The sequence below is a fragment of the Mchenga conophoros genome, linkage group LG14, assembly GCF_057382185.1.
Source record: "Mchenga conophoros isolate Kocher_MC1m ecotype Shallow Benthic linkage group LG14, M_conophoros_male_GT1.1, whole genome shotgun sequence".
NCBI lineage: Eukaryota > Metazoa > Chordata > Actinopteri > Cichliformes > Cichlidae > Mchenga > Mchenga conophoros.
Window position 1 is genome coordinate 33,658,439 of NC_140539.1, and position 288,358 is coordinate 33,946,796.

Below are 288,358 nucleotides of genomic sequence, written 5' to 3' on the forward strand. Positions count from 1 at the left end.
CTGTCCAAACAGAAAGACCGTTTCAATCTCATTCCTCTTTGTTTGAATCTGAAGCTACTGTTTGCCAAACTGACACTTATCAGTTGGCCATGAGTATCTCTGTGTCTTTGCAGATGGTCGTATTTCTCTCTTATTGTTTGCCTTCCGTCTTAGGACAAGAAGATTGTTGTAGCTTTACTATTTTTGTGTTATTTTAAGTTTTGGTTTTGTAATATTTTTCATTCAGCTTTAGTTTTTCGGTTTGTTTGTGTTTCCTGTGTGGTACAGTCATTTCACGTTCTACTTATAGTCTCACCTTTTTCTTATATTTAAACTTGCCCTTCTTTTTAGTCCCTGTTTGCCTTTAATGTAACATGCTGCTCAGTTAGATTTACTCAGTCTCACTGGTTTGCCTTTACATGTGCCCTTTTAGGACCAAATTGTCTGGTTGATGAGTCATGCACCAATAAGATTACTTTTATGTAAAAGCACCTTTTTTTTTGCTTTGTTTCAATGCTAAAAAGAGGGTGAGAATTGCCTCGGTATAAGAAGCAAATAAATTCTAATAGTGACCAGGAGAAAATCACGACACGCGGTCTGGTAATAGGGAACACTACACTACTTTTTTTTTTTCAAAGCAACCTAGTGGGCCAGGATTGTGATTCTTGCCTGCAGTCCATGGCCCAAGGAGATCCCCTAGGCACCCTCACGCTCACTGTTTGATAATGAAATTTACATCACAGCGACCCAAGTGGACCCTAGCAGACTCACAGACACAGAAAGTATAAAATCCATTGAAGTCTTCTGGCTAGGGCCTAGGAGTGCAACTCTCAATCTCTTCCTCTAGTCCTAGGTGCATCCATCAGGCTGGCGACCTCATAAATGCACAGTAAGCTTTTTCTCCTTAGACTTCTCTATCACACAGGTTCATACAAGAAGTTCCCAGTCCAGTCCTTTGTTAAAAACGTCCCAAAAGTGGATTAATATTTCAATAGAAAAACAGATTATTAAAAAAAAAATAGAAGCAGCCAGATTTTCTCTGTACAGCTAAGGACTTCAAACAGCACCAAGCAGTATATTCAAAAATTCGCCTTGTAATTTTACTTTGGCTTTTACTCGGTGGTAAAGTTCTGGCAAAAAAAATGTATGGCTACGCAAGCACTTCAGAAATACTTGGTTGGATTTTAGGTAATTGGTTACATTTAGATAACCTACTAAAAGTTGGAGGAAGATTTACTAAATGGGGTAAAATAACATGTGACCACAATCCTCCACTAGCATTCATAGGTATTTTATGGGGGATTTACAAAGGTTGCACAGTTTTCTAAACACAGAAGCAGTCTCTTCATTTTATGATGCCTTTGTATACACCCCCTCAATGTTTCTTGTAACTTGCACATTGTGCACCTTTGTGGTCTTGCTAGCTAATTTTGCTGTGGAGGCAGCTGTACAATGACAATAAATAAAGTTCTAAGTTCTTAATATCTAATATCTATATTTAATAAACAAAGCACGCTTTTTTTGTATTAAATATGTGATGTGGAGTGAGCAGTGTCTGTATTCATCACATTCTGGACTATCATGCCACAGTAAAAAAATACTTTATTACATATTAGATATTCTATTTTAAAAATGGAGCTAAATATTTGATAAGTCAGTGTTTTTATAGGCACATGACTGCACATGCCTACAAAGGTGGCATTTTAGATATTCAAGTTAACAGTCTTTAGTCAGCCAATCAAAAATAACATTAACACAGCAAATGAGCCAAAATGGGAGTGTAGCAGCCAGTGGTAGATTACTTTGTAGGAAACATTATTTATTTGAGATTATCTGAGATTAAACCCCAGACTGGATCAAATGTATTTCCTGTACTTAAACTTAAAATATTACAGTCAAGATAAGCAATGACTTAGCTTTTAGTGACATTAGATTTGCATTTGGGTTGCTCTCCTTACTTTCCCCTTACGCTCTCTTACGCACACACGCATGCACACATGCGCGCGCACACACACACACACACACACACACACACACACGAAACCTGCAATTCAATTTCAGTAATCAGATTTATTTTCACCATAGACCATGCTGTTTCCGCCAGAAGCTAACATTGGAACCTTTCATCAACATCTTGACACAATCACAAGTCAAATGTCTAATTTACATTTGGCCTCGTGCCACTGAGCTAATTAAAGATTTAAATTTGTTTGGATAGTGAACACAAATCAATAGTTCTTCTCTTTAGACACTTTAGTGGAGTCATCAGTTGCAAAGTTTAACACACAAGTTGGTTTAAGAAGCCGTTGCAGTGACTTAACTTGTGCCATTTGAAAATTGCTTCCCTGCTTCCTCTGATTCATCTGATTTCCTGGTTGCACAAGCATCGTGCATAATGCAGTAATGATGAGTTAAATCTAGTGTCTTGCATTTTGTTAGAGAAGGAAATGTCAGATGTAAAATCTCACAACTTAAAGTCATGAATTTAGATGGAATTGGTCTTTTATTAATTCACTGATCATTTATTCACGTTGTGCTCTTCAATTCCTGTTTAATACGTAATATTTTATTTTGTAGCAGTCATTGCAATGGTGAAGAGTGCTGTGAAGGTCCTGTAAATGACAAATAACCATGTTTAAGATGATGTGAAGTGTCTGCCCAGGCACTTCACATCATCTCTTGAAATCCCCTCAAAGTCTATGAAGGTCTTTGGAAGAGTTGAGAAATAGGATAGAGTTTTATAGACTTATAATGAACAACTCTCCCTGTCCTCTTAGAAGCAGGGAAAGTCTGCCTGTTGCCCTGTCTGGCCTTTTTGCCTTTTTGCCCGTGTTGATCGCAATGAAGCACCTGAAAACCCTAGCAGACTGAGATTAGAGAAAGGATAGAAATAAAGTTGCTGCTTGGTGAAGTGGTCATGAACTTGAGGTTTGAGATGTGCATGATGAATGTAAAAGTAAGCGAGACTGAAGAACACCATTGGTTCACTGGAATACAGATAACCTGAAAAGTTCAAGTAACATGCAATATATCAGATTCCAATTCAGTGAATATATGCCAAGCATCATTAGGTGAGGAGTGAGGGGTAGAGTAGTCCTCTGGAGATCAGGCATTGTGGCAGATAATCGTGGGGTGCAGGCTTTTAAACTGTAGTGAGTCTATATATTTTTTAAGATGGCAATATTTTATTGCAATATTAAAAAGAACATGCAAAAGTGCTTCAGGTGTTCAAAGTAGTGGATTCAACTGATGGTTTGACCATAAAGCACAGGATTCAGACAGCTAATCCTTGAAAGGAAGGCCCAGAGTTCACATGTCTAGTTTTCTATTGTGTAATAGTGGGACCTTTCATTCACTGATTTTACCATCACCCAAAATGCAGCACTATACTACTAATACTATTTTAGAATTTTATGGGAAATGATGATTCATTTTCTATAATAATGTGGAAAATTTTGATGGCATACATTAAAATGACACTATGATGCATCGCCTCCATTTGTCTGAAGGTCTTCCATGATGAGCTACAGATATATTTCCTGGTAAATTAATGTCAAGTATGTGTCCAGCAGTTATGTAGATGCTGTTAGATTTCATATTGTGGCACTTTCACCTGAGAATTGTCTCACTTCAGCTCTGCTCTCAGAGCATTAGTTTAAGATAGCTTCCCGAGCATGCTGACCTATTTGTAACATCTCTGCACTGCATTCTTAACAACTACAGTGTGAGTGAATCAGTTTGACTTCAACAGTTGTTGCACTGATTTGGACTGTGATGTGCACATGCTTTGCACATTATTGGATATTTGCGCCAAGATTTCAAGATTTGATGCAATTAATTTGTACTTCATCATCTCAGAAAATAATAACTTCCTTCATAAAAAGAATTGGAAATCAGAACAGCTAAAAACCCTTAAAAGAAATGTCAAAAAGATCTGTAAAAGCAACATGATGTGAGTTTAGATGTGACGATGTCCTACTATTCGGTTGTCGAAATGAATAGTGAATAATCATTTTCATCACAGAGGTTCAACTCTTCTCCTGTTTTGGGTCTTATCCATGTGGAACATTTTAGTGTACAAGGCTAATCTGATTATTCATCCATTGATGCCTGAAAGCTTGCAGGCAATGCATTTTAACTTGGAGTCAAGCAAAGTCAATTTTTACTCCATTACTTCTCCCTTCATACATATTTCTCACAGTCCTTAAAATTCATTTTAATCAAAATCTATAAAAGCTAGTTAGCATTGTGGTAATTGTGGTCATGGCCCAATAATTAGCATTTTGTGGATGCTTTGCTGGGTAGCCACAGTTTCTAGTGTGTATTATGAGTCTGCAGGTTTGACTGTTTTATTGTACCAAATGAATATTCCTTTATTCCCAGACTCTGCCCTTGGCATTCTTGCAGTCACTTTAAAAATGTTTGGCATTTTTGTCTCTAATGAGCAACTATGCTGTTAAAGCCTGATGGCATCACAGGTTTGACTCACACAAAAGTGCTTTATTTCCTGCTATGGGAGAGATTTCTTCATGATTGCAATTAATCTCTGGGCTATTTCAGGCAAAGTGAATAACAGGAAGATTCAGAAACTTGAGTTCTCCTACTGTCTGCAGAGAATTTAAAATAAACTTTCTGCGAGCTGTGTAGCACGAAATGATGGCACTGTGTAGATAAAAAAAAAAAAAAGAAATGTAGGAAACCTGTCTGTAGAAGCAGAATTTTCATAAATGCTACAGTTGATCAACTGGAATCCAAAAAAATGTGAGCAAAATAAATAAATAAATATCCTGAAATACATCACTGAATTTTGATATCAAACGAAAGATTCTATGCGATTTGGAATTACCTTCTCAAGTTTTTAGAAGCTATCTCTCCCTAAAAGAGCTGACAGTTCAGGGTGTTCCCAAAGTTTAATTTGTCCTGTTCATCAAGTGTTTACGCAGAAACCTACTGTCAGAAACCAGCTCAAAGAACACACTCACCTATAATAGATGACCTGAATGAATGTGAACTTTTATCTGGTGTTTTTAGGCCCCTGGTTTCAGTGGATGTACTTGGCTATTAATTATTTACGTCTTATTTAGAGCAGATTGCCCCATTTGGCTTTTGAATGAGACAATCAAACTTTAACACGCTGTTCATGAGAAAAGGCACAACAATCACGACTTCCCTTGTCTACGTCCTTGTCAGTGACTTTAGTATCATTGTTAGATCAGCCACAGTGCTTGCAGGCTATAGTTGCAAAGCAATGAGAAAAAACATCATGTTCCCTGTGCATCTTGCACTCTTGCACTTAGGAGCTGGGACGTTCATGCATTCATGACTTTCCTGTCTGATCGCTCTCTTGTGCTGCTTTCATGTTATAGTTGTCAAAATTCATTTCTTGCAGTTCCTTGCTTTAAGGTTTGCTTTAGGGTTGCTTTAACCTAAGGTTGGTGTGAGGTGTAGGAGCCTAGGACCCCAACTCAGTAAAGGTCTTCCACATTGGTTCAATTGTCTTCTTCATTTTTCTTTTTTCTTTTTTCAGTTTATCTCATTCTGGCCATCAGCACTACCCTGCTGTCTAGCCTATTACAGTATTAGATTTGATGAGGATTTACACATGGTGCATTTACATGATGCAATTGGAGCAAGAATGAATAGTGATACTGCTTCTAATTACTAGATTAAACAACAATAATAAGAGTAATTTATTGTTGCAAGTGTGTGCGTAGATCATTTTATGTTAGATTGTTTGTCCTCCTGATAGGAGCAACATTAAGCTGTAACACTCAGGCGGGGATTCCCTTAACTGTAGGTTTATGCTTTCATTTGTCAGCAGCCCTGCTCATTATACTAACCTATATAACTCATGAGAGTTATATAGGTTAGCATAATGAGACATTTCACATGAGATCTTAGGGAAAAAATGGACGAAGGTTTGGAGTACTCTGATTCAAAGGAACAGGACAGGATCAAATAGAAGAAAAAGGTCTTTTGCCTTTTCAGTAAGCCAAAGTGAAACTGCTTAAGTTTTATTTAAACAAGCAAAGGTTATGCAAAACATCTGAAGAGGAGTACACAGCTGCCCTGGAGGTTCAGGGATGGGGCAATGGAAATGTTCAGAGAAACTCAGGTGACTAAATGTGTACTTAAGAAAATGCACGGCAGCACCAGGCAGGGTAATGTTTGCACTGACAAAGCCATTCAGGGAGATTCAGACTGTATCAGCACAGAAGAGACAGGTAGCAGGGAAACATCCAAGCACACAGTTTAACTTTTAAGGTTTAAATATTTAACAGAACATCTTCATAAAGCAACAATGAGTTTAATGTTTCAACCGTTTATTAAAGCCGTGCGCTCTCTTCAAGCTAGGATTAAGATCCACTGTTAGCCGCTCCCATATTCCAACAGTGGAAGATGCTGGGAATATCTGAAAACATTAATTTGTGAGAGAAGAACTAAACTGCAGAAATTTAATCTAAAGCCATCACCACCGGCAGTTGTAGCTAAATCCAATCCAGTATTGCAAACGTAGTTGGTTTATCTGTTAATAAACTTCTCCAAATATGTAACACAGGAACAGAAGCGAGTACAATTACTATGTTAGCCGTGGGGAAGCCATATTGTAATAATACTTCTCAGTAAGATTCACAAGACATCTCCGCTGGCTTGTCGGACTCGGATAATAATCAGATTTCTGTTGACTACTCAAATGATTGGCTAATTATTTCAGTCCAAAAGTGAGAATATATATATTTTATTTGACTTAATAACATGCTTATCAGTCTAAAGCAAACTATATTTGGATGTTTCATGTAGAAAAACAGAAGGACAATTGTCAGGACAACTCCAAGGACCGCCAGTTTTATTTAAGGGTGTTGAATAAACAAGGACTCATTAGCTCTCATCAGTTAGAGGACACAGTGATATTGTGCTTAGGAAATTGTAAACTGATTGTCAATATCTTTATAATAATATAGGGTTTTTTTTAGCCCTTCCAAACCACAAAATGACCTTCAGTAACATATTCGACTATTTCATTTCAAAATACATCACTGATATTATGTGCTTCCTTATACCTCATTAATAAAAGTGGATTATTAATCCCATTTTTGCAACATTCGTATCTCTGAAAATGACAAGCAACCCTCAGCTGAGAATTTGTTGACTCTTGCAAAGGATAAATTAGCCGTTATCTGAGACCTCTTTAACTCTGACTGCTAAACAGGTTTGTGCTGGTCCACAAAGTCTAAACCACATATGGCCAAAACATACCCCAAGCTTAAGGTAAGGTTTACAGTAATAATATAGCAAAAGTTCCCAGATGCTTCTGTGTTTTAACATTGGTCAGTCAATTTAGTTTCTCAACTAGAAACAAAAGGAGACACGTGGAATAATCCTTGTGATTCTGTATGAAATTAGCGTATTCTTACAGATGCAGCAACAAAACATCTTTATTAATCACTCGGACTATTTGAGTCTCTTCACGACACGCAGACTAAACGCTGCATTTTATTAAGCTCACATGTGATATTCTCATCTGTGCCTTCCTGCAGGGTTATATAACTCAAACATCCCTGAAGCCAGTGAGATAGAAAATGTCGTCTTCAGTTCACTGAGGCATACCAGCCCCTGACAACCATTACTGTGGCCCCGTGCTTCTTCTACATTGTGAGCATGAATACATTTCAATGACTCCCACATGCTCAATCTTTCATGACAGGGATGTGTGTGAATTCTTAAGCCAGCCTCCCTACCTATAGTGCAGTAGAGCTATCAGGGTAGTAAGCTGACTGGCAGAGGAAGAGGCATTTCCTTTTTACACGCTGTCACAGCTTTCTTCACTTACAGCCTGCAAGATTGTTAAAAAGGAATAACCTATCTTTTATGAGCAAAGCTGTGTCAAAACAAGCTAAGGATGAGCCCTGGCAATAATAAAATAAAGAGTTGGGGATTTGATTCAGTTTCACATTAAGAAAAGATCCTTTCAGTGATAACTAAACTTACGGGATGATTGTAATGGTCAGCTAAGAGTTAAATTTTTATGTAAAGAACAGCAGCATAAACACTAATCGTCTTGCTACACAATTGATTGCAATGCCATCCATTGCTACATGAATGTTACCATCACTAAATATGCAAGTGAGAGCGGTGGCTAATGGTGCTTGCCAATAGGGGCTTGAGTTGATATTATAACAGATTGCACTCCAGTCAGGGTCTAGCCAGTGGGAGAAAGGCACAGCTTCTTTATTCATGTAGAAAATTGCAAGCACAAAGAGGAGAGGTAAACGTCATGGATGGGAGAGAGTTGTTTACACTCGAAGGGAAATTTTACACTTCAAAGGATTGACTGTGTCTCAGTTTTGACAGTGAAAGATAAAGGTTATTTGAAATACATTTTTCCCTTTATAGTTTCCAATCCAAGAAGCCCTTATTGGTCCTGTAGTATCTCAGCCGTATATATGTATATTTTTTGGAAAGCTTATTGGAGCGCTCTTGTAAGAAATTTGCAAAATTGAACAATAGTATGTCCTCATTTGTGATGCTTAACTTTCTCTTTCATTTGTCACATCCTGCGAAACCCCACACATGCTGTGTGGCACATCAAACAGACAATGTGGATGTGTGATTCTTATTAAAAAGAATGACAAATGTGGAGAGAAGATTAGGGTCTGGGATTTACTGTTGAAAATGAAAGATGGTGCAGGAGCTGCCAAGAACAAAAGAGAACATCTAGATTATTGAATGATATATATCTCAAAAGAAGAAAAAAAAAAGGGGGGGGGGGGTAAATTTTGCTACACATTTGTATGAGGCTATCTCATCTAACTTTGGCCAGAAATCTATCTTCCATCTCTCTTTTTCAAAAGTATAAATCAAAATAAATATACGAGTGGTCATCTTCCATAAAGATGGGTTTCGCAGCAATAACTTAGCTCACAGATAAAATGTACTCTTTCAATGGTTGTGACTGAAGCCTGAAAGTGTGTACACTTTTTATGCCAACTATTTTCTCCCAAAACCCGAGTGCAGCAAGCTTTTACCTGTATGATGTGTCAAATAAGTTGTCGTTTTCCTTCTTTTGATGTGCAGTGTTTTGTCGTCTTCCTGCGAGAGCCCTTTTTGAGATCTCACTTTCAAAAAAATTTCCATCTAAGCTAACAAGATGAAAAGTGGTTTGAGGCAAAGCTAGCATAAACATCATCTGCGCTGAGATTAAAGCGCTTTTTCTATGATGAAAGTGCATGCTTAGATGTTCTGCTAATTTTCACCTGTTTCATTCTTAGCGCTGTCAGCTCCCGTTGTCAGGATTGTGTTGGTGTGGCAAATTTGAATGTCTGGATGTGATCAAGAAAGTATGGCGGAAAATACACTGTTGTTAGATGTGCTGAAATACTGAAGTACTTTTATAATGGAAACAGTGTGAGACTCACTGAATTTGACTAATTGAGTTTTATGATGGGGGGTCTTCAAGTGTGACTGTGATTTAGACGTACTATTATTGTGTTGGCCTCTATTCATCTGAATGACAAAAGTCACAAAGAATCAAAGCAAAAGTGCTCTTTTAAGATATCTAGGACTAGATTCATCTTTAATTAATCTGTCCTTAAGTAGTCTCTCTTATATACATTTAGCATACGAAACAGGAATATCATGAAGGCCGCTGTACACATTTGCTGAATGCCTGTCATTTTGTTTGACCTATTTATATTTCCTTTCGTTTATTTTTTATATGTTTTATATATCTTTTTAACAAAAAAAAGTATTACATTTTATTTCAGTATATTTTTTTAATTATGCCTTTTTATCTTTGAGAGGGGCAGTCCTCTCATGACATTGCATATATACTTTAGGTCTAGTAAAGCTGCTGCATTCCCCTTAATTAAAACATGACAAGGGAATTTAATTAGTCATACACTAACCTTATTTAACACATACTTTCTTTGAGCAGCACAAATATTTACACGTCCTTTAAATATTATACTAGCAGATATACAGTATGTTTTAACTGACAGAGGTAACTAAAAGATGGAATACTGTTCCAGACAAAGTAAACACTAATCCTATAAATCAGGTTACTTTCAGAAAAAGATAGATGGCATTTAGGTCACTAATTTGTGTGGCCCCCAACTTGTCAGTGATATCCGAGAATGTGGTGAAGGCTGTTAAACGTGACAGAAAAGAGAATGAACTTGCTGACACATGTAACCCTCAGAGATATCTAGAAGACTTCCCTGTAGTCAGGCAATTATATGAAGTAACCTTGTAGGAACCAAGAGCCAAGATGCAGTGGTAGGAAGAGGGAAAAAAGGAACAATATAGCAGTATGCCTTTCAAAGCGACTCCACTGAGTGTTTTGACAAAACCCCAAAGCCCTGCAACAGAAGAAAACTGGAAAGCATAGATATATGTAGCTCTGCCAAGGCCACATAAACCACTAGATTAGTTCAATATTAGTTTCTTTTCTCCTTTAATCTGCACCTAATCTGCCTCAAATATTAACACTTATAATCATGTAGGTTGTCTGAATGCTGCCTGGTTCAAGTCAAATGAATTGTGTGCAGTCTGAATTGGCTGCAGTGTGATTAACAATGTTTAAATAAAGTTAACACATTGTTATTGTAATTTCTGCTATGGAAAAAATAAAGCTAAGGATTATTTTATCACTGGAAATCTTTTCATATCAGTTCCGTGTGAGAGTCCTCATTGGATTTTGCTTTCATTGAAGGTCTTCCCTTTGGATTCCTGTCTTTGATTCACAGTGTGTAGACTTCCCAACAATAATAAAAAGTCATAATTTTATTGTGCAATTTAAACACAAAATCCAAGGATTTAATAATAGCTAGGTGGTAATAGATAATGATAGATTGTTGCAAACCCATAGATTGAGAAGCACCAGTCTATATATTTATTTTGGGTATATTTATTTGAATGCAATTTTTAAAAATGCTTTAAAGGTTCAGTTTTCAATGAAATGTTATTTATATAGTGCCAAATCATAACAACAGTGACCTCATGATGCTTTATATTGTAAGGTAAACCCCAACAATCGCACGACCCCTTGTGAGCAAGGACTGGAAGTAGCTTATTTGCATGCTGCTACAATATGAATGTATAAATGTGACTCTTGGTGTCTGCATTGACATCGTTCTAGCCGAACCAAGTTAATGTAATAACCACCATAAAAATCATGCTGGCTGAAGGAACCTGGTTGAACTTTTACCTGAAAAGGACAAACTGAAAGACCAGACTCTTCATTCTAAGAGACAAGCAATGCATTTATTTTACTTTTGAGATTCTTTCACATCTGCATACAGTAAATAGATTTTTAGAATGAAGGTCTTCATTTTAACATCCCAGGCCATTTGTAACCGGGAGAGCGAGAGCTTCACATCAGCTCTTTAAAAATTAAGAATTATTGGCTTCCAGGAGAATATGAAGAGGAGTTGTTCACGCTCAAAATACAACTCTCTAAAGCTTGAATCATATGGGATGATACTTTTGATTCTTTGATCATTTTCATTGCTTGTTTACCCAGCAGCAGTTGGCCCAGGATAATTTGATAGGTAACTACAGAGAAAACCAGTACTCTTTGCCTTGTTCGTCCCAAAAATTTCTTTTATTTTTCATTGAAAATAAAGCCTTACAAAGTCAGTAAGCAAGATTAACACCAACACTTTGCAAGCTTCTTTGAACACCAAAATAAAACATTTGTGTAACAGTTATTTATTTATACTTTATATTGAATTATTTGCTACCCAGTAAAACTGCCTTATGTGTTTGGGGTTTTTTTTAAATTTTGTTTATTTGGAGGTTTTTTTCCCCATTTGTGAGGAAGGATCATTACGTTGTTTCACCAAGCTTCCAGATAAGTAGAACATGAAATAAAGTCATTATGCGGGTGTCAGTACAGCTTAAATGAAACTAACGTGTAAACATAACCCATGTGTGATAGACAGCTATTTAATATAGTCAGTTGCAATCATATAACAATGCTGTTTATCAATTTTCTGCTCCTGTCACCTCCCACAGAGATGCTGGCTTTAGATTTTGTAGAGGAACAACTTTAACATTTGATTGTCAGCATGAATCAGTGGTCGTCATACAATCAGCAGATGTGTATGCAGTTTTGCTCAAATTTGAGCTTTTAGCTGAGTTTTTCTGAACTCCATCAAAAGACATTATCTGTGGAGAAATAATTTGTTTGCCTTCTCATTGTGTTTCCTTTGTAGTTGAAGTTTAGCACTTCAGCACAAATGATTTAAAATCTCAGCTATGGGAAGCTTTTGAAGTCCCTTTATTTGATGCACATTTCAGCTAGACTTAATTATTAAAATAGAACTCAAAAGAAAAGCTTTGCATATGGGACATGTTGTCAATGGAATAACAACTACACTCACTGGCTATAGGACAATAAGAAAGAGCATGTTTTAGGCTGTGTGTGTGTGTGTGTGTGTGTGTGTGTGTGTGTGTGTGTGTGTGTGTGTGTGTGTGTGTGTGTGTGTGTGTGTGTAGCACAGCATGTGGCAGGCTACTATCCCCTTATACAGTTTGCAAGGACAGATGTTGTTTTCCATTATTTCTATTGTGCACTGGTTATCCACAGGAAGCCACTCAAAGTCTAAATAGCACTGATCCATGATACCAGAACCTGTCATCAAGAAATCTCTTCTTAAATCTGAAAATAAAATGTGATAGTGAAGATGAGGTCGAAGTTTGCATACAGCCTCAAAGAAAAGGGCATTATGAAACTTTAAAATGCTCCACAGGAACACGCAATTTTCTTTCCACAGGCTTCTCATACAGTCTAACATGTTGGCTTTTACCATATAAATACTGGTATTACTGTTATTACATATCTTACTGCTATTATTGTTATTACTCAGATTGTCCTCTGTGTGAAGAGCCAAGGGTAGTCAACATTTTGGACCTTTAGTGTTTTGAATTCAGAGAGTTCGTACCATTTTCAGAGTTACAGCATGTTTCTACAAGGTTTATCTTTTTATGATACAAAGGGAAAAGAAGATTTAATGAAGCATTTATGACAGTAAACCTTAGAAATATCACTGTGTCTCTGTTGGATGACCTAACTATTCCATTATCTCCTACTTTATGTACAAAGTGGCTGAATATTGAGCTCTATGATTATTTCTGTTTTTAAACCACATTTCAAAGCTACCAATATCTTAGCATCCTGAAAAATCATTGATGCTGTTGAGCTCATGAAGAAGGAAAGAGAATATTTAACAACTGTTTAATTTCACATCATTCAGCCTGTTTTGACCCTGTTAAAATGAATATTATTGATTGAACAATGGATACTGGTATATTTCTGGATACCGGTCAGTGGATGTTTCTTCATAACACTATATCTCCATTTATTTGTTGCCTCTGAACACAGTGCATCTTCATTTTAGTTTTGAATAGGACAGAGGCATATTAAGAACTGAATATGCAGTGTAAATGCAGCTGCCTCATTAATTTGAGCATAATCTACAGTTTAGTAATTTGACATGATTTATGATGCACTGCACTTTGGGCTGAGGAAATCATGAAATAATGTATTTTGTTTTTCATTTGAAATAAGAAAATCTGTTTATCTGCGCCAGCAGTTTTGCCAGATGCAAAGCTAATGACAAAGGAAAAATATTGATGTTATCTATCTTTTATTGGTGCAAAACTTTATCCATGTAAGTTGCTTGCCCTGAGATGTATCGGACGTCATCTTATGTGGGGAGGCTGCAGTCTGACTGATTAAAAACACTGAGATCTAAATGGAAGGATAAATCGTGTTTGCTCTGTTTTGTAGGAACTGCAGATTGAATATCCATTTCAGTTATTCAGAAACCAGTAACACAATTTAATTTATTACCTGGGTTTTTCTGACTCAACAGTTCATGGCCTAATATGTTAGTATGCAGGTGTGAAACTAGAAAGAGAGTGCTGGACATAATGTGAGGCTTTTAAAAGAAAAAAGTCAAGTGTTTGACTTATATCACGCTTGATGTACAAGACCTGACAAACTTTATGTCTCTATTAGAACTGGACATAGCAAGCAATGAAAAGTTCTACAGTACTTAACAACAAATAACGCAAAATTCATAGTTACACCTTACACACACGCACACATATTTACACTCCAAAGCAAATATATATCCTACACAAACGACACTGGAATGTCATTCCTGTGTGGAAGTGTGGTCGTATGGACGCAAGGGATGGTACTCGGAACTGAGGGGATTGCACTACCAGAGAAGGCAATATTGCAAGTAACTGGGAATCCCACATGCAAAGGGGAACCATGAACGGGCCGCTAGAAAAGACACAACCACCAGATACCTGCAGAGAGTAAGGCAAGTCCTGATAAGTTAGCTCAATGGGAAGAACACACTGGCCAAAGGAGGAGATAGAAGCCACTGACATCAAGATAAGGAGGCTCCTTACCATGCATGGATGAGACATAAGAATCATAATCCAAGAAACAACAAAGATCCATGAGTACATCAGGAAGAGGGCCACGACTGGCTCATGTTTTGTGAATACCTCAGGCAACAGAAACCCCCCCCCCCAAAAAAGAGGAGGAAGAAGAGGCACCATTACAGAAGGATGGGTACCTGCATGCCATGTACCACCAGCAGATAGAAGAAGGGGATGATACTGAGAAATTCTACCAATAGCTGGACAGAGCTGGGCTGAAAGACAGCACAAAATCAACAATCATGTCAGCACAGGAACCGCACAGGAGCAAGGATGCCCCTGAGACAGTCTATCACATAACACCAGGTTGCAAGATGCTAGCAGGCAGGGCATACATGGCATGCCATAACCAAGCAGCTGGAATAGTTTAAAGGAACACCTGTCCCAAGTATGGCCTAGAAATCGCAAAGTCAATATGGGATACACCTCCTAGGGTGACCGAGCTAAGATCCTGTGAGACTTCCAGATACAGACAGACAAGCTGGTGTTCACTAACCAGCCAGACAGCGTAATGGTGGACAAGCAGAGAAAGACGGCCGTAGTGACAGATGCACATAACAACATCAGGAATAAGGAACACGAGAAGCTTGAGAAGCTCGAACTCTTCTCCAGGCACAGGAATAAATAAATCAAAACTAAAGAGTGAAATCCAAAACTGCTGCCTAGAGCGATTACTTTAGATGTTGTCAGTTTCTTTCCCTCTCGAGGCCTTGTGGCATCTTTTGGTATAAAGTGATCAGAGACCATTCAGGTTGGTAAACATGAGCAGACTGTGTGCAGTTTACCAAGTATTTTGCAACATTCAAGTTTAATTTATTCAGAAACGGATTTCCTAAAAACGTCTATCTTTACATCAAATTCTAAATTGGCCCCTTGAAGTTAGAATGAAAGGGACTACTTACAAATGCTATTAAACAAAGTCCACGTGTAAAATTATGAAATGGCTTTTTCAAACGTGCATCCCTCATTTTGAGTACAGAATGCACTTTGCAAAGACCATTTGGCCAGCAGGTAACAGATGGCAGAACCCCTATTACACTTTCATTCATGTTTTTCATTTGGGTTTCCAGTTAGCATAAAAGACAGGGAGACAAAAGCAAAGGGTGAAATGAGAAAAAGCGTCTGTGCTGCCAGTTAATGGCATTCAAGCCACTCAACACTTTTCATAAATAGTTAAACCCATTACATTTTCAGAAGTGTTAAAAGGGATAATCACAGTTTTTGACTTGTCAGCAGGACATTTAGCGTAGTCCTGACCATTCTGCTCAGTCGTTCAGCTAAAAGTAAAACTAAATCACATATTAAAAAAAGAAGAAAAAAACAAAACTTTCTGTTGGTTCTGCTTCATCACACTCATATTGTTCATTGTTGTGGAGAGCAAGACAGGACAGAAGCAGATTAGACTGTCCTCTGATGAATGCGTTGGAGATATCACCTCACAGGTACAGGTTTACACAGAATTACAAATATGGTGAGGCAGCTTGTGACAGGGCAACAGTGAGGCTAGCGGAGTGCACCCAAGTGAGACAAAATACAGCTAGATAGTAAATCACTGGCTTTGGCTCCTGGGGGCAGTCACACTTTTGAGCTGCATCATGGATGAGGTACTATATTGGCAGTGAGCTGAGGATGTGTTTGAAGTGATGAATAGTGGAACCCAAACACATAACATATCTGGGCGCAATTTTGTTGCTTAGTATACAGCCAGGATAAAAGCGGATAAAACAGATTCATCTTCTCAGCCCTGAAGAAAACCACTTCTGCTTTTTTTTTTTTAACACATGAAGTGTTTCTGCTCCAGTGGTAACTGCCTGCACCTTTTCAGGTTTGAAAACATTTCGCACAGTAAATTGAGCATAAAAATGCATTTGTTAAGTTGATTCTTGAGTGTTTATTTGTACCCATTTTGCTATGTGAAATAGCAATGATATAGTTACTCCATGACGTTAACATTTTTACCTAACTTGCAAAAGAGCCCTGGATCAGTTTTGGGAGGGGAGGAGACGCAAAACCAGGATCACTTAAACCCGAGGATTACGTCAGGGAAGGCATCTGGTATATAAAACCTGTGCCAAATCAAATATGTGACTCTATCTGCCGTGGTGTATGCTTGGAAAATGAGGGACCAGTCCAATGCGTCTATAGTATTAACCTATATTAACTTAATGTTCACTGTACTGGCATAGAAGAGTAATTTGGAGAACTCACTTTTGTGACTTGATCATGTTAAAAAAACAAATGACGTTATTTAGTCATCACCATAATTGCTGGCACAAAGCCAGTGAAATGGTAAGAGTGCCCTTCCAAAGAAGTACCAGAGGAAAATGATGTTTGAAAATAGAGGAGCAACAACGTACATGCCTGAAGTGAGTTAAACCATCAAGTGTCCGTCAAATTAGCCGTTAAGAGCGTTCACTCAATTTCTTCCTTGTTCTTTTCCTTTAGAAGGCTTTTGCTGTTGGGTGGACTGTTCTGTTGTTGTCCTGCATTGCAGAGGAACCTATAAAAAGGTATAAGGCAAGCGGTTATGACAGCCCATAGGAAGGTTTACCCAGTATAGTCCAACCAATGTGTAAAACTTTCCTGAAACCATGATTTCTGACACTACACATAAAAAGAGAAACAAACTTCAAGATTTTGTCTTCTTAGTTTCTCGACTGCAGTATAGAAATGGAAAAAAAACAAAAACACGTCTAATACATGAGAGTCAGAGTTTCTGCTCCTTACTCTGACTGTGTGCCTCTTTGAAGAAATAAGAGGGAATGTAAAAAAGTACATTTTGCAGACCTTGTCACAAGGGATTAAAGAGTATTGGGACATGATATACAAATATGACAAACCTGTGATAACAGTGATGGAATGGAATTGGAAATGTTGTACCCAGTTTTAAAAATTCCTTTTATATCGCACCAGTACCCACCCCGCTGTCAGTGTGATATTTTCTGTTCTTGGCTCTGCTCTGGAATATTGGAAAGCAGCTGTAATTCATTTGTAGTGTATTGTTGTAGTTTCTGATTCCTGGTTTCCAAATGATTACAATACAATTCTATCTTCACCTCCATACCACACCGTGTACAAGGATCTTAATAGTTTTTTCATCATTGTAGTTCAGCAGAACAGCAATACATTGAATGTGTACGGCATAATCATTTGAATGTGTTTTCTAAGGTATACTTTCACTTATACTTTACGATATTATTAAAAAAATGACAAAAAATGACTTGTCTGCAAACAATCTGGGTAATCAGGGTTGCTAAGGCTGGAGCCTATCCCAGTTACCACAGGGCAAGATGTGGGATACACCCTTGGACAGATTATCAGTCTTTCCAGGGCTAAAACAAACAGACAGACAACCTATGGGCAATTTAGATTCACCAGTTAACCTAACCCCACTAGCTGCATGTCTTTGGACTGTGATTTTTCACTGGTTTTAACACCTTTCCTGCTTTTTTAGTCATGCTTATAACAGTGGCATATAATATCATTAGCCTGACAATGCTAACATAAACCAGTTGGATGACTTTATATAGTTCCACACTATATGGGACAAAGCAAGTCAGTCCAGGTTGATGAGCACTATTAAATAATGTATTTAATAACATCTGCCCTGAATCTGCCCACTTTTAATGGGATGATAAATTGTGCACTGGCTTGTTATTTTAAGAGCCATATGGCTGTCTCTCAGGAATTAATTAATTTCATTTATATATTTGAAAAGGTGGGCCTACTCTAATTCACATAAATTGTCATCAAAATGCAGCACAGAAAGGCTTTTAGTTCACCCTCCTGTTTTTATTCCACAATAACTCAGCGGACTTCCTGTTCTACTATTTCCTGCCTGTGAAAATATATTTACAAACGTTTTAAGGTTACAAACACAATCACTATTCAAACCTTGTTTGTGATTTGATATGGGATTCGTTCCGCTGCACAGTATTCCTCGGGGTAGAGAAAATAACATGTTCTTTTATCCTAGCCACTCAAAAATGTAGTTTAAGATTGAGGCAAGTCTATAAATCTGTAAAAAAATATCGCCGATAACTCAAAGCAATCAGTGAATAGCGATATTAAATGGCATTTCCTCTTGTGTTGTTGTCTGATTTGAAAGAAAATAAATAAATAACAAAAACAAACAGTCCCCACATGGGGCCTGTGTGAAGGATGTACATTATCTTATGACTCTGCAGTCTGCTCTCTTGGCTGCCTCATCAAACATTGCCATTATCCCAGATCAGCATGTGCGACATGGGTAGATAAGAAGTGGTAAATTACACAGCAGTTATATACTGCAAGTGGCAGGCAGTATATTTCTCCCCAGCAGCTGCATTAAATCGCATCCTCTCGACAGAAAGGTGTCTCCTCAGTTTGAACTCGTGTGTAAGTCTTTGCAGCATGGTGCCTCATCTCCCTTTTAAAATACCTCTTACTTGTCCTCTGTGGAGGTTTCTGATGTCCCTCAGCACATATTACTAAACAGGAAATTGCACGGATAGACTCCTCTGGTGATCCAGATTCTAATTATGTAAATGAACGTGATTTTATTTTAAGATTTAATGCTGATAGTGAACTCCCCAGTTTTGGTAAAACAGGATTCTGCCTGGCTGGAAGGTCAGTTGCTTTCTTTCATTAGATGTCCAGCCTTGAGGTATTGCCAACAAAATATAATGACTTTCCTGCATTAATATGCTGATCAAATTCTGGGTTACAGGCATAGACATGTTTTTTTATCCTCACATTTCCCATCAGATATTCAACATCAAATATGCAGGAGCATCATCAGTTTAGTTTTAAGCACACTGTAACTGCTGGGGGTTACTTCCTGACATCACATAAAGAAGCATGCATCCTCACTGGCCATTTAAACATGAATGGATAGCACTCATGGCAACGCCTGGCTGCAGAGATCATTGCAATCTGTTTGGTTTCAAGAGTTATGCATTTTAAATGCCCCCCCCCCCTTTTTTTTTTTAAGGAAATGACCTTGGAAGAATGCTTAAGACACTGTTCTCCAATAGTTTATCCATGCAAAAACATGAAATTCCCTGCCCTCCTAATGTCCTTTTCAAATAGTGTATCAGTACAATGCAGAATTGTTAGCTCATGCAGCTAGAGTTAATGAGATCATTGCTAAGACACAGTGCTTTTCTGAAGGAGGTTTGGATAAAAGGTACACAAAGTAACCCTGTAAGGAAAAACTGGAATATACATAGTATATGTGTTCAGGGAGTACTTTAGATGTAGTCAGAACAGGCAAACCTTGCCTCATAGCATCACTGTCATACCCATAATCACATTAAAAATGTCCTCTCAGCTGCCATTCCTTGCAAGAATTCTCTGAAAGAAGGTTTGTCAGTGATGCCAAACTGGTTTTAAATATGATCCCCCATCCCATGAAATTGGTTACATGTTCTAATATTGCATTAAAAATGAGGAATCTCTGTATAAATTTACGCCCATTCTGTGGTTTTTCACGACAACCTATTTCAACCTATTTCAAATAAAGTGGTAGAAGTGGACTTTTTCAACAAACAGATATAATGACATAGAGGCATAGCTTATAAGTAAACTTCCAATGAATGACATCTCAAACTAATGATGCTATCGTGACTTTGATCGAGGGATCTGCACTACACTTATTGGGCACTATAAATAAAAGCGAACAACAAAATAAAGACAAACGTCACAGAGAAGTATTGCCAGGGGTTGTTTTCATAATGTAAATATTGAGGGCAAACATCAACATTAAGCCAAATAATACCGAACATATCTGCAAGCTTCAGTAAACTGTGTTTCAGGATTTGTACTTCACAAACTCACAGCGCGCACAAATTTCTGAGCAGTGATAACTGTCATCCTGAAGGTCAAGATTTTCAATAGCCCGTCTTCAGAATTTGAGATAGCCAAGGTATGAAGAGATGGAGATAGAATAAGAAAAAATGATTATAGTGGAATCTGGCATTTTCTGGATGAATGCACTTTGGCACTCACAGGCTGATTGTGAGTGACACTCTATGACTGGGCCCAGCCCATCTGAGCATCTGTGCTGTCAGAGACAGAGAGGGGAGAAAGGGGGTCTGGTTTTGTGATCATGTGGCTGTTATTTTCTAGCCGAATAACTTACAGCTGGAAGATTATATTCGACAACAGTATGAGAGAATAAAGTAAGGTTGGCATTTCTTCGTTTTTGTTGCTGTGCTCTAGTGTCAGGTGATTTAATGCACTTCTGGCAGCCATATTGGAAGCACTCAGATCCTAGCTTCAGTGGATTTTAACACCTAATTGTATTTCTAAACAAAGTGACAACGTTGTTGTCTCAACTAAATTTATTAGACATGGGACTACTTTAGCACAAATACATCTGATTTTGCTTTAAGTTGCCATCAGCTTATTTGCTAGAGAAACATACTACTCTAACCATCACTGTGTCAGTTTTAACACATCAGATTTTCACACCAGATGAGTTAGGCAGCCCACACATGGGTTGCCGGCTGGGGAATATGCTTCAGTGTCTTGGAAAGGAAAAACAAGAATCTAATTTATTTTCAGAAAGGCACAAGTTTAACAGTAGTCCATGTGGATGTATCGCATCCACAGCATCAAACAATGTAAATATCACATCTTGTGACATAAGTGCAACCCACTCAACCAAGCAATACAAATGTCCATTATTACTACTACCAAAATGAAAGAAACAATAGAAACAATAATATGATTGATGACCTGTACAGAGTAAAGCCTCTCGCCCTAGGATAGGCTCCAGCCCCCCCCCTAAGATAATGATGGATGGAAATATGTAATTATATTAACAAAGTTACTTTTGAATACTTGTTTTGATTGGTCCTGTAGCAGCTAACTAGCTTTAGTGGTCTAGACCTCTGCATCACTCTGATTATGATGGATGGCAGCGATATGTTTAGGCAGTGTTTAAAAGCAGGAACTTTATATCCCCTGAATCAGAAAACACATCGCACACTGCTTCGACATGTAATTTTGAATTATCGATACATTCTTACGTCATAAAACTATAATAACTCACTACCTGCAGCATATTTTTATGTGACTGCTGTAATGTTTGAGCAAAATACACATTTTAAAAAAGTGGAGACATCGCTGCCATTGTATAGCACAAAAGCACAGTGCGTTTATCTTTGAATGTTTTTCAAGACTGCTACAATGATGTGTAACACCTATTTGGCATTTTTTACACTTAAAAGCAATAAATAAACTACAAGAGTTGTGTAAGTGTAAATGTAACTGTAACGTAATGCATTTTAAAGGCAAGGAAAACCAATTTCAGTTGAGTCCTACAGTATATGTCTTGTGATATTTGAGGAAAATTTTAGCCATTTTTCATGTTTTAGTAGTTGATAGAAATTCTGCATGGCATAATTCCGTTTTGGGTATCTTTATCTAATCTGGCTGTTTGGACAGTTTTTCAGTGGACCGTCATGATGTTGTCAGTCGCAGATATCTGGAGATTTATGATGCAATCGCACAGCCATTATAAAAATGAGAGTGAATATATCATTTAGCTTACATTTTTTTTGTAACTTTTCACACCTATAAGGAAAAGTAATTGTAAAATGTCTGAATGTAATGTCACCATTTTTTTTCCAGTCTCAGAAATATTGATGCCCCTTGAAATGCGGTCTGGGAATGATAAGACATTTGAAACCTTGATCAGATTGGAGATCACATGAGCTGCGATTATAGACTGCTACATAAAACAAAGGTTTTCTTTGGCTGTGGGAAGCAGTTAGGCTGCTTTTGTTCTTTCTGCAGAGCTCCTGTTGGCTTGACCTAAGTCGGGATGACATGTTCACCTCTTATCCTCAGTACCTATTTCTGGATGACTGTAACTTACTCTGACATTGCTAGGGGCAGCACTTCCTCTGTATTACTCATGATAGAAAATCTCACTGATGCATTTTGGCCGTTATTTATCTCAGGAAGGAAAAAATAAATAAAAATATGAAATAAAATTCTGAGAAGTGAAAGGGAGTAAAATGTATTTTGCAGCAACAAAATTGATAGTGTAGAGTAAATAAATCATTTAGCGGAATTTCAAAGCTTTAATGAGGAAGCAAGTGAGAAATTGAATTATTTTGTCAACATTCATCACTACTTGGAATAAATCATATACCTAATCATATACTACCAAATCAAAACAATAAGAAATATATGACACAGGAGTTTTGTTTCAGAAACTAGAAAATAGTACAGCAAATGTAAGATACCATGACTAACTAACACAAGTTCATGTCAAAATCGGATTTCAAGTCAATGAGGACCAGCAGTCACTTGAATATTATTTATTTGTGGACACAGGGGCTTTGTGTAGGATAGTTTCAAATGCTCAAGGTTGGACATCCACCAACGATATGTACAGGAACTTGTAAGTACAATGCATAGACTACAAATATTGTAATCATTACAAAAAAGTGGTCCCTTTCCATTGTGATGTCCAGTGGCAAAAATAGCACTACATCCACACATTTTTTAGGAATGATCACAAAATGATAACGAATTTCTTTCTGCATTTCAGGAGGTTAGTGGCATTTTCACTAACATTGCAGAATTCATTTGTGATATAAAAAAAATCATCTTCAAGAACATTGCCAGAAGGCGTGCTGAATAGTTTAAATGACTGATCAAGTTGTACATACTTCAATTATTGTCCAGTTTGGTGAATAATCTGGAAATATAAAGTGTGTCTGATCTATTCAAGTCTTAGGAGGTGATCAGGCAAAGAGAGGTTCGGGAAAAAAAAAATAGCGGAGTTCACTTGAAACTCATTTTAATCAACCTTTTCTCACCACACATAATAGGCCACATTTTTCTATCTAGTCCATCAGGATAATCACCTTTGGTTTCTCATGGTGCAATCAGTTTGACTCAGTATCAAAGTTTAAATCACAGAACGCAGCACAAAGGAGTCTTTCAGAGGTCTGAAGGTCTGATAGAGAAGGAGGGTCCTGGTGACACGACCATTTGAATAAAATATGCTTGAAGATTAAAACCAGCTTTTGGCATTTAAAAGAAACAGGGTGGAATTTAAATAATCAAAGGGGCTTTTCTGAAAAGCTCTGTGTTTTGCTTCAGATTGGAGTTGAACCTTTTTTTCTCTCTCTTTTCTTTAGCAGCGCGGGAAAATTAGAGATTGAGATAGCGTGCATCAAAGGCAGTCACTTATACTGAAGGCTGTAATGTTGGAGTGTTGAATTCTGGATGAGTTTATTTTATTTTTTAATGTTCTTCATCACATCATTGGAGCAAAACTAGAAAATATTACCAACAGAGGTAGTTCAAACATAAACAGGGCCGACAGTAAATCTGCTTTTATGTGAGCAAAGCAAACATAATTTCGAGACTGTGAATGTCACTACTTGTATATTGACTGAAATTTGGAAATCCACAGATAGCGAGCAAATTGTCGAATCAAGCATCACTAATCTGTAATTGAGAAAAACAGTAAACAAAACTTATTGTTTTCTGTTTTATTAAGATGTGTTAATGTGTTCGCAATATTGCTACATTTTAGAGTGCAAACCTGTAGTGACCGGCGAAATGCAGACAGATCCTGAGAGGGCTGAGAGCTCAGTTCTATTTATAATGCATGGGGCACTTGCCTGTCCTCATGAATAAACTGTACTGGAATGAATGCTTCCCACTGGGATTACAGTATGGGAGTGAATGGGAGGATAATGTCAGCTGGTGTTTTAGGTGGAAAATTGGTGGGGCATGTACCCTTCCTTTGGTTTTTTTGCAAGTGGATCAGTTATTGATGACTTAAAACATAAACAAGGTTTGTTATTTCATATTTAAAACAAACTGTATGCGGTTCCCTTTTTTTAAATATCTTATTACCATGATTTACAGCATGTGAAAACCCTGTATGTTGATTCTGTAACTGCAAGCTCACCAAAGCTTTGCACTGTTCACTGTCTCCATAACATTGTGTGTGACCAGGGGGTCTTCAAGGGTTGCATAACGCTGACTCCTTTGCCTCACTACACTACTTTGTGCACTGGGTTTATTTTTGCCACATTAGGCCATGTCTCTAAATGCTGAAATTCATGTATGATTACATGTAACGGCATATAAATAAAAGAATACATTACATTGTATTTTTATCTTATACATATGTCTTGTTTTAAGACTTTATCCTAAAACTTATATAGCAGGGCCAGCTTTCCTCAGCATAGACTAATTCATCAATTATCCTCCCAAGCCAACTGAGCTTTGACTTTCACTGGTTACTGCTTGCAGTCTGGCCTTGTGTCCTGCTCACAGCATTTTCAGATTGGTCCTAAGTAAAACCTAATCAATACTGCACTCCATATTTGTGAGCCAGAGATGACAGAAAGGGGGATGCTTAAGCAGGATCCCACTGCTGTTAATATATATGTGCAGTTGCCATAAACACCACACACAGTTGTGATGAATTTTTATGATAAAAAAAGGTTTTAATCTTTATGACCAACATCACCTCACATTTCCAGAATTTTGTAGTGGCAGAATAAGCACAAAAACAGAAAAAAGAGGCGCTTTTTTTAAACCTGCCCTGTCCAGCTGTTAGTTTTTCCAATTAAGGGTAGATATGATTTTGTGTGACATGATGTGACATCTTGTATCCAGGCTGCAGTATAATACACTATGTTCCAATAAAAGCCAGTCAACATTAATGTTCAATGAAATTGTTCATGCATTAGTTTTGTGTGACTTCAGTGGTAAGACAAACAGCAAACCACTGAAAAATAGATGAGAAAGATGAGATGGGGTTTAGAAAATGCAACATCCTTGACCTCTAATTTCCTACTTCTAAATTCAGACGAAACTGAGGTTAGTGGACTTGATCCTAAAAATCAGTGTGTCTAACTAGACATTTACTTTATATGACATTGCATTGGCCCCTAGTTCACTGTGAGGAATCTTACTTGTAGGTTGTAATATTGTAAATTAATTATTGTTAGTATCATAATCACCCCAGCTCTCAGACTATAGAGCTGGGCAGAACTTGTGGTTCTTACGACTTTTAAAAGTAGAATGGGAAGCAGAGCCTTTAGCTTTCAGGCTCCTCTTCAGTGGAACCAGCTTAGGCTACTGGGGGCTTCCCATGAAGTACTGAGGAGTTCTTCTTCCCTCAGCCCCTTTTCACTTCTTGTGTGTTTATACCACTATTGTATTTAATCATTAATAATCATTAAACCTGGGCTTTTTCTATAATTTGTCTTGTCTCTCTTCTGTCTTCGCTTTCTCCTCATCCCCATAAATAACTGACTCTTCTTGACCCTTGGTATTTATGTCTAGAATTGAAGGGTCTTTACCTTACGATATAAAATGCTTTGAGGAGACTGTTGTTGTAACTTTTCACTATGTAAGTGTAACTGAATGGAACAGTGCACCTCCACTGTAAGTTAAATTTTCCTTATTTTTCATTTACTAACAGGATAGTTTGCTGGCTAACTTCCCCATAGACCATCCCCTCAAAAAGCTATGGGAATCATCTGGTCTCATCTTTTGAGGTGACAAAAGGTTATTAATAAATACAGTTGCCAAAAAATAAAATAAAGATACATTATGTTTTTTTTAATAAATTAAAAGTAGCCTATCATAAAGTTGCTCATTACTGCATAAATGTAACTCTATTATTTGGCCAAGTAAGAATTTGTGGGGTTTTGTGTCTGTTTTATACTTTACAACAGAAAAGTCTGAGAATTAATTGGATAACTTGAAAATTGGATTCCAGTTACCTGCCACACCTCTGTATGAGCACTCTGTATGCCAACTCTCTGACCTGTTCTATGCAAGTTTGTCTCCCACAGAGCAGACAGACTCAAAAGGGAGTCCTCTGCAAAGCGTGATGCAATAGAAGAAATCCTCTGCCAGCAATAACAGTATTTTCAAGGGTTTCCTGTTATCACATTAATATATAACATCCAAAGAATGTTGCAAGTATGTAAAACAATTCAAGATATCGACTAAAAGGGCCCAAACATAGTAACGATTTCTATCTGCCTTTGAAAGCTCTGTGTCAGCCAAACCCTTATTTAAAGTTGCACTTTGTATTGAAGCATTTTGTTTTGACTCTAAACTAAGCTGTGGTGACTTAAGCAAAAGCAATGCTGAGGCACTGTTGTATTGTTTGTGGTGATTAATAAGCCCATTGACCCCTAGGTATCATTGTGTGAAAAAAAAAATGTGATGACTCAAGCATTCAAGCATGATGAATAAGGGCATACTGTGACTCTAAGGGTGAACTGAATATCCTGTTTGCATTGTTAGTTTATAATATGTGTTTAAGCGTGCCATCCTTTAAATTGCTCATCTCTACAAATCACTGTATCCTGCCTAATCCAGCATACATCCATTATATGCGTGAAAATACTCTTCAGTAAATCACCATAAAGCATTAAGAAATTCTAGCTGTAAAATGTAAATGTAAAAAAAAAATATCAAACATTACTGATTGATTTAATTGCAAAGCTCTGTGATTCTCAGACATGCAATCTCCTTTTCATATTTAATACCAGCAGCCCAATTTACTTTTTAATTCCTTTTTCCAACCAAGAACAAAACAGGCGATGGAATTTGTAAACAACTGTCTCTGTTTTTTCCATCTCAGTGCTTTGATGTGACCCTCAGGTGATGCCAGTGGGATTGACAACACGTTCCTGCAGGGCTTTCGGATTTGGAATAAATCACCAAGACAGGCGTTACCCTCTCGGTGCTTTGCTCCTGGACACTAATATATCTCCTATATAGCTCACTGCCCTAGTCACTTCGTTCAGATGAGAAAAACGACAAGGTGCCTTAGGGGAAATGAATTGCATGCACGCAATTTATTAATACATGGGAGAAATAACACCTCATAAATGTCGGTAGGTAAGGCGAAGACAGTGTATATTTGACAACGATTAATTTATTCCCGACAACGCGTTGCTTATGATACAGAAAGAAGGTGTGAAACAGGCTTTTTCAAGTGTATCATGTCGCAACGGGAAAAAATAAGAGACAAAACAAAGAGAGAAGATGTTGGATATGACACCTTTAGATAAATAAACACACCATCAACTGTAAAAACAGATAATGAGGTCAATAATAAGTGAAAACATCTCCAAAACAAAGATAAGCAGTAATTAAAAAATGTGGTTTTACTCATCTAGTAATAGCAGTACTGTAATTTCCCAGTGTCATAATTAAACAGAAACATGTATGAGAACTAAAATGACAACACGCTTCTACTAAAGGTGTTGTTATAATAAGACGAGCCCTTAATTCTTTGTTATGTTGCTTTCATTTTTGTCAGAAATGGTTAGGGGATTGAATATTGGATTACATCCAGATTAATGCAAAACCAGTTGGCAGATTATCCAATGGCTGCATCACATCTTATTTCACGGGTAAATAAAGGATCAAGAACACATTAGAGACTACTATCGTATTTAATCAAGTCAGAGCTGAACATTATTTGCCCACGTGACATAATAAAATGTTTCATTTGAAGTGGATGTTAAGTATTTATGCCACAAATCACATGACCTCTTAAAATATCTCTGTCTTTTTCATATTTTATGCCTCCTGCCTAATTTAAAGGAAAGAATTAGAGCATAAAATTACTTAGCTCTCTACGGGGAGGAAGCGGTGGACACACACATGACATTAAGCACTATCCTTTTCCTCACCCAGAGCTGATGCCAACAAAAGAGATATTTTGCTTCCCACAGACTCTGAAAATGTTCAGTGTAAAAGCTCACTGGCATCAAAAAAGTTGTGTTTTTTCAGGCTGATGTGGGAGTTGACTTTTATGTATTAATCCATTCGGTACCAAGAGCTTGAAATCCAAACATGCAAAGTTGTGAGGACAGGATTACATGCTGCAGAATTAGAAAATAAAGAAATAAATAATAATAATAACGTGATTAAGTTTGATGCCATCTGCAGCCAGAAAATCATCCTTACTCTGGAATCTAGAAATTTCTCCTCTAGGTAAGCTATAGTGTAGATTTTTTTTCCAATTATAAACAGGCAAAAAAGTCACCTGAAATTGATCCTAACTATATTTTTTTAATATATATTTGCAGTGGGAATCACCAGACATTCCACAACACGATATTCTGACAATACTTCACTCACACTATGATATCATTGTGATTTTTAACATTTTGTGATTTTTCACCTTTTTTACAACTGCAACTTGTGTCTTCAAAGTTAAACTTGGTCAGAGTGTTTTTTATAATTTTTTGCTACAAAATAAGATTATCAAATACCAACACTGTCATTAAAACCTGCCATAAATCTTGCCACAAGACTTGATATCAGTCTGAATGGTTTCAATTTGGTAATTACATGCAATCTGTTTGTGATAACATAGCAATTAAATGGGTTATATCATATAAAATCACATATCTGTTGCTGTCTACATAGACAAAAACTCACATTTAACAAAAATTTAACATTTAGTCATATAGCCAGAATACAACCAGCTGGCAGCCAGTTGGGTCGAGTCAATTCAAGTTGCACTCACTGACAAAGACTCATTCAGAGTGATGGCAACATGTTGTCAGTCTGACTGCATTTATAAACTAGACAACAATCGTTTGCAAAATTTTGAGAGGGATTGCAGTCAATCCAAGTCAGACTGCAATTGTTTGCAGAAAGATTGTCTCTTATTAAGTGAGGTGAGCGTTCTTGCTTGTAGTATTCCCAGAGTATTTTAGAGGGAGAGAGGGAGAGAGAGGCCAAGAAAGAGAGAGAGACTTTAGTGCCTAAACTGGATTGGTTGGATTTGGGAATCATTTTCAGTTTGATCCTTTCAGGCTTTCACCCAGTTAACTAAAAACTTAAATCAACCTTCAAAAACTCTGCTGCCCTTAATATTTAATGATACATCTGCAATTTTCATTTCTCCTAAAATCTTATTCAGCATGTTGTTCAAGAAATGGTTCAAAATGTTAAAACTAAGAACAAAGACTTCAAGTGGCCACTCTGGCTGGAGGTAATTCATTATCCACAGTATCTGCACATACACTGAGGATGCGTAGGGTAGATGTATATATAAAAACACACCAGGAGTCTGTGACAGGCTCTGAGTGCAGGATGGGTTAAATTCTTTCCAAACTGCACGAATCTGACAGCATTACTGAATTAACACACACCTACACACACACTTATATGTACATACACATACACAGACATAAATATATATGATCTCCCCACTAGAGCCGTGTTTATTCGAAATGACATATTTGCTGCCCCATATGCTCTAGTCTCATAGTCTTAATTTCTTTCATGTCAAAGCAGCAGACATGACTGTAACTGGAACACTCCACAAAGCCTACACAAGGAAAGAGTCTTTGTTACAGATATATAGGTAAGGCAAGGCAAGGCAAATTTATTTGTATAGCACAATTCAACAACAAGGTGATTCAAAGTGCTTTACAGAGACATTAGAAACAAAAACAAATAAAAAGCATGATTTAAAATTAATTAAAACAAGCAAACAAACTAACTAACTAAACACACACATTTCACACCTGTTCGCGCGATCTGAACCCTTATCGTAAGGGGAGCTACCAGTCCTTCTGTGGACGAGCTACTTTCTATTTTAAATTCCCTGAATTTAAAATACTCTCTAGACCCAGTCTAGACCCAGTTGGGGAGCTACCCAGAGCTCTAATCCCACACCTGGTAGAAAAAATATGAACTTTTTTATGCCTCCTTTTTGTCTGGAAAAAAAAAGCAGTTCAGTTTCTCTGAGAGCAACATTGAGGCTCCAGTTGAGAGAAATAGCAAATGTTGCATGTCATTTTCATTTGCTAAGTACTTAAAACAAAAGCTATTTGCAACCACTGGCACAGAAACGCATGCTGACAAGCAAGTGATTGTATACATTATATAATTTTTTTATGTAGAGCAAAGGCACTGACCTCTACAAGAAAAGTCACTTGGTCTCCAGAGATTCTAAAGACCAATCTCACAGCAGCATAACAGGATGTAAAACAAGCATGAGTAGCTCGCAGCATCAGGAGGAGTGTTAGCTAAGCCAGCCTTGACATCTCTTATATAATGCTAAAAGGGAGCGCTACGTTGGGCTCTAACCAGTCTTGGGCACAGCTATTTCAATAAAGAATATTCCAGCTCCACTCCCCGGTAATTCTGCATTGTCTGTATTTCTTTTATTATTCTTTTTTTGCATAAATAAAATGAACGACCCGTGTCCCAAATGGACTTAAACGCATCGCCTCCTTTGCACCAGATGCACATAGTGCTCATTGCTCAGTCAGTTATTTCGAATGTAGGAAATCCATTACACATGCATCATTGATTTTAAGCTGCATTTGCATTGTGAAGAGCCTTAGGTGTTGACTGTGTTGTAAAAAGAACTGTGTTTTTACTGGCAAACAAAACCCCAGCTAAAGCAGACACTAAGCACTTTTTGTAGCTTTCTCAGACTGTTTCATTATGGTGCCTTTCATGAATTAATAAAAGCAGGAACAGATGAAAAATAACATTTCACAGTGTAGAGGCTTTGATTTCTCTCAGACCAGCATGCTAAGCATCATTTGGTTCAGTTCCTGAGCTGGAACATTACTGGAACAGTGATTATATTTTCTTAAACTTCTAAAAAAAATTAATCGAATTTTTTGGCACTTTCCCAAATCAGGTTTCGCAGTAGGCATTTTCTTTAAAGACTGCAGGTTGTGTTTGAGTGTTGCACTGCAGGATCAGAGTGTGGGTTGTAATGCACTCATTCAAAACATTCATTCAAAAGCCAAATGGAGGTTTGAACTCAACAAAACTGTAGGGCAACCAGCACTGATGATATACTATATATCCACCCAATTTTTTTTTTGAAGTAAATAAAAACAAAAAGAGCCTTTTTATTTTGTTTAATAAAGGTGACCATGAAGAACTTTGCCTATTTGTGTCTTGCTTAGCAGTGTAATTATATTGTCTTCAACGTTCCAGCGGATGGGTTCAAGCTACGAACCTATCAGTGACTTCCACCCCAAAGAGGTGAGACAAATCAGAAACGTAGTTTATAATTACACCCTGTGTCAATGGATTTATACAGTATTGTGCGAGTGCTGTTGTTAAGCTGTTATCTGAAGTTCCAGGCTCTCTAACTGTGCCTGTGAATGTAACATAACATTAATCACATACTAACAACCAGAAATTACTTTGAAACTCTTTGGTGTAAAACTTTAAATCCCGTACTTGTTAAAAGGTACGCTCCAATCAGCGAGAAGGGGGCTTAAATTATGGTAGATGAAGTGTTATTATGCTGCTGATTGACCCTTTATGATGCCCTCCATTCTTACATCACTAAAAGTTCGATTACCCAATTGCATACACATAAGATTTATTTGCATTTTATTTACAGCAAGCGTTGATGATGTGACTCTAGTGACCATGACATTGTCTCTCGGCAAATTTGCATAATAGCAAGTTAGGAGAACACCCCTGCAATAGTTTCAAGTCCCTATAATAGCAAGCATGTGAGATACTGAAGTGTCCTTGAGCATACACTGTAACTGCTCCAGGCATGCTGTTTTGTAGCTGGAGCCACAGTCTGACCTCTGTAAAAAAAAAAGAAAAAAAGAAAAGAATAAAAAGATAGTTTCCTATTCAAGAATCTGTAGCCTCTCATGCATAAAGAAAATTCAAACTGTGACAGCTTTCCTATTATAATACATGAATAAAATACAAAATATACAGTCTGCAGCCAAGCTCAATTCATGGAAGGGAATCTTTCTCAAATATGAAAAGGTTTCTGTGAGAATGTGGAAATCGCATCAGACTGTTGCAATGATTAATCTAAGCACTAATCAATGTCAGCTATAATTACATGTTGCAATGTGTGTTTGTGGTTTGATAAACTGTTTTCCTATCTCCCCCCACATCCATCACATTTTATTTTGTCTGTTGCTTGGGAGGACACAAAAAACTGGGCCGTTCCCTTCCAGAGGGAGAGGATGGTCTCCAGGGAGAATTTGCAACACACATGATTATCATCCAGCTGTTCAATTAACTATCAGCTTTCTCAGAAATGAATGAACAGGCTGCAAAAATGAAGAACACTGACGAAGTCAAGAGACAAATTGAAACAGTGGCCTCGTGCATCTGAAGGCGTGAAATATGAAAATGGACACATAAAATGCAAACTGTGGAGAAAAAAAAAGGGATTTAGCTAATTTCCGACAAGAGCCTCACAAAATATGCATAATATCGATATCTTGCCTCTCTGACTAGTGATAAGGATAATGAGCTTTTCTTCTTCCTCTGCTGGATTCAAGGAAATCACATTCTCTATGTTACAGATGTAAGTCTCATTATCTGACCTGAGTTTCTTCACTTCAATTCCCACAGTCTTTGCTCACTAAGCGCATCAGGCTGATTAAAGAACTTTTCTAGGAGACTAAGCCTGTTTTATGTGTGGGTCGTGTGTTATCACACCACAAGCACAGCCCTGTGCTCTGGCGGCCAAATAGATAATATAGCCTACACATCCAAAAGCTGGCTTTAACTCAGACAGCAGCTCATCACCTTCTTCGATTCCTCAGGTTCCCTCTCCTTCAAATAGCATGTCACATAAGCACATGGTGTGTACTCATCAAAGCATTGCTGCAGTGAAATGTACAGCACTTTGCAAAGCTTTTACAAACATTGCTGCAATTTACTTAAATATTGTTATAAATTGTCATTAGAATTATTGTTCAGTAAAAGATGGTATTTCAAGCTTCACTAGCAACTAAAGCTGATAATTGAAATTAGGATAAAACATGAAAATTGTAATCAGCTGTATTTATTTATAGATATATTTTTTAAGAATATGCCCATTTAATTGTACATGTTGATCGTTAGACTGCTACATTAGCACTGACGCGTTTTAAATATATTCTCTCATATTTTCAAAAATAACTGCACTTTTCTATCTTGCAATTACGTTTGTTTTATTTGTTGTTCTCCAAGCTATCAGCATTTATTATTTTCTGCTGGTTCGTATAATGGGAATTTTAACTTTACTCATACCTGTTTTAGTCTCTTTGTGGTTTTAAAGGTCACGAAGCAGATTTTGTTTTCAAATGTAAGCCATCCTGTCTCCAGCAGTGAAATGATGTTTAAGATCTTGTTTGATCAAGTCAGTGTGATGGCTTCTTCCTTTTTCTATGGGGACAGTAAAAATATTGTCAGGTCGGCTTATCATCAAAAAGAACCTCAGACCAGAGTGTGGCAGGCTGGTAGGACCCCTGTAGCTATTTCAGCTTTCTGTTTGCTATGACAACCATATTCATCAAGCAATCAAACACTTCTTCTAGCTTAAATTGTTGTTATTGCCCTATTATGAGAGGAAAATGGTTCAGTTAAAAGGTTTCCACGGGATGGCATAGAAAAAAAAGAAGTTACAGCCTTGTTCAAGATCTCTTTCATCCTTTATAAATCTCCCACTTTACTGCAGCCAAAGCATCTATCACATTTCCTCCGCCCTGTTTGAAAGATGGCATCAAGCACTCTTCCAGCATGTTTTTGGTGTTCTGTGACTCACAAATGTTCTTAGATTTTTATCCAAACACTTCAAAAATATCCTAGATTTGCCTGTCACTTTATTTGGATCATCCTCTGTACACTCTGTTCTTCTTCTTATCTTATTGTTTTTTCCTTTATTGGTCAGTTTGACATAGGTCTTTTCTTTGCACAAGTGCTAGCATCATGGAGCAATGTCTTTATTGCTGACATGTACCATTTAATGAAGCTATTATTTAAGGGTGACTGTTGTCTGTTTCTCAAACGAGAATCTCTCCCACTTTACTTTTTATTATCGTTAGAGGTAAATGGTGTCTACTGTTCCCTTTAGACATCTGTATAAAATCTTTAGTAGTATTCTACATGGGCCTTACTTTTTCCAAATAAAAGACCCTGCCATTTTTGAGAAGATCTATAGTCGTACCCAGATTGTTGCTGCAGACACACAAGCAGCTAAAATTACTGCTTCATTAATCAGCACGGTTTTATTTTACTTACAGGACTTTGCTAGACGTTATGCAGTATTTTTCACTTACACAATTACTATTGCCTTGTATACACTATAAGCATTTATGTAATGTATATGCAGTGTATTACCTCATACATTGCTTTAAGCCCTGAATTGAAATGCACTGAAATTACATTTACAAATGTTTTCTTCTATTTCTCTTTTTTTTTCTCAAATCATTTTAGATCAATTCCAATATTTCTCATTTTACAAGAATGATAAAATAGTGTTATTTTTTAGATTTCATCCAAGCATTAGGACAAAATGTTCATCGTCCATCAGGGAACAGTTCTCTGTGTTTACAGAAAAATGGTCCAATTTCCCTTTATGCCAGTACCAGGCATTAAATGCACATTTCTGTTCAACAAGTTGGAAACACAGCATGATGCATTGCAAATTATTCAATCAATTATCACAGACAGGATGCCTGCGTTTATCATACAGGGTCTAAAACGTTGTTTTTACTGAGAAGTAGAGTCTGTTTTAAAAAGGAAGTGTCACCTTCTCTAACAGGAAAGAGGTTTTAGCCACTCACCTCTACATCAAGATAATCAGCAGACCTATTACCGCCTGTGTGGTTAGCAAGTCACCAGTGATGGGCAGCTCAGTGGGATAGGTTGCTGTCGGGCAAAGCAGAAGGAGGACTTACTAATGTAGAAATAAGTTAACGGGAGAATCTATTTATTGTCCTCATAAACGTGGCTGTTGTGAAACTATGGGTCATGCAACTTTCAACCTTATAGAAAGAGTCAAGAGAAAAAAGAATGCTTGTGGGGGGAAAAACAACTGTAAATTGGGATGAGTGGAGTGAGCCTAGTACCCAGTGGAAAATTTTGCTGCTCACAATGGTATTTTCTTTGTCCCATCAGAAATAAATGATGTTCTTATTAGGAGATTACTGGATTCTTCTCTGTTTCTCTGAACACCCTCCTCGCCCCTTTAGGAGAAATAAGGAGCCATAGAATAAATCAATATAAGACAAATTATCCTGTCCACTTTGAGAAAAGCAAGAAAAACAGCGAAAAGCATGAGATAAAATACTAGGAGCTGAGACTTGAATTTCATCACTGAAACAAATTTCTTTTGGATCTTGCTGTTATCTCAAGAGCTGATTATTTCAGACAAATCGAGATCGATGCAGTGAGAAAAAATGAGCATTTTAAATAGAGCCTGCAAATTTTTTGCTGCTGATCCTCATACCGTTTATTTTTTTCCTTTGCATTATACTCTTTTCTCCATTTTGGGCTTTTAAAACAAGTATTCATATCAGTGCATATAAGACAACACATGTCTATGATAGTCTATTATCAGGCCATAATATCAGGCTGATGTGAAAACTGTCACATTTTACGCTCCTGATGTTTCAAGCCTGAGGGACACTCACTTCTCCTGTGTCAAACACATGCCTGAAGAGAGATGCAGTGTAGCATCAGTCAGTGAAAACATCACCATTCTACTTGTTCTGCTGCAGTCCTGTGTTGATCATAGAAATTGAGTTTCTTCCGGCAAATGGCAAAATAAAAAAACAACAACAACTATAGAATACGTTTTAAAGCCTTGTTGTGATACTACTTCGTCAGCTGGCCTTCAGTTCCTATTCTGTCCCAAAAGAGGCCCTTGAACTGAGCTACTTGACTATCACAGATACAGGATGTTATCGGGTCAAAATCCATCCGTTTCTACAGTATTTTCCCGTAGATTTTAGTTAAATCAGCAAAATCCAAATGCAGAGGAAAACAGGCTATAATCAATTTCCACATCCTGAAGTGTTATCAGCTACAGCAGATCCAATTTTTTTTATTTCAGTTATCTTTGTATTCTCAAATGTTGCTACATTGACTGAAAAAAAACCCCCAAACAAACTGTTTTTTTACACAACAACTTTATAAGACAGGTTGTTACCAGGAGGTGAATGCTGATAACCCCCTGGCATGCTCAGAGGGTATTATTCAAACTCATGCAGGCACAAGGTAGCAGAGATAGGCTCCTGAACTGTTGAGGTTTCAAACAGGAATATGAGACCAACATGACAGGATGATGTTTTTGTGATTGGGGGAGGTGGATTTATTAATCTGGGGCTGTTGACTGGGGTTTATTTTCTGTTAGATGACTTATATTCCTGCAGCATGCTTGATCTCTTTGAATCAGATTGCACCTTATCAGGAGAAACAGACTGTGCAGAGTTATCTTAAGATACTGCAGCAGGCTCAGCTCTCCATCCACGTGTTGTTCGATAGGCTCATTAGCCACATCATTATTGCAGGCCCAGTGACATTACAGCTACTTTGAGGTAACTCCCTATTGCGGGGCTTGCTAAATATCTAATTGAAAACCAGATGTTTCTCTCACATAAGCATTAAACGGGATTGATCTTGAGCTGATTTCTTGCCCCCTCTGTGATAATATGAAAATAAACAAGATGCACTTTATGAGGTATAAACAGCCTTCTCCCCCCTTCTCTTAAATAATAATAATAATGGATACTTTATTGATCCCCATGGGGAAATTACTTGTTTTTTCTCTGCATTTGACCCATTCACTCAGTGAAGCAGTGGGCAGCCCACTAAGCAGGCGCCCGGGGAGCAGTGTGTAGGGACGGTACCTTGCTCAGGGGTACCTCAGGGTAGCCGTTAAGTGGATTCGAACCGCCGACCTTCCGATCATGGGGCGACCACTTTACCTACTGAGCTATCCCTGCCCCTAAAATGTGCTTTTCCTTATCTTTTATAAAATAAATAGATAAATGTGTTACCTTTGGTGGTTTTTATTACATTTTATAAATTATAATTATACAAGTTCCATGACTTTCTGATGGTTCAGCTGTAATAAAATATATTATTTAACTCCTGTTGCCTACAGCTAGAATTTATTCAGACAGACAGAGTAATTTTGTCCTGTGTGCACCTCCAGAATAGCACCAATGATGAGCCCTGTGTCACTGCCCACCCATTTGCTGATAGCCTACTGGTCACTCACAGACTCTCTCATTTTCTCAGAGCAGGCCTTTGAAGCACAAGACTGAAATTAAAGATCTCCAGATATAATACTTTCCTTGCAGCACTTTACTCTTTTTTCTCCATCTTACTTAGCACTTCAACTCCACACACTCTGCACAGTAGCATTTACAAGTATAAGTTGCAATATTTTTACATTTTTCAAAGAGTTAAATAGCACTTCCTTCATTCACTTCATTGTATTACAAACATGTTTTAATACAGAAGTGAGTGGTTGTGTTTGGAGTACACACTGTGTATGTTGGCATAATGAATATCTGCTAAAATGTTTTATGCAGCACATGATAATTTTTACAAGTATGTTGTTGTTGTTTTTTAATTTAAAAGTTTTGGCTAGATGAGCACAAACTAACTTTTTGTTCTCCTTGTTATATGTTGACTTTCCAACCCCTAACACGAGATAATAATCCCACTGAAATGGCAAAATAAAATATATCTCTTGCATGCAGATCATTTCCTGAAAGCTAAACATAAGAGCTATTGATTGAATTTGGGTGCACATCTGATGGCTTTTGTAATTGTTAATATTGATGCCGGTGCAGAAAATTACATTGAAATCTGCAAGAACACAAGGAGTGAAATTAGTTTCTGTCTGCTGCCATGCTGTTAAAAGCATTAAAGAGTATTTATGGAGTGCAGATATTGTCTATCTTCCTTATTATGTGTATAAATTACAAGATGACAGCCTCTAAAAAGTCAGATCATGCCTTTACCTTACCTTCGCCCAACCTGATGATGTTATTATTGTAAAACGAGACAAACAAAAGAGAGAGATTAGACTGTGGCTTGATGCCATGCAGATATACGAGGACATGCATGCTACCTTAAGACTCTTCTTCTAACTTTTATTATAACCTTTAGACTTGGACATTTTTGAATTGGACTTGAGGTGGATAGTCTAGCTTTGCACTATCTTAAATTGATACGCTATTTATCACTTATCATTAGAGTTTCATCTTAATTTTAACCTTTTAAGCTTTATTTGCTGTGCCTATGATTTTATTGTAGTGGATTTTGTGTATTCTGTGTTTTTGTATTCTGTAACACTGGATTTAAAAAGCACTACACGCACAAAACAACAGATTGTTATTAATATAAGATATCTGATTATTGAAATTCTATTCTCTCATTCCATTCATCCACTTCTCACCTCTTGGAATCATGTTTAAAGGCACTAGGCAAGTGGCATTTTTCCAAACAGCAGTCTTAATGTTTTGGACCAAAACTAACCAAAACTGAAATCTTTTCCAAAATGTAATCAAGCAGTTTTTAGTGTTTAAACATGACAAAGCAGCAAGTGAAAGTAGAACAAAGATGAAAAAAAAAAAGCTCCCAAATGGACACAAACTGTGACTTCCTTGATTTACTCCACTGGCACCCCTCCAACCTCCTCGTGTGGATTTGTGGATTTCATCACACTTTAAAAAAGGACCATTATCTCTCAATGTCTAATATTACTGTAGCTAATGGATCGAAGCACTCAAGCCAAAAGACACTTTATGAGCAACTGACAGAATGGCATTATGAGATGCCCTGGAAAATGCATTGCTTAAAATCCCATATCTGTACGACAAACACCAAACACGTTGATACTGTTTGAAATGCAGAAACGACCATATAGAAAAATGAAAATAATAATCATTAAAATGCACATATAATTTTGTAGTTTTACATATAGAAACCTTGCTCGCAGCGAGTTCGTCTGTCGTAACATATGCACAAGGTGAACGCATGGTGATAACGCATTTGCGGTTTTAAAGCTATAATATGTTGATTTTACATTAAGGTATGCTTCTGTGTCGAAGATAGATCATTTATAATTCAAGTAAAGTTCTATCACTTTTGCTCAAGAGTATGCTGCAAAGACAGCTTGAGGCTACATTTCTACGGCGTGGTGTTAAAGTTCTGAAAAACAAAAAAAAGAGTAGAACATTCATTGTACACCATTCTTACCTCTGTGGTATCTGTTTCATGATCCCTACCTATATGGTGACGGGCTTAAAAGATCATTTTCATACACTTCTTATATTTTGAAGTGTCAGTTTATTTAGGCTGGTATTGTTTTACATTAGTGGAAAACCAAAAGTAGTCTTTTGTGTCATTTCTCCCTGATAAATTTATGCTAATCAGCTCCTGGTAAATAAATCATGAAATATAAATAGAAGTTAATAGGCACCAGCATAAAGCATATGTCTCTCTGCAAACACTTTTAATGATGCATTCCTTTGAAATAAAATGAAATCACCCGCCTCAGGCAATAGTCGGGAATATCCTGAGCTCGATGCGGTCAGCATTCAAAATGTCCTATCTAGGTTTGTGTACATTTACTCTGCTTTAATTTACATAGTCCAGTGAAAACAAAATTTCTTATAAATCCAGTTCTTTCTCTCTCATTGCCCAATTTTGTCTGTTTTTTTATAGGTTTATTAAGTCTATGCCCAAGTATGTGTGTGTGGATGCTTTCAGTGAAAAACGGTATCCTGTCAAAGATATAACAGCAAAGCAAACTAGCTGATATTTGTTATTTAAGAATTATGCTTTGGAGGTCCAATGCTCTGGAAACATTCACTCAACAAGGGGCCTAATTTAATGATCCCAGTATAGGTGGCACAGCAGATGATAGACAATATAATTACATAAACAAGAAATTTAGTTAACGCTGATTCATCAAGCATCTCGACTGGAGGATTGAGACTGTGATAGAGCAGCTGTGTCACCTTCAGGTGTCCTCCTCAGAGTCTCAGAGAAAGAGATTCTCTTTCCATTATCACTTTGTAAAATTGCTGATGTAGCCTGTACTTTGACAACACTGTGAAAGTTTTTCACATCACTTTTTGACTTTGATTCCTTTGCTCTCTAGATAATGGGTCTAGAAGAGTAGTTTGTGGGTGTAACCGGTTTTAAATTGTCTTTAAATATTTCTGTGGTATACTGCGTCTAATGGAGACCATTTTCTACACGGAATTTTAAAGCACAACAGGGGCTGTTTTTTTCTTTCCCAACACAGCAAATCCTTGTTGTATAGAAGCAAGAAGGATGTCAATTATATTAGGTCTTTTTATCAGACAGGACAGGCCTGGAGCATTTTCTGCAAATTTGTAAAGCACATGTGCTAAACCGCGGCTTTAAATGCTGCCACAAAGGCTGGATTCAATTCGTTCTCCAGTCAGCAATCAATTCAGGGAAGTGGGTATTCTTCAAAATTCAAAAAATTGAAAAGCTTTTGGCATGAAAAGGTTGTCATACAAAACCAGGGGATATCAAAATGAATGCTCGACCATTAGCAAATGAGGCAGTTTCTATTTACAATTTGCAATGATTGGATTGAAAGCAAATCATCCCTGTCTGGTGCACATGGACATCATTGACAGTAACCTGCCTTCCACAGCTTTAGATGAAACAGTTATGCTAAACCTCGCCTATTTTTAGCACTGATGAGGGAAATAAATGTGGCTTATTGCCATCAGGAAGGTGCCGTGATTATGGAACCACAAGTGATTTAGGGACGCTTGATAGCACCCTTAGTATGATAATTTAGTTTTCATGTCGGGGGGGAAGTCAGGTCGCTTGTGTATAAGTGCAGAAAGAGCCACATTTTAACAAGGCAGACAGTCAAAGTGGAAACATCCTATCTAAGCTATAGGAGGAAGAAGTGGCTTGAAAATGAGTGTGCTGATAGATAGTTAAAGCCATGTAACTTAGCAAGTGCTGCCATGCATGTGATCCATCTCATTATCCTCAGAGCAGAGATTTTATCCTGCTGCCACTGCAAAAGCGCCTTCGTGCTGAGACGTAGCTGTTGGATCCACATTTCCAAAGATAATGCAATCCACAACACTTCTACATAGTTTCATCTAGTGCTCAGAGACAGAAAAGTCAGCCGTAAATGGATTAGTATAGCTTTTAGTATTAGAATATATAGACAATAAGAAATGTTAAGGGACAAATGTGGACCGGATTGTGGTTGTTTAAAGTTAGAATCATTTAATATATATATATAAATATTGTTTTAGAGTAAGTAATATGTAGGATATTAGTATTAAAAATCAAGTGTTTGCTTCGGAAACCCAATTGAAAGTATAATTTCCACTCTACTTTGTGTCTGTGACAGGATACATTGTTTTGCCATTTACCATTTGCCAGCTATTCACTCATCTTAGGTGAGAGAGAGGATATGAATTTGCCTTCTTTGTTCGAGATTGATTTCTTCTTTAAGCTGGAAACGCTGGCATTTTCCTAAATGTTCCCTGAAGGGAAGAATAATCCAAAGTCTATATTTTCTGTGGACACATTGGCAAATTCACGTGCACAATTACAGCAGCCTTTCTTGTCTAGTAAATGGAAGACATCGCGATTCATAAATAAAAGGCTGAATACCTGCTCGGCACACACAATATGAAATGCTGTAGGCTGGTTGTTTTCTTTGGATAGTCTTTTTTTGTTTGTATGTTTTTTGGTAAAGCTTGCCACATTTACAACCTCATGGAAGAATACTGAGTTTAGCTTGATAAAGAAAACTCACCATATTTTTCATAGGAATGAAAACTTTGGTTGGTATTAGGAGCTATAGTTTCTATTCCTCTGAAAAATCTTGTAATGCCCCTTTTTCTCTCTATTGGGATTTTATTTTGTCCCATTTCCTTTGACCTCCATAAAACATATTAGTAAATATCTCAGCTTTAACTTCATATTTCATATCGGAAAACTTGTTTGATATTCTCTGGGCTTCTCAGCTGAGAACTAAAGTCTTCAAGGCTTTTTTTCCCAGTGATTTGGATTACATGTTTGTCATACCAGAGAATGCTTTTTCTCCTCCCACTGGTTTATATTTGAAGAACTAGATGAAGCATTGTCAATAAAGACACTATAAGATTGACCCACCTTTTCTAAAACATATAAGCTGCCTCATATGTCCATTGCTAGCTTTTCTCCTCTTATGTTTTATTTCATGTTGTGTTGGTGTGTGACATTTTTAGAGCACATGAATATAAACTTTCTATTATGGTCATGTATGAATTATATTTTAAGTAAGTTCAACTAGTGAGTTGTTCTATGTGTATTTTCTTTCTATTTGTAGCACAGATTTCTGGAAGTTGCCTTTTTTTTCCTTATACACATACATACAAATGATTTATAATCACTATGACCTGTCTATCAACATACCCACCTGGACATCTCTGCTTAGAGAATGTCGATTTGATGTCATTATTTCCTCAAGTATTTTATCATGCAATGCATCAATAATCTTCTTTTTTATATAATTGAACAGTATTAAATCTTGAAGGAAATCAGTTAACGGATGCCTAGCAGGTGCGTTTTTTATTTCCAGATGTTAGTATGCTGTATTCAGCCTGAATACCTGCCTGTGTGGCTGCATGCGGATCCTACTTGACAATATAATGTAAGTTTTCCACATGTTAAAGCAGCACTGTAGATTTGCCTTTGTTCAGACTGCTTCTAGGCAAAAATGTCTCCATCAGATGTTTTTTTTCAGGCCAGGCAAACTAACAGCTTTGGATCAAAAGACTTGTCTGCTCTCCAGGGAAGCCGACTTGGGTCGGACCCAATGCAGATTTCATGCTATTACGGACTGCAGAAAACCTGGATTCTGTTTTGCTCATCAGCACATTGCCAATGCGCTGCCATATTTTTTCGTGCTCACAATTGCAAGTTTGTGACAGCCTACATTAGGTCACGAATACGGCACATGTCTTGCTGTATAAATCAGTGTTTGCATCACTTCCTGAGGTGCCGACAGTATTTGGGATTGAAGCATTAAATAAATGCAACACACCCTGTGCATAGTGTACTGATCTGTGGCACAATGTAAGTGAATGATTTCTTTTTCAATGGTTTTAAATTTGAAATTGGGGCAAATTGAATATCATTGGGTGGTTATGAGTTAAATGAATGTTTTTACCTCAAATTCTGATCCATAGCATTATGAATACGAATTTTGGGGTCTTTAAGTCATTTCTAAAAACTTTTAAATAAAGGTAAACACTGAAAAAGGATAACAAAGATACTGAGAAAAAACACATAAAAGAAACAAAACCTTAGGGACGCACCAATACTGAACACTGGTATTGACTGCTCTGACATATTGGCAACTACGATTGAACTGACTAACATCTATGGTTGAAAACTACCACTATCAGCATCTTCTAGTGGCCACACTGGCTGTTGGTATCAGCCCAAAATTCACAGAATGCACACTCCTATAAAGGACCAACTACCTACATTGTTTACATGCAAGTTTTAAGAACTATTGTCCATTTATATACTCTTGTGAAATTTAAATCTGAAAATTTTATCGGAAAGTCCAGCTGAATTAATCACTGCCTCTCAACATATGTCCAATTTTAAAATTCTGTGATAATGTCAATTATTTTGTCTCTGTAGTCAAACAAATCACCATTTATTTGGTGGAGAAACTTTTTCCTTGTTACCTTTGTTGGACCTACTCAGTACTTTAGCCATCGCTACTTTTTCTGATTCAGCTCCATACATAAATTATTATGCAGGGCAGTTCCTAAGTCTCGACAGCAGCTCAAACCTCGCCTTGAGCTCTGACACAAGCAGTAGTTCAGAATAAGCTTATCAAATTTCATCAGCTTGCCTGTAAATCAATCACCTCGGCCGCTCGATGAAGGGGGCATCGGAGTTAATGCACCAAAGGCAAGGGGCAAATCCGGAGGTTTTTTTGTTGCTTTTTTTAAACTGTTGTCTCTTGTAGGAAGTTCAAAGTGTGGAAGCTTTCTGACAGCTGAGTTTCGACTCACACAGCTACAAACACTCAAGCTGGCAAGTTTAGCCACCTGCAGTAATGAAATGCCTTGCTCAAGGGCAAAGTTAAGGTAGTTGGCCTTGAAGGGAAGGATTTTATGTTCCCTTCCAGATCCAGATTTTCCAGGTCTATCAGATTTAGACTAATTCCTACAGTATACCTCCAGGCTTCTCCTGCTGCTCTGACCTTTCAAGGTATATTAAGTTAAATGATTATCTTCCCAATGGTAAAATGTAATGTTAAATTGACATTGTTAATTCATATTGCATGTTTTATTCATAACCCTGGAAAATACTCCTGCTATCTCGTGTGATACCCATGAATTTCCACCTTCAGTATGTGCCTCATCAATAGTCAGCGAAACATTTTAGCTGCAAACTACACAGTACATTCTGATGGCATGATTACATTTTGTAAAAACCATTACTACAGGAAATGTGTGCAGAATTTTTAGCAGCGAGTCTTTTGTTTTTCTTTCTATTTGACGAAACAGAATGTCAACTTTTTAGTTTATCTGTATGCTCCCTGTGGAAATGCCTTGTCTTACTCTTATTACATTTAACAGAACTGCAGGCATGTATATAAACTGCACACTGTACACCTAGAGAGAATAGTTTTTGCTGTTTGTAGTTTTCCATTTTATACAGAATGAATAATGTCGCCACCACTCTGACCCTAATAAGCAGTTGGCTCGGTATTCTTTTGTCGTGCCAGACAATTTCTCTTGCTGTTCTGCAGATTATTCTGTGGAGCTGATCTTAGATCACGATCAAAGACAGGATTTGGACCACATGCAAACCAGCACCCTTCAATCAACACAGTCGAATCTGCAATTCTAACCATGTTACTCCTGATCTGTTGTAATTATCTAAAGACCTTCTGTCCACAAGAGGGAAGTGTTATCACATTCATCCCCAAAATCATTTACAGCCAGTACCTTCCTGTTTGGTTGCTCTTGAGAGTAGGATGAGAAAGTATGGAAGACGGAAGGGAAAAGGTTTACTGAGTGTGGTTAGTCAGCTCTCACAGTTGCTTCATGATATAAACTAGCTCTCTACCCCCACCCCACCAGACACACAGAGTCATGGTGAGTCATTTTTTGCAGTAAAATCAGATTCCTCCACTGTCACTTCCTCTGTTTTTAATTTAGGAGCCATTACCTCACTAGCAGTGTATGCATGGATAACTTTGGATCATAATTCAGCTTTCACTGCCCCAGCTTATTTTTTTTTTAAATTGTGGTTTACTTGAGGTCTGGGGTTTCTGTAGGCGTCACTGAGGAGATTCATGGGTATTCCCCACTTGTAAAAATAATATACGTTCTCAATTATCTAATTAATTTGAAGTTGAAAGTGTAATAATTGACGGGTAAGTCTTATTGGGCTTTGCCTTATGAGATGAGCCTCAAAATATGTGCTTCACCTTTGGCCACTGGAAATAAATCAAATTTGATTTTGATACTGGATTGTTTCCGTCTGCTAGACCACGCAAAACAGACAATAACAAAGACAGAAATAGGATTCATTTGGCTGTTAATTTCACTGACTGAATTCTCTGGCTCCCTCGATACTATGAGCTAAGAAATAGTTTTAATATGTAGGCCATGTATTCACTGAAATATTTTATTTTGATTCTCATTTCTCTTTTCCTGTCAGACGCCTCGCCAAGTGTCAATAGTTTCAGTGGCTCCGTTGGCCCTAAGGGGATTCCAATATGTGAGTAGTGCGTGCACTGGATTATTCCACTTTTGTATACTTATACGGGTTGTGCCATTGTCTTCCCACATCCCCACTCAGTCTTTTCGACAGATCTATCCTCCAGCAGTTGTATTTTTTACTCCTCTGCGAACATTTTTAACGCCTGCTCCAATCGTGCCATATATGAGACCACATGGCATGCAAAAAAAGTTGAGAGCACCCCGAGTAGGAGCTACTTGCCTGCTGCAGTATGCCAGGCGATGCTTTTTGCAGGACAATCCAAGCTCCTCCCTTGCACAACGTCATCCGATCCCGATCTCTCTCCCAAAGCGTCAGCGATAGTCAGCAACATACTGTGGTGGCAGATCAGCGGGGCGGTACGCGCAGCAGGATAAAGCCACACTGTATTTCATCCAAAAAAGAACCAGAAAAGGGGGCGCATCCCACCATTTCTGGAGTTGCAACAACTTCGCCGGCCTGGTGTGCTGATTTCTGAAAGCTGGCCGTGGCTGCACACCGGGAGAACCGGGACATACGGAACTAAAACAGGGACCATTCCCACTAATCTGCAAGGTGTTGTGCTAGTTTTGCAAAGGAAGTGGAAAGAGAAACAACATTGCCTCGGAGGAACTCTTAAGTGTTGGAAACTTCCCAGTAGAGCATCGATCGAGGACCTCCCGCCCACTTTACCTCAGTTCCACAATACTGGAGGGGGGGGGGAGAGAGAGAGTTCAGCAGGCGCTGCGGTGGATGGAGCAACAAAGGCTATATGGTTAAACTGGAAGAGCTTCTTTGATAAGAACCCAGCGCTCCTTTCTGTTCTTGCCTGCTATTTTGTAAAGCACTTCTACGCCTAAACAGCAATTCTACAGCTGCTTGGATCTTGCTTTGGGGACCAAGCCAGGTTCTCCTTAGTGCAAACTCTCTCTGGCAGACAGGGAATCGCCGCAGACGAGAAATTGATGCTTTGGCACGGAGAAGCGCAACACCAATCCTCTAGTTTTGCGAAAGTCTCCTACTGCTGTGTAAGGCAGGTAGACTAGTTTGGACCGAAGTGGGATTTCCAGAAGTTGCATGCGGGGTCTGTGTTGTGTCGAGTGAGCACTATCCATCTACTCTCAGGTTATCAGACCAGATCCGGATAGTTGAGGTGCCATGGCGGTGTATGTGGGGATATGGGCGCTCCTGTTGGCGCTGAACATTCAAGGTAAGCCGTAGAAATAGACTTCAGCAGTGAATCGTCTGCCTTATTTTTATCATTAGCTCCCTGCTTTCTGTGTGTGTGTGTGTGCGCGTGAGAGAGATGCATGATGTTCCCGTAATGACAGACTTGATTAGACAAATGCACGAATGTGTGGATTGATAAGACTGCATGGCTTATGTTTTGCAACAAAATGTGCGACAGGAGTGAGGGAAAAAAATGGAAAGTGGTGTCTGCCTTTGAATCCAAAACGGCTGCAGAATACTTATTTAGTTGCCAAAAAATGAACTTACCCCGGCAGCAGGCAGATGGCGATAAATGCGAGCCATGTAGGCCAGCAGCCCTTTAAGTTTTTCCAATATTTCATCGTAATGGCAGAGTGCAGAGACACAGAGTGCACTGGAATGATAATTGAAACATATTATCCTCTGCGCCTGCCTGTTAGTTGATTTATTAAAATAGTAAATAATTAGTACTTACAATAATTAAATATAATTAGGATAGATTTTAATTCCCACATTTTAATCTCCGAATGACACATTGGGGGCTTTGTTTTGTAGTTTCCTTGTCGAATAATCATATTTTCAGAAGAATGACTCATGGTGACGTTTAACTCTCTGTCACACTGAAACCAATTCTTCTGGGAGTTTGTGTTTTGGAGTGGGTGGTGGTGCTGAGCGAATTAATATGTGAATAATTGAAGCAATACTCTGACATTGATCACCCTGGCATTAAAGCTTCCCCAAAGTGGGGCTGATCATTAAGCAAATACCTAAGAACTGTATTTGACTCATTTTTAAGGTGTGTCATTATTAACAATCTTTTAGTTGGAGCGCATATTTGTGCATGTGTGTTCATGTTTTTGGTTAGTTATGCAGAGAGGGCTTTAAGGCCTAGCTGAAGATTTACCAAACTGTTTACATCCTAGACTGATAAACTCTGTAAGGGGCCCCCAATTTAAGTAAACAATGGAAGAAAGTCAAGTGTGGTCTAAAAAAGGTCACATCAGAGTTTCGATGGGCACTAATACCCTCATTCTTCAGGTTGTACGTGTTTACTCGATGTAATATGTTGGAGCTCTTACTTTGGTGATCCCCTTTGAGCCTAATAGCTCTTAATAAGTCTTTACTAGAGAAATATTCTGGCACATCCTGTTTTCTTCAACTCCTTTGAGCTTGAGAACAACCAAGATGTTGACCTTGTTCGCAGTGAGGCTCCGTGTGGCTCCATGCATTTAAGACTGATTGAATACTTTGATCAAAAGCCCTGTCTGATTTATATTGAGATGATCCCTTTGCTTGTGGAGAAGATCAGGATTAACTGGTTCCCTTGGGATTCACGGTAGAAATCTTTTGAAGCTGTTCAATGGAGGGAGTGGAAAAATGTCTCGAAAAGTGCACCTAAAGCGTCCTGGAAATGTCTTATTTGAGCAAAGCAAGAAACGTTTTCTAAGTGTAATCAGAAATGTATGAAAATGCTTTGCTCCTATCTCTTTTTTTATTGCTGTAATTGATTTAAAACCAAAGTGAATACATTATTAATGTGTTTCGACATCTTCATGAAGAGAACAGCTTTGAAAGTTCGTGTTTCAGCATCTGTTTGGACCCATTTCTTTTGACAAAAACAAAGATTTGCTCCTTCACCCTGAGGTTAAAGGGCGTCGCCATAAATGCCCACCAGCTTTGATGGTCTAATTGATATACAACATGTTCCAGACTCTTTCCTCATTACTAAAGCACAAACAAGTGGGAAAGGCCCTAACAAATGCAAGTCACAGCAACCCATGTTGCAGCTATCCACGAGGGAAAACCATTTGTGCTTGGTAATAACCATTCGTGGAAAACCCAGCAGTGCCAAATTCATAAACACAGAAATATTCTGAGACGCTCGCCAAATAGATTATCAAATAAAAGGAAGATTGAGAATAATGGATCTGCGCATAATAACAGCAGCTCTGTTCCTGTGTTCGTATATTAGCACTCAGTCTCTCCTGTATTCCAGACTGATATTTAATTGAGTGTGAATGCAGTTAGCAACCAGGTGGTTGTTTATGGCTTGGCTCCATTCTTTTGGCCCCGGTGCAGTAGGAACCCATATAGATATCACTCTGAGTGGTGGGATAAGGGGATTTCGGAGCTCTAATTCCTCATCTTAGTTGGATTTAACGTTTGGGAAATGAACTATGAATGGTGGACGAGTGTCAAGTTTGAATGTGCTATTATTCAGGATTGGAAATTATGTGGCTGTGAATTATAATCTTTGTAATAACTTGGCAGCATGAAAGCTAAAATCATTCTGCTGCAGAACCTTGTTGATCAGCTCTCTTCTCCGTGTTTGTCTACAGTGTTCAGTCATAAGCTACTCTTGTGATGGCACTACACAGCTGCACCGTCTTGCGTCCGTGACCTTTAACTGTGCTTAGTTGTTGATTAGATTCTCACATAATGTCCCATGAGACATGTGAATAAGTCTCAATGTTGCCCTTTTTTTTTTTTTTCTTGATATATGGCTTTCTTGTTTCATCCATCACAGATTAGTCGAGCAGCTAACTACCTGGTTTCTATGTGCAAGCTCATCATCAAAGCCTAACACACAAGACTTCATTTTGACTTGTGACGAACGGCAATGTGCTGTGCTGCTGCAGCAGCTTGTATTTGACTCATTTGAAGTACACTGAAAATCTACTTTTGTTTGGAAATGTCATGCACTTCAGTTGGATTGATTGATTGATTGATTGGGGAGTCAGGGGGTCGAGGGAACATTTCAGACAAATTCATAAACGGATTTGAAGTCTTTGCTTGATGTTGAGTGTTGAAACAGCCATGTGGATAATTCCTTTTTTATGACATGGGAGGTAGGTATACAGGCTAGCCTTTGGAACATTGTAATTAGCATTTTAGCTTTTAACTAAGTTAAAATGCTCTTTTGAAGAAAACTGTAATTGCCGCTCCATGACATTTTGCATTTCATTTGGGTGACAGTTGTGATATAATGAAATGGAGAGTGTCACTGTGGGATTGTTGGGCCTTGATGGTTTCGGTGTGGATGCAAATTGCTTTGATCCTCGCTCCTTTGGGGAGTCTCCCGTTGGTCCCCGCTGAGGTGATGGATGGGTGAGAGCACTCTGAGTCCTGGGAGAGTAGCTTGAGGGGAGCTGACAGGAGATTAAGCTTTGCTTTTGCCAGAAGAACTAATGGAGGCACTTGGCCACTCAAACTTCATCTCACTGTGTTTAGCTCATTGGGGTTGTGCTGTCATCTCCTTAGCAAATCCTTCTCAAATCACTGCATGAAATGTCCCTGTAAAGGGTAGATTCTTTTTGTGTGTCTGCTGTCATTATGGAAATTGAATGGCCCTTCATTAATTTCAGGAGGTACTCTCAAACAAGTGATATTTCTTTGTTTTTTCAAAGTATTGCTCTATACACCTCTGCCGAGGACAAGAGGCACATTTTCTCTTTTCTTTGTTAGTTCATGATGCACATTTCCAGCCCCTGTGGTCTTCACATAGAGTCTGCGTGTCACAAAACTGATGAATAAAACATGATGATAAGCACTGAACCTAAATAATGGAAAGGTTATGGCAAAATAGAGTGTTCCTTGCATGCGGATGACTGCACAAATACTATTAAAGACTGAATGAATGTTAAATTAAGTTCATCTTTCCAATTGTTTGGAGTTAATAGTGTACATATAGGATTGTAGTTATGTTTCAGGGCACCAAGTTAGGACGTTACAGTCTTTTGCATGTTTCTCTGATAAAGAAATAGTTTGGAGCTGCGCTCCAGTCACTGAATGAAGCTATTTTAGGAGACGTTTATTCAAATATCACAAGTAGCGTTTGTCCCAGACAACAGCAGTTTAAAGTTACCAGATAGCCTGTTTTGTAAGAACATGCAGTTCAGTATCATATATAATGTTTTATTTGGTCTTTATTTTGGTGTATAGTGTCTGTCAGGTGTCCTCTCTGCATCCTTTGCTGTCTTAACACCAGACAGTCACCATATAGAAACAGGATGGAAAACACATTTATCAGCAAGCTGCAGCTGCAATTTTATGCTTTAAATCATTGAAATGCTTCTCTGTTTCAAGTCGGATCGCAGTATCAGCAAAGTGAAGGAAAGGGAAATCAATAAAAAGGATCAAATCTAGCCCTCAGCTTTTCTGATTTGGCATTAATCTGTTCAGTCGTTTTCTTTCTGTTTAGCCGAACCTTGTCAAGGGATTAAATGGTTAAACTCCAGTTCTGATCTTGAGAATGAGAATTGACTAACTATACTTGTTCCATGTTTTCTTTACTCTTTGTCAGATTGCTGTTGCAGCATCTTAGGATAGGCTTATTATGGTTGCTGACTAGATGTAAATCTTCACAGACGAAAAAGTAAATAATCTCACATGCTGGAAGGATTCTGACAGTCTGTGCTGTTTTCATGAGACACCGTCTTGGCTTGCCAATAGCTTGTAGAGTTTCTCTGAACCGTTTTTTCCCTTTAGTGCTCTGTTACTATAGTTACTACCTGTAATCTGTCTTTTTTTCTTTCTTTTTTTTAAAGAAAATTGTATTTATTTCTCTACAGGATCTGCATCCATTTCTGTTTTTCAAAGTTGTTGTGAAGGGAGTGCAGCCTTTTAACGGGTCTTTTTTGTTTTTTTTTTCTTTTTCCTTTCTTGTATTTTCTGCTTCATTGGTTTTAAAGAAGATGCCATATGGAAGTAGAGCTGGGCAATATATCGAGTTTTTAAAAAATATCGATATATTTTTATACGAGATATAAGATGTGACAATATCGTTTATATCGATATAGTCTATGTTAGGTTACAATTATACTTGTGGAGCCGCAAGTTTGCCTCTCTTTCGTCCACTTTCGTCTTTACACAACGTTACTCGGCCTCGCCTCTCCTTCACTGAACACAGCTCCCCCTCCTCCCCCATCGCTTCACCTGCAGGCAACGACAAGATGGACACGGCAAATCTCCGTTAACGAGTTACTGGACGGCGTCAACGTGTTAGCTAGCTAACCACGCTAACGAGCTAACCACGCTAACGCCATGCAGCCCAGAGGTGCTGCACGGACTAAAATCCTTTCATTCTCTCAAAAGTTGACAGCGCGCCTTATGTATGAATTCTGGTTGTGCTTGATGGCCGCGAACCGATTTTTTGTGGAACACGGCGCTCAGCAGTTTGTGGGGATAGGTTAATTGGATAATCCAAATTGTCACTAGGTGTGAATGTGAGTATGAATGGTTGTCTGTCCTTGTGTGTTAGCCCTGCGACAGACTGGCGACCTGTCCAGGGTGTACCCCGCCTCTCGCCCTATGACAGCTGGGATTGGCTCCAGCACCCCCCGCGACCCTGAAAAGGATAAGCGGTAGCGAATGGATGGATGGATGGACGGCGCTCAGCAATCTGTCAAAAAATGTTTTAGTACGACTTTGGTAAGCTACGGAGCTGCACCGCTTGATGGTCGGAGCAAATGCTCATAATTTATTTTTGAGTAAATTTTATGTACATCTGCTCTATGTTAATAAAAGTGCCTGTGTGACATCTGGGACACAGCTTTGACTAAGAACTCTCTTTTTGTTCTTACTTTATGGCTTTAAAAAAATATCGAGATATATATCTTATATCGCCATCCAGCTAAAAAATATCGAGATATGAATTTTGGGTCATATCGCCCAGCCCTATATGGAAGTACCATTCATTGCTCATTGCAACTGGGTTTACAACTAGAGCATTTAGTCATGGGCTGATCAGGGATTGAGAGTGTGGATAATTCCTGATCTTTTTACTAAGGCCGTATACTTGTAAATAAAGCAGATCTGATCAGCACAGCTCCCAGCCCCCCCAGTGTGACTGCCTGAAAAAGTCAATTTACAACAGGCAGCTGGGCTGGTGGTGTGCCTCCATTAGGGTGCAGAGTACTACTGGAAACCAGTCAGTGAACAACCTGCTGAGTTTGAAGAAAAAAGCGGAAAACTGATGCTTAGAGGTTCCCAAATTTACACATGATTAGAATGCTACAGGTGGACGCACAGACAGTGTCACAGTGCACACAGTCTGTTCTGTTACCCACTTGACTTGATCAGCTTTTAGGTTTTGTTTCATTGGCTGTGAGCTCATATTGTCCAGCTCTGTAAGCCAGACACTTTTGTATTTTACTCACAAGCCTGCTTTGTGAATTACACCAGCTGGACTCGTTTTAAAAGTTGATGGAGTAGTTGATACTGTTGCCATGTCTTCTGCTGTTCCACTCAGTTGAATTTTGTGCTGACTTGTGCGCTCTGTTGACAAGAGCTGGCCTGCAGCTCTGCCTCTTACTGTCTTGGGTCAAACCGACATATCAGTTGGCTGACACATTAGACAAGTGGAGGCTATAAATTAAATATTAGCTACAAGTTCTTCCCTGGAAACGGTGGCGTTCTGATGATGTTGTTTTTTGTTGTTTTTTTTGCCTCGACTTAATAATGTCACTAATAAATACTAAAATTGTATTTCTCTATTTATCTTAAGTGTAATGTGGGGTTTTTTGTACATTTTTCACTTGCCACAGTGACAGTTTCCTACCTTAACTTGTAAGGTTAAAGTCACCATCAGCGATGAACAGTAAGCCTGACCCTATTCTATCAAAATATGGATTTCTTTTTTATTTGTTCTCACAGAAAAATTAATAACAAAACTAAATTCTATATTTGGGGTTGTGGTTTGGGGCTGGGGTTGGAGTTGACATCACAGCGCTAAATATAGTGGCGGAAAAAAAAAACCTTTTTTTGTGTCGTTAGAGATGTCTTGTGTTTTTGAAACACTTGCGGCTGAATAGATGGGTTTTCCATCCCGCTGAAAGCAAATTGGGATGAAAATCTTGACCTCAGACAGGTCAACTTTTAACACAGTGAATGTCTGCACAAGCTGCCTCCAACGTCTGACTAAAAGCTGCCTTGAAAAACCATATCTGTCAATCCCATTACAAGCCTTCCAGCTCACCCACTGCACATGCCATCCGCTGATAAATACCTCCAGGGGTCAGGCTGAAATGGAATATTGGCTTGCAGAGCACATTCAAATGAAAATATCGAGGATTTCTAATATTTAGCAGTGTTTCTAGTCTTTATAGGTTCGTAAAATAGTGAGGAATTTCCGTCATTGTGACACACAGCAGAAGCTTTCGCGAGGCTCAGAGTTGATCTCCTGCCAGAACTTTACATTTTTCTCTTTTTACTTTGTGCAAACTTGGGTGTACCACCCTCTATCTTTATTCTCCCCTTTTCTCTCTCTCCTGTTTCCTCGCTTTGCCTTTGAGAACGGTGCGTGCTGAGAGTCGGCTTGGTTAGCACTTGATACAAAAGGGGGTTTGTTTCATGAAATGTTTCCCTTTTTAATGAGTGATGGTGTTCGCTCATTTAATATTCCGCACTGATATCTCTCTGGGAGCTGACTGTGCTTCAAAGCAACAGCGTGGTTGTAAATGGGGTGGGGCGGGGGGACCAGCAACCGTGGTGGTGGTGCTATAAGAAAGGGGGGCTGCATAGAAAATACAAACACAGGTTTATTTATTCTCGCTGACATATAGTTAAGCTCCCAATGTGCTGCAGCTTGGCGTAAAGCTCCTTAGTGCCCTAGTCCTGTGCTGACAGACTGTCAGAATATGACTGATAACAGGTCACCTCATATTTCTCTCAGTGTCTTTCATTTATTTTTGCGCTGTTCCCTGTTATGATCAATTTTATAGGTTATTGCTCAATTCAGAAGGATTTATATAGCTTATATGTGTGCGTGTCTCTTATTTCTCCTATGGCCTCACAGGTGACGTGTGATTTTCCAATACTTCTCATTATTAATAAGACTGAGGTCCACTTTGTGGTAGAAATTCTTCATATTTCTGCACGTAGTTCAATTTTGTTTTGAGAGCAGTGAAGATAAACATGTAGATGGCCTGCAGTTTGGCATTGATCCTTCCAGTTTGTTAGCAGGGTCTATGCCAAAGCAACTAATGCAGTCTGCTATTGATTCCTCAGTTTCAAGCCTGGCTGAATTTCACTCCAGTGTTGCATTGTTTTCAGAAAGTCAGGTGTGCCAAATGGCCTCCGCCGCTTCCTTCCTGTATGTCCTCTCTCTTTTTAAGCTGGCAATGCAGGCTACTGTGGTATCAGTAGATTTGGTGTTTGAATGTGTGTGAAAAGCGGGCGGGTGGGTAGGTGAGTAATCTAACCACTCGCCCCACCCCAGAGCGAGCAAAGGGGTTCTGTTTATCCCTTTATCTCGAGCTGTAACGGCCTGAGTCTTTATCAGCAGTGCACCTATTTAAACTCTCGAGTTGTATGCGTTAAAAGCAAAGCTGTGAGCTGTGTTGTGCTTGAACTACGTTTACTCCTGTAACTGAAATTCATTATATTAAAAGTACAGTACGTCATATGCCAGTAAGAGGGAACCGTCTATTATTTTGTTATTTTCCTGACATTTATTAGGAGCAGCTTTTGTGAGCATTGACCAAAGGGACTCGTACTCATAAATATAAAATGTGCACATGCCCTCCTTAGGGTTTGCATCAAAGAAAATGCATACAGGGTTGCTGCAGTGTCCCTTGAGCATTGTATTTTGAACTGGAACTAGATGCAGGTCTCCCAGGTGACAACATGCTGCTGTACCTAACTGCTCATTATCCCCCTTTGTATCATGGCTTAGGCTGATATTTAATTCACCTTTTCTTATAATAGATAGAAACTGCTTTAAACCACAGTTAAGCTATATGTGGTGGTGGTGGGAGTTATGTTCATCATGTTCATTTCCAGTCTCATGTTTCTGTTCTCAGACTCTACTACACTAGCTTTACATGATTTACAATTTGAAATGATCTCTATTTACCTTACACTGCGGCTGACTGCTGACTACAGCCCCTCAGTTCATCCTCTATCTGGAACAATCCATTTTAGTCTCCTCCCTCTAAGCCAACTTTGTTGTGATTAGCTGCCCTTCGTAAACAGAACCTTTGAACGGCAGATGGGTAAGCCTTCTGTGTACCCTGGACAGTGCTCCAGCCCATCCAGGGCTAACACACCTATGGCCAGTTTAGATTTACCCATTAATCAAATAAGCATGCCTCTGGACTGTGGAAGGAAGCAAAAGCATTTAGAGAAATACACAGACACGGGGAATAGATTCAAAATCCAAAGAGACAAGCTGCAATTTCCAATTTTTTTTTCTAAATATGTACTTTTTTATTGAATATATAGCAAATAAAATCACAAGCTTTATGTTGGCTAAGAGAAGAAACGAAACAAAAACTGTTCCTAAAGTTTAGACGAGGATTTAGGTCATATTTGACCACCAGTTGGCATTGACATTTTATTTAGATTATTTTTTACTGTTTTCCCTGAAGGTAATCATTTCTAATTCCGAACAGTTCTGTATAGGATTCCTTCCTCTTCTCTTTTTCCCCTTCTCCCTCACTTTAACTTGCAGCTGAACAACACTGCCAGAGGTCTCCACATGGGACCTTCCATTCTGGCAGCACACGCCTTACTTGGCTACAGCGTTGCAAGTAGAATTTACCAGTCAGGAATCTGGAGAGGGCTTTGATACCAGTAAAGGCATCACACAGGGCCATTTTGTAGTTCACACCAATTGTCCATTGAGCCATGAAGATGCCAAATGTCATGTTAGTCCACAGAAACAGAAGGCTCGGGGATCAAGGGTTTCCCGTTCGCCCACCCGCATGTCCAATATACGAGTTCTAACATCTATATGATTATAAGTTATGCAGATGTAAGTGGTCACAAGAACACCCACTCAGTGACCCTGCACCCACACAGCTCAAAGACTCACTGATGAAGAGTGAGAATGAACACTGCTTTTGCATGCCTTTGTCTGAGTCAGATTTGTTGCCCCACTTTTGTTGTATGCTCTGTTCACACGGAGCACGAGCACCGTAAATATTTATTTCAGATGGATGAAGGGACTTGCAATTGTTCCTTGCACTCTGTACCTTTTTTTTGTCAGCATTAGGAAACTGAAAATAGAAGCTAAAGAGGAACAAATGTTTGAATGAGAAACTCAGCGGTACAGAGGTTGTTTAATACCTCAGCAAAACCCTTAAAATACCTACCCTCTTACAGCCTGCAGACTCGTACCCTTCAGGTTGCTGAGTTTCAAATAGTTCTGCAGAATGGGTTTATGGATTGTACCTCACTTCCTAAGTCATGGCAAAGAAAAAAATTTGCATGAGAAAACAGCCTTATCCCAAAGAGAAAAAGTGAATCTAGAGAATTGAGATTTACGTGCACACCCTGCGGGGGATGGGAGTTTGCAGTGGGTCATGCTGTTCCTGAATAAGGCTATGTTCCAAGGGTGATTCTAGTTTGCCTTGAAATACTGTTCTTGGCACAAGTTCTATTTAGGCACATTGGGGCTGCTCACTGGAAGAAAAGCCTTGTGCAAATAAAAGTTCATTCAATTTTTTCCAACTCATTAGGTCTTTTTTGTTTCTATGCGGGAAGCCAAAGGAACCCCCCTAGAACTAACTCGTGTTCTCCATTAAAACTGACTTCAAACAAATACATTTCTTATGGCATAATTCTAAGAATATTATGACACATAAAACGGTAAATTCAATTAAAAGCCCCATAGTGTGCTAAAGCTCATATTGTCTGCTAAATTAGTTGAATTAAAGCTTTCCTAAATGTAAGGATTGAGCAAGTCAGAAGCTATAACAAGTTGGTCCAAGCGTAGATGAAATGGAAGACCATGTTTCAAGAGTCTGATCAATATGCAGTGAAAGCTGACAGGGGATGAAAGTGATTGGATTTACCCTACGTCACCAAGAGTGCGTTTCATTCCTGCTTTTTGTGAAATTTTGGTTGAACTGTAATAATCCAAATAACAGAGGTGATTCCGTATGTCACTGACAGTTAAAGGGTTTATCCTATTGATTAGGTTGTGGGAATCTCTGGAGGAAGTTTTTATCAGCAGATTTGGGGGACAATTTATTGTGAACTGCACTTCCCTGTATCCCTAACCCCTCTTTTTATTCTCACACTGCTCATGTTATGTGACCGGTGAGGGGTGGATATTTGTTTTTGCTGAGAAGACCCGGGATGGGATGCACTGATGCATAAACTCACTCATATGTGTGTGCGCACGTCGCTGAGTGCGCTACTGCACACGTCTGCGCGCAAGCCCAAGGCAGAGGCAGCTTCACGTTCCCGGCCCTGCTCCCTCCTGATCCTGACCCACTTTCTTTTCCCCGCTCATCACTCCCTCTTTAATTGCCGCGCGGCACACTGAGGCCATCTGCTCGACTGAGGCCCGTCGCCATGGAGATGCTGGGAGGCTTTTCGGATTTACTGTGGACTGACCAACAGGGAAATGGAGGTCAGGGAATGGGGGTAGGGTGTTGAACAGTAGTAGGGGCACCACAAGTGTATTATGAGGCACTTATTGACATTATAATAGTACACCTGTATGATCAGATACAGAATTCAAGTGCTTTAAAAAAAGGAAAAAGATGAAGCATGTCTTTGCAAAGTCCTTTTCCCCGAGGAGTTTTCCCAAAACCAAAGGTAGCAGTGAGCAAGAATGACACAATTTTACTCGGAACATGGAATTAATTACATTTGGAAGTAGACACTGACATGAGATGGCATCGCACCAGCTGCCATTCCAAGGATTTCCCCGACCAGACCCATCGCTGTGCGTGAATCTTGGATAAACAATACCAGCTGCACTAGCGGACCAGGTAAATATTTTATGTTTACATGCAGATGACGATATTTCCCAATTGGGAATTATAAATACATAAAAAATTAAAAGAGAGTCATAATAAGAAGAGGCCATGGGCACTTCCATGGCCCCACCTCTCCACATCTGCTCACCCTTAGGACAATGCACCAGCGAATACACCTGTCGACACGTGCGTGTCCTAAACCGTAAATGCACACATTCATTTCTACATTGCTGCATTTGTCATCAGTATTCATGGGTCAGGCCACACTACAGACCTGAGAAGAAACAACCAAACGTTTGCCAAAAACTCAAAACATCCTTTGCGGTGGTTTATTCCACAGTGAGTGTGTCCAAAATGACACCGAGATTAAGCTAGAAATTCCAACATGAAAAAGGTTTTACAGTTGGAACCACACTGAACTTTTTCAAATTAATTTTGAGGCTCAAGGACAAAAAAAAGGTTTCCCGACGAGTACAAATTACATTTTTTTGCTACCAGGGCAGTTTAAGACAAAAGGCTATTTGTCTGTGTTAAGATAACAGCATTGCCACAGTCAGATGTGTTTTTAGTGTCATCTGCCGGCTCCAATCATACCGAGCAGAGTTCTTTTATACTTATGAGTAGTTTGTATATTTTGCTGCTGCTACTTATTTCCTTTCTAATGACACGCTTCAGTGAGGAAGCAGTTATGTTTCCAATTAACACTCAGGCATATTTCAGAGCTGTGGTCTGCACAGCCAGGTTGCCTCTTGTCCATCAGTCTGCCAGCTGTACTCACATCAAGCCCGCTTTGCATGTTGTTAATGCATTCACATATTCCGTGCTTGTTCAACGGGATCATTTGGGCCAAATGGCTAAATGTGGCATTGTATTCCAAGTGATTGTTTTACTCAAACATCCCTAATGGAGTCTTGGTATTGACCTCTGGCACATTATCAGTGCTGAGCTTTGGGAACCACTCTTTATTCATACTTTATTTATACTCTATCTTTTAAAGGTCAATATTGGTAGCTGTCATTTCTAAAGTGCCATTCATAGGTCAATACCTCATTAGTAATCTGGTGGAGTTTGGATCAAATGCAGCTCCTGTCTTGTCTGTGTCGCTGAGCTGCAGCCAATACCAATTTCAAGTTCACAGCTATTCCACAGGATTCTGTTACAGGCATTCAAAGTTTGACACATTTAGCAGTATTTTTATCGTAACTGTGAGAAGTTTTTATCTTTTTCGGCCATATTATTTGATCTGTATGTTTGTGTAAAAGCAGTCAAAAATCAGAAGATGTGCAAGAAAATAAGGAAATAAGCACAGCAGCAAATCGTCACTTTTCAAAAGCTGTATCTCATGTTCATTAACCTCCTAAGACCCGAACTCTTCCACAGCATGCCTTTTTAATTTTTCTTTGATATTTGGGCATATTGGGGACGGATGAATGTAAAAACAAAGAATTACCAGATTTTTGTTTTTTACCCTATTTTTTGTTTTTAAGAAAAATAAGAGCCGCATATGAGGATATTCGTTTAAAATTTTGATAGAACAGTAGCAGTATAATGTCCTCATAAGTGGATATCAGGCGCTTGTAGAGCAAAATTGAGTATTTTGGTCTAAATAACCCAAAATGTGATGTCCACATATGTGGACGCCAGGTCCTAGGAGGTTAAACGCCTTCGTCGACTTTATTGATCATCTTAATTTAACCAGCACATTACTACAACACCACTACTGTTACTGCCAGTAGGCTACAGAGTTCTATGGTAATGGTATTGCTTCAGGGTATTGGAGCTTTAGCAGTTGTTTATGCGACCAGTAATGCAGTGAACATGTCATGACAGACAGACTAAACTATCATGGCAGTTGCACCTCTTCCATGAATTTCTACTCCATTGTGTTGTCTGAGTTCCAGAGCTTTTCTACTAGATTGCTTAACAAGAGTCAGACCTCCTACGAAGGCTGTCAGAATATGCCGGCTTTGATGCCGTCACTATCTGCATAGATGTCTCAGAGAGCTTATTTTGCTCCTCCATCACCCGCCAGTGACAGAGTAACACAGGAGGCTGTGACAGCGGAAAAGGTAACTCTGTCAATTTAAACTCCAGTGAGCGCTTGATCTCTGAGCTGCCCAAATGTACAGTCAGAGCTGAAGCTAACAAGACAATGTACCCAGGGCCTGTAATTGGACCGGGTCCTTTTCAGCAGTGTGAAAAGATAGAGACCGTCTGTCAGCCTGCTCTCCAGTCAAGGTCATGATGTTGAGTGCTGGATGTGTTGTATATTCTACAATGCCCTTCATCCTATCACAGCTTATCCAGCTGCTGCTGTGCAGAGGTTGGGTGAGAACTGCTGCACTCTGTGGGCATCACACTAGATTATGTGCTTGGAGAGATTAATCAAATCGTATGATGTTTTGCTGTGAAAGAGTGACCAAGAAAAATTTCATCCAACCGGTCTTGCCAGCAAATGCCCCTTAAGCTGAGTTGAAAGTTGTTTTGTTCGTCCTTCATGTCATTGCCAAAGGAGCAGCACATTTATAACTTGACATAAACTGGTGCAGTGATGGGAAATAAACTGTCTTTCTGAAGGATTGTGTCATGGTATAGCACAGTTGATAGACCTGGTTAGCTGAAGTCATTTTTCTTTGATGGCTACGCTCAAAAAGTCGTCCTCAAATGCAACTGTTGGCTTTTGTTTTGTTTAAAGAGAGACACCTTCTTCCTTATTTCACCTGAGCTTTAGCACTAGTTTAAAGCATCACCTGACTCCAGATTCTCTTCTGCACCTGTGTCCAATATTGTGTATGTTCGAATGCTTGCGAACAAGAACATTCTTTATGAGCAGCAGGAGAAAGAAAGGCTGTTCACTGTTTAGAAGAATACACTCCATTCTTCCACCACTAAAATATTTATTTATTTTTTTTACCCTCCTGATGCCATTTTGGTCTGCGGGATCCCTGGAGAGTAAAGTGCATTAAGCCACTCACTGTATTTACTCGTGCTGGACTGAAGCTGATGTGTGAGGGCAGGTCAGAGGATGGAGGATGGGACATTGATCATCGTTGAATGAGTGTCAGGGGAATCTTGACATCCAGAACAGTTTTTCACACTTGGAGTTCAGAGGCCAACAGCTAGAGACTCATTACTATGTGAAAATACACTACCACAACTCGATAAAACTACAGTACATCAAGACATTGTTTTGTCACTCGTAAACTATTCAGTTTTATGTGATTTTATTGAATAATTGAACTTTTTTGAACTTGTAGCAGACACACATCAGGATAAAGAAGCCTGTTTTCTTCCACGAATAAACAGTGAGATCCTGCAAATGTAGCCTAAAACAGCGGTCCCCAACCTTTTTTGCGCCACGGACCGGTTTATGCCCGACATTATTTTCACGGACCGGCCTTTAAGGTGTCGCGGATAAATACAACAAAATAAAACTAGTACCGGTACCGAAAAATAGAAGATCTATTCATAACACACGTGAAAAGACCCATGAAAACCGAGTTAACGATAAAAACGATAACAAAATAACGCTGAAAACCAATAAAAACCCTGAAAACCATAGATTTCACACCCGAGCCTCAACTCTCATGTACCGGTCCAAGGCCCGGGGGTTGGGGACCGCTGGCCTAAAAAATGTGCCAAAAAAACAAACCAACAACAAAAATTTCCAGTAGAATAATTTAATGGATCACATACTTGAAAACAACTCTAGGGAGCTAGACACAGGTCTGTGTGACTGTCGAATTTTGACTTGCAGTCATTGCACTTTTACTGAGATATCCACAGTAAATATAGAGTTCCTTGATATGTTCTGGAAAAAAACAAAAGATCATTTAGACATCTTAAAGCACAACTGCCACACGATCAAAATAAATAATCATAAAGACCACAGCAGGAGGACGGCTTAAGTATGGATGGCTATAAAGATGACCACAGTGTGAATAGATTTAAAAGAAAGCTTGCTGTTACATAATTGAAGACCAGCTGTATTATTGTGAAAGAAAATGGTAAAGAGGTCAATTGGGAGTTTATGTACTGTATCACAGAGTAAACAGTCTGACATTTGTCTTGTTTGTCCTATTGTGGAGGAACTCTGTATTGAGAACGCGAATGACAAAAACCTGGTTTATTTAACGTGAACACAAAGAAGTTCTCCAAAACCAAGTTCAGCTCCGACTCTAGTCTGCAAATACAGTTTGAATAATGAATTGTACCCTTTTAAAATCACCTCCGAGGTAAACAAAAACCAGGAATGAAAGGTTTATCTATGTGCCTTTGAGGTTCGCCTTGCCACACACCTTGAACAAAGGTCTGATCTGACAATTTTTATTTGAATCTATGTGAAAAGCCTGTGGAAATTTAAGAGGAGAACCAACAAAAACTAACATTAAAAGGTAGGGTGTTATATTTTGAATTAAAGGCATTTCAAGGATGGGTAGCAGGATCTCCCGGGCATGAATAAGCTCTTTGTGCTGCATGTGTAGACTCATTTGTTTAGCGCGTCATGTAGACAGTACCGAGTTTCATGTGGTGAATGTGAAAGCAGACTTTATGAATAACGAGAGGATTACTGGCATTACTGTTTCACGATAATGCAAGTTTATTTTAATCCACGTAATTGTTGATTATTTTTCTTTCTGTGCAGAGTGCAAAACTTGTTCCCACAGGTTTGAGGCACGCAGCATTTGTGTTGTTTTCTTTTTTTCTTTTCTTTTCTTTTTAATTGCCAAGTCATTATTGTAAATTAAATTTGTTCTCAGCTGATTTCCCTGATTAAACTTAGGTTTAATTAAATTTTTAATTCTATACAACGAATTAAACGCGATGCCATTACCTTCACAAACCTCTAAAAGTTAACGTCGCGCATGCTTTGTACTTGTTTTCCAAGTCAAGTAGCCATAGGCTGTTGAAACTTTCTCTACTCCTTAATTTGGAGGATTCATTAAATTAGTTAATTAATATTCTCGACTGGTTGTGTCTTTCTGATTATTCACCAGTGTGGTTTGAACCTTAGATTTATGATTAATATTTATAGGAGACTGTCAGGAGCTGTCAGCCTCATATGAATCAACAAGGCTTCACGACTCAAGAGCCAGTTGATGTGCGATAAATCAAAGGGTGAGTGGGGAAAAATCCCACAAAGATGAATAAAAAGAATCCAATTAGAAATCTGTAACCTTTCTGCAGGGAGGCTTACTTTCTGATTTATTAGTACAAAGCTGTTTACTCTTCCCGTTTCTATTATATGTTTTAAGCATTGGAGGAAATGAATATGTCCAAGAGAGTGAATGAGCTCAGGCAGCATGACCGCAACTCATGCATTACAATGGGGTGTGTGCAGGCATCTCTTTCATGCAACGCTGCCTCACCAACACACATAAACACCCACACACACATTCACCGGTGAGATACTACTATACTATCCTATCCTCTGGAGCATCTTGCGTGCGTAGAAGTATTTTTAGTAACACGCAGCACTCTGTGTTTTCAGCGCAATGTGTCAGGACAGCAACATGTTAAGGATTCAGTCAGATGGGCCTCAACGCTTTGCCCAGAGCTCTGCAGAAAGGATGTGTTTGTCCCCAGTGCTGGAGGGGGGTCACGTGCTGACCTCATTGTGTGCACGAGTAAGTGCACTCTGCATTATCAGCGTGCAGCTTCCCTCCGCGTAACAAAAAAGGCGACTTATCTCGCAATAGCTAATTGATTGATTTCCTTGGCACAAATATCCTAGACAGTAACATTTTTTTTATCTTCTCAAGTCAGTAGAGAGGCAGAGGAGCCGGTGAAAAATGAAAATGGACTCTTCTCTGGAAATGGAAAGATTTAATATTTTTCATCCCTAGAAAAAGGACTGACAAGCTTTATTACTCTTTGCTTCACCGCCCCCTCCCTTTGGTCAGGGAGAGCTGTACGCTACAGAAGTGCTATGGAAAAACACTTTGCAATAAAAAAAACAAAAAAACATTGTGCCTTCATAAACACAAAGGTTAATATCTTATTTACAAGCTGCAGCCCCAGTGGTCGACACGCTAGCACAAATGTCTTCCTGTCTTTTTGAGTTGACTCAGGCAGAGGTGATCCAAAACAGGCAAATCCATCTTATACCGTCCTCTTCACAGGGTTGTAGCTTCATGGAAGTCACACACCCTCCTCTTGGACCTTCAAAGATTGCAGCTGGCTCACTTTCTTCACCGGTACATTAACTCCTGCTGCCTGCATTGCCTCACTACAGCAGATGCTGCCAAAAGAAAACAAAGCTAGTAGGCCACAGGGTTAATCACACTCATCTAGGGGTCTGTCACACTGTTGCCAGGTGTGTCACATTCACAGTACACTTGGCTTCCTTTTGTTGCTGCTCTTTGACCTCTGCTTTTTTCACTAAGTGTAAAAGGGGATCAATTCAGAAGTCTCAGTCTGATGGAATCTGTTTCAGCTCAAATGATAAGTTTCTACAGAAAGGACAGAAAATGAGTGAAGAAAAATTCAGCTGTTTTTCTTTTTCTCCTTTGGTTTTTATTTAAGCTCATTTGAGCTTGGAAGTCTTCTCTGTCTCAAAGGTCTGGGTTGTACGCAAAATACCAGTGTAGTCAAAGCAGTGTCACAGAGCTGTTGTGATACTGTATGTCAAAAGCAGGGATTTGGTTTGTGGAGTCGTTATATTTCTCTGTTACAACTTAAGAGCATTGATTTCACATGGTGTACCAGCCCATGTTTATTCTGTCTTTCTTGGATTGTAACACAATGCACAAGAGTTGAATTTTTGTGTGGAATATATTGGTATTCCCTCTCCTTCGCTGATCTGTGACATTCACATTGTAACTTAGATGGTATTACTTGTGACAGATTGCATTGGACTAAGGCAGAGTTGTACATCAATATGCCATTTATATTTTCTATTATATTGGCTCTTGGCAGCATATTGCCTTTGTCTGCGTGTGCAACCAGCAGAGAAGATAGCTTATCTTTTAAGAAAAGCAATCAAAGAACTACTTGCTTTGCCATATTTAGCTAATTTTAGAATAGGTTTGAGTAGCTAGTAAAGAACATAAAGGTCTTCTCTTGGCCTTGCATTGTTGCTAAACACAATGTCGAGTTTTCCAAGATGGCGTTGCCTTAGTCAAATTCTTGTTAAGTCTGTTCTACGCTTATCATTTCTCTCAGTTCTCAGCGATGCATTTGTGTGGTGAAATGCCAATTCCTTCTTTTGAATGCATCTCCTAAGACACAGCTGCCTACTTAGATAGCTAATGGCTGTGTTTTGTGCTGCAGCGCTGTGAGCCAAGTGCGGCGTGATGGCATTTGTTCTGTCTGCCCAAGGCCTGGTCTGTCATTGTGTATCAGTCCAGCCAATGGCCATGACTCACACATGAACCCTCTGGGTGCTTGAGCTCACAGAGAAGACACAGTAGTTTAATGTTCAGCACACGGAAATACATACGGGGCGGGGGTAGCTGGTGGTCACGGTGTTGAAGGCTTTTCTGGGCACTGGTAGTGCTGATGAGGAGGTGTTAGTGACTATTTTCTCATCATAACAGCAGGGGCTGCAGAGCTGTTTTCATGGTGCTAAAACCGTATTTTCTCTCCTGCATCTTTGACTGTAAGCAATCATTGCTACTATGATTTTGGGCAGAGTTTCCTCTGCAGGCAAACAGCTTGTCCAAGTCTGTAGCATCAGCTTTGCTTGGAGTGTCTGTTGATATAGTTGATGCTGTTTAGGCATTGTCCCGGTTTTTGATCAGTGATAGTGCTGCTCATGCTGTGATTCTGTTTACTTTCAACTATTGTTCTCTGCTGTTCCACAATTAAACGACATCACTTTGCGTGCTGCAGATATTTTTTTGGTTTTTCCCCAAGGACCAACCGTGCATTTAGAACAGAAAAACTTGCAAATGTAAGCACTTTCCTGGCCAGGGCTGGATTTCTTTTGTAGTTTTTCAAATGAATGATTAAGAAGAGCAAAACAAACATTTAAAAAGAAAATGTCAGAGATAATTGCTTCAACCTCAGTCCCTGAGACGCTTGTCGATATTGTCAGTTTCCTGTTTTCATTCCTTTGGTGTCCTTTCTCAGATGGCTTCATCTCTCCATAGTGACGTAGCCTGAGAACCATATCCATCAATAGATGTCAGAAAGAACCCCCGCCATTCGCTGACAAAAACAGTGGCCGTTGTATAACATCATCTATCATCCCGGGCCTTTGTTCAGCATCCTGTCTCATACGGGGGTGAGCAGCCAGTGTGAGGGTGGCATTCTGTTTGACAGGCCAGTGCAGATGCTAAATGACAGTGACACAAAGAGGAGGCCCACCACACAGGTCCTGACAGGGCTGTTTTCCATAGAGAAGAGGCTTGACTTGACTCAAAGCCCAACCCGACATCAGATTACAGCGCAACTCTTGACACCTCTTTGGCCTGCTTTTAATGTTTATAATTCAGCTCTTTGTGATAGGTGAAAACAATAGTTGTCATATATCTTTGTACATACCTGCTAACCTAAAATATATTGTCAGCTTTTAATGATTTAACTTATCAACTTTGGAGTAACTTGAAACTTTGCTTGACACAGTTCTGTTACAGCATGTACAGCCAACTGAGAGTACTGTTGAAGTGTCCTAGAAACTGAAACGCTGTGTGTCTCTTATTGTAAGTCAGTCTGGATTAGAACATTTGCCAAAAGCCTCGAGAGTTAGTGTGATGATAATATCCATTACGGTGTTTCAGTTTATGCCGTATCCATCTCTTCTGATCCCCTGAAGGGGAACTGCTCTGTGTTCCCCTCTTTGTTAAAATGGTGACTATAAAGTGCATTCATATCTGCAGCTTTATCTGCTACAGTGATATGGATACTCAGACAAGTCTCCAAGTTTCATACTGTAGTCAGATCACACATCCTTGCCATTTGCAAAGTTGTCTTTCTTGCTTAGGTGTGCCACGGCTGGTTTTGGATTCGCATCTTTTTCTTTTTTGTTTTTGTGTTTTCTTATGCAGTTATTGTATCACCCGAAGGCTGTAATCTTACAGGATTAGTGTTTTGTAGAGGGTTTATCGTCATGCAATCCAAACCGCAGTTTTCTCATGATACCAGCTCCTGTGTCTATGAAGTGCAAACTACAAACTATCTGAAAGTGTTTGACTAGTTTACTTTTTCGACATAAAAGGTAAAGAATGTTGATGACCAGAATTTATTTTGGAAGAAAAAAAGTACTCCTCCGGTGTGTTACAAATATTTGTTCAGCACCTGGAAGAGCGAGGAATTATAATAATGGCTTCATTTCAAAGGGCTTTCAACACAACTTTGATGTCCAGTCAGTCTTATTGTGTGAGATCCATTAGCGAAAAGAAAAGCTCGCCTTGATTTGCCTCTAGTGAAATAAATGAAATATAAATGGAGGGTATTTATAGATCTGAGGTGGCCCTTTGAGGGGGTGCGTCTTTGAATCTGAAACTTTTAAGAGTGCAGACAAAAGCAAATAGCAAAGGAGATGCAGTGTTACACAGTCAGAGGAAACAGAAAGTCCACCTGGGCGATCCTGGCTCAAGAGTTGTAATCGGAAGGTTGCCGGTTCGAGCCCCGGCTTGGACAGTCTCGGTTGTTGTGTCCTTGGGCAAGACACTTCACCCATTGCCTACTGGTGGTGGTCAGAGGGCCCGGTGGCGCCAGTGTCCGGCAGCCTCGCCTCTGTCAGTGCGCCCCAGGGTGGCTGTGGCTACAATGTAGCTTGCCATCACCTGTGTGTGAATGGGTGGATGACTGGATGTGTAAAGCGCTTTGGGGTCCTTAGAGACTAGTAAAGCGCTATACAAATACAGGCCATTTACCATTTACCTGGAGCCAGCATGTTGATACATACATGGCAGTTAGTGGCAAGAAGAGTAGAAGTTAGAACTGGTTGGAGTGGATAAGTGCATTGAGTAGGTTAGCTTTTTCAGAGGTCAGCTGATGATTTTTGCCAATATTGTGCTGTTTGCCACCAATGACGTGCAATTTTTCTGTGTGGTACCATCACACAGCAGAAGCAGTATCTTCTGTAAGTTGCCTTGACGTTTGTGAAATAAACTTGGAAATTCAATAAACAATTAATGCATAATTCTCTCCAACGTTAAAAATATTGGCAGATGTATATGAATGTTTCACTTTAATCAAACTGCAAAGCGTAGAAAAATTTTTAAAATGAGACTTTGTGGTTTGGAAATTTCCAAACTTCATGCTCACATCACAGAGTGGAGTGGGGTGGTAAAGACATGTGATGAGTGGCCACAGTTCAGAAGCGCTACATCTGCTTTTCCTAAATTGGTGGCCTTGAATGCAGATACCTGAATTGCCCCGTGTTAAAATGAGTTGACCTAGCTTTCTCAAAGGGGGAAAAAAAAGTTGAAATTCAGCGTCTTCTATTTTTTTCTAAATGGCTTCTATCACAGAGCATTGTAAGTGGCTATCCACTCACAGACTACAGCAGAAAAAAGGAGTGGTGCTGAGCTTTTTGGAGTCCCAAACAGACAAGACTGATGGATTGTAAAGTGATCATTATCTAAAGGTTAAAGGGGAACCATTAGCAGGGACTGGATTTGCCTTTCACAAAACAGGTTGTTTTAATTCAGGACACATAGAAGGATGTCTTTTATTTAACGTTGAATGGGCTTAGACATGTCTTGTAAGACAGTCTTACATATGCTCTGACTGAATATTATACTACTTTGTGTTTTTCTCCTTGAAAAAAATAAAAACAGCTTTCTGCCCTACTTAACAGATTCATTTCAGACACCATCTCTGAATATGACACAGCTACATTTATGTTCAAAAGGGTACTTCACACTTGCCATTAAGAAAGATATGGATTTAAAGGGGAGTTTAGATATTCAGGGGAATAAAAGCCTCTGTATTTCTAGAGATGTTCTGGAATTGCAAGTGTCATCTTTATCTCTTAGCCCAAATGCCTGACATTTACTTTACTATTAGCCACTTTTGTGCAACTTTGTGGACTGCAGGGATAATGCACCGGAGACTTGGATGGTATAGGTCTTGCCATCATTTGAACTTGTTCTAGCAACATTGAGGAACCAGGCTAAAGGCTTTTCATATCCAATTCAAAACAGGGAAGGCTGACTCATCAAAATATATCTCGGCTTTCTCCTTGGGGTGCAAGTTAACAAATTTGTTCGTCCAGCCTTCTGTCTTTTATTTATAGTAATAACCCGGGGAGACATTGTCATAAAGGCCTCTTGTCAGTCTGGATCTGCTGAGCCTTTTAACACTAACAGCATCCCTCTCTCCACCTTGCCATTCTTTGCTGCAGAGTTTGTATTCCCATCAGCTTTCTTTGTGAGCTCGCCGCTGCGATCATTTTTTTTCCCAATGCCACTGCACACTTCTTCATTTACACAAAAGAGGACAGTGCAAGCAGCAAATTCTTTTCAAGAACAAAAGTGTAACTGATTACACAGACATCCTTAGATAAAATGCTAACGAGCAATTTTTTTTTTTGGTTTCAGAAAATGAAGATTTTGTACATTCATGTCATAACGCTCTCATAGACGACAGGTGAAAAGCGCCTGCAAAGCCTGCTGCTGAACACAAGCTGTTTCCTGTGACAGCTTCATCTGTGAAACTGTATTCTCCAAGGGCTCAAAGCCTGCCCAGGGATCACTGAGACCGTTTAAGATTACATGTCTGCTGGCAGGGAGCAGCAGATAGGTGAAAATAATTGGCTTCGTCACCAGCCGCCCCTCCACCTCCCTATTCCTTTTACTCCTTGCGGTGACGACAAACAGAGTGACATGGCGAGGTAAGATGAGCCCAACCTCCCAACACCCACCTTAGCTACTTGTCTAATCGGCAACGATGCCTTTACCTGGCTTCTGTGGCATATAATCAAGAGAGGAACCCTTGTGCCCCCCACTGATTGGGTGTAAAAGAGGTTGCAGACCTAGTTTCATGCAATTAGTGGAGGAATGCCAGACGCTAATGGAGCCCAGAAGTGTTGGCAAAGCATTATGATGGGATTGTTGGGGCCACGGGAAGTTTAAAAAAAACAAACAAAAAAACCCCACACAGGGCATTTGCCCAGAGGAAGAGTAAGAAAGAGGTACAGTATATGAAACAATAAACTGGAATGGACGTGGGGGAAATTATCTGTGCACAGCTTGCTTTTGGGTCTGGGGCTTATTAAGGAGGGGCATTGTGGGAAAGTGAGACTGCTCAGTAAAACATGATAAATATTATTGAAGTATTGCAGATGGTTAGGCACGGGGGAGCACTCTGGAGAGAAACAATACTGAATGGGTATCTCTGTAGTAATTACGCCCTAATTTGCGTTGACGGCAGATGCAATGTTGATGTTTTCTCGAGACTCTCGGCCAAATCTGATTGGTGACAGCGGAGGGGAGGAGACTATTGTATGCAGACAAAGCAGCTTGGAGTAAAAAAACAAAAAATTACACGTCTAATATGGATGCTTTAAATGTCATGTTTGAAGTGAATCTCCCAGAAATAATCATTCTTAGCAGAGGATGCAGGAGAGTTTCAGACTTGGCAGTGAGCCTTTAGGATGGTGTGAAATTAAGGCTGAAATGCTCACGTGCAAGTAATTTGGTATATTAGCATTAATATATTTGTTTTTTTCATTATAATGCATGTTGACTTAATTTTTAATATAGTGGAATATAACTATTTTCTAGTGATATGTCTTATTTTGTTTATTTTAAGACATAAATTTTTAGTGCAAAACCCTCTGCAGTCATCTTTTAGTCATGCAATTCAGCTTTATTTACTTGTACTTTATAGATGGCCATTTCTGCATCATGTTGTAGTATTTTGTTGTTGTTGCTCAAGGACTAAAACAATAGCAGCTTGGCTACTTTAAGTTGCTAATACATTTTCCCAAAACTGCTTTATTAGTTTTAGGCTAACAACAGGAAAAATACTGAATTCCAGTCGATACTAAATGCAACTGTTCTTAGCAGTCTGTCTTGGTTGGCTCGGTAGCTTCTCTGTAACCCTACCAATTAGAAGACACAAACATGACAGATCATACCAAAGCAGCACAGATAAATTGGGGGAACTATATATAAGTGTAGCTTATCCTCTGAGCTGGGGGTTTGTAATGTCACCACCTCCAAGTGAATTTGCAGCTACAGCAAGATCTAAACAATTTCACCAGCTGTCTCTTGGGTATTCTCTCACTTTTTTCCCCCCCTTTGTTTGCTCTTCCCTCATTAGAAATGCACACTGCCAAAGTGTCACTGGGGGTTTTAAATAAATAATCACAAAATGCATTTATTCGATGACAGCGCTGCCTTCTATTTACCCCCCTACACTCATCTCCAGGAAGTTCAGGTTTGAGCACTGACAGGAAGGACAAGTCCCTGCCTGCACCTACAACGGCAAACCAACTGTCTTTTAGTCACTGTTGAAACAATTCCTGATAATACCATGGGCTCAGCCCACTGAATAGGGCTGTTGTTTAGCTGTTGCCATGTGAATATTCAGTGCATGAATCATTCTTTATATTCGTGAACCTGCACAGTTTACACAGACTTTGACATTGGTTCTCGATCAGCTCACGGATATAAGTGGAGCGGGTGGCATTCAGCAAAACCGTCAAGCTGTTGAGGCCCTAAGAAAACTCACAATAAAGCCATTTGCTTAAATATAAAGTGCCAACCAGATGGGTGAGTGAGGGAAAAGGAAGGTTCTTCCTCCACAGTGAGCCTTTATTATCGCTTGCTCTTTTTCCCTCCAGTGGCACAGTGTCCTTGGTACAGATGTTGAGATTTCATGTGTGGTTAGAGCATTTTCATAGCCTTTCAGAAACACAGCTCCTTACGGATAATGGCAGTGGATGGGCACTGAGTGGCTGTCAAACCTTGAAGCTTGTTTGCACAAAGCAGTGACTGAGGCAATTTTGGCTGGCAAGAGCGCTCGTGGGGTTTTCAAGCTTCTCATATTGGCCATGTCGTGGTCGCTGAAATGTGTCGAAATTATATGTGACTCTGGCCAGAGAGTAAGCTGCGGCAGCACAGGCTGCCACACCCAGTTCGCCCACATGTCTGTACCAAAGGAAGGGAAAAAAAACCCATGGGTGACATCAGCGGTGGCCCGAGCTGTTTAACCGGTCTGTGAATGGCTGTCGCGATCTAGAATCCAGGAAAGCCGTTAAACTCCGCCACGGGTGGTTTGGACTGGTTTGTGCATGTGTGCTTTTGTTAAAGAACGTGTGTTTGTATAGTGAATATTGCCATTAGGCATTTTTATTTGTTTTTGGGCGAAACGTATTTACTGTTTTATTTAGGCGCTCTGAAAGTTGTGGATTAGTTTGATCAACTTTTCCCAGGTTGACTGTGCCATTGCTTTAAATGCTCATAGATGTGTTGTATTATTGAGAAGTAGCTGCACGTCTCTGTTTCTGATTCACTGTCATGTGTGCGAGCATGAACTTGAATCTCTGCTATGTCTAACTCAATTTCTGCTCCCAGGTGGATAATGTTCAAGACTGCAAATGGGGATTTATTGGAACCGAGTTAGCGGGGAAACTAACATCATCTAAGTTATATTATTTAACCTAGAGGTCTAACTCATTTAATTTCAATCAGTTTTAGCACAGTTTTAACAGAAACCTTTACATCTCTTGCCCTGAGAGAGTGACTACCTAATTTTTAAATTTTCTTTATTTATGGCCTTATTCTTTGAGCCTGTCTTTAAAAAGTTGTGTTGTTTAGCCTAATTTCTACAAACATTAGAACATTTTTTGTATTTTAGACATTTATTATTTTATATATATTTATTATGGCATATGCCACAAATAACATTTCCTGGTTTGGGGGAAAAAAAGCACTGTGTCAGCTCTAAACTGACTGCTCTGAACAAGTATGTCTTAATACAGAAGCAGAAGGATCATGGATAAAATTTCAGCAGTACTAAGGAAGATCTGAATTTTGCTTGAAACCTGAAAAACATCCGCGCTCCGTCAAATTAAACTTTGAACAGCATTTGAATGTGCCACTTACACCTTTCAATTTTTTGCTTAACGGCGATTTCGCGAGGAAAATCGTCTGGCTTTGGAAAGCGGGATCTTTCTTGACACCATTACCTTGCCATTCTGAGATATCACAATTTCACACTAGGGACCGTGAAACTGCCTTATCACACCGAGCAGCCCTTTCTGTCTGCTGCTGTTTAGCCCGCTCTCGCTCGTCTCACTCGTGGTTCAGGTTTTGCTTTGTTTTTTTCCTCCAAATGTATTGACCTTAACAGAAACCATTTAAATTTGTTGTAGCCAATATAATCGTGCAAAAGGTACCAGATCAAATTTCATTAAACGTCCAGAAGAGTTGGAATATGACGGGGGGGGGGTAGTTCTGGATCATTTAAAATTACAAGACAAGGCATTTGCATTGGCATTGGCACTGGCTGAGGAGTGCCCTTGCCAAGTGCCCTTGTAGTTTTTGTTTCTCTTCTTTTGCATTCTTCTTCTATGCCCTCTTTCCTTGTCAAGAAGCTCCCCTTGAATTGCTTTATCGACCTCCGCTGAGCCAAAGGCTGCCTTGTCTCAGAGTTAACAAACGAAGAGAGACAAAAGTTGAAACATTAAAACAGGTGCACTTGCCTTCCTTGTTGCTTTTGCGCTGAGCATAACGTGTTCACACAATTTTACTGGACAAAGTCGTTTTAAGCAGCTTGCTCACAAAAAAACAGTAAACTTGTTTCATATCTCTGAATATTGTAATCCTGTGGGCTGTTTACTCATGCTTTTTACGCACACATTACAAAGCGCCATTTCTTCTCAATGGCACATCTGCTAACTGCATCTGTGAAGCGGGTGCCAAAGCTGCAAACCAGGTGTGCTGGCGAACATGACCCAAGTATTATACAGAGAGCTCTCATTTGTCATACAGAACTCTCATTATTCCCTCGCGAGTGACTGTGCACCTTTGTTGTAGTGCGTTCTAGAGATTTCTCCGCCAGGTTTGGTCTTGTTTTCTTTTCTTTTTTTGTTAAACTTTGATAAAGACAAACAAATCCTTGTCAGAAAAGCCTGACAGACATTTTTAATATTGGTTTCTTTTAAAACCTATACCAGCGTTGCACCAGCTGCACATTTCTCTCTCGGGTTTTTTTGTTTTTGTTTGTTTTTTGCTTTTTTATTATTTGGAATGCCCTCAGATTCCTGTTTTTGTAAAAGTATCGGAAAAAATGTCCATCAAGGACATGATAACATTTTTGCAATGTTACGTGCACGCCTCAAGTGCTTGATAAAAATGTTCTTGTTAGATTTGGTTCCAAAAAAATGTACACTCAAAAAAGAAACAACGAAAAGAAAGGAAAATGCTTTGGCATCTTTATACAGTGTGCGCTCATGTTGTTTCATGGGCCAGATGTCTGATATCATGTGAGTATCGTAGCTTACATTCCGTTACATCTGTAGAAATCCTGTCATAACGGAGTCAATGGATTTAACTGACACTCTTGTGAAAAGCAAAAGCCATTAGTTTCACACATAGCAGAAGGTTACAGATAGTTTCCCGTTAGTTTCACCGTTTTTTTTTCCTCTCACAATGGAAACCTTCACAATCTGAAGCAGTTTTTTTTCCCCCCCGAAACGTAACCAGGACCACACATGCACGGCTGTGAACGCAGGTTTTGTTTACAATCAACAGCACTCCCAGTCCTGACATGATTGTTTGTGAGAGCATTTTGGAAATGATCTCTGTGGAGAGATTCCAGGATATGTTTACACAACACTGAAGAATAAAAACAACATATAACTACAATGGTGTACTCACTTGGACTCACTTAAAACTATATTTTACCTGGTGAGTCTATTGATTTTTTTTCCTTTGCACATTTAGATTTAGTATAATATATTTAAATGGCTATACAATGTGGCACATTTAAGAATAATAGCACATACATTATAGTATAAATAGATATTTTGCTTGATGGCCCTTCACTGTCCTTTAATTAGCTTAATTAAATCATTCAAATGTGTTCTCATCATGGTCTATAAATAAGCCACATTTTTATTCAGCTGCTCCTCAAGGATATTTTCTGCTGCTTTGGTTCCATAATGCAGTTCTAAGCTGTGCACTGATGCTCATATGAAAATTTGATGCACTACACGCTTGGTTCTCCCCCATCGCTGCACAGGGGCAAAACAAGCTTCTCTCTCTCGCATTCCCATTTGATCTGGCATCCCAGCTGTTTCCGTGATCTCTGTCCTCTCCATCAGCCTCCTGGTTCTTCTCTCTTTCGTTTCCCTTTTTTTTTTTCTCCTCCTTTTTTTTCCGACTTTCCACATCTCTTTAAATGTGTAAGAGTCATATATTACAGGCTTAGGTTTGGCTCTGGTTCTTCTGGATTCTAAAAGCAGCCAGTGAGAAGCTTATGTCTCCCCTTCATGAAAAATTCACCCTTGACTGACCTTTTAGGTGTCAAGAATCGCAGAAGCGCTGGAACATGCTTTCTGGGTGCTTTTAAGAAACTACCTGGGGAAAACTGCTTCACTGTGATAAAAAAAAAAGCATTTGGTCTGTTACTTTTTCTTTTTCTTTTTTTCAATAGCTTTAAGTTTACTTCCAAAAATAAAATGGTAAAAAAAATAAATCCTACATTTTCTGCTAAACCTTTGGAGAAATCTCTTTGGTTCCACTTTGTCCCACCTGTGATCATTCCTCATTTCACTAAACAGCTATTCTTTCATCAGGACCTTCTTTGTTTACAGCGTGGGTGTTGCACATTCACAAGGTAGAGTGAAGTATATTGCTAATGCATGAAAGGAGACGCAGCAGAGAGCAGAGTTGTCTGATAAAATGATTCTCCAAGGAATGAAAGTGCTCATCTCTCTTTCCCTTCCTCATCCCACTGTTTGTCTATATTTGTGTCTCTCCCTGCCTTAGTTATTAAACTCCCCCGCCTTCTGTCACTGTGCCATCCTTTTGCCGTATACCAGTAGTAGGTCACTCGTACCCTTTCATTAGAAAGAGTTTAGACATTGAATTTTTTTTTTTGATTGTTTTTTTTTTTTTTTTAATCTGGAAATAAAGCTGCTGCAAATGGCCTCATGTCATATATTTCATGTAGCTGTGTTCATTGGATTTCCAGCCACCAGGGGATTTCTACATGACTCCGAACCTTGCAGAGCAGGCCAAATACTCAGCATATACATGTCAGAGGCAAATCTCAGGGTGATTGCCTCAGCAAGGTCAGTCAAGGACAGTGCTGTCTGAAGGAGAGGACACACACACACACACACACACACACACACACACATACCCATACATACGTTACCATGCAGTAATGCTGAACAGCAATTTTATTCTTGCTCTCACTGTGTTGAACTTATTGAATATTTAGCCAAGATGAAATTTAAATTTGTCTCTGCTGTTGTTTTTATTCATTAGCACCTTGAAGTTTATAGTGAGGTCATTTCAGGTCAATGAATTGCAAATAGAAGAGACCCTCAGTTTTTTGAAATGTAATCCCATCTATAGGCCTTTTATCTGAATGACTTTTTCCCCCTCAGTCACAAGTTGCACGGGAAGTTTTTAATTTCAGCATTAAAAGAAGTGAACCTACTGCCCCGCAGAGTATTTCTGTAATCTACAAGCTCTGTTTTTAAGTATATTGGCCCAGCGCCGCATTTTTCTTTGTTTATTTTGTTGTTTCTTTGATTTGCTTTATAGACGGTGTCTGGGTCAAGGGCATCTCTGTTAGATCCTTATAGGAAATTTTCTAAGAAGGAACAAAAATAATGATCGGTTCAAAATTCGTGGCACGTTGCTCTGATAAGAAGGAAATATGGGAAGAGTTAAAGTGTCAGGCAATTGCTCGACAGCAACTTGTCTAATTATATTAACTGTCAGTGCAATAAAATAGAAATGTCTGCTCTGTCTGTGTCAAATTGTTGCCTCAGATGAAGAGCGAGTGCCAAACAGTGCAGCTTTATTTAATTCATGGCACAGTTTGTTATTACTTATCGTAACATCCATAAAGCTAAGCTGAGCTCAGTGCTGCACCGCACGTCTCAGAGTTCACTTGTTAAACTGCTCTGGTGCACATACTCGAAATCTCTTCAGACATGGCTAACTACCTAAGGATTCTTAGCACTTAGGAACAGAGCAAGGCCCGGTAATTAAAATTGCATAATTATTTTGGCTTTGCATTAATCTCTATGGCATTTATTAAGGAGTGCTTTATGTTTTCGGGAGGTTTTTTTTGGAGCTTGTAGAAAGTCTAGATTCTATAATACGTGAATTTTGGATTGTATTTTTTTATTTGCTCCTCAACAACATATCACTGTTTCTTTTCCGTTCTTTTGCCCAAAGTAATTTTGTTTTTTCATGGGATTTGTATTGATACTATTAAACTTCTAGTAGGTGGCATTCATTTCTAATTCAACACATGGTACACACAAGTCAACACTTCCAAACTCTACCAGTTATTGTCTGATATTCTCAGACAACACACTTTTTTTTTTTTTTTTTTTTAAACAATGTGGATTTTGGCTGATCACACCTTAACAGATACCTGTCGGCAGTTTCCATCCACAAACAGAAGACGAGCAACAGCAGCTGAACCTTACAAGGTCATTATTTAACTCTCTAATGAGAGCAAATGCATGTACAATTACTCCTAACAGCAAGTCTTGGTAATATCGATTTTTATTTTTTTCCACATGAGTGTTCAACAAAACACTCCCTGTTTATTTCAGCAGTTTGCACATTCTTACTTTAAAACCTCCTTACATCTATCTGACTTGGTGGGAATGCATAGCTCCTCTTTGTTTCCACAGATAGGTTCTATGCTACTGTTGCCAAATCCAATTATAGTACCATCTACCCTGCGGCTAACGAAACTTTTAATTCTCTTATGGTGTCTCATTCAGTAATTGGTTTATGTAGTCAAACCAACAAGCATTACTCATCTAGAATAGTCTTCTGTTAAAATCGTCCCTTAACAAATACACAAAGAAAACAGACATCTGTCATCGAGTATTTACAGAGGGGTTAACGGGAACTCTGGTGGATGAAGCACTAAGCTGGAAGAATGACTATACAGTAAAATTGTGGAAAGCAACATAATCGCTTTGCTGGGATGTGTTCTTACTGTGTTTCTGGCTAGTATCTCCTAACACCCTGCAATCACACAGAATTTCTAATTTTCTTAATTTTGAAGTGATAATTGTAGTTATTTCTCTTTCTTTGACTTTTCCAGAGGGAATACCTGCTTTACTTGATTTGGATGAAAGTGATGAACACAAATGTGAGAATGTCGTCATTCTCCAAATAAAGCGGCTGCTTAAAGCCTGGGAAAAGATCCTGTTTAAGGTGGTTCAAGTGGGCGTGGACCTGGTGTGACTTTGAGGTGTGTTAACTGCTAGGCGTGTTATTTCTGTAGAAGGGAGACGCAACGGCAACAAAAGGAGTCGTTTGCATGAGTTTTGCTCCTCGAGAGGCCGGCTCCGGAAAAATCTGCTTAGTCGAAACTACACTGCTCGTCTGGTATCTTGTGGGGATTGATGACTATTTGAAGTGGATCTTTGCATAATAAACATGCAGTGGTTTTGACAGACTCTTACACTGTAGCAATTTTGTAAAGTTTCATGCAGAAAATAAATAAAAATCATAGCAGTTGTATGCTTGCTTTGTAGAACTGGGCAGGATGAAAATTTGTGGTTCCTATTTCAGGAAACATGAAGGAGATGTTGAAGTACAGTGACATAAAGTACTGTACGATTTCTGATGTGTAAGAGTTGAAAGCGCAGCACAAACTAACAACTTTCCCAGCACAAGGGGCTCTTTGTAACGCTTCTCAGTAGAGGTAAGAAAATGATCACAAAAGTGGCAGCAGAAAGCTGTACAATGTGCTTTGAGACCCGTAAATGGTGGTGATAGGCTCTCTATAGAGATAGAAACAGCCTATAGAGGTGAACTGAATAACAATCTCCTCACGCACACGTACACGCGCGCACACCTCAGTCAGAAACCTTCGTTTAGATTGATTTGTGAAACAAGCTCCCTGGAGTTTGAGTGCTCCGCTGTCTGCAATCATAGGACTGACTCATTTTAAGTTGTGCAAGGTAATTCGTGTCTGGGCAGGTTTGTGGCGTTGTTTATTCTCTTCTTTTTGTATTTAAACATAACCAGCTGGCTCTACGGCCCCGCAACTCGTACATCCTGACAGTGTGGATCCTTCAGGTGTTCACTGGAGTGTGCCCCAGGTGCAGTCGAGCCAGCTGATATAAAGGTTGAGAGCCATCAGCAGAGTTCAACATTGTTTCATGCTCTTACTCTGACTGGCTTGTCTGTTGCATTCTTTTTTCTTTTTCTCTTTTTTTTTCCTTTTAACCAACAACCTTGGAGTTGTGTCCCGTCACAGTTCATCAGCCAAGCAAAGTCAAGCTGGCTGAGCTGTGGGAACGAGGGAAGCGTCACTCCAGCCTGTCCAGGCCCGCTTACCCTGCAGGGGAGTGGCTGAACATTTACAAAACTCAGCCGCCTCTGCTTCCTGTGACGAAGAGCCAGAGCAGCCAGGGCCTGTCCTTCACCCATCTAATCAGCCAAGGAGTAGGACACAGACCTGGCTGCTCTCTGTCCTGCTAACAAACTGTCAATAAGGAACCTTGTGCAAAATATCACGCTTGATACAGCTGTTTCTGCTTGGCTAGCCTCACGGATAGAGGGCGGGCACGGCCTTGTCGTGTGGCATTCTTCTAACTAGGTCACAACGAGTTTCATTTTAGTGCAGCCAAGCGAGATGTGCTTGTAGCTAGAAAATGGGTACATAAATATTTACCAGTTAGGGTTTTTTTATTCGCATGTCTTTTTTTTTCTCTCCACAACAATGGGATTTAAAAACAAAAAAAAAAGGACATGAACATTTATATTCATAAAGTAAATACCATTTCAAAACTATAGTAAAATTATGGTGAGCATAATAACTGCTAAACAACTAACTGTTTAGGGAATAGGAAGACAATGCACCCTTAATTACTGTACACCATCAGTGTTCCCACGTCTCAGAAAATGAATGTCTTTGATCATTGCTGCAATAAAAATGCAGTTAAATCTAAATGCATCTGCTATTAATAACAGTTTGGTGCTTAATTAACCTTCATTAGGAACAATAAGCCGATATGTTAATAAAATACTCTTGTGGACTTGCGCCGACGACGTTTATAAATACACGTTTTGAGATGTGTTTTCTGCGTCATTCTTCAGAGCCAACATGCAGCCAGTTACAGCATTTTGCTTCTGACAGGTTCCATAAACATATTTACCCATAATTTAAATTGAGTAAAATGAAAGTGATACTTGAAGGGGGAAAAAAAATGTTGGATTTGGCCTATGCCATAGTATAGTTTCATGTTAGACTGTGTAAAGTGTGTCCTCATCAGCTACCACATTAGCATAATAAATGCAAACAGCATCACTGGAGAGGCGGCTGATTGGTATGAAGCATCCAAGCCTGTAAAACAGTGGAAAAAACAAACAAAAAAAACCCTTTTATTGTCTGTGGCCTGCACCAACCCTTAGCCTCTAGCATCTGCAGTTTCATGGACACGAACACATCTATTATGTATGAAGGGTCGGCTGTGTCACAGTATAGCACGTGAGAATTACATTGCAGCTGAGCAGGGAAAGATAAAAGCAGTAAAAGCTCAGTCTCGGTAGAAATCCTTACGCACCCCACTGGCCTTCATCACTCAGTGATTTGTTGGATGTTTTCCAAGAAAGTGACAGCTTTTGATGGGTTGGCGCGAGTCTTTCATGTATTTTGAGACTACATTTTTTTATTTCTTTTTTTTGTAATTGTACTCTTGTATGATAAGGATAAACAAATGCATTGGGTTTCTTTCATGCTGGATTTATGCTGCGTTTATGGTGTCAGACATTTTCAATACTGGAATTTCTTGTTTTCTGCAGATGATGCGCTGTACTTCCTGAAAACACTTTGTGAAAGCGTCAATATTTCAAACCAAATTACACCAATCAGATCCAAAATTAAAAACTCCACCGAATCTGCTGGTGCCCTGTGGTGTCAGGCATACACAGTTTAGATGCTAATAGGATGCTAACTGTTATCGTCTCTTGCGTGATTAATGCTGGGATGAGTGAATAATAAACTCTTGTCAACTGTTTTCATGGTATCTTTGAAACCTGCATGGCTTATGTTGCATTTCCAGCTGTCACAAAAAGCTAGTTTACCCAAAGATAGAATGATTAATGAGTATTTGTTTTGTTATCCTAAACATATCCATCATTCTGAAATTAATACTAACTATAATTACCACATTGATATGCATGGCGGGTTATTGAACAACACACTCACACAAAATTATAAATAACTTTAAACAAGATTAAACACACAATTATGCCCACGAGGGATACACCTGTCTCAGCTCGCTGCCCTTTATTTTACTCTGGCCTGCACTAGCCCATATGTCGAGTTTTATCCTTGCATCCATTCACGACACGATATTTGGAGTGCACAAATGCAGTTTTGTCAGTTGTCCAAACACCTCCATTGGACTCATTTCTGCTCCAATGTTTTCCACCAGCCTTGTGAGTATGAGATCGTTTTAAGTGTGCGAGTGAATGTAGGAGTACAAGGTACACTTGCAATCTGTGAAGGACACTGTGAATATAAAACATTTTCACCCAGCCTAGAATAGAGTGAGCTGTTTTTGTTTTTCCACACTAAGTTAAGCACCTACAACGAAAGCAGGAAAATATTTTACACTTACTATGAAAATCGTAAGACCAGTGTTAGAGATGAAATGTTTTCTTTTTCTTCGTTACACAAGTATCTCCCCCCTCTGTACTTTCGACCTTGCTTTCAGATGAGCTCCCACAAATAAAAGGCAAAAATGCATACGTGAGGAATGTCCAAAGAGCAGCTGCGAATGGAGATGTGACCTAGCACTTCACTAACACCATCGCATTTTCCTCCTGCAAAGCCACTTTCACACCTACTTTAAAACACCACTGGCAAAGTGTGAATTTGTTTCTTTTCACCTTACTGTTGTGCTACATCTTCATCAAATATCTAAATGTGGAAAAGTCGTGAATTAATGACACTTTTTGGCAAATTAGTGGTTCATTGCAATAATGGTTATTTGGCGATATTGTCATTAAAAAAAGTCTCGTCGATGACAGCAGCATTTCCGTTTATAGAACATCCCGGGGTTTTCTTATTGGTTCTGTTCTCATTTACAAGAGAACATAAAAGTTGGCACTGATAATTTCGGTTTGTCTTTCTTATGTCTGTTACATCATTTTAGTCAACGTCTTTGTTTTCCCAGCAAACAGAAACAAGATTATGTGGTTGATCTGATAAACACAATGCATATTTTTGCACAGTGAGTCATATCAAGAAAGACCATCTAGGTGACTGTGTGGGAAACGGAAACCTGCGAAAATAGAAGTACTCTGGAGACAAAAGTAGTGATGAGTGGTGTGTGGGACGTGGTCTGAGATATCTTTCGGTAAAAGTCACCCAACCTTTGAGGTCTTATCCCGTGACTAAAGCTACGGTATTAGGTTTCATTTTATAGATTACTGTGAGATGGCAAAAAAAGAACATTTTCTCCTCTGTGAACTTGGGAGTGGAAAGCCTACCAGAAGGGATAAAATTGGTAAGGTATCCACAGAAGCAGGTATCTTAATTCGCTATCATCCGAACTCGAGCTGAAGTAAATTGAAACGTCCATTTCTGGATTATGACTCCAGAGAGTATGAGCAGCTGTAAAAGAAAACTGGCTACAACTAAACAGAAATTGTGAGGCCGTGACACCATAAAAGTGAGTCCTCTAACTTATTTGGAGAGGATTCAAGTGAACTTCAAAGATCTCTTTAATGATCTATAATCCTGTGGCAAATCTTGAGTGGGCAGCCCCGCTTTCCAAGTTATTTTTAACAGGATGTTGAAATCCATGATGAAATTAATTCTAAAGCTGGGAAAAAATAAATACATTGCAGCATGTGCCTGTCAGTCGGCATTTTATTCCAGGCAGTCTCTAACTGAGGAGAGTGGTGGTCAGTGCCATTGTAGTTGTACACAAAACTGCAAGAAAGGCAAAGGGAAGTAAAAAGAGGAAGAGAGAGGTGAAATGTTCTTTGCAAGCCAAAGCAGCATTGTCACATGCGCCAAAAAAACCTGTCTAGGTTGTGTCTTAATGGAGCCATTGATCCTGTGCCAGTGGAGGACACACCCTACTGGGGACTGGCTCACAGCGAGGAGACAGGTGTTCGCTCGATATCTGTCCCACTTCTCTGACCTTAAAGCTTTTAATCAGCTCTGCCAGGGAGCTTGTCAATCCTGTCAAACAATGAGCAGTCCTTAGTATAGACACAGTAAAGGAAGGCAACTTGAGGGTAAGAGCTCTAAATAATACTGCTGCAGCCCTGAGGAGGAAACAAAAAAAATCTGTGCATGCAGTGTACAGCTATTTGGTCTCTCACTGGACAGGCGCCTGCGTCTCGTAGCCAGCGACAGTCTAAACCCCATCAGCAGATTTCAAAGGTTGTTAGTGTCAGAGGTAGATTCACGTAAGTGACTTCACCTCGGTTAATAATTGTTGGTGGCTGCAAAAAAGCTTGGGTTAACCTCCACACCATCGCATAGAAAGAGGCTGACATCATGTGGTACCCTTGCCTGTTGATATAGTAATGAGACTAATTAGATTTTCTTTTTCCTTGCAAAGAAGCAGTATGTTTCTGCATTGGTTGAGTGACAGGGACTTCAATATGACCTAATTGAGTTGTTGTAGCTCCCTTTGACTGCCTGCTTCATTTTCTCTGCTTCTGATCAATAGTAATACACTATCAGGATTTATCAGCTATATTTTCTTTCTTTGTTTCATCAAAGCTGTCAGAACAGTCAGAACCAGTTCCATTCCTGCCTGGCTCATTTCACTATATGTTCTCTTGCATTTCAAGTGTGAGTTGGCATCCTGTGAAGTTTAACACCCTGCCCTTACCATTCTCCTCTATTTTCCTCCTGCCCATTGTCGAGTATATCCACGTTCCCTCCTTCCACATGGTCAATCCAATACCTTCAGCTCTACCAATTCCAGCTTTTTGCCAGTGCCACCATCTCCAAATCACACATCCCAGCATAGCTGTTTTGCTTCTACTTTCATTCCACTTCTCCGCAGAGCATACCGGTACCTCAACCTCCTAAGGCTCTCCTCCACCCGCTCAGTACTCGCACTACAGATCATTGCTGATTTGTTCGCAGTGAATATCACAATCTGTCTGAGCAGTCACACAGTTACAATTTGGCCACACTATTTTCACCAGTCGCAGCCGGCCCCCTTTTTTTTCCACTTCATCCTGATGCTACTTGACATTAAACTTTAAATTGTGTTAATAATCAGAAGAAAAAACACTCACAGGGACTGGAAGTGTTGAATATCCACGCCTCAGTTTTGAACAGCAAAAACAACACATAGTTAAAAACAAATAAAAAAGATAAACATGAGTTTATTTCTTCTTTTTTTTATACTCAAAGCCCACAGCCCACCCACTGCAGTGGTTTCAGATGAAACTGAGAGAAACCCAGAGAGAGGCATTTTATGATTTTTGATTCCTATGATTGATTACTGCTCCCATTCTTTCTCCTTTCAGTCACTTTTTCGAAATGTCTGTCCTGTTTTTCTTGCGGGATTCCGTCTTTGAGAATGTACCAAATGGTTTTTGTATTCTGGGTCCTTGTGTCAATAGACATCTAACGAGCAGTGGAGACTGGGGTAACTTATACCACCCGACTCAGTTTTCAGTCTCCTTTCCCCTTGCTGTGGCTTTGTGGCTCACTACTTATGTCTACGTGCCAGTTGCTTTTCTCTTGAAAGGCCAGTTACAAACTGTGCAGACATTTTTTAGCTTTTCTTTCTTTTTCCTTTTAACTTTTATCAGAAATAATGTCACAATATAAAGAACGAAAGGGATAACAACCTCGAAAAAATTACTACCATCACTCAGTTGTCTGCATTCTATCCTTGCTTACAATTCTGTATGTAATAGTCATAATAGATGTGGTGTCAGAATGACATAAAAGCCCAGATCAGAGCTATTTCATAATATCCTGGAGAGGCTTGATCTACTGAAAGATGCTGTAGAGAAACATGCTAAGCTGTGAGAAAAATACTGTATATGGTTAAGCTCAAACACTGGTGGGAAAGACAATACTTGATCCCAGCTGGAAAGCACATGCAGCAGAATATGAACATGGTCCTGAGATGTGGTGAGCATTCCAACGGTTATATGTATGTGGAACATGGAGCCGTACTTGCCTTGGAAAGATGGGCTGTGGTCGTGGTTTAGGAAATGGTTCAGCCCTGGCCTCAGAGTTCTGCCGAGAACCACTGGATTTCATAGAGTTTCATGATCAAAACACACATGAAAAGCAGATTTTGGCAAAGGCCAGTCTCAGCATTTATGCAGAAACCTTGTGTGTAGCCATTTCTACCACATGTTAGTATCAATCTTGTCTTTTTGTTTACATGTCATGCTTGCTGTTGATGATTCTACTGTAATTTCTCTTTTTTTTCCCCTTCCATGTCACTCTTTTGAAAAAAAACCTGACGTCTTCTGCCAGCGATGCAGTGTCACAGTTAAACTGTACCAAGGAATGCCTGTTAAAATCTACAAGCATTGCAAATGTAAAAAATAATTTAAATAACAAGATAAGATAACGTGTTCAAGGATAAAGTACGTCTAGCATATCTAACGTTATCAGCTTAAGTAACTGAACACATTCATTTCTCCAGTGGTGAAATCAGGATACTAATCCATGCCTAAATGATGTTACTGCAGGGCAAAATTCATAATCGTGTTTATTTGTACTTAATTCCTTGTACACGTGCACAGAGATGACTTGTTTGTTGCAGTATTAGATCAGCGTACTGGTGAGTTGCTTCTGTTGCTTACAGTTAGAAGACCATCAGACATGGTACAACGGCTGCTAATCTGCAGCATGGCTATTGACGGCACATCTTGAGCAAATGCACAGCATTTTCTGAGTCCCATGACGATCATGACTCAGACACATACTAAGTGTGCTTGTTAATTGATAGCAGACTGGGGCTTCAGCCCACTTCCCACTCCAGCTGGAGTGTGAATTCCCTCTCCTATATGTTAATGGATCTGTTGTATAAATGGCCTGCTCCAGCAATGCTAGAGAAAAATAGCTCTGTGCAAAACACCAACAAGACTAGCTGTGTGCACGTTGCCCCCACTGTCCTGTTTGTGTCCCAAGCACAATTAGAGATGCACTTTGATGACTGCCAGTTCTTCTATTTTTCTCTACACGTCCTTAAAAATGTATGATATGCACAACTTTAATTTGTTTCAAGAAATCTACAGAGGCTACTCAGAGTGGAAATGTCAGAAAAAATCACAAGTGTCTCTAATCAAATATTGATTGTACGTTCTCATTCCTTGGGTTTAATAAGCCACTGGTCATGCAACAGTGCTCCTCGCTATGCTTATACTGGACCTATTTATCCTCAAAAGGCTTCTTCCAGCCTGCATGCCTGTAGGATATCAGCTGGCCTTTGTTGGTGGAAAAAGGGAAAAAAAAACTCCACCAATAAAGGTCAGCAGGGGTCAGACATGCAAAAAAAGTGATATTCTGTGCTCTCACTGAGTATTTCTAAAGGTCACCTTGCATGGGGTGTATGGATTTACACCCATACAATGTTGTTTTGACTGAGCGTGCAGATTCCCGCATCCAATGCCCATTTCTATTCTTATGTGCAGCCAATAATTGATCATCCGGTTTCAGCTGAATGGTTGTTTGATTTTTGAAATCTTAATGTTTTATAATGTATCCAACACAAGTGCTTGGCATAATCACATGGAAATATTCCGTGTTTGTACTCTATGCAAGACTTATCTTTACTTCTGGACAATGGAACAGATGGTGTGAGAGAAGGATTTGTCATGCGTGGTTGTCCAGACTCTTTCTCAGCACTTTTTGGCAGGACTTTATATGCATTTCATGCTGTATTTGCTGAGTTCTTAGCAGAGGTATAGGGTACTGCTGTGGGTGCTGGCTTAGCCATCCTATACTGCCCATCCCAGTATCATTCTTATACATAATCTGTATGCTTCATTGTCCTATGCATATTGAGTCAGGGCATTTGAGGTTCATATGTAGAAAAACACCATTAATACTGGCTGATGCAAGGGCAAGATATCAGAAAATTGTTAACTTAAAAGTCCCAAGGGTTCAAGGTGATACCCTGAAACATCTTTTGACAGAAAAATGTAAAATCCCCTCTCAGCAAGTAGACATATCTGCTAATTTGGGGGATTTGTGCACATGGCCTAGTTTTACCGGTATTTCTACACTTAAAAAATATATTGTTTTACTTTTAAATGGCGTTTGAAGTGAGCTTAAGGCAATGGTTCTCAAACTGTTTTTGCAATGCCCCACTTCAGCAGCAAAACATTTACATGCCCCTCACCCCACTCTATTTTTTAATCAGTCATAAATAATTACAAAAAAAGTGGAATTTTACTTTGAAAAGGATGAGTATGGTGAGTTTTGCTCCCAAATCAAATAGATTCAGTGTAATATTTTTCACACTGTTGTGTCGTGCCCCACCGGTGACAACCAGTGGCTCAAGGGAGTGTTAACCCACCAAACGTCAAATTTATGTATCTCTGAAGTGTGTACTATTCCTTAGTCTGAATCTCTCCCCTGTCCACTAGTACTATGTCCCATTGCTCCTGCAGCAATTGTGTTATTGTGTTGCTATGTCAACTGTGTCAAATGTATATGTGGACATAGCCGCTTTGTCGGCCCGTACTAATGCTGAAATTTCCACGGGAGTTGTGCCGCCTGCAGCATCGTCTCTCCTCTGCTTTAATATCCTGAGTGCTGTAATCTGCTCACCGCGTCTGACCCACTACGTGTCACTCTCACTGCTTACCCTCCTCCTTAACTCCCCAAAATCCTCTACATCACATTTATGTAACCCCACCCCTTAACTGCTTCGTGCTCCAAGCTGATACCTGCAGACGCTGTGGCTCAACCTGTCTGAGGCCGTAATGCATCGCGTCGCAGTTCGCCCGTGGCCCCCTTTTTATTTATTGATCAGCTCTTTCCTATTAAGACGTCCAACAGCTGCTCTTGTTTGAAAGCCCAGGGAAACGTTTGCATTATTGAAAAATAACCAGCGCGCATCATTGTGAACGCTGAACCCATTCTGTGGACGAGATGCTTTGCTGACTAATTGTCTGGTCCATGTAAGCGGTCCCTAGCGTCATGGCTTGAGAGCTGTCTGATAAAGCGTGCTATTATCTGGCTGATGTTACTCTTATAGCGCAGCATTTTATTTCTGATACCACAGTTGTAGATACTTGAAACACCTGGAGGGTTCCCAGCTTTTCTCTCCAAGTATCAGTCAGCCGCACACAACTCTGACGCTTACAGTCACTCATTTACTAAGAGGAAGGTTATCGCTGCGTTTCCCTTGCACCCGGCCTTTTGTTTGCTGACAGTTGATTGCTATCTGGTATCAGTGGATGATGTCATCTCGCCATTTGGTCAGGTAACGTCAGCTCTGTTTATTTTGTGTCGTAGAACCGAAACCTTGGTGGCCTTGTTTTGTTAAGCTGCAGGCTGAGGGAGGAGGGTCAAAGCTCTTTCTGTGTTTACACTCAATACGTGCTATACTTTCTCTGTCTCTCTCTTCCACTCTTGCTCTCTCTCTCTGTAGGGCAAAAGTCTTATTTTTGGCCAAGCTTTATTTGTCATTGCCTCGGTCAAAGACAACCAAAATCCCAAATTGCTTTTAGCTTATTTCCTGCTAGACTAGAATAAAAACACATATTAATTACTGAAAATCCACAGGCACTGCTATCCACTTTATGTTTTAAATTCAAAGGGTATCGTGAGAGGTTCCCAAAAAGGGCACACTAAACTCCACTGTCTTGTAGATTTGCTTCTCTGAAATTGTCTGATAACAAAATGGAGTAGTGATGTTTTCCACTTTTTCATTCAAGGATGAATCATTATCCCGCTGAACTAAGATGAGAAGCTCTGTTGCAGGCAAAGTGATGCATCCCCTTGACATTTGAAATGCCTTAAAGCTGCTCGAGGGGCATGTGTGTGTGTGTGTGTGGGCTTGTGCTCTGAACCCCATGTTGCTTTACAAACGATGGATGCAGCTACATTAGGTGAGAGCCTGTGTGCATAGTTGAGTAGCCGATGCTACACACTGCCAACCCGAAAGTAGCAATTTTATAGCCCCGGTGGAAAACACATGACTACTGTGCGACGGTAGTCAGCCATTATGATACTCTTTTGCTCAAACAGCCATTGCAAATAGTTCAAATGAAATGCACAGTGCCTCTCATGGAGCCGTCCCAGGTTGGGAAGTTGCCTAACATAATAAATATTCCTGATAATCATTAACATTTACAGCGCAGCAGATGTTACATTGTCCTCAATGAAAGAGCGTGTTGTACAAAAAAGCATTTCAAATTTGAACCAGATAGTGGAAAATTATGAGCACGGGTACTAAACCATCTGTTCCAGTGAGGTTTCGCTTGCCTCTGTAGTCGGATGTTTGCTTGGGGAGACAGAGGGTAAAGAGAGCTGCTTTGGCAGGTACACCATTGTTTACCCAAGAGACCTGGCTGAAGCACCATCAAATAGTGTCTGAGTGTAGATTAAAACAAATTCTCTGACACGTACTGCTCTGTCTCAAAAAGCTAAATGGCCACAGTCAATAAAGAGCAGCAGTACACATAGCATATGGCTTATCCTTAAATGAAGTGCCCTATCTGTTTGTATTAAAGCTTCGGGGACAGTAAGAGTTCCCAGATGCCCCTAAGAAGAATACCATCATTTATTTTATAAATCATTTTGGGAATCACTACTATTTGTTATAAAACATGAGCAAAATGCCACTGCAAGAGCTTTAAATTACTCACTGACAAACAAAAAGAGTAAAATTGTCCTACCAGGGGAATAAACAAGCTGCTAATGGGAGGTTTCTGTGTGTGTATGAGACAGTAGATTTGGACTCCCCCTAAACACCCCATGTGTGGTCATGAATAGGGGAGCATAGAGGACTGTGCCATTGCCGTGGGAACTGGGACTACATTAAACAGTCATTATCCCGTGCGGCTCAAGCCATGTTTTATCTATCAGCATCCCACTTAAGCAACAGTAGAGTGGAGCAACCAAAGCATATCAAGCGTGAGGAGATGATGTGTTTTCATGTGATAAGCTTTAAAGCTGCACTTGGCAAGAAGTTTATACCAAAATACTTCACGCTTGCAGGGGAGCTAGAAAAGACTGTAGTGCCACTGAAAACTTTGACATATTTGCGTAAGTGAAATAATTTTACGGAAGTTGGATCTCCTCTTGTTTAAGGAAGTGGCACTCTTTTCAGTGAAAACTAAAACTCTTTCTCATTTCTATCCCCCGAAGCCACTGAAAGGATGACATTTCAGTCCAAAAAGAATTGATGACATCACATTACACATTTGGGGCTTTTTGAAGTGTTGAAACTTCAAACGGAGACGTCTCGCTGCCATTTGGGACTGACAGTGTGCCGAGTTGCCTGGTGCAGCTTTAAATAGAAGACATTAATGAGTGCTTCTTCTAAAATATGCATTCAGTTCTATTTAATCTTTGCCTTCCTCGCATTGCAGCAGCTTGAGGTGAATTATTCTGAACTTTATTTGACTCACGCACAATGGATTCCTTTGGATGCACAATATTGAAGTAGGCAATAACTACCTTTGAAATACTGCCAATTTGGCTAATAAAAGACAACAGTGTTAGATTTTAGCTATGAGATATATTCCTTCCTGGTCTGAAAGAGATGTTGGGCCTGTTTTCGATGTTATGTATACTTATTAAATTTATTAGTTTAATATTATCATAGTGATTTTCTATGTACCAGAACAAGGTCCTATGGGCTTATCTGTGGGCTGATCTTTGTATTTGGTTAAAAAACTTAAATTCTCTACAGCAAAGAAAAAAGGCAAATGTTAAATGTTTGCATCCTTCATTTTGGCTCGCTACAGACAGGAATTAATTCTGTTATTTTTTTTGTTTTATCTTTGTTTTCCCACCTGGTTAATAAAATGTTTCAATGTGACTAATTTGAATACATTTTCTATTTTCCTGGACATTGTCTATGCACCATGGAGAGTCCATTTGACTGAAGGCTTTTATTTGGTGCAGCTTCTAATGCACAATGTCCAATGCGCCATATGCAAACAACACAAAGCACATGCTTTTCCTTTCTGCCTGACAGGCCAGATCTTATTACAGTTGAATGTTCCGTGCACAGCTCTGTGCCGAGGCCTTGGGAGTCTCTTGCTATCAGCGCAGGGCCAGACGGCACAGCAGCTGTTTTAATACTGCCCCTTATGTCCCCGTTGATCCAACTCAGCTCACCTGGTGAGAATCAAGCCACTCTTTTTTTTTTTTTTTTTTTTTTTTAATTTAATATTTTGCCAGCTTGGAAGTACTTTCTGCTTTGTTTGTTTGTCCTATCGCTTTTCCTTCCAGAAACACGACTCCTCTCTCCTTTGGCAACTCTTAAGGCAGTGCCTACCCTATCCACAGGTGTATTAGAGCATGACTGTTCCCCCAATCATCCTCTTGTCAGTGTGAGAACAAAACAGCAGCAGCACAGGCAATAATGCCAGCCAACCTCAAACCAGTAGCGCACCTACAGTCCTCCCTACAGCTCCACCTACTTCTTTGTCTCTCTCTCCCTCTCGACAGTTCTACACTTCTCTACTTTGCCTATCTCTTTTTCCGTTTTTCTCTTCTGTTTTTGCATCACTGATTTTCATTAAGCCCCCACTCCAACCTACCTTCTTAGAATCTCATGCATGTATGTGACAGTGCTTTCTGTGGCATTTGCCACTCTGTTATGTAGTCTGTAATTATAGACTCTGCTCAGCCAAAGAGTCCAACAGTCCTTGAGTGAAAGGGGTCCCAGTGGGGGCTTCTGGCCCTTTCACAGAGTGAATTTGGGCTCTGTGACTGTATAATTATGCCTATTCCTCGAGTTTCCATTTGCATTAGTTGCTGTTTAGTTGATTCAATCTGAGTTGGTAGCATCAGAGAAAGAAGGAAGGAAGAGCAAAGCGAGAGGGGGAAGGGGCTCTTTGCACAGCCGGCCCCTGCCACTATTGTTTTAGCGCTGAAATGGATGAGGTCTGGCCAGGTACATATTTATGAGTTCTTTACAGCCCCCGCCACATGCAGCATGCAGCTCCTCCACTTCAGACCAACTTAAGATTAAACTTTAACTAGTGTTGTCACGCAGTAAATTGTGTTTGCTATTTCAAAAATATCATACTATAGCTGCCACAACTGGTAATCTAAGCTGTGATAAAATGGAGTAAAGCATTGCCCTGGGGTGCACAAGGACACAGGTGGTTCTCAAGGTACAGATGACAAGGTTGCCAGTCCTCTGTCAAACTGCATTAGTAAATCAATCTGTCATCTTCAAATCCCCCAAGTCTAAATCTCTATAGAGAGGGTCTTGCTGATGTGGTCAGAAGGAAATGAAAGATGATGTGCACTCAGTAACTTCAAAAGGTTGTCACTTTGTTTTTTTATGTGATTTGATGTAGGCCGCAAAGGCAGCATTTGAGCGAAAGCACATAATAATAGATCGAAATTGCCTTTCTCTCATAATGCATTGCTTTCCAGCCTAAGTCATTCAACCTGAGAGTTCTCAGCCTGCTGAGGAAAAATACATGGTTAATCTTAATGGTCTACCCAGAGTCTGCACCATTTCCTCTCTACATGCATGTATTGGGCCTTCACGTCCTTTGGCTGACTACCTACCGTTTTTACAAGAAAAATCTTAACATAACAGTCGCTGCCGGTACTTAAGACAGTTTGACAGCCTTGCATACACAGAATTCGCTTTCCCCTCTTCCTCAGATCCTTGTATAGTTAAAGATCAACTACATCAGATATTGTAGTGAATGAGTGTATACAGAAATGGATTTCTCTCACGCATTCTTACACATTTTAAAGCCCCCCTGTGGAAACTTTATTTCTGAGGGCAGCGATTATCCATCATTGTGATGCAGTTATTCAGCGTTAAAGAGCCGCTCTGCTTGTGGTGCATATGTTTAGGCCCCACTTCTCTACTTGAGACCACAGCATATTTTCAGCCTGTTTATGAGTGGATACATTGGTGGCTTTATGAGTCCTGCGTGATTAACGAAGGAATTTCAGTCTTTCTTCCTGCGGATAGTTGTGTATCCATAGAAGATAATTATGGCTGCCTCTGGTTGTAAATACAAGCTCAGTCAGGGGCTGTCGCTTCAGGAAATGGGACATCATCAGACTTCACCTGGAAACGACCATAAATTGTAGCACGAGATAACAAAGAAGTGTTGAAACAACAGGATGTAGGTGCCCTGCAATGACACATCTGTTCAGACTGCTGACACTGCAGAGCTCAGAGCAGGTTTAAGTGAAACTTGTACTTGTTTGTTATCCATGAAGAAGACCTATTACTACAGATTATAAAAAGAAACCAAAAAAATGCACTAGTTACCTTCAGCATTAATTTCAATTCAATTTTATTTATGTAGCGCCAAATCACAACAACAGTCGCCTCAAGGCGCTTTATATTGTAAGGTAGACCCTATAATAATACATACAGCAAACACTTGGCGACAGTGGGAAGGAAAAACTCCCTCTGAACAGGAAGAAACCTCCGGCAGAACGAGGCTCAGAAAGAGAGAAGGAAGACAGGATAAAGACATGCTGTGGAAGAGAGACAGAGATTAATAACATGTATGATTCAATGCAGAGAGGTCTGTTAACACATAGTGAGTGAGAAAGGTGACTGGAAAAGAAATACTCAGTGCATCATGGGAATCCCCCAGCAGCCTACGCCTATTGCAGCATAACTAACGGAGGATTCAGGGTCACCTGATCCAACACTAACTATATGCTTTAGCAAAAAGTTTTAAGCCTAATCTTAATTAGGCTTAAAACTTAATGTATTCTTTTTCAACTAATCAGTTATTCAGTTTGGAAAAATTGCTGCTCGCACTGAATGACATCCCTGACTGAAATGACATCCATGTTGAGACTACAGATTGTGTCAAGCCAATAGATCCAAACCCCAAAATGTTCTGTTTATACTGATATAGAAAAAAGTATCAAATGATCAATTCTGACAGATCGGTATGTGTGTAATTATTCTTCCTGTCACTTAATTTTCCATCTTATGCTTCCAGTTCTTAATAAAGGCATAGAGACTGTAAGGAACAGTTAATCCAAGGCTGATAACTGCTAATGTTAAATAAAAAGCAAAAACGCATTACAAAGAACGGTATTCAACAGTTCAGTTTAGCACAAGGTCAATATATGCATGAAAGACTAAACCGAAGGTCCATGTTCTCTAATTGACCTTTTCTTTTGCCACCATGCTCCGCACAGGCTTAGATAGTAAAGGAGGAGTGCCTAATTGCTGGGTTCTTTTAATACAGCTAATGTGTGTGTTCTCATTGTTTTGAGTGCTTACACAGGACTACACATTGTTTCTCCTAATAGGAGCTCCAGGCAGTCATTGAAGTATTTGTGAGTAAAAAGTAATTAAAATTACAATAGGCTACCCAGTGTGTTGCTGGGTAGGTGGAGGAGAGCGCAGCAGACGACGACTTGGCTCCAGCTCACTGCCCTTGTACTCATTCATTAGTGATGCATTGGTTCTCGCTCGGCCCTCCCATCTCATCAGAAACAGCACCTTTGTGGACAAAGGCAGGCTTGTATGGATGTGCCCATTATGTTAGTAACAACTCCCACAGCTTTCGCACACAACCACCACCATGAACCAACTTGTTTTATGTATAGGGGGCAGATATAGTATCTGTGGCACACAGGTGCGTATGGTTGAATCCACGAGTCTGACTTCTGAGTGTTGTGCGTGCTTGTACTACCTAGGAGGCTGAATTGACTCCTTGACTTTCAGTGCATGTACTTGCTATTGACTGGAGTGCTTGCTTGGCCTTGGACACTTGTTAATCGTAATTAAATGTTTTTTTTCCTTTCCACCCCCCTCTTTGTGTCTAGCTGGCAGTGGACAGATGGTACAGATGGACACCAGTAAGTCTGGCTTCGTGGGTTCACAAGTGGAGCTGCGCTGCGTTTTCAGCAACAGTAATCCACCAGTCAAGATCTCCCAAGTAACCTGGCAGAAGCTTCTCAATGGCACCAAACAGAATGTGGCCATCGCCAACCCGGCCCTGGGTGTGTCTGTGCTGCCGCCCTTCAAGGAGCGGGTCAGCTTCAAACATGCAGCTGTTCGTCATCGTACTCCCTCATTGGAAGACACCACAATTGTGTTCTCCAACCTGCAGCTGTCCGACGAGGCTGCCTACATTTGCGAGTATACCACATTTCCTGCAGGCAACCGTGAGAACATGGTCAACCTTACTGTGTATGGTAAGAACTGCACTGATTTTAATTCTGCTTTAATCTGTAATTTGAAAGGAACATTTTTTTTCCTAATCTGGTTTTAGCAGTTCTGTAGGGATCTAAATCTTAGTAATCTAATCTCTCATTGTTTCCCATTCTCCAGGCTTGTGTCTAGAATTTATCCAAGACTTATCTCCAATAAAGCAGTAGCTGAACATTCAAAACATGTTCGTAATGTATATATGGACCTTTGGGTTTCTCATTAAAACTGTGAGAGATTTCATTAATGGCAGTAATATTCCCAAAACGCTGCCTGATAAACATCCATCTTCAAGACGTCTACATTTAAGAAAGGCTAAATTGTAGCGAGATCAAATTATTAAGCTTAATCCACCGAGTGAATGGGAACATTTAAAATTACCAGCTTCTGGGAAACAGAAAGTATGTCTTTAGTGAGTGGAACAACCTGCCCAACATATTCTGTGACTTCTTACAAAGATCCTATGGAAAAAAAGTTAGTCACATATACTTCACTGGAAAAGTTACCTATCTTTAGAGTCAAGATAAGAGAGTAAAACCCCCCCCAAAAAAACAGGTTAAACGTCTGAACATCAGTTAAGGAGTTATTTCCTGGAGCACGCTTATGCTGGTCTGATGAACAATCAAAGGAATGAAAACCCTGTTGCTCAAATTTGGTGTCCTATTGACTTTGAAACAGATCAAACAGGGTCAACCTGACAACCTGAGTGAAAGGCTTAGTAAAAACATATTTACAGCTCTTCTCTTCGACGCCGGCTGCTTTCTATATGTTTGCTGAAGCTCTCGGTATAACTGTCCTCTTTGTTGTTGAAACTATTGAAGTTGCAGAGCAGCACCAAGAGCCACGTCAATGAATGATATATATATTGGTGAATTCCATATAACATGGGCCTAATAGCTTTTATAAAACAGGAAACTTTCGCAGAGGTTAGTTGATAAAAATGGCAGGTGAAATGGAAATCAATAGGAGCACTTCTGAGTGTATAATTTGGCTTGAATAGTAGTGTGGCAAAAAAAAGAGATGTAGTTTATCTTGGAAAGAGGCAGCTTTGAAAAGGTTGCGTGCTGACTCTGATTAGAGAGCTAATTAGAAATTAAGTGTTGGTTTGTGTTCTATTGAGCACCGGTAAAAGAAATAGCACTTGGCTTAAGTAGTCCCTGTTGCCGGGTCTTCTTAGTCAGCTCCGAGTCCCCATTTTGTGTCATTTGGCCTCCCAGGACTTTTTAGGCTTCAGTGACTCAGTTTTTAGGCTCAGTGAACATCAGGAACATGTGTGCAGATAACCAACCGGCAGCCTTCAAAGAGGCCTCTTTATAGCCTATCTCTTTCAGTTGTGCATTTGCTCAAGCTCAAGCCTGCCTTTTGATGTACTAAGAGTAGATTTCTGATTGGCAACTCACAAAGGATTGAAATTGGATGACTGCGCATTTGGATAGGCAAGTGGGTTCTACATCTGAGAGCTTTGAGGAGTGAAGGAAGAAAAACAATGTTATTTTCATCTCAGGTTCTTAGTTTAATTTACTTCAGGAAATTGATTGTTAGAAAAGCAGACAAGACTACACACTAAAATAAAATGGAAAGTGAAATTAAAAAATCAAGCTCATTCTTGAGTGACTCTTTTCTTCCTGAAAATTAATTTCTCCTTTCTACTCGACAGCTCGGCCCATGACACGTATGACCTTGACGACCCCTACGATTGTGGCTAGGGCTCAGAAGCGTAAGATGACAGTTGCAACTTGTGTATCTGCGAATGGAAAGCCCCCAAGCGTGATCAAATGGGATACCAGGTTGAAAGGCGAAGCCACTTACCAGGAGACTCGCAACCAGAATGGGACAGTGACGGTCCGGAGCAACTATGTGGTGATACCGAGCCGCGAGACCCACAAACAGAAGCTCACGTGCATCGTCACGTACCGAAATGAGAAGATCACAGACAGCGTGGTGCTCAACGTTCAGTGTAAGACACCGCTCTCCTACTACTTCACTATTTTTTGTCTGTGCTTTTATTTTGTCCTGCATCCACGTGATGATTTTGTCACCAGATGACACCACTCAGCACAGTTTACACCAAAACAAAGGTTAATTACTAGAAAACAAATGAGCAGTAAACTACAGCGCCAGACTCAGTCTAAGCATGTTAGAAATCTATTTTTCCCCAGTTCTGTTGACATAACTTATAGAATCAATAATTAATAGAATGACTGAATAAACAATTATTCAAGACAAACACTATTTACCAAAAATGATGTATTTAGAGAAAAATCAATGCTTAAACAAGACCTGTTTTTCCATGTTGTGTTGGCAAGTGTGCAATGGTTCTTTTACACTGCTGTATTATTTGGATGACCAAAATTTTTAACCTTTTTTTCAAGATTCTGGTGTTTTCAAGCAATTATTATTAATATTATTTTTGCAAAAGTAGGCTTAGGAAATGTTGAAAAGTATCATTGTTATCATTAAAAAGATGAATAAATAAATAAAATTAAACCACACAACCTAAACAATAGCCTCCTAGTCTACTTTTAGGGTATATTACCAACAGTTAGTATTTGGTGCAGGGCTTTAGACTCAGTCATTAACAGCTGGCTGGTTCTGCCTTTCAGGTAGATGTAATGCCAGTTTTTGTTGCCACTATTTTCTCTTAAATTTTCAAAGTGAGACTTTGAAACAAACTCCACTGGAGCCTGTCCTTTTAAACGTTGTGGCAAAATGTATTCTATCATCCACTAGAAAAAAAACTTCAAAACACCAGACAAAGCTTCTGTAAGTAATATATAAAGAAGAGATTCTTTATATATTACTTACAGGCATCTCTGCTCTCTTTTCTTCAACATCCATCTTGAATGTAGGGACAGAGCCAGCGGTTAACTGACTATTATGCTACCTGGCTAGATAGCATTATCCAGGATGGCATTCAGCTGTATAATTTTATAAATGTGCAGTTATTATTGCTACGATTGCTCATATGTCATACGTTTTCTTGTGCCTTAAGACAGGTAAATGTTCATTGATGTCTATATAATTGTTAGAACAGTGAGTAATGTGGGTGTTAATAGAATTAATAGGTGTCCTTTCTGAATAAGCACTCCAAAGTGCTCTAGGTGGCCAAAATCGTAATGCAGTTATGTTTATAATACATAAACACAGTTGGCATTTTGTCTGTTTACCAGTAAAGCATTATTTGTATCATGCATTATCTGAAATTATTAGCAGTATACCATTAGATCCTGTGAACTCCTGACACTACTAGTCCATTTAATCTTTTATATGCAGTTTTCATGTGAATAAGTAGCATAATTTTTCTTTTTTTTTTAGATCATCTGGTCAAGACGATTTTTGATCCATTGTCTCAAGCTAATATGAGCTATCTGCTACTTTAAAGTGGACGGGTTTGGAAAGGCAAACTGCTAGTGTCCTTCAGCAAAGGCACAATAATAGAGCAGTGGATTATGAGGGATAACTGACAGGAGTGCCCTTTCCTTGCAGATGAACCCGAGGTGCAGATCGAGGGGTTTGATGGAAACTGGTACCTGAACCGTCAGAATGTTCAGCTGACCTGCAGGGCTGATGCTAACCCCCCTGTCACGATCTACCAGTGGAAACTGTAAGTATGGCTAAACCGTAACAAAACACCTTAAGGCTCAGAGGACGAGGCTGCAGGGATACACGCTGTTTTTCTCAGGTTAAATTTCTAGGGGAGGAAAAAAAGTTTTATAGAGGGCTTACTAATGCAACGGGAGGCAATTTCACCGAATGGTCAAAGTGAACATTTGTTTCAAGGCATATATACAAGAAAGTAATCTTCAAAGATAAAAACACTGCTGCTTCCTTCATCCTCTCCAGAAATGTGTCTCAGTTTATTTGTTTGTTTGTTTAGAAAACGTGTAATGAAGATAAGACTAGGACCCAAGGCAGAGCACAATGGGCCTATTACAGCAGCAACATATACCCCTATCTCCCCGATGGTCACAGATAGTGGGAGATAAATGCAAACAGAACACCATTTGCTTTGCTTTTGGGGATGTGCTTTGAAGTCGGAGGGCCAGGATGCAGGTAGAGGGGTGAGAAAGCATCTTTGTTAGTGCTGTTGTGTTCTCTGAAGGGCACAGATGCAGCGGGTTGTCCCCGAGACAGTAAAGAGACGGCTGAAACTGAAGCTGAAGTGGGAGCCATGGATTAAGCCCACATACCGCAGGCCTGACATCAGGGCTTTCGCCTGAGAGCCTACCGCTGAAAATACAAAGGCTAGAACAGACACAAACATGATTTCGAGCTGTTGGAGAATTGCTAAGTAACCTCAGGTTTGATCTGCTCTAAGGAACAGCATGAAAAGTGGGCTTACAGAAATAATGAAGTAAGTACTGAGATATAAAAGAAATAAAAGTGAATGCATAACTGCCATAATTTTGACTGATCAAACCCCTCACTGCCTTTGAATATCAGATGCAAGTACCAAAAAAAAAGACGAGGAAAGAATAAAGAAGTAAAGTGGGTGCGGTTCTTCAGATATAAAGAGTATCACCTTTTTAAATTCAAGTATTATATTATAAAATTGAGAGATAAATGTAGCAATTTGTCCTTTAATTGCTTAGTAAAAGAAAGGTTGAGAAATATGTCAGTGGACTTGAGTGGATGTGGATTAATAGACCATTGTGCCCTCATTGTATCTCCTCTACAGACGACTGCTGGATTTTAATGAGACAGAAGGGGTTTCTTTTTCTCCCGTTCTGTCTTATTCATAGATTTAGCTTTCAGGGTAGAAAGACTGATACTTACTGATATATAGACATAGCAGCAGAAGACAAAGACAAAATGGATATTCTGTTTGGCCTGTTTGGGTTTATTTTTTTATCAGAAGCAAGGCGAGATTTAGGGAGATAGAGGAAGATAGGAAGAGAAGAGGAGGCGAAGAGGAAGAGATGTTAAGAGATGTGATCTAGAAAGACGAGGGCACTGTGCTGACAGATAGGAGAGGACGGCCATTGCTGCACTGAAAATGAGATGCCAAATCTGTTGTGAAGGTTCCCCTGGGCTCCACTGTGGAGGTCAGCACAAGGCTGTGACGGAACGATCCAGAACAAGCTGGCAGGATTGCGTCACACTCAACTCCAAACACAGACATCTAAAAAGGAATTGAATATAGAAATTCCAAGAAAAAAACACTACATAAAAGGTTTATTTTATATATTTTTTATTTTGTGTTGTGTTCAAGTTACTGTTGGAACTATAATTAAAAAAAGTTTGCTTTTACTTTGCACAATCACTTTCTGCCTTCATATATAGTCCTTGAGGAAAGCATCTAAGCCTCTTTGATTTTTTTCTCTTGTTCTTAGAGCACATTGCCAGAGCTATTTCTCAAAATGGGTTAATGGGGAGCTTCACTCAAGTAGCTCAGCTAAAAAAAGGAATGCATCCTGTATGAACTGTGTTGTTTGTTTTTGAAATGTTTGTTCGTACGGCATCATTTCTGGAGTCTGTTTTAAGTGCACACAGCAGTTTTGAGTGGGCATTAGAACAATAAGTACAGGAAAGGTGAGCTAAAAACATGGCTATTCTTTCATACATTCAATTCACTACAGTTATGAGATGTTTTTAAAAGAAAAGAAAGTATTTCAAGCAGACGCATCATTTCCCGTTAAAAATAAAAATCTGTATTATTTAAAGTTCAATTCAATTTTTCAATTCAATTCAATTTTATTTATATAGCGCCAAATCACAACAAAAGTCGCCTCAAGGCGCTTCATAGATACAGAGAAAAACCCAACAATCATATGACCCCCTATGAGCAAGCACTTTGGCGACAGTGGGAAGGAAAAACTCCCTTTTAACAGGAAGAAACCTCCGGCAGAACCAGGCTCAGGGAGGGGCGGCCATCTGCTGCGACCGGTTGGGGTGAGAGAAGGAAGACAGGATAAAAGACATGCTGTGGTAGAGAGACAGAGGTTAATAACAGATATGATTCAATGCAGAGAGGTCTATTAATACATAGTGAGTGAGAAAGGTGACTGGAAAGGAAAAACTCAATGCATCATGGGAATCCCCCGGCAGCCTACATCTATTGCAGCATAACAAAGGGAGGATTCAGGGTCACCTGGTCCAGCCCTAACTATATGCTTTAGAAAAAAGGAAAGTTTTAAGCCTAATCTTAAAAGTAGAGATAGTGTCTGTCTCCCGAATCCAAACTGGAAGCTGGTTCCACAGAAGAGGGGCCTGAAAACTGAAGGCTCTCCCTCCCATTCTACTTTTAAATACTCTAGGAACAACAAGTAGGCCTGCAGAGCGAGAGCGGAGCGCTCTAATAGGGTGATATGGTACTACAAGGTCATTAAGATAAGATGGGGCCTGATTATTTAAGACCTTGTATGTGAGGAGCAGGATTTTGAATTCAATTCTGGATTTAACAGGAAGCCAATGAAGGGAAGCCAAAACAGGAGAAATATGCTCTCTCTTTCTAGTCCCTGTCAGGACTCTTGCTGCAGCATTTTGGATTAGCTGAAGGCTTTTCAGTGAGTTTTTTGGACATCCTGATAATAATGAATTACAGTAGTCCAGCCTGGAAGTAATAAATGCATGAACTAGTTTTTCAGCGTCACTCTGAGACAGGATATTTCTAATTTTAGAGATGTTGCGCAAATGGAAGAAAGCAGTCTTACATATTTGTTTAATATGTGCGTTGAAGGACATGTCCTGGTCAAAAATGACTCCAAGGTTCCTCACCGCGTTACTGGAGGCCAAGGTAATGCCATCCAGAGTAAGAATCTGATTAGATACCATATTTCTAAGATTTTCAGGGCCGAGTATAATAACCTCAGTTTTATCTGAATTAAGAAGCAGAAAGTTAGCGGCCATCCAGGTCTTTATGTCTTTAAGACATTCCTGCAGTTTAACTAATTGGTGTGTGTTATCTGGCTTCATGGACAGATAGAGCTGGGTGTCATCTGCATAGCAGTGAAAATGTATGCTATGTCTTCTAATGATACTGCCTAAGGGAAGCATGTATAATGTAAACAGAATTGGTCCTAGCACTGAACCCTGTGGAACTCCATAATTAACCTCAGTGTGTGAAGAGGACTCTCCATTTACATGCACGAATTGGAGTCTATTAGATAGATATGATACAAACCACTGCAGCGCAGTACTTGTAATACCTACAGCATGTTCTAATCGCTCTAATAGGATATTATGATCAACAGTATCGAACGCTGCACTGAGGTCTAGCAGGACAAGCACAGAGATGAGTCCACTGTCAGAGGCCATAAGAAGATCATTTGTAACCTTCACTAAAGCTGTTTCTGTGCTGTGCTGAGCTCTGAAACCTGACTGAAACTCTTCAAATAAACCATTCCTCTGCAGATGATCTGTTAGCTGTTTGACAACTACTCTTTCAAGGATTTTTGATATGAAAGGAAGGTTGGAGATTGGCCTATAATTAGCTAAGACTGCTGGGTCTAGAGATGGCTTTTTGAGTAAAGGTTTAACTACAGCCAGCTTGAAGGCCTGTGGTACATAGCCGATTATTAGAGATAGGTTGATCATATTTAAGATCGAAGAATTAATTAATGGCAGGACTTCTTTGAGCAGTTTTGTAGGAATGGGGTCTAAAAGACACGTTGATGGTTTGGAGGAAGTAATTATTGAAGTTAACTCAGAAAGATCAATTGGAGAAAAAGAGTAAACTGCTGCATTCCACTGTGTAATTGCTGCAGACTTAATTAGCCAGCTTACTTATCTGTATTGTGAAAAATGTGATTCTATTAGTCATGTCAATGAAAGGCCACAATAAAACAACTGTTGGTTACATTTTTTGCTCACCAGTCAGTGTGAATAAAACCTGGAGAGCCCTCTAAATTATATTTAAGTTGTATAACAGCTTTGTACAACTACTTCTGCTTGAGCACTTACTAAATATTGCTCCTTGCTCCTGTTGCCTGGGGTTTCTCCAAAAAAATAACATTTCACGTTACACAAATTTAAAGTATAAGCGGACAGATGTGTGATTAAAAAGAGCAATCCTGTTAATCTCTTCTTTTAACTAAAATTAGGTTGTGATCTTATCAGTTTCCTATTACCAGTCCCATTAATTATTGGTAGTATGTTTTTCACCTCCACATAATGTTGTTAGTTGTTAAATGCTGCTGTTTGGCATTCTGTCCAATCACACGCACACCTATATGCACACACATATCATATATATGCTTGCGCATGACTGGCTAGCGAGGGAATAGAAAATATACATAACTCGTAAGTTGTTTGTTAGTCTTTCATTTTTCTGGTTCCGCACACACGTGCACACGCAGACATGCATTCAAATGTCTGACACAAATGCAGACATCTTCGGTAGTGGCAGAGTCCGTGGTGAATCACAGTTTGCCGGCCTTTCATTTCTGCAACAAATCAATTGGGCTTTGCAGAACTCAGCATTTGATAGCGGCTCACAAGGTAACTGATTATTGAATCGTGACATACTGTATTGAGGGTTGTTTGTGGCTCCATTGCAATTGCTTTGCCAAGGTGGCCAATGAAAACAGCTCAGCCGCAGCTCTTTCTATTACTTTTGTTCTGAACTATGGACTTTTTGTTGCTACAAAACTATACTGTGGTATTTTTTTATATTTTTATTTTGCCTTGTTTTGACATTTTCTTCTGTCAGATAAATTTAAGCACACGGAGATCAGCTATTTGTACTTAACATTTTTATTAAATACCTTGTCGGTGTGTCGTAGGCCCTGTCATTGCAGAGCCTTGTTAAAAGCCTGTTAAGTGAACCTCAAGTGCTTGATGCGTGACCATTGTGAGCATGAAACTTAATATTGTTGCCTCGCCGTGATGTTATTTTGTTTTTCTCTCACTGTAATGAATAGGAGCACTACATTGTTTTTGATGTTCTTGCACGCCTGCACTTCTCAGTGTGCCTTTCTGAGCTCACAGTAGTGGAGGAAATCTTTGCAGCATCCTTATTGATTAAAGAAACAACCAGCAGCTCACCTCAGTCAGACCAGGGGGCTCTTTAATATTATCATGATGTTTTGTAACTCTGCTCAAGCTGGGCCTATTCAGAGCAGGTGATGAGGCTAATTGAGGGAAACTCAACAGGAAACATCTAATTGTCGTGAAATTTGATGCCTTTTCTAGCCTGCGGGCTCCATAAAAAGGGTCCAGATAATACAATAGAGGCTTTGTTTGTTCATGATCCATGGCCTCAAAGTCTGCTGACCTGATCAAAGGACATGAGCAAGTCTGAACACAGTAGAGATAGTGAACCATGAAGACAAACACCTCAGGCAGGAGAAAGAGGCTGCAGTTCTCAATGACAGCACAGCATTTGGTAGATTCTGCATTTATCGCTTGATCAGCTGCCTCTCCTGACAGCTCCCCTGAGTTTTGACTTCAGCCATGTGTGCTGTGCTGTAGTTTAGGAAGGAAGCCCCCCCCCCATCCCCTTTACCCCCTACAATCCTCTCCTCTGCCACTGCTTTGTATTCCACGTGTCAAAAAGTCCATGTCCTCAGGCATCAGCTATATCTTACCTGTTTGGACCTGCTGGGATTCCCTGTCCTCATAATTTTGTTTGGACTTGATGGATGATGGCTGAAATATAGCACTGTCAAATATTCTTGGTATTTATCTCACACCCACACCCACATCCAAGTTTGTTTGGCACTAGAGACTGTATTTTTTATGCGCTTTGAATTGCTTTGCTGCATCTGGGAGGGTTTTTTTCCTTTTTTTTCAGTGGTCTGGAGTAATTCTGCCTTTTTATGGCATCTGCATTATTGTTCCTCTCTCTTTTTCTCTCTCTCTTTCATCGCAGTTTGAATGGCTCCCTACCCAGCAATGTGGAAATCAAGAACAACACCTTGTTCTTCAAGGGCCCTGTGACCTACGACTTGGCTGGGACGTATGTCTGTGACGCTACCAACGGCATCGGGACTCGCACCGGCATCGTGGACGTCAACATCACAGGTAGGCTGATTAAGCTGGTCATTTCTCTCTCTCCAGTAACTCTGGCATGGCCTGATCAGTGCAGTAGCCCTCTAAAAATTCAGTCAGAAAGGATCAGACCCCCTTCTGCCCAAATAAACACAGCTATCAGTGCACATGCACATACCAGGTGATTGCAGCAGATCGCCTGCGTAGTTTCAATGTGGATCCAGCTTGCCTTAGTTGTGGGGCACCCTGCTGAACAGTATGGCAGGTTGGGTGAAAAAAAAAATCCTCTCTGTTTGTGTATCAGACTTTCACACACTGTGAGAACCACCGCCCCCCTCCCGACCTGCCCTGTTACACATCCAAGCACATGTGTGGGAGCAACATAAAGCAGGTCTATTATCAGTGCCTAAAATAACATCAAGGAAATTGGGGGTTTGAGGTGAGGGTACTGTATTGATCATAGTTTGCTTGCATCATGCTCACATCTCTCTGAGCTCTGTGCTAGTTCTTTTGTCTCCTCTTCGTCCTCTTCTTGTCTTCTGGGGAAAACAAAATGCTGAACAAAACTGATTCAGTTTCCTTGTATTCCACATAATTGTTGGCACACACGCACTGTGGTTCCTCTGGGTTCTTATCCATAGGAGACGATATTATGCCCTCAAAGCCCCAACTGCAATATATGCCAGATCTGACCTTGCTAGACAGACTACAAATGTGGAGATCATCTATTATTGCTACCAGCTGTGTGCGTGTGGTATTGGGAGACTGTCACAGTTTTGCTCTGGTCAGACTGGAAAGTCTTTTCCCCTTTGCTCTCTGCGCTGCTTGGTTTCTGGGAAGCCGAGGTGTTCTAACTTGCATTGCTTTGCATGTTGACTCATGTTGTGTCTCTGGAAACGCTCTGCTTGGTGTGAAGTGAACAGCTGCGCCTTACAGTATCATTGCATACCTTTTTTTTTTCTGTTTCCTCTCTTTCAGTGTGTTATTCTCTGCTGGTAAGGGTAAGGCTAAGACAAAGAAGCTTTGTAGGATGTTGTGTGATGTCATTACCTGCATTGTGAGGAGTTGCCCTCCCAAAGCAGATGGGCTAGTAGCGTTATAATAGAGGTTTCAAAGGAGTCGGAACAGGCCTTTCTTATCAAACAGAAGATGCGGAAGTAATCTGCTGTTAGGAAATCGCTGTGCACCAGCTTGTATTGAGTAACTGGGTTCCAAGGAGATGTACTGTTTGGCATAAAGTACTGTACCCCCTTTTGGAAAGGCAAAACAAAGGCACCAAAGTAATTTTCTATTTCTTCTTTTTCATTGATTGCTTAAATTAACAAACCACATTGCTATTGTCCCAGTAGTCTTTCTGTTTATTCTCATCATTTGTCTATATAATTGTATCGAGTGAGTGAGGTGAACAATGCGTGGGTACACGATGTGAGTGCGTTCGCTTTCAGGTCGCCTCCGTGCAAAATTGGAATCTAAGCATTCTGCTTTGTTTTTGTCTTTGAACCTTTTGAGTTTTGAAGAAGTTTGCACTGTGCTCAGTAGCAGGTTAGAGGAAGCAAAATGACTAATTCCGAGGCTGTGAAAATACATTTGGTTCTCAGTAGTAGGTCATTGTTCCTTTCTGTCACTCTGCATGTTTACAAATAATGAATGTGCTTCATTATTACATATAATTATGCATTAAAACTAATTATTGAATTTTTTCTACTTGACAGTTAGATTGTCACTTGATATTTGTAGCTTTAATAACTGCCGTCAAAGAAAAACTATATTATCAAAGATTAAATGCCACAAAGCACCCAGTGGTCTGTTTGCCGTCTCTGTAGTAACACACTGGCTGAATATATTGTTGTTCTGTACTATTTGATGGCAAAAGTTCCCGATTTCTTTTAAGGATATATTCTCAAAGGGTACCACACAAGTCTTAAAAGCATGTTGCCAGTTCCCATAGTAACAGTTACAAGTTAAAGGGAGAACAGCCAGATTCCCCCTGCGAAAGCACAGTTCAGAGCCTCAGCTCTGACATGAAGCCCCATCAAATTACACAATGCCTTATAAGCAACTCAGGTTGATTTGAAGCATTAATGCAGTTTCCTGCTTTAGGATGCACACAAAGGGCGACAGAGGCGGTCTCGTCCCCGTGTCTCGTACACTAGCAACATGGATATCTTGCAGTGGTGTGATGCATCTGCTTATGCGCTCTTTGCTGATGATGTGAAATTGATAGCATTCCCATGATAGTGTGTACTTTGTCACCAGAAACTCTGAGTTCAGTTAAGATAGTTCAGTTCGGTTCAGGAGACATTTGTGACTGCAGATCTGCACGGCTGACATGACTGAAAAGACCTTTACATGGGAACTTCAGGGTGTTCGCAACATTTCCTATTGACTTTTCTGAAGTGCTCTTTGCTGCCTTGACATTGGCGGTGCATAATGACCCAGTGGCGCTGGTGTAAGAAGTGTGCTGATGCTTCATTAACTTCAAAAAGCATCTTTGTGCTTTGCAACTTCAAAGAGGTCTGGCTGAGACATAGCAGGTGAGAGAGCCCACTGCTGGCTGCTGTTCATGGCTGCACCATTAGGCCTCAGTAATCCTAGCTAAGTGTACTGTGCTGAAAAGGACCAAACCACTATCTTCGGCACATTTGTTCAGAACATCATATAGCTGCTAGAGCTGCCAGATTTTTTTGACCAGTGAAAACACAAAATAATAATTTATTTCCCTTGTTAAAAGCCCATTTTAATGGTCTTTGAACATGGAGACTCCCAGGAGAGTTTTGTGTTACTAGAGTCAATAAATCATCATTGTTCCTGGTCTTTTTGTCCTTTATTAAACTCTATCATTGACAAATATGACACCCAAGCAATCTTGTCACTATTATACATAATTTTGTCCATAGAAAGATTTATCCATATGCATACGTTTGTTTGTTTTTTTCTGTTTTCAAGTTCACTTATAGATTGCCACCATAATATTCACCTGCTGTGGTGACAACCTTGCTTGATGTCAGGAAGATAAAACGTCCATGACGTCTCATTTGTATAGCAGAAAAGCTATTTTCCCACAGTGGAATGCAGCACACGTGGGGGATTTTAAGAAAGTGTGTTTTAATCAAACTACTCAGTTTTCATGGACAGATTGGTAGCTGCATAGCTGTCACCTATGCAGATAGCAGGGCCACAGAGCACCTTGTTTCAATTAGTTCTGGGATAGTGTTTGCTGCGGAGATGGCATCGACTATGGTCGAGTCACATGGGCTAAAATGGCTTTCTCCAAGGACATGTGTTCTGGAGAAATGGTGTCACTTGTCAGAATCTAATGAAGCACTCTCCTGGTTTAATCAATCCTCGCTCTCAGAAAAAGAGGTGGAAAGGAAGTCTAGGGGAAAAGGAAGAGAGGGAGGGGGAGGGATCTATAGCGAGGGAGATGAGTTTCATGTAATGGGCCTCTTCTTAGCAAATACCTCACTCATTTACATGCAGTTCAGAAATCTCCTGAGAGAAAGTTGACAAGTCGTCAGATCTGATTAATCAGCTAATTACCAACGGGTATCAGAGGCCGTGTTAAAAAATAGAGACAATTAAACAGCCTCACAATGTAAGTTATTTTGATGAATCCTTCTCAGCAGCCTTTAACTGTCTAATAGGAATGTCACTCAAGCAGTCACCCCTGTAAAATATTGCAGCTGAGAAAGCCACAGGAATAATGCGGTTAAACCTCAAAGATCCTCCCCAACTTAAGAGAGACAGAATCAGTCTTTCATTAAGATAATCAGCTTTTCCACCATCAGACTCTGTTTTTGTGCTTGGAACAAATCAATGCTGCCATCTTAAATTTCTTCCTAGAGCTTAATAAGTTCTGATTTGCAAGGATGGCCTTACAATTATGTCATTATCACCCCTGAGAAAGGATATGTGTGGTTTTATTCTTGGCAGCGCACAGTTTTGTGACATGTGGGAAAATTAGCTTCAGTGAGGGGGAAGTGCATTTGTTTACTCATTTTAACCTTGACTCACCCACACACCAGCACTCGTCTTTGAGAGATAGGGGCCAGAGTGAGTCAAAGACGTTGCATTATTCCAGCCATATTAGCAGGATCAGCTATGAATGATGATATCAGATCAGCTAGGGGTCAGCTAGTAATCAGAATCAGAATCAGAATACTTTATTGATCCCTGGGGGAAATTATTTTTTGTTACAGTGCTCCATTTTAAACCAACATTAAGACAAGACAGACAATACGCTAACTAAGAATAGTACAATATATACATATATATATATACATACATACATACATACATACATACATACATAAGTCACTTATAAATAAATAGTTGGAAAAGAAACATGTGTAGTTGTAGCAGCAAACAGTGTGTTAAGTGGATGCGTTGTACAGGGAGATGGCCACAGGCAGGAATGATTTCCTGTGTCGTTCAGTGGTGCTTTTCGGTAATCTCAGTCTCTCACTGAACGAGCTCCTGTGACTGACCAACATGTCATGGAGTGGGTGGGAGGTGTTATCCAACATTGTCTTTATCTTGGACAGCATCCGCCTCTCCGACACCACCTTGAGGGAGTCCAGCTCCATCCCCACAACATTGCTGGCCTTACGGATCAGTTTATTAAGTCTGTTGGCATCTGCGACCCTCAGCCTGCTCCCCCAGCATGCAACAGCATAGAGGATCGCACTGGCCACAACAGACTCATAGAAAATCCTCAGCATTTTCTGGCAGATGTTGAAGGACCTCAGTCGCCTCAAAAAATAGAGACGACTCTGGCCCTTCCTGTAAAGTGCTGTGGTGTTTTTAGCCCAGTCCAGTTTATTGTCAATGTGTACTCCAAGGTATTTATAGTCCTCCACAATGTCAACAGTATGTGTATGTGAACCTTTGGATGATTCCCCTTACAGCTTAGCAGCGCTAACTTTCATCTTCCTTTGTCAGAGCTGTGGCAGAGAGCTGCTTTAGAGAGCAGAGGTGCAGTCAGCTTTGCCACAGGGCTTTACCAGTTGGGTTAAACTGGATGGAGTGACAGCGTTCTCATCAATTTAGCAAGAAAGCGTGAGGATGGATCCTTCTGTAAGCACAGTCAACCGGTGCCAACATCTGTTCACGCTTCCCTGAACACGCAATAGTTGGCTGCCATGTGAGAAAATGAAGTTTAGAAAGAAGAGGTGGGGGAGAAATCCTAGTCATGTGCCAAAATTATTTGAATAAAAAAAAAAATAGTTAGACATGTATAGGTAATGTATTTATGTCACTGAAGGAGAAATTTGAGTTCGTCTGTCTGATTTTTAAAATTTATTTCCAGCCAGACAGCATCGGGGAAGTGAAAGAGGAAGAGAGGGCATGAAACTGTTTACAGGCCTTTATGTAACAGCCTGTGTCAACTTCTAGTGTTCACTGGTTGTCACTTCTTCTTTCCTTCTAGTCCTACAACACTATAATGTGCAAAGACAGTAACACACAGTGATAGTGAGAGAAGGTGACATTGATTTAAGAAAAAAAAGGCCTATGTGGTTTTTTATTTACATTTCTTCTTCACCGGAAGCAAATGAGGTTATTGTCAGGAGAATTCAGTATGCCTATATAATGATTGTGAATGCTTACCCGCCAGGTTGGCAGGAAAGCAGCAGCGGGTAATGGGAAATAGCACAGGGAGCTTCCTCAGCATAAATTTAAATTACTGACAAGAAGATGCTATCTGAGCTGACATTAGATCTTTTAATTGCCTTAAATATTATCACGACTCTAACTGGTTGTGAAACACACCCTTAAAAATGTACTTAACTTCACTAGTCTAGATTGTTGCAAGATATTTTTTCTAAAATTTGATCTCTCAATTTTTTTTTTCCGCATAGGAAATTAACAGCTCAGGATTTAACATCCGGATTTAAAAAACAAGAAAAGAAAGAAAGAAAAAGATTAACAATTTTTAATCACTCCTATTGGATTAAAAGTCTACTAAAACCTTATTGATTCTTCACTGTTATATTCCAGTTTCCATTACTGAAAGAGTCTTTGTAACAAAATATACCAAAAATAATCTTAAACTCACTTCAGTGACTTTGGGAAGATTTCAGCTTACATGTGTATTATTTAAAATACTTTACTGTCTCCGCATAACAGTAAATTCCAGTAGATAATGTAGTTTATTTTTAGCAGCTGTGAAACAGACATGGCGGTCAGTCCATTGCTGCAGGATCTGTTGGTTTTCTCAATGTGATAATGTGGCGATCGGTCAGTGTAATAAAACTTGCGAGACTACGGCAAGAACATCCTTGAATAAAACAAGTAATGCACCATATATTACTGACATCTAACAGCAGTGCCGCTACGTGCAGCCATTTGTCTCTTTCTTTTCTCTGACAGAGACAAGAGACATTATGATGTCAGCTTTGCAAAGGCTCCTCTAGCTATGTGAAATTTGTTTGTCTTCGCCTGTCATGGTGGAGTCTGTCTCAATCTGTGCGCTATAGCACATTGCGCTTCTCACATCGCCGCCTGCATTATTCATAGATTCAAAGGCCACATGTGTATATCCTGTATATTATTACACTGTCACTTCAAGCAGATGCAGGTTAAGGGAGCATTTTGAGGATCTTGGTCTTCTGCTCCCTTTGCTAGCTTGTTATCACCCTTGAACTTCCTGCTTCTGCAAACCTACAAGGGTTTTGGTGTGCAGGCTGACAGAGTGACTTCTAGCCCCCACGTTCTCACTGCGGGGAGGGGGAGTTGCTCTTTGCTCAGATCCTGCCAAGATCACACCTCATTATCCAAATGAGACATTAGCATGGCCCGTTCCCTCGCTTGCACAGCATAGGCCGCCCCATAAAGTCTCTTCTGTGTTCTGTGCTGTGCCAGGGGAAAGCACTGAGGGGGAAGATATTGTGGCTGCAGCTCATTTTGCATAAAATGGAGGAGGGAAGTGCTCACTGTGTAAAAAGAGTCTTTTTTTTTATATTTGGAGAAGAAGAGATAACCCGGCTGGAGATGTGAAATGCAAATGTCACCAGGGGAGAGCATGTGAGAGCAGAGCAGCTGAGATCGTAGTGATTTATCTTAACATTTGTTTCTGCATGGCTTGCTGTTTCTGCTCTCCGGAGGATATGCAGAGGAGAGGGATGTGGCAGACAGATGGAGCAGGGGGATTGGCTGAGCCCCTTCGGCCCAGCTCACCTCCTCTGTCCTCCTCCTCCCTGTCCACCCATGTGGTGTTGGATCTGTCACGCCTCCATGAGAGCCTGATGAAGTAGGTCAGACGCTGTCCCGGGGTCTGACCACTGGCTCCGAAGCTGCTGCTGCTGCTGTTGGTGATGCTTTGTGGTGACTCACTCATTACGCTCAAAAGTAACAACAGGGGGAGAAAATAAAAGGGGGGGGACAGAGAAAAAGCACAGGGTAGGATGGTGTGGTAAACAAACAGCTCGCTGACCTCTTGCTGACTTAATACGTGCTAACATGCAGATTTGTTTGCTGCATGTCTGCTGACCCAATAACTCAGCTGCACATCACTTTGACTAAGCACTGCAGCCGCAGATGCAAATGCATTAATAATGTTACCTGCGTAAACATGATTTTTTTAAAAGAGTTGCATTGGCATTTAGATGCTGGTGTAAATATTCATTGCTCATTAAGGGTGCATTAAAAATGATTATTGCCCCGTAGCGCAAAATGACGGATATTATACTTGCAAGAGGACCAGCTTGCTTTCTGAAATGTTCTGGCGCGCCAGTATTTTCCTGTACTTTCAAATGCGACCTTCATGTCGGATTACTGTTATAATAGTCATAACAATGGCGGCAATTTCAACTACAAATAACCATATATGAAAGCAGAGAGTCGGTGGTGTGAATTCTTGGTCTCAGTCAGAGATGACACGCTGTTTCTGCTGAGAGGAGATGAAAACAAGAAACAGTCGCTGTTTTTCTGACTCGATGGTCCTGCAAGTTGCTGCATGTTCACACGTTGAGGCTACAGATGATGTCACCCGTGTTTTGATTCCAGTAGTTTCACAGCATTGTCTCCTCCAGCATATCCCATCCTTCTAACCCACTGGTTTTATGACAGGGAATTGGATTTGAATTTGTGGGAAGCTTTTAATGGCACAAGTGAGGTGAGCTTGTGTCTCCGAAGTCAGTGGAAGCAAAAACAATCTATAGTGACAAACGGGAAGAAATGGCAGCTATTGGGAGGGAATATCTGATAGGCTGAAAAAGAGATTTGCCCCAGCCGCAACTCTCAAAGCAGCATGTTAAATTCCTGTCAGTGATGAGCTTTTATTCGTCGTGGCAGCATCACATTTCCATGAATTCAAAACCACTGGCAAATTCAGACAAGAGAGGTGATGAGGATCTGTTAAATCAGTGAATTAATGTCTTCTCTGATTGTGCCCTTCCTCACTCACTCACTCGCTCATTATGCCATTCTTTATTTTGTGTTGTCACTCCTCAAGCTCTTAAGGCGTTTGCTCAATCGTTTTCCTTGTTGCCACTCCTCAACTTCTTAGAGTAGCCCTCTATGTTCTTTTCATCTTTTGTTGTCAGCTGCTTGTTCCTCCTTTAGTCATATTAAAACACCACTCCCAACGCCACTCTTTGAAAATCCTCTCTCATTTTCCCAGCTTCTTTCATAACCTTGTCCAAGTGATTGCGCTAAGTCTCAGGAATGTTTTTACCTGTCTCTCCTCCTTTTTTTTCATGTGCAGACATGACTGGAGCACACCCAGTAACAGTATCTGCAGGACGGAGTTATGAAACTGTTTCTCTCACTTTAAAGCCCCCTCTGCTTTCTACAATCATTTCCCGCACTATCTCCGAGCATCTGCTGCTTCTACATTGAAATGCAAACCCCTGCTCAGAATACATGTTGTTTTCTGAAGCCACAAATCATTTTTATTACAAAATATATATGCATGTATATTATATATACACAGCATTTATTCATTTTTTTTCTTAAGTCTCACTTGTGTTTTGCACAAATGACTCAGATGAGAAGCTCTCATTGCGTTGTGAAGAAAACATATTGTGTCACTTGGGTATTTGGAGGTAGTAAATCATCCACTTGATCATGTCAGATGTGAGGGTTCAGAGTGGTATGAATAACCCAATACGAAATGGCATTGTTGTTAGAGTAGCTGTAAGATTTCCTGTTATTTTTTCCCCCCTGTATAAATCTATCGTGCCTCTGGATTGAATTATAGTCTTTCACAGCACATCCTTCCACCTATTAATCTCAATACTACATTTTATTCGTTGCAACTAAAAGTTCCCCCACTATCTGCATTTTTCCTCACGGGTGTTAATAGACATTGCCTTTTACAGCGTGGAACAGTATCAGGGCCATTGTTGTGCTGCTGAGGTCTTTTTTGATCTGTCCATTGGCAGGTAATGCTGGCAGCGAAGGCGCGCTAGTGAAACGCCTCCTCATTTTTCTGTGCTGTCAAACACCTACATAACCCAGCCATTCATTTCATTTATTTTTGGATTATATAAGGTGATTAGCTTGCACCCTAGCTGCTCTAATTTAACATAAATTCACAGAGTCCGTGAACTAGACAAAGCTGCTGTGCTGGAGATATGTTCACGTATGCACATGGCTGGTGGTGTGATTTCACAGAGGGATAAGCACAGAGAGGAAATGCGCTGGGTAACATGGTGAGAGCAGACAGTCCTCTTTGCCAACACGGCGTTTTAAGTTGCAAAATAGAAGCAGTGTTCCTGTACTGCACTCAGTGATTTGATGAGCAATTTCTGGTCTTTCTGAGTTCCTCTCTCTCCCTTAAAGTGCCCCAAACACAGAGCTGAAGCTATCTAAAAACATCAGTAGTCCTCCTTCCATTGCCGCTCCAGTAAAACAACTTAATACCTCCTTTCGAAAACGCAATTTGTTGTTTTTGGTGCAGCAGCTTGCAAAGCTTCCTCCAGGCTGGATACACCAGCCTAAAACCCACAAAAAATACCTGGAGGTTTACAACCTCTTTCGTGTCTGTGCTTTTTTTTTTTTTTTTAAATGAACACTTGTACAGTTATTAGTGTTGACATTCACATTCGGCAAATACGAGTGTCAGAGGTAGCTTCGCTTGATGCTTTATAGCAATGAAGATGGCAGGGATCACCTTCTTTCACTGCTGCTATTCTGCAATTTAAATGCTCTGTCCTTATGTTTTTCACCTCTTTAAATGATGGTAAATATGGAGTCTTGGCAACCTTTGAAATGCAGTACAATAATCTCCCTAATTAAGATTGAATAAGGGGACTGATGAGAGCAAAAACAGATCCTAGTTACAGACGAGGGCAGTGAAGGGGAGAAGAGAGGATTACAGGAGAATATTTTTCCTTTTCTCTTTGCCCCTTCAATCCTCTGGATTTTCACCCGTCTTTGGACTTGGTGAGAGGAAGTGTTCTCTAGCAGGGGTGACCTGGCTCTGCTCTCTCATTGATGTGTGTAATGAAGGCCTGTGTCTGAATAATCCCATTAGGTGGTCAGATTAAAACCTGAGCTGATATTTGAGACTGTGCCCGGCACGGCTATAGAAATTGGAGAGCTTTGCTGTCGGCCCTTGGAGAAAGGGTCCAGATGAAGAGCGGCTACGGAGAGCGACCGTGTTTGGGAGGTCTCGTCTGTAGACTGATAAAGTGCCATTGTAATTAAAGCAGAGCGGAAGGCTTTAGTAGCTTCCTAACTTCACTCACTACCATCATTTTATACTTGAATTAGGTTTGAGATTCATCGTTTCCAGTAAAGAGCATTTCTCACCATGTGTAATGGCTTTGATTCACCCGTTAAGGGCAATAATTTGAAAAAGATTTTCTGCTTAAGTGGGAAATTTGTCTTTTTTGTGTTGCTTGATGAGGATGGCTTAGATTTGCTGTTATTGCAGTGGTGTTCTGATTCACCTCTATCCGACTTACTGATTACGCGTGGGGATAATTTATCTCCAAGGAACATTTAGGATTGCTCAACGTAAACCTTCATTTTTGTTCAATTATCACCCATTACTTGTAAATGAGCTTCAAATTTCAGAAAGACACTTTGCCCATGCATATTTTCCCCACCCCTGTTAGATCAACACACATACAATTCTGATCTCGGTTGTTGCCTTTAAAAACCTTTAATAAGCACCATAAATCATTTGTGTGCATGTTGTACAGACTACAGCTGAAATTCAGTCGTAAAAATGTCATAAAATAAGAAACGCATCCTTTTTCTTTTCGAATACAGCTAACGTATTTAGTGTTATCAGTGTGTGTTACATTATCATGTGCCTAATGGGCGTGTAATTAAGCAGTAAGACTGGAAAGACAGTATCAGAAGGAAATGAAAAAGCAGCATGTATTTCACCTATATTGCTTTTCCCTGCCTTTTTTCGGACTTTACATACAATTCTCTGGTTTGCTCCGTGTGAACAGGAAGCTCATTCCTTTGTTTCTCACAGTCTCGTATTCCCTTCTTCCAGGCCTTTCCCACACCATTTGTTTAGTAGATGGTGTAACTGTGTTGTATCCCCCTACCTTTCTGTTGAGGATTCAGTGTTCACCATTGAAGTTAAATGTGCTTCTGCTCTGCCGGTTTACCTAAGCACTACCTATGCGCCTCAAGGCTTTGATCACATTTCAGATAAAAAGTCCCTCTTGTCTGTGTGCTCTAAGGAGCTTTGCACAGTTTGTAGTTTCAAGTGAAGATGTACACATACGGGACAGCACTTTCATGTTAGTTTTACTGTATGCTGCACCCACATTTGACTCAAAAGTAGTCCTTTTGTTTTGTGTTTTTTTGTTTTGTTTTTTCCTGTATGTACGCTGTGCACTCTCTAAATGGTGGACTGAACACAGCGCCTCATTTTAGTGATGCTATGGACATGGCAGTTGGGAATTTGAATTTTGAATGTCAGTATAGAGTCAACATATTCCTTTGGCTTTTGCAAGGTGAAATCGCAGCCTTCATACTCTAGCATCTTTGTCATTATCTCTCACAGGCCATTAGTCATATTCGCTCTGTTCTAGATTGGAGAACACCGAGGCTTATGATAATTTTCTCTCTTTTCCTCCTCTCTCTGTAGTCAATAATATATATTTTTCATGGAGGCATATGCTGTTTTTTGCCGTGTGCTCCTCTGCTTGAATGGAAGAGCTTCGTGTTTATCAGCTCTCTAAGTGCATCATGGCTGTGTATGCTTGGCTGCTGATAATCATCTCTGGCAGTGCTCTTTCATTTTATTACCACGATGCTGGTGATCAAAATGTCTTGTTTTAATTATTTATGCTGGACTGTACTGCAGTATATCGTTGAATATGTTTACTTTGACTTGTAAGTAAAACTTGTTAACTGAAGAGCCATATCAATTATAAACCCATCTCCGAAATGTTAGGATGCTGTTTAAAGTAAGAATAAAAACAGAATGATTTGCAAGTAGCGCAGTGCCTATGTTCATCAGGAACAGTACAATACCAATGTGCTGGGGACAGGTCTGGACAGCAGATAAGCCAGTAGACTCCTTACAGAGACATGTCTTAAAAAGACAAAAGGAAAAAAAGAAGTAGTGCATGTAGGACCACCTAGTTATCACAATGACGCATTTTAGACCATGCACTGCTCCACCCTGGTTGCCTTTCTGCTGTTTAACTCAAAGAATACGATTCTTAAAAATGAGCAGACATTTTCAACATTTGAAATGTTGTATTTGTACCACTTTCAATTGAATATAGGCTTTAAATCACTTGCAAATCATTTCATTCTCTTTTCATTTTACACAGCATCCCAGCTTCTCTGGAAATGGGGTTGTAATTCCTTCACTGTTTGCCTATTAAATTGTTTAATTTTCCTCCGCCTTCTAATCAGAGAAGAAATGATGGTTAATGCATGCTGACAAAGCTTCATTTACTTTAATGTCTTCAGTCATTTTACTCTTTGATGGTGTTCTGTGGTGGACTGGCTGGTTTTTTCATTATTTCTGCGTCTAAAACTGCATGTGGCTGTAGCTGAGCTTTTACGATATGTCACTAAAGACTACTGTTGGGCTGGGAGGGGGTGTTGTCGTGGGGCCAGGGGTCCTTCCCTTTCCCCTTTGCTTTTCCGTCCTTGTCTCCCTTACTCCATCTTTCCTAAAAAAAAAAAATGCACCTGCACAAACGCACCTCTTCCCACCAGAGCACTGACACACTCCCTTCCATCTGTGTTTTCCTACCCAGAAATTCCTGTCCCCACCTACGGTGGCACCACACATGTCCCACAGGAGCAACACAATGCAGGTGTCGCCATCGGGGGTGCTGTGGGGGGTGTTGCCCTCTTGGGTCTGGCGGCCATACTGCTCTTCATATTCCTGCGCCGCCGCCAGCGCACCTTCAAGGGAGACTACAGCACCAAGAAACATGTGTTCGGAAATGGGTACAGCAAGGCTGGTGGGCTGCCTACCCACCCCCCCATCCCTAAGAACTTGCAGTACCCGGACGACTCGGACGAAGAGAAGAAACCCGCCCAGATTGGTACCACTGGAGGGTTTGAGGCAGGCGACCGTGATTTCGATGCTGAATCAGACCTGAAGAGGCCCTATTTCACTGTGGATGAAGGAGAGAGCCGAGATTACGATGAGCGGACTCTGGCTTTCCAGTATGAGCCTGAATCTGAAATAGCCGATGATATGATCTCTCAAACCGATGGTTCTGTCATTTCTAAGAAAGAATGGTATGTGTAGTGGCATGCAACAACCAAACCAAACAACCCTTTGTCCCCCACCTCCATTCCACCTCACCCTTCACCTCCATCACGACCCCCACCCTCCCATTTATCAAACTGCACTATCATAGTCCCTCTTTTGGTCACCCTAATATCCCGCCCCCTTTCACATCTGACCCCATCCAACTAATATCAACTAGAAAATCAAGTGTCTATTTAAAGTGCTAGCAACATCAACTTCTCAGCATTGGTATCAGTACCATCAGGTGAATGGGCAAAGTGTACAAACGAAGGTATGTAGATGGACACACTGTTGCTGACATACAAGGTCGGTGTGGTGATTGGTCGATTAATCCTGGTGTATTCTTCATTTCGTGTATTTTTTCATATTATAAATGTGTTAAATGTATAAAAAGAGACAGCAGGTTGAGGTTTTGCTGAGCACATTTGTGAAAGTCCTACACTGGATGTTCAGTTTGTTTTCTTTTTCTTTCTACATTAGCATTGCAGTTTTGTTATTGTTTTTATAAATGTCTTTTTGTATGATTTTTAAGTGACCAGAGAACTGAGAGTTAAGTGTCTAACATAATTACAGGTGGAGTTCTACGTGTGTGTAGTTTTGTGGTCAAATGTTTCAGAGAAATTGGGGGGGGGGGGAAATGGGATACATACTGTTTCTCAGTGGGGTTAGCGTTACTAATTTTTATATATTCACAGCATTAAAACACATATGTTAATGCTGTTTTCCAAAGGTGTGGCTAGCATTTCTTGACCCCCTGTGTTTATGTGCTCGACTTGTTTCTTTACCGAGAGGAAGTCAGTCTACTGAGCCATATGGACATGGCAGTAACATATAAATATCCAGTATGCTTTTTTTTTTTTTTTTTTATTAATTTCAAGCGTTAGTGCCCTTATTGTTGCAGCAGTATAGCCGAGGAGAGAAGGGCTGCAATTGTATCATACAAAACAGTTTCTACTTTTCAGTGGTGCATCACAGTCATGTCCAAAAGACACTTGGTGAGTTTCACAGGGAAATCTTCAAAAATGCTCTGAAATGTCATGATTGTCATTTGACTTGAACAGTTTGACTTGTGTACACAATCTCGAAATCTTACCACTGTAATGAAATGTCTGTCTTTTGCATTTAGCTGTCATAATTATATTTTTTTCTGACCCTCTTTTTTTTTTTTTTCTTCTTTTCAAATGGATGTCAGTCAAAAGTGTCTGAGGAGTTTTCCTGTAACGACTCTGTCTCTCTTTATAATTGTGACTTTACTGAATAGTTGGCTTACATCAACAGCATTTTCTATGAGGAGTCATCCATGGACACAAAGGACACAAATAGGAGAAACTGATGTTTTCATTTCAGTCTGAAGAGAAAACATGCTAACAAGTAAAGGGAATTTAAAATATGGTGGCCCTTCTGAAGTCACCTGCTGCTTTCATGATGCTTTTGTTCATTTTCTTTTGCTTTTTAAGTGACTATCCAGAGATTTTAAGGTGGTTTTAAAATTATAAGAGTTGCTTCCTTAATTTTGGCATCTCAGTCTGCTAATGGGGAATCAATGACTCTGTCTGCAGGCTCTCTATATACTATATCTATATATGTTTTTAAAATCACCGCTAACAAGTGCCAGTGGATGCTAGCATAGCTAATGACTTGTTTCTCTCCTCAGCACAGAGGTTCATTACACAATCAGCAAAATGTATTTGCATCAAAAAAAAAAGCGCAATGTGAAAAATTGGTTATAATGGAAGCATTGGAGGAAATCTATCAATGTAAACGACATATCTGACTGGCTCTGAACAATATAAATACTGTATTAAGCCTTATTTTATGCATGTTTTGTGTGTGGGAGTGGAAGTGCATATGTTGCTATTTTTTTCCTATCAGTTCCAGTGTGCTTATCCTCATTTGCAGCTCAGAAGACTACACTTTGTCGGTGTCGTCAGTATTGACAGAGGTATGAGTTCCTAGGTACACAGTACCCAGCAACAATTTTGCAGTTAACACAAGAAAAGTGTAAAGTATATATAAATATATATAGAATAATAAAAATGAAAAAAATAACATCTCTGTGAGAGCAGTTCCCTCTGCTCGAGATGTGAATGTTTTACAGTCCACGCTTGTCTACTGTATGTTTTTAGATGAGCATGTTAATCATGAACCTCAAACTATATTGTATTTTCAAAACAAATCAGCATCACAGTATGGGGAATTGTTTTTTTTTAAGTCTGTTAGTCTCAATTTAGTTAGTCAGCCTTATTTTCTAAAGCCTTACTTCTTTTCTGTTAAGTGCATCTACTATGGAGTGAGGAGTACAAGGTCTGCCACTGAAGGTTTCAGAGGGGGAAGCTCATTGACAGCAGTGGGGTTGCTACTTTCAATATTCTGAAGCAAAATACAGTTTTATAGTCTTTACTTTATTGTTCACCTGCAGGTGGAGTGCTTTGCTGTAACTTTTGAACTTCACACAGTTTGCATCACAGCATAATAGACACAAACATATCGAAAGCATCCTTTGTTCATGCATTCAGTGCCTGTCAAAGTTAGGAGGCATGGGGTAGTCTAAACAGTTACTACTCCACCATTCAAGCTATTCATACCCAGAATAATATCGTGGATATTATTAAACTACAATGCAGACCGCAAACCTGTTAAATATAAGACAGCTTATGGTCGCTTGCTTACAGTGAATATTATAGCAGGTATAGAGGAGCAAGGTACAAACAATGTGTGTACACCTGATCTTTAAATCAGCTAATTCTGCACTAATTCTGAGAGTTGAACACCTGAAGAGATCTAACCTTTGCAACTTGGTTGCACGTCACTGAATTTTCTGAGCACAACATTTGAAACGCTGGTCCAGTTAAGAGAAATTCAACTTGTACTTACAAACATCACCCCCTTTTAAAGCACAATTTTAAGGTTTCATCTGACATCTAACATCAGTTATGTAACCACTGCCACACTTGCTTGTCAGATATGTTGGCATGAGAAAGCCTTTTATTTTGGGGTCAACAGTCTGTATAGTTGTATATGTAAACATTGTCTTCATGTCGTTGGGGTTTTATGAGTTTCTATTTTGTAATACTGACTGTAATTTCATTCCATCCTAATCTCTCTTTTTTTTTTGTATGTTTCAGTATGTTTCAACATTCCACTGTAAATAATGTACATAAGGTTGAGATTATAGTTGGGATTTATTTCGGGACAGCCGTGTAGGGACCCTGTCATGTAAAATATGCCTATTTTGACCACAAACATGGAGACTCGATGATGGATAGATGATGTTGATGCATAGCTTATTTCCAAAGTCCCACCTAAAAATGCTCCCCTAGTACATTTTTTTAATATGCCAGTAGTGGCTTCACTGTTGGGGGTAATGCATACAGTGTGTCGATGTAATGTTATTAAAAGAAAGTCAAAAGAGAGAAATTGTCTGTATGCAGCCATGTGAATGTATATTTCTGAGGGTGATACAAATACAAAAAACAAAAAAATCTATTGTTCAATTGTGATGACCCAGTGAAGTAACTTGTATTTGTTTTCAGCATTAAATGAGTTCAATAGTCAAAAGCGTTCTGTCCCAGTTCACTGATTGGATAGATGTGTGTTATCTGATTGAATATGGTTTATGTCTGCAGCACATTTCTTATCGCTGTGTATTGATTTTGGTAATTGCAGCTTTTTCCCAGTCGGTTCGACCAGTAATTTATCCTTGTCACCTCATGCCGGTGCTTATTTGGACTTTTTTTTTTTATTATTATTATTATTTTCTTGTGAGCCTTAAATGTAAGACATGATACGTTTGTTCTGTAAATAAATAAGACTACAAATAAATCAAATTTAACAAACATAGACCTTGTTAGTACAATATTTAACAATTTCAAAAAGCACAAATAGTGTCCAGGCTACAGCGGGACAGTTCTCTTTGTACCTTATCGATCTGTTCACAGTCATTGCTGTAGTTCACTGTATTTTTTTTTAACCTTATGAGACAAAGACGACAGATTCAAAGCGTTTTTCAAAGCTACAGTTTCCATATGTGAGTTACTTTAGTATAACGTATGTCTTCATTTTATCTGAAGTTAACACAAGACAGATAAAAGGATACATACAGTATATAATAAGAGCCTTTGATGGTTATAACAGTAGTTTTTGGTATTTTTCTACTTTAATTGGGGAGCAAAAACTGTCAGGCAGATGTTGATTTTGAGTTCAGTGCTTAATGAAGCTACAGTGATATGATGAGAGAGGCCCAGTGTAGAGGCAGACAGATCTGTCTCAGACTGTGGGACTCAAGTGCAGACATCTGCATCGTGCACATTAAGAACAGCCCAGAGTTTGCAGCTGTTGCCATCCATTTGCTAAAAGAGCCCTTTGTAGCCCAAGGGGCTTTGATGGCACATAGGCTTTTAACATGCATGGCCATCTAGTTTTTTCTCCTCCTAATAGAGCCAGGAATGGAATTCTACAGCATATCCTCTATCAAAGTACTTTTTGGATGAAATATGGCTAGATTCCTGTTCTAAAGTATGTTCCTCCTGGGTCATAAATTCAAAAGCGAGTTTGTTAAAGTGTCTTTTACAGTGTGTGATGTCACTCCACTTAACATGGAGTACAATAAGAGAATACAGATTACTCTAACATATTATGAATGAGAAAATTGAAAAACAATCTGACCGTGCCTGTCATTATTTATGTATTTCATTTTGTCATTAAATCAAGTTCCGAAATGCTTTATATTCAAATTTGAAGAAATCTTCAGTACTTCAACAGTTTTCATACATTTTTGTGGTGAATCACATACCAATTCAATTTAGATTTTTCTTTAGACGTCTGTTACATTTTGTAGGCCACAACTGTTCGCTAAATTCTGGTTTTAACCCAACCATCTGTGAGTTGTTGAGCTGCCAACAAGCCAGAAAAATAAATAAATAAATAAAAATATCAGTCTTAATGAGTTCAGGAAAGCACACAGACAGCCTACGACACGAGTCATTAAACTACAGTAATTAAATAGTTAATGATCATAGTGTATATTAATAAGCAATCCTTTGGGATGGCTTCAGGAGGAGAGTGTAGTCAATCAGTGAGGTGGCTTTTAGTAGCACTAGTTTGTTCCTTTAAGGCTACTTTGTGCACATATTTGCATACTGAAACAGGGAAAATAATATCTGATTTTGTCTCATTTAGATTTATAATGATTGCACTCGGCTGTGCAAGTCACATTGTGAAATATTTGTAATTGTTATTAAAATAAAATCAGATGATCATACCTGTGTCACAGACTGTCTTAGTTCCACAGTTTATGCATCACTCTTTCTAATACTGCGTTCTTATTTTAAATAAAATGTATTGTTATTTGCACTTGTGCTATCCCACATACACTCTGAACTTATATTGCAGTGATCCATAATGAAATGTATAACTCTGAGGGGCACATGTGCTCTCATAATAAATATGCTGCAAGTATTTAAACACATTCCCAAAAATGATACCGTCTACCAATATACAGCTTTCAACCTTTAATCAACAATGCCATCTCAGTTTTGTTTTTACATTTACACAAACGGCCTCAGAAGTTAATGTTCTGTAGATGTGTTAAAAGATAAAATACTTCATTTTTGGAACATGATAAGATAATATGCTGATATTTCAGATCTTACAGCTTTGCTAGTGGCACTCTGAGAATGCACTTCATATCAGCTCTGAGTCCTTGTTAACATGTGCAGAATGACATAACCTGCCAGCAAAGGTGCCTCTCAAGTAGTAGTGATATTACTTGCAATTGAATTCTGAACACTTTCTGAACAATCGTTTCAACATTCTATCATGATTATATCAGGAATGTAATTTGCAATAGGAAGTTATGGGAAGACTAAACTTAGTTTCAAAATAATTAAATCTTTGTTTAAAGTTGCTAACAAATAAATGTGCAATTTAAATTTGCTAATTTTAAAAATGTAATTGAATAACACAATGGTGGCAATATACTTGTTTGATGTTCAGCAGAACAGTGTCTGCTATGTTGGCTGATATACTTTTTTTTTTAAACTTTGATAAATAAAAGTTGGGCTGATTTTAACTCCATCAGTGTTGTACTAGAAATCCCTAAAGTTCAAGGATGATAAAACATAATGTGATTCAGTTGCATATAATTTGTGTGTTAGCAAAATTAAAAACAGTAAGTGTACTACAAATTGTTTTTTAATTTAGTAGAACTTGAAATGTTTATCAGTGGGTAAACAATTAGCATTGCTCACCCAGAAAGATCAAGTACTGTATACTTGCAATAAATAAGTTGCCCTAACTTAGTTATCTGAAGTAAGCTTTACTTGGTTGTTTTGAGGTTATGAGTTTGCATCATTTTTTTAAGTTCTAAGAACTAATTAGATTTTACAGCATGATCGGAATGTAATAATCACATATAAACTGAAGCACTGGATATAGATTTAGTTTTTCTTATGACGGCACTAAATACAAAATTTTAAGCATATTTTATCTGAGAGGACACTAATAACCGTGCCAGTCTTCATGGCACTGATCCAGTAGTTCTTATGTGATGATTTTGTCCAACAGAGAGAAAGGAGGACATCCAAAAGCAATGTTCTAAAGATACACACACAATGAACAAATTAACTAGAAATATTTGGTATGATACGCAGTTACAAGGTACAATCAAAAAGTTGTCAGGTAAATAAAATAACATAAAATACTCAGCAGATTTTCCCTTTTCTGATATTTTTGCATTTTAGCATTAATGTCTCAAACTGGCTCAACTTCCATGCTGAGGATCATTGGTGGTGATGAGAGCTGTGTCTTTGGCTAAAACCCAGCAGTTTTCAGTAGAAGAGTCCACAGTTTCCAAGCCCATAGAGCAGCTTGCTCTTTTTTTCCTTTTTGTTACATTTATGAGGTTGTACACTGTAAACTTGTACCAGTGGGTGCGACTGCCAACACTGTAGCTTTCTGAGGTCTCTAGAGGAGAATATTCAGCAGAAACAGACTAAACTCTGATGCGGGCACATGATGAAAAGCTGGACTTTTCTTGCCGCGTCAACACAATCAGCACCTGCCCCACTCACCAGATTTGCCTCCCTGTGAGATCCTCCACTTCCCCAAAATGAAATCAAGGTGAAGAGTCAGAATTTTGATAAAGTGTAAATCCAGTGTGCATCACAGATGCATAAGTACAAGTGGACCGATGGGACATCTGAACGATCTAAAAACAGCAGCCACCCAGACATGCAGAAGAACACGATATTAAACGAGAGACAGCCAAAATAAAATTAGGAGGGTTTTTTGTTTTTTAACTGCAGAGTTCTGGGATCTTGTACATCTGACATGTGCTGTTACATAATTTTAATAGAAACCTGCCAGGCAATTTACATGGTACATCAATTTATCCCATAATATAATATAAGACCCAGAGGCGCCTCATGCCAGCAGGCAAGGCAGGTAACCGTGTGGGCCCCAGGTGAGGAATAACAAACGTTAAACTGCAGCAGTGGCAATGCGCAAAGTTTGACGTGAAAGTCAGAGAGACCTCCCCAAGGGGGATCCACCTTACTCCTCTCACTCCCACTGCAAGTGGTGTTTATGATTCTGTTTAAACAAACCAAATGACTGACTGACAATCAATGAAAATGAAGAAGAGTTGTCCTTCTGTGAGAGAAAAAAGAAGGAACGAGCAAGATAGTGGTGAGTCGAGCAGAATTTAATAATGATTAAATATAGTTATTATGAAAATAACTCAATGCTACTAGAATGTAATGTAACCATCATCACATTATATCCTTTGTTTACGTTGATATTTTACATTAGTTAAGTTAGCTGCCAGAGCAGCCTGGTGTGGCCATGATCACATAATATGTCATGTTCTGTTTTTTGGCATTTCAGTCCAGTCAAGGAAAAAAATCACTTAGTTGTGATATCATTATAAAGCTATAAGACACTGGCGTGGTCTAAATAGACTTTGCTATATTTTTATTTTAGAGGAAGGATGTGAAGGATTTTGTTTGTTTGTTTATTTTTCACAATTAGATCTCTCATTTTTTGTAGCCTACACAGGATAGTATGCATCAGTTACAACATAATAAATATAATGCAGGTAAATACAGCTATTATTAAATAAACATATTTCTAATGTCAGTGAAATTTGGATGTCTCCAGTAACTCTTTTTTTTGAGTGTATTTTTGGCAGCATTTTTGGCAGGCCCATTACTGTCATCATATGATACACTATTTTCAGCTTTTAACCAGTTATTTATAACAAAATGTCAGATTGATTTTCATGCCAAAAACAACTACAGCTCCATGAGAAACATCAGCAGATACCGCTGGTATCTATCCCTTGTGGTATTTTCATTGGTCATATGAGCAAATGTGTCCTAAGATGACTTGCGTCATCCCGTACTTCATTTCTGCATTTTGACTCTCAGTTCCCTGTTTATGTCTCCTCAGATTTCATCTCTCAGGCAACAAGTGGTGCGACCAAAGTTGACATATGTTTCCCTTGGAGCTCTATCCAATGCGAAGGCACAAAATTTGGAGACATAAACCTGCCATGACCAAACTGGGAAAATGAACTATGAGAAAGGCACATTCAAATCTCACGCCGTTCTTTCCATTCCCCAGATCCGCTCTTAACAATGAGCTGTTTTGTGCTGCACTGCTGCAGCTGACTGTATGATCCCACTAAAACAAGCACTATTGTAAATGACTATTGTTTCTAAAACACTAACACTGACACCTGGCTCAGTTTTCCTGTCATGTTTGGAGCTGATATGGTGTTTGCCATCCATTTAGGTATTTCTCAATGCCTCTGTTTGTGTTTACAAAAAGAAAAAAATGTTTATGAATATATAAACATGGAGTGAGGCTGCTGCTCAAAATAAGCAGTGAAGTGATTCGTCTTCGTTGATCCTTCCATTGTTTGTTGTTATGTTATCTTTTGGCTTTTTTTCTGTTTCATGGTGTGCATCACTGTCCTTGCGAACCTCTAGTTTCTTGTGAAATGTGTACACTACCTCGTGCCTCCTTTAATGCAAATGAAGTTTTGAACTGTATCCTGTCAACTCAGAGCGAAGCATTTCCACTGGAGAACATAAATCCATTGCAGCTCACAAGCTGGACTGACCAGCCGCTGGACTCGTTCAGGAACAATGACATCATTCTTCCCCCACCTCCTCCTCAGCCAGAGGCACCGCTGCTGGGACTTAGCTCAGGTCCCATTGGTGTTTTAGCTCCAGGTTCTCCACTGGGATGCACCATCCCTGGAAACTTAAAATAAGAGTGCAAGCAGCTTTATACCTTTCAGTCCTGAAAAATGAATCAAAGGCTGCTAAAACAAAGCTCCTCGGATTATAATCCAGTGGGAATCATAACCGCCAGCACATATTGCCCTCTGTAACCTGACACAAATTACTGACTTCAAAACCACAGGCAGCTCTACATTTCAACAAAGCCACCTCATCTTGTATTTAGTGTAACCAAACATTCACTGTTTTCACAGACGATTTCTACAAAAGTGAAACTATGAAAATACTAGATTCCACTAGAAATGGTTCCACAATAAAGTTTGAGTTTTCATCAAAAAGCATTTAGCAAATGTTTGAGTGTGTTATTCAAAATAATAGAAAAATATCCATGAGAAATGAACAGCACACATTCATATTTCATCAGTTTTGTGCTAAAGAGCTGGTCGATGCGTTGGGCTTCTCCCGTGGAGCTTTCTGATTCGACCACATCAAAACAGTGAAATAAGTCACAAATCACAAAAGTAAAGCATGCAAGACATGATTGATCATCTATAAATAGAAAGGAATAACAACCAAAAATGATGTGTTCCCAGATGAAGCATTTATGTTGTATTTCAATGAATAACACGCCATTATTTATTTCTTTTATTTGTTTGCGGTCTCTCTCAGAGGTCAAGAGTTTTGCAATCATACAGTGGAATTGTTACTGCACTGTCAAATGTCGTTTCCATTGTGCTGAATGTTTTCTGATATTGTTTGCAAAGTTTTGTTTTTGTTTGGTAGAACATGTTTCACGTATAATCTGATCAATTAAGCATGCAGTTTACACCCCACTGATGGACAGAACAAGTAAATTCTATTTCCAGAAAATGTGAAATGATAATGAATTGGCAATTATTTGGATTAACCCAGGATCAGTCTGCTGAAATTATTATTGCCTATTATTTTGTAAATGAGATGGCTCATAACAAACTGCTTGGATCCTATGAATACATTTGTTGGCACCTTGAGGGATGTCTGCACTAGCTACTGGAGACACACACAGACACACACACCAGCCCTGCTTTGACACCCTCCCATTTTCAGAGCCAGTCATGGCGTGAGCAGCTCTGCTATCCAGCTGCGCATTAGCGTTCTCCAATTAAACTCAGCCATCCCAGAGCAGAACGAAAGGCCTAAACCCTCTGGTGAGAAAAGTGCTGACAACCCTCATCTACAAAGTCCTGCTGGGAATACTTTGTCCCTGTGACCATTTACCCAGTGTCATAGAAGTGGCGTGTGTGAGTGTCTGTGTGTGGGTTTAGGAGAGCCAGAGAGGAAGTTTGTGTGCATACCCTTCATCCCTTTGTTGACCAGTGCTTTTTTCTGCACTCAGCCTGAGTGACTTTAGACACAATAACAAATTAAAGTTTGTGCGCATGACCACTAATTCTTGATTTAGTGCGAAAATATGTCCTATTTCCTGTGCTTTTGAAGTTGGACTGATTAGTATTTTTATTTTTTATTTTTTGCGTGCAAGTCTTGTCAAGAGCTTAAATTTACTAAGAAAAGTTTAAATATAAATCCCTGGAGAAGCTGAATAAACAACTAGCATCCTCCTTAAAAGATGGGGCGTGGCAGCAGAAACAGAGAGCTAAATTGAATATAGGCACAATCATCCCCAGTCATACTGAAGTAGAAGTCCAGAACGTTCCTTCATCAGTGATGCCAACAAAGGATGATTTTTGGTCTTAATTTTGTATGAAAACAAACAAACACCAAAAACATTTTTGTTTTTTTTACTTTTTCATTTTTTCTTAATTATGTTTTTGGATAAAATTCTACATCATTTACCAAGCAGATTATTTCATTACACAGATGGATTTCTGATTAAATGCACTATTTGCAATTATTAATATTAAAAATCAATGTAGCTTGATATACCTTACCCCCCTCCTCTTTTTTTCCCACTAGCCCAGTGGCAGGCTCATTTTACTAGCACTATTTAAATGACTAATGCTAAAGAGACAAAATTCTAATGGTTTTGGAAAGAAGAGACGATGAGCTTTATGAGGATCCTGGCGTATCACAGTAGCACAAAGCATTCACAAGAAAAATTAGCTCTGTTAGATTCTACCATGTAAAATTTAAACGGGTATCAAAAAATGATGGTATAATTTTATCATCATACATTTCCACTTACCGTAACCATTTTGGGCTAAAGAGAAAATTCAAATGGTTTCATAAAGATGAAAATTATTTTGTAATTTTACAGCCAAAATTACAAAATATCATCAGGCGTGCTGTGTGATACTTGGGTAATAAAGGGTACATTTGTCATTATTATTATTAGTTAAAAACTCTAATTTTTATAGCTAACATCAAGAAATCATACATATCCCCATGCTGCTGAAAACTAGGGCACCGTATTATTTTTCCAATACCAGCACTTTCTCTTCAGCAGCAGAGCTGACAGGTCTTGCCACATTCGGCTTTGACATGTATCTATGAAAATTATCCTCCTGTTAAATCCAGCTCTTAGCCAGTGTCCTTGGTGATCATCGAGCATGAATCTGCTGCTCTTGCTGGGAAAGAAAACGAATCACAGGATGAGTCAAATTTCTCTCAGCATCATTATGTCAGTTGAAATTAAAATTTCTCTGTCTCCCAGACATTAGGCATGCCATGAAATGAACCTTCACCTGTTAAAAATCACTGAACCCACTGACTGTAGGGAGAGCTCTATAGTCAACATTCGGAATGATTCATCAACCCGGTTACCACAGAGTTTCAGCATCTGACAAATGGGACAAATGGGGTAAATTAAGAACCCAGTGTCTCTCACCCCCACCCTCTCTTCCCTGACTATTGACTCTCACAGCTTTATCAGTGTACATTAGTGTCAGTGCCAGTCTACATTTAGACTAACTGTGCCAGAGGAGGCAGGCCATCAGCACATACAGCCATGTCTGTCGTCATGCAGAGCCAATGACCCTTTGTCAGAAACAATCCTCATCAGCAGAGCTATCAAGCCAAGGCTGCACTGTCCAGTGTTTGAGCTCTGAGACTGTTCTCCTGTTGTGAAAAAACAAATCTTGAGGTTAGTATACAGATTTAAACCACAAAACTGCACAAGTTAGGACTTTTGTGTCTAAATGCGCCAGCTTCGTCAGCACAAATCACGGAACTGTGCCCCCGGCATGAAGTTGGTACAAAATTGACCGATGTCCAAATTGAACTCGGTGTTTGGGGAGAAACATTCTCCAACAACAAGGAAGAAAATTAATCATAACTAAAGAACATAATTAACAGCAGAAAATGGAAAAAACTGAAGCCATCAGTGCTTGATGTCTCGCTTCAGTTTTCTTACTTTTACTTTTGGTGTTCTTTATTGTACGGCAGCGCGCAATTCTGTGTGCACTTCACACAATATCTCACTTTTGATGTTTGCAAAACTCAAATTCTTACCTCTGGGTGACAATGTTCCTGCTGCACCTTAAAGTTCCACAAAATGTGGAGTGTGCCAATTAAAATGTAGATGTGATTAGTTGTTAAAAGAGCAGCAGTTTTTAGAATAGATTTTTTTTTTCTCCTTTTTACTGCTAAAAAGAGACAGGCACAGTAAGATGTGAAGGCAGTGGAGAAAAAGAAGCTGTGGGACCTGATTGCATGTCAGCAGGGACATAAGCAGGTAGCTGCAGCACAGACTGACTTAACCACTCAATTATCTTTAGGCACCAGAGGTCATCAGAGAATATTTAATGGAGTCCAGAGTTCTACATGCGTCTTCATGAATCTGTAGCTGTGGATTTGTGGGCCCTGACCCCTAAACTGTGATCTTTGAAGCCTCTAAATTACTGCTAACAAAAATAAGTCCCCTAATCTGCCACAAATACCCATGTGGAGCCAGCCATTGATTAGATTACAGTGCTATTTGCAACTTCATCTGCAAGAAGCTGATCCATGCAAAAATGCAAACAAACGAACTGATCCTAAAGCAGAGCCAGTCACGACAAATTGCTCTGATGTTTAGTGGCCGGTTGCCATGACGAGTCACAACCAGTTAGTTGCCTCGGGAGAATTGGCTTTCTTCAGCAGCACGTTTCAATACCCAAACCTGAGGTCAGTCACTGAGTCCACATTACTAAAGCTGAAACTTCTTTCTTTTGTCAGTTTGTCAATGGTATTTTATTTCCTGAGAAGGGCTGGATCTAAATACAAAAAGGCGAGCTAAAAGCTTGATTTCTGCTTAAATCGTCATACCGATCATCATCCCACCTAAAATGTAACATTATGTTTCATCAGAAAGGTGGAGAAGATGTCAGAAGTACAACTAACTGTTTGAAATATGTACGTTTTTTTTAACCTTGTGTACAGTCTCCCACAAGCCTCATCATTCGTGTTGCACTGAGTTTTGCTACTGTAGGCTATAAGAACGCAGTTTGATTAAGGGAACAAATTATTTTCAGCAACATTAATAATCACCAGGCATATGCTGCACTTATAAATTTATGTTTTCCTTACGATTTCTGATTGATGAGCCCTGAGATTTTAACTTATTTTTTGAGCTTTAATTTGCTAATCAAAGTTAGAAATGTATTACCATAATTTATTCACACAATGACTGATGACATGTTTATTTATATCTGTCTCTCCCTGAATTTGATGAAGGCATGCAAGCTGATAATCACTCGGGCCTTTTTTCTAAAGAGCTTTGTCATTTTGTTTTGCTTCGAAGCTGGGAGAAGCTGTGGCCTTCAAAGACATTTCTGATTAATTTGACTACTTGTTGATCTTTATTCATTACTTGGAATGTGCATATTGCGGTGTTTGCTTTGCATTAGCCGCCCTCTGTGTACTCAGTCATCAAATCACTTTTATTGCTCTTGCACTTTGCCAAAGTGAACATTTTTAGACAATCGAAATGCTTACGATCTGAACTTGTTCCCATAAAGTCAGCCAATTTAACACTTTGATTCGTTTATCTATCACTTACTAAGAAATATATTTCTTTCTTCCCCCCACTTTTATTGCTTTCATCTGTGATTTGATACAAATAAAATTCAGCTGCTTGGATTATTACATACAGTAATTTCTTGGTACACTAATGCTTGAGAAGGCTTCATGCTGTCTCTGACACATCCATCCTGAGGCCCTTAAATCTGTCTCTGAAAGCAGGAAAAAAAGCAATGGATGACTCACTCTGCATGTGCAGGTATTGACAGAAGGACTTCCTGCCATGAGGCATCTTGTTAAAGGGAAATGTGATACAGTAGTGTTGGTTTAACAGGTCTTCCTTCTTCTAATGAATAGGCTTGTGCGATAAAAGCTTCCTGTTTGAAGATAAGGTATTCAGCAACAACAAGTGGATGCATGGCTGATTGTCACGAGTACCTTGGTATTATGTGTCTCTTTGACAGGAAAATGCACAAGAAAACAAAGCTCCACTTTAAACCTCAAATTAAACAGCACCAGCACAAAGTCTAAAACATTCAAGGGGGATCAGTTTTCTTCACTTTAATGCCAACCATGTCACATCTAATTTATTTGTCTGGACTTTTTTAAAACCCTTTTCTAGAATAAAAAACATTTTTTTGGAAAGCAAGAAAGTGTTGAGTGCACCCTTACTGTAAATAAAAAGTGGTTTTGTCTTTCACCTATTTAAAAAGGGGTCTGAGCGTACACAGCATATGGCTGTGTATTTTCTTACATTTCAGTGACAGAGCTGAAAGATGTTTTCTTGTGAGCGGCCCTGCGGTCACAAAGTGGAGCACTACATGTGCCGTTGACAGTGGAAAAAAATAATCTGAAGTACAGCCCCAACAGAACACATCTATCAGCTGGCTGCAGTGTGTGAGAAGTATATTGAAACAGCCTTTGTGGCTTTGATTTTCTTTTCTTTTCATATGTCAGCTCAGGGGTAGCCACCCCGAGACTGTGTGCTAATAGTCGTTTATCTGTTCTTAGAAATCTAAGCAGAATTATTTTATAGGAAAAACAATCAAAAACCTCTAGTTCAAATATCCTCTAGCAACTAAGGTTAATCTAAACAGGATACAGGAGATAGTTGTTACCACTGTCTTGTCTATATGGTGAACAGTGTTGGGAAGGTTACTTTTAAAATGTATTCCACTACAGATTACAGAATACATGCCCCAAAATGTATTTTGTAACGTATTCCGTTGAGTTACTCACTGTGAGAAACATATTTTGAATACTTTGGATTACTTGATATATTATCGTGCTTTTTACAACCACATGAATGTACTATTGCTGTGTGATTTATTACTATTACTTAAGTCTATTTGCCATACCAATACCAACTAGATGGTTAAACTTTTTGCATCGATCTCGTATAGAAAACTTCAGTATCAGTACAATGTTTCTTTCTGTCTGCTTTCAGAACTACACATTATTATTTGCAGCTAGCAGGTTGCAATGCAGCCTTCATTAATAGTAATAAATCACACAGCAACACTACACTTAGGATACAAAAGGGGCACATAACCCAGGTAGCTACCACAACTAAAACAAGATAACATTAGTTTTTAAAAAATAACTTACTTCCAGATGTTTCTTTAGGTTGGAGGTGGAGTCTTTTGATGCTGAGAGCAGCTTGCTTGCTGCCAAACAGAGTTTGCATTGCACAGTCAGATTTCACCCATCTCTGCCATTCCTGCCGTGCACTGCTGGCTCTGTTGTGCTGGCTCCGGGTCCATTGTGTAACTGACGCCACCAACATTAACAGGACGCTTACATTAGAGCCTCTTATCTCGTGTCTTGTTTGCATTTCAGGCAATGCATAGAATTACCAAAATTAGAGAAGGGATAGCCAAACATATGAAACAGGAAAAGAACGTCGTGTAATTTTATTTCAACAAAGTAACTGTATTCTAATTATCACGTATTTAAGCGGTAACTGTAACAGAACCAGTACATGTATTCGGTTACTCCCCAACAATGATGGTAAACAGGAACCTACAGCAAGGAGGTAGTTAGCATGGCTCAGTTAAAGACAAGAAATTAGTGAAACTGTCCGCACATGACACAAAACACAGCTATCTAAAAAAAAAACTGTAAAAGTGTTCATACATACTCTCTTGTGCTGTTGTAGTTTTAGCCTGAAAGAAGGCATTGAGAGTCCAAGCTTCTGTGTGCACACATGTACATCAGAGTTTTATTTTTTCTTCATCTGACCTCATAGACTCTGAATTGTTATGGAGTCAAAGAAACAACACTCACATTTCTACCTGCAGGGTATATTTACCACTTATCAAACCTCTGTAGATTTAAACTTGAAAAGAAGCGCAGTTTTGAATTTTTTCTAAATGAAATAGTGTTTTTTACTCTTTTATTTAGAAAGAATTGTAAAAACAACCCTATTTTCATCCAACTGAAAAAAAAAATCAAATAAGTGTATTTTCTTACCATGTGAACAATATCTTCAAACCTGTTACGTATTAGATTGCTGAGGAAAGGAGATCTACTCAACCAGTGACCTCACTAATATAGCGTACATACAGTATTGGATGAACGTGAAAGCAGTGATAGAAACCCTAGATGGCAGCTCCCTGCAATGAGATGAGTTCAATAAACTTTATTCATCCCCACAGGCACAAAACCAACAAATATGATACAGTATACAATGGCGTACACACTATTCACAGATAATGATACATAAAAACTGTATCTGCCAGTTCAGTAGTAAACATGCTGCTGTGGGATGTTGGAAATGGACTTCAGGTTAGTGTATTGTTGTTAAATGGAGTTTCAGCACTTGGGAGTGATACTGTATCACAATACACAAGGTAATTATTATTACTCTTATTATTGTTGCTCGTGGAATAGCTGAATTGAGTAAATGCTGCTGCCATACATGTTGCTGTGGTGCAGCAGAGGCCGTATTAGTTCTTTCTTTATATTGAAGGACAAATTTCAACTACAGCACTGTTGCTGGCAGACAAGAGGAAATTGCAGTTTCCATTCAGTGCAGTAGATTGAAGTTTGGTCCATATTGTGTTTGGACAATGACGCAATTTTTTAATTTTTTTGCCTTTGTACCCCACCACGGCAGATTTAAAGTCAAACAGTCAAAATTTGATTTGAAGTTCAGAGTTTCATCGTTAATTCAAAGGATTTAATTAAAACATTGTATTAGCTGTTTACAGTCACTTCTATGCACAGTCCCCAATTTTTAGAGGCTCAAAACTAAATGGACAAATTAGCATAATTTCAACTTTTTCATACTTGGATGAAAATCCTTTCCATTCAATGACTGCAAAGTTAAAATCTGTGGTTCCATGTTACCAAGTGCTACGTTACCTCTTGAGAGCTTCACCTTCAGTTACTGCTTGTTTGTGGATCTTTCTACCTTCAGTTTTGTCGTCAGTAACTAAAAAGTGTCTTCTTTTGCTTTGAGATCATGACTAGCTTGGCCATTAAAAATATCCAATTTATTTACCTTTAGAAATCTTTCAGTTGCCTTTGCAGTATGTTTTTGGTCATATCCATTTGCTCTGTAAAGCGCTATCCTATCCAGTCAGTTTTGCAGCATCTGAGCAGAAAGTAGAGCATCGTACGCTTCAGAATTCATCCTTATGTTACTTCTATCAGCAGTCACATCATCAATAAACGCTAGAGACCTGGTTCTACTGACAGCCATGCATGCACATGCCAAAAGACAGCTTCCACCAAGCTTGATGATGATATGAGACCTTCTATCTCTTTCCATCATTTTGGTACCAGTTCATCTTGTTTTCACCTATCCAAACTATTATCAGTATATCCAAAGTCTAACCTGGCCTAATATTCTTGAATGTACAGCTTGTTGTAAATGTTTTGCATTCTTCAACAATGATATCCTCTCTCCTTGAGAGTGTTCTTGGCTTGGCAAAACATTGCAAAGGCTTTTTTCTACCAGAAAAAGAATTCTGCAATCATCCACTTCAGGCCTGTGGTCTTCCAGGCCTTTTGGTGCTGATGAGCTTGCCCGTGGATTCAGTTCATTCCAGACTTTTTTTTTCTTTTTTTTTTTACAGCTCTTGAATTAAAGATCATTGTCTGTTGTTCAATCAAATCTTCACTGTTGGATTTAAAATATGATACGCTGTGGCTCCAATGAAAATCTACAATAATACTTTCACTGTCCAGAAACTTATGGACTAACTATACATTATCACTCTGCTGCTGAGCTCTGACTGCCACTTTTTCACAATTCTTCAGTAATTTCTTCTCATGCATGTCTCCAGCATGTTTGTGATTGTAGTATCAATGAGATACTAGTCCAGTCTTTACTGGACTAGTATCCAGTAAAGACTGGACTGTTTTTATATGTGGTATACAGTACAGTCACATTTGCTTTAGACAGCAAATGTGAGCTGTATTTACTCAAGTCTGTGTGGCATCCTTTAATTGAAATATAAATGATTTGATTGTTTGATTGTTTTTTTATATATAAAAAAATAATACTGACAAGATAAACAATGGCTGCAATATGAACACAGCTGTAGGGTGGGCTTAAAATGCCTGCAGAGCTTACAGAGGATTACTCTACAATAGATGTTAAAGAAATTGGGTAAAATCAAATGAAAGTATGAAAGACAGCAAATTCACACCTGCAGATGTGAATTCAAAGGCAAAATTCCTGTTATTATGGTAAACCATTACACACATTTCCACTTAAAAAACAAAAAAACATTAAATCTGACCTTTGCATCATACCAGCAAAATGACACAGGTTTATGAGTCTTTTTTTCTGGTTCCTAATGTCATCACTGACAATAAACAGAAGTGTGATTTTTGTGGCAGATGTATTAGATATTAAAACACCGTCACTAAGAGTTTAAATTCAATTTAAATGCAAATAGATGACACCTTACATGTGTTTGAGAATGGGAGAATATCTCATGTCTATACATCTATCTAACATATAATGTGTGAAAGGGAGAGAGCATGTGAATATTAATATGCACTAACGAAAAGTACAGATTTTTTTCTCAAACTTTTTCAGTGAACAATGAATGGATAGATGTTAATAAATACACAAAGCAATCTTTTGAGACTAATCACAGCCAAAATTAATCTGGCTATGAAACGGCAAAAATGAAAACTAAATACAGTTTAATCATTAGCCTGAATACAATGAAGGAACAGAGGCTGCACAGAGGCAACGGGGATATTGTTTTAGACTGACTAGTTTTGTATGCAACATCTGTAATCTTATGCTTTCATTTATCTGAATGATGAAGCCCTGTATCAGAGCAGGTGTGCCTATTTGAACAATGACAGCTCTCTGAATGTTTTCGAGAAACATCATTGTAGAGGTGCCTGATATGATTTTATGTACCTCATAATTAAGCGCCCGTTCATCCATCAGGTGATGTCTCTTATTTTTTGCGAGGCTGTGCTGCTTTATGTTTTTTAGCAGTTTTCGTCTCTCATCTATTTTCAGGTCAGAATGAATCAGCTTCTCCTCGCTTTTTTGTTCATTTTGACACCCGACAAAACTCATCGCCTCTAAGGGAATTGGAGTAGAGGGTCTTGTTTTGTTCTGGCAGTTCTTTCAGGAATGGCCATCAATCAGGTGATCTATTGTGTTAGAGGGAGACCTTTCTCTATTGAATTCATGACTTGCTCCAAAAAGCAGATGCTACAAAGGTATTGAAAGTTTGCAGGGTACATTATAATCTGACGTGAGAGAAGCACGGCGAAAGACAATGGGGCTGTGCTTCATAATGATTTTGCTGCCAGTTTATATATCAGGATGAGGTGACCCCATTGGACAGTGACTCTCATGATTATTCTCCTCAGATCATACTGGTACAGTGATTCCAACAAAACAAAAGGAGCAACCAGTGACTGAAAATAAAGCCAGCTTGGTTACAAAGCACCACAATGAAAAACTCACTAGCCAGTTATTTTGAGCCAGAAAATATATCCTATCAAATAACAACACAATTATATTGTTGAGTGAAGTTCTTTATTCAGTCTAAGAATTGCATTTTTGGATTTCTTTATGACAGAGAAAAGAGCAATCTTTTCCATGCAGCAACCAAATGTTGATAGATTTGTAAAATATCAGCTGGCAAGAGCAAAAGAAAAAAACACAAGGGGAAAGAAAACAGGAGCTGAACTGAACATTTTGCCTGATGTTCCAGCTGATTGATGGGACTGGTTCTGGTGAGCTATTGTAAACACATTTACTTCTTGTTTCAAAGACTGCAGAGTAACTGGGAAAGGAGTTTGTGAGTCTTAATTTGCTGGCATTGTCAGTCAATGCCTGTGTCCATCAGGCTGAAACTACCCAGACAAAGCATAAACAAAGTGTAGGCTCTGTTTAGAGAGAGGTGGATAGAGGGGAACCAGAGACAAAACAAAGATGCGGCTGAAATTCTGAATGCATGCGTCATTTCTCCAGTTGAGAACTTTTGGAACAATGCACATTTCTTGTGGGGTCACACATAAAAAAAGAACAGATTACTTGGTTAGTGAACCTCACAAAACCTAAATATCACATGCCAAAAATTGTCATCATCATTCCTGAGCATTCGCATTCAAACTCAAACAAGTTGGTGATGCCAGTTCAGACACTCGTGTAATTGTATGTCACCAAAATCTGCAACTATTCAAAGAAACTAATATGGCAACGGCAGTAGAAGCAGTGCAAACTACTCTGCTCTCATCTGACCAAAAGCAACACTTTTTTTGCAGGTCTAGTAATTTAATGATGCACAATGTCTTCAGTGTCTTTTTCAGTATTTTTGAAATTCTGGGATGCCGATCACCAGCACCCAGCAGCACGGCACAGAATATGTCATTGTCAGCTTTTATGATCTTCAAATTAATCATCGTTCTCATATCAAGTCATTGATTCTTCACTGTGCATTTTTTTCTTGCAGATATCTTATCAGCCGCACGCTCCTTTTCAGGTTTTCTTTTTTATTAAAAAAAAATGCTTTTTGAGATATTTGCCTTGTGGTTTTCCCATTAATTATTGTGGGTCTGCATAATGGTGCTTGTTAGGATGACATTCAAATTTCATTGCTGCTCAGGCTTTCTCGTGTGTTTCAGTGTGGCTCGCTATTGTCCCTGGGTGAAAATTTAAAAAATAATGTGTTTCCACCCCCTGCCAGCCCAGGCCAATGTGTCTCCCACACAGTGTTTGTTCTGAAGTCTCCTGTGGAACAGTTTTGTCAGCTGTGTGGTGTCGGAGTAGATAATGACATGCTTACTATGCTTCTATGTCTGTAAGATGTGTCTTATGAGTCATGATAGGCAAACAGTGGAGCCCAACTGTGGCTATTAATTCCACTGGACAAGGCTTGATTTGAATTGTTGTGCCCTGGATGACTTGAGGAGCTGAGTGTAATAACAATAATAATGATAAAATAATGGTGGTTGTAAGTGTAGAGTGTTGACTGCAAAAATGAAAAAGACATTTATTTGATTGGACAGTTAGACATCAATTTTTTGCAAGTTTAACTTTGCAAATTGTTGTTTGGAATTTTTGCAAGATTTATAGAGTGCACTTGTTTCCTTTTGGAACCTGTTTCTCACTGTCCTATATTTGTAACCCCATTAAAGCTCAATATTTTGTTAATCGACATTGCTTTTTCACTGTGTACACTGGATATATGATGCATCATTTAACCTCTCTCCTGTACATAATCAGAGGCAAAAATATTGCTAAAATAGTCACTGATATCTTGCACTTTGGGAGTTTGCAGTTGAGAGGAGGGGTGGAGGTAGTATAAAGGTTCGATTCAAATTTGAGCACTTTGTTGCTCGAACACTGTGGTGTTGAATGTATGTATCGTTTTATAGCTAAATAATTACAACTGATTGCTAGTTTTTAAGCTAGCTACCTAAAAAGCTAACTTGTTACAAGCTAAACACAGTTCATCAACAGTATTGATTAGCTGCCAAAACACAAACCCTATTAAAACCATCTCCCTAGTCTTACCCCTGCTTGTGTATAGTTCTTTCACATTTCTACAGATCCTGTAGAGATGCCCAAGGATGCTCAGCAGCAAGTACTTTATTCTGTCTGTGAATACATTCAGCAATATTATCAAGACAATGAACACTTGAACAAACATGACTGTGCTACAGTCTTTATTACAGAACCCATACTTTTTACCTCAATTTCTCCTCAGGTGCATTTTGAATCTGGATTTCCTTCTATCAGCTAACGCAGAGAGGGTGACGTTTAGGACCTATACTGCAACCAGTAACAAGGCGGACAGCTGAAATGTTTTTGCTAGTGGCTGGTGAGAAATGTGTTTGGGCATTTATTGGGTCTTTGCTTGTCTGCAAGATTTCTGTTCTCCCAGTCACAGAAAACTACTTGTTGTCTTATGTCAACTACACTACACTTCTCCTTGGGCTAAATTTAGATTTTCCACTTGCTCTTGCCATTGGCCACATGTCAGTAAAGGGTAAAATTGAACCTTTAAATATGTCTGCCATCTGTGGTTGACATTAGGCACTATGAAAACACTCTTCTATAGTCAGAGAGAAATACTTGATCAGCTAAAAAGAGGAAGATTGGTGGCGACCATTAAAATGTCCTTTGCCTTGAGTCCAGAGTGCGATTAAGGGAAAGGTTTCCCTTTGAGACTTATGAGATAAAGAGTTCATCACTCCTGATACCCTCGAGAGACTCTGCAGAAAAGATTAGGTTCATGTGCCACTCAATTATCTTTTCCCTTAAAGCATTCTCTTTGAGGATGCAATTATACAGAATGGATGTGAATAAGAATGTTGGACACTGTGATGTGGGGCTGGCCACTGGTGGAGCTTTCAATTTGGTCAGCTTAATAGATCACATATGCCTTGGCAATGTTTTTGTTTTCATTCAGTAGACAAGAGTCAAAATTCGTTATGGAAACATGAATGCAAAACTTGGGGACAGCATGCAGAGAGAAGGACATTTTATTTTTCCATCTGCTCAATTAATTTGCCATGGAAAGTGCTCCCAATGCTTTTCGAAACTTTTGTTTTTTCTACGACCTTCATCTGATCCAAAAACGAATCAGACAATACTGTATAAAAAGCACAAAGAAACACGGTACAACTATCATGATGGTGCTGTTACGGCCTGGCTTTTGAGTCTTTACGGAGAGGTTTAACTGTACGCTGCCTGCTTCAGCAGATCAGGTTTCTACTGTTCCCCCACCGAATCTCCCTCAGGCCCAGCTGCCTGGCAAAACATTCATGATTAAATGTGAGACACGAGCCATCCTGCCAAGAGAAAGCAGGAGGAGGGGTTGCAGGCTTAGGACAACCACAGTTTGGAATTTCTGCGCTGTTTGTCATACACACAGAGAAAAATGAAAGCAGATGTAGGAGCACAGGGAGAGGGGAGAGGAAGGGAGAGAGGCAATCATCAAAGACAAGAGGTCTCTCAGGCAAGAGATACTGTAGGAATAAATCTGAAGCAATATTTATAAAGCAATATATGCTGTACACAGAACAACCCTAACCCTAACAAAAGAGTGGGGCTTTAACTATACAAACATTTCTGACAAGGCACAAAGAGTCTTATTGGCTGGGCTAAACCACAATGGGTGGTGCTAGAAAACCAGTGTTTTTTCTGGATAACAAACCCACATGTATTAAAGCTTCTCTAAGATTATAATTATACAGGAAGGAGTGGAATTAATATTCTTGGTGTTGGCAGTGAATGAAATGATGAATGCAAAAAAGAAAGAAAAAACAAAGAACATGTAGAGGATTTTTTCTTTTTGTAATATTGTGCAATGACTAGTCTGCATGGTGACACAGTGGTTAGCTATGTTGCCTCACAGCAAGAAGGTCATGAGTTTTATTCCACCATCAGGCCTGTGTGGAGTTTGCATGTTCTCCCCGTGTTTGCGTGTGTTCTCTCCCGGTACTCCGGCTTCCTCCCACTGTCCAAAGACATTGGACAGTTAACTTAATTGGTAACTCTAAATTGCCCATAGGTGTAAATCGTTGTTTGTCTCTATGTGTTAGCCCTGCGACAGACTGGCGACCTGTCCTCTCACTCTAAGACAGCTGGGATAGGCTCCAGCACCCCCCCGAACCTCATAAGGATAAGTGGATGTGCAGTGACTTCAGCGTCTTTTAGACCAGAATTTATATTTTAAAGCCTTCGAGTATCCAACTCAACACAGATGATCGTGCGTGGGAACCAACGGTCCTAAAAGAAAACAAAATGGTGCTCCTACCTGGAAACCTTAGTCTTTTGTCCACAATACACTCACTGCACGCCGAGAGGTCCATCCCTTCGGTCGCCGAGCTGCACGCTTACTCCTTTTAAGCAGAAAACCTGATCGGCCCGCCTTGGCAGTCAGTAGCTTCCCACGCCGTGCAGGTCAGGTGATGCCCAGCGAAATCCGCCCTTAGGGCTAACTCCGATTAGCCAAGTTAGCACGCCGCCAACTAGGGATATTTCGAGGCAACAGTGCAAACCAGTCCGGGCCGCACCACCTCACAGTCACGCTCTGTTACTCAGCCATCGGCATGGGATGATTTATCCTCACTGTCCATTGGGGAAAGTCTCTGCAGACGCTAACCGCATCTCGCGCACACTTTTCTCTCTCCTCTGCTCTCTCGTGGCTGCACTCCGCTCCTCCGTCTCTCCTTCTGCTCCCCTCCTTTCAAAGTAAATGCACCTAAACACACTTCCTTACCACTACTACCAACACAGTAAAATTAACAACAGAACTATTCAGATATATCCAACTGGAAATAAAACTTCCAGTTGTCCCACGTACTGTCCCGCGTACTTCACCTTCGGCTGACAGAATTGGCACTTATCCAATGAGAGTTTTAATCCCACTTCTTCCAGTCTGTCTAGCACCTTCAAAAGTTGCTCCTCATGTTCCTCCAGTGACCTGCCAAAGACAGGTCATCGAGGTACACTAGTACCTGCAGGAGGTTCATGTCCCCCACCGCCTTCTCCATCAATCTCTGGAAAGTGGCGGGTGCCCCTGTGATACCTTGGGGCATTCTCTCGAACTGATAGAAACCCAACGGACAAATGAATGCGGTCTTTTCTTTGTCCTCCTCCGCCATGGGTATCTGGTAATAGCCACTGCGAAGGTCCAGGACAGAGAACCACTTACTCCCTGACAAACAATCAAGTGCATCATCGATGCGGGGAGTGGTGTACTGATCAGAAATGGTACGTCGATTTAGTGTTTGATAGTCAATGTGCATCCTGATACTGCCATTTTTCTTTCTGGCAATGACAATGCGAGATTCCTTGATAATGCCGGCTTGTAATAGGTCTTGTATGTGTCTACGCACATCGTCAATGTCAGCTGGTGCAAGACGCCGTGACCGTTCGCGGAAAGGTCTGGAGTCTGACATCCGAACGTGATGCTCTACCCCCTTTGCCAGACTGACATCCCATTCACTGAGGGAAAACACATTAGCACTCTTGGACAACTTCTGTTGGAGCCGCTCTTTCCATTAATTTGGCAAAGATGAGTCACCAAAATTTATGAGAAGGTGATCTAGCTCTCTCTGATCTTTCCCCTTTTTTGGACAACTGTTGCAGTTACAGTATCAACCGTACACAACTGACCCATAACGGTTCCTTCTGGGAGAACGATATCCCGGGAGGACTGATTCTGCACTGCCACAACAAAATGGTCTACCTCCAAAGCAGAGCTAGGCAACACCATGGGCTGCAGCAGCACGCTAGCTGGCAACGGAATGGTTGGGGATGCTTCCACCATTAATATGCCTTTGCTGAGTGGTTCTTCTAGCTCCACCTGGCATATAGCATGGCAGCTTTAACCGGCCGGGAGTGACAGGGAGCTGGGCCCAACCCACTTCACCCAGCCTACTCCACCCTCATCCTCTACAGGGATCTCCACGGGGGCTGGTGGGGTTAAAACTCCAGCTGTTTGGCTTACAGTCTGCACGCTACTCACGCCTACGGTGTCCTGGCACAAGGTGGCCAATCTCTGGAAAAGGGAGGCATTGGTGCCTATGATCATGGAGGTCTGGTCCAGACCTCTGGAGTCGGGACAGATCAAAGCTAAGACCGAAATGGTCTCGTGACCTCCTTTAACTTGCTCAGGAAATTCCACATCCACAACGACATAGCCGAGATAAGGGTAACTAGAATTACTCAATCCCCAGATGGCCAGACCTGAAACTGGGTAAATTGGGACACCTGATAAGTGCTCCTTATACCAGTTCTCAAAAAGGATGGTTACTCTTGACCCACTGTCTAACAAAGCATTGCACGGTTCACCGTTCACTCTGCTGAACTGTCTACACCATCAGTCTTGCTTGTTTGAACAGGCTCTGCAACTTCTCTTGGTGCGGGGCATGACTGGTTTACCACTGATGAAACCATAGACTTCAGTTCTCTAATCTCAGTTTTCAGATTCTGAATTTCAATCTGTCTATTTTCCTGTTCTGATTGTGCTTGGAGTTTGTGTGCTACCAGATGCAATTTAGCCCGGGAGGCTTCATACTCCTTCTCACCTCTGATCTCACATAAGAGCTCTACAAAACTGGGTGGGGTTTCTTTCCTGTCTCTCAGCTTGAGCTGCACTAACATCATGTCGGAGTACACGGCACCCCCCGAGGAGCTGTTCTACTCTGGCCCTATCGACACAGTGGGCTTCAATACCGCCATGATTCACTACCCTACTCAGCGACTGCTCTAATCGCCTCAGATAGTCGGATAGTTTTTCTCTGCCTGGTTGGTACTGTGCCTGAGAACATTCTGAGTCTACGATAACTACTGCCTTCACTGGAGGGTCTCTCCATCTTTGCCAACAAATCCCCTACAGCACGGATTATTGACTCCGCAGAGTTACCATTCTCCTGTGCTTCTGCCCCACGTTTCGATTTACTCTGGGACAAATCCTCACGAGGCGAAGCCTCAGCTGTCACTATGATGGACCAAGGTTCACCAGCCCCCGTAGGATACACTTCAGGTGGGATTCTTCTGGCATCTATTCCCTCTTTGGTTTCACACAGGACAGTTAGCCTATCAAGCGCTTTGTTGTATCTCCGGCCTCTCACCCGGACTCGGCCCAAAGCTTTAACACTCTCTAGCGTGTGTTCCATCAATGTGTGAGCCTCATCTAAGGTCTCTCCACGACTCCATTCCTGAAGCTCCTCGACCAACTCAGAGTGCATAGCTTGAACATCCATGACCAAAAAATATAAAAGTTGCTGCTTTTATCTCAAAATACACGTGCTTGGGAACTTCAGACTGAAACAACAAAATATCCCTGTGGTGCCTCCGTTTTATGTAGCGCCCCGGACTGTGTACTCCACTATAGCCGGGTACGCCCTGAGTTCTAATTATCTTAAACTTACTTAGTTGCCCTCAGTGCAAGTTCCCCTGATTTACACATGTATAACACACAGATAAACTTTTACCTTACTCTGAACTATAGATACGAAGCAGTACCAGTCACAAGATCTTCTGTTTAAACCAAGCAGGTTTACTGAATGAACTGGTAAACACCCAATAAATCAATAAAGTAAGAAGTCTCTTGCAATGATAAAATATAACAATAATAACAGTTACACAGTTCTTTACCGTACCAGCGAAGTCCGCCTTTAGGGCTAACTCCGATTAGCCAAGTTAGCATGCCGCCAACTAGGGATATTTTGAGGCAACAGTGCAAACCAGTCCGGGCCTCTCCTCTGCTCTCTCGTGGCTGCACTCCGCTCCTCCATCTCTCCTTCCGCTCCCTTCCTTTCAAAGTAAAAGCAACTAAACACACTTCCTTACCACTACTACCAACACAGTAAAATGAACAACAGAACTATTCAGATATATCCAACTGGAAATAAAAGCCCCATAAAATATACCCGGGCTACATTAATTTTTTATATTTCCCTTCATACTGTCAGTGAGTTTCCCCAAATGCCACCTTGCAGATTAACCCTTTCATCTGTCTGTCAATTGACACAAATCACATGAATAGATGGATGATAGAGTAGGGAGAGAAGTGGGTTGGAAAGACAATCCTCATTTTGTTTAATAAGTTAATGTATTTTGGTCTGATATTCTGCCTAAATGATATGTGTCAGTTGTTAATAAATGCTTTTCTAAAAGACCCTTTAAGCTAAGCTAGCTGACGGGTTTTGCTCAAACTCAAATAATGCAATCACTAGTTGTTTCTTAGCTGCAACATCATTGTATTCTTTAATACTGTATGATGTATATTCATTCATCTTTAATGAAGTTCTTAGTATATTTGGTCATCACTGAGACCACACATTACAAATCCCAATTTAACCCCTGAATAAGAGTGAAGCTATTATTGGACAAGAAACCAAGGTGGACAAATGTAGGATGAATATATAAATGAAAAAAACAAAACAAAACGCAAGTTTCTTACCTTCCAAGCAGACAATATTTTACTCTTACCCTCTACTTAATAAAATATTGCTTAATATAACCTGTATGTATATAAACTATACAAAACTGCTTTTTAAGATGAGATGGTCCCATATGCTCTCAAGATCTTAAATTAATCTTCTAAAAAATAGAGGGGCTGGGGTGCAGTTGGAGTTTTAATTATTATATTTTTCTTAATTTTACTTCATCTCTGCCTACTGACATCAACACATGGTAATAATTTCTATCTCCAGAGTCACCAGTAAAAGAAAAGCTAACTAAAACTACCCGCAGGAACCTGGAGGGTGGAATCAAGGAGTAGCTGAGGAGGAAAACTGAGGAAATCTCCCTGGGTCTCACTTCTATCCTATTTCAGTTACTACTTTCTTATTTTTTTTCTTTTTGCTATTTGTTGAATTTCAGTTTTATGTTTTTTTTTCTGCATCAGCATTTTAATGATTCAATGATCACTCAATTCTCTCTTTTATCAAATTCTCTTCAAATTATTTTCTTAATTTGTAAGGCAGCATGCACATGACAGCATGACAATGTTTACTTCACTCAAAGCATGTTCTAATTAATAAATTAGTTGCAGTTGTTTTGGTTTGTGCCGCATGTGAACATTGAGAGAAAGCACGAAGCTATCTGACATTAAATGTTCAAGGACAATAAATAAGGAAACCAACACATATTTAAAGAGTCAAACTGTCAATAATCATGAAATCCGCTAACTAAAACAACTACATTTTGATTATTTTAAGGTCATTGTTATTATTCTGCAGGAGTTTATGGTATTGCCTTGTTGCTTACACTCTTCACTCCTCACTGTTTCCTCTCCCCATAAGAGATTTAAGAGATTGATGGTTGAAATCATTTTTGTCTGCTTCATTAAGTCCATTATATACACAAATACAATCACTGAATTTATGGTGCGTTTAGAATCCTCTCCTATGATTCTCTTTCTTTATGTAAACATTACATTTAAAATGAGCCTTTCAAAACGTAAACACAAAAGCTTTAGTGAGGACTAACTTTGTCGAGCTTTCTCTCTGTTTAACAGCAAGGTGCTCTAGCTGTTTTCATCCTCTATATGAACATCAAGAGATCCAAAACCTGATAATCAGAGTATTTTGTTAAAGTGATGGAAGCTAAGAAAATGAGGGACAAACATAGCCTATGTTGGTTGTATGTGAATAAAAGAAACAAGGTGGAACGATAGCAGATGCTTAACTTTGTTCCTATACGACAGAACTATGTGCAATTTCGTCCTACTGTAGGAGTTTTTGAAATATCCGAGATTTATCTCTCAATGAGCCAGCCATTTTTTATGATTATTTGTGTTCTCTAGAATATCATAAAACTCACATCCACTTCGTTCACTGTCTGAACGCAATATTTTTTAGTAACTGTGGTGTGGATGAAAACCCATGGCCTGGCACAAATTAACATAAAGTAAAAATGAACTGTAGCCCTGGCACTGGTGTTTTGTTTATTTATGTTTTCCCTCTGATATTTCTTTCCTTACTAAACGATTGCAGGCACTCTTGCCCAGTTTCAGCGAGGATATATTTCTCTTGGTTTGATGTGATGCCTTAGGAGTAAAATGTGTTTTCTTTGCCTCCTTTATTACTTTCTTACAGCCCTGTCTTTTAAACTCTTTGTGATTTTTGCACTTTTGAAAGCATAATTACATTTCGAGAATGAATTGTTCCTGGTTTTGTACTGTTGTTTTTATAAATACTCTCAGAACAACGAGAGAAAAACCCCCACATCTTTAATTAAAATCAGTTTGGTTACAATTGACATGGCAACTAGAAATAGATGCATTTGTACACTTGTAGCATTTCTGTTAAGCTCTATATTGTGTGACCAGCAATATGTTCTGTGAAAATCTGATGTCACTGTTGTCAGGAGTTGGGAGAAGAGAGACCAAGAAGAAGAAGAATTGTTAGAGAGACAAAGAGAGGGAACAAGCCGTGCTGTCTGATTGAGGTGTTTGATCCAGGTTGTTCCGCGGTTTAATCAATGTAGCTGTGGATAACCACAGTTGGTGGGTTGTTTTATAAAGAAGAGATGGTTGTGCAGGCCATCTCTCTAGGACCTAATTCAATTGAAGAATAAATGAGTTCTGTTGGTAATTTGGAGATAACCTGTGCAGTAGCCGAGCTTAAAGGAAGATAAGAAATGACACAGAAATGAAGACAAGAAAACGAGACAATTTTTCACTCTGCCAATGCCAAATTAAACTTTTCCCAGTCCTCCTCAAACTTTAATTAAAACACACACACTTGCATGCACATTGCACACACGGGTTCACACAGTCATGATCACGTTGCCCCGTATCCAGCAGATAATCCAAGAAGAGCGGTCAAGTCGTTTGAAAGAGATCAGTAGACGGTGAGCACTGAGCTTAACTCGAACATACTGTAGCTTCTTTATCTGTCCCGCCATTATTTGGATTAAACAGTGAGGTGCTGTGTGAAAGCCAGTCATCCTTTGTACCAGAGTGGAGATTTTTAAAGGGTCAGTTCACTCAAAGAACAAAAGCATGTTTTCTCAATGCTGCTTTCAGTATTGGGAAAAAACAAACAAACAAACAGTGCAGATTCATCCAAAAATGATTTTACTGCATTTATGAACGAAGAGGGAATGGAGAAGATAATGAAGAGGTGTGTCTTAGTGTGCAGAAATACATTAGAAGTGCTTCAAAAACACCACAGTTTTCAAGTTTTTCTGCAGATTTGTGACATGACACTTTGTAATCTTTGAATGCAACCGCAATGAACCATGATGCAGAAGTGCTAAACTTTCAACTGTCTTTAACATGGATGTTTTCAGATAATAACTAAGACATGACTGTGTAGCACAACAGATCCAACTTTTTAACAATCCAAATAAATTACTGCCGATAGTAGACACTCAGTAACTCATGATAGATGTCAAAGTAAAAGCAGCCATTTGGCCGTGGCTAACACTGTTTGTTTGTCACAGCATGACTTTAACTGATTTCAAATTAGTTTTGACTGGTGCAACACTTCAGGCTACATTGTTGCATTTTATCACTGCTTTTATCAGGTCAATATGAAATTTGGTCCTGTTAAACTCGATGAAAAGGCTTGGATGAAAGATCCTACTAAAAAGGATAAAAGAGCTTTCTTTCATCTCGAACAAGACTATTTATAGAGCCATTACTATCACAAAAAACAAACTGAAACCTCCCAACCTCAAACCAAGTATTCATTGGGAATGAATGGGCATCTGGTTTTTGGGGAAAAAAAGCTGCCCACCATGGTCCTCGCCTCCAATCCTCCCTGAAATTACACTGTTGCAGCTCCACTGCAACCGAACAAAGAAACATTTGGTCCTAAATGGTAATGCAAACTTCCACATGGCAACATTTTGTGGATGGGACCATTTAGCAAGTTGTCTCCAGAGCAGTTCCCCTCATTCTCAGATGATTACTAGTCAAAGACCCACTCTGCTGTTGTGTTTATTAACTTCTCTCACATTGTAGTGTGATTGTTGCTGGCAAGACCCAAATCTGTAATTAAAGTGTTGAGGCATTACAAGTTGTGGTGCACGTACAAGCTCAGCTTTGGTCTTTTGAGTTTAGCCTTTGTCTTCAGAGAGGTTTGACTGCATATATATTAATAATCCATGCATTTTTCAGATTAGACAGGCTGTTCTTTCAGTTGTGACACTAGGACAACAACAGCATTAATTTTTAATTAATATAGCTATATATTTATATATAGAACATCATTAAAATTTGCTGATTAAAGTCCCAGATTTTTTAAACTACACACGCAACAATGGAGAATCACTGCACCACTAAATCCTGATTAACTCTTGACAACCTTGACTGAACAGCTTCTGTATAGGTAGGGTTAAGGTTAGACGTGTGTCTCTAGATTCTGTTGTGAACTGTGTGTGTATTTTTGTAAGCGCTCGTGTGTTTTCATGCCTCTTGGAGAATAATAAAGCATGTTTTCACTGGGTCGTATCGACATCTTTTATTTTTCTTCTGTTTCTTTTTCTTTACCACACGTGTGCGCTTTCCAAAAGCAACAAAGCGAGTCCAAAGAAGATAGATATGTAAATGTTTAACCCTCTGATGCATAGTGGTCACTGGAGTGGACAGCTACTAAAACGTACATATCTCTTTAATGCATTGGTTTCTATGGTGGAACTGCATATTAGCCTCTAGAGTGCTCTCTGCTGCCATGCTCCATTGAGGTCAATTCAGTGTTCAGTTAGTGCAACTGCAAGTAAATTTCCTCTGAATCAAAGATGGCAGACAAACTGTCACCCCTGCCGACCACTGCTGGCATATCCTGTCAATCCTTCTATGCTAAAAGAGCCCAACAGGTAAAAAAAATATGATGATATGCAGTAACATCTAGGGAAGGATATTATCTGTTTGGAATAAGAAATTGTTATGTCTAATATGTAGAAAACTACGATTAACCATGTGTCCACTGTAGTGGACATCATGCATTACCCACTATATTTTTTTAACATAAGTCATAAATTGTCTCACTGTTTTTTGGGACTGTTTTGGTTATAAGTAAGCATATAATTGTTACATTTACAAGCTACTCATTTAAAATATATATTTCTGTGCAGATCAGCTGTAGTTTGAGTTACTATAATAATTATTTTATCATATTTTGTAGACTTCAAATGCAGCAAAGAATAAGGCAGCGTACAGAATAGTCCAGGAAATTCCATCCAGCTCCAGTGATGATGATTTCATTGATGAGTGCAGTGATGATGAGTTCAGTGATAAGTCCAGTGATGATGAGAGTGGCTGCCAGAGCAGAACAGAGACATAGGAACTACAGACAGCCTAGGTGTGATGAACACAGAAGTGTTTGGAGATGCAGAGACTAAGATGTCAGTTTGTGTTTTCTTCCAGCATGCTACTAAGGGCTTGGTAATACTGTCCTGCATCGTTATAGAACTGTGTAGACTCAAAAATGTTTCTCTTGTTGGAGATAGTTTGCCATATTCAGGTGTAGGATTCACAGCTAGGACTGTTGATTGGTTTTGTTATTTACGTCTAAACATTGGGGCCTTATGAGTTGAAAGTTCCAAAAAAATTGCTGAGATGTTTTTCAAAGGATACAAGCAAACAAGTGTTTGTATATTTACAATAGAACACAAGGTAATTAATTTTTATAGTAAATTCACAGTATTTCATGCTAAGTGCTCAGGCGCATGTAGTCCACTGGAGTGGACAAGTTTATAACTTTATAAAAAAACATATTTTTGGGAAAAAAAGAGTTGAACATTTTTTTTCATGTCCTGAGAAGAATAAAAGCACTTAAGAAAAAAATCTTGACCAAGGCTTTCATAATTCATGCATCAGAGGGTTAAACCTTTTACGCTTTTACTGTCCTGTCTAGTGGGGTTTTCTTTGACTTTAACTCTGCACATGTTTGAGATCATTTTTTAAATTTAAATGCATTTTTATCAAAATAACCGCACATCCATAACATGCTCCCAGACTTCTCCTCGCCCAGAGGTAATTTCAGGCATAACGTTGAAAAAAAGACCCCAGTTTTGTTTCCAAGGACTTGCACAACTTCATCGTATCCCTGTGCTCTTTCCCCTCACTGATTTCCAACCACAGATAATTTTAGTGACCACAGCTGAGTCTTGAGATTCCGTGGCAGTATTTAGTGGTGGAAGTAAGCAGCTTCAGCCGCTCGATGAAATGCCTTTGAAACTCTGGTGTCTGTCTAAGCAGTGTGTGCTCAGAGTGAAGCTGCACCCTGCTTGGATGAGGGGCTGATGGTATGCGTGCAGAATCACAATAGTCACCCCTGTTACGTGGTCTGGAGCTAGCTTCTGCGAGTAAGGAGAGAGCTTTTTCTCTTGTCTGTGGTGAAGAGGACATACCTCCTTCTTTAAACTTTAAACCCTGAGCCACAGATCAGAGGGGTTGTCAGGTATATATATATGTAGCCACTGCCATTAATCAGTCTGTCTGTCTTGGAAAATGTGCATGGATTGAAGCAATACTGCGCATAAAGGTGCACAAGAGTCAAGTGGAAATACTTTGTAAGTTTGTTGTATACTCATTTCTCCTTTTAAATACCATCTCAGCTTCAGTATGAGTACACATACATTTCAATCCCCCAGTGAGATTACTCAGTGATTTTCTTGGCTTGACCTTCATGGCAGAAATCTCCCCAAATAGTTCTCCTCATCATTGACTGTATTAGCCATAAAATTGTGGTTTGTGGTGATGGGTCATATTCGCATCAGTGGTCATTCTTTGCTTAATCAGCACAGTTTTAAATGACAGATATAGTCTTTGCTGGAGTATTACAACCTGTCTGACACACTTGTGTGCCTTCATGTCAGGGTCCACATTTCAGTTTTATTTGACTTTTCCTGGAACGACAAACTGGTGACACAAACACATTTTTTTTGCAGTGGAGGTAGGGATTGCTGAGATTCAAGAAATCCCCTGTGTGAAGTTTAAGGGGTTTATTTCCACTTGGAAAATTCAGTATGCACCCATACAGTGTTGTTCTCTTTAGCTTCTTCTTCTGCAAGTGCAATGAATCCAGGATGAAAGGATTTCATCCATCCATCGATTGCTGTTTCCACTCCTAGTGCCACATCATGCTTTCAGTGAAGTGTTTGCTTGAATTCTCAAGAGCTGTGGAAGCAGTCAATTGTGGAGTCCTCATAGCAGCCTGGCTTTCCATAAACCACAATGAAGTGCACATTAGTGCCAGACTGTTGAACCTGATTTCCAGTGAAACAGCATGGAGGCTGTTTCTACCAGTGTAATTGTTCTGGCATGCTCACAACCATTATATTTGTTGCATATTGACTGATTCTCCTCACAGGTGTTTATGAATATGGACATGCCTTTTTAAAGCTTCTTTTTCCTCAATCACAAGCTAAAAAATAAAATTTTCTCTACTTTTGTCTGATACTATACCAGGGGCGATTTTAGCCCATTTTTAGCCCAAAAATGCTTCAGCACCCCCAAAGATTTCTTACTTTTTTTGACAATAATTGCTGTTTGTCTGACACAGTACTAAAAATATAAAAAGCATACAGTACTTGGTTGAGACGTAACATTTTAACAACAAAAGTATAGATACCCCCCCCACAAAAAAAAAAAAAAAAAAGAGAATGGTTTCTTCCAGCTCTCTAGCGCCGTTGCTGCCAGAGCGATGGTGGCTGAGACGTAGCGGAGCAGAGGTGTTAGTGCCTGGCTTAAAACAAGACATATTAGCTGCATTTAACCTTCAGTTACTCTTCATATAGTTAGGTAGGTGTCAGGCCATGTTTCTTTTTAGCTGAAAAACATTACACCCAGGTAACCTGCAGTGTTGAAAACTTTTCCGTCGATGTTTGCTACCCTACAATCCGTCCTGCTCTGTAGTAAAATCAGCGACATTTGACCGTCCTGTTGCTCCCATTGAAATGTATACAGCCTATTTAAAATCTAAAACTTAATATTGTCCGTAGCCTGCTGTTGTTACCACTGTCCTGTTTGAAATGGATACTAACTAGCTGACTGACTGAATGCCCATTAATCTTATAACTCCCGGTGTGTGTGTGTGTGTGTGTGTGTACACAGAGACAGCCAGGTTCATAGTGGATATAAAGAAGTTTTGTTTTGTTTTGTTGTTTTTTTAAAAAGGAGCCACATTTAGAATAATGTTGGATCAGTGTTTCAATATTTATATCTTTTATTAGATGTTCATGTGGTTTGGTTATTTGCCTTTTGGTTGAAAGTACACTGAGAGAGGACTATTTGTTAGTGATCTTAATTGTATTTTTTTCATATTAATGTAATTTTTCACCTAATTGAATCTATTTGTGTATGATTGTCAGTCTAAAGAGGGGAATGTGAGGAGAAAGTACAAGGTCAGGAAGAACCAGGTAAGAAAACAGACAGGGAACAGTGACAGCCAAAACAGAAACTGTTAAACTGACAAAGGGTCTGGGTGCAATTCCCCCCTCCAGGGGCAAGGGTACCTAGACCCGGTTTGTAGAGTACGCTTGGGGAGTGTGATTGTGTGTACAGCGTCTCTTTATGTCTGTCTCCACGTTGGTTGAGTGTGGAGTGAGTGCATATGAGAGCATGAGGGTGGGAATGGATGTTTGTGTCTGTGTGTGCCTGTATGTCTCTGTCTATATGTCAGGTTGGGTATCAGACGCCACCTCTCTGGGGACACCTCAGGCCCTCCAAGGTTTGGAGGCCTATCTCCACCCACCACCACTTCCCCTGCCGGTGGCGGACTCCCTCAGGTGTCGGTGTGTTGGTGGTTCTTTGTGTCTGGGGGTGGGCGTCCGGGTACACACCGGCTCACTCCTTGGCGGCCGCTTGTCGGGGCCTGGGGCTCGCTCGGGCCCCTTTGGAGGTGGGGTGCCCCCGGCCTCTCGGCCTAGGGCTCGGTCACTCAGGCGCAGCTGGGGGCCGGCGGAGCTCACGGGCGCGTCACTGCAACTCCCCCTGACTTCTGCTCCGCGGCTGCTGGGCGAGCCCTCATCTGGGACTCTCCTCAGCTCTTACTGGGACAGTGGCGCGGCTGCCCCTCTGTTGGTCTTCCATGGTCTCTTGTGTTCTGGGGGCCTCTGGATGTCTGGAGTTTTGATCTCCTCCATACCCGCTTCACACCTTGGAGGACGGGGCTGTGGCCCCCCCACACTCCCTAGCAGATCATTACATGGAGAAACCTTTGGAATGCAAGCATGCTGATCCACACAGGTATGCACACATGGGTATTCACAGACGCGGACTAAAGCTTTCTTGGCTGCTACCTCAAAGCACACTGTGCGCTGTCTATCTTGCGTGCTGCACAATATCGTTTATTATTTAGTAAATATTGATATCTATGGCTAGCTAGTTTATTGTGATGGTGCTTTGTTTTCTCTATTATTATGTTGCTCTTTGTTGTTTGCTGTCTCCTCTGTTTGTTTTTTTTGTTTGTTTTTTTTTTTTCTCCATACAGGTGACCCAGGAGTTCTTTTTTTTTTTCTCTCTCTCTCCCCCCCCCCCCCCCTTCTCACCGTCTCTTCTCCCCTTTGGTTTTCTTTCTTTCTCTCCCCCTCTTTCTCTCATTCATTCCCCCTGTCCTATTTATTAAAAAAAAAAAAAAAAAAAAAATGACAAAGGATGAACTGAAGCTCTGCCATCACGTAATGTCGCATACTGCTGTTTCTGATGTCATTTAAAAAAAAAAAACTGACAAAGAGAAAAAACCTGATTTTACTCACACAATCTGGAAGTTGTGTTCTCCCTATATTAAAGCTGCTATACAGAATCTGCAAAACAAACTGGGTTGAAACATTTTTGACCCTCTTTAACAACATTCCAACATAACATTATCATTGATTGCGGAGATTAAAATTAATGATATATTATGTGGTTCAGCCACAACTCTACTAAAACCTCAGCCAGTAATAGGTAGGCCAACTTTTGGACCGTCCAGTTGTCTGTATGACTGCCGGAGTACGTACATCACATTTGCACACTATCAGAAATAGGGCTGGGTATCGTCACTGATTTCTAGAATCGATTCGATTCCGATTCACAAGGGCCTGAATCGATTCGATCCACGATTCGAATCGATTCGATTCAATTCGATTTGAATCTGGAAAATTTTGCCTCAGACAGTCAGAAATATTATAATTCAGATCAGTACATTTACATATTTTTGTATCTATAAAAAGGAAGCTGACATTTTCCAGGCTCAAAGGTGTGAGCATCACAGCAGATGCCTTTGTGTCAAAGTAGCTGAAAATAAAACACAGAAAAAACATGAAGGTGACTTTCCTGGCCTGGGATTTTATAAAAATATTCTGCAGTAGATCAAAAACGAAAGAAAACCATTAATCAACTTATGAACATTACCTCTGAAGTTACAGCAGTTTTGCATTTTGTATAATTTTAAAAAGTTTAAATTTGTTCAAAAGCCTATTGAACGGCCGAAATTAGGTTTTCTTTTCGGAAGTAAGTAAAAGGGAAAAAAAACATCAGCCGACTGCGCTGTAAATAACAAGCAAGCGAATAATGCAGAAAACAGATTTCGGGGATAGACGGGAAACTGTTCTTGAAGTACACTGAGAAAGAGAGAGCGAGCTGTGCATGAAGTGTGATTTTATTGTGGTAGAAGCAAACAGCAAAAGTAAGAGGGAGTCCATGACAATGTTTATGTGAAGCTTAGTTTGGATCTTCTTTTGCTGCTGGTTCGGTCAATATTGTTTGGAGAGAGATCAAACTAACAGCTTTAGAATCAGCGCAAAAAGGGCGTAAACACAAAGTGCGGACCCGTCGAAACATCAGAATCAGCAAGCTGTCGGCTTTCAGCCCCGACCGTGTCCGTGCCGTCGGGTGAGAAAGGTGACATCTCACTGATTCTGATCCGTGGGTCTGCGCTTTGTGTTTACGTCTTTGTGCAGAAGCCGTGCCTGCTCCCATTTACTGTTTTAAATGTTTGGTGGTTGTCAAAATTTTGTGACGTTTCACCTGAGATTCTGGAATTTTGGGCAAAATACATTTCTATAAAAAAAAAATTGATTCAGGGTTTTAATGAATCCATATCACGTTATCCAAGCCAGAATCGATTTTAATCGATGAATCGATTATTAAAACCCACCCCTAATCAGAAAGTGCCAAACAGAACCCTGGTGGAGTGAGGAGCTGTAAAGAGAAGCAGAGTGCTCTGTTTATATTCTAAAAATCAAACTTTTTACAGTGTTTACCACCTGAGAAAAATGTCAAGCTCTCCCAAGTACCACTATGAAAGCATGAAACTCATAAATCTTACAACACAAAATTTGTATTATTAAATTAGTAAAATTAGTATCTGCAGTAAAGATTTTTTTTCATACATTGTATACATTCTACCACAGGCAAAGTTGCCTCCATCTTAAGAGTTTTTTATTAAAAATTTATAATAATTTATTCTGTTTTGGGAGTGTTTTTTTAATGTATCTGTATTATACTGTTGGCGTTATTCATTTTCCCCCAGCAATTAAGGTTAGGATATGTATTTGTGTTTTTATTCCAATCCATTCTTCTTTTGTAGCATTTAAATAACCTTTATCAGATTTGATGGTTTTGTTCCAGACTTTTCAAAAAAGTGTTCTGGTTTTCTTTCACGAATGTGGGGATTCAATTGTATTAAAATGTACAAAACAGTGATGTCATGTTTTATGACGAGGACCCAGGCACAGAGAGACTTGATGGATTTAAGAATCTTATGATTTAATAAAGAAATTTGCAGACTTGCACAGAGATGGTAAAATTTTGATGACTGATAACAGAGATGAAGACAACAGATGACAAGGACAGGGAGGAACAGGTGTTTAAATGCACCAAGGAGACAGTCATAGAGAACTCGGGACAACTGGAGACATTTAAGGATGCAGGGACTGAAAGAGACAGGGAAGAAGTCTCATCGTGACGTGTAAAGTTTATCTTGCTTGGCTGGGCAGCTCTCTGGGTGCTCAGCACCCCCAAAGCTCTAATCCTAGAATTGCCCCTGCACTATACAAAGTTTTTGATCAGTAGCATCTCTCATGTCACTTACTAACTTGGCATCCAAGAAGATATTGACTTTTTTTTTTGGCCTTTGTGTAACTTGAACAAAGCTCAATTATGTTGCTTTGCTTACCAAAAAAATGTGTCATTTAGTCTGCAACAACATCCTAAATCATTTCTGTCATCCATCCATTCATCCATTCATCCTCTTCCACTTATCCAATTTAGGGCGAGTTGTTGGCGAGAGGCGAGCTAAACGCTGGACAGGCTGCCAGTCTGTCGCAGGGCTAGCAGAGAGACAGAATGGGAAGAATATGCAAACTCCACACAGAAAGGCCTCAGTCAGATGGTGAATTCAATGAAAGGTGTTTATCTCATTTCATTTCAAAGCAAAACAAAATAAATAGAAAATATGTGAAATGTTTGTAACTTTTTTCTAAATTAATCTATATACACCAGAGATGGGCAGTAACGTGTAGTCCGATTACTTTTTTCAAGTAACGAGTAAAGTAAGGGATTACTATTGCAAATACGGTAATTAGATTACCGTTACTTTGCCGTAAGCACACTGCGTTACTAAAACCGTGATTCTTTCGTGAGTATCTCATGACAATGACGTAAGCGAGTGCGATGTTCGTGACAAAAGCTGTGTGCAGATCAACAATGGATCATATATCGAGTGCGGGAGAGAGTATGAGCGTGCAGCGTTTAAAGCGTGGAAGTACTGACCTTATTTTGAGTTTGATTCCATAAAAAGTGACAAAAACATTAGTGTCCGCTATTCACTGCGTGGGAAGAAAACTTCTTTTCACAGCAAAAAAAACCCTTAACTTCCGAGCAAGAACCGAGTACGCTACCATGGAATGGGAAATTCACAAATAATCTCGCGGATTCTTCAACTGACCGCTGCGGCACACCTGCACCAGGGTAAACCTCCGCCTACCCCACTCCTGCTAAACAGGTGAAAATAGAGCAACAGGACCGCTAGTCTTTGATTTTATTTATTTTCTGCTGTGTTTTACTTGCATCTGTTTGAAAGAGTGAGTGTAAACACAAAAACCTATTTTATTTTATGTGCAGGAATGTGCAGAAAATAGGTTTAAACGTTAAACAAATTTCTTCCAGTCAGTGAATGTTGTATATAATTAAATCTTTGTTTGATGCATTAAGTTAAAAGATTAAAACTAATAAACAAATTTTAAAAGGAGACTTTTCCATTTGATTACATTTTATATGATAGATTATGCAGAAAAAGTAGAATTGTGCTGAAAGATCTATCACTTTATCACCTATTCAGGTTGTAAATCAAGTTTTTAAAAAGTAACTGAGTAACTAATTACTTTTGAAAATATGTAATCAGTAAAGTAACGGGATTACTTTTTGGGGGACATAATCAGTAATTAGTTACTGATTACTTTTTTCAAGTAACTTGACCAACACTGATATACAAACTGAACAAAGCATATGTAGAAACAAATTTGGGAAGTGAATGCATTGTGCATCAGGCAATTTTTTAAAAATGTTAGCATTAACATAGCTCACTCTTATCATATCTTCATGAGAACCGGGGAAAAAAGGATCTTCCCATTGAACTTTTTGTAATTTCTTGGCTCTCTCCTCTTTAGGTGGGTAAGTCAAAAGATGTAGACCAAAACCAAATGTCCGTAACAGAGGACATAAAAGAATAGGCTGGTTCCCAGTAGGCTATCGGTGCCATTGCTGCATTGCATTACTTCTGTTTTGATACTTTGGCCAGGTGTAGACAAGAGAAATACTTTCGATATACAACATACAGTGCCATAAAAAAAATTATTTTTCCCGTTCCTGATTTCTTAATTTGTTTGCATATTCGTCACAGTTAAATGTTTCAGTTCGTCAAACAAATTATAATCTACCTACCTGGCCCTGTGTGAGGAAAATCCAATATATTCTACCCTTGGCCACAAGAACTGCTATCAAGCATCTGCGATAACTAGCAATGAGTTTTTCTTCTTTGCAAATTTGTTTTAGCTTTAGGGAACAAATTGATGTCCAGATATTCCCCTTCAGGATTTTCTGGTAGAGAACAGAATTCACGATTCCATCAATTAGAGCAAATCTTCCAAGTCCTGAGGCAGCAAAGCATCCCCAGACAGCACACTACCACCATGTTTGAATGATGTTCCTCTTATGAAATGCTGTGTTCATTTTACGCCATGTAACGAGACTCAAACCTTTCAAAAAGTTACAATTTTGACTTCACACTCCACAGAATATTCTCCCAAATGTGAGATGAGCCTTTGTGGGTTTTTTTTTTTTTTTTGTTTTGATTTTTTGCGTCAGCAGTGTTTTTTACCTTGTAACTCTCCCATTGATGCCATGTTTGCACAGTCTCTTTCTTCGTGAACACTGACCTCAACTGAGGTAAATAAGGCCTGCAGTTCCTTTAGATGTTGTTCTGGGTTTTTGGTTCTTTTATGACCTTCTGGATGAGTCATTGATGCGCTCTTGGAGTAATTTGGGGAGGCTGGTAACTTCTGCTGGAGTTCACTTCTAGGTTTCCTCCATTTGTGAATAATGGCTCCCACCGTGGTTCACTGGAGTCCCAAAGCATTAGAAATGGCTGCGTAACCTTTTCCAGACTGATAGATGACAATGTCAATGACTTGTTTCTCAGCTGTTTCTTTAGATCATGGCATGATTTATTGCTTTTTGAGATCTTTTAACCTACTTCACTTTGTCAGACAGGTTCTATTGAAGTGATTTCTTGATTCAACAGCCCTGGGTGTGGCTCAGCTTTCAAAAAATGTGGTTAATTTATTATTTAACAAGGGAGGCAATTAGTTTGTAACAGTGCGTGCTAGGTCTTGATAGCCCTTTCCCCTTAAGAAGTGAAATAATCAATTAAAAATAAAATTTTTGTATTTAACTCAGCGTATTTTTGTTTAATATTAAAATTTCTTTGATGATCTGAAAAAATGTAAGTAGCTAGGACTGGGTCAAATACTTTTCCAAAGCACAAACTGTATTTGCTGATGAACTTGGCATAGATGCCAAACTCTAACTCCTTAATTCTGCTGTTACAATAAATAGGTGATTGGTAAATAGGCCAGTTTTTCCTGACCAACTGAAGTTATCTGTGCACTTAATCTAGGCAGTGTGTATTTACTACACTTTTAGGTAATTGCTTTGCCTTAAACACTTATTAAACCCCCCCCAAAAGTTTGTCTCCGGGTCACCTAAAGATAATCTTTTTGTTTTGTTACATGAATAACTGGTGCCATAAACACAATTGACACATAATTACTACCCAGCTTCTACGTGGTATGTTAACTATGCAAAACAAATGTCATTGTTACTTTACAAACCAACTAGATAAAACATGAAGTCCACTTATTTTACTGTGTTTGAGAGGGTGTTATGCTCACTTAAAGCCCCCTAGATTTGCACTGAATTGTTCCTCAGTACAGATAAGAAAGAATTTAAAATTCTAAAAATATAACTGGGGTGAAGTCAGGGTCCCTCCACTACAACACCATTAATATGTTAGACTGCAGGAAGCCTGTGAATAATTTTAGAAATATGCTATATTTCATTTCCCATGCTGCTTCCAGAGCCTTTATGATTTTTTTTTTTTTTTTTTTTTTTTTTGGCGATCGCTATTTTGAGGATTTGGCCTGGGGTAGACATCACTTCTGAAAACACGGTTGGAAATCCAAGGCTGGAGAAGTATCAACAGACAGGTCTTGTTTAAAGACATGTTTACTTTTGTGTGCTCCAAACAGACAAGATGGTTATCTCTGAGATGGCCATCTTTTGAATCTTTTCCCAAAGAGCTTTGCCTATTTTACTGAATAGCTGGAAGAAGTCATTGCCCGAGGCCATGTCTTTTCTGGTAGGTTTCTTTTCATTTGTCAGTTCAGATTTCCTCTGGAGTAATTTGTGAGTTGTAGATCATCGTTTTAGCAATCCTAATTTAAGAAACACACTCTCTCTTAAAAAAAGGTATTGCATTGCACAATGCAGGGCATATTATCAGGTTTAAAATTGGAAAATAAATTGTTGCTGACAGACAAGGCCACATTTGAATCAGCTTAATTAACTAATATCACATTTGGCACCATTAATTTTAAGAACTTTCAGACACAGGAGACAGTAACTCATCCAAGTTTAGCATCACCAGTACACCTAGAAAACGAAAACAAAAAGTGAAATAACTCTGAGGCTTGTCAGAAACGTGATGAATGACTTTGTTTGATATACTTGGACATAATCAATCAAAACATTTAGGTGATTTCTAATTAGGAATTGGATAATAATTCTGAGTGATGAACATAATGACTTTGTGTGTCTATGTAGACAATAACAATTCATCTTTTAGTGTTAAGATGAACATCAGCTTAATGTCTGCCTTATGAACAAGTATTGCTAATCACCATATGTTCCCATATAATTTGCATCAGAAGAATCCAGTTATGTATTTGACATCATGATTGAATTAATTAAATGTTTTAACTGAGATTGTAAAGCTCAAGGATTATAAATTAATTCCCTATCTATTTGACCTTGAGTTGTAGCTGATCTTCTTCTCATTTCTTTTTAGATCACCTTGTTAGGAAACAACATACATAACACATTGAAAACACATGGCATATGTAAGTCAAATACTTGTTGGCACATTAAGTTGAAATGTCAGACCTGCAGAGATAATGAGAGGTTCGCACAGAAAACTGTCATCGGTGACATGAAAATGTAAAGATGTCTGGTGTTACACGCGTTTTATAGGCATTTCATTTATACTAGGTGTTATATTGTGTTTATGAAGTGATACATTAAAAAAGAGAAAGCTCTAATGATTCACAGAAACAAAAAATACAAATTGCAATCTATTAACCCTCTCAAGGCAGGCGTTGCAGATTTGCAACAGTTAAAAGCTAACAACCTGATTACCCCACATACATATTTCATGAGTATTTTTACTCAGAAGTACCACTGCAGGTATTCTTTTGTGCATTAGCAACAAAAACTTAATTTGAGCCTGAGAGGGTTAAAAGGTAAAAAGAAAAGCTGATGTTAGATACATTGACAAAAGACTCAGCAGGGGAAAAAATTAAAATGTCAAACGGGAGATGGGTGCTTTACAAATAAATATCGAAGAGCAAATTTGTATTCTTCCACTGAAATCCAGAGGTCTGCCAGTGCGAATAAAGGAATCAATGGTAATTTTCCAGAGAGAACACAAACAGTCCTGTCCAGGAATATAAATATATTGTATTTCAGATTTAATACTGACTCCCACAGTGGTTATTTGAATATGTTTGAGTGTGTATAGTGCTTGAGATGAAACACTTGCTTAGCAGCGGGGGCAGTGAAAGGGGCTGGCCTTTGGGATGGGATCTGCAGATTCCCCAGTCCAAGTGTTGCTAAATTGAAAACCCCCTCTCGAACATAACCAGACTGACTGGGTCTGTTGCTCTGTCAGCTTTTAACCAGGCAAAGGAAATTACAGCCGTGACCTCGTGGAGCTTGCCAGAGAGAGACAGTGAGAGGTAATTTTGCTTACATCGAAAAGAAGGCAGAAGAGGGAGGACATAGTAGAGAAGCGGGTACAGATCTGTAGAAGCGCTGCTGTTCTTCCAGTTTAGAGCTGGAAGCATCCATTAAATTAACATTCAACACATAGAGGAGTTCAGCTGGGGCATGAAAGGGCTCAAGCACGAGAGAGTGCCTGCTATAGCACACTGGGAGCCCTATCATCAAACCTTCCTGCAAGGCCAGCTCTTTTTAGGGCCAAACTTGTTTTCAGATTAATGACAATGCATAGCAGAAGAAACAGCAGTGGAGTTACTGTATACTTCTAAAAATTCAACATCTTTCACACAAAACTATTGGACAGTCTGTCTATAACATTGGTATATGCTTATTTCTAATTGAAGATCTCGGTTGAATGGATCAATAAGCAGAATGCATAGAAAGTTCTGTAGCTTTAAAACTAAGCCATTATACCTTGACAGCAGCTACTGGCTTCCTGAAGTTAATAAATGAATGCAATTCACTTCCTGGAGTGATGCTGCGGGTTTATTCCCCCATTAGGAGGCAGTGGTCCACCCATTCCAATCACTTTTTAATTAGAACTGTTGTTATTTGGGCTGTCACATGGGGTAATACCTCATGACAGCATCAGCTTGGCAACCAGCAATCTCATATTCATTGACAGGGGCTTTGGTGCTGCTTACTGTTGCTTCATCTACCTCACTGGACCCAGCGGTTCATCAGACACCTCAAGCTAATATTTGTGGTTACATGGAGATCTCCAGCTCACTGTGCTGACTTTGAGTGTCATCTGTTTAACCATGGAAACAGGCTGTGTTTTTTATTTTTCTTATTGAAGATTGGTGATTACTCTCCCAGACTGCCTTAACGTACCATTGAGTGGCAAAATGTTTACACAAGAGTGAAAGAGGCTATAAAGGGAAACAGGATGGCTCAGCAGACATTTATTCAGCCATGCAGTGATATGAATCCATTATTACTGCAATTGTCAGGAATTTATTAAAAAAGAAAAAGAGAAAATTTGTTATTATTATAGTGTACTTGCAACTTTTTGTTGTTGTTGTTGTTGTTATGGCAGCCCAGCAGGTGCAAGGTAGTTAGCTTTGTAATGGGCTTGGTTTCATCTTAATAGACACATCACATGTGTTAACAATTTGTATTTAATGAAGTGCTGCCCTCTGTGGAGTGATGTCGAACAGCAATCAGACCATTACAATTCCCCTGCCCCCTTCACCTCCAAGCTTCTGTCTCCATTTTGACGCATCAGGTCTGAAAGGTGGCGAAGAAACAGACCATCAATGTGAATCTAGGTGAAATGGGATGCAGACCTCTCCAGAGGGCAAACTACTGTGGAAAAGACGATGACATCAGGAGCCCCTGCTCTCAGAGGAGAGCGCTCTGGAAACATTGAACTTTAACGAGATTACCAACTCAGGGGAGGGGTAGGGGAACGAAACAGCATGTACCGCTTGGAGTTGGCAGCTTGAAATACAGATTTATGAACTCCATTAAACCGCATTTCTTTCTCTTTATTGGGCCTGTAGCATTTACCCATTGAGGAAAAGAGTTGGAAAAAAAAATCTCTTCTAGATAAATTACTAACAGCCTGGGCATTTGGATCCCCATAAGGTAACGGTAAAACTTGTGAATAGAGAGATAAAGCTAGACACCTTGCCTGCTTTGCTGTGTTAGTTGACTGGCAACTTGTGCAAGCAAGGTAGAAAACCAGTCAGTGCGGTGTTTGGAACAGGTTGCTGTCTCAGACTGGCATTGGTGGTGTGGAGTTGGCATGGGTTACTAGCCAGACTCTCAATCTGTCCACTTGAAAACTCCCCAGTATTGCTGGAAAGTATTACAGCCCCTGTGGAGGAGATAGCAATTACAATTTCTGATGGGAGAGAGGGAGAACGCCAGGAGCCACATCCATTCTTGGAGAGTGATCAGACTTATGCCTGGAACATTTTTGCAAAACACCACTACACAAATGTCCTCTTAATATTGTCTGTGTGACACCTAGATTCTGACCTTCATTCTGCTTTACTGCTTTTTTCCACTTGCCAAGGATGAATTTATATGTATAAAAACTGTGAATTGTCTTACCTGTGCCAGTGTTTAACAAACCATACTGATCTGGTTAAAAAAAAAAAGGGAGAGGAAAATGCTTCCCTTTAAATCCTGCATTGCTCCGTTCTGTGACAGATTGGATTTGGAGTGGGCAAAACCTGCTCCAGCTGGAGGCTGCTCACCCTTTGACCTCCTACCTGAACTCTTCCTGCTCTGGTATGTGTGACTAACAAGTTCTATGGGAGACTGGTAACACTAGAGCCCACATGTTTTGGCTATTGAGTACAGCTGGTCCTTGAGATTACACTGTTTTCACTCATTTGGACACCCCAGACGGTGAATTGCTCTGTCACTCTGCATGTAGTTTACATTTACTCAAAAAGGGCTTCAAGCAGTAATGAGAAAACAATCACTTTTCAGGCCAGAGCTTCAGCTCATTAGGTGAATTCTTTAATAAGATGATGCCAGGTCTTCCCTAAGTAGCAACTGCCTCCTGTTGGAAGCATGTATTAGAATCTGTAGCATCAGCCTGTGAAATGAATCATCAAATGCAAAGCTCTTATTTACTGCGTCCCCCCCAAATACCATGGCACCTCTGGCTGGTCTCACATCTAAACTCCACAGCAAACAGAACAACCTGCTGGGTAGAAGTTGCACTTATCCAATGATGCCTACTTAATAGATCATCAGGGAATTTTGACGCAAGCGCAATGCCACAAACTCTGTTGCAGCTGGAGAACTGAATGTATTCCTGTCACTGAGATCTATGTTTGAATACAGCGGTGCAGAAAAGAAATAGCACATACATCTGGTGCAGCTCAATGAGCGCTGGAGAGTAGGTGTGACAAGAATGAAGGTTACCACCACCTCAGAGGGAGCTGCAGCCTCGAAAAAGCCAAGGTCAAGTTTGTCAGCTTAAATGTGCTACAGCGGTGGAGTGACAGCACAGAGAGAACTGCTGCATGGATGAGTGCTTCACACTTATTGAAAATCAATAGCAATCTTTCAGTGGCAGCTACAAAACATATTTGAACAACGGACTTTACTAAAAAGAGTTGATTTCAGATGATCAGATTTTATGCAGGTTTTCGACTTGTTAAAATCAAAGGTCAGAGGGTTATTTGATCTTAGAGTTTATGGGTATTTATAAGGGTCTCTGTGTTTCTGGATACGGTGACTTATCAATGATAGGCAATATCTTTTATCTTGGAGTCAAATAAGTCAGCAAATATGATCTGTTAAGACCTTTGTAGAAGACACAAACCTATAAGACTTGTGTTTCTGTTTGTTCTCCATATGTTCTTCATCCAATCACAGATAAATAACAGAAGATGCTCTACTGATCTTTTTAGCCTGTTTTTGCTTGTTTTTTTGGTAGCATTACCTGCAGAAACTCATGTTAGAGACACATGTTTTCAGCTTTTTGTTTCTCTTCGACTAGAGCTGAAAAAAGATTCTGAATCAATACACTCAAGTGTCAATATTCATGCACTTTGAAGTCTTGCCTTCCAATATGTGCTTAATTGAGATATCTAAGAAGTTAGTTGAAATGTTATAATTAAAAGTAATAATTTAACTATTAATTTCTCTGAGATGCAGTAGCATTTTTTAAAGCAGGTACAATAACTCTTAGGTACACGACATCACTTCTTATATGAAGTACATATTCAAAACAAACTGAAGTGGTTGTTTTTATTCCAAGAAAAGAACCTTGCCTATTCTTAACGTTTCCTAATGCTGAAAGTAAAATTTGTACTTGTGTCAAAGCAGAGTGTAGAGACAGGGTGTATTATATAACAACTTTATTTGTTTTGATCCTTATTGTGCTTTGAGCTGGGAGGTTTTCTTTTTCAGTGTAATTTTTTTCCTTCATTGTTTGATGACAACACAGAAGGTGAACATAATGCCAGGGCTGGTGTTATAACTGAGAATGAGCTGAATTCAGTCCCTTGCTTGTTACTGGTTGGTGATCCAAAGCTTGTTTTACCCTTATCATTGGCTGCTGTGCACCCAACGCAAACATTGTAAATACTATATTTTTAATTCAATTTTATTGAAGGCGCTTTATATTGCAAGGTAGACCCTACAATAATACATACAGAGAAAAGCCTAATGATCATATGACCCCTGTGAGCAAGCATTTTGGCGACAGTGGGAAGGAAAAATTCCCTTTAAACAGGAAGAAACCTCCGGCAGAAGCAGGCCCAGGGAGGGGCGGGGCCATCTGCTGCGACCAGTTGGGGAGAGAGAAGGACAACAGGACAAAAGACATGCTGTGGAAGAGAGACAGAGATTAATAACATGTATGATTCATTGCAGAGAGGTCTGTTAACACATAGTGAGTGTCATATCTGATGATTGTTACCAGCAGTAATCCTTTAAAGTAGAACTCATGGACAGAAAATGCAAGTGTTAATTTTTTTCTCCAGCTATATGAGAAACAAACAAAGCACTCAGACTGCGCACCAGATGGCTCCCCCAACTTTATGTGTTAGGAGGTGACAGTGTAAGTCCTGTGTGTCTAGTGCCTAAGGCTCCACAACAGGGAAATTGCATTCTGATCCAGTCCACTCCTGTGTGTATTAGTGTTATACAACACACTATTGTGTCTGGCATTTGCATTAGGGCCATGAAATTCAGCCCACTGGGTTTCACTATGTAGTGCAATGAGACAACAGTAGGAATTCCGGCTTATCTATTCCCGTGCTGCAGCAAGATCACATTTACGCTTGGTCTTCAAAGCTACTCCACAGCCTTTTTATTGAAATACATCACAAGAAAGAAGTGTGTGTTCAGTACAAGAAAACCTATTTGCTTTCTTTTAGTGTGTAGATTTGACACAATGCGACTCTTATGTACCTGACGACAGAAAATTAGATCAGCCATAGCAACCGTGGCATGACAATCTGATGGACACGATATATAATCACCGACTTTGAGGCAGTGTGTGTTGGGTACAAGGTAGGGTAATGTGCTTTCTATTGTGTGGCTGTATGTGAAGTAGTCCTCTGTGTACCCATCATTATGGGCATTGAATCAAGCAAGCGGGGGCTGTTGAGAAGAGGGCTCCTGGGAGGCAGGCCTTGTCCTGCCACTACCAAAAAGGACAGACAGATAATAATAGAGACATCATGAGGGCAGGAGATAGGCTTTCCTTTTCAAAGTGGAAGATAGTGAGAATTTGCAGTGTCCCATCACAACAGGCTCACATCCACTGATTGGTCCCTGGCCTGTCTTATAAAGGACGCCTTTAACTGCTCTTTCAAAGACAACAGATGCCAGTGCTGTGTGTCCTCAGAAGCAAAATATCATACATACAGTAGGATTCTGAAAAGAGATGGCTGTTCTATTTTAGTGTTACCTGACATCAGTTGGGAAGATTTGCACATTGTAATAATTTACCTTTTTGACTGCGTGTATGACAGCAGATGTATTACACTTTTGATATATTCAGACCTCACACAGAATGACTCATTGTTTATCAGATGTCAAAGCATAAAAAAACAACAGGCTCTCATGCAAAGAAGGTGCAAGAATGTCTCGTTTCCTTTAATATATTTAGTTGAAAGAATTGTATGTTAACATCAAAGGATATATGCTTTTCAATATTTTCTGTAAATGTTCCCTCTGGTGCTGGTAAAAGTTTACATTTGACTGACATAAAAAAAAAATAATAATAATAATAATAATAATTATATATATATATATATATATATATAATATATGTGTGTGTGTGTGTGTGTGTGTGTGTGTGTGTGTGTGTGTGTGTGTGTGTGGTGTGTGTGTGTGTGTGTGTGTGTGTGTGTGTGTGTGTGTATATATATATATATATATATATATATATATATATATATATATATATATATTGTTTTGTTTTATTATTTTCATTGCAAACCCTGTGTATAGCTTTGGTGTTATCAGCAGTAGGGAGACAGAGGTATTGAACAAACTCCAGAGAGTCACTTCAACAATCTGCAATGTTTACTGGATTAGACCTCCATGTTGTCTTCATAACTCCGTTGAACCGACTTTTGTAGACGTATCTCTCTCATCTTTTGCTCTCAACTGAATTAAATGAATTGTTTTGCTTCTGAAACCACGCACATTTTTTCTCTGCTACGCTGGAAATATATTTTGCATTTTGTTGGCCCCTGCTGGCAATGACTTTAAAGTATAATAGCATTGTTGTGCTCTTAAGAGTGCCTTTGGGTTCACTGTCAAATCCAATCCAATTTAGGCTTCTTTTGAACAGATGATGGAGCACACATTAGGAATGCAACAGCAGCTGCTGAATGACCACAACAGTGTGGCATTCATGAAGTGCCAGGACAGGCAGGACAATGGTCTCATCCTGAAATAATTCTCTGAAAATATTGTTTGGATGTGTTTTATGAGAGAAAAACCTCAAGTCTGACATATGTTGTGTCAAATGGTTTGTAAAGGTTTTCTTTGGACAATAGCCTGTTGTTTTGTTTTTGTTTCTCTTGAGTGCATTGCTGCTTTGCTTTTGAATTATTTTAACCTTTTGTCCAAGATTTCTATTAATAACAGCATAAAGTTGGACTCCCTCTGTGATAACATAGAAGTCTATTTGTCATTGGTATTGTTTTGGAGGCTGTAGTTGATTTTTCTTTTTTTAAAGTTCATCCAGGCAGTGTCAATTACTCAAAGAGCACATACTCTGACACTGTTATTTCTCCTCTTGTCTGCAGAGAAGCCAATGGCGCAGGGTCCCCCAGGTGGTGTTATCGGGATCCTTGGAGGTGTTGTTGCCATTGGACTCATCATTGGCGTAGCTGTTACTGTTGTCATGGTCCATCGGCGGCAGCAGAAGACCCGCACTGAGACAGATAATGACCTGTGAGTATCAAGCCTCTCCCAGAGAATATTGCAGGGGGATGGACAGGTGGTAAGATTAGGTGTGCACTCTTTGTCACTCCACGAGAGAAAAAACACTTCGAAAAGGACGAAACTCTTTTTTAGGGGAGTAAATGTGTTTGGAGACGGAGGAACATGCTGCAGACATGTCACTGTCTCATTCTCATTTACTCTGGGAGCCAGCAGTCTCCTTTCATAAAGGTCACGGTATGAAAATGAATTTAATTGCACTAAAAAAAAGAGAATGTCTATCTTCATTTACCAAAGCAGATAGAATCAATGATTTTTATTAAAGCAGCTATTAAGTGGTTGCTTGATTGTAATGTGGGCTGCAATGAGCCCATTTCCCATTAAAACACTATTGTTTTAATCACGGCTGATTGCAGGAGTATGTACTGCAGAGTCTTCTCAGGAAACATTTGCTTCTGTTGGATGGTCACAATATTGTCGAGAAGTTAAAGGAGATTACTTTGAGATTTTAAAGTATGCAGGAGGTCCAGAGGTCGGGTCAGCCGATTGTAGAATTATGCAAATTCATTTTAATTTAAACAGTAATTAGAGTATGAACGACTTCTTTTCCATCGCTGCTTTTGCAAATAGATATACCTCAAATCAAGCACAATTTAGCAAGGCCTGTGATGCAGATCTAATGGTGAGGTATCCTACAAATGTAAACTTTGTAATGTATTCTTAAATAGATGGTGTAAGACTTCTTCTTGCATCCATTAAGACATTCAAACTGCTGAAGACACATTAAGGGGCCTTGTAACTCTGATGTTATTTACTCTGCAACACCTCCTCCGGCCAACCAGGTAATTTTGTTCTGTCTGCAAACCAGCGCCTATGACAATTTGCAGCGTTGCCAGCTGCTGCCCATACACAAAGGAGAAAACAGAAGTAGCAGAGGGTGCAGCTGAGAGAACAATAAGCAACAGAGCTGTGAAAATCTAAAATAGCTTTTCGCGTTATTTCGAGGTACTAAAAGTCTCTGCCATCTGGTTTGGAGCAATTGTCAGAAATCTGTTTTCAATGAAGAAGGAAACACGCATTCAAGTTACGTCCTGCTAATTCCCTTCATCTAAAACACCTGGCCAGGACAGATAGCTCAGTGGTTGCCAAGGGTTTTCATGATGCTCTTGGCTATTCTGAATATACAAGATTCAAACCACATTCCCATGGGAATGATGCTGCTGTGAGCATGAGCTGGCTATCTCTCTCCCTGGGATTATTACCAAAACAACTGAGGTTGGGGGGGTGTGCAGAATCTGGCTCAGGGTGCACATGAGCCTTTAATCAATTCAGATGATGAGATTACAATGCTTATTTTAGAGGTCCCCCTCCAGAATCTTCTAGCTTATTTGATTATTCAAAGCGGTGATGCTAACATCAGACGAGGCGTTCTGCCAGGTTTTTGGTCTCCGCCGGCTGCACGTTGTGGTGCTCTGTGGTGGCAGCAGGTCCACCAAGTCTGAGGCCACACAGACGCAGAAACCACACTGTTTTTAGCTCTCTGCATTGTCTTTCAAGATAAATGAAGCACACAAACTCTTACCGCTCCCATTGCTTTCTGTCTCTTTCTCCCGCCTTGCTAATCTATCTTTCTTTCTCACTCTGATGCCAAAGTAACTGCTCTCTGTTTCCCACTCCACTCCCTCAGCATTGCTGTTGCTGCTGTTGCTGATAGTTGTGTGACACAGGGTCCTGAGAAGCCAGAGTCCCCCACAAGGAAAGTAGAGGCTCCTGACCCCAGTCTATCCCCTGCTGATCCCTGTACTCCTGGATCCTCTATTCTGTTGCCTGCATGTAATGGTGGCCTGCAAGTGACATACTTGAGCACACCATTGTGAGTGCTGAAAGCAGCAAATGATCAATAATCATTCACTAACGAGTCACACTGCACTTGATGCCTAAAATCTGAGCAATTTCTCTGCTTGCTTTGACAGCATACAGCAAATAAATACTTTGGAGTGAAATTTAGGCTTTACATGTCAATCTGATGAATGGCAAAAATAAACTCTTACATCAAATAACGACAATGATGTTTGGAAAAAAGAAAGAATGAAAATAAAGCTTGATGAAAACAGTTCCACGACCAATTAAACCTTATCAGAATTCTTTAGATGGAAAATCCAGCTCCACTTAGAGTTTATCCGATTCAGGGAGCTTGGACAGAACAGAATTACAAGGCGAGATGAGAGTTAACATACATATCAAATTGTTAATCAAGCAGAAATCCGCAAGCTTATACAGGCTTTGTTTTACATAAGCTGATGCTGAGTGATAATGTCTTTGACAGACCACACTGTCCAACCTCTCTCCTCCACCTTTTGCTCTTTTCCCTCCTTTTGTTTGCATGACTCTCATCAAATATGCATGACAACAGTTGTGCCAGTGCTGTAAATGTTGTTGTTTCCCACTAGTTTGGCATGTAATGCTTAATGTAGTGAAATGTGATTCAAAGCTTTAATTGTTCATATGAATTTTTGTCATTTTTCTGTGGCTTGTCATCAAATATGTTCAGTGTCTTACTCAGAAACTGTTTACTTGTTCTCGTTTAACCGTCTATGTGGATGCAGAAAAGTTGCAAAAGAATGTGTGGGGCATATTTCAATGTAGGGGGATATTCATAGTTGTATATGAGTGTCTAATGTCAGAGTAAAGGGGAAGCATTTAGCCAGACTGTTTAATTCTGCATGTTGATGAGCTGTTAATCAAGCCTGGGCATTTGATAACATGCCTGACTGCACCGCCTGTCACGCCTCTGTTTGCCCTAACAAAGCAGCACATGATGTGACTCAAAATTGGTCAATCCTAATAAATCACTGGCCCTTTAGAGGCTGCACTGGCACAATAGTCAACTGATTATCAAAATAGATGGGCATTGTCAAAGGCGATGTTCTCAGAATAATATGTTCATCGTCTTTTGCCCGGGTGTGATGTATGACCTCCAAAATGCAGAAGAGCACTGCCAATTGTGGCCAAACCCCCCCCCAATCTTTTGAGTGTTCCTGACATACAGCTGGTGTTGACACAGTTGTAAATACTTGCTTGCATAAATCACTTTGTTGCCAATTTTCCAGTCATATTTACAAAAGTATCTGAAAAGTATTGCATGCAGAATGTAAAACGGATGTTTAACCATGAGCCGAGAGCCCATGTCACGACACAACCATGATTAATTTGAACTGAGCACAGGTTTCAAACTTGTTCTGAGACTGAAATGTAGCATTACTGGAGGACATTTGGACAAACAAGGAGTACACAGTACTACTAAGTCAATGAAGTTAGATTTCATTTTGAGATGTAACGTTAGCAGAAGTGATTTGTGGAGACGTGATTTGTTTTTGTGTACCCTTTGGTCTATAAACTGGTCACCAGTGCTTTTCACTTTTGCTGTGTGGAGACCTTTTAAATGTGATAAATGGTAATTTCTTAATGGACACCTTCTTGCTTTAAGCTGTAACCAAAGTAGAACTGTCTTGTCTTTCTGAGTCGCTCAACATGGACTGTGTTGTACTCGGTGTGATTTCAAATTATTTGCTATTGTTATTTATGCATAAAATGGTGCTTGGTTTCTCTGCACAGAAAGTTATACATGCAGTACAAATGTTTATAACAATCACCTTATATCTATGTTTTTGCATAGTAGTGTATGTACACTAGTAGCATTGCCTGAGGTGTTGAAAAAGGTTTGGAAAGTGACTGTTTGTGTACAACTGTAAAGTTAAGTGTTCTAAAGAGCAAAATTTTCCCCCAGCAACAGAAGTAGTTTTTGATAAACTTGTCAAAGAACAAAAACACCATTTTGCTTCATTCTTGTTTTTTCCTTTCTTCTCTTGTGAGAGGAGAAAAAAAAGCTGAGCTTTGCAGAGTAATTGTTGTCCGCCTTTTGAAAAGATCGGAGCTAGACAAAGCATGAAAGTAATTGCCTCCTAAAGATCAAATCACATTTATCCCGTCTTGCAATTAAAAGTATCATTAGCATTTAAATTGCCAAATAAGATTGTGATCAACAGAAATCAATGAGAGCACCGAGGATCGGCTCAAACACTCCACGTTTTTTCCACGAGCAGGGCTGCAGGCATACGGTGGCTCTCTAATCCAAACGCTTGTGGGAATGCGACACTTCACTTTCTCTCACATGAAGTGGACGGAAAGAGGGTTTTCTGTCACCTTCGAGAACATCTTAATTCTGAGTGTGAGCTTGAAGACTTCCTCAATGGTGCGAAAATTTCAGATAGGAAAGTCACTTTTTTGTGAGTGCATTGTAAAAGTCATTTTCTTTGCTGTAAATCTTCCCTCACAGACTACTCTTCTCAGTTTAAGGATTAGTTATGTTTTCTCCTTGCTATCCCCTTTAAATCTCCCCCTAAGCTGCCCTGAGCTTTTTGTAGCCAACAGAGCGAGGAGGAGCAAGGTCTTCAAGGTGGATGTCTGAGTAGGAAACACTGCAAACTTGAATGTAGCTTATGGTTCCCTGCCCAGTGCTTTCTGCTCCCCACGGGCTTGTGTTGCTTGTCAGCTTTCATTAGTGTCTGCGTTTTCACAGATCCAACGCCCCCATGCTGCCTGCATCACATTCAGCACTAAGGAAGTACGAGATGCACATGTGGTGGTCAAGCTGTGCGGGACTGCAATGTAGCTTATTAATGACTGATTGAGATTGCATCATCTGCATTCCTGAAGAGCGCACAGATCTGTAGCAGTGAATATTTCGCTCATTTTTACATGTTGACGTACAAATATTAGCAGAAAACATCTCCAATATTCAGTCTTTTTCAGGGGGTTGATATATTATGCATTACACCTTTACAAATTCCAAAATTGCAGTTTGAACAAAAAGCTTCTCCTTCCAGGAATTTTAAACCGAGAGCATGTGCACATATTAAAACATATTTTTTAGTTTAAAACTAACCCAACTTACTTGCCGTGAGAATAATAATGGATTTTCTGTGTGAATAAATGTGAGCTTGATATCAATATTTCAGGTATGTTCATTCTGCTTCTACTTCCCAATAATGTGGTTTAGATGGCCACGCATAACAGCTGGCTAATTTAAAATCTGTCTGATCCTCTGACCACTTCTTTTGGCACAACACAGAGTGTTGCTGTGGAAGATCTGAGCAATTACTTGGAGTTCCAAATTATTTTTGCTAAAGGAAATTATGGACCTCAACTAAGACATTCAAACCCAAACTAGAATAAACAGTAATCTGCAAGATAATGATTGCTTATTTTCCTTGATTTTTGATTGTGGTGCTAATGGACACTGGTTTGACTCACAGTAAAACACAGAGATGGTGGATAGAGTTGTTTTTGGATATTTTTCAAAAGTGGCTGCTACATCATAACATGCAACCATTAAATCTTAAAAATACATTTTACTTTTGACCTTTTCTTGTTTTGTTTTGTTTTTACTTCCTCTCCTACAAGTATACTTCATTAATAATATACTATACATGTCAAGTTCTTTATATTATTAATATCAAATACGGAATTGATATGCCGACTGAATGACCGGCAACACACATGCTGTATATCTATCTTGGTATATCTATCTTGCGTGAGCTGTAGCTGTGCTATACGTTTTCCCTCTCTGCACACACAGCACTTCATGAAACGCTTGTGCTACTTTTTGGTCTGTTTTCCCACCCTTGTGTCAAACAGTAGTGACAGTCTATGCACTGATGTTCTCCTGAGACTGCTTCTTGTGTGTAATGTGATTACAAAAGTAGCTGGATGACAGGGAGAAAGTTGTTGCCGTGGGGTGGTAGTCATGAGACGAGGGAATTTCTTCATGTTTGGTCAGATTTAATAAACTCACTCCGCATAAGGGGCCCCAGCACACTACCTATTTGAACAAGCTCCTTTGCAATAAAATGCAATCATTGGAGGTCCTATGGGATCAAACGTAAGTTCAAACGAATTCAGCAAATCATACATAAAAAAAATCAGATTTCATCCTACTTGAATAAACCTGTCGAATCCCGATGGTGCATAACTGATTTATCTCAAACTACAGTAAAATCAAAATCCAGTCAGGCATAATGTTGTAATGCTGCATGTCCTTTTATAAAATTCCAGTTAGGTCATTGCATGATGTTCATTAGTGTTATGTTTCAGCAAACTGAAAAAAGACCGTTATCTGTTGTCTCACATACACGAGACAGACAGAAGCAAAAAATGACACTTAGTATCACACATTTCATGGATACAAATGATCTTGTCTTGTCTTAAGTTCTCACCTGTATCAGAATCCAGTCAGTCATAAGCAGTGAATTATAATACTTTATAATGAGCACACTGCTGTACCTGTGAAAACCGCATTCCCACAAGACTCATAATTATCTGTCTCAGGAAAAAATGGATGTTTCTCCTCTCAAAGCTCCGCAGCGGAAGGCGTTATTGTTGAAGAGCTAGTGTGCTGCACGCTGCTTCTCTGTGCATTTGCTGTGCCTCTGTGCTGCAGGCAGGCTGAGGAGGGTGCCACATGAATCTGGCAGTGGTACGGCAGCCCTGTCTGGAGACAAGGTGATACGGACTGGAAATAATGAGCGTGAAAGAAAGAGTTAAGAGGTGCACTCATGCACAAATTTTCTGCACATTAAAACGGCAGCATGGCCTTGCGGAAAGGTCATGTTATTCAATAAGGACGTGAACCAGTGCGAATGGGAGGCGGGAGGAGCTGGAGATAATGCATGTAGGTACACAGCTCAGTGTCTGTGCTCCACTTCATTATCTTTGATCACTCCTGATATCATGTCAGAATACGACAGATGACATCTGACTGCCAGCGTGTTTGAGGCAAGGGGTTTTCTTTATAACGATTCCGTAGCAACAACCCTTCTGCTTCCTTGTCTGAAATAATTATACAGATACACATCAAACTATTTCAACAGAATGCTTTCAGTTACCGCTGTCTTTCCTGATCACATTTTATTTCAGTAATTTTCTATAATAACTCAGAATGACTCTGTACAGAGTGGCTTTTACCTCCATCGAAATTTGATTGTTGGTGATTTACAGAAAACGGTTGCTTACTCCATTGTTAATAGCGGCGTATAAACTAGCACAGGTGTTCAGTTTTTGAGGCTTTGTTTTTACCCAGGTGTGCCAACAGAGGGGTGGGGTGAGTGCCTTGGGATTAGAGGATGTTAGTACCAGGGATCCTGAAAAAGGTGGAGAGCTGAAGCCGCCTGCCGAGCTCTCCGTGTCACAGCTCAGGACTATATGTCAAACAAACAGTCGCTGCACAGTAGGCAGGGTGTTTGTCCGCGTGGCACTCTGGATGAGGCTCAAACCACCCTTGACTCACACATGCCCTTCTCCCTGCCCCCTATACCCCCTCCATTCCTATCTCCTCACTTCAGTCCAATTACAGCCTACTCTCATTAGCACAGTGTCTCTCCAGCGAGAGCCTTTGAAAGGGCAGGGATGGCTGCTGCTGCAACAAAGCCACCAACACGAGATCTATCAAAATCCAAGGAAAGAGTGAAAAAGGCAAGTGCAGGCAGGACTTCTCATTATAGAGTGGTGTAGAAGGTGAGGGACGTAAAGAGTGGTGATCCCTTACTGTGCTGAGTGTCATGTTATCTTTTTACTCTCTTAACAGGACTGACCTCCCACCTGCGCACAAACCAGCCCCTCCTCCACCCAAAAAGAAGAACAGTGACATGAAGGGACACTTGACATCTGATGACATCCAGGTAAGCTCCTCCCCCTACTTCTTTTCCTTGCTTATTCTCCTGATCCAACACAAGGTATGACAACTTTGGCAGTATCTGTCTCTTTCATATGAAATCCAAGCCCAAATATATTTTTAACAAAAGAGTGATGTGATGTTTTTTACCTCCATATATCTTTAAGAGCAGCGAACCAGCTTAGGTCTCTTTTTGTTTTTGGAAAGTTATTTTCATTTATTGGATTTTCAGGTGAATTTTTAAATCGCAAAAATGTCAGTTTAGTGCCGTGAGCCTTTTGTGTGTGTGTGTGTGTGTGTGTTCCTCGTCTTACACAGCTGTCCAAAGCAACTGTCACAAAGACGGTGAATAAAGTTAGCTGAATATAGAAATGTCACATTCTCCAAGTGAAGCCAATGACATGTAACATAATTATCCATGTGTGTAATTAATTTCCCTCTTAATAAATAAAGTAATTGTCAGTGGGCAATTTTTGACATATAAATAAACGACCATATCCCTGCTTGCACTGCAGCAGAGATATGAAAAAGGACTTTGTTGCTTATAAAAGTATTGTCAGAGATTTTTATCTGTACTTTGAATATGCTGTGCAGAGAGTCTTTGACATTGTCCATTTTATTATTTAATCACTGCACACAGTACAAGTGCAGTATGTTAAATGAAGCTGTTTATAGCTTAGTAAATGAGTGCTGAAGATTTCAAAGTGTGACTCGAGTTTGATAAACAGCTTAATTTCTCACAGACTTTTAACCTCAAGACATGTTTTCATCATTTTAACAAGCAGTGTTTTTTATGTTAATCAGTGACAAACTTACTTGTCACTGATGGGAATCTAGTGATTCTCATCAGTGATAATTTGTTCATCCCAACTTTGAAGACTGCTGCTGAATCCATGGAAGTTGTACTGTCTGAATGTACGATAACAAACATGCAGAGCCTGGAGTGGTTGCACGGGAACCGCTTTTTACAATGCTCCCTCCCGCTGAAGTTACTTCCTGGCAACATTAAAGAAATTTGCAATTTTCTCAAGTCCCCAAATTTTACTGTCTCTAATTCTAAGCAGATTTGAGTATACTCCATTCAGACCTCATTTATATTGTCAGTACTGGAATGTGCTGTCATCTGGAAAAGATTAAAATAATAATTGATGGTGAAATAGTGCCAATAGCATCTTTAAAAGCAAGAAAAAAATCACAGCAGTCAATCACTGGTTGTGTTAATGGCAAAAAAATTGAATACAAGTCACATGCTCTTATATTAATATATCGGGTGTATTATATGCAGCCAGTATAAAGTAAGATGGCCACTCATGTGCTCTTCCACGTTATGAAAGTGCAGTTAAACCTCAAACTTCCTTTGGTGAAAAAGTATTCTGAACATGCCCTTGGAATTTGAAACCTCGTTTTCCATGGTCACACTGATTCTGCATAGCCTCCCTATTCATGTTTGGCTCCCGGTCTGTGTGGCCACTAGAACATTTTTTTCTAATTTCTTGTCGAGCTTCCATGAGAACACAATCCTTATATTGCATTAGGCTGTTTAAATAGCACAGAACCAGTACTATGTAATTGTATTCCTGGATGTTCTGCCTCAACCAGCCCGATAGCTTTCCAATCTGCTTATTGCAAACGTTACTGTAGCACAAGCTGTAGTTTAGGAAAACAAAAGTTACTCTCATAAGATTGAATGTGCAGCACTATTTACATGTGAAGTGTCATCAGGAGTGTGCAGAGGTTGCAGTGACTTTTACTGTTGTCAAGGACTACAGTATGTGAGAAACTGAGGAGCTAAAGAAGTAAAAAAAAATGGCGCTATTAGGCTCTGAATAATTAAAGATTCACGTAACTGTCAAGTTGGTCACCACCTATCAGCACCGCTGAGAATTTAAATCAAACTTTGATACTTGTCATAAGCCCAAGGTCAAACTGCTAGGCATCTGGGCAGAGAAAGTCATGGAGAGAGGGGAAATAATGCGCTCTTCTTCCTGCACAACTACTGCAGAAGATTACTTGAGCAAGGCATCGTAACCCTGACTGGTGATTAGTATAAAAATGAGGCTTTAATGGTCACATTACAGGATTTAATGTGTTTGGTTTTATGGCTGCCATTGCTTTAAAAGAAGGTGCACGTTCAGCAAACTTACATCTGGATAGATAAAAGTAACAAAAAACCCCCCAAAACAAAACAAGAAAACATCACGGCAGGTTTATTACACAGTGAGTAGAGAATGCATAGATAAGCAATCCTTCCCCCCCACCCCAACTCCCCAATAAAAAGTTAAAATGCCCAAGCAGATCCTGGTGTATAGATAGCTTCTTTATAAACATGCTTTTATGAACTACATTTTTTAAAATGTCCATAAATACAAACAAGTTGTTAAGAAATAATCTTATCTACAACTTTTAATCATATCGTATACCAGAAAAAAAAGTCTCTTGGTGGTGCCTTCATCAGTTCAGCTGGACAAGTTCGTGCCCCAAAGCCTGTCAATCATCATGATTAGCTGTTTCTTTAAATTATACTGATCAGCATCTGCAGAGCCACCAGGCAATTTGTAATGACATAGTTCTAATTATTGTTCGCTGCTATTTTTTGCTCCGGGTTTAGCTTTTCAAGGGTTTCCTTTTGAGAATGAACTCGATGAAAAGCTACGAAATGGACTATTTGAACGAGAAATGAGATCAGGGATAATTTTTCACCTTCAAATGTAGTGAAAAGATTTTGTGGGTTATGCAGCATATCTGAATGTTACAACTGGTCTTAAACAGCTTGGTATTCGGGCAGAGGTTGCTTGGTCACTTCATTGGGCGACAGAGCCAAAGTATCAGTGTGTGCTTCTTATAATTAAATGTTGTGTATTGCTGTGAATTAGACTTTGACAGCCAAACTCACTATCAGGGAGTTCAGCGTCTTTATAGCTTGAACAAACGTTTCCCCCCCCAAGTAATTGCATATGAAGTCTGGCACTCAGCTCACTGTTTGACCACTCAACCATTAAATGCTTCACCTTTTGATGTAACGTGAGTAGAAAAGTTCACATCACCCAGATACATATTGTCATTCAAAAGCTTTTTGAAAACTGGATGAAAAAAACAGATTAAACAGAATTTGCAGGTATGAAGAGGGAAAACCATTGTTCAGCAACCATTATGAGTCTCACATTTTCATTGATGACCTCATTGTTCCGAGTGACTTTAATTTCTTTCATTAACTCTTATTTCTTTTCATTGCAAAATGTGCAGGTCTGACAAACGTTCTATGAAGGTTTCGCCTTCATTTGTCATTAAAATATTAATTAATTCCTTTATGCCAGTAAGCTTCTCTATAGACTGTTTTGAGTACCCCACCTAAGAAACACTTTCAAGGTACTTTGATGTCAGAAGCATCAAATTTTGCTTTTGTGATTATGACAGGTTTTGACAGATCAATTAGAAGTACTCTGTGGGAAAAGTCTAAGACAGACAACCTGGTGAAAAGGAAAACTATAGGAGTGGCCCCCTTTCCTCACACAAACCCACCCTTCAAAACACTGTGCCTATTATGCCACAGAAAACTTGTGAAACAGCCAAATCTTGATTTTTAAAGTGAGAATCTTAACCCTCACCCCTTGTAGATTTACAGTCATCATCATACAGTCATTACCCAATCTGAATATTTATCAGCGCCTAAGCGAATTATGTACGGAAATTATAGTGCAACTCAAGTTGTTTTGGAATTTACATATACATTGAGAGAAACCTGCAATTAATATGAACCTCAAGAAGCTTCTTCACTGACAAGATTTCCATATAACTAAGTCTTTCAGGCATCACATGAAGATACAGAACCAACCGAGACAGTATAGCTCTTCAGAAGAAATAGGTCAAGTTTTCTAGGATGATTATACAACCTACCTGTTAACCTACCTTGCCAAGTGTGCATGTGGAAGACCACTGGAGGTGTTTAATGTCTCATTCTCACTACCCTTTTTAATTAAACAAAACCATAAATAATGTGACACCACCTGTTGCTTAATAAGACTTTTATGTTGCATGTAATAGGTTATAGATTACAATTGAGTTGGCCTGAATTGACTTGACATTATTGGTTTTCGATCTTTTCCTCTGGTTCACATTGAGTTCATTGATGTTTTCCCCCTGAGCAACCATGATTTACTCTGTACGGTCATGCTAGTGCCCTTTTCTGATTTCTGAGGCAAAATGTTGTTGAATTTCCAGCACTGAAAGGAACTGTTGTCCAGCGACAAAGCCACCTGCTTTGGTGTGATCAGCTGGTCATAGACGTGCTAGACGGGTTTCTTAGAGTGATTTGACAAGCTGATGAGAGGGGGAGTAAATACAGACAAGAGAACCAAATGAATTGAGCCTGTTTTGATGTAGACACAGCTGTTTTAATCCATTCCTCTGGATGGTATGGCAGACAAATTTGTGCCAGCTGCATTGCAGACCTGCATTGTCCAGTAATACACTAACTGAAGCTACAGTGTAAAATCATGCAAACCAACATACTGATCGGATCGTTGTCTGTCTACAGAAAGATTTTGGTGTTAACCAAAAAGATATTCATCTACAATCTCAATGTAACTGTAATTCCCCAGAAATTATGATGGATTACAATGTAATTTATTTTATAATATAGTACCATACTCCATTAAAGGTAATTAGTCACCCTTGAGAAACTGACATATGTTGAATGGTCACCACAGAACATCATGCTCTGCAAGTCCACTGATTAAGGATGTAGGTTAATTTTGAATTTAATTCACAAGGTTTCTGAATCTAGCTAAACCCCCTCTTTATTTATGCAACACTTTGAAACATGTTTTTGTGTCTTTTTGAACCATATTGCTCTTTTATGTGCATAAATAAAATAACATCTGACTTAATAGAGACTTAAAGAGCTTGCACCCAAAGCAAAAAATAAAGAAAGAAAACATGTGAAATGAAAATTTAGCATTTGTACCTAAACCATAATCCTTCAAACACAGTGAAAATGTTTACGTTCTACCTTTTAAAATATCTATACAAAGGGATTTAAAAAAACATTTAAGAATCAAAATAGATCACCACTATAACTTAAAAATAAAACACAGTTTAAACCTTTTTGAAAACAAAAGTAGAAAATGTAAAAGCAGAATTTGTGTTATGTTGTGCTGGACTACATACATTTTCCTAGATGTACCTAATGAAATGTCTGTACCATATTAAAATGGTTTCAGTGAGCCTTGTCTACATAGGCAAACTATTCTTTTCAAATAGTTTATTTATGTCAGGTTCATGTAAGAAATGAAATCCCTCTGTAATATAGTGGCTATGAATCTCAGCTAGCTCTTGCAGCTTTACAGTTACTTTAGCATTTCAGCTCAGATGTTTCAAAAGTTTGCATCATATATTTATGTGATCTGGAAGTGATTCATTTGACAAAATTACTTTGATGCACATAATAACTTTAGGTTCAACTGAGCTGCTGAAGTTCAAACTGCTGTCAAGCTGTATTCTCTGTCGGATGCGAGATTAACGTTGCCGATTTCTGTTCATTACCACAGACACACAAAAAAAATGTGAGCAACAACTGTCAACATAATGTTTTGCTGCTGATGTGTTTTAATTAATGCGGATGCAATAAGAGGTAGCAGTTCACACTCATAGACTAATTGCAAAGTTAACCTTGGTGAGGACTAGAGCTGGCTGATCTATCCCGGTTTCGAGCTCATTATAAGTCACGCTGAGCTCTTGGTGTTTCCCGTAGGTGGTTCATCTCGACAAGGAGGAAGAAATGCAGAAGCTTCCTCTTCAGCCTCCTTATTACGACATGGCACCCTCTGAGTCGACCCCCTTCACCGATAAGCCGGTGAGTACTGATGCCATGAGCGGAGTCACGTGAGCTTCACTATGGAGGGGTCATCCACAGCTGCTGCCTTTGGTCAGTAGTAACTGCTGCTGAAAGGGTGAATATTTGGTGAGGTTCTGCTTGGTGGTATTGTAGAACTGATTTACAATGAACGGTGCTTCTGTACAGTCACTGAGGAGCTTTCATTTTTGCTTGTCTGGTGTTATGAGTAGATGCTGACCAACAAATCCACTGGGCGGTTTGACTAAGCTTCTTATCTCATCATCAAAATCAGCACCTCTCATCTTCTATGTAAACCTGGCCAGCCGCCATCCTCTCTCTTTCTCTCTCTGTGGACGATTTCATGTTCTGACCCCGACGGCCTGCCCTCTGCCTCACCTCCCCTACTCTTCCTCTAATCCATCGTAATTACTTGTGGGTTTGCCAGGCAACCGTCTGCAGATACGTTACAGTGTGGTGCTCCACAGTACATCATCACCCCTGAGTCTTAACTGTTGACTATGAAATGTTTGACTTGTTGTATCAGATGCCTCTGCTAACTGTGGGGAAACCTCCCTCAGTGGCACAGATGCTTGAGAGCACTGAGGGCTTTATTTGCTTTGGCAGCATTTCTTTCTGAGATGAATTTAAAAAACAACAACAACCAGGATTTTAGACAATTTGTGTGGATGTGCAAGCTTCTGCATGTTGAGTGTGCTGGCTGAAAACAAAATCATTTTCAGTGTGTCTCTTGGTAATGTGACAATTTGTAACCACACAATTGCTAAGTTTCTTTCTTTCTTCAGTCTCAGTTTTACTTATTTGGTAAGCAGTGTCGTGCAAAATGCAATTTGCTCAAATGCGTAACAACACGTGGGTATCAACTGTATCTTAATGAGATCCACTTTTAGCTCCTTAGATTTATGCCAGTATTCCTTCACAAATCCAGAACCATTTGGAAAGTTATTTTAAATTTTGATAATTAAAGGTTAAGCTGATATGTTGACTTAAGTCAGGTTGTATGTGTTACCCTTGTGCATGATGGAACTTCACAATTCAAATTAAAAGCCACATCAGTGTGACACAACTGCTGACATGCTATTCTCTATTGTTTCTATGCTACCCATTTTCTGGCTACTTGAAATCATGACAAGATATCAGTGTACAGGGCCTGCGTCCTTACAGCCTACAGACATGTTTTAAGTAGTGCTGCCAGCGTTAATCTCGTTAAAATGGCATTAACGCTATAACCGCATTAACATGCCAAATCTCTGTTAGTGAGTTAGCGCGTATCGCCCTGTGCGTGGGGCCGCATGGCTTCAACGCATTAGCGTGGTTAGCTCGTTAACGTGTTAGCGCCGTGCAGCCCCATGCACGGGGCGATCCGCACTAACTCGCTAATGGAGATTTGCCGTGTTAATGCGGTTATGGCGTTAACGTCATTTCAACGAGATTAACGCTGACAGCACTAGTTTTAAGATAAAAGTCCCTGTGTTGAATATTTATTAATTTATTGATGTCTGACATTTTGTTAAAAAAATTATTCAGAACTTTTGAAATTGCATCTTATACATTCTCACTTATTGAGGACAGCAATTCTAAAAGCCTATTTACAAAGTTTAACTATTAAATGCAAGACTTGTTTTTATACAAAAACTCCATTCATAACGTAGAGTGACTGTAGCTTTCCAGATCGCACTTACAGTGGGGCAAAAAAGTATTTAGTCAGCCACCGATTGTGCAAGTTCCCCCACCTAAAATGATGACAGAGGTCAGTAATTTGCACCAGAGGTACACTTCAACTGTGAGAGACAGAATGTGAAAAAAAAAAATCCATGAATCCACATGGTAGGATTTGTAAAGAATTTATTCGTAAATCAGGGTGGAAAATAAGTATTTGGTCAATAACAAAAATACAACTCAATACTCTGCTGTATCATCCATGTGCTCTCTGGCAAACTTCAGACGGGCCTGGACATGCACTGGCTTCAGCAGCGGAACACGTCTGGCACTGCGGGATTTGATTCCCTGCCGTTGTAGTGTGTTACTGATGGTGACCTTTGTTACTTTGGTCCCAGCTCTCTGCAGGTCATTCACCAGGTCCCCCCGTGTGGTTCTGGGATCTTTGCTCACCGTTCTCATGATCATTTTGACCCCACGGGATGAGATCTTGCGTGGAGCCCCAGATCGAGGGAGATTATCAGTGGTCTTGTATGTCTTCCATTTTCTGATGATTGCTCCCACAGTTGATTTTTTCACACCAAGCTGCTTGCCTATTGTAGATTCACTCTTCCCAGTCTGGTGCAGGTCTACAATACTTTTCCTGGTGTCCTTCGAAAGCTCTTTGGTCTTGGCCATGGCGGAGTTTGGAGTCTGACTGTTTGAGGCTGTGGACAGGTGTCTTTTATACAGATGATGAGTTCAAACAGGTGCCATTCATACAGGTAACGAGTGGGGGACAGAAAAGCTTCTTACAGAAGACGTTACAGGTCTGTGAGAGCCAGAGATTTTCCTTGTTTGAGGTGACCAAATACTTATTTTCCACCCTGATTTACGAATAAATTCTTTACAAATCCTACCATGTGGATTCATGGATTTTTTTTTCACATTCTGTCTCTCACAGTTGAAGTGTACCTCTGGTGCAAATTACTGACCTCTGTCATCATTTTAAGTGGGGGAACTTGCACAATCGGTGGCTGACTAAATACTTTTTTGCCCCACTGTATTTAAGTTGGGCACTAGTCTTGCAATTCCTATTGCGGGTACTTTTCAGACTTTTAACCTAGAGAAACAAACTTGCAGCAAATAAATCAGAAAACTTCACTGCATTGTCAAACTCTGAATATACATCATCTAAGCAGTGAAGGTCAAAGTAACTCAAAGGCATTTTTAAATGGAAGGAGGCTTTAAATCTATAGTGTTCAACTGTTTCAGAGGATTAATTAACCTTTTTTAACAATTTAAATGTGGTCTGCATTTGCTTTCAGTAAGAACCAATGAACTTAGAGCTGGGTGTCACTGACAAGGTCAGTAATTCAGAAATTAATCGAGCACGCCAGTAAAAATCTGGAATCCTTGAAGTATGGTTTTAGAGTAAACTAGATATTAAATATACATTTTTTCTTTCTCTAAAGTGGATATCTTTTGAAGGACTTAAATCATCGTAATTTAATTTAGAGTGTTAAAGTAAAGAGCCTGTTCTATTCACATTTACAGGTCCGTAGTTTTGTTTCAGGTACTTATCAGAATAGGTCTACCTGTTTCAGTATTCATAAAACAGAATATATCAGTTTCATAAAACTTCTGCATAGCTGTCACCTGGCATTAAAACCAGCGTTTCAGATCCAGAATAAGATAACTCCTTTAGAAGTCACACTGTTTCACATTCCACAAAATGACATATCACAACTATATAATTTGTATGTGTTTAAAAAAAAAAGCTAGCAGAGTTACAGGTCTCACTATAGCACAAGAGACTGCATTAAAACACAATGTGTTAGATATATTTTCTGGTTTGGGTCCACTTGTCCTGTTAGAGGAAAGGGTCACTGTAAATCAATATAAAGTTGTTCTATGTGATCACCTCTAACCTCCTATGAAACATCTTCCAGAAAGACAATGCCTCAATAAACTGGCTCTAGTAGTTTACTGAATAGTTTTTTCGAAGGATCAAGTCATATGACGAATTTAGCTTTCAGTCACCAGATCTCATCACAAACAAACACGTCTTTAGATGTCACTTTTTCAAAGCATCGGCAAACATCCGCAGCTCTACAGCCTATTGTTCTGAGGACATAAACACACACACACAGACACACATATACAGTATACATATCTACACAATTTAGACGTAGCAGAAGTGACTCTAGCAGGTAAAATAAAAGTGGTGGACTGTGAGACAGCTGAAATAATGTTTAGATTGTCTCTCTAACCAAGTGTTTCCCAACCACTGGGCAAAAAATGATCAGGTGTGCCATGGAAGATTATCTGGTTCCACCTAATTAGTACTCTAAGTCAGCGGTCCCCAACCTTTTTTGCGCGACGGACAGATTTACATCCGACAATGTTTTCACAACGTTTTATTTTGTTGTATTTATTTTATTTTGTTATGTTTATCTACCAAATACACACAATAAATATAAATAATAAATATATATACAATAAACAAATACAACCCTGAAAACCATAAATTTCACACCCGAGTCTCTTGCGGCCCGGTACCAAACGACTCCGGTCCGTGGCCTGGGGGTTAGGGACCGCTGCTCTAAGCAATCGGCGTGAGTCACAGGTGCATTCTCTTCCACTAGAGGGCAGTACAACTGCTCTAATTAAATAGGTTGCCAACTGCCAGTAAAAGAGAAGAAGACTGAGAAGAAATTACATAATAGTCAAGCTGTGAGACCACGCATTGCATAATAGCAATAGTTAAATATTTGAAAAGAAAAAGTAATCAATCTAACCTGGGTCCTGGAGGAAATTCTGACCCAGATAAAGGCCCTAGCATGAGTAGTGCTCAGAAGAAAGCAAAAAATGGTATATTGGGGACAAGCTGAGCCAATTCTGCTATACCTGGTGCGTTGGGGAAAATGATCAATATGCTTTTTTTGTTTGATGGTGTGCCGTGTGACTTTTCTAATGTGATATATGTGCCGTGGCTCCAAGGTTGGGAAACACTGCTCTAACCATTAGGGTAAAAATGCTTTGTTACGTTCTAAGCCCAACTAACTCATGCATAATAGTACAAATAAAAAATAAAATAAAAACCGCACTGATGTTATATTGATGCCACCAACTTCAATATATTAGCCTGTCAGCTAACCTTGTTAAAACTGCTTTGCATTTTTGGTGCACTTTATAAATGACTCTTTCTCACTGAACTTGAGGGATAACTCAATTACTATCATTCTTTTCCCTGGGCGAATTGATTTTGATTTTCTGTGTAGTTATTCAAGGATATTAAACTATCATCTTCAATTCTATGCTCAAAGGGACTGGATGTTTAATTCAGATAATCCTTGGACACCAAGGGTAGATCTTCCTAAGATTTATTTCTTATCTCTGATAACATTCCACTTAAATTGAAGTTTAGGGCTGCTCTTAAGATGAATAGGGTATCACTGAGGTTTTCAAAACACTATTTGTGAAAGACATGCATTGACTGCTGAGCGTCGAGTGTTACTAATGATGATTCTCTAGGGGCAAAACACTATCTGCCAATTTTGAATGCAATGTGGCTGTAATTTTCCCCCTGATTGCACTCCGGTCATGACAAATACTCTCGATATTTAAATATCCAGTGAGTGCAGAGTGTGAGCGGCGGGGAAATATGCAATAGTTGAGAGATTGCAAAGTAGATTTAAATTATTTACAGGAGATTCTGTAAAAGCTTCCGTCATATCTACGTAATCTTTTCTCAGATGGAATTAAAGTACATTGATGCAACACGTATCATTTCATTCCATTTCTCGTTCACAAGTCTTTACCATGCAGCTTTAGATGTGGTGCATTTGTGCTTTGCATTTACTTAACCACTCTTAATTTTACTCCACTGATTTCATTACAGCAAGCATTTTGTTTGTGGGTTGTACAATCAGTTCAGAGACACTTTGAACCCTGTTGTTCTGTTTTTAAAAAACTTACATTTTATTTCATCATCATTGCCTATCTGAGCTCTGTTTAGATTGTTTATTTTATTAAAATAAGGAAAATCAAATAAATCCATTTTCACTTTTCCTACATAAGATACATTTTTAAAGGGGGCACAAGATATTATGTTGGTTTTCTACAGTTTTCGGCTATTTTCAATTGATAAATGATAAACGAAATCACCTTTTTTATTTTTTGTAAATTTTTATTAATGGAGCAACAACGTGTTTTGTTTTATTGGATTTGGATAAAGAGCGTTCAAAGCTGTCATTGTCATTTATTGATCACCCCATTAAGGTCATTTGCTCAATCATCCACTTGGCCAATTCCTCATCGAGTCAGTCATTGGATTTGTTTTTTGTGCTCAGTGGTCGAATTCTACTTGAATGAAGGTCTTTGTCTATGTTTACATGCACACTGAAATATCAGCACAATGGAAGCCACACAAGCATCTCCATTAACTCGCTTCTGGGCTTTGCAAGTATCTCCATGTGCCACAGGGTAACCGTGGTTGCCAATGTAAACAGTTAATTCAGACTGTGATCAGGACACATTTATTAGTTTCATTGTAGTCTGAAGGATTACATGGACATATGTTCAGTATAATCCAGGCATTAGAGCTGCGCGTGCCCGCGGTGGGTTTGGCTTGTTTTGTGTTTGTTTCCGTTGGAATCCAGTTTTCATGACTATCAAATGTACATCATTTCCTGGATATACATAGATGAGCTATGTCTGTGAAGGTTCTCAGTCATCCAGGTCATTGTAGTCAAAGGAGCTTGCAAAGAAAAGCGTCTGGACTTCTTTAAGTTGCTTGAAGACGTTTCACCTCTCATCCGAGAAGCTTCTTCAGTTCTAAGGTCAAAAGTGAGCCACCTCCACAGGACAAGACTCAGCAATCCATCTGCATCTTAAGGATAAAGGTCACTCTTTCGAGGATGCCAATGTTCACATTTTGGACAGAGAGGACAGATGGTTTGAAAGAGGAGTGAAAGAAGCCATCTATGTCCACTGTGAGCGACCATCTTTGAACAGATGCGGGGGTTTACGACACCAACTCTCTGCCATCTATAATCCAGTTTTGAGATCCCTTCCCAGACGCCTTAACGCCCACTCACATCCTGGGCCATCTGATCTCAGGAATTCGCATGATAAGGTGGGGCCAGGTTTCACAATGAACACACCCGAAACTCTGGCTGATTGGGACCCACGCCCAGTTTCCCACCTTGGCTCAGGCAATTAGAGGATCATCAGGGGGTCCTTTTGTCCCTCTGTGGGGGGTCACTCCCACTAGGTTTATATCTGGGACTCTCCACCATTTGACCTTAGAACTGAAGAAGCTTCTCGGATGAGAGGTGAAACGTCTTCAAGCAACTTAAAGAAGTCCAGACGCTTTTCTTTGCAAGCTCCTTTGACATAGATGAGCTATGCACACATAATCTTAAGAAAAAAAATAGCAGCTGGACCAAAATATGATCCTGTTGCGCATGCCAACACTTTATGGATAAATATGGAAAAATAATAGAATAATGGTATGTGCATAGTAAACAAAGATTAAATTCTTTTCCATCTCTAATTTTTGATTTAATATATAATAATTTCCCCACTGTTGTGAGTTTCTGTTCAACGACTCCATTGCTGGCTCGTCATAATAATTTTCACCTTTCACGTTTTCTTTTCCTCCCCATGCGCACACATTTTTCTTTGTCTTCCACTCTAACACTGCTGCTCACACACTCAAAATGTCCCCACGACCATTCAACCTTCAGCCATCCATTTTCTCATCTGTCTGCCTTTCACTTGCTCTCTCCCACTTTCTCTTTCTCTCGTCAGCTTTCTATCTTTTTCACACTCTCATTTTTTTGGCTGCCTCACTCCTCACACACTTTCGCCTCTCTTGTCTCCAGAACTCTGGCCACAAGGACTGTGATGTCCAGTATGCGGAGCTGGATACTGCAGCTTTGGCCTCCTCTCCAAGCCCACGAAGCTCTGCTCACACTGGCCCTGGGGATCTTGTCGAGTATGCAACCATCCAGCCTAGCTCACACTAACGCATGCCATTATAGGCCTTTCCCCTCAGACTTTGGCCTCAAGGTATACAGACCAATGCACTCCATCCCTTCATTCATACCCTTTTCACATGCACTGACCTTCCTTTATATGATCCACATGGTTCCCTTGTCTACCTTCCTCTTCAGCCTTGGTCATCTTTTGATATCCCCTATGTTGCTCTTCAGAAAGTTTGATTGAATCAGAGTGATTTTTAGGGTGTCATTTAACACAACAGCACTCGAGCAGAGACGTGTGGTGCAGAAATTGAAAAGCACATTGTAGTGAGAGAATATAAGATCAGCCACACAAGTGCTCTATAATTTTCACAAAATGTCATGCAAAATATGGCTCGCTGGCAAAGACAAAGCAATTTTTAACTCCTTTTCTTCATGTTTTCTTGATGCTCCTTTTAGTCTCTTTATGCATGAAGTCTGATTCCAGAGAAATCTGTAGAGCATTCCTGTCCATAATGTGCGAGATTTAGCAGCATGACTATTTTGCATGAAAAACGTTTGGGATTTTGAACATCTCTGGTCTTATAAAAAACAAAATGAAATAGTTCTTTAGTCTGTTTTTATGTCACTTTTTTGACTTAATGGCAAAATAATGTAAAATATTGAAGATATCATATGTAAAATCCTTTTTTGAGCAGTTGCGCACACGCCAAAGGTGGTTGTCAAGTGATTATGACACACTTGACAGCCCTGATTGGTAGCAGAGGAAACATGCTCTCATCTACAAGACTCTGCTCTGATGTCTGATCTGTACCCAAATCAAGACAGCTGGGAGAAATCCTTCCATCACATGCAAACAGTCATCTACACCACTTGAAATACTCCTTATACGCATACAGGAAAGTGGAACAGGGGCACAAATCGCCGTGCTGCTAAAGTGGTTAGACTGGTTTCTGTGTGTTTCTGCAAGTTGTTGTTCAGCCAAGCCAGGAGGCTTCAAGGTTAAAGGCATGAAGAGAAGTAGTGCAAAATGTGTGTTCATAAAACACTGTTGCAGGATTTACTTGTTTTTTGTTTTTTTTTTCAAAATTTTAGCTAAATGAGCTAAATGTAGATATAAAATGCATTACTGCACACAAAAGCTTTGAGAAATCACATCTTAAAATGAATGTTTTGCATTAGTTAACAAAGCTGGAATGAGAATCTTTATGTGATAACAGAAGCACCATTATTACTACTTGTTGCCCTAAACTGCAATTTCAGATTTACTATTGAAGTAATTTGCAGGTGTGACATCTCTAGAGAGCAAAATATTTAAAGCTACATTAGGTATTCACTCACTGGCAGCCCCAGATGGTATCAGGAGATACTGTTTGAATTTTGAGCAGCTAAGTAGCCAGAAATCACAGGACGTGATGTCCGTAAATAACAAACATTTTTCTCAACCCAGACGCTCTGTGATGTCTTACACTAAAACAAATAAAAGACGACAATAAACAGAGGAGTCTAGCTTGTTGCCAGGAGACAAGAAGCTGGGCTCATCTACTTAGTTCTAATTATTTGCCCCTTGATGACCCAATGTGACAACAAGGGTAAATTAAAATGTGTGCCATCAATAAATAGACCCACACATAACAGTTCAGTTAAACTAAAAGTTCTGTTGTGGAAGAGTTTGTCTGTCAGTTTTTCAGCACAATAATAAAACAACACAGAGAAAATGTGCTTCAGTTTGACAATTCAGATGGAACACATTCATTTTTTGAATGTAGAGTAAACTAGCCTGTCCCTGCAAATGCAGAGCAAACTTTGCATTGCATAGACTGGGAGAGTGACAATAATTTTACTATAAAATGTTTTTATGTATTTATTTAAATTTCCTAATTTATTCCATATGTCATCATACATGTACAATGACAATAAAATGCTACTCTGTTCTATTCTTTCCTAAATTATCCAATGGACTGTGCCATATTCTTAAGCCATACTGCTTTTTGGGGTTTTTTTGCTAGTAAAACAAGAAAAGGAACAATTATAACAAACTTGAAAGTCAGTATTTGCTATCACCACCTTCATCCTTCGACACAGCCTGAATGAACTTATACAAGTTTTCTTATCATTTTTAAGTAGTCTTCAGGTATAGTTCTCCAGGGTTTATGAAGGGACTTCCAATGTACTCTTCATTGGATGCTGACCATTTTTGGCTCCATTCTCTGTCAAGATGATCCCAGATGGATTAAAAGATGTTGAGGTCTGGGCACTGTGTTTCACTCTGTGCCCAGACCTCTGTGTTTCTCTCCAGGCATCATTTTATTTCACTAGTACTCCATGCTAAAAAATAAACCCATTACCATTTATACTCTTTCCAGATGGCTTTGCATGGTAGGTAAAAAATCTGATGGAGCCCATAATTCCATCAATTTCTCCAACACCACTGACTGAAATTCAGCCCAAACCCTGACAGAGCTTCCACTGTATTTTAAAGAGTTACTATAAGTACTGTCCATCGGCTATAGATAGTTTTGAAGGCCCGACACTTATTCTTTTGTGCCCCACTTGTCCAGTTTCCTCGCACTTTATAAGGACACACTGTACATCAGGCGAAGACATGCCAAATTTCCAGCTAGTAATGCTTTAGCCATCATCTTGTTGGTGCAAAAATTGTGTTTCTGTTTTTGTGCATACTTTTTATCTTTGTGCATGTTTTATTCAACTGATGAAATGGACAAAAATGTTTTTGCAGAATGATTATGATGAGTTACTTATTTATAGTTAAGTAAGTTGTTTGTAATGCATGTGACACAAAATGGGTTCATCCCTTGAGTGAGGTGCCATTTTTATACTGAAATATTTTAATAGGTCAGTTCTAGGTGGCAAAACAAAAAAAAAAAAAAAAAAAAACAAGGACTGCACTGAAAACGAGAGAAAAAGCAACTAATGCCTATCCTTCAAAGCAAGGCATAAAGAAATGATGATGGCACTTTTGCACAATGTTGTATTTGTATGTATTATTAGTTTTTTCTAACTTACACTGTTTGGACAAAGTCTGAAGAAAGTACTATAGTGATATTTCTATATTTCTACACAGGGAGCATAAAACTTGTTCAAATTTGTTCTGAGTGAGTGCAGAGATGGCCAGAGATGTAACAAAAAAGATTGGACTTGCATTACACATTTTATATTAGCAAAAGAGAGAGAGAGACGACAAAGGATTACTTCAGGCAAGCAGTCATGCAATGCAGCCCAGCCAAGCAGAGATTGGAGAGTGACAACAATAAACTACCAACAAAGTCGGGGCCTACAAGTGAATGTCAGGTGGGGGCAAGGCTAATCAAAAGCTACATAACAAGCAGCCAGTAGAGTATTAGTAGCAACTGTTTGTAAATTACCAGACAATTAGTCTAGCAGAAGCATCAGTAGCACTGACAGTTTAAGTACACATTATTATTGCAAGGGTGCACTAAATGTACTGAGAAATGGTCTCATGTATTTTGTGTAGTGCAGTAAGATTTTAAGCCTAAGAACCTATTTGCATAAGAGAAAAGAAACAGTCTATTTAGTGTAGATGCCGGTAAATATTTAAATGTGGATTAAAACCAGTTGAAATTTGAAAAAAGATAGCATTATTTTTTTTTGTTACCAAATAGACAGTATATCAATAAAATGTGCTACTGCACCATCCTGAGATTAAGGCTAAATAAATTACAGATTTCAATATTCTTGCATACAGTACCCCGGCTTTGATGTGGAGCCAAGTCTTTACTAACACCCAAGACTTATCTTTGGTATTAAACCTTTGGCAGCTGCATGCTGGAAGAATTCGTCCAAAAAATATCCACAGTTAAATACAATTATTTCTGGTTTTGGGTTCTCAAAATCTTTATCACACTCACATCCTGTAAGTGGAAAAATGTAAAGAGTGTATTAGTTTTATGGTAGAAAGAAAGAAAGAAAGAAAGAAAGAAAGAAAGAAAGAAAGAAAGAAAGAAAGAAAGTCTTGTGTCAAAGTATCATAACTTTTAAAAATATTGTGAATATTGTGGCCAGTGGTATCCCTCTGCCTCCTAGTAGATGTAGTTTTCAGTAGATATAGTATCAAAATCTTAGATAACATCTTACTTGAATCATAGCATTCACAAGAGTTTTAGAAAACCTGACCTCTGACCTTTTCCACTGTGCAAAGTGACTACCGAGTGATGTCTTTTGTAAGTCATTTTGGACATACATTTTGGTCCACTGAGGGGGTTGTTTTGTATTTCCAGGTGTCTTTTTTTTTTCTACATCTGTTGAACGTCTAGTGTTGAGGTCCGTAGGACCTCCGTGTACTGGCTACTAATAGTCCAAATGTGTTTGTTGTGGACATGTTTTCAGTGCCAGACTTTGACTCATTTTAGACCTTGTTTTAATGCTGCTTATATAGTCTTTGTAGGCCCATGTTTTATGTACTGAAACAGTTATGTGTGAAGGAATGCAGAGTGATCAGCAGACGTCTCCAAGATGGCGCGGGCTCTTGACACTAAAAAAAGTGAGCTTCTGCATGGAGCATGTCCCGAGTTTCTCAAAGGCAGTTTGCAAAATGTGTGTATCGACAAAGACTGTCGAGCAGATAATCCAGTTCATACACACTTGCAAAATCTTCTCATACTTTTCATCACAACCTCTCTCAGTCTTGCTACTGATCACAACCACATTTACTTCCTCTTAGAAAGGTCTTCACAAGAAAACAGGATACTTGTAAAAATGAACCAAATATAATGCAAATGCTCTTTTAAACTTGTTAAACATATCATATTCCTTTTAAAAGGAAGCCTAACATTTTTCTAAATATTTTAAACATTTTTATTTTATATTTTAACATGGATTTCAATGTTTTTAATATTTCAACACATAAATGACATTTTTGAACTGGTTACAAACAAATAATTTGAATAATTGAAATAAAAGAAACCAGTAGAAGAAAAACAGCAAAATGTAAAATAACCCCCCAAAAATACCCACATGTACTTTTTTATATATAACCCATATTCAAATGTATTATGTTGATAAGAACAATATTGATATTAATCATTAATCATGTAAATTTCTTGCACCTGTCATAGACATCCAGATGATTTCCAGAAAAATGAATAAGTCCAAAGTTCAAGTGTTGAGCATCACACTGACATTAAAGTTGTTTCATGGTTGGACATCTTGTGGACCTAGTTTGGACATCGTATAGATGTGCCAAATTGGTCATGGACCGACGGACCCAATGTAGACATGATCCGCACATCTGACGTTCACTGTTTAGTGGGTTAGGTTGAGGTCACTGAGACTCTGACTCACCCTTGATTTTTAGTGGAGACACTGAGGGTATCATTTTGAAAACCCTGGGTGTCTTTCTTCTCGAGTTATTGCATTCACAAGATTTTCATAAATCTTAGACCCTTACCGCCCGCCTGCCCAAAGGGGTGATGACTGAAACCGCTGTTTGGTATTTAATGGTTATGAAATATAGACACAAACGCAAAAGGATTACCATTTGTAGTGTTAGAAGTGTGTAATCATAATAATAACATTTTTACAAAACTAGAAGTCAACGCATTTTTCCAGCACTGGGCAAAAACAGTAGATTACAGTATCTGAAAACTGGTATCTGAGCGAAACAGATTATTGGATCTGTTCAACATTCACGTTCCACAGTTCTGAGACAAAGCAGAAAAATTAATGTTTATAGATTTACTTCTTCTGTTAGTTTATATAACACGTTCAGTCAGCAGCTCTATAACGGATGGCCCGCTGTTCCAACATTAACTTCTCTGGGGAAATGCCTGTTGACATTCCCTGTTTGTAATAAGCCTTGTCTTGGCTGGCTCCAGTCACGGGGTTACACCATTCAATAAAATCTGTGTTTGCTGAGCCAGAGACTCAACCACTAGTTTATATCCAGGGTGACAACATTATCATTTCATTTTCTGCCTGTGCAGTTCACCTTTGGCCTATGATTTAGAAGTAATCAGTGAAATAAATCAGCGAACTGTTAATCACAGCCTGATTGTATTTTTCTAGCATCCGCTGGCTTTGACAGAGCTATTACATTATCAGATATGAAAACTTATTTGTGCCATCATTCTCCAAGGTTATGTTATCTACTCTTTATATACCGGTGCTTAAAATGACTTCAAGGTGAATCAGATTTCATTTAGATTAGCGTTCATTTTTTAAGTATGCACAGGTGATGGTTCTTTTTGTGCGCTTTCGCTTTACATTTAAACAAAGTTAGAAGTCTGACTTTCCTATGAGTATAACCCAATTATAGTGTAAAATAATTTAAATAGCTTTTGAAGTTTTACATTTCAAATGCTTGTTTCCACTATTATCCAAATCCTCCAAAACACTTCTTGCAATAGTTTTGAAATAATTGTGAAACTGGTAACACAATTAGCTTTGTTTTTTATTGTTTTCAAACTGTTTGTTTGAACAGAACCATACTGTCAAAGCTATTGATGCTCCTTTTTAAAAATATCCACTTAATTTGACCTTTTCTGTTTCCTGATGTAGTTTATGTTTATTATGTTTAAATACAATAGGGCATCTTATGTGCTTGTTGTTGTCTTCTTGTTCTTCTTTCTGGCCTTAGCTGTCTGGATAGTGATGCTAGACAAAACCAGCGCTGGTAGGCAGGCTGTGGTTGTCTTTCTTTTACACTGCCAACAGTGCATGTTTTTTTCCTCAAGGGGAATAAAATGATACTGGAAGTTTAAGTGAACTCTACAAAACCATAAATATCAGCTGTATTACTGTGTTGAATTACAGACTTTTGACAAATGTTTTATTTTGGAGTGAACGTGGCCTGAAGCACAGATGCTGAGCAACATGGGAATAAATCAAACCACAAGGGTCAATAAATCCAATTACTCTTCAATTAAATGCTGGAACGAGTAAGATGTGTAATTTGTGAAACGATGGATCAGTGGTGACTGATGGTGTAATGTGCAGCGCTCTCCGAAACAAAGCATGTCGACTTTTAATGTGAAACAGCTCCAAGAAATGTCTTTATTTTTTCTTTATAAAAAGGAAAACATACACATTCTACTTCAAGCTTACTTTAAGGTTGTAATGTTCAGTGTAACAATTTTATGTTAATTATTTTATGTTAATTATTTTAATTCACCCAGCCAGTGCAATGCAAGGTACATTTATTAACTACAAACTGTAATAAAAATGTCAAATTAAGGTGGTTTAAAGTAGCGAAGATAAAATTAATCATGGTAGCCTGAAATAAGGGACAATGGTACAATCTCAGTTCATGATCAAGTCTAGTGAAGGGAAAGCTACATTTAACTGCAGATGTACTATCTCTGTTTCATCAAATGTTCAATCTGCTTCTGCTCACATGACAGGAAGAAAGAAGAGCATAGGTATGTTGAAGGTTTTCAGTTGGCTTCTGTCATCTAGCTTAGATGCAGTTTCAGGGTTTGGGAACAACCTTGTCTCATTTATAGACTTTCTGTGTCTATGAGTGACCCTTATCCCCGCCTTAATAACGTATACAGACTACTACACACTGTCGTTCTGACCTATAGCACCAGAACTAGGCTTAAGCAACAAATGCACTACAGTTAAATTACCAAAAAGATAGAATTGAAATAAACACACTGTGTTTCAACTCACTGTTAACTTGTTCTATATTAATGCTGAGATATATACGTTACACTTACAACTATTACCTATAAGCTGTACATCTAAATTTTGAGCTGTACACTCAAAAGTTTCTGGTCAATGTATTTAAGATATATTAAAAAAAAGAAACTGTAACCAGTGACGTTATTTAAATGTTGAGTTCCTCCAATATTATTTTATTATTAATTGTTTAACCATTACTGAAAAACACAGATATGGAAACTATCGAGAAGTATAGCAATTAAAAATAAAGAATAATCTAAGCTAATGTTAAGTGTGAGCTTATTAAATATCTTGTTATTAAACGTTTAATTGTAATGTTCAGGATCCCATTTTTCAGACAGGACTTAGTCAACTTTATTTTTTCACTTCTTGTGGGCAGTAAATACCTCGAGTAATGGCCATTCCTTATTTAAACACACTTTGATTGGGGAAATAACTCTGATAAGTAGGCTGATAAAAATGTCTTGTACTCCTTTAAATCTTAATTCCAAAAAAGTATTTTCCATAAATGACCTTTGCATTTAATTTCCCTTCAAAAATCATTACACAGCTTCAGATAGGCAATTTTCCTAAATCATGAAAACTCCTGGGCTCACTGCCCAGCAGTTTAATGGAACTCTGGAATTTGTTAGCAACAGAAAAGATGCTTTCAAACTGGCCTCTATTCAGAGTCACCATTAAGTGGAAAAAATAGCATAAATTTAACAAAAAAAAAGTGTGTGTCTATGTGTGTCTGTTTTTTTGTTGTCACCATTTTGATTTAATCTTGAGTCACTGTTTAACGTTCAGTTTTGTGTTCCTGTCTTGATTTCCTTGTATTCCACAATAAGTCTGATCATTTGTAATATTTGAAATCTCTGGTTAGGTCTGTTGTGTGATTTTCATTGTTTTGTTTTGTGCTTTAAGTTCTTCATCCTAGCTTCCCTTGTGTTTCTATCATTTTAGTGTGTTTTCATGTCTCTGTGTTTAGTTGAATCCTCTTGTCCATTAATGTTGTACTTTAATAGTCAGTTTTCTCTTTTGTCTTGCTTTGAGTTTCCCTGATTACCTTATGCGTATAAAAAGTTCTCTAAAAATGTTCTCTTTGCTACCTTTAATAAACGTTCGATTTTTGTTTGCTGGTATCCTTCATTTGAGTTATTTAATCTACAAATTGCAGTGATATTTTAAAGTTCTAAATACAAGCATCAAAGCCTTGCTCTTCCAATGTTAAACAGTCTTTTTTTATAATTGAAAATCAATTCTAGAATGTCTGGGACAGAAAGAAAAAATGTCTGGTTAATCATAGCAAGAGTACTTTTCTATGATTTTTCTATGATTTTTCTTTTGCACATTTGGAACGTTCCAAAGACATACAGGGGTTTAATGATGATTCTAAATTGGCTGAAGGTGTGGACATAAGAGTGAATGGCTGTCTCTTTGTGTTAGCCCTGAGATAGACTGGTGACCTGTGCAGTGCATACGTCTTATGACAGGTGCAGACCAAGCATGAAGCATGAATTTGTGGATGGATAATGCAGCTCAAACAAAAACAGGGAAAACAGACTGCCTGCATAGAGTTTTTCTTCTTCTTCTTCTTCTTTTTAAATATATGGAGGTGCAAAAGCAACTTTACAGGGTGTTTGCTGTGACACACAATTTTTAACTGACACATATTTAAATAAATAAATAGCTAAATCAAGACAATTAATACAATAATAAAATACATACCACAATGTTTTTCACCCATCATCCATCCTTCCATCCATTCTCATCCACTTATGTTTCCATTTTAAATTTGTTACATTTTGGTTTCATTTACTTAATCTTTTTGTTGGTCATTGTTTAAATGTACAGAATAACCAGATTAGTAGTTTCCAGTTGTTATCTGCATGCTAACTTAATATTCTTTGTAAGAATCAAATTACTGGATGGTATATAACTCTTGTCTGAGCTCTTTTCTGAGCCCACTGCCCCCCTGTACTTCTCAAGCTTCTCGTGTTCCATCTTCCTGATGTCGCTGTAGTGATCACAAATGACAACAACATCAGTAAAAAGGAACAGCTAGAGAAGTACAAAGGGCTCAGAGAAGAGCTTGAGAAGATGTGGAAGGTGAAGGTAACACTGGTCCCAGTGGTAATCGGAGCACTAGGTACGGTGACTCCCAAGCTGGACGAGTGGCTCCAGCAGATCCCAGGAACAACATCGGAGATCTCTGTCCAGAGGAGCGCAGTCCCAGGAACAGCTAAGATACTGCAGGACCCTCAAGCTCCCAGGCCTCTGGTAGAAGACACGAGCTTGAAGGATAGACCGCCCGCAGGGGCAAGAGGGGAATTTTTTTTTTTTTAAATCAAATAATCTCTGATTTATTCAGCCTACAAATTTAGAATTCAGGGTTTTTACTCGTGCAAGAGTGTATTTGAATTAGGCAGGGTGTATTTCTCTTCAAAGGGACAATACCTAACATTGAATCAGACTTTTTCTACAGACGTCTGCTAAAGTTTCAAATCTAAATCCCAAATGTCTTGAGACAAGCCTTTAAGATGGAAAAGCTGCTCCTCAGACTGCTGCTTTTAATTTTTCTTGATATCACCAAGGTCTTTTCTGCAGACAAAAGAAATTAATAACGTGACAAAGTAGAAAGTTTTATTAACATCTTCAGTGGTCCTTGATACTGACCTGAAACAAATAAGTTTTTCAGACGCTTCTGCCAATGTCTGCTGCATGTGTGTCAAGAGGGGTTTACTTGCATGTCTTATGCTGTGAAAAATCCAGTTCACCTTCACACAAGCTTAGTTCTCACACTGTCACCATTAACAGCTTCCCCTTGCTTTACTATTACAGCATCTTTTGTCTCTCAAAATATCATACATGTAGCAATACAGAGGTTTACATTATGCTATTTGAAAAATCTTTTTTTTGTGTGTCATTGTGCTGGTTGCCTGCTTATTAACAGTTCCTCGATGTGTACCTCATGTTTTATCCATTTTACTATATTTATTTGTTCTGTTGGGCTAGCTTTTCATGTAATGGAGTTATCAATTTTATACTTTGTTTTGATGAATGCAATGATTTGTAGGCAGGTTTAAGTCTCCTTCTGGTTTTGTTGCTCCACCACAATATTTACAGAGTTGGGATCATCGTTTTCGTAGATGTAGAGATGCTTGACGATTATTCGTAAGTTGCATTTTCACTATCATTCTTATCATTTTGTTTTGTTTTTGCATGTCTTCTATTCACCACCTCATTTCATTTTTATTATAATCGCCTCACTTCAAAGCACATCCAAGATCTTTTAAAAACACTATTTAATTTAGAGCTGCTTAAGGTTTTCAGTGATTTCAATTAACGTTCTTTAAAAAGCTAGAAATTTAATTTCTCAGAGTCCCCCAAAACAGCTCAGTGCTGAGGGCACTATATTCATGACTGGTAATGTTATACTGCCACTAAGGTAATTTTGTTTCTGTGGTGTACTGTGGTGAGTTCATGGCTTCATCTGCTTGTGCTATTTTAAAAAAACCCTAATCTGTTGAATTGGACAGGGAGCATTCTGGGAAGGAGTGTCAACAAATGTAACAGCGGAAAACAATTATGATGTTTGAAACTTGACTTCCCACCTACCAAATCACATGTTGGCACACAATTTAATTTAGTAAAGGGATTGCTGATGGTAATGCAGAATATTCAGTGAGGTAAATCTAACCTGTCAATGTCACCCACAAGTAGGTGTATAATTGCCTTTTCTGTCGGGAAATCGCATTTATGCAGATATTAAAGTGTGAAGTACATACACAACATATTTATTCACTATCAATGATGTTTATAATGAGGATGAACCTAAAAAAAGTGCTAATTAAATTATTATTTAATACAAAATAAATACCAAAGTTGCATCTTTTCTGCCAGCTGAATTTGTTGATTCTAACTCATCGACTCCCAAGTTGGAGCCAAATTCCCAGTTCAAGGATAACAAAGTGACTGACATGCTGAGAAGGCAGACTTGCTGCTCTATCAGAGATCTTAGTGCCATTATAAGCTTTATAAGTAGCACTTAGAGCATTTCATTGTAAAAAGCAGATGAACAATCAGACCCTTCTGACAACATCATGTAACATCAGAATAATGGCTGTTTTTGTTTCATAAAAACTGACAAAAGCAGGATAGACTACAACACCAAAACACTTCATGCTGTTCTGTGTAGACATTTATTTATAAAGAAACACTTTATAAGATGATAACAGCATAAATAATTTGTCTTGGTCTGTGAAATCAGTGGCTCACTGATTATTAACATAAATATAATTTTGTAAGTTAGAGTCAATGAGGTTTGAACCATGTTATGGAGAGTTTTTAAACTATAGACAGACTATTTTTAGATTTTGACAATGCATAATTAAATCTTGTGAAGGTGGTGAAATTAAAAGAAAAAAGTTAAAATGTTGAGGAAAAAAATCAAGAATAAAATTTTGAATTTAAAATGTGATAACTCTTATCTTTTCCTGTATGTGACCCTAATATTTTGCAATTGAAAGATATTTTATTTCTGTATTTTTCTATAATAAAGGATCAGCAGCTTTGTGATTCATGAATATAGGGCCCTCGGTGCAAAGAGTTGTGTTGTGCATATGTGACATGGCAGAAGTGTGACATGCCCAAATCATTTAAAGACATAAAATGCTTGAGTACTTCAAAAGACGCTGCTCTGCTGTGTATGGTTCTGTATTACTGTGAAGTCGCTCAGTCAACTCTCATCAAAAACTTTGTGACCCTGCAGTATTTTCTTCTTTTTTCCGTCTCCACACAGGACTCTGGGAGGCATCCAGAAGAGCCTTTGAACCCAGCTGAATATATGAGCTACCAACGTGTCTGCAACATGGAACAATTCCCCGAGTCTCAGCCTGCTCACCCTCCTGTTACTTTCCTGCCTCAGCACCCTTACACTCAGCACCCCTCCAACGAGCCCATGTACTCCAACACGAGCTTCCCCACCCACGGCCCTCGAGCTCCATTCACTTTCCCAAAGGAGCAATCTGTGTGACATGCCACGTAACTATTATCTCAGCGAGAGGCAACATGATAGTGCCACAAATGCTTCGTGAAAAACAAAGCTCTGCTGAACAGATGTGCATCTATCCCCACCTCGCTTCTGTTTCCTCTATAGGCTTAAAACACTTGTGGGCTTCCCCCTGCCATATGAAAGTGTCCCTCAATCCCCTGTGTATTGTGTGCTGCTTGCTCCACTGAAGCTATAGGGCCCCAGTTATCTCGTGATGTTAGCATCCTCGCCACCAGCTACTCTCTTCCACCACTCAATCCTTTACCCTTCACATGTGCCCACTCATCCTGTTTGCTTTTTATTGCCTCCTCACCTTTGAATATTTTGGGTTTTGCCAACTGTCTGTACAGAATATGCCACTCAAAATGTTTTCTCTATTTTTTTTTTTTTTTACATCTCCCACAGTGGTAGTGACCTTTTATAGCAACGTGGTTCTTTTGTTTGTATTCTGTCTGTCAATCATATGCTTGCTTCTTTGAAAGTCATATACTATAATGTATGTGTGATCAGGTGTTTACTGGTGGACTAAAAAAAATATAAGAAATGCCAATTAATTTGTAAAACTAATTATCAATCTGTAATGACATGGACTACCCCTTTAATGACGGTTAATGACTGGGTTGTTATGTGAAGAGGTGAATTGGCAGTCTTTCAGCTGGATCCTTCATTACGTTTCATAATTGCTTTGCTGTTATGAAGTTTGACTGGCTATTTTGGACTGTTAGAAGAGAATGTTATCCTCATTAGCTAAGAAGAAAAACAAAGGGCTTGAGATCCAACAGTACCTACTTTCTGCTCACTGTCCATGTCTCATTATCCTTCCCTTCAGGCTACTGTTATTTTCATTGTCATCTACCAGTAGTTGCCAAAGACATAGTTTTTCTTGGATTTTTTTGTCCATTTGCTTTCACGCTAGCAATTACATTAAAATTATCTGAAGGGAAATAAAAACATACTTGATTGGCAACTTGCTACGCTTTCCCAGTTTACATTATCCGTTTACCATATGCTGTATTAATCATATCTTTATACGAAAACGTGTTCAGAGGTTGGTTTGAGGTTCATTACTTCATGGGTCCATTCTCAGATAGCAGATGCATTTGGGCCTAATCTGGATGACTTTTTGTCACCTAAGGCTCTACCAAGTATTGTGTAAGACAGATATGGCCCGCAAATCATGAGCCGGGCTTAGTATGGGTTATAGTAAATATCTTGCTCAAATGTCAAGGCAAACCCGACCCCTGGATCACATAAAGTAAACTTGAGGTAGATTTGAGGCAGGCAGGGTCATTCCTGAATCAGTGAAGTCAGTCAAGGTCAAATATGGTCCATAGAAATCTGCAAATGTGGGCCACAGTTGGACCAAATATTCCTTGTTCTCTAGGTTGTGTTCGTTCAGAGTTATCAACTAACTGGTGCGGGTAAAAGGTGAAGACAATCACATACAAGGGTTGTCCTGGAAAAAACAAATCATGGATAAAGTGAAAAGGCTTTTTCAAGGACAGCCCAGCCACTTAACATATTTAAATATTTTTTAAATATGATTTGTACTAATATAACCTAAATAAGTTTAAATCAATCTAAGGAACCGAAGATAAAAGCTTGCTACTGTATTTTTTTAGACAATACTCAGTTATATATGATAACACTCCACATATTTTCATAGTCCATTTTACACTGTTACTTTCAGACCATACATAAGCTAACATGCTTGACGAGCCAATTTCAGGATACCGCCTCCTACACGCAAGCCCTCTAGACACAGAAAATTAGCATAAACTGAAAGTTCACATTTTTTGCCATGTCAGATGTATGTTTGGAAAAAAAATAAAGAAAAGAAAATACTTGTGTTTGTGCTCGATGTGAAAAAAAAACCTTGAGGTGTTGAAGGTAATTTAGTGTTTACTCTTAATGGTGATGGTAAATGGAATAGAGTAAAACTTGTGAGACTTTCTCCTGTGCTCACCTTGTTGTCTTGCAATGGCTTGATATGTGTGCTAGCATTTAGTTTAAGCAGTGGTATCTGGTTTGAACCACTGAAGGAGTTTGTTATCGCTGTACCTGCTGTGAGAAAAGACACTTACACACATCTTTGTCTTTTTGTGACACATTTAATCTTCAAGAGATCCTTCCTTTTTTATTATTATTATTATTATGATTATTATTAGTATTATTATTATTGATAAGTACTACTACATACTATATAATATGCTAGAATTTGGGCTTTACATCCATAAAAAATATATACATTTTTACTCTGTTCCTTTTTGATGTCCTGACAATGATTGCCATGTTTTGATTTGTGTTTTGTAAGACTGTAACATTTTGTTTTATTACTATTGTTTTTGTTTTGTTTTTGTTTGTTTTTTTACAATTTACAATATTCATATACAGTAAAGGAAGCCTACATCACATTTCTTTTGACATTCATTGCACATTTGTGGAATAGTAAAACCCAAATAAATATTATGATTATAAGCTCTTTTGACTGAAATAATGAAAGAAAGTTCAACAGTTTAACCTGTTTTTCTTCTATTTGTTTTTAGAGATTTGAGTTATGTCGATGTAAATATTAACAATGTATCTGATGTGTGTAAAAAAAAAATCATGCAATTTAACATTAAAGTTCACAAACTAAACATTATTGCTGTTTTTATTTTTGTTGTAACTATTGCCAGTACAACACGTTTTTTTAGTGTTTTACTGTCACATATACAACTTGGGGATGGGGGGAGGCTGCAGCTTACTGTTCTGAGGCAGGAGGCAGGGAACATGCTGGGCAGGTTACTGGTTTATAGCAGAGACAATATCCACACCACTTTCGATATAATCACCATTTAACCTAACATGCATCTTGCTGGACTGACTGGGTCCATACAGGCATAGAAAATCCACAGGCTCCTCAAAGAAAGTCCCTAACCAATCAGGAAGTTTCCTCACCTTGGTGGAGAGAAAGAAAAAAAAGAAAGAAAGAATGAAAGTGAGGCAGTAAGGATTAAAAAACTGTTTGAAACAAAGGACACATTTCTGAATAGACTTTGCCTTGTGTCCACTCTTAATCATGTCTCTAATTTCTCCTTAGCACACCATCAGAGTCCATTTGGACTTCACAGGACCCAGTGTCAATGGACTTAAGTATCCAACCTAATCTCAAGTGTATGTGAGGTTCCAGTGGCTGTACTCTCACACAGTCACCTGGTTTCTAGCATATAATTTGTACCAGGTACTCTGGTGCTGTTTGTTTTTCAGATCATGATGTGCAGGAGTCTTGTTTTGTTTGTTTTTTAGCAACAGTATTCTGGCATGGTGTCTGAGTCGTCTCTGAGCTGCACTGGTTTCCAGACCTTATGATAATGTGTGATTGTAGTGATCTAATAGTACAGGATAGGGATCCTCTCCTGCAACTTGCAACAAGAGTCTTTTAGCTACCTTTATGGAAGATTCTGTCTTATCATTGCTCCATGGGAGCAATTGTTTTTCCCACAGTCTGCTGAATCTCTGGAATTCTTGAGATGTACATTGAGATCCATTATCTGAGCTTTCAGTTTCTTTATCATGGTAGTAGACTTTGTGTCTGGTTAACTGTCTATTGCTTATTACCAAAATATTGGTAATAACTACGCTGATAAAGTAGTCTCTGTTGTCAAATGAAAACAAATCCAATCCCATCTTTGTCCATGGACTGCTTGGCATTTTACATGGAAGGAGGGTTTCTATTGGTTGTGTGAAGCCTACCACTCTGAAGATATCACACTTGGCTGTATATGTCTTTATCTGGTCATTCATGCCATGTCAGTAGATGCATTCTCTAGCAACTTTCCACACCAAGATGTGAGGATGGTAAACGATAAATGAACTTTCTCCTTACATTATCAGGCTTCACATCTGGATACTATTGCGTTTTGCAAATAAAGTATGGCCTCATTTCACTTGCTTTTTTTACTTTATCATTTAGCCATCCCTGCTGTATCCTTTGAATGAGAATCTGTATTATCTGCTGTCCTGTACTAAATGAGAGACCATATTAATGGTGGACATTCAGGAAGATATGCTCTGCTTAGAGTGTTGGCGAGTAACATATTATTTCCTGATACGTACACCACATCCAAATCATAGTTTTGAGTGCATAACATAGTTTTTCCTGAATTTATTTAGGAGCACTCAGTGGCTTTTTCACTATGGCCTCTAATGACTTACAGGCACTTTAAACGATAACTTTGCAGCTGGATGTTTACTGGTGGAACTTTTCCATTCTGAACACCACAGCCAAGGATTCTTTTTCCATTTGAACATGGCGTCACTCTGTGTCTTTGAGTGTTCTGCTTGCAGAAACAATAGGCTCAACCTCCTGAAATGTTCCACCCAAACCTGTGTCTGAGTCATCAAACTGCACTGTCAGTTATTTCTGTAGGTTATAATGTTTCAGGACTGGAGAAAATTGCATTTGCAATCACCTCTGTCAGTTTGAGGAATGCTTTTTAAGATCAGGCTTAAAACTTACATTTTTGACAAAGGATATAGTTACAGCTGGTGACTCTGACATCATATGATTGTTGGGGTTTTCTCTGTTTTCTCTGTATCATTGCCAGGTCTTTACTTTACAATATCAAGCCCCTTGAGGTAACTGTTGTTGTGATTTGGTGCTATATAAATAAAATTGAACTGAACCGAAATCCTCATGCTGTGATGAAAACTTCCACTCACAGTTTCTGTGTGTTAATTGCTTCAGTGCCTCATGGTGACCAGAGAGGTGTGGGCAAAACTTTGTTAGGTAATCCGCCATACCCAGCAGCCTCTGGACCCCTTCTACATCTGTTGGTTTTGGCATCTGTCATGCACTTTTTCAATGCCTGGTTTTAGTCCATCTGCCTTCAGGAGGTGTCCTATATATGTAACCTCCTTTTGTCTCAGTTTAAACTTGTCTGCATTCAGTTTGATGTTCTTTTGCCTATATCAGTTTAGACAGTCTCAGTTTTCCACCATCATCACATTCGGCTTCCTCTTGCATTTCTCCTTGTCTTGTGATCAACACCTCAGCTGTAATAATGTACAACCCAAGCAGTCAGAGCTTGTGTCAGTTTTCTCTGAAAGATTTCAGGAGCAGACATATAACTATTGGTATTCTCAGCTATCTGTAGCAGCCACATGGAGAATGGTGTAAGGTAGCTAGACTCATCCTCTTACTTGATATGCCAGAACCCACTTTTGACGTCACATACCAAGGGCGTAGATTTGGTTTTGGCATTGGTGGGGACGGATGATTCAACCACCGAACTCTGCCCTGTTTCTTTTTCTTTTCCTTTTTGTTTTTGCTTCTTAATAAAAAGAGGAGAAATATACTTGCCTACATATGCTATTCTATGTGCTTTTAAACCATTTAAAATCACAATTCATAGTTTTATATGGGAATTATATAATGTTAAATTACTATTAAAAAAATGACTGACTAAGTATTTTAGGCTTTAGTTTACTTAGGCATAATCCATATAAATCAGGTATCATACAAAAATAAAAATAGCTTCAAATACAGTCATGACAATAAAAGAATATGACTTTAAGGACTTAACATCATTACTTCAGTTATAGTACACCAACATCTGTTATACTTTGGCACTAAGAGAACACTGAATGACCTGGTGGTTTTTGTCCATAAAACTACTCATCTAAGATTACCACAAAGTAAAAGATCTCTCAGCAAAATTATGCAACAGTTTAGGCACACAATTGCCCAATCAAATCAGTGAGCTGAGATTTTCTGTTCTAAACATGAACTACTGTTACAGCAACAGACATGGACTACTGGTGTCCCACACAACAACTCAATGTCCACTATGTGAAGGAGCCAAACACATGCCTGCTCCTCTCGTTAACTGAGATAAACTGCTGGCATATTTGTTTTACATCTATACTGTCCAGTCTCTCTTGGTGGACATGGCATACAGCAGCATTGTTTAATCTCATTTGAGTCATTGTTAACCTTAGTCATCTTTTTAGTCTTCTGAGAGCACTGAAGCTTCTTTCAGCCTCAGTACATGCGTTTTATCCTCAGATTACAATTATTATTATTATGTGCTTGATGTGCCTCACCTTTGGCCCTGGCTCTTCCCCTCTGACTGCACTAGGACATATTGCCACCTGATAAAATAACACATTGATTCAGCCATATAAAAAGTGAGACATGTCAATTCAGATTCTTTGTCAAATATACACTAATGAAACAATTTACATCAGCAGCCTAACAACTGTCATGATAATAAATACTAGTTAATCTATAGCACCAAAACATCAGTCAGTCACCTGTGACCTCGCCTCTTCACCTCTGAGCTACAACATGGCAGAGCTGCCTCTGTCACCTGATAAATAACAGTGAGACATTACAAATACATGCAGTCACACATGTGCTTCAAATACAGTCATGAACCATCAAGTCATCATCCAATTTCACCTGTGATCTTGCATCACCATTGCTCTCTGAGCTTTGTGTTGGTTCTTCTGTCACCTGACAAATAGGACATACATGACAATAAGAATAAAATGTGTAGCTGCTTCAGTGTTTCTGTCAATTTGTGCAGATCTTGACTCTCAGTAATGTTTGTAGCGTGAGCGCATTTTTAAAACAATTTGTGCAAACTGCACTACAAGTTGGATATTTGCAAAATCATGACTACCTCATGACATTTTGTCTCAAAAATTAACCTATGAATATGTCATTACCATTAGGATGAAATTATTGTGTCACCAACATTTTAATGTTAGACATATAATTTTAACAGCCTCTGTAAACTAATATCCTGGCTTGCTCAAAGCTGCCGTTTTCTCTGACAGTTTCAATCAAAATTAGAAATGCTACTCTGGGAGACTGAGATAACTAATAATGCTGCATGTTGTGCAGTTAGTTTCCAAAACACGTTATTCGTGGTTACATACAATTTTAGACTGATGTGGGCCAAAGCCTAGCATATCCTGTAACGTTATTATGACGGACACATTTTATGAGTTAATTTGGCTTTAAGTGACTTGCAGGTTTCTTTGAAAAATACTTATATGCAGGTTCTTCCTTTTTGCTGCCATCCTCCTCTCCTCCTTGCAGCGCAGGCTTGCTGCTGCTAAAACGAAACAGAGCTCCCTGAAATGCACAGTCAATCACATTGGCCATATTTGTCACATGAGGTAGGACTCCAGTAGAGGACATAATTTAACTCTTTCTGCACCGCTGGGTCAACGAGACGTTGACAGATCGGTTTTTTTTTCTTCTTTCTATCGGGTTTGATTTTCTTTACTCGAATAGATCAAATTATTGGTGGGGACAATTCAATAATCGCTGAATATTGGTGGGGACATGTCCCTTCCGTCCATGCCAAATCTACACCCTTGTCACACACTGTAAAGACATTGGCTTTGTAAAGATCTTGAAGCTGGGAATATATCCTTCAATGGTTGGTAATGAGAAGCGTCTGCACTTTAAAGCCTTGTTTAGGGGTCTTGGACCAATGCATACCCTTGATCAGCTGTTCTGTTTTTTCACCATAACTATTCCACTGATCCAGTCTATGCAGCATTAGCTGAAGTGGCGATCCCTCTGCACAGGACGCCCTACAGTTTCTCCTTCAGCAGCTCCATCATTGGAACATTCAACAGCTTTGCAGGTTTCTCGTATTGTCTCCCTCAAGACATCCATCACCAGTAAGCACATCAGCATACTTTGCTATTCTTTATCCCATTAACCACGGTCAATCTGTGGGCCTTTCTGGTGTAACCATGCTATCTGTTTTATCAGAATGTTTTGCATTGTACCTTTAAAAGTTTAACAACATCAGAGTCATTTGCCAATTATTGGGGAAAATAACCCTTTCATTGTCCACCTGAAATTTCAGTTGAGATATTTTGTTTCTTCTTGGAGTTCTTAAAGAAAAATCTGTTTTATTATTATCAGTACAATTTTGGTATATTCAAGCTTTGTGTCAGGTTTGAGCAAGCTAATTGGAATAATGCAACAAGTACTGTAGCACCACAGACTATTTGGAAGTTCACAACATTCATGCCTCGGAGTATTCCTCCTAAAAGTGCTATTTGCTTGTTTAGTGTTGACTGAATTCACATTATTTGTCACTGCTTCAGTAACACAGAATAGCTATCACTCTCACATTCAGGTTTGAGTGCAGGTTTCTTTTCTTTGTGTTCTGGGCATGCTTTATGATTGTCTCTGCAACACTTTGTTCTTATCATATGCTGGGCATTTGAATTTGCTTTTCTCAAATGGTTTCCTACAGTATCGACACTACACTGTGTTGCTGGTTTGTCTCTGGCTTGCTGTGCCTTGCCACCCGTCCTGAGATTTTCTTTGCAGGGTTGCAAAGCTGATTTCAGGAGATTTGGTTTTGTGGGCAATAACATTCTGGTATGGTGGACTTTCAGTCCCTCAATACTGATGCTTACTCTTCTCCTCTGGTGAAGTCAGTTACGCTATAGCCTATCTCATATTCACAACACAGTCAATAACTACTGTCACCATTTTTGATTCTTACCCACGCTGAGCAACCACTTTGTTAAACTTGTCAGACACATGTCTTTAACACATTGCTTATCCTGCGTACTCAACCAGTGCAACCACAAGGCATGACAATAGAGGTAGACAGATACACTTAAACATATACATAAATAATAATCTCTGTTGTCACAAATATTTACCTCAATGCCAGTATGCTTATGCTATAAGCTAACTAAATTAACTGTTGTTCAGTGTTCTTATAATATAAATGTTCAGTATGTCAGCTTTCTAATCAATTACAAAAATGACAAAGACTTCATACAAAAAACTATAGAGATAATTAGTAAGAAAATCACACACTGAAAACAACTCTCAAAGTCAGTTTTTAAATTGTTAAATTTAGACATTGTGTGGTTTATTTAAAAAAAAAAAAGTGTGCTGATTGACTTCCTGCACACTCTTGATAAGACTGGTTGCATTTATTTGACCTGATGATTATATACTGTTGTATAATAATGTGTGTGATACTTTTTTCTTGTCAGATTTACAGACATTTTTCAAGGCCAGCTTTCTATCTAAGTTTTGAGGAGGCCAACGAGCCAGTCAATCCTTTAATCAGGGTTAGAGTTACCACATAAGATGACTTAGACCACAGAGAGTTAAACTTTATGTCATTCATTTATTTTTCTGATTTTTCTTTTATCACTTCAATTTCACTCTGAGGAGAATAGCAAAATATAAAATGTAATTTACACCCAGATAATGACATGTCCATAATAGTATTGGTGTAATCAAAGGGTTTCCTGAATGGGCCTAAAAAGCAATAATCTTACTTTATTGAAATTTGGATTCTATCCTCTTCAAGGTTGCCTGCTTGGGCAGTAATACAATACTGCCAGTGTTCATGCTATGTTTGGATCAGGACCTGGAAGTCACATTGTAACTCCTGTGCAAGTGTGCATTTCCAATTTCACCACTGACTTCTGTGGACTTATACATAGACTTCCAAGCGGTAAGTTACAGAGCTGAAAATGAAGTCATCGTTGAAGTGCCAAAGACTGCAGATGTCTAGCCACTGCTTGAGGCTGGCTCCAACAGGGGGTCAATCCCCTTAGACTCCTATATTAAGGTGAAGCTCTTCAGTGTGTGTGTACTGCTGGACCCGTACGCTACACTATAATTGTCAGATTTTCGAAACTTCCTAGAACCACCAGGAGGGGTTGTTTTGACCCCCTACTGCAACAACCAAAGTTATTGCCTAATGGCAAAGATGTAATTTCTTGTACAATTGTTAATTATCATCTAATTCTTCCAACTGTAAGTAGGATTTTGTAAAATGAGTATTTAAAATTAAGTTAAAGCTCTTTTATTAGTTTTTTTTCAGATGATTGAGATGATTTATTATTTTATTTCAGACTTTGAAGTTGAAATACATATTAGTATTCGTAAATGGATGGTGCAAAAAACAACTCAATAGGTAACATCTAAAAAAATGTAGCTATTTTAGAAAAAATCATGGGGTACATTTTAAAAATTATTTTTTACAATAACATGTTGTATCCATGTGGTGTTTGACTGAAAGTGTTGAAGAACAAGATGAGTTGCTGGTGTTCTGAGCAACGAAGGGACTGTAGCTTAACTGAGCAGAGAGTCCATAGTGTGGAGAACTAATCCGAGAAAATAAAGAGTGAAATCCAGAGCACACCAGGCAAACGAGTTTCAGGGCTGAGCAGGAGAGCAGCGCAGAGTGGACATGGGCTGGGCTGCTGCAGGTTTGGTGATAGTAGGCAGATGTTCACAAGATGATAAACTTTGTTCTAATTTTATAGTGGTTATTTAAATATGTTTGTGATGCTTTTGTCCCCAGGGCTCTGATAAGAATGTGTGTGTGTGTGTGTGTGTGTGTGTGTGTTTGCTGTGAGATCAATTTTAAAATATAGGCAATCAGCTGTTGAATCTGTTTCACAGTGAACACTTTGCCCTTATACCATCTTTATCTTAGCACTACCAATCCTCTAAGTTATAAAAATTCTTCTTTAATAATTACATTTTTTTCAGAAGTTTAGCTGTCATGTTATTTGTTATGCTATACCAAATGTGTGTTTTCCCTATACAATATATGAAGAGATTATTTAAATCATTGATAAAAATTAATAAAATCCCTAAAAATTAATCTAGAATACTTGTTTTGTCAAATCTTACTTAAAATGAGAAAAAATAGATGAAATTTTTAAATTTCTTTACATGACGATTTATTTGCCATCACTGCTGCTGTTGCCATCACAACAACCCTTCTACAGCCCATTCACATGGTACCATGTGGTGGCTAGCTTCAAAAAGCTACAGAGCTATGGTTAGCAATAAAAACATTAGCAAAGTGAAGCTCAGGGATGAACACTAACTTTTTTTCCCCTCAAAAAAAATTCATGTGAGGGTCCCTGATGAACAGAGACAAATGCAATTGCATGACAGGAAAAATAATAATATACTGCTGCATGGTTTGGATTACTCACTATGAAAAAATCCTGATCCTTAGCTTCATGCACCCATTTAAATCTTAGCTAGCCTCAGAGGTATACTTTCCTGACCCATTCAAATAGTTGGTGTCTCACTGTGAGGCAATTAGCTGTGGTCACATTATAAGGTTTTAAAAACTGAACTTTAAAATATACTGCAGATGGAAAGTGGTCATAAAAACCCAGAGAGGCCAACAGTAATCACTGACTGTTTTTAGGGACTTTTCAAATTAAATAGAACAAGATACAAGATGTGTTGCTTTAACTTACTTTAACAGATATGATTTTTAAAATGTAAAGGGGTCAATCTTCCACTAGTATATGTTTGCAGCTTGCTAATCAAGCTACCTGGCATTAGCTTTGAACATGGTGTTGACCACAAAACTAATACAGAGGCTTCAAAATAAAAAGCCCAAAATCAATAGGTGGCATTAATCTTTTATGGTGTCTTTGTATTAAACTGACCGAATGCCCACGCTGAGGATCATTAGTGTTGACAAGAGTTTAGTGTATCCAGTTTATGAGTTTCTGAGTCTAAAGAAGCACATCAAGAGTACAACCACAGGGATGTTCATCCATTTCTTCGCCATTAATGGGTTTGTGCAGTGTGAATGTTTCCCCAAAACAGACTATGAAAATTCTCTTGCAGTGCCATGAGGCATCTGAATGAAAAGATTTGGGTCAAATGAAATAAGGACAGGAACTCAACAACTCAACAACTCAACAACACAGATGAGCATTTAATAAGAAAGTAACAAAAAAAGAAACCAAATGAATGAACTGATGACCAGCAGCTTAGTATAATGAGCAGTGAGATAAGTATAAGAGTTTTCTTAACATAACTCTTAGCCATAAACACTGTATAGTTACACACCTAAAGGAAAATTGTTGTTTATTCTTTAATCTTTAAACAGAAGTTCAAAATTCTGAAACCATGTGAGTTTAGAGGCTGCCAATCAACAACCACGAGGCAGACATGAAAGCCTCTACAAGTTTCAAATTGTAACGAACTCAATAAAAATTCACAAACTAGAATAGAAAGAATCAAGTTTAGCATCTGATGCCATAATGATTCAAAAAAGAACTAGTTAAGGAACACCGGTAAACGGGAACCAGTGACCTTGTTTTGCTTTGTCTTTCCCTTTTGAGATTGCAGATAAGAACTACAGAAATTAGTTTAGTGCTTAGGGCAATCATTTGTAATATTAATGGAAAGGATACACAGCAGACACACAGATTTAAAGCATAATAGTAACTCTTCTTGCGTCAGTTAAAACGCTTTTTGGACAGAAAATCAAACTGCCTTTAGGAAGCCTCCAGTTAGAGTAAAGGTTAGATCTCAGTCCATTTTGTATTAGTTATCAAAAACACTAAAAAACAAAAGTAAGAGTAAAATCATAAATATTTATAAGCTGTCACCATTGGAATAATTGTCACGGCTGCACAGCAGTCGTGTGGTGAATTGAGAAAAGGATCCAAGATGCAGGCACTGACTGGGGTGCGAGTGAAAATTTATTTGCAGAGGTGATAAAGTGACAAAACAGGAAGAGCAGAGCGGGGAGTAAACAAACCTAAACTGGGAAAACTAAAGAACAAAACTTAAACCAGACACTCACGGGAGGAGGAGCGAAATGCACAAAGAGAGATGGCAGAGAGACGCAGAATGAATACCAGGTAACAGAATAATGCAGACTGACATGGAGTTAAACAGACGACGCGACAGAGAGCACAGGAAAACACAGGGCTTAAATACACGGGGAGTAATCAGGGAATGGGCCACAGGAGGGAGACACAGCTGGGAGCAATAAGGCTAACGAGACAGGGGAGAGGTAAAACTGAACACACTGACATGAGACATGAACTTTCAGAATAAAACAGGAAACTAACAGACACAGAGAACCAGACCGGACACTGAACTTGACAGGCAGACTCATGAGCAGACACAATAACACCATGGACAGACAGAGGGAACACAGAGAAGTGGAAGCAGGCAGGCAAAGAACAGAAACCTAACAAATGGCAAAATCACAACAGAATACACACTCTGAATGAACAAAAGCATAAGGAACACAAAACACTGAGTCCTCAGACTCAGGACCATGACAATAATGTTTACAACGAGTCTACTGACAAGTGCACTGAATGGTTTTGAGATTTGACAGGTAATTTATCAAAAACCAAAAAGTCCAGTAAATCATTCTTAAAACATTAAAAACAGTTTTACAGTGTGGCAACAATATGATTAATCTTTGGTTATATTAATGCAGAAAAAACACTATCATTAAGTTTACTGAATAACAATTGCTGGGTTGTGGAACAAAGAGTGGACTCCCAAGTTAAAGTCAAATGTTTTTGTCCACCCAGCTTCCTCCATAAGCAGCCTTTGTCAAGCAGTATCATTGTGTGCTCCCTTCAGAATTCCTTTAACTGCTAACCTTTAACTGTGTCCTTTTTTTTTTTCTTATTTTGTTGTTGAAAAAAAATTATGATTTATTGGGTGGAGGGAAGGTTTTATAAATAAATGTATTAATAATGCTATTTGAATATAGCTAAAAAAAAGATATATAATTAAATACCTACATTATGTAGTGTTAACTTTAATAAACATAGACAAATATTGCCACTCGTCATGTCAGCACAGTGATAAAATGAAAATTATATGTGTCGATTATTAACAGGCATGCAAAGATGACATAACCTTTCTGAGAAGAATTATAATTTGATAAAATAACACCATCATCTCTCTGCTGCCTTCTGCATTAACAATACAGTTTACATTGCTGGTGTACACATTTTCTATGTGGGCAGTAAGAGCCACAAAATGCAGCAGAACATCATACTTGTAAGAAAAAAGCTAATTTCCTCATTACTGAAGGACAGGTTAACTCGAGTGCTTTCTTCTAAGACATGCAAGAATCGCTTGAGAACTCATCCAGAAAAGCCCACTTGATTGGATTGGGTGAAGTCTCCTGGAACAAATCCTCTGTGTCACTTTTATGTAAGACATTGCTCCTCTCTTCTTTTCTGTACCCTAATTTGCTTTGTCTTTCTCATATCTGTGCCACAGACATCTCAGTAACACATACTTTAATGATACAAGTTAAACTATAGTATTACATGTTTTGCAGGTATTGTAGATCTCACAGTTTCTAACTTCACATTTCACAGTGATTACAGGTGCAGATGGCTGGTTTGAAACTCTAGCTTTAGAAATGACTGTGGAGCCTAAGAAGTGTCTGCAAGCCTATGGGTTTGTCCAAAATAAAGGAAAGGAGGCATTATTTGTCACCATCCTCTCATCCCTGATTTAACAATATTGTTTGTCAGTGCCTGTCAAAATAAATATGACAGCTATTGCTATCATTTATTTCAAATGTCTATAATGCTAATCATTTGAGTGTTCTTTCTTGATACCAAGGACATCAGAAAACACGCTGATCGTTATCTTCTTCTGTCATTCGTAGCATTCTTCTTGCCAGTGCCTGCAGTGTAGCTTTGGCACTCACCACTCATTTGGAGAACTGGGAGCGTTATGCTATTAGTGGTTATGCAGCTTCAAGGTACAGCGCTTGAGCAGACGGCTATGTTGCCTAAATCTGGTGAACTGATATTTCTAACTCCACATCCACAAATTTACAATATGACACTCGATTAACGCTGGAGAAAATGGTGAGCATGCTCGTGGTTTCACTCTTCAGCTCGTGTTCCTTCTTTGGACTAAGATACTGCAGAAACACTAAACTGTTGGTTTTGGCTGGGCTGGTTAACAAACAGATCCCATCCTTGTTTTTTTGCTGTTCGTGTGGTTTTGTTGACTTTGTCAAGAAGTAACCTTGTAGTTTTGTAGCCTAGTGTAAACAGGTGGGATGTGAATTGGCACTTCCAAAGCCATGGTTCTCAGTCAGAAAAGGATGGAGTACCTACCCCAGGTCTGGCACGAGTTACTGCCCTGGGCGTAAGCATTTTAGTATCTCAGGGTCTTGTTCACAAGTTAGAGGAGAGCAGAGTAGGAGATCAACAGACAGACTGGATCAGCGTTGGCAGTGATGTGAACTCTGTATCAGTCTGAAGAAAGAGCTGAGGATGAAAGTGAAACTGTTAATTTACTACTCAATCTACATTCCTATCCTCATCTATAGTCATGAGCTCTGGGTAGTGACTGAAAGAATAAGATCTTCCTTCAAAGGGTGCTTTAGAGATAGGATGAGTAGCTATCAGAGTAAAACTGATGCTCCTTTACAGTGAAAGGAGACAGTTGTGGTGGTTTGGACATTTGAACATTTTGGAAATGTTCAAAAGCTGGAAAAAGTGGCCAGAGAGAGAAGACTGGGCATCTTTGCTTAGACCACTGCTTCTACAACCCTGATATGTATACGTGACAGAAAATGGACGGATGGAAATTTATACACAAACCTGCCTCAAACATATTAGGACTTCAACCTCTATGACACAATGCATGCTCTGAAAGAGTGGATACTGCTTGTTCTATTGGCAGTTGTAATATTGAACAAGTTTCTGATATTTTTTCCACATTTCGTAGCTTGTAAAATGGATAAGATTGCTAACAAGCTCCCTGGTTACCACATGAGGTGGCATAGCAACAGGCAATACTAAGCTTGTGCATGCTGTATGGGAATTATCAGCACAACTGCAATATATCTGTGACCAATTATCCTGCCGGGCTATCAGTGTGTGTGTGTGTGTGTGTGTGTGTGTGTATATATATATATATATATATATATATATATATATATATATATATATATATATATATATATATATATATATATATATATATATATGCTTTAAAGACATCTCTGTCACACTGAAAGTTAAAGGCAGATTTGACCATCAGCATATTAAAACAGAACCTGAAGTTTTCTGTTATGTATCGCAAAAACCGAAAAAGCCCACGTCAATTGGGACAAGTGTTTTGTAAATGGATAAACAATTCCATCTCATTACACTCTGCAATAAGTTGGACCAGGAAATTTTCTTTGAACATTTGACCTTTCACACAAGCATATAAAACACATCTGTTTTGCTGTGTACATGCACATATGTGTCTTTAGAGTTCTACTTTTACCCAAATTTAGCAGTCAGAATCAATGCACCTGATGTGGATGCAGGGAAAAGGAACAGATGGTAGAAGCAGCCGCTCAGATGAGCATTACACTCATTTTTTCTCATCAGCTTTCTGCCATATTTTAATATTATGTTAAGCTCATTGGGATGCATAGAAAGGAAAAGAGAAATAGAGATAAAACTGAGTGATTCACTGACTTGAACAAATGGAAACAAATTCCATGTGACACTCCTCAGCAGAGGGAGATGAGCTCTTTCCTTACAGTGGCCACAGCCAATAAGTATTATTCCTCCCACTATGCCTCATACTCAGTCCCTGTAGTATAGACTTTCCCCCCCTTTTCCTAATCATATATTGTTGGTAGGCTGTCTCTAGCTGAAATTTATTGATTCTGTGACTCAAGTTTTGCAAACTGATTCATATTATTTGGAAATGGTTCTCTTGTTTGGCAATTTGTGTGATATGACAAGCCAAATAATGAATAAGAGATAAAATTTTTTGGCCTGGAGGGTGGACGCACAGAAGCAGAACAGTTAAATATCCCGTCTCTTTCACATCAGTGCAGCAGGAACTCATCAAGAAATCCAAGCTCCTCCTGAGGATCACAAAAAAAGAAAAACCTTTTTCTGCCCTCTCCAATAAGGCACAATGAGCCAGAATGCTTAAAGAGCTTAAAAAAGTCAGATTCACCTCATTACATCCACAGAGCATAATGGATTCAATTTTCTCAACTATCACACCGGTCACTGATGATTACCAATACCAGTGTGTCAGTCTTGGATTTTTGTTCTCTCTGAAACTAATACAGATGGTACATATAATATCATGTAGTCCAATTTTTGTCTGCTTTCTTGAATTACTTTGTAGGATTAATTTTTAAGCTTGGATTAAGCTTTCAGACAAGAAAAAAACAAAACTTTTGCATCATTATCAGTATCGATAATATATCAATACATTTTTTAAATTTTATGGTGGTTAATGAAGTATCATGACATATCATATGGGGGGAGCAGTGGGTCATAAAATTACTGCATCAACAACAAGCTACTTCTTAATAGAACTGCTTCATGCCTGAGTGATTTGCTAGTTATTAGGAATTTATTTTTCTGTTAATTAGTTAATTGCATGCTTGTTAAAGCACCAGACAGCTTTTTATGGCAAATAACAAATGTTTATTGCATGAATTTTCTGAAGTAATTGGGTGATTAATGTTGTTATGCCAGGCTTGTTCAGCACAAAACAAAAGAGGTACAATCAGATAGCTACAATTTTAACTAGGTCAAAATTTAGTTTTGGCAAATGAAAGACAATCTAGGTATTAAAAGTAAGAAAATAAGAACAAAAAAGAACAGTTGGTAAAACAAATTAACATCTCCTTAAACAATTAAGAACTTCAACACAATCAAACAAAATCTATAAGGTGCCAGTCTTTTTGATCCCTGACATGACATAGCAAAGCATTTTATTAAATAGAAATATAGGTGCTTGTATCACCCTCTTATGTTATTTTGGTCTTATCTCATTGGCTCTCACTATTACATGTGTAAAAGATTCACAAAACATACGCAACAACCTGTTTTTGTTCTCAGTACATGCACTTGTTAGTGAATCATAATGATTTTGAATAAATAGGTATTCTCACTATCTGCAAAATACACCTGAAGCCCAGTTCTTTGTATGAGAAACATGATCAAATTGAGTAGGATTAGGAGGAAAGAGGTACAATGATTATAAAAGAAAGTCAGGTAGTAAAAGAAAAAACAATTATGTTCTTGTTTTTGATACGATCTTGGCAAATTACTCACAATTTTACTGTTTCTATTTTATTATAATTTTACTGTGCTTTCACTAGCAAAAGGATAAATTTGGGTGTCAAAAATGGTGAAACCAAATGTTCTTTTTGCCCAAAGAATGTGCTATCCCACAGTCTGGCAGTGTGACGCAGCCAGGCTAACATCTGATGCCGTCTAGAAAATCACCCTGATCAAGAGATGATCTGATCTCTGATCTAAATTTTCCTTCCTAAATCAGCTTTGTGTGGGTCCAAGATTAACAGTAAGAACAGTATATATACATCAAGTGCAAGAAATATGTATCCAACACACATCAGTAGGCTGAACTTTATAGCAAAAAATAATGTAAATTTTTTTTATAAATGTGCTCCAGAGGTTAATACCAAATTTCAATCATACATGTAACTCAGATCACTGGGAATTGTGATAAACGTATGTATTAGTATTAGTCAGTTAGTATTAGTTTACTTTTTTGTTTGTTTGTTCAAAGCTGGATTGATTTAGAAAATCCAAAATGTAGTAGGTCCAACAGACCCCAAAATAATGGCTTAAAACAGGCAAACAAAAAAACATAACCACCACACAAGTGTTGAGCACAGATTTGCCTGGACAAACTGTTTGTAATTGACACCTAGTGTGGTGCCAGATGGATGGCTGAATGGATGAAGGTTTGCACGCATCTTGCTATTGCTGCAATTCTGATCATCAAGTCCACTGCACACTGTTGCCCACCACCACACACAGTTTAAAGTCATATCTTTTAACCAGGAAACCATAGCAATACACTGCACGCCATTTTCAAATTGAATGTACCCCAGCGGGTGCACCTCAGTGAGTAGGAGGAGCGAACAAAAAGGAAAGAGGGAACTTTAAGGTAGGTCAGACAACCAGTACTAATATAAAGCCCTAGGCCTTCATGCTGTGAACACTCAGATAGCAGCAATACTGAAGCAAAGAGTGACATTTTTCATATAGATCCACAGGATTTTCAACAGTATTCAGGATTTAGTACGGTGTTATATTCTGATAGTCTCGAAATCTAAAGTCCTGAAACTGGCAGGTAATGGAGCCGTTATGTTTATGTCTTATTAAAATTGTTTGGAATTTGTCATTATCAGTATCACTGCAGACTTGTCAAATCTCAGATAAGTGTTGTGTCATGATTAGGCTGTGTGCAGGCAGGATGAGGAACCAAATGCAAGCTCACAGAGGCAGGAATGAACTCAAAATACAGTTTTATTGCTGACCGAAGTTAAGGTGATATAAAATAATATGAAACTAAACTAGGAAGTCATAAAGGAACTGACTAACGAGGAAAAACACAGAGGGGGCACACAGTCATGATGGAGATCACAACACTGACACAGAGAAACACAGGGCTTAAATACACTGGGAAATAACGAGGGGAATGAGACACAGAAGGGGAGCACAACTGGGAGAAATCGGACATAACGAGACCCAAGGGAAGCGAAACTCAATACCTTCACTTAGGACACAGACCTTCAAAGTAAAACAGGAAATGTAACATAGACGCAGACTTGACTAGGCAAGACAGAGCAACTAAGAAACACAGAGAACAACAACAACAGGGAGACACAGAGGGTGGCTAACTAAATACTCAGAAACCTAAAGAGAATACAAGAAAGCCAAACTAAGACACTAGACTAAATGTCACGGTCCCCGTGTCTCTCTGGTTGGCCCACGCTGGCTACAGGTTTTGTTGTTGTTAGTTTTAGTTTTTTGTCTCTCCTCCTCCTCTCTGCCTGGGTGGAGCTCATTACGGGCTCTCACTCTTGGCCCACGCACCCCTGTGGATGGTGTCCACCTGCGGCTGATCTGGCTGATTTCCCCAGCTGCTATTTAAGGCAGTGGCACAGAGCAGCTCACCGCTGGAACGTCGAACCACCTGAGTTCGTGCTCGCGGCATATTCAAAGAAGAATCGCTTACACGTGTTTTATGTTGTGGAACTAACCTTTGACCTTCTGTCTGTAGATTCTGGACCGAATCACCGGACCTGTCCAAGTGGGGCAGTGTGTGGAGTGTTGGAGCGAGTGCGGCTGAAGAGGAGTGCGTGTGTGCGGAGGAGCGGTGGCGGTGACTGAGTGGAAGAGGAAGCGTGTGTGTGGATTCCCCCCCCCCCCCCCCCCTTCTCTCCCTGGAGCCCTGGACCCCCTCCCAACTCACTGTACATATATTTTGCACTAAGGTGATCCCTATTGTAAATAAATCCCCTTTTGTTTCCTTGAAAGAACTGTCTGCGCGTGGGTCCGTTCAGTAGCCATGACACTAAAGAATAAACTGGGGCAACAAAGAGAACTAAGATCATAATACAAAAACTCAGAGACACAAGAAACTCAAAACACTGGGTCACCGACCCAGGACCGTGACATGTTGAGGTTCTGAGTTACTGTTTGTTCCCAAAGCTCCTTGCTCCAAAAAAGTCTTGTAGTGGTCTATGAGAAATTTCTTTACAGGGAAGTCTTCAAAATTGTTTCTGAATTTCTCTGAGCTGTGCTTAATTTTTTCTTTATCTCATATTTAATTTTTTTTCAGTATGATGGTTGAGGACCACTAAGATGTAAACATATGCAAACCTTAATTTGCAAACAATTAAAATATTTTTTTTTTATCAAAAACATATATGGAACAAAAAAAACAAAAACACTTTTTTTTTAAAACCCGACTAACTTTTGATTTGATTAAGCAGCACATTTCAGGAAAGCTTGGGACATTGAAAACATAAAAGTGGAGTGTTAAAAAGTCTTGTCAAACATTTCACAGCTAATTCGTTTTAATACATTTTATGATTAGTTATAAAAAGAGCCTCTCAGAGGGGCTAAGCCTTAGCTTTAGAGTAAAGATGAAAAAAGGGCTCACTATTGTGTGAGATTGTAAACATTGGGAAGATCTAGAGAACATGACATGATTGATAGATTTGCCATGCCCCGCATGGGCCAAGACCAAAAAGATTCAGATTCAATAGACTCTTTTACATAACAATCTGCAAAGGCCGTCAGTGCATGGGATCAGGAAAACGTGTGGAAACCATTCACAAAGAATTATTATTATTATTAATATCATTATTATTTGATCATTTATCCATTTATTTGCTAAATGATACATACTAGTTTTAGAGTAATAGATTATGTTTTTCTCAGACTAGACCTTGCTTATTTCACTAAGACAATATCAAGCCACATTCTGCACATATTACAACATAAGGCACTGTAGAAAAAAATGTGCTAAACTGGCCTGCCTCCAGTCCAGATCTGTCACCCGATGAAAACATTTGGGATATTGTAAAAAGAAAATATGACAAAGGAAGCCTCGGACTGTTAAGTATCTGCAACCCTCTAACAAGTATGAGAAAAACAGAGAGAGAGAAAAAAAAACATTTGGCTTTCAAAAATACAGCATTTGGTCTCTTCAGTTCTCAAGCTTTGTTGAAAGAAGAGGTGATGTAATATAGTAAACATATATTACACTAAGAAATCTTAGTTTCAACCTTTTGATGTTTTGTTTTCGGGCTTAGTGGCATTTTAACTATTTAAATGTTTGTATTTTTATGAAGTTCATTGTATGTTTGTTAATGTTAAGCATTCAAGGAAAATAATTAGCTGTGGCCTGTTGGTTATTGTTCTGGTTACATTTAGAGAACTCAGATAATAAACTAACTGTATTTGCCCTCATGCTTTATCTCAAACTAGCGTCCTTAAGATGGTCAATCAAGGTCCCAGCTGCCAACATGAGGGTCACAGAAATGACACTCACATAAATTTCTGATCATACCCATCGCCACTCGGATTTTCTGTGACAGGAGCGGGGAGGAAGATTGCTTTAACAGAAAAGCCAGAGAAACTAATTTATATGAGATCAAAAGCATGAAAGAGCACTTCTGTGGAGAGATGATAAGCCTTCAAGGCCACTGCCAGAGCCCCAGGACAGTGCTCTGGTCTGAGCCGTGTGGACACCTTCTCCGACCACCTGTGTCCATCATTGTCCAAGAGACAAGCCACGGGGATGCTTTAACAGGAATGCCAGAGCAGCTGATAAATGGAGAGCAGCGGTGAGGAGGCAGATAAACAAAACACACTGAGAGATAAGAGGGTGGGGAGGGTGCCGCATGCTATCGTGTAAAAAGTAATTTTTGTGCATTACACTTCAAAAGCTTGTGTGTCTATGTGCTTGTGATGCATGTGTGTGCGCCTGTGCATGTGTATGTGTATGTGTGTGTGTGTGTGTAAGTAGGCAAGAAAGAGTGTTTATTCATGATCATCCTTGGGTCACAAGAGTAAGTTGTCTCCTATATTATCTTTGTTATCAAGGCTGAACCTTGACTTCTCTTAAGTTGTTCTCACAGTTGAGCTTTATGTAGAAACACATGTATAAATCATTTGTGGTCATTAAAATGATTTTATATTGCTGGCTCCCTGGTACCAACTCTAATGTCCATTTGTCCTCATATGAAATTAGCACAGGTAAATATCCCCAGAAGAAGCCATGGGACCGGTCCACTGCACACCCTACCCAGTTGCATTGATGTACTGTAAAGAGAACTTTGAAGAATATCCAAACCCAACTCAACTGAAAGTTTAACCTAATATTTCTGTGTATTTCTAGTCAGTTCAATCAGGAGTATCTCAAAGCATAATGTAAATGTGATTTTAGACTAGGATCAGTAACATAGCTGGAGTTAGATCATTAAGTGTGCCTATGTAATGGCACACTTATTACTATTTGACAGATTTATTACGGCCCGTAGCTTTGAGATGACCCCCACGTATGTTACACCGTTTTGTGCGGCTCGATCAGGAATGGTGTGCTATGACTCTTGGTAGGGATTCGTCACACGGTTTTCCCAAAATTCCCAAAAAAGATCCCATTTTTCCCCATTCATTTCGATGGGGAAGGGTCAGAAAAAAGGCGCCAACCCAGGCCACTTTGAAGGCCTACTGCCCGGCCATACTTTGTCGAAGAAACGTCGTTTAAACTTTAAACGGGTCAAAAGATTTTGGACGTTTATTGACCAAACCCATGCTCAGATATGTTTTACAGTTGTTTCACAAGAGCAGTTTAAGTTTTAGGAAAATTGGGATTTTTCACAGAATGTTCGCCCCACTGTCAATTGCCATTAAACCAGAGTGTGGAGAATAATTAAAAAAATTTGTCTTTCTCTTCCTGTCCCACCCAAACAGTTTGCCCTACATCTATAATTTATACATCAAAACGTAGCTAGCGTTGTCTTCTTTCATCCAGTGTCTTCCTCATTGAGATCAGAGTTACAGTTTTCTCACAAATGCCATCAAAGCACAGCCTCCTCCCTCTCTGTCCCCCATAGACGACCATTCTAAAGCTGCTCTCAATTTTCAGCTCAAACTTAACATCGAATGGTGTCTTTACACTGTCACCACGTCAGTATAATACACTCTGCAGACATGAAAATTTAGTATATTGTAGTCTGGAAGTTCCTACCACTCACGGTGAAAGAATTTTTGCGATCGGACCTGCAGTTTTCTCTTGGGAAGCATTTGTTTGAGAGCTTAATTCCTGTTTGCCCTTCTCTGTGTCTGACCCCAACTGCAGTGTGTGTGTGTGTGTGTCCCATTCCCTCCTGCCACTCACAGGAGTAACTATAGCAACCAGCCCTAACAGCTGAGTACTGAGGACTCTCTGCTTAACTTAACTCAACAGTTTTTTGCTCAAACCACATACATCCTGATCCGACAGTAGCATAGGCACACTTAAAATTTTTTCAGTAACTTTCGCTTTCTAGTCTTTATTTTTGTTTGTTTATTTGAAGTCATATTAAACATGTTTTATTATAAGTTTGTGTATCTGTATAGACATTTTTTTCTTTACATAGTCTTTTTCCACAGTCGCTGATTTGTTCAGTTTATGTTAGTAAAATGCCATGCTGAATCACGAAAAGGCAACTTGTGTTTTTGAAGAAATATTTATCATTCTCCACGGTGGCATTTACCCAGATGTAGTGAATGACTGGCAGTTTTTAAAGTACCTTAGCAGATTATGGCAGTGTCTGCAGGGAGTCCACATAAAGACACAAAATGTCAAAATAGTGGAAAATCCAGTGATTTATTATTTTCTTTGGCTTGTCCTTTTTGCTACATCTACTGCTGGTATTTGGTCCTGAAAAGACACAGAGAGCAAGGGCATAGGAAAAAAAAAATCAAACACCATTCAAAGATCAGATGAGACTCTCTCCCTGTCGGTTCTTGTGTCGCTCATCTTTTTTGCCTCACTATATGAATCCCAATCTCAGCCACCTTGTGTAAACTCTGCAGGTGCCAGAGCTCCTGCAGACAATCTCATAGAAAGCTTTCATCAAAATTAAGCTCTGATGGTTCCATTAAAGGCTGACAAGAAAAAAAAAAAACATTCACCCAAATTGTCAGAAGTACTAAAACTAGACAATCTTGCAATGTGACACCAGCTGCCAGAATTCTAGACCACACCCATCTTTGAACTGGGTCTTCAGTTTAATGTTAATATTAAAAAGACTTTGGATCGGGGTGCAAAGACTGGCCTATACTCAGTACTCCCAAACTGTTCCTACTGTCATACTCTTCTTACTCAGGCCTCATTTTGATTTCAGCAACCCACCTGTAAGATGCACAATGGTGATGCTACCACAAACACTACCACACTGATTTATAAACAACTGGTAAGAACACAAACAGTCAGATACAAGCACTGGAATGAAAATAAGTGAAAAAGCAACTCATGTCCAAAGAAAAACTTGGAAAGACCTCCAAGCTTCAACGTTGGAGAAGTATTGCACAAAAGGCTCATTGGAAGCAAATATAAAGAAATTAGGTGTGGCTCCAGACTTTTATGCAGTACTGTAAATTGTGCAGAAAGAGCACCCGTAACTAATCAGTTTCATACTTGGTGTCTTTTTGCATTTGTCTTATCTAATTTGGCAGCAAACTCTAAATCGTAATCAACATATTTAGGTCAGTTGATTTCATTACAAGCATTTAATACACTGAAACCTAATTTAGTATTCATAATGCATGCTTTTTATAAGAATGTATGTAAGCAGAATGAGATTAAATAGAGGTGAAAGAAAGAAGCACATTTATAAATGTGTCTGTCACCAGTCAATTGAGTGAGCTTAAATTTCTTACCTGAGAACTTAATAGAACTACTGATAAATATTAAAGCCACACCGAACATGACCTGTATGTAAACCTGTCGTAATTGTCAAATGTCTGTGAATAGTTATTTTAAAACTCTAAGCGCTGCTATCGGAGTAGCACTATATTTCAATTAACTTATCAGAGTCAGTGACGACGTACTCATAAAAGGGAGGACTATATGATTAAAATGAATAAAAGTACTATTATCCAACTGTAGATAATTAATATTACTGAAACCCTGTCACAGAACAATTCCCTCTGCACTTTATTTAGTTATGTAATGCTATTTAATTTAATTTAATGGTCACCTGACTTGGATTGTCACTTTTATTCAACAGCTCCTAAAATGCACATTTTACCCATTAAATGTGGTATTGCCCTGAGGTGAGGATTGCAATGCATGAGCAGAGTGAGCGAGCGAGTAACCTGATGTGTGAAAGCACGCTTAATCTCCGACTCTTGATAGAGTCCAGGTGGGATGACAAATGCTCATCTCTCTAAAGTGAAGCTCAACAGTAGAAAAATTGTCTTCTCGAGGGGGGAAATGTTTGCTTTTTGCTTGAGAGTAAATGAGAAGATTAATAGCACTTTCAAGTTAGTTCCTCAAACATATAGTTTCAGCCAGCGAGGAATTACTTTAATTTGGTGTTAAGATGCAAAACATGGAGAAACTGTAAGCTTCAAACAAACTTTGATATGTCCATCAAAGAGCTTTAGAAAAGTTTTGGGATGGAATTTGTTACTTTTGACAAAGCCAGGTTACTATTTCTGTCTGTTTTATTTTTTTTTACACAGTAAATGCTCCTATAATCATTAGTCAAAGGGAGTTTACAGTGGGGGGGTGGAAGTTGGGGGCATGGTGTAGCATCACCCTCCTGGAAGTATCATCATCATTTCTGATCCTCTCTCCATGCCACCCCATATAGAAAAGATATCTTATAAAGTTTGTATCTGTCTTGTGTGAAACTTGTATGAAAAGCATACAAGAGTGAAAACAGATATAAGATCCCTTGAAAAATTATATAAATAAAACTTGTATGTTTTGGATACTTACTAAAACAATATATGCAAGTAATGAGAAAGTGGCCACTTTCATGAGTAAATCATATAAGCCTTATATGATTCACTATATGAAGTAGGCCACATCTTATGCAAGTCTTTTATAAGTTTTTTCTATTTCTTTTCCATATGGGACCCTTTAAAAAAATCCTGAAAACATCCTAGTTAAGTTCTTAAACATGTTTAATTTAAGAATTTGATGGATATTGAATGCATATCTCTAAATTACCTAAACCAATATGCTGAATATTGTGAAGCAACAATATGGAAGAACAAATTCATATGTGAAATTTTAACCTTAATGGGTTTAGCATTTTTTTTAGAATTGCATGCACAAATATTTTAGTATTTATTTTTGTCATACAAGATCAGAAGTGTGTGGTTTAATTTTTCAGACTCCTTAAAATAATAATGCACCACACAGCAGCTGAAGTTCTCTCAGGAAACATTTCCCTTGCGGCCCTTCTGCAGAGAAGAAAACATGCTGTGCTATTTAAGCAGGCATGAGTGAGGAGAGGTGCAAAGGGCAACACAGCACACAAAGGTAGTTAGACAATATGTCCAGGTCAATAGGAGGTGGTGGTACTAGGTAGAATCAGGTCACACTGTAGTTCTACTGTGTTAAAAGCCCTGGGAAAAATGAAACTTAAAAGGTAATTGACAAACTGAATGAGGCTAAACAATATAATCTGATCCAAAGGAGTAGAAAGGCACTGTTAGTATTAAGCTACACTGCTTAACTTTAACTCTCACATAACAAATTAAAAGTGTTTAACTGTGAGATTCATGATAGGCTACAGGGGATATTTTACTTAAGTAAATGTAAGACCTTTAATTAGTGTGATACTAGTACTTTTTTAAGGAGCTGCTTACCTTACCACTGGCTCCAGAGTCTGCCATTATTATATTGTACTGGCTACAGACATAATGAACTTGCTTCAAGGTAACTACACTACTATAGACTGGATTATTTTGTCCGTGTATGTTTTGTGACAATAGAAAGTGATTTTCTTTAATCAGGTTTTTAACTTAATATTGATATACACACATAACACTTGTATTATTGTAGGATCTACCTTACAATAAAAAGGGCCTTGAGGCGACTGTTGTTGTGAGATGGCACTGAAACTGAATTGAATTGAATTTGGAAAACATATTTTTTAAATATATTTTGTCTACACTATGTCTCTTTCTCTATATATCTAGCTATCCATAGGGAATGTGTTCAAGGCTCACAGCTGCAAATAGACTACTGTGAGAAAATCAGTTTTTTAGTGCCAGTAATAATATACTGATACAACATAAGGTGCTGGCTAATTTCAGTACAAGCTGACACTCTGTGGCAGCTGTAGCTTTCAGCTTGTTCATGAGAGCTATCGCAGACAATAAAAAGAGAGACTCGCTCGCTGCACATTGCCAGTGACAAACTGCATCTTATTTAAGAACATAGTCATCCTTTTGCTTTTTTGAGTTTTTAAAGACTGGGAAGACTGCCCTTTTTGATTTTGCTTTTTAAATAATGGCTAAAATGTAAGAACATCTGTGATGTTCTCTTTATCTGAGAGAACTTGTGCTAAAGCTTTGTAATGTATTTGACTTCTGGTGTCACAGGGCAATTAGCTGTTTTACAGCAATTAATTAATCAGAGGCTGAGTGATAGGGTTGCAAAATGGGAAGGGCTAATTTGGGATATCAGCAAAAGTAGGAGTCTAATGGACTCATTTTTACTGTAGACAATGTTGAACGACATGTCTATTCTCTAACTTTGTGTTTCTCAATCATATAAGAGTCTATTTAAAATAAAGAAGAAAGATTTTTTTTCAACTAGTCCACTGACTGTGTTCACTCCTGCCTTATGCCACTGTCACACTAGGGACAACAGTGGTTGGAGACCAAAATGTTTTGTTATAATTCTAAGATCTCCTCTCAGCATTTGGCCTGTCTCACTCTGTTTGACTTGAGTAATGGGTCCACATCAGAGACATTTTAATCTTACATATCAAACAAAGCATTTTCAGAAATGATTCAGTGGCTGCTAAAGCCTGAAGTGTCTCCTGAGGCTATCTTTTGTTATACAGTATGTATAAAGGCTAACACTGGAACACATCATTTAAAAACAATAGTAAGTGCTGTTGTTACATAGATGTGTTTTGTTTTTGTTTTTTTCCCAAAAAAAAGGGCACATTTTTATTTTCCTTGTTAGATCATTTCAGTTCAGCCTACTCAGTATTGTTCTCCTATTGTGCAAAATGCAACACATTGCAAAAGACCAAACTATATCTACCTTGCTTTAGCTTCCCTTTGTTACTAGGTTTATGAAGATTTGACTTTTTCAAACACATAGAAAACCTTTTTAAAAACATAAAATAATTTTTTATAGATCTCTTTTTAACCATTCATTTTTATATTGTTCTAGTAAGCAAGCAATGCTGTAGTTAAATAAGGGACATACAAAAGAAAATTTCAAAACAGGCTTGTTAATTTTGCTTGACTTATAATTTCCTTCATTGCCAGCCTTCAAACATCAAACCGATTTGAGCCTAAAGAGTAGCACATGAATGGCAATCCTGTTCGTTTATTAATCACCACGGGATGCATACAAAGAGATGACGTATACCATATATATAAAAGTGGGATGGTGTTTTTGTTTTTGCCAAAACACCGGAACCACTGCAGGTCTCCTAAGTTGCGGTACTTCGGCATCTAGCTAGCCCTACTGAAGAGGAGCGAACAAGTCATTTCAGATGCAACGTTTCTATCAGCTCAACAAACATCAGCAAACATGCAAATTGTTTGTGTGCAACACAGTATGTTACTAGATTCAGGAGTAACAAAGGATCCAGAAAAAGAGCTAACTTCACTCAGAGATTGAGAATGAAAAGAAAGCCAGGACATGACAGGAGGAAGAGAGGTTAGATTCAGGCAAGGACTGCTCATGTTTATGGTTCCCCCCGTGTTTTTAAATCAGATAATAGGCCTGTACACGTGACATTTTGTTGTTGTTGTTTTTAATTGTGAAAAGTGCTGCAAAACAAACTGAGGTAGACTAGATGTGTTATTTAAAGGTTGCATGAAAATAGAGATAAATGCAGGATAAGCAGGTTAGTTTGCTGTAATGTGATGGGTTTAAAGTAAAGAACAGTATGTGACTGGTGCACAGTGGCTGTGGTCTCATGGTCAGAGTTAGGTTACTTTAAGTGTAGCAGATATTCATTTGAATTTAAGCTGATGATGCTAAGATCCACTGACTGTGATTTCACCTTCATACCAACTTTGTACCATTTAGAAAAAAGACAGCATGAACCGTGAACTGTCAGTGTAGAGGATGGAAATCAGCCAGGACAACTCGTGAAACATCTGCTGGCATCTTGTTGAATGCTGTCCACAAAAAGCAGCAGGTCCGCTGATCACAGCCTGTACACTAAGGAAATCTACTGGAGCTCTCAATAGAAGTTATTGCTATGAGCTATGATTCTTTTCCCAACACTGAGCCAATACAACCAGTTTAGAGTTCCCCCACCTGCTGAATCCCACTTTAACCCCTGACTACAGAAGAAGGCCACACCACGTGTCACTTCTATCAGTTAAAAATAGAAAACCCAGGGTGGAGAGGACTCAATGTCAGGACTCAGAGAGGTCAAGTTTAGTGCATTTATTTACAGTGAAGCACTGATACATACAGGTTGCGATGGGGGAAACGGGGGGGTCAAGGTTTTTTACTGTAACAACCACAAACATGTTTATTAAATCATATTTCATAACTTTAAATGCAAATATATGTATATATAATGCCTCTCTATCTCTCTCCGTCACTCCTAAAAATTCCCCCTCTTTCTAAACAACCAAATGTCATGTTGCCATAGGAAGCAGATTAATCAAGATAATAAACAGAGCCAATTAAGCCAGTGCCAGCCCCTTACTAACTTATGTCTATGCTGACAGTTACTGTAACTTCAGAGTGATGGGCAACAAGATTCTAGGAGCTAGCTCATGTGTCAAGTAAGCAGCAGCATCACTGCTGTAGTGAAGCTGCAATGATGCAATATTCAGTGAAAGAGTTTCATTGCACAGAAACAGCAGTGTCTTAGAGGAACGCAGATATAACTGCATAAAAAAATTAAATCTGCCTTATATGCACATTTATATGGAACATAGGTCAGATGCATACTGTATTTGTGGTTTAGTAGTACTAACTATGTTTCATTTTATTACAAACTAAATTTCCTTTTTGTGTATATATATATATATATATATATATGCATATATTTAAGCAATTGTAGTTATCTGATTATTTCTCCAATTTTCCAGTTTTCCTTTTTTATTTATTTATTTTTTGCTTTTCACATGAACTGAAAGCTGTGACAACCCAGTTAACTACTGTCAGTTAACTCTTCTCCTCTACTGTTACCTTTCTCATTATTCCTGACTTGTGCCTCTGACAGTATCTCCCTCAGGCCACATACAAAATTGCCTTAAGTCTAATCTACAAAGACAAGAATTTCTGTGAGATATTGTGCGTCACCAAAATTATGATAATCAGCATCTTTTCACATTTTCTCTGTCTCATCTGCAGCCATAGAATTGGATTTCACACTCAGGAAGCCACTGACAAACACTTTCAGGTGATAGCTCACAGGAATAATGACACAAAGCAGCATGGCTTTTTTTCAATAAAAGATACTGCCAGCTCAAAAACAGCAAAAAAAAAAAAAAAGTCAGAATAAAATGTTTCACTAAAATATTGTTTACATGCAGAACTAGATTGTGAATAAGTTGTTCAATCTATATTATATTAAATGACAAACTTGCTCATTTAAAGGACCAGGCAAACACTGGGACATTGAAAAACTAAAGTACATTTTGTGCTTTGAAGAGTTCTTTCTTTTTTTCCCCCCCAGACCTTTAATAAGTGTTATATGGGTAACGAGGGAGCAAGCTTCAAATTGGCAGGCTGTGTGTTTCTCATAAGGTTAAAATGCGGTCCGCATGGACATGCTGTGAGACTCCCAGTAAGCTCGTGTGGGCTGACTTCATTTTTCAGCCTTTTTTCACTGACCACTTTAAGTTGGACTACAAGCAGTAGTGGTTTGGAACAGATACATAATGAAATCAATTAATATTCCCAGTCATAGCTGACCCATGTGGAGCTGATATGGACATATTTTGTGCAGAGCCTTTTCATTGGCTGACTGTTGTCCAGTGAGTAGGAAGCGGCTGACACCCCATTTGGTCTCATTACCCCCTCAGACAGACTGGATATGTAGTCAGTGTGTCTTTCAAATTATACATATATTTTAAATACATTAGGGAAATGTCTGTATCTACACATTAGGCATTTAACAGTATTTTTTTCTTGTAGCTACAAGTGTTAACTGAGATGAAGTCCCAACTTCTTAATGATAATTTTGAGCAAAAAAAAGTCTCTGATTTTGAGGCTTCCACTGTAGCCAGTGGATATCCAGACCTGGACCTACTGTTCCATCCATCAGTTCATTATTTATAATTCAAGCTTAAATTTAAAAAGGCTCAGAAAAAGCTGAATCATTGTCAGACTACAGCCAATAGTTTTGACACTGCAGTTTTCACCTGTCGTCTCCACACAGACAGTTTAAATACAGACAGTTTCCAGAAAATCTTTGTTATTGAAATAGATTCATTTTAAAAATACCGGGTCATTCTTTCAATTTGGTGTTTACATGTCATACAGCATGTAGTAGGCCATTAGTGAAGGTATTGTATCATATAAAACTTTTTCTTTGTTTTTTGAACAGCATGCATTACTTTATTCCTGGTAGAAAATAGCTTGCTGCACTACTCTTCACATTACTTTTGTGTTACTCCACATTACCAGGCAAGGAGTATTTTCATATAATTGCCAGTTAACAGCATACTCTTGAACATTAAATATGTCCATACATACATTGCCAAAAGTATTCACTAACCGATCCAGATCACTGAATTTAACTACTCCAATCACTTCCTTGCCACAGGTGTATGAAAACAAACACCTGGGCATGCAGACTACTTCTACAATCATTAGCTCAAGAACAGTGCATATAGAGCTACATAGAATGGGTTTCTATGGCCGAGCAGCTCCAGTTCAATTCAATACAGTGGTATAAAGCACCATTGGACTCTTTACCTAGTATGGATGAATCTGGGATTGGTGGTTCCCAAGGGAACAGTACTTGTCTGACTGCATTGTGCCAAGTGTAAAGTTTGGTGGAGGGAGAATTATGGTGTTCCAGTCAAAGGAACCTAGGACAATTTCATGCTCTCAACTTTGTGGAAACAGTTTGAGGATGGCACCTTCCTTTTCCAACATGACCATGCACTAGTGCACAAAGCAAGGTCCTTGAAGCCAGGGATGAGCAAGTTTGGTGTGGAAGAACTTGAATGGCCTGCATAGAGTCCTGACCCCAACCCAATAGAACACCTTTGGGATGAATTAAAACGGAGATTGAGAGCTAGGCCTTTTGTAAGAATTTGTAAGAATGGTCAAAAGTTCCCATAAACACACTCCTCATCCTCGGAAAGCCTTCCCAGAGTAGTTGAAGTTGTAGCTGAAAAGAGTGGGCCGAGTTTGAAGGCAAACAACTGAATACTTTTGGCAATATAGTGTATTTGTTTATTGTATAATGTATTTAGCATAAAAAGCTATCATGTAGATATGCTCTTAAGTAACCCCTAAAAAGATGGTAAAAATGGCCTGTATTTATATAGCGCTTTACTAGTCCCTAAGGACCCCAAAGCGCTTTACATATCCAGTCATCCACCCATTCACGCACACATTCACACACACACACAAAGATGATGAAAATCAGACACAGGGCACATAAGAGAGAGATGCAATGGCATGAAAAGGCTCAGCATCATGTCTGAGGCAGTCAAGGTTCCTGTGACAGCAAGAAAAGCAGCAGTAACTATAACTAACTCGCAGCTATAATATTGTTCCTAATTAAGGTAAAGTAATACATCAAATTACCATATTACTTTGTAATACATATTGGTAGTTGTGGTGACAGTGATAGAAGATTATGAGAAATAGTCTTTAAGTAGCCTGTCTTCTGTGTTAATGCAATTCATCTATATTAAGTTAAATGTTAATGTGCACACAGTGGCACTGCTGAAATACCGCATGGTTATAATATGCATGCTTGTAGTATCACTATCTTAACTTCATGTTACAGTATACGTTCTGTATTTGGATTTTTCATGTGTTTTGTCATAAACCAAAGTACTGGACAAATTCACATGTCCAATGGTGGCAGAAGATCAAAATCAGAGGATTACCAAAGTTATTACACTTTATTCTCAGGGGAAATTTGGGTTGCCAGGTTTCATGGCAACTCATCTGTCAGCAGTTGTTGAGTCCTTTCACTCAAACCTAGAAATGTCAACCTTGTGGAGGAGATAATGGTAGAGCCCAAGTCACAAAATCATGAAAGTCATTTGGACTCATCACCAGGAATGTCTGTATAAACTTTCATGACAATCCATCCACAGATTGAGACTTTACTTATTTTAATCTTGGCCAAATTATTGAGTTGACTTGCCAGGCAAGAGAACAAAATGCATTGCCTTTCCTTCCTAGCATGGCTAAAAAATATGAAAATGGATTTTATATTAGTTAATATTTTGTCATCAAAGCACAAAAAGCCAAAAAAATTACAATAACAAGATAATAAGCTTTTAGCATTTCAATAGTACATAATAAAAATACTTGAAATATGCCTTCGAAACTGAACAACCTTAGAAACTAGTTATTCTACCTGCTCTCAGTCTCCGTCTATCCTGGTTTTCAAAACAGAAATAACAGCATGTATATTTTTCACATTACTGCATGTGAAAGGACAGACTTCACTTTCCTTCTAAAATGATGAGATGTATAATTTGGCAGAACAAATAACTCTAGAGTCATGGTTACTGGGTATCTGATAAGGAGCCCACTTAGACCCCTGATGTCTTCATTCGTGGCAGTCTCCATTGGCAACAAAAGAGCTGAAACACATCATCAAGTCTCTGACACAGCTGATGCTAGCCTGCAATTAAATACGCATTTTAACAAGAGATGAGTAAGCTAGATAAATAGAGCAGAGATCCTCCATTAACTTAAGAGGTTCTTTGTAATTCACTTTCTGGCAGGAGAACAAGATGTGCTCCAGCTCTGAATCTGCTTTTAGCACATAGACTCATCTTCGAGCAGTTGTAAATGGAAAAAGATGGAGGGGAAATCCTGAAAGCCAGAAATTTCAGTACTTGGCAAAGTAATTGTAATTCACTGGTACTGATCAACAGCATGACCCTTGGAGATGTATTATGTCAGTATTGTCCATCACACTTTTTCTTTTAAATTTTCCAACACAATAAGATGGGATATTTGTTTTCTTTTTATTTTGGAAAGCTGAATTCTGAGCTGACAGATCCCAGTGTTTGCCCAAACCTAAATGCCAATGTGAGCTGCACAAAAAGTCAGGGACACTGAATCATCTCAAATGTTTGACCGGACCAATGCATTTTTAAAGGCCTTTTCAAAAAGCCGGACACACAAATTGTTTTTATTCTCCTTCCTCCTTCTTTCTCAGTGCTATCAGCGATGTTGGACACACTGTTTCATCTTTTCTTTTCTTAAAGAAGATACAGCAGTGTATCAGAATATTCCATCTCCCCAGTTATTGCAGACACATTTCCTCAATAATACTCTTGTCATTTGGATGCTCTCTTATTTTTCCTGTGGTGACTTCTAAGCAAACAACACAATAGCGCAAATGGCTGCTCAGTGCTCCAGGTTAATGTACTTCATTAGAGGTTCAGTTTTGCATGTGTGACTTAATTTAATGGGCCAGAAAGCCTTGGGACAATTTTTCTGACATTTCAAGAATGCCAAGGCTGGCATAGAAGGCTCATGTGCAGCCACAGACAGGAAGAGAGGAGGGTTTTGGGAGAGGCTAGGGCTTCCTCTGCCTATTAATGATGGTATAGAGCCCAAGGAGACAGCACGCAGAGAAACTCAGGGAGCACACAGCTGGAGTACAGGAGTGGTGGTGGTTGGGGGGGGCAAACATCTCAAGGTAAAGTGCTGCCAGGAGGGGGTGGTGGGGCACGTCTCTCCTATAAATGACAGCAGCATTCATTCACACTGAACACCCTTGAGGTTTTCTAGTTTTGTCTAAACTCCACCCCTCCCCCTCAAAAGAATGCACAATATTGAATATGGACATATACATAATGATATATGAAAATATAAATGCCACTATTTGTTATTCTGCACTTTTAGCACAAGAAAAAACTAACAACATTTTATGAGACAGCTTTTTTCCCCATATTTAGCTAACCAATTTATATCATTTAAAGTCCTGCATGGCTTTGTTATTGCCTTTTTTCATTAGCATCATCAGCACAGGCATTTTACAGTCTGCAGCATCCCATCATGTTTGATGCAAATGAACCAAAACTGACTATAGCTGTTACAGGTTACAAAGCAAGCAAAGCATTTCCTTTTAATGACTTTAGTGACCAGAAGGCGAGAAGAACTGTGAGGCAACAGCAAAATAATGGGTACAGTTAATGCAGAAAAAGGTCATCTTCAAAAATTGACAATCTAGGACAGACGCTAGAAGGATTAGTTAATAATGTACTACATATGATACAAAAAGAGTTTACCCGTCATATAAAAAGAAACTAAAAAAGTTGTTTTTATACTACACCTCAGCCATTTTTGTGTGATGTTATGCATTCACCTCATTCTTTTGTTTATATTGTTTGAAAGCTTTATATAAGAATTATTTTTATTTCAGGCAACTTTATGCATTGCAAGTAAAATTTCTCAATTTTAAAATGTGTTAAAAATTCATCTCGATTTAAAAATAAAAAGCAGGAAGAAGCCAAAGGTGAAAGAAACAACGTGTATTTGTAAACCCAGAGTTTTAGTGTAATCAGCAGGAAACCTCTAGTGGCTTCGTGAATTTGATAGTACAATTCTTTTTAAAAGTGAAAAGATGGTGAAAAGTTTTTGGTTCATTTTCAAAAATAAACCAAAAGGTCTTCAGGAAAGAATTAAAATGTGAAGACGTATTATTCAAAATATGCAGAAGAATCACGTTTCCACAGGCTACATTTCATATAAAAAATATAGCTTTCAACTTCGTTTTCTCTCTTTCAGTGGCACTCCCGTTCTTCACAACCATGCATATGTCTGATCCAACAATGGTTAATTGAAGCTCTTAACTGAAATGCCATAAGTAATATGCTTTAAGTTTTACAAGGTATTGTTCAGCATGTCATAAACAAGCAAACTGCAAAACTTTGTGAAGAAAATAATGCACTCAAAGCCATTCTCCTTTGTGAGTCTTCTTTTCAGAAGATGTTTGCAACTTGGGAAGAAGTCACTTCTTTCAGAAGTTTGACTGCTGTCTGAGGTAAGGATAGTCTTTACCTTAACTTCAACAGGATGAATACTTGCTGTGAGTTCCTGTCTTAGCTCTGTTGCTGTCTCTGTGGTGTTTTGAGTGTTATTTTTGCCGCTGATTTCCACTTTTCCGCTGAGGATGTATATGTCTCTAGGTAGTGGCTCTGCACTCTAAATTGCTCTATTGTTTTGGCTGAACCTTTTGATTGCTTTTTGTTATTATGAAGTGCATTGTTTATTTGTGTGTTGTGAAGTATAGTCACGATGATAGTGCTGTACTTTCCCTTTCTGGCTGATGTTTAGTTTTAATTGTATAGCTGTGACCAAGAATTATTTATCCTGGGATTGGCTTTTATGGAAAGCTTGAGCTGGTTTATAGTTGTGGTTACTTTTTTTTTTTTTTTTTTGCATTAAGGAAACAAATAGTTTTACGTGGCAGCTGGCTTTATTATTCTTTACATCATAATGGCATCTAAACTGCTAAGCTCCTGCTCTGTTTAAGCTGTTGCTTAAATCCACTGCATTCAGAGTCATCCTCAAGATATAGCCACAGTCATCCGTTTCGTGTATTTTGGGGGGAGGGGGGGTTTCTGCCATCACTACATAACGTTTTATAGGAAGAGTTTTTTGAAATGCACCATGAATTTTTCTCATACCATGAATTTTTATGACATCTTTGTATGAGAGGCTGCCGCATAACTTGCGGCTCTTTGCCTTTCGCTGTATATTTGGTTCATTGCTGGGTTTAGAGACATCCCGTAACTGTACTATATGTTGTGTAATATCCAGTGCTTTACAGAAGCATGGTCATACACTATAAAGGCTGGTGCCTCTGGTCCATCTAATTGTAAGCTGACTGTGTTTGAAATGGATGTAGCAACTGTGACACTCATGAGTAGGTGAAATCCAATTGATGAAGCATCAAATGGATCATTTTTTTCCTCTTAGCATCTTAGTTGATTATATGCCAGATGCTTGCCAATTAAAAGGCCCACCTTAAAGCATATCGTTTGATATGCGGATATGTAAACCACTACACTGTTGAGATACTTGTGTAAGAACAGCACAACAAGATGAGTCTCATTTATTCTTTAGGAAATTTGCAAAAACTAGAATAGAATATAAAGAACATCCTTTTTACTGTCATTCTACATGTACAACAAAATTGCGGGTGCTTGTTAACAGTCCAAATGGCCCAGGGGAAGAAGCTGTTTGTGAGTCTGGAGGTGTGGGACCTTATTGACCTGAGGCTCTGACCAGAGGTCAACAAACTGGTGGTTGGTGGGGTGCAAGGGGTCACCTGTGATGGCCCTGGTTTCTCTGAGACAGGGGGATTTGATGATGGCCTCCAGGGGTGGCAGCTAAAACGGTACACAAAAGAATACACATACAAAACTACCTTTTATTCTGTGTGTATAGATAATTCTTTTGTGTAACTGAGGCAGGCAGGTAGATTGTACTCCACACACTGTGGCACTTTGCCAGAGACAATGTGCATTCACCTCTAAATTGCAGTGACTAGACTGAAGTCTTTATCATTTAATGGAAGGGATATACATTCTGCTGCGGTAGTGTCTTTAGCGTGGCTTTATGTGGGTGTTGGAGTGATTTAAAAAAAACATCTATGATCAAATAAGAGCTGAGATGAGCTAAAGTTAGATGGTAGATTCACAACTGTTATTTATATCTGCTTCAATTTGTTCATGTTACATGTTTACTTTTTATATTACATTTCATCAAAGATGTAAAAGCAGTAGCTTTTTTTAAAGCTTTTTCTTTTAAAATGCACACCCTAAAAGACATTCATTGTGTAAAGTTGCCATAAAATTCTGGTGTTTGAGCCACTGCTTTGACACAGAGGTCAGCGCAGTGAATGGTCCACTGCCCCTGCTGATAACCATAAAGAACCATAGCTAATTTTTTAAAAAGCAATTTTAAAATGAATTGCAAGTACTCAGAGTCACGTTCGACCCCTTCCCCCCAAAAATAAAAACAAAAATAAAAACTTAAAGCCTCAGTTGTCTCACACAGGCCTATTGTGTTTCTCTTGGGATTTGCTCCCCCCCAAAAGCCATGTTAAATCTCTTAGAACCTGAAACTCAAATAGTCTGAATCCCTGCAATGCAGAGGTATTTTACTAGCAAGGTCGATCCTGATTTGTTTCACACAATGTAGTTCATTAATATTGTTACCAAGTCGCTCAGAGCAGTTCTAGAATAGTTGTGCGCTGAATTTGATGTATTCAAACTATAAATGTTCAAGGAGAATTCCCATGCTTTACATTATAAATTTTCTAGGTTAATTTGAGTATGGTAAGCACAACAGCTACTGCTGCTGTTAACTTAAATACAAATTTATTTTAAACACTTTTGATTTTTAAGATGTCAAAACCCTCAAATAGGTTGTTTTTCTAGCAGTGAAATGAGGAGGGATTAATCTTTTAATGTTCCAACCCACTCTGGGTTTTCTGCTGAATAACCTATGTTATATTTTAGCATTGGGGGCACAGACTGATCCCAAATAAATATTTAACACATATAAATAATTCTATTTGTTTCTTTTGCCTGCGTGGTGCTTGTGTTACCTGCTTTGCAAGCTATGCAGGCCTCTGCCACAAATCCTGAATAAAATGTTCAAAATCAACAACGAGAAAACAGACAGCTTATTCGGCAGTAAAACGATGAAATATATATTACCCTCAGGGTGTTTTATTTTGCTTCAATTTCCATTATGGGTTCATTATAATAGTTTGTCATTATGAATAGTAACTTAAATGGGAAGGAAGTCAACTCCATGATGCTGTGATGGAAATCATATATTACATGTTCTTGCATTAATTAAAAAAGGAAATGCATTATTGAAGGATGCAGTTTTTCCATTATAGTGTTGTTTGATATTATGATCAATGTAAGTATGCTTCAGTATGTTTAAGCTTCTCATGTGGGTAATGTCGGCAGAGTTTTGGTGTGCCTCAGGGAGACACTTTGGTCCTGCTCTCACTCAGGTTGATGATACTCATAACGCAATTTGTGAAGATTAATGCTTTTATTTACACAGAGTGCAAGTGTGCTTCAATTACTGCATTTTACCTCAAACTAGATTTAAATGCTGCATTTATTTTTCTCATGAAAGAATTAAAAAAAATGCTTAAATTTTTTTGATAACAAGAAAAAAAAAGTGAAATTCTACAATCATCTCAGCATTAAATGTTCATAATGTCAAACATTAAATAAATAATTAAATAATGTTGTTCAATATTGTTTACAAAAAACAAGGATGCGTTATTGGGGTGTTACAGTCACCTCATTCTCGTTTTAAATGAACATATTTTGCTAGTTTTTGATTTTTTCTGTTTGTATTCAGAATAAGTCATGCGATTAGTTACAAATTCTTTAAACAAACAACAATAGCAAAGTGATGATAACAGGAGGAGACACAGCAATGACAATAACAACAATATAACAATGACGAGCAATGATGAAAATATCAGGTGTCTGTACTACAAAACAACTTTAGCGTAGCCAGACTTTTGTGTGGTTTGTTTTGTCTTGACAGCTGTACATTAGAATGCTGAAACTTGTACACTTAATCAGTTTGCACGTTATAACATTATAGCAGAACCACAGTCTGATGAAAACGATGAAGAAATGCCTTAGTTTGTGGATAAATCAACGTCAGACTGAATATTGCTGGTGATCTTACAATTTTCTAATCTTTGTTTCACTTCAGTAGTGTAATTCAGACCTGGGAGCACAATTCACTTGTACTGATTTTTCAGTACAGTAGGTATTGTAGGCAGTAAACCTACCAAATGTACCAGTGCTTCCTGAACTGGCAAGGGACAGCACATGTATTCTCATCTGTCTTCACTTGTTGAAGAAGAAAAACACCCACAAACACAGGAAAAAACTACACAAAAACTGGAAGGCAAAAAAAATCTACAGACTAGAGCAAAAAACATATGATATTGGAACATCCCTAACTGTGCTTTAGAGTACAACCATCTAATGAAACGAGAATGCCAATAATGTAAAATGCACATTCTCAATAATAATAATAATAAGAATGATCATTAAGGCAAGATCAACAATAATCATGAGTTTCACAACATCAGGGAATTAAACTTTGTGTTTAATTAGGTGTTTATTTTTTTAATGGGGGTGGCTGTAGCTCAGGTGGCAGAGCAGGTCAGCCACTAATCAGAAGGTCGGTGGTTCGATCCCAGGCTGCCTCCTGGCTGCATGCCCAATATCCTTGGGCAAGATACTAAGCCCATGTTTGCCTACTGGTGGTGGTCAGAGGGCCTGGTGGCGCCTGTGTCCGGCAGCCTCGCCTCTGTCAATGTGCCCCAGGGCAGCTGTGGCTACAATGTAGCTTGCTATCGCCGGTGTGTGAATGGGTGAATGACTGAATGTAGTGTAAAGTGCTTTGGGGTCCTTAAGGACTAGAAAAGCGCTATACAAATGCAGGCCATTTACCATTTATTTAATGTTAAACCAAATGTTAGAAAGTAAAACCACATTAAAAAGAGGTTACATAAAAGCAGGTCAGATCTGTTCTCATTTCAATTTTGCTTCAGTCAAGGTGGAAAAGTTTAGTTTGAAACACCTCCACACCTCTGGATCACAAAAATAAGTTCTGATGGTTCTGATGTTTTTAATGAACTTTTCATGAGTTTCCTTTGATGCTAATGATTCTAAATTACTAATAATATAGCTATTAGGTCAAAATCATAACTGGAATGCAGATCATGTAAAGAAGTAGGAGGCACCTATGTTAATTATATTATTTCCTTAAATACATTTTGTTTCTAAAATTTTTCTTAGTTTATCCTATTAATGAAAGGGGTGTATGGAAACTTGTAGAAACAAATAATTTAAAAATAATCTCACTAAAAGTACTTTTCTAGGGTTTTGTTGTATGTGAGACAAAATTCTTATAAATACAGAAATGTCAGTCCTTCAGTCATGCTGTGAAGGCTTCTATACTATCCACTCACGAAAAAAGGAAGCGCAAAGCTCCCATTTTTATTTTAAGTTTTACTGCCTTTAGACTCAGGCTTTTTCATTTGCATTTTCTTCTTCTTTTTTTGCCCTATAGGGCATCTAAAAGATGAAAGAGAATAGAACTTTGGAATGCTTGTGAAGTGGATTATAAAATATACTGGAAAGTAGTCTTTTCTGAAAAAGCAAGGTTAATTTGCAACAGAGCAGATGATATCTTGCCCATCATTCCTTTAATCAAACAGCTTTCTTCAGATATAAGAACAAGGGAGCCAAATAATGTCATTTTCAGCATCACTTAAAAGGGGGAAAAAATTAAGTGAAGTATGTCTAAGGCTGTATTTTGGAATTTTATTTCTTTATTAAACACTAGCTGACATTTAGAAAGGAATCCTCACCAACAAAAAGAGCTTAGTATTTAATCAGTCGTTTCTCTTTATTTTGTTTGTGAACATTTATTACTATCTATTTACCAAATAATCAGGGTAAAGCGATTACTGTCCTGCACTTCATTTCTCTTACATTATGAATCCAACACATTCTGTTTCGAGATTGATATAGAGCTGCAACAGACTGTGCTGTTTACTGGGAATTTCATCTGCTAATCTTACTCTCTGCCTTGTTTAAAACTTTTCATCAGCATTATAATGTGATACAATTTGAATAACCAGTTCAAGCAAAACAGGGTTTGTGGCACCAACCAGTGAGTCTATAAGGTGTGCATATCTCCTTTGTAATAGTCTACCACCCAACTTAGGCACATTGCCCCAATTTATATGTATGGTATGCATCAAATGTGTCTATTTGCTTTTCTGTTAGCTTTTTTGTTTGCTGCTTGAATTCCAACAAACTGATAGATTAGAAGCTGGCCTGAGTTTATGGGTTGTTGTCACTTCTTGGGTACCATAGTTATACTTCAAATTTCAGTTCACTAATTTGCAGCTGTGACATTAGAAATATATGGGGGCATTGAGAATCCACTGAGTGGTAAAATAAATAGCTTATGAGTTTACAAGAATAACAATTTTCTGCAGCATTGCTCTCTTGCTTTCTTTTCAGTAAATGTGTTGACTTTTGCTGAACTACTTGTGTGTGTGTGTGTGTGTGTGTGTGTGTGTGTGTGTGTGTGTGTGTGTGTGTGTGTGTGTGTGTGTGTGTGTGTGTGTGCGCGTGTTCTTCAGATCACCCTGACTTTTTGTTCTTGGTGCACTCCATCAATTTGATTTCCATCAAACCACCCTTTTTATGTAAACAGAGCTTGGAGCTTGAAAGTTGATAATCACTGCATTGCAGATTATCTATGGGGGGGGGGGGGGGTTGAGCCAGTTAATGGAAAGAAACCTGGCTATGGAGTATGTTGTTTTTAGCACACCTTTCTGGACTTTGTGTTAACCATACATGTTGGTCCTAGAAGACACTTTGTTATGTCTTTGGAGTATGTTGGGTATGTCGGGATTGTTGCAGTGCTGCAGAATAACAGTATAACCAGATGTCCCTTCACTGGATTATGTGTTCAACAAAGGATATGAGTCCCTGAAATATTTTTAGCCTGTTTCAACATAGTCAATGGCAAGTTTTGCATTTTCGATTTACCGTAATATATATTACATATCAAGCCCTGCAAAAAATCTTTCCATGATTTTGGTTAAATCATTTCATTTCACCAGCATCTAATTCCATACAGTGTATGATTAAGGGAATATTTACCTTAAAGTAAATTTCAAACTTAATAACTTAGAGAAACCTATTATGAATGGCAACCTCCATTTGATTTTTCTTGTAGTTGCTTATCAGGCTTGCACACCTGTCTATGAGGAATTCTAAACAATTCCTTCCAACCTGTTTTATTTCAATATTTTTGGCATGTCTTGGCTGAACAATTCTCTTCAGGTCAGCAGCTATAAGGACTCTTCTGTGACCATTCCAAACCCTGAGTTTTCTTCTTTCTTTAAAAAGAAAAAAACAATGTTTATTTATTTATATGTTTTTGGGTAATTGTTTTTTGTATTGCTCAACCCCTCCTAGATTTCTGGTCATTGACATTCTGTTCTGAGCAATGGATACTTTTATGCAGTGTGCGCCTCGGCACTTGGTGACCTCATAACTTGCTACATTGTAGCTGAATCATTCATAAATGCTTCCAGTACAGCACAGTGCAGACTCTTGATTGATGAACATCGAATTTGTTCCAACGTTATGCTTCTTTACAGTGTTAAGAACTTAATTAAAGAACATCAAGTTGCCTGTTGTTGAGAATACAAAGATTCCCAAAAAAAGGACAAACAAAGCCGTATCCAAGTATGCTTTAGCATGACGCTGATACTTGATATCACAAGAAAATTATTCATATCTATAGGTGTTGCTGTAAATAATAAATGAAACTGAAGTGGAAAATAAAAGTAAAGACTCCCATATAACATCACAAAATGCACAGTTAGAAATCAGGGTTATTATGTCTAAGCTATAAAGAATTTGTATTAAATGTGAATGTTAATCACCCACCCTGGGTGAAGCAGCTTGTGGTGGCATTATAAAGGAGCTGTCCTTGGTGCTGAAAGCCTACGCAAACCCTCTGGCACAGCCGTGCAGGCTCTCAGACTAAAAACAATTAACAACACATAACATCATAATTGTAAAGTGTGATCAGGAATTCTCGAGTAGAGGAACCCTTTAAAATTCTTTTTCTTTCTTTCTTTTCTGATGGCGAGAGGGGGTTAGGCATTTTAAAGTAGCAACTGCTGAATATGTGTAAAGGAATGTCTCTTACACAGGAGATGATCGGTTAATTCATTGCAACAAACATTCACACTGACTGCTTCTTGCTTCATAAATTTGAGGATTTACTTGTTTTTTGTTTTTTTGTTTTGTTTTTTTCCAACTGGTTAAAACATAACACATACATGAATATATTTTAGATTTACTGTTGGTTGGATTAAAAGGGGGGGAAAAGAACGGCATCTTTGGAATTGAGTGTTTTATTAGCTTCAGTTTAAGTCTGCACAAATGAGAAAAAACAGTCTGTTGGCTTAAGAAAAAAGAAAAGAAAAGAAATCCCAATCTTTTTTTTTTACAACATTTTTTTCTTGTTAATTTACTCTGTCTCACTTCATGTGAAAGCATTATTTAAAAAGTCAGGGCTTTTGTTATTACTAGAAAATTACCATTATAAGGCAGGAACAAGTAATACATCAAATTACCCTTTCAAATTAAATAATTGACTGATAAATAAAATGAAATAAATTTCGAACTTTTGATTTGAAGTGTGGTCTTTTTTGACCATTAACAACACACATTAAGATTCGCTTTCCAATTACAGTGACATTGAGCAAAGCATCAGCTATTCCCTCTGATATCTAAATGCAACAAGCTGACAGTCTTTTTATAGAGCTCCAGAACTCCATGTAGGTAAACACAACACGAGCAATTGAAATGTAGACATAATGAAAAACAAAACAAGCCAATGTGATAGAACAGGCATAATATTTTGGCAAACAGCCATAATCCTTGCTAGAGCAAGCTTGTAACTTCCCCTCAAAATTCCCATTTGGGATGTTACAATATTATTAGAGGACTGAAAACAATAGCAGGCAAACAGTCAGCTGGTCATTTGCTTTTAACCTACTTCCTCCTGTTTTTCTTTATCATGCATAATACAGTCTTTGATTGCACCACTCAGCGTGACAGTGCTCACATAAAACCGGTTGGATAGCTTCCCATTATCCCTCATCATATACTACTGTGATGTTACTGAAAGACCAGCAGAGGCAAAGAGCAAATAGTTTAAAAATAATTAGTTAGTTCAATAAAGAGAAAGAAAATGTCACAGAAATAGAAATCTACAGACTAATCGATTGTATTATTTTGAGGATTTGGATTACAGTGAAATGATATTGTAGGTATATGGTTGAAATTCTTTTCTGAGGTACCACATTGGAGTTTACTGCGATGAGTTTTCTAAAGTTGGGTTGTTTTAAAAGACATTTTAGGCTGTTTTTTTAAGTAATTCTCTTATATTGTTATTTTTTGCTGTTTAAGAATAATTTGTCAGCTGAACCTGTTCATTAAGGCTGTGCATAAACAAAGGTTTAGTATCCAGCTGTGCACTGTATATTTTTGGCACAGACAAAATATGATGCATATAACAGGCTATAAAACTGAAACCATTACCTGCAGAATGCGGTTAACCTTGCTAGAACTGAGTGAAACTGCAGAGAGGTTGTAGTTGTTTTTGGCTTTTCACTATGCGCAGCACCTTTCACTCCCACCTACTCTACTGGTAGTAAAAAAGACTAACTGAAAAAAAAAGATTTTGCATTTCTCAAGGAAAGATCTCAAAAATGCTCCAGCATCTGATCACAACTTTGGGAGGTTGAGCAGTATGGAGCAGCTTGTAATTAAATTAAAATAATGATTAGAGTCTGCTTTAATTATTGGGTGACAGCAATAAAAAAATATCTTAGATTCAAAATTGCTTAAAGACAAACCATAAATACTTAGACAAGGGTTTGGTAAGGTATTATTATTACTGAATTCATTGAAAAATGCATTTGTATTTGCATATCCAGACAGTGGATTTTTACAAACCACATTTTTGTAGACAGGTGATAAACACTTTGCTTACAGCTCCCCATATTGATGACACATAACATTCTTTACAGCAGTTCAAATCAGGTGAATGGTTTCACAGATAAAGTTTGAATATTGGGGATAAAAAAGATGCATCTTCATCCAAGTTCAGTGTTATATTCCCCAGGTTTGACACCATTCACCAATTCCAAATTCAGTCTATTAGAAAAGCACATTTCTATTAATATTATATATGAAGATTATTCCGGCAGAAGGTGGTTTAATTCAATTTATGCACCCTCACAGGCCCTCAACAAAGGGGTGTTTTTGGTCAAGAAGAATGTGTGCTGGGTGCTGTTCTACAAAAATAGTAGAAAGCTACAATTTTCCATATTCTCAATGAAGTCCTTGTGGATTTTTCTCAGGCAAATTTGGGATGGTCAGGTAGGAGGCATTTGATGAGATCACATGGAATTAACCAACTGTAATTATAAAAATAATATACTGTACTTGTACTCTATCACATTATTGCAGCACTACACTCCCACTAGCATTTGGTATTATTTCAGCAAGTGTTGGAATTATAGTTTTAAAACAGTTTCCCTTTAGCAGCCATGTCGCTCTGGTCCTGCTGATTCTTGTTTAAAGCCTGTCCACATGAAACTTTTTTGTCTCTTTACTACTGTAGCCAGTATTGTAACTGATTACAATGGCTTTATTGTCTGCTTGGCTGAATGCTATGATTAGTAGACTCATTATATTGTCATGCTCTGATGCTCATTGGCTCCCCATCTGCTAGTGCAAAGAAAGACTCACAACTTCACAGGCATTATTGGCACCTTTAAACTTGTCCAAGATATAAACACAAATGAAATAAATCAAAGAGAGCTGTAGTTGTGAACTTCTGTATTTTTAGTGACATCCCCCTCCACCCAGCATAAAAAAGCCTCTCACTGTGTACATCTTGAAAACGACTCATAAGCGTCACTCTCCAATCACGGCATGTAAACAAACCAACAAAGCAACAAAATTAAGCAAAGTAGAGAATTATAGGCAGCCTGCCCTTATAAGGGCTTTTATGGCTGGTAATTGCTGACTGTAACAAGTACTAAACTCTCCATTTCACCCCATGGACCATTTGCTGTCTCTTCAAAACTCTTACAGTAGCTGTTGTTCACACCCACCTCCACTCCTACTCCCTTCCTTTTCCCCTTTCACACTCTATTCATTTCCAGCTGTGTTAAGCTCATCAGACGCTTTCAGAATGTTTTTCTGGTAAGCATCAACATAATTTACATGTTTTTTTGTGCACTCTCACTTAGCACATTTCACTATTTGCTGGACAGTGATGCAAATAGCACAGAGGGCACAGCTGCAAAAGTTTAACCTCACCAATCCAATGTTGAGAGTTTTATTAGTTGTACTTGCAAAGGATGATGGGACTCTTATACGTGAGGTGTGTTTATGTAGTTTAATGGTGTGCTTCCTATTACATTAGGCCCGTGAGCAAAGAAATACACCCACAGTTTAATAGTAAAATCCACTGTTCACTAAATATATAACATTGTTTATGTGAAAGAATTATTCTAGATTATGAATGATATTCTATTTTGACTGCTTCTAACTCATGACTAAAAGCATTTCTATTAATTAAATCAAAAGACAGTGTTCATTTCACTGCTCTTCTGATCTTATTGATGGTTGAACTGGTCTTCACTTTGCCATGATAACATGGGCTGAAACGAGGAGATGTAATTGTTGAGAATCATGCCAGCTAAGCTGGAGGCCATAGCTTTTCGTCATGATTTATTATTGAAGCACTGGGCACATTTGCCAATAGGAAAACACTTTCAGTAGAGTAATGGTGATATACAAAGATGGATGAGAACAAAAATTGGAAACATTTCCCCTCTGCTTACCTCACATTCTCTCCAGTCTTCTCGTAATTGTGACCCGGAAAAGACAAGCTGTTACATTTGAGTCTAAATGTATATGTTTGGGTTTCACTTGCAGATGATTTATTTTCATTGCAATAGTTTCTTCTTTTGGAAAATGTCCTGTTGTGTTGCTGGCTATACTGCTCAAACACTGGTGGTATAGTTGAAGCCACCTCTGTTTTAGCTACTGGGGTATCACTTCCTTTTCCACTCTTGGAAGAAATATGGTTCTTCTGTTGTCTAGAGTGACTCTTTTTATTATTTGTGTTTCAGTGCCACCCAAACGTATGCTTGTTACATCTGTCAGGCTCTATATCATCCATTCCCTCGTGTGGCTGTGTCAGACTGTGTGTGATGTTGGATTATTTGCTCAGCTGTTCCGTTATTGATGAAGATAACAACCTAAAATACTGAAAAAATGACCAGAATTTACCAGACTACAGAGAAGTATCAAGTATCTAAACAAGTATATCTTAACAAGAATATATTCAGTGCTGCTCCTATTAATGTATTAACTTCTCAAGATTATAGCTGGAGTCCAACTGATTTAGGATTTTTAAGACCAATATTTCACAAGAATCTGATTATCTGACGTATCAGCCAATATTTTCTTCTTTCAGCCAAAATAAACAAACACATTTCCCAAACATTTGTTATATAAAATTCATTATTTACTAACTGACTCTGCTCAGATCAGCCGATTGTCATTTGTAGCCTTGCAAGCCAGTGTGTTGCAAAAAGTTGCCTTCTGGTCAACTAACTATACAACATCAGCACTCATAACATAGTTGAATGGTGTTTCTTCCAATTCTGTTTCTTTAATTTACCAATCAGCAAATAGCTAATATCAGCTGATAATATTTAGCGCCAATAAATTGGTCAGGATCTTGCTAGAGTTAAAGCTATATAATAAACTGAATAGACTTTATTAAAAATGTTTTGCTAGAAAAATGGGAAATTGTTCTATTGTGTAATTTTCTGCCCAGTTGCTTTTCCCACATTGACATTGTGTTTGGTATCACTGGCTTGACACAATCAGACACTAGATGGCTTCAAAATCTGCCCTTACTTTTCTGTGTTCACAATCCATCCGTTTTAACAAGATTTCCAATACCACTGGCTGAAATGTATGCCGTTATTTTTGTGCCACTATTCTGAGCGTAAAAAAAAATTGAGCGCACGCTGTTTTGGTCTCCAACCAGCTCGAAATGACGAAATGCAATATCCCAGAATCCATTTCGTCCAAAACTCAATCGAGGCAGTGGCGGAGGAACACAGAGTAGCGGAGTTTGGAATATTACTCTTTCTGGGTCACAAAATAAACTTTTAAGATATTTTCATGCAATAATGTAGCTGTGTAAACTTCAAATATCTGCTCGATTCATCAAGACATCACATATTTGCATAAGTCATTTTGTCATTTCTAGCTGATTGGAGACCAAAACAGCCAATCAGATTTTTTTGCATCCAAGCCTGTGATTGGCTGGTTTTGTGGCACAAATATAACGGTGTACAGAAAGAGTTGAGCGCGCACGGGCAGAAATGTTGAGAGCGCAAGCAACACATTGCGAGCGAGCGCAAATGCAAAAACTGAGCGAGAGGGGCTGCTATTGTGTGTGTGTGTGTGTGTGTGTGTGTGTGTGTGTGTGTGTGTGTGTGTGTGTGTGTGTGTGGATAATAGCAAACACTGAAATACATTTTTTGCACGCAGCAATGAATTTTGTTCACTCAAATTTAGCTTTTCTTCGCCTAAAATAAATTTCTCCTCAAAATGCAACACTTGCACCTGCAATTTTTTTTTTACGTGCGCTCAGAATAGTGGCACAAAAATAACGCCATAGAAATGCAGCCTCAAACCTTTATAGAACTTCCACCATGTTTTATAGAAATCTGTACCTGCAGTACCCTGCCTGCAGACCATTTCTGATGTTGATAAGCTGGAAAGGCAGATGTATGGCAGGTTTTGTTTCAGGTCATTGTTACATTTTTGCCTATTTCTTGAGAAAATGATTTTCAGATGCAGTTCATTTCCTTTTCCTTTTCTTTTTCAGATCAGTATATCAAGACCGTATATCATTTGAACGACCGCAGTGTGTTTGGCCTCATAGTAGTGTGTAAATCTCTGCTTAATATTTTTATGAGGGAGAATTGAGATTTTTCATTTCATGTATAGTAATCTCCTGAAAATGTGTGTGCACTCTACTGGAGTCTTAGATGTCATTCTTTACTCCTGATGGTCTATGCTTTCAGTGCTCTGTGAACCCGTCACTAGCGTTATGTCAGAGGCCACAGCTCCAGTTGTTTGCACTTTCCCCTCATACCTCTCAAGATGTTAAAGTAGAACTCAGTGGTTGACAGTCTGACCTTGCAGAAATGAATTTGTGGTGCAAAAGCCCATGAAAGAATAACATAACATAACTGGAACAAATCAAAATAAACTTAAACCAGAGGACTGACCGAACACACAGCTAGGTAAACGGTAGATCGCGACACAGACACAAAGAAACACAGGGCTCAAATACACAGAGGGCGCAATCAGGGAATGGGTAACAGGAGGGAAACACAGCTGGGGCAAATCAGGCCTAACGAGACAAGTGGAAGCAAAACCAGACACATCAACATCAGACATGGACTTTCAAAGTAAAACAGGAAACCCATAACACAGACTGAACAAAAGACACAGACTCACATGCAGGCACTACAACAGAGGGAACAGAGACGTGGGACCAGGGCAGACACAGACACTGACTGGACACGGGGATATAGCAACTAAGGATACACAGAGACGTGAACTAGACAAGGGGATACAGCTGACAGGGGAGACAGAGCAACTAGAGAAGACAGAGACATAAACCATAAGACAGAACTCAAAGAAAGAAACCAAAGACTAGAAATTACAAATAATAAAATTAAACACAAAAACCCTGGGTCAACGACCCAGGCATCCTAACAACAACGACCAGGACAGAGAGCCCGGGAATCGAACCGGTTACAGATGCGGTCCCCAACCCCCAGCGCCACGGTCGCCCCGCAAGTCTAATTTGACTAGTGTCTATAAATGCATTATTTACATGTCATGTACCCGTGACCACTGAAATTAACAGCAAGTTGGACGACAAAGTCAGCAGGTGTTTAAAGATAGGTGTAACCTTGGAACACTGTTGTTGTTATTGATAGAGATTTTGGGATGAAAGGACAACCTATGTTTATAAATAAATGTAAATATTAAAAAAAAAAGGTAATATTTTTTTCCTATGGCAAGAAAATTATCCAGTGGTGCAAGCAGCTGCTCAGCTGGACCGAATTCAAAGCAGCTCTTTGGAGCGCCACATGTGTTCCTAAGGGCTGGTGTTAAGTCATCTTGTATCTTCTGTGCTTTGTTTTTTAAATTCTATTGAAAGTTCAATGGTACCACTGGCCTACAGAACACTGGTGTTGTTGAAATATTTTTTTCCCTATACACTACTCTTATCTATAAAGTAGATTTCAGATATCTTACGCAAACAAACGTTGCATCCTATTGATGAATCCTAATCCATATCTAGAATATAGTCATGGAATCATCTCACTGAGATGATGTTGCCTGTATTATAAGACGGGACTGAATTATTAATAGTAATATGGTCATTCAGCATCAAAACTACCTATAATCACATCTACCGTTGATCAAGCCACTTTCAGTGTTTTGCAGTTTGAACGATACCAGAGCCCACAGTCGAAAGATGAGCAAGTCACAAAGCTCCCTGAGTCATACAGAATCATTTTGTCACTGCGACAGTAAGCATCTGCCCTGCTGAAGGGTTCTTGAGCAAGACAGAGATTGCCCACCACTCCCAGTGACACGACTATGTTTCTAAGGTTATTAAAAAGATGAATTTGGCTCCAGCAGTCAGTAAGTATCAGAAAATGCACCAGTTTGAAAGGAAAAATAGAATATTGTGATTGTCAGGAAATTTCTCCCTGTGCAGTAGAAAGGCAATTTCACGAATCCAGAAAAGATCTATGCTCAGTAACGTGTGTTTATGAAAGAATAAAAAGTTTGTGCTCCTACTTTTGATCCTGACCGGAAGGGTTTTATTTGGGATTGGACACTGCACTGCATGTTGTTCCACTAACTTTTACTTATAGCTCCTCTTTACAACAAAAAGAATCTCGACTTGCTTTAGAATTCCATAATTCTGCATTCAGCTTGAGTGACTGTAGCCATTCCACAATAAGATAAACTAGAATTGGACTGAAGACAAATTTTAATTGGGTATATTATCTTGCTAGGTAAAAACATTTTGTAACATTGGACTATGATACATTTTATTATGCCTGCTATATAATAATTTCTTTTACATGTAAGGTGTTGCTTCTTACTTGAATAATACAGTTGGTTGGATCGTAACACTTTTTAATTTAAGTGAATAATGTATATTATACAATCAATAAATCAATCACAAACATAGTTGTGCCAATATGGGTCCTTCTTTTTCTTCTTTTGGCTGCTCCTTTTAGGTTTGCTGCCTACATCTCACCTTATCCCTCACATCCACCACTTCTGCCCAGCAACTCCATATTCAACACCCTTTGTCCCTGCTGCAATGTCACCCCCACCTTGAACCCATCTGTCACTCCTACTGCACTCCTACTCAGTACTCTCTCACTCTCCTCATAGATGTCCTGCATCACCTTCACATAATTTTCTGCCACCCCTGATTTTTCATCCAGTACTACAGGCCCTCTGAGCTCCGTAAGATATACTGGCCATCTCTATACGTTTTCATTCAAACTCAGAAATCAAGCATTGCATCTGTAGTGCTCCTTCTGTCCATGAAGTCATACTACTGCTGACTAACCTCTATGGCTTCTCTTCTTAACTTCAACAACTGTTTCCCACATTTCTGTTATACTGTATGTTCATCATGTCATCCCTCTGTAGTTACTACAGCTCTGCAGATAATTGGTACCATTCATTTTCTCCTCCATTCCTCAAACATTCTCTCAATCTCCAGGATTGTGTTAAACAATTTTACTGCCCTCTCTCATAGACATCTCTATACCGATTTGGGTATGTCATCTGGACCAACTGCGTTTCCACTCTTTGTCATTTTCTGCACTTCCAGCCAGTCAATACAAGTCCTTTTCCAGCCTCACATACAGCTCACTTCATTCAACCATCCAGTCTCCTTGTCTTCTATCCTCTGTCCAGATGACACCTGTAGAATACCTTGTTGGTTGTTTCTCTCACCACTTCATCTGTACTTTTCCCATCATCTGGCAAGACTTCCCCTACACCCTTCCTGAAATCTTTGCAACATTCTTCTTCCTTCAGTTTTGGCAATTTAAGGCTTCTCTCTCTTGATCTTCGTAATTTCTAAAGTCTAGACTACCCTCCAATACACTGAAAAAAATATGTTGTTGGATTTACTTAATTCAATGGTGGACATTTGTTGCACACAGATGTTTTGCTTTGGCAGCAACTTAAACAATTGAGTTAAATTAACACAATTTATTCATGTTCAATAAACCTGTGCAATTTGTGTTGATAAAATGTGACTTAAACATGTTTTGATGAAGTAATTTGAGCTCTTGAAATATTTTAATCCTTCACAATTTTCTCACTTTATCCCAACACCATTCAATAACTTTTACCCAATACTACTTGGTCACTTAAATACTACATGTTATCTTCAAATTACATTTTGCTATTATATTCTAGTATCAAATACACAATTTTCAAATGGAGGCCTTATAACAGATTATATTGTCCTCTTCCAAGATGGTTGCTGGCATCCACCAGTAGCCTTTCAAAACAAAATGTCTAATTTCACTGCATTGACAGTAGGTAAAGAATTAAACTGACATTACTCCACTACTGAATCTATATAAACCAACAATTAAATAATGTCAGTTCTTCCGTGTTCTCTGGAATCAATCACAGCAAAGAAATTAGACTCTTTCTTTTGAAAAATGTTGGGAAAGAACAAATCAAAACATTCTATTTAAGGCCTCTGACGTCAAGATTCAGTTAAACAACAATTATAACTAAACAATTTGAGGTAATGTTAGTTTCCATTAACATTAAATTAGGTTACTGAATTGGCAAACACCTTCCTATTAACATTACCCATTTTACCCCAATAACTAAAGAAATTAGCACTTGCAGGTCAAAACCTTTATTCAAGAGATGCAAAAATAACATTGATACAGTGACTGTCAAAAATTACAGCACTGATCATACTGTGACATCTTGGTTCAAAACAGCACACTTAGAAATATTCAACGTTCCTTACTTCAACTGAATGAAACTGAAAATACCATTTCACACGGCCCATATGGGATATTTAGACTGCATAACTGTTCATGCTACATCTCTTCACTAGTAAAAGAAAGAAAAAAATACAAAGAGAAATTTAAAAATGCTGCCAAACAGAGAACTTGTACAGAGTAAAAGGAAAAACAAACAACAACAACAACAAAAAAACGGCTCGTCCTCATGGCAGTTGCAGTGTATATAAAAATGAACCCTGCGATCTGTTCCTGGAATTGAGCTTCAAAAATGCAGCAGAACAAGTGTGAGATTTAAATGTCTTCTCACCTAGAGCTGGTCACCTCACATGCATAACAGTGAGCTTTCATTGCAGGAGCAGTTTTGTCTTAGTTGTGAACTTTTCTTGAGAGCTGAGTTGCTTCCAACTCCATTACCACCCTTTGAATCACCTCAAAAGTGTAGCAGAGTTGTGATGGGTAACTCATATTGAAGGAATAAAAAAGGTCCAAACAGCATGGCTACTGCAAAGGTCACGTTATCCAGATCTTGAAGAACTACTATACCCTCGATGATGATGCCAACATCAGAAAAGTCATTGCCTGGTGCATCCTCTGGAGACAGATGTTCATTGTGGTTTTCTCAATCTGTGCAGTGGCCTCAGTCAAGTCCTGGTTAAACACAAAACATTTTTTTAAGATTCCCTTTTAAACTCATCTCTTTTGAATCTACCAGTTCTAATGTTAGAGTAATTTAAACCAATGCAAGCAACATAGTAAATAGCTATAGCCAAAGAGTGGCCTGCCATGCTGCCATTCATGGTCTAACAGAGTTTCTAAGAGAGGGTGAAAAACATAATTTTACATTCGTTTTTGTTAGAAAGACACCGGCCCATCAGAAATCCAGGTTTTGTCACTCAGAAGATGTTAGAATTTAGACTTTCAGCCCCACAATTTGGTTAGCTGTTGGTCTTTTTTTTTTTTTTTCCCAAACAAAAGCTAATATAAATATTGGTGGGATTTTCCTTTGTTCACTAGAATGACAAATTTAAAGTTTTTTCACACTGATGTGACCCCTAATACAGGGGTGGGGCCTCAAGGGCCGGCGGCCGAGTTCACTACCAGGCCTCATGTGAACTTCAAATTATTAAAGAGGACTACTGGTCCTAACCAGTCCAATGAGGATCAAGTGGATAACTAAATGCATTTTTAAATGTTGCAAAGCCACAATCTACTCATAAAACACTCACCATGAACTCCTGCACCAAGATGTTGCAATTGTCTTTCACACAGATGCGGAGCACTTTGATGAGACTCCCTTCGAGCATTAATGTCATCCTAAAGTATTATAACAAAGAAAACAGAGATTTGTGAACTTTTCAGTAGCACAGAAGAAAATGATCCCAGACAAAAACTTAAACCAGTCAACATGCAACACCAGCATCTACAAAGCAATATCAAAAGTTCCTGTTTGACATCAACTTTATGGATATATAGTTTCCAGAACATTTATTTTTTTTAAAAGATCAATTTTTCTCAGTGGGCCAGTAAATGCATGACGAAAATTATGGCATCCTTTCGGTGGAATCAGTACTCACAGGTAATAGTTGACTGTTTCAATGGATGCAGCATAAAAATCTTTTACTGACCTAATGCAATACATATACACTTTGTAGTTAAAGAATTTTAAAGTTCTTACTGTCATTATGGCAGCTACATCCTTTAGCTTTGTGCCCTGTTCCCCCGATCACTTTGCAAACACTTTCAGCAGACTGTCAGAGAGAAACTCAGCTCCGTCAGAAACCTTGACTGTAAAGGCATGGTTGGGATGCACTGGAATGCTGCATTTCATCTGAAATGACATAAAATTATTTTGAAATAACAGCAGGCACTGTGCTTGGTTAATAATCAGTAATGTTTTGTTGAATAAAAACTGTGCTTCCAGATCTTATGGGATTAAAAAAATCCAAAGATGTTTATTTCTGATTTGCAACCCAAGAACCCACAAGTTACAACCTCATTTTAGTTCAAGTGTGCATTAATGTGAGTCCAGTAATCACCTTTCTGACAATACATACAGGTATAAGTTAAACCTATGGCAGATTTTGGATTTCTCAGTTGTATTAATAGGGTGGTCTATTTGAGTATGCATGCACCTAATAATTATAAAAAACCTATTATAATTAAGTTACAGAAACCTTAAGCGAAAATAGAATATACTTTCTTACCATAACACCTTGAACCCACAATCCATCAGCTGACTCCTGGTGAAATGCAGAATAGATGTGGTCTCTCAATGTGCATCAACAAAAACAAAAACAAAAACAAAAGGACAGCAGGTGAGGGCAGGAGGGGTAGGGATGTAAGCTAGCATAATGCCGCTGATGATATTAGCTAAAGCTGTTCAATGTCCAAAATCTCACTAACACCACGGTGCAGTAAATACACAATGTAACTGAAGAGTCAGTTGACAAATCTATTCACACAGAAAACCAAATTATGTTATGAGTGCCTCGCAATTAGGTTTAATGTGATATTACGGCTCTTGTGCCAAAGACAAATTCAAATGAAAAAGCGCCAATTCTTTGACAACAGATAAAACAGCAAATAAGCTAACGGCTCTTTTTTAGCATGTTACATGGCGGCACTTTAGACGTTTAACTACATTTGGCTGAAATATGGTAAATATTAAATAATTCAAAAAATCAAGACATACCAAAAAACGTAGAGTTGGCTGCTCGACTTGACTGAGATGGATGCATTTTTTTAAACCACGATCCAAAGCCCGCGAGATGAAATCACGCGTGGTTTCACGAGATTTAACGTTGCTATCTTATTGACTTACTTCACCTGAACATGATATGAACAATTTAATACACCCTTTCTGCATATCATGTCGTTTTTACACTATATAGTTACATTTATCTTTAAAACATGAGGCAATTGTGTTAAATACATGCAAGATGCTTACATAAATCCAAGAGATGGCCAGTCCCTTTTTTTCAGTGTACTGCATATCATTCTCCTGACACCACCTTGCAGCCTCCTATCTCCTTCTGATTGCACATTCTACATACAGTAAGATATAATCAATTTTTGTGCATCTTCCTCAATACAATACAATATATTGCTAGAATTATTCACTTGTCTGCCTTCACACACATATGAACTTATGAGACATCCCTTTCTTAATACATAGGGTTTAAAATGATGTTGGCCCACCCTTTGGAACTATAGCAGCTACCATCTTTCCTTCTGTATTCCAACCCTTAACGGTATACCTACCCAACACCGTCTCGTCACCTCTGATCCCTTCGGCTATATGCCAAATGAGGTTTGCTCAAGTTACCGCTCTCCTCTCATTGGGGGCACTCTACAGCTTCATTCAACTCACTCCAGGATTTCTCTTTCTCTTTTGACATGCAACATGTGGGGAATAAAGACTGACAAAATTCAAAATCACTCTTTTGACTCCCAGCCTCAAACTCACGATCCTGTCTTAAACTCTCTTCACCTCAACACAATTCACATGCCCTTCCTTCAAACCTCTGTCATTTCTTGTCTTATCTACACCATGGTTGGACAGCTTGAATTAATCTCCAATGCTCTTGGACTTGCTTGCCTTCCACCTGGTCTACTGCACACACAGCATGTCTACCTCCCTTCTCTTCAGCATATCAGCCAGCTCAGTCCCAGTTACCAGTTACTGTAGTTCCCTGCTCTCACCCCCACATACCTGCCTTTTCTTCTATCTCATTCACTCTTAACATGCCTCCCCCCTTTTCTCTTGTCTTTGGCACACAGTAGTCTGCGCTGTTGACCAACACAACAGGGGTGGTATGATATGCATGTTTGACTGGACAAAAACTTTATGATGGACGCTTTTCCTGAAAACAGCCCTCCCATTAATCAGAGTTTGGGACCAATGCTACAAATGCACTGGCTTGTGGCCCTCCTGTGGCTGTGCCAATAGAGGTACTGGTGTTTACAATAACAACTCAGCTTATAGCCAATGTCTTTTTGTGTAGGTGTGGGTCTGGATGTGTGTTGTTTTGTGTATATTTTCTAATCAGTTATTCATCACCCATCATTTAATATTTTAAAGAGAACAAGATTATTATGACACAAGAAACACACATCGACCACCGTCATTGGTAAATGCTGCTTCACTTCCCAAAAGGCTGATGGCAAAATAATGACGATTTTGGCTAGTACTGATGTATGGTAATTTATCAGTGCACTCCTAGCAGCTAGTCAACATTCTTAGAAACAACAGCATAAAACTTATCTCAAACAACAAAGGCAACAAAATAAAACTTCAGTGATTGATGTGAAATGAGAAATATTTGTTGACACGTTGAACACAAACTTTTGAAGTTATTTAGCCGCAGTTACGCAACTAAATAAATGCAAAAAGTTATCTCTTCATTAAAAGGCAAAAACAAGTTTTATCTTTGACTGACTGGGTAATTTGTTAGGAATGAAAGGATGCCACATTGTTTGATGGAAATGAAAATTATCAACCTACAGATGGCTGAATTCAAAGACTCACTGAGAAATAAAGAGAAAAAATGATGCGGCAGGTTAGTTCATTTTGCTGGCGCGCTTCTAATGACATGGCGGATGCCGTCCTGGAGGATCTCCTTCCCGATCTGGACCAAGACATCAATGAGCTCCTGGAAAGCTCCTGGAAACATAGTCTCCCAGAGTTGTGCTACTGGAACACCACCGATATATAATGGCAGTCAGGGTGCCGTTGCCTAGTCTGTAGAGGTCTGTGTGTCCCTCCATGGATATACCTCAGTTACCAACCACCAAACTGATTATACTGCACGATGCTGCAGGCATGTCTCATGTGTCTAACATGTGGTCAGGGTGAACCTTTATTTCTATATATCTGTCTAACTATGTGTGTTCTTAGTATTTCAACACAGAAGGAAAAAAGAACAAATTTCACCAACAACTGATCAGGCAGTAGTTGATGCAGAACTGTTTAATCTGGAATATTTAGTAATTAAAATTTCTGTAGTTATCTGAAATCTTCTTTAAAAAGCGATTTTGGGTAACTCTCCAGCAAGCAAACTAGCAATGTTCTTATGGAAATGTGGCATTTGCTTTGTTTCCCACCATCTAATGAGCCAGTTAACATTCAGTTGTTCACCCTAATTGACTCCTGCACTAACCGGATGGAGGCACAGGACTTCAAATAATTGCTGTCTTTATGAGCCAATGTCTAATGAATTTAAGTGCCGTATTTAGCAGTTGACTGACTCTGAGTTGAAGTGATTGAATGAAAAAAATATGTTTTGCGTCTTTTACAAAATTGAATCGATAGTGGAAATGTAGTCTTTTGACGTTTTGAGGGAAGCCGTTAGCTCTGTAGCACTACTAATATTCAATGTTTCCTTGACAATATATAAATATACTGTGCAGTAGAAAGGCAATTTCACGAATCCAGAAAAGATCTATGCTCAGTAACGTGTGTTTATTTCAAGACTGAAGAGCTTAATTTGAATTGTTTTGAAGCTTTTGTTGACGTAACTGTGCTTTGATGACAGATAAGCATAAAATATGCACTATATCTTTGAACTGGTCCCATGATCTTTTTTTAAATTTCTTTTTTCAAAAGTTAAAGTGACTTTAGTGTAGAGAGTGAGAGCTAGCAGTGGCTTTCATGTGTGGAGTCATAAATAATACGCTTTAGAGTAATATGAAATTCCCTCAAGTACACATAATTAAAACATACAGTAAAAACTTGCTTACTTCCCGCCCTCTGGCCAGCCCACACAGGTGAAGCAGACATCTGAACAGTTCTGATGAATTTCACAAATATCTGTGCTGGGGCATCTGAAGGCAGCCCTGCACATTTGGCATTGCTGAGATGGTGAAATTTTGGATGAAGCTCTTTAAGCATATCAGTGCATCCCATAAAGGCTCAGCAGAATGTTTAGCACTAAGGTGCCGCTTATTCCTTGCCCGTATCAGCCTGTTCGAGATGGACAGCAGATTATTAGGTTATCTGCTTTGTCAGGCTGTGATCAGACAGCTTTCACCACTGATGTTATCATTTAGTTGTTAACCCTTCATAGTGTAAGGGGTTGAAATTTTCTGCATTTTCAGCCTAAAAGCATCAACCAGCACAAACACATCTGAATACTAGTAAAATCGTATTACTCTGCCAAGAAATGCTTATATGTATAAGAAAGTAGCTGCTTTTTGTTGAAAGTAAGGATAAATTACAGTCTCTCTCTTTTTAAATAGAGTAACTCTGTCTCTGGCTGCCCTTTTTTTTTTTTTACCTCTTTAATGCTGTGGGAATTAAACTGACAGGCTAATAAGTCTAAAGGGTCTGCAACCAGGCTGCAACCTCTCCGAGACTTCATTTGGACACAGGGGTACTTTGAGCTGGTGGTTAACATCAGCTAGTGTGTTAATAATCTCACAGTGACAATAATGGCATGTCGATGGAAGTTGCTATATTGTTTAGCATGTGTTTGAATGCTACCTTTTTATACCAAATTCCCATTGAAACAAAAACAAAAATACGAAGCTAGTATGGCTATTTAGTTAGTTAGTTAGTACACTTTATGCAAAAGGCACATAGTAAAGTTTTAAAATTCAAACACTCCAGAGGTAAAGTAATAATAATGTCACGCCTTTGGGATTTAACAGTAGCACCCCCAGGCTTCTACCTTTCTACCTTTAAAACCTGGAGAGCAGCCAAATGGCTGGTAGGCTTTTAGCTAAGCTTTAGCTTCAGCCAAGTGGAAGCTAAATTGGCTAGTCATTCATATGTATATTAGGTTGTTACCTGGGAATTCTGGAGGGAGGGGAGTGGGGGTTTAAGTGGATTGAGGAATTTCCCTGCGAATCTTGTTGACTGTGCCGAGGATGGTGGTTTTCCGTCTAAGAAGTTTTTGCGCAAGTGAAAGTGATGTGAAAAAATTGTCCGTGGTAACATTTCTGCCCTTGTCTAGGAATGGTTCCATCAGCCTCATTACTACATTTTCAGAAAGTCTCTCCCCAGTGGGACGATTGGGGTCCTTGCCAAGATATGGGAAGACATTGCAAATGTACTTGGATTTTAGGTCGCAAGCCACCCAAAACTTGATCCCAAACTTGTCAGGTTTACTTGCAATATACTGCAGGAAACAGCACCGAGTCTTTGATGGGAAAAGCTGTTCATCAACGGTGATATGTAGACCACGGTTGTAGCACGTGATGCAGTTGGTGACAAATGATCCCCAGACACTGGAAATTGCAGCGAACTTATCAGTCTTTGCTCGATCACTGCGGGTGGACTTGTCATCAAAGCGTAGGTGTTGCATGATGTCTTGGAAGCGGTTTCGTGCCATAGTTCCAATTATCTGTGGGTTTCCCAGGTTTGCTGACCAGCAGTCATTTAGAGATGGAACCCTGTAAACCCCCCGCAAGATGACAATTGCAATAAATGCCATTAGTTCAGGGAGGTCCATGAACCAATGAACATGCTCCATGCACCACTCAGCAGGCCATTTGTAAATATGTGTACAAATGGTTGGTTTTTTGTACTGTTTTTATCAATAAATCTCAGCAACAAAGGACATACACCCATGTGTGTTGATTTCTCCCTAAGATGGCAAACTGAAACAATCCAAGTTGGTGACTTTTGGAGATTTATTTCCCTGGATGATTGAGAATGCATCAAGATGAAACACAAAAGGAAGTTCACAGCTTTTAGCAGCTCGCCCACCCCCTCATCCACACACCCCCACTCCCCTCCCTCCAGAATTCCCAGGTAACAACCTAATATACATATGAATGACTAGCCAATTTAGCTTCCACTTGGCTGAAGCTAAAGCTTAGCTAAAAGCCTACCAGCCATTTGGCTGCTCTCTGTAGCCAGAAAGGTCACTTAGATGTTAAATCCTTGTTAAGACAAAACATTTACAGCTTAAACTGTAAGAAAGTTTACCCATATACAACTGTTCAAAGTAATGAGGCTGCTGTTTCAAAATAAGTGGGTTAATCTAGCAAATGTAGGTGTTCTGAGTAAAGTAGCTTGTTTTTTATGGTGCTAAACTGAATGTGTCTCAGCATTTGTAAGAGTGGCTGAAGCTGTGCGGAGTTGCAGTGGAAGCTGTAGTTTCTTGGCCATCCTGGAATGCCCACAGCTACGATGCTTTCAAGCACCTGTAAAGTCAACACCTTATGAAGTAGCCGTGGAGTCACTATTATCAGCTTCCTTGAGATATATTATGGGCTGTAGAAATTAGCTATCTATATAAAAATATATGGATATGTAAAAATAAATAAAAAAATAAAATTTCATTGACTGATCTAGTGGAAGCTGAAATCCAGAGGCATTCAGTCATAGAGACTGACTGTCAAAGGCAGTCCTCCCTCACCAAATTACTTACAAGACCTGTCCATGGTTCTGTGTCAGCACTGACCTCACACTGATCCAGTTTGACCCCTGGCCCACACATGGTGGTCTCTGGTGTCAGTGCTAGTGAGGAAGAGGTCAATGAGTCCCACCTTAATAGTCATCAGTTCAAACCATCTCCAGGGAACCACGAATAATCCCCTTCATTCATCTTACAGACAGCACATAACACAGATGGGATCCTAATGTCTTATTTTGCCATGAAACTCTTATGTGGACCATACTGCCAACATTAAGTGCTTTATAGTGCTAAACAAAGTTATTTTTAGTGTCTTATGTAAAGCTTGATAATGTGTTTATAGCCGTATCTATAAATTATTTCCCCAGCTGAACAATTGGACAATTATGATAATGCACTGGAGTCCACAGTGGCTTCTTAAATGTTTTGATTTGACTGAACAAACTGTCACAAATGCTAAAACAGGGAGGCAAGCAGCAGCTCATAAATTTGAGAAACGTGACATTTTCCATATAAATGACTTTAATGGTTTTGTAATCGCCAACAATTACCTTTATACCCATTTAACCAGTTTTTAAAAAGAGAATGTTACAAAAGCTTTAATGATTAAAATAAAAATATGTTGTGTTATCAAATTTCACTGTTAGATGTAAACATTTTGTTAATTACTGCAATTCCAACATACCATGTGATCTCAGCATTGCTACAAAGGAATAGAAACATATGGAAAGTTTAAGGTCCTCTTGGGTCTAGTTTTGATCACATTGACATAAAATGCCGTTGTTACTAAGTTATAAAACCCCTGCATGTAAAAAAATAAAAATAAAAAATTGTGTATTTATAGATTTCGTGCGATCTGTATGTAGATGTTAACGTCCATGTAATGACAGCGGATGCACTGAAAGAAAAACTAAGCCGTTTTTCTACACGACATCTCAGGCTGTTCATCATCTGTTTTATAAATGGGTCGCTCATTAAATGTGAAAATGTGCATGCTTTCAGAATGTACACGTACACTGGAGAGGGATGGCTTCTTTCATATACCTTTAATGATCAGGCACACTTGAGACCAAACTGAGCTGGTCTGACACCCCCTCTTTAATCTATGGATGAACCTTTGACTTTTAGAAAGTGTGCATTGGGACTCCCTGAAAACCTTTTCAGAGCACTTTTGTTCATGCACAATAGTTAATTTCATTCATTAAATCAAATTAAACATTAAAAATAATCAGATATCTTTTGTTTTTGCTAAATATTCCATTGAACTTGGAAATATTTGAAATATGTGGCATAAACAGAATCAAACATTCACGAATGTGAGATTTTATGATTAATGGATTAAGGTCTATAATGCTCTCTCAAGTGTGTCTTTGATTGCTTGGATTTTGATGAATAATACAGAATATATATTTGAGCCTTTGTGTCCAGTTTATATCAGCAAACCTTTGCAGCTACCAAGAGACTGCTGATAAAAGGAATGACTTCTGCCTTCAGTCTCTTAAGAACACTTTGCATGGGTTTAATGAATAATCAAGGACTACAGGTGATTTTTGCTTTGTGGAGGCACCTCACACGTTCAGTGTTAGAATTATGCTGCATGTATAATCAAGGACGCATGAGAGTTTTGATGCCATCAGAGGCATTTTCTGTGTCATTTAACTTCCTCCATCAAAGAGCTGTTGTCTTTTTCTGAAAAAAAAATCAATAAATAAATTTAGATTTATGTATTTCTCCATTAGATCCACACAGTGTGTCTTTTTTTGTCTTTGTTATTGCACTGGAGTGCAGTAGAGATTAATGGCTCTGTGTGCATGTAGGATCTGTGTATAGGCTGAGTCATTGCAGAGGAGTGCGGACTGGCTGATGGAACATTTGTTCAGACATAAGTGCTGATTTTAAACGTAGCAAGAAGGGTTTCTGAATGCAATCAGTGCTGCTTTGTAATTTTTGTGTGGAGACCTGAATTAATTGGAGTGTGGGCAGGCCATAAGAATTTTGGGTTTGTACAGTATTGTGTGAGATTATTATAAATATTAGTCTTCTGCTACTTTAGGTAATGTAATGACTACTTAGTGCACAAGTTTTCTTAGTAGTTAATATTACCAAATTAGCAAGTCATTGTTTCAATTAAATATGAATGACAATACCTACAATGTATTTTGGTACCTTGTGAGAACTTTTTTCTGCATTATTTCAGTTTTGTATATTGGCATAATGGGAGCTATTCACAAAAAAGCAGAGCACATAAATTACGCGACTAATTCAGTGATCGAACCACAGTACTGAATTTATTACAGTTCAGTAGGTCATAGCTGTGGGTGTTGAATGATTTTAACCTACTAGTGGTGGTAGAAGAAAAGCAAGATGATTAATAGTTGGTACGCTTCATCCTCTGGGGTGCTCGTACCAGTCCATCCACTGGCTAAATTTAGTTTGCGCAAATTGAAATGCTGACTTTAGCATCATTAAAGGTAGATTTGTGTAGCAATGCAATACTATCTTTAAAATTGTAAAAGTTGCATCAGTGAATTCTGAAGTTATCTCTTTCTACTCAAAAGTGACTTAAAAGACTAGCAAGAAGGAAAAGGCAAAACATGTTTCAGTCTGCCAATACTTCTTGATAAGCGATGAGTCCAAACAAGACTGAAGCAGATTAATCAATAAGTACTTAGCACCAGTGGGCCTTTTAATGGGCCCTGCTTATATAAGATCCTTCTCTAAGTATCCTGTCTGTACCAACAGCAGGTTTTCTTTGTGGCTTTACAGTAAGAGACTTTTTGAAGATTTTTTGAAGTACTAGGCAATGAAAGATTCTCCTGCTGGGAGAAATTGTATCTGTTGTAGTCACTGTATGTATCAGAGAGTGTTTGCACTGGGAAAAATAACATCGTGTAAATGTCAGTTAATTTATTGTGGTTTTCAATTTGTTTGCTTGGCGTTTGTACATATTTAGAAAAGGGTAGCTTGATTGTCAGTCGTTTTCTAAGAATATTACTTTTGTATGAATATATCATAATTTTTCCAGCTATAGACTTGTTTATTGTTTGAAATTATGTTGTCTGAACAGCTCATAAGTATCAAGTGTATAACTTGATAAATTGAAACAATAAGTTATTACTTAAGAGAACTACTACATGCTCTAAGGCAACATAAACCTACAGTTTCTGACAGGTGTTTAACACCCACGTTTGTTTTTGTGTCATTAAGACGAATGTGATCAGTGAGAACACAATAGCGCACAGTGCCTAGTTAATTTGAAGGCTTCTGGAGGTTTCTGCAATTATGGTTCCAATACATGCCGTTGCGTTGCTGATCTTGGTGACACTTTTTTTTTTCAAGCACACCGTTGCACTTGGGCACCGGATCTAGGAAAGTTCAGTATGATGTGCACTCAAAAACCACATTTGAATGTTCAGTGGCAAGTGTTAGTTTTTCTGTTGCACAGTCTAAAAGTTGCCACTTGAAGTATTGAATGTTTTCTGTTCTGCCTTTTCAGCTGTCGTGTGATTTGGTAAAGGATGATGGTGTTCGTTTTATATATCATGTTGGTTCATGAAAGGAACGAACTAACGAGCGATTTGTTTGATTTTCACTCTTGTTAGTAAAGGGAAACTGTTTCATCTATCAAACATTTTTTAATTCCTTTGTGAGCACTTTCGAATCTGGAAGAACAGACAATCAACTCCTTTCTCTAGTCTCCAATCTTGTTTGGAGCACAGGGAGAGAAATTTTGTTTTGGCGGCACAACAAATCCATACAGTATGATTTTCTTCAATCAGGCAACAGTGCAAAGCTTACCCCTGGTGGGTAAGCATAAAGCCTTCAGTTCCCATTTCTAAGCCAAATGTATTTGCTCCCTGTGCTAAGTTTTCCTCTCATTCAGCTTCCTCTCAACTGTATCTCTACTGCTGACTACTGACATATTTTTATTACTTTAAGTATATAAGATTCTCTTGCTCTTACATTTTATCCACCCGGATGTCCCTCTATATATGCATCAGTGGGGCTGGTTCCATTGCTGACCCACAGGACATTTGGTCAAAACTAATCGGACAGTTAAATCCAATCCATTCAAAAGCGAGGCTAAAGATTAGGGAAATTCCATTAGCATATGGTTAGGGGTGACTGCATTTCAGTCCTGTTTGAACTTCAAATGTCATCTCACTACCAATTACATTCTAAATTGCAATTTACCTCAGTTAATTACCTTAATTAATATTCAATGGAACAGCAAAGAGACTCCTACTTGATTTGTTCCAGTTTTAATTTAACATATCACGGCTGATAATCTGGCCATATACGGTATGAATCTCCTTCACTGGCCACTTGAGCCGCTTTTGATGTTAACGTATTGAGTAAAAATTTGACTTCAACAAAAGGAGGGAAAACTTATAACATTTTTTTCTTCATATATTTTGGGTTAACTGCAGTGACTCACCGTGATAATAAGATCAAAGGAACCCTTGTGCTTAAAAGCCATTATTATGAAGCTCTGAACACACTGATCTATGCATTTAAAACTCTAAGTCCTTTTTACTACTTTACTAATCTGAGTCTGTGATCATCAGGGTTAGCAAAGATCTTTTTGAGAGATTTGGACAAGAATTTGAAGCAAAATAAAAACATAACAGCAAAACAAATGTACTGAATATTATGCTGTGCTGGCATCTGTAAAAAGAGGTTCTGCCAGAGCAGCTGGGTTTTTGTGCAGCCTTTTGACATCACTAGTCAGTTTAGAACCTTGGCAGTTTGCGAGCAGTTGTCCTTTTTCAAAATTACCCCATATGAGTTGTTCATCCATTTCATCATTCCCAGTTGTTGTTTTTGTCAGCTCTCTGGGCACAAGTGTGTTTTTGTCATTCTCCTTGCTCCGTTAGGTCAAACGACTAACATGCACCATTTTCTTGTCCTTGCCTTTATTCTTTCGATCTACATTGTTGCTGTATAGGTGATAGAAAGTGTTATAGGTGTGCTGCAATTTAAAAATTAAGCTGTTGAACAATGATGTGTAGCTAGGCTAAAAAAGTATATAGCATTCTAAATCAGCAGTAAAATTTAATGTGAGTATAAACAGTCACTGTTTCTTTGTGTCACCCTGTGACCAACTGGAAATCTGTTCACTAACCCACAACACATCCAGTATCACCTGTCAGCTTCAGTCCCCCTATATCTTGGTTTGGGCAACTTATGTTGATCCAATATAAAATAACTGACCCATGCAATGGTTGTGACATGTCTGCTGTGGTTTCCCAATACTGGTCTCTTCATAATATCCTTCATATGTCTGTGTGACATTCTTTTAAAAAACCATTGTTGATAAAATAGTAGTTATCTGATTAAAATGTATCTGATTAGGCTCCCTTTTTTCTGGTTGGTCTTCATCCTGATGTGTTACCTGGCTAAGATAATTAAATACTTCTAAGATAATTTTCTCCTGCCGTTTTATAATAAAGCATGATTTTGAGAATTATGACTGTAACTAAACTGGATATGGTGAGTCATCATATCCAGTTAAGTAGAAATAAGTAGAAATAAGTCACCATTGGTGACTTATTTCTACTTATTCCTGAGTTATCAGTGATTAGGTAATTGCTGTCCCATCACAAAATGTCTTTAATGTGGCAAAAATAAGAAAAGTAATTATACATCTAATAATCCCATGTGCCATTCAGACTTTAAATCATATGTTGGAAGTAATTTGGTAAAATTGTTCTGTCAAGAACAAGATTTTTTTCTTATGCTAATTTAAATCGAAATTAAACAGGTTTTTGGAAATTTGAAAATGAAACATTTCAGTTGTAGCTTTATTGTAATGCAAATTTCTGAAATTTTGGGGGAAAATGATGTGTGAAAAAGAGTTTTACCACAACTACAACAAATGGACTGCATCACGGTTACAAAATGAGGAATGACAGATTGTTTTTGAAAAAGAAGTTTGGATATTTTTCTACAGAAACAAACCCACGTGTAAAAGGATGTGTGGATGTTAATAAAATAGGTCGAAGTGCCTTTAACTTCTCATTTGGGACTGACATGCTGTTTACTTTCACCTAGTGCACCCATTTTATATACTGGAATATACACTCCATTCATTACATTTCATTTAATTCTTTAGGTACACCTTGCCAGTACAGGGTTTGACCACCTTTTGCTTTCAGAACGGTCTTAATTCTTCATGTCATAAGCTCAACAATGTAATGGAAACATTCCTCAGAGATTTCATTCATGATAGTGTCAAACAGTTGCAAATTTCCTATTCCATCCCAAAGGTGCTCTACTGGATTGAGATCTGGTTACTATGGAAGCCATATGAGCACAGCAAACTCACTGCCATACTCAAGCAACCAAAAAAGAAACCTGAATCTTGTCGGAATGGTTGTCATCCGATGTCATCCTGCCATCAGAAGCTGGATATACTTTGGTCCAAAACATGAACAATGATGAGCAATACTTGAGTGGGCTGCAATATTTAAACAGTTCTTAGTTGGTAGGGGCTGGTGTAACTTTACCATATGTTGCAGAAATTGAGAATCATCAGATCAGGCAGCATTTTTCCAGCCCTCTTGCCTAATTGTGGTGAGGCCATGTTAATTGTAGCCTCAGTTTCCTGTTTTTAGCTGACAGGAGTAGGATACTTGTGTGGTCTTTTGCTGCTGCGTCCACCTGCTTGAAGGTTTCAAGTGTTGTGCGTTCTGAAATCCTCATCTGCATACCTTCAGTGTAATATGTAGTTATGGGACTTGCCATTGCCTTCCTATCAGCTTGAAGTAGTCTGGCCATTTGGTGTCGTTCTCTTCTGTGATCTCTGCCATTAACAAGGTATTTTTGCTGAAAAAAACTTCTGCTCACTAGATATTTTTTCTTTTTCAGACCGTTTACTGTAAATTGTACAGACAGTTGTGTGGGTAAATCCCACTAAAATACTTGGACCAACCTGCCATAATTGATTCCCTTTATTCCCCATTCTGATTCTGACCTTCGATGCTTATGTTTGAACTTCAGCAGTGGTTCAGTGGTATTCGCACTGACCAGTTAGACAAGTATACCTAATAAAGTGGACAGTGAATGTACAATGAAATGTATAAACTAAAATTAAGAAATATAAAGCTCAGATGTCAACGTGTATCAACTTTTTTTTTTTTAATTAAGCATGCAATAAGAAAATGTTACTACGAGAAGCCTTCTTTATTTTATTTATTTTTTGATTGAGAAAGTGATGGATAGCTGCAATATGTGTATTACCTAATCTTATATTTTGGGAGAGATCTTATTTTATGTTATGTAGATATGAAATATATTGGTGCCCAATTTACTGTGAAGCTACATTAACTTTGTAATTAACTAATTAACATTTGTATAGCAACCCTGAACAGTAACAGTAACTGGCCAAAAGTAATTAATTACTGCAAGGCCTTTAAAAAACGCCAATGTCGCCAGGTGTTTCATCAGATTTGAGGTGTTGCCTCCTTTGCACAGTATCAGCTTAAAGCACTTGTTGCAGGCTGCTGAGTTTCCATCTTTTGCTGTGAAGTACAGCCAGACTTTTGACCGCTTCGCCTTGGGCATTTTAATCTGTAGCTCTGCTCTAAAAGAACGTACGTACCTGGGCCCGCCTACTACGCTTGCAAAGGTAAAATGATCGGCTGGAATCCAAAGTGTATGGCATCTCAGGGAAAAAAAGCACCGAAATAAAGCACCGAAATTTGCGCTGCTTTTCGGTCTGGTTACTACCGTTTATGTCAGAACCGGTGCCATCATGGCACCGGATACCGGTACCCATCCCTAGTGCTGATCTGCTACTCTGAGTTCATCTCTGTTCTTTTAAGCTTGTTTAATTGGTAGAGAAGGATTTGATATTGCCACATTCTTAAACTAACTTCATAAAAATGCTTAATATAAGAGGTAGCACTTGTCTCACTCATGTGTTAATGTCATGGTTTATGCTCTTATGTGGCTAAAGGCCCAAGTTCTTATCATGGAAGTCATACAACTGTAAATACTAATAAAATATAACACATTCAAAGTAAAGAGCGACATTAGAAATATCAAGGGCAAACACAAGGCACAAAGAATGAGGGGACACTGGCACGCAGTCGTCTGTTTAATAAGAAGACCATAAGGAGAGGATTCTAGCACCACGGACAGATCCTGTGAGCAAATACATCACATTTCTACACTTGTGTGCTGAGATGACAGTTAAAATCCAAGATGATCTCATGTCTGATCCTACTATAGTTCCACACAGCAAAGCACCTTTAAATCACATTTTCTAAATGACAGAAAAAGAGAAAGCAGTGCTCAAGAGACTGAAACCAAAAGGCCTTTCACAAGAGAAAAAGAGAAAGTTTGCATACAGTGCTGCTGTTTCCACTTCAAATTTTTAGTTGTTTTTAAATGATGTGAATACAATAATGGCTTGCTATCATCTTTATAAGTTGATATGGCAGTGAGTTTTTTACTGAGCAGCTACAGAGCTACACCGTGATTTGCTGTCATGTTTATGCCCGTGATGATTAACCCCAAGTTTGAGATTCACTCTTTTTTTTCCTTCCATCTCCTGTAGAAAATATCTGTTTAGCTTTGTTCACTCTAATCTCTGTATGTGTGCTGTTTGGTGCCAAGCAAGTAATGTACACGCAGTGTTTAGAGCTGTTTTAGTGAAAAAGGGCCGCCTGCTGTGGCTGAAAAATTACACTGCGAGTCTGGTGAGAGAGAACTATAACAAGAAAGTTGTGAGCTGGATAGCTAAACAATGAGCTGAAACCTGATATAAAGCCTTGTGAAGCTGAGCTGTGCCACAACCTTTTTAATAGTTTTTTTTTATTGTAATTATGACACTTTTTTTTTTCTTTTCTAATATCGATTAGAAGTGTGTTACTTTACTAATTATCTAGTGCTTGAACTGCATTCATTAATTAGGTTTTACTAAATAGTTGGCGGTTGATTTTAAAAATGTTCTAATTGCTTAACCATTTAAATGAACCATTTCTATGTGACCAACACCCTCAGTAAAGTCTAGGTTTTCCATAATACCAGCAAAACAGTAAGAAAGATGACTTTGACTCTTTCATATTGTACAGATTAAATTTGACCAATGTTGACATTTGATGGCAGTAAAATACCCCAAGATGGATTTTAGATCCACCAGTGTCAATCAAATTGAGGAAAATTGTCTTTTTTTTAGAGATTCTGAAACTTTATAATGTCGTGTCTTTGGGTTTCTTTTTCTTTGTTTGTTTTTATGGGATATTGGCGAGTTGAAGCGGGACTAACTGTATTCCCACCACATTTCCCAGGGTTCATGTAAAGCCAGGTCTCTGCTACTCTTTGAACCAGTAAACAAATAAAAAAGCATAAGAGTCATCATATATGGTGTATATAATGACCCGAGGTAATACAGAGGCCGGAGGCTGCCTTACTGTGAACATGAGATCTGTAATAGGGTAGTGCAATGGTGCTCAGCACTGTTGCATTGTGGTTCTTAGGTTCTTGCGCTATTCCAACATTCTAAATAGGTTTGTAGCTCAAAATTCAGGCACTCACTGTGAGGGAATTCTTAGCCTGGGTCAAAATAGACCCGAACAATATTGTGAAACCATGAAATATGAACCGTGTATAAGGGTTAAATCTTCTGTTATCACATGATTTTGACTCAACAGAATTTAATGACAGAATGGCTTATGCTAAGGCTTTCATCTGGAGAAAGAAATGAGGAATGAACTTGGAGGTGAATTTTTGTGTTCAGTACTAAAACTGTGGCCTAAAGATTAAAGGAGCTTTCACTATTTTTTTCACGCTTCTCCTTTAATCGTTTCACAAAAATATGTCATGACAGTTTGTTTGAAAAATTAATGAGACAGAGTTGAACTTGCATCAAACTTTGATCCTTTTTTTTCATTCCATTCATACAGTAGGTTATTCATTTATGTATTTCTGGGCAAGCTAATCTACAGACCACTCTGTAATGCATACATACCTTAAACGTCATTAGACAACCATATTTGTTTCTTTACAGTTAGCGAATGTAAAAACCCCACCTTATATAAAGGCATTTTATAGTATGTGTCCTGTCTTTATATTGGTTCTTGCCCCTGTTTTTTTATTTTTGTTTCTGGGAGAGGTGGGAAGGAGAGGAGGGAAGGAGAGGAGGGTGTGTGGGTGGTGACATTATCTCTCATACATCTAAGCGTTGTCACCATTATTGCAAACTATCTACTGTTCAATGTCACTGGGCAAATTTCCACACTCTGCAATCCAGACTGATCGAGCTGCCAGCACACTCTCCTATTTGAAACAAGAATTTGGCCCAAGAACTGCCAACACATTTATTTGTGTTTTTTGCCCTTGGATTCAATGAATATCCAAGCCATGTGTTCAGCTACTGTGGATGGCTGGCAACAGTGAGACAGTGGCTGGACAGTAGCCTTCCATCAAAAGGACAATTCTCAGTGTCAAGTATGCTGACTTAACTATGTCAAGATGTCTAGCATGTGATAGGAACAGGAGAGCGCTGTGATGATGGGATCCTTTGGCTTAGAAACTGCTGGTTTAAAGCGGAAGTGACAGACGAGAGGGACACGCTCTACCAAGCAAGACAAAATTGAATCCCGTCTCGCTTAGTGCCTCTGAAATGATGCATCCCTTGCGCTTCTGTCTGAAATTGTTTATTCTCTGCCCCTGTTTGCCTTTCACATATTACATAGAGGCATTAACATTTCCATGCTTCGATTTTTCATCAGGGAGACTACAGAGGCATGAGTACGTGAACAAACTATTTTGTGGGGAAAATATGTGGACTTAGTGTGTCTGTAATTATAACTGTTGTTTTTTTTCTTAATAACTAACTCTTCTAACTAACCAATCAACAACTGTTTGGCTGAGCAAGTCCAGATCTTCTTTGTTTAGCAGAGAAACTAAACAAAAGGCATCTGTTATACCTGGTTACAATCTGTCTTAGTATACACTCACTGGAGCCTTTTGTAGATGCACCTGTTTAATTGCTCATTAATGCAAATCAGCCAATCATGTGGTAACAACTCAACTCATTTAGTCATGTAGACATGGTGAAGACAACCTGGCAACCAGTTCAAACCACGCAGAATAGGAACAAAAGGTAATTTAAATTACTTTAAATTGATCTTTTTCTTTGGCTAAATGAGCTGGTCTGAGTATATTAAAATCTGCTTATCTACTTGGATTTTCACACACTAACATCTCTAGAGTTTAAAGAAAATGATCTTGCAAAGAAATAATATCCATTGACCAGCAAAATTAGTTACCAGAAAATTGGAAAACTGTGGTCTTGTTTGATAAGTGGGGTGTTAACCATACGGTGTTCAGTGTAGTTTGTTGTTGTTTTGGTTTAAGAACTCAGATTGTTTTATGTGTGTATTGTATATGTGTGTACACTTGTATATAGTTAAACATTTATATGGATTATATAATGTCAAATTCTGAATATTGATTTGTAAATAATGGAATTTGAAATAAGGGGGTAGGCAAAGAAAAAAGTATCAACTTTATCCTTCTCCTTTTTGAGCATAAACATTGTGTTGACATAAAGATATTCATGAAAGCATGATTTTTCTCTTTTCTCTTTATTTATTTGTTATTTTAGTTATATTTACATATTCAAAATAAACTATCCTATCTACAAATCTCAATTCAGCTGTGAATTGGGTCAAAATTTGGCATGACAGCATGCCAGTTTTTCCAACCCTTTATTAATAGTTCAGGTTTCTGGTGTGGGGCGATGGTGAGAGGTACACTTTCTTTGCCCTGTTTCTGCTCCTTAGTACCAGCTCTACCTGATACTGTTGCAAACCATATTCCTCCCTTTATGACCAGAGTGTACTTATGATGTGCCATGTTGCAAAGCTCAAATCGTGTCAAACTGGTTTCTTGAATATGGCAGTCAGCTTGCTGTAGTTAAATTGGCTCCACAGTCACCAGATCTCAATTCAATAGAGCAGTTTTGAGATGAAATGGTGATGAAATGGGAACTGAAATTATGCATATGTTTAATAATTAAATACATTAAAAGTTAAAAGAGAAAAACAGCAAAATATTTAAAGCATTTTAGGATTAGCCATATTGCATTATTACTATTATTTTTACAAAAGATGTGCAGTATCTGTAGTTTTATGTCTTCTAACTGTGATGAGTCACTAGTTTTGCCCTTCTTCATATATGAGAAACGACGACTCTTTATTGAAAGTCATTTTATATAGACTCTCTTTTCATGAAAACCTTATCATCACAATGCAGCTGTCACCCATCTTCTAAATAACCTGCCATCTCCTGATAAACAAAGTAAACATAGTTTTTTTTTAACTGACACAATCCCTGCTGAAAAGTCTCTGCTTCAATTTGTGTGACTAAAGTATTATTGCCACACAGCGAGGACGGCAATGTGTTCCAGTCACAGAGATGATTGAGGAATCATTGTCCACCTGAGTATTCAGACTCTGAGTTGATGCCGTCACTCACTGCCTGTCGCTGTCGATTACACATGGGTGTGAAGAAGTGTGAAAATCCAGATGTCCCATGTGGCGCTGGTGTGTTTCTTGCGTCCTTGCTCAAAGTCAAGCAAGGAGCTGTCCTCTCTGATGAGATGGACGATATGCTCATATGTTTGGCTGTGTAAAATAAATAAATTTAAAAAAATATATGTATATATATGTGAACTCTTTTCATATATTTTTATAAAGCCATGTGACTCTACAAGTGAGTTGAGTTATAATAAATATATCTATTTCAATTTTTATGACTAATTTAACTGGACTCCATGGTGACATCTCACAGGACTAGTGTTTAATAATGTGTTTTTGTTGTACCTGCTATTCCCAGCAGACACTGAAGTGAAGAGTAATGAGAAGGTGAACAAATATTATTTCCACTTGACCCATTTTGGGTGTAACACATGTATGCACAGGTGCACGTTTGTGTATACACACACACACACACACACACACACACACACACACACACACAAAGGCACACACGGAGACATATTTTTTTAGAGAATTTATTTTCATTTTCAGATTTATTTTTTTTAAACTTTTTTATGGTTTTTTTGGATTAACAGGACTTAGAGGGATTTCAGTCTCTACTCATCTCCATAGATTGAATGAGTCTGCTGTTGTTGGTCTACTAGGATATTGTGTAGGAGCTCAAAGGAAACGACACATACCCACAGGGCCCATATTACTATTAAAGACAGCCTTAGAAAGAGGGACTGTTTTTGTGTTTGTTTCTCCCAGAGCTAACAGCGTCTTCCTGCAGAACTACATAGGTCAGCAGGGGCTAAAGCCAGCTTTGCATCGAGAAAAGCGCCTCAGGAAAGATGGGAAGCGGGGATATGTTGACACACAATTCAGTTCTCAAATGGAAGCATTCCATGTGGGAAATGCAGAAATGCTAGCACAGCTGGTAATAGGGACCTTGTGCTTTTTTCCCTATTCGTGCACATATAGCAGGCCTTCATAGGCAAGGATGGATGAAAAGTGTAACAGAATTCCTCCTGATAGATGTTTAAGTAGGAAGACTTTCAGAAAGACATTCAATTGATTTACAAGCTCAATAGGAAGCTGTAAGCAGTGAAAAGAAAATGTGAATCAGACTCTCGATATCTATCAACACAAGCTGTCCAATTTAAGCAGGAAATAGGTTCACTTGTTTTTGGAGAGACTGAATGTTAAATAAATGACCTCAGTGAGAGAACAGGCTTTAAAACATTGCTGTTTCCCTTAAAGCAAGGTAGTTCTTCTATTTGTTCCACAGGATAGCACAAACATATCACAAGGTCAGGGTTAGTATTGGTTTAAATACAAATGTTGAATTTATATTCGTGTGATCTCAGCAAATTAATATGGACTTTGTGAACTACCCTTGTTTGTACAGTTTATATTCTAAGAAGGGGGGTATGACATCTTTTTGAACACCTACATTTTTTTATGTGCTTCCGTATTCATGTATCTGTCCTTTGCTGTGATGAAGCATGTGATGAAGCAAAACATTAAGACCAACTTTCAAAGACTTCAAAGGGGCATTTGCAGTATACAGTAGTCAAATATTGGCACATGTACTTTGTCTGGTAGTTTAGTTGCCAACTCCTGTGAGCTTTGCATTTTTTTCCTTCTTATTCTTTTAATTATTAAGACGTGTTAGTATATATTCAGCAACACGAGGTATTTATGTACCTCTGTTAAGTGAATCAGCTGATCATATTTAGCTAGAAATGGATATGGATCAATTCTTCAACAGCATTGAATAACAATATTTTTTGAAGCTCATTTGAGTGAAACTGTTGATGATTCTTCATTCCTGAGTCTGGTTCTGCTGGATGTTTCTTCCTGTTAAAACTGAGTTTTCCCCTCCCACTTTCACCAAGTGCTTGCTCATAGAGTGTCATGTGATTGTTGAGGTTTTCTCTGTGTCATTGTAAGGTCTTTACCTTACAATATAAAGTGCCTTGAGGTGTTGTTGTGATTTAGTCATATGTAAATAATAACAGAATTTACAGTATTCTTAACATTAATCATTAATACAGCAGGCTGGTACATGCAGCATTCAGCTCCTTTATTTGCACCATGCTTGTCGTGGTCTAATACAACCAGGGAAATTAAAGTTAATATCATCTGTCAACTGGTATAGCAGCATTTCATTTCATAAATTGACAACTGACCATATATATGTGGACCTGTAATCCATTTTCACAGCTAGATGTACAACGTAAGAACCGTAAACCAGAGATTGAAGAGTGGCTTGAAATGTGGTTTACATCATTATTGATTAGGTGTTGGATATCTTCCGGTTGGATGGTGGGTGGAGAGAGAAGTGACAGTATTGCCACTGTGGACATCAGTCCTGGAAGACTATCACTGTTCTCCAGAATGATCGTGATAACATCTGTGTACTTGTGCGGCCTATCACACATCATGACCTTCTGCCAGATCACCAGCCTAATCATCCAGTCCTCCTGCCTTCAGCCCTCCAGGTCCCGTGAGGGCACTTTCACCATGCTGAAGAGAAAACGGTTTAAAGCACTTTCCATTTGTCGCTGTACAGGGAAGAGGTGATTCGTCCTCGGGGAGGTCCTCTCAGTGAAATGGTCAATAATATCTACAGTTTGTGCTGTAGACATTCAGCCTTTGTAATCTTCGAACTAATCATACAGTTGGGAGCTGAATCTACAGAAACTTCACTGAAATGTTGAATTTTCTTTTTATCCCCAGTCCCCAACTGCTACAAGCAAAAAAGCTTAGATTTCAAAGTTTTGTGAACCATTCATGTGACTGTTTTGATATCCCAAAGAAGGCATATCACTCTCACACTAAAGCAACCAAGAGTCCATTGTGTGAGAACAGCCTAGAGCTGTGAGTGGGATGTGTCCCCATGGCTCCCTCTCTGTTCTCAAACACTGTTGATTTATTGGACTTATATTGTTAGATACTAAGTATACTGACTCATTTTTTGAAGCATAGGCTGGCATTTACTCATGAAGAAAAAGGTCTGTGGGTTATTTCTGTTACTGTAGCAGCGAGCCAGACAGAATCTGTAAGATCTCACTTCACTTATCTCTTTAGTTCTTTTCAGTCATTTTACCAGCAGTGACATTAGTAGCTCTATAAATGTTAGAGTGTCCTTTATCCTTAAGATGCAGATGGACTGCTGAGTCCATCAGATGGACTGCTGAACTTAAAGAAGTCCAGACGCTTTTCTTTGCAAGCTCCTTTGACTACGATGACCTGGATGACTGAGAACCTTCACAGACAGAAATGTTCTAGTATTTTCCTCAATAAAAAATGGATTATACCTTCATGCCTAGCTTGATCCTCTATAACTATCGAAATGTTCCAGGTTTTACAGTAGAGTTTTCATATGAAAAATAACATCTAAGTTATAATGAGTTTCATCATGTCTTACATCATTTAACATGAAACACATGTGCTATGTGCAGAGGTGTTTTTTTTCTTTTCTCAAACTGATCTCCCTGTTGGAGCTCAGTCTGGGGGGAGTTATTTTTTTCTCCTTATCTTTCCTCATGTGGTGCATTTTTCCATTGTTATACCTCTCTGACCTGTCTTCCCCATGTGATGTTTTGTGTAATGTATGTATGGTCGGCGGGTAAGATGGCGCCGCCATTGCGTGCAATAGGTCAGCAGCCTTATGAAATTTCCCCTTGTGGGACTAATAAAGGTATATCAAATCAAATCAAATGATTCGCATGTATCTGATATTTCCATTAACCCTTTAGAGCCGATCGGAGCGGGAACGCTCTGTTATGCGTAACTATTTTTAAATCCCGGTAGCACTGCAACCACGTAAGCTAGTGCAAAAATTTTTTTTGCATATGAAACCGGAGGAGTTGTACTTACATATTGTGCCATCAGCTTGTCCTAGGTCACGGTTTCCTTCCACATAAAGCTTTGCAAAAACTGCATAAAAAGCGCTTGCAGGAACAAAAACATAATATTCCAGAAACACGCTTTGCCGGTCCGATCAGCTGTTCAAAACACTTCCTACGTTGGAATAGACGTCAGCGCGAACTTTTGCATTTCCGCCATTACCTGGCCGAAACCGGAAGTGACGTCATTTTCGCGGAAATGTAGTCTTTTTTGCGATCAGGGCCTCAGGGCCTATACTGCTCTTTTTAAAAGTTATCTTTGACTTTATGACTTTCTGTGTCGTTTCTGGGATGCTTAGGACTCATATTGCACTGCTGGAAATAGTTTATTTTGATGCATATGCTGCTTTTTTGCAAATTTGCAGTATAATATTTATTTTCGTTTTTCCTGCAGTGTATAAAAATTGGTGTATTTCAAAAATAAAACTATGAAGACACTCAAAATAAATTTCCTGTGGTGGGAAACTATTTTGTGCAACTTTTTTGTATTTACAGTTTTGAGGGATAAGCCTCTTAAATTTCTCTAACTAGAAATATATGTTAAAAAATCAAAAACGATTTTCAATTTTTTTGTAGTTTATTGCACTTTTTTGCAATTTATGTAATTACTATGCACTTAATGAATACATATTATTAAAATCTGGGCTATAATGGTTGTATTGATGTATAGCAACTTGAAATGCTCCCAAAAATGGCTCCACAGCATGTAAAAATATAATATAAGCTCTGGCGGACTTGGTTCTATGGTAGGTCTTAAAGGGTTAATTAAGTTAGTTAGTTAATTCCATCAACAAAATGCTAGAGGTTTCTAGAGGGTGTTAGTGTTTTAGTTAGTTAGTTTTTTAACATACTTCTGAGTAAATCAAAACTTAACTGAGGAAATTTGTCTTTAGAGTCAGTTGAGCCTGTACATGTACTGAAAAATATAAATGAAGACATGGTTGATTACTGACTCCCCCATCATGTAAATGCTAGTTAGCATTTTAAGGCTGTCGCAGAATAATCAGTTACAATCTGCATTATTACAAAGTCTAGTCATATTTCCAGAGTAGTGAATGTGAAACTGCAGGACAGGCTAATTAAATTGTTAAATAAGCTAAAATAGAGTTTATTCAGTTGTCATTGAGGGAAAAACAAAATCTTAATTTCCTGTTGAGAAAACGTTTCCTAATAGAGACAAAAGTAAAATTAGATTGAAAACTTGCCCAAAAACTACAAAGTGGACCTTAGTGTTTTTTCGTGAAAATAAATTAAATCTAAATAAAAAGCAGAAACAAATGAAAAAACGAAACCACTGATTGTAAAGTATAAAACTGCATTTCATGTGTAAGTTAATTTGTCATAATTGCAACACAACAGGAAATAACATTAGCAATACATATAGGTTGTTAAAATAAAAAAGCTAGCAGGAGAAAAACACTTCAGACGCAATTTAAAACCACAGGTGCTGTGAAATGTAATTCAAGCAACCTCTGTGAAAGAGGAACTCAGTCTAACCACTCATGGCTCACTAAAAGATGGAGGAGAGCCAGGAAAATAGCAGATGCCTTGCTAAATGAAAAGTGTTTCACCTCCTCTCACTGCACCCTGTCTAGAACAGACTATCACAAAAGCAGCATTAGTGGTGCTGAAACTTTTGGCTTACCTTCCTGTTACAGCATCCATTTGTTGATCTGAAAAAACACCTTTGTTCAGCCAGAGAACTCCTGCATCATTAATGGTAGTCACCGTTGTAATGACAGCAAATCATTAAACTGTCCAATCTTGCCATGTCGCCCTTAAATTATAGTGGCGAGAGTCAGCTCTAAAGTTCTAATAACTTTTGATTTGGCTGTCTGAACCAAGTGACAACTGTCGCTGCATATCTTCTAATGACTGCCAGATGTTGACTGCAAGAAAGCTGTAGAGATGTCACACAGCACATGAATATTTACATTACTGATTAGTCTGTTTACCAGGCAGACTGTAATTTTAAGGTTTGAGAAGATCCATCCACAATCCAAAGATTTGCTGTGCATACAAGGCAGATAAAAACAGCGGATACTCACATCTGCGAAACTAAATACCAAATGATGTTCGGGACTGTTGAGAAGATTTTTTTTTGGATAGAGTACGAACGATTGTCTGGTTATTTGGCTGTCAATCAATTAACTGACTATAAAACATTTAAGTAAGAAATTAGGGAAAGTACATATATTTTGAAGTATCTAGCAGTACACCAGAAGGCTCTGTCTTTCAAAAAATTGCAGAGATGCCACTAAGTAGCCAAATCCAGAATTGAAAATCCATAAAGACTCTCACAATCCATGATTTCTCACTGTCTGCTGTTTGAATACATTTAGCTACATTGTTAGGTATGGAAGTTACAAACAGAAATATTTGCAGCTCAGCTGCTTGATTATGTGTGGGCACTTCAGTTAACTAGACAGCTGGAGAGCTGGAGAGCACAAATACTAAATTATCAGTTGGGCAAACTGCTTATTGAAAAATGATATTATTTGCATTAACGCTCCCTTGGACATAGATCCCACTGCTCGCCTCTAGCTTGTTTCATGTTTGACTTGAGACAGAAGAAGGAACAGTTGTAGAAATTGAGAAAAGTGTAACAAACATTAATTATGACAACAATCGGCCACAGAGGAGCACACATAACCAGAAGGGTTTTGTGGACTGTAGAATCGTTTTTTTCTGCACGAAAGCCTTTCATGGTGTGCAGAAAAGCCCATATAGCAGTGAAGTTCAAAGGCAGTATTTCAATGAGTTTGGACAGCACCTGTACAAAAGTGTTGCTCAGTTTGCTGGGCAGATCTGTGACGCAGGAAATGAAACGGTTGTCAAAACAAAGTTTTCCAGA

General features: G+C 38.8%; 1 protein-coding gene and 1 long non-coding RNA gene across 12 annotated transcripts; one reads left to right on the top strand and one right to left on the bottom strand.

Annotated features, from left to right (window-relative positions):
* The first annotated feature begins 46,303 nt into the window (after nucleotides 1–46,303).
* nectin1b (nectin cell adhesion molecule 1b) lies at nucleotides 46,304–209,082 on the top strand. 11 transcript variants are annotated; one of them, XM_085244059.1, is made up of 11 exons: nucleotides 46,304–47,179; nucleotides 95,976–96,347; nucleotides 98,018–98,317; nucleotides 99,847–99,964; nucleotides 106,172–106,323; nucleotides 172,403–172,550; nucleotides 174,226–174,292; nucleotides 180,179–180,274; nucleotides 186,017–186,118; nucleotides 193,648–193,760; nucleotides 206,192–206,370. In XM_085244059.1, exons 1-11 carry the CDS (start codon nucleotides 47,128–47,130, stop codon nucleotides 206,220–206,222), a joined length of 1,551 nt encoding a protein of 516 aa, XP_085100185.1. In that variant the 5' UTR covers nucleotides 46,304–47,127; the 3' UTR covers nucleotides 206,223–206,370. The 11 variants fall into 11 exon arrangements, 10 of the variants coding, with proteins under 10 accessions (XP_085100185.1, XP_085100184.1, XP_085100181.1 ...); XM_085244058.1 differs by having other exon boundaries at nucleotides 46,305–47,179; nucleotides 193,648–193,834; nucleotides 206,192–206,329; XM_085244055.1 differs by lacking the exon at nucleotides 193,648–193,760 and having other exon boundaries at nucleotides 46,305–47,179; nucleotides 206,192–209,082.
* A 51,523-nt stretch (nucleotides 209,083–260,605) lies between these two features.
* Nucleotides 260,606–263,376, bottom strand: LOC146560167 (uncharacterized). Its single transcript, XR_014888215.1, has 4 exons — nucleotides 262,941–263,376; nucleotides 262,412–262,564; nucleotides 261,963–262,050; nucleotides 260,606–261,384 (listed from the first exon to the last, which is right to left on the bottom strand). It is a non-coding gene; the product is annotated as an uncharacterized LOC146560167 (long non-coding RNA).
* Between the last annotated feature and the right edge of the window lie 24,982 nt (nucleotides 263,377–288,358).

Excerpts from the sequence above, each read along its gene's own strand:
- nectin1b (XM_085244055.1), top strand. The coding sequence starts at position 47,128 with ATGGCGGTGTATGTGGGGATATGGGCGCTCCTGTTGGCGCTGAACATT. Across the intron at positions 99,965-106,171 it reads ACGATCTACCAGTGGAAACT|TTTGAATGGCTCCCTACCCA; the intron begins GTAAGTATGGCT and ends CTTTCATCGCAG. Across the intron at positions 180,275-186,016 it reads TGACATCTGATGACATCCAG|GTGGTTCATCTCGACAAGGA; the intron begins GTAAGCTCCTCC and ends TGTTTCCCGTAG.